The sequence below is a fragment of the Lissotriton helveticus genome, chromosome 5_1 (assembly GCF_964261635.1).
Source record: "Lissotriton helveticus chromosome 5_1, aLisHel1.1, whole genome shotgun sequence".
NCBI classification, from domain to species: Eukaryota; Metazoa; Chordata; class Amphibia; order Caudata; family Salamandridae; genus Lissotriton; species Lissotriton helveticus.
The window spans coordinates 493,630,555-493,918,912 of record NC_136065.1 but is presented as its reverse complement, the minus strand read 5'-3'; the positions used below and the strand labels follow the sequence as shown (position 1 = coordinate 493,918,912).

General features: G+C 45.1%; 1 protein-coding gene across 1 annotated transcript; it reads left to right on the top strand.

Moving 5' to 3' along the window:
* Positions 1–79,588: 79,588 nt before the first annotated feature.
* LOC144754692 (arylacetamide deacetylase-like 4) lies at positions 79,589–268,218 on the top strand. Its single transcript, XM_078642815.1, has 4 exons — positions 79,589–79,828; positions 167,992–168,217; positions 237,126–237,189; positions 267,174–268,218. Exons 1-4 carry the CDS (start codon positions 79,646–79,648, stop codon positions 267,946–267,948), a joined length of 1,248 nt encoding a protein of 415 aa, XP_078498941.1. The 5' UTR covers positions 79,589–79,645; the 3' UTR covers positions 267,949–268,218.
* The last annotated feature ends 20,140 nt before the right edge of the window (positions 268,219–288,358 follow it).

Genomic DNA, 288,358 nt, shown 5'->3' with positions numbered 1-288,358 from the left:
CCAAAAGTTTTTAGGTCTACTCCGCGGTGGGCGAAGGTCACTGAAATTCTCCGTTTGGGTGCTACAGTACAGCATGTCTCTTGACCACTGAGCAATCGTGGGGAGTGGTCGTCGCGACCAAGTAATCGCCACCCTGCGTTTGGCCAGTAGCAGGCCCATCTCTACCAAATTACGCGGAACCTTAGGTACCGGTTTAGAGTAGCCTAACAGGGCCAGTGCAGGCTCCGGGGTGAGTTCAGCCACCTGCCATAATTTCTTAAACACCAAATCCCAAAAATTGTATATCCCCGGACAAGACCAGGCCAAGCGGAGAAAATCAGCTAGCTGTGTGCTGCAGCGCTCACAATTCGCCTGGTCTCTTAAGCCGTATCTGCTCAATATCTCTGGCGTGTAATACACCCTATTGAGATATTTAAAGTGAATCAGCCAGTGTCTACCATTTAACGAGATGCACTTCGTGCTGTTACAGCACTACGTTCACATAGTGTCATCTATGTCCCGGGCCAAATCTCGCTGCCAAGCCAATCGGGCTTTAGTGTAGTGGTTTTCCCTATAGGACATGGACAGTTTATAGAGTTTGGACACTGTGGTATATAAATAAATAATACCGGATCTAGGTTTGACTGGACATAGCAATAACAGATAGCTCAATAAATAAGAGTCAAGATTCGAGGTAGTAGGAGTTTGCAGGTTTAATACAGCATAAAGGACAGGAACAGGACAACCTGCACAGGAATGGGATGGCAGCGCTGCCGGGGGCAGGATCAGAATCGGCACAACATTTAATAACAGTGCACAAATATATATACTAAAACAGTTACATTACAATGAATTACAGTAGGCGGAGCAGTGGGTGTGGTCAATAGCAGTCGCGAAAGATAAGGGTGAAAATGGGTGTAACAGGGGCGTATACATAGACATGTGATGCAAACGTAACAGAATATGTCATAAATGGGGCGGAAACATGGAGGGGGCTACCTAAGGAGCCGGGACCTCTAACCTAATGGTGCGCGCAAACTGACAATGACGTGTTACTAGGAGAAGCTGGGGGCTATGAACTCTGTGCTAGGAGCAGAGACTGAAGTCTGGAGAGTCAGGGCGACATGTACCTAAACAGTATCTAGTATCTGATGTTTAGAGAACATGTTGATAGAATCTAAAAGTTATCGGGGTAAAGGCTAACAGACTCTAAGAATGGTGCATGCATTATTCCACATGTAGTGCGTGATGAAGAATATTAAATGACCATTAAATGGAGTATTTCTCTTACATGGAGACGTAAAGGCTAGACAATGACGGAAACTATTGATGCTATTCAGTAGCTTAGGAATGCAGAGAAGGAGGGCTGGACTGATAACTAGAATCATAACATACTCTTGGCAGACTCAGAGGCAGAGCCAGGCTGAGCCGGGCACTGTGAGGCAGGAAGTAAGTGAAGGGTCGAGGATACAGGTGGGGGCTGTATCGCTCCTCAGTGAGGACTCAGAAGACAGGAGCTGAATCTGGTGTCCGGGCCCTTTTGAGGCCTAGAAACGGGGACTTTACAATGAAATAACGTGCACACTGAGAAACGTGGCAACGTAACTTTACATAGGCCTAATACTCGTAGCTTTCACGAGAACTGGAAACTGGCATACTAGAGATGGACACAACTGTAATTGCGTCTTTAATCAAACATGGGGATACATATGCATATTTAATCATGCACACATAACATAAGATGGAGGACACGTAGGGACACAGAACATGACAAAATTTACTTTTCCACATTCCCTCCTTGTCACTACGTTTCCATCAGGAAACATCAATATTCATGATACCATCTATCATTTCATACAGTATCATTTGCTCGTCTCGAATTTTCTTGGAACTGGATTTAGAACGGGACTTGGGACTAGGAACACATGATGTAGCACAAATGCCGCAAATCGCAGGGCCACATTGTAAACAGAGGCAGCAACTGAATATGATCGCTACTGCAATACCCAGAAATGACAATACTTTCCATCCCCAGGCGGAAATTATATTCCAGAACCAACCGGACCATGTCCAGGTGCCTGGATCTTGGTGTAACATATGGGCAATTTTATGGAGTCTGGTAATAGCTGAATAAACAGACGGTGCGTTATTAGGAATGAAAATGCAGCAACTAGATCCGATGACTCTACATGCCCCGCCCCTATCGGCCAGTATGACGTCAAGGACGAGACGATTCTGGAGCACGACAATTCTCATAAAGGATTGTTCTTCGGTTAAGTTACCTAGAGCAGAAGTAGTCTCGATCACTACTGCTTCAAGTGTTCTGGTTAATCTACGTATCAGTTTACTATTTACAACAGTACCTAAGTAGGGGAAGACACCTTTATTGATATCTATGTATTGTTCTAGAGCAGTTTCAGTATAATCGACAATCGGGAAATTTCTCTTGTGTCTAGTATGTACTAGGAGGGAATTCCTATGATAGTCAGGTGGGGCTAGGAAAACTGGTGGCAGTAGGAAGGCAATGTAACATGTTCCCTCCCAATCGAGGGGCAGACGAACATATGCGGTCTGACCACAAACAAAATAAGAATGACGTGAAGCTTTGAAAATAGATTTCCCACTGTCACTATACTTGACAATAGTAGTACAATCACTATGGCCTACATGTACGGAACCATTATTTCGGACACATAATTCACCTTTGACTGGTAGTACTGAAATAGCAGGTAAGTCTGGAGTAGAATCAGACTGAACATTCAGGACCATGAAATTCGAAGAATAATTACCTAGATTATAAACTTCATTCTCTAGATCTAACCCTGTTCTGTGGGGAAGACCTTGCTTGTCTGGGAAACATGTACTGTTCAGAAAAGACATATCTGTTGAGGATGACGTTAACGTGGACCATGCTCCACACGAACCGTTATGTGAAAATGGATAAGGAAAGAGTGGCAGAACTCCCTTCGGTGTCTGGAAAGGGGGGAGTCGACCACACACCCAACAATTAGTGGCATTGCTGGTCTGGTGTGAATAATGTAACATGCGGATAAAGGAGTTATTTCGCATAGCGAGACGATATGAGAGTTCATGAGGAGGCAGATCACTAAACGTGTGCTCTACTGTAACATTAGCAGACTTATTTACATGAGAAACTGAAAAATACAAATAAAATGCATAACTGGTGCAGGAAATCATAATGCTAAAATATAGCAGAAAACATAAAATAATAGTGCAACTTCTAGAGTTCTCACTAACTCTCTCTCTGTGGGGGTCTATTATATACATGTCAGAAACCGGTCTAACCGTTTCACCTAGGGGAGGACTTAGACAATCAAACTGGCTGACTTATTTTACTAGACCTTAGTTTAAGCTTATACTCCTGCTGCGGAGTTTTCTCTAACAGGGAAGGGTTCGTAGCAATGTCTTTTGCGGGACAGTCCTTAAGAATAGTACTTTGGCAGTCTTTAAAATCCTCGGAAATGTTCTTTGAAACAGGTTTCAATCCAAAAAATCTTTTCACATGTGACAGGTGGACCCAGCCCTTCCTGCCTTCCAGCTTGACGGCAGTACGGGTGGCCAGGAGGACCTGTCGGGGTTCCTTCCAGCGAGGCTCCAGCGGACTTGAACGATCAAAGTTCCTGACCAAAACCATGGATCCGGGAACGATTTCATGCGGTGCCACCTTGGTATTGTCTGGAAATGCGGCAGCAACCTGTGAACGACAAGAGTTGAGGGCAGACATCAAGGAAACTAGGTAATCTGTCAGCATATTACTTGAAACATCGGTAATACTTCGAGGTCTAGGTGTACCCCACATATTAGGGGGGCGGCCGAATACGACCTCATAAGGGGACAGACCTGATCTGGAATGTGCGACCATGCGCATATAAAATAAGGCAACTGGCAGAGCTACTAGCCAGTCCACACCTTTCTCTTTACATACTTTTGCAATTCGGATTTTCAGGGTCTGATTATGTCTCTCTACGAGACCGGCTGCTTCTGGATGGCGTACACAATGGAACTTCCACTGGTACCCTAACAACAGGGAAACATGTTTCATGAGCTCGGATGAGAATGGCTGGCCGTTATCAGAATATACGACTCTTGGGAGTCCGTAGCGGGGGAAGAATTCACGAACCAACTGCTTGGCAGTGGTCGTGGCTGTGTAATCTGGGACTGGATATGCCTCTGTCCACCTGGACAAAGCGCATACAACTACAAGGACATACTTGAAACCTCGACATCGCTCCATCTGAATATAATCCATCTGGAGGACTTCAAAAGGGTGGTCAGGGGGCTGGAATCCACCTTGTTCCACCGGGACACTTTTACCTGGATTAAACTGGCAACATATCATACAGGTACGGACTTTCTGCTTGGCTGCAGCTCGTAAATGCTTGTTGAACCAAATGTTCTGGATACTATCTAACATAGCTTTTTCTCCTAAATGTGCTGGACTATGTGCGGTATTGATAATGACTTGAACCATAGAATCGGGGAGAAACCATGTGGCTTTACCCTTCGTTACCCATCCCTGATCTGTCTGGACCCCTCCTTGTTCGGACCATTTCTTGATTTCCTCGGGAGTAGCATGTAACTGGATATCTATGACATCTTGAGTAGGGTCCTTAACTGTCATACAGGTAGTCAGATCTGGAGTGTATGTCGGTGTCTTATTAACTGGAATGTCTGGTGTCTGTGCTGTAAGCTTGGCTGTGCGATCTGCTAGATCATTACCTTGAGAAATAATGTCAGTAACTTTCGTATGTGCTTTGCATTTCATGATAGCAATAGATGTCGGTAGGTGTATGGCATCTAACAGAGCTTGAATAAGGAGACCATGCTGAATCTTGGTTCCATGAGAAGTCATGAAACCTCTCTCCTGCCAGAGCACTCCGAAGTCGTGTACAACTCCGAATGCGTAGCGTGAATCTGTGTAAACATTAACTTTCAGGTTCTTAGCGTGTATGCAGGCTTGTGTCAGAGCAACTAGCTCTGCTGCTTGAGCAGACAAGGTGTTAATACGGTGTGTTTCAATAACTTCAGTGTCAGTAGTCACTGCATACGCGGCTACTAGTTCTCCTGTACTTGTTCTCATACATGAACCATCCACATAAAGTGTCAGGTCGGGATCTGGTAATGGAATATCTGTCAAGTCTTGTCTTGGCTTAGTCATAATGTTAACTACTTCCACACAGTCATGTGTGGCAGGATTTGAAGTAACTGACGGTAACAGTGTTGCAGGATTTAGAACGTTGCAGCGTCTGATTTCTATGTGTGGCTGGAACAGTGTCAATTCATAACCTGTTAAACGTGCAATTGTCAAGTGCTGAGTCTGTGTTCGGTTTAAAAGAACTTCCACGGAGTGTGGAACTTGTACTGTCAAGGAATGTCCTAATACTATGGAATCACTTTGTCTGATAGCTAGTGCTGTGGCTGCAACTGACTTGAGGCACGCAGGCAGAGCCTGGGCTACTGGATCTAATGTGCTCGAAAAATAAGCACAGGGCTTGTATTGTCCTGCTTGATCTTGTGTGAGAACAGATAATGCTGTACCTTCCCGTTCAGTGACAAAAAGTGTAAAAGGCTTACTGTAGTTCGGTGTAGCTAGAACTGGAGCTTGGCATAGAGCTTTCTTTAATTCATTAAAACTAAGTGTATGTTCAGATGTCCAAGGGAGAACAGTCGATACGGCTGCCTCCTGTGTCGTTAACTGTATCAGTGGTTTAGCTAGAAATGCATACTGAGGAATCCATTGTCTGCAGTAAGAAGTAAGGCCGATAAAAGCACGTACCTCCTTCTGGGTCTTGGGCTGAGGAAGACTCGCTATTAACTGGATACGGTCGGGTGTCAACTGCCTACCCCTCTTGGACAGTAAGTGGCCTAAATAGATCACTTGCTGGACACAGAATTGAAGCTTAGAAGGGGACACCTTGTGCCCCATCTCGGCAAGGAAATACAAGACTGTAAGAGATGCTCGCTCGCAAGCACGTTCAGAACGGGCTGTGATCAGTAGATCATCGACATACTGGAGCAGGGCAGTGTCAGTTGGCATGTGAATATTGTCTAGTTGTCTCTTAAGTGCTTGACTGTAAATACTAGGACTTTCTGTGAAACCTTGAGGAGCTCGTGTGAACATATAGCTCCTTCCATTTAAACAAAATCCGAAAAGGAACTGGCTGTCTGGATGAATGGGGACACTGAAAAACGAGTTCTTGAGGTCTATGACTGAAAAAAATGAGGCTTCAGAATCAATGGCTGTCAATAGGGAAGAGATATCTGGGACAACTGGGTACTGGGGAATAATACATTTGTTGAGTTCTCGAAGGTCAATCACTAATCGATATACTGGGGGTGCATTTGGATCAGTACGTTTCATGACTGGAATGATCGGAGAATTACATACATTGGAGTCAGTTTCTACAACTACTCCTTGAGCGATGAGCTCGTCAATAATTTTGGATAAGGCTGTTACAGCCTCAGGTGGCAGTCTGTACTGTCTGATTCGTGGCAACACTACACCTGGCTTGAGAGTCACACGATGGGGTGTGATTTGCATATAACCAACATCAGTTGGACCTTGCGCCCATAGATGCTGCGGAACATTAGACAATCTCGGATCAAAATCTCGTAATACATAGTGACCCTTGAAGTCACGTAGGAACAGTCGTATTCCCTCTGGGGAACAGCATATGACTGCACCTAATTCTTTCAGTGTCTTAATGCCTAACAGATTTTCTGGACATGACTTCGTAAGTAACAGATCAGTAGTGCGGGACAATGGACCTACTTCTAGAGTAACTGGCTTAGATATCTCGTTTACAATAGGCTTTCCTGAAAATCCAAGGGAAACATTTCTAGAGCCTGAGAGCGGAGCCCCTGGAACTTCGGCGTGACTGATGGTGGTCCTACTTGCCCCTGTATCAATCAAAAACTTTCTGTCTTTCCCTAATACCTGACTATGAACATAGGGACCTTCTTGATCTACAGGTATCTCGATGAGAGGCAAGCCTACCTCCCTCTCTAGGCTGTTTCATGAATATGGCTGATACTCTGGATACTCGGACTGTGCATACTGGTACATCTGCTGTGTAACATGTTGTGTTGCAGCAATAGGCTGCGGTGCTGGAACTGTCTGTTGTGCATTCTGTGGCTGAGAAGTCTGTGAAACTTGTTCTTGTCTAGGCGGACGTGGTCTTTCTTTAGTCTTACCAGTAGCTATATTGTGTTTCAGAACTGCACACTCGTTTATAAAATGACCTGGCTGTTTACAATAATTGCATGTCCCTTTAACGGGAGCTGTAGGATGACTGGCTTGATTCGTACCCCTCTTTTGACTGTCTTGAGGAACAGATTGTGCAACTAGTACTTTCATTTTCGTGTCTTTCATACGTTTTCTCTCGTGATCTTGTTCTTCTCTGATTCTATTCTGGTGGTATTGGAGCATCTGTAACATCTGGGACGGGGTATTAGCTTGCCAGGTACTTTCGACTTTCAGAACTCGGTTCTTAACTTGTGGACTTGAATTCTCGACTAATTTAGTAACAAAAAGATGAGGGTATGACTCGCTACTTGTCTTGAGGCCACTGTTGATACTAAAGCATTTCTCAAATCTAGAATAAAAATCACTAGTGTCTTCATCTTGTTTCTGTTTACAGGCTGAGATTGCATCCCAGTCTTCCTTTTTAGTGGCTAATAATCTTGGCAAAACTTGAATTAACAGTTCTGGTAATTCTTTACATTTCTCTCCAAGACCGGTACCTGGTACTCGTATCTTATCTTCGGCTTCTAGAACTGCCCAATCGATCTTTTTCTCTCCCACCTCCCAATCTTTTTCCTTGAGTTTTTCATATACCCCTGCGGGCAACAGGACTTTTAACATTTTAATTATATCTGGATACGTGTATTCTCCCATACGGAGCATGTCCTTTAATTCTCGGTGGAACCCTGCTGGATCTTTATCATGACAGGGAATTAACTTTTTCATCTCTAAGAGTTCCATCTTTGTAATCGGAGTGTAAACAAACACTCGTTGCATTTCACCATCTGTTGTCCTAACTGGGTGTACTTCTCGTAACGGATTCTGTCTGTCTATGTAAAACGGTTTACTTTCTGGAGGTGAGACATGAACAAAATGCGGGTTCAAAAACATACTATATTTGTGGCGCTGTTCTAGAATGACACTAATTAAATCGGTACCTAAACCTTTCCATCTATACTGGAGTAACTCGTTCAGGACATCGTGTAACGGACCTGGATCAGAATGTTGACCCTCATACAATGAAATGAGGTGCTGGATCATATACATACCCACCAGTCGCTGCTCGGCTGGGGGCAGTTTCAGAAACATTTGTGCCACTATTTCGTCTGGAAAAGCGGTAGAATCAGTAATCCATCGGACTGCTGATCGGGCTAGTTCTTGTTCATGCATAGTACTTAACTCACTGTAACCGATTCGGGATTTCAGAATGTGATCGGTAGCTTGAAATACTTGTTCCAGAGAACCTTGTTCTGGTGCTCGATGATGTAAAACTGACTTGTGTTCTAGGCGCAAATGGCGATCTGGAAATCTAGATTTTCCTACATACGCTATTCTAGTGGGATTCTCGTCCTCTACCTCTTCGGTAGAGTCATTTTCTTTCTCGCTTACTTGTGCTGCTTCACGTTGTTCGTGTAACTTTAGTATTTCCTTACGAATTTTCTTGTACATACTCTCTATACTACTGATAGTCTTGTGTTTACCCTCGGCTATATTATCACTCCACCTTGTCAGGATTTTCATTTCGGCCGGATCTTTAGTCGGGTAATCTTGTTCTCTTATTAGACAATTAATCAGAAACTTTAATATCATGAGCTGGATCTCAGCTTTCCTTTGAGACATGGCTTCGCCAATACTTTCTGGATCATCCCCTGTACGGATGAAACGATATATTCTGTCTAGATCTCCTTTCATATCTGGTAGGGTGTCTAAATACCCGGTCACCCGTCTTACACGGATGGAATATATTACTGTACTATCATCACCTGCAACTGGATCATAGCGGCATTCAGTGAGAGCTCGTCGGATTTCTGCAACGGACTTAAATTTGGGCGTACGCTGTAACGCACATTCATGTAACTCGGCCAACGTTCTACGTTGGTGCGGTGGCGGGGTACCAGGAGGACCTCCTCCTGCGGCCCCTAAACTGGAATCGTCGACTGATACTCTTCGTACCAGCGCGGCGGGAAATTGTAATGTAGGCTGGACCGGGGGTACCGTAGCAGGTACTCCGGTGACTGGAGGAGCAGGATTTACCTGATTTACAGGGACTGGCGGAACAGGATTTGCATATTCTGGGACTGTGTCGTCCAAATAGGACGAGATGAAAATATCAGCTGCGGTCGGTTTGTGACGTAGCTTAGTCGGAACTAGTGGTGGCGGAAAATTACTGGATGCCTCCGGGGTCGCTTTTGGCAAGCCCTCGGCAAGAAGAGGATACATACCCTTAATGAGGGCATGCCTCTGTCTGTCTGACTGTTCGGTTTTAACTCGTTCACCTATCTCGATTAGTTCCCTTTCTTGGGCTCGTTCTAAGGATTCTCTACTTAATTCTGACCTTCTGATTTCTTTTTCGGTTCTTTTATGAGATTCTTTGCGCCATAACTCGATGGCATCTTTCTGTGACTGTCTGGCTTTCTTTTTCCATAATGCTTCTTCTACTCTCATGATGCACTCGGCATCCCACGTACCTGATACGGGCCATCTATACTTTTCCTCTAACTCTTTGGTATACTCTACCCATAAATCTAGATATAATATGGCACTTATGCCATGCTTCTGATACATAAAATGACCTGGACTGTCCCTAGGCGGGACAGGAACTGCTGCTTCTAGCAGACCTTTTCTAGTTTTTAACTGACGTAATTTCGAGAATAAGGGCATGACTGAACTGTAATCTAGACACAATACAATACACAATGAACACGATAATTACTTCACATTCATACCACGACATTAAAATACATGAAGAATATTTAAAATAACAGTTCGAACAGAATACTACCTGGAATACTGAAAACAGAATACATGAATTTTCTCGAGAACAGAACTGACTAGAACAGAAACTAGATGTACTGCTGAAACAGTACGAAACTTACCGGTCTCATAAAGAGACACGTCAGGACCCGCATCCACCGAAGTGGACACTTCGTTTGTGGGTCTGTGTACCACCAACCCACGGACCAGAGTCAATTAGATTGACCCTGTCTAGATACTACCCCAGCAATGGTACTCACCGGGCAGCAAGAACGGAAGGCCTCGGACTAGACTGGACTGCTTCGACGCCGGACGGACGAACTTCGGACTTCTGTTACGGGTGGGCCTCCGGATACCTCGGACCTTGGACTCTCGGCTTGGGCTCTGGTCGGGACTCGCCGCGTTCCTCCACCGCCTCGTCTGGATGCTGGACCGCCACCTCCGTCTCCTCCGTGGGCCTGAGGGATACTTGAAGCAGAAATATCTGCACGTGCATGGTATGGTTCCGTCACGGCTGCAGAGGGTCAGGGGGCCGGCGTGGCTTCACCGGCGCGTGGGGAAAGGGCAAGTCCCTATTCGGGCGCCATTATGTGGTATATAAATAAATAATACCGGATCTAGGTTTGACTGGACATAGCAATAACAGATAGCTCAATAAATAAGAGTCAAGATTCGAGGTAGTAGGAGTTTGCAGGTTTAATACAGCATAAAGGACAGGAACAGGACAACCTGCACAGGAATGGGATGGCAGCGCTGCCGGGGGCAGGATCAGAATCGGCACAACATTTAATAACAGTGCACAAATATATATACTAAAACAGTTACATTACAATGAATTACAGTAGGCGGAGCAGTGGGTGTGGTCAATAGCAGTCGCGAAAGATAAGGGTGAAAATGGGTGTAACAGGGGCGTATACATAGACATGTGATGCAAACGTAACAGAATATGTCATAAATGGGGCGGAAACATGGAGGGGGCTACCTAAGGAGCCGGGACCTCTAACCTAATGGTGCGCGCAAACTGACAATGACGTGTTACTAGGAGAAGCTGGGGGCTATGAACTCTGTGCTAGGAGCAGAGACTGAAGTCTGGAGAGTCAGGGCGACATGTAGCTAAACAGTATCTAGTATCTGATGTTTAGAGAACATGTTGATAGAATCTAAAAGTTATCGGGGTAAAGGCTAACAGACTCTAAGAATGGTGCATGCATTATTCCACATGTAGTGCGTGATGAAGAATATTAAATGACCATTAAATGCAGTATTTCTCTTACATGGAGACGTAAAGGCTAGACAATGACGGAAACTATTGATGCTATTCAGTAGCTTAGGAATGCAGAGAAGGAGGGCTGGACTGATAACTAGAATCATAACATACTCTTGGCAGACTCAGAGGCAGAGCCAGGCTGAGCCGGGCACTGTGAGGCAGGAAGTAAGTGAAGGGTCGAGGATACAGGTGGGGGCTGTATCGCTCCTCAGTGAGGACTCAGAAGACAGGAGCTGAATCTGGTGTCCGGGCCCTTTTGAGGCCTAGAAACGGGGACTTTACAATGAAATAACGTGCACACTGAGAAACGTGGCAACGTAACTTTACATAGGCCTAATACTCGTAGCTTTCACGAGAACTGGAAACTGGCATACTAGAGATGGACACAACTGTAATTGCGTCTTTAATCAAACATGGGGATACATATGCATATTTAATCATGCACACATAACATAAGATGGAGGACACGTAGGGACACAGAACATGACAAAATTTACTTTTCCACAACACTATCCGGGTTGGCGATTCCGTTTTTATGACATAGGACAAGGAGGACAGCTCTGATGGTTCCAGCAGGTCACCCTCTAATATATGCAACAATGCTTGTCGCGTTCTGTGGAATTGGAATTTGGTAAGGAGAGTGGACTCAGCATCCCTGGTTTCCAGGTCCCCCAGCTCTTTGGTGTGCATCTGTCAAACAAGTCTCCTATGGCCCTCACTCCTAATGAATTGAGCGCTTGCGTTACCCCCTAACCCTGCACAGGGTCAACCAGTGACACCAGTCCAGCGGTGTGAGCGGGGAATACAGAATTGCAACCGCCTGTAACTGTAGTAGGTCATGTCAAGCATTAATTGAGTCTCATTTCCCTGCCCTACGGTCCGCAGGCATAAACATCAGGGCAGGTAATGGGAGAGGGGCAGCCACTACTTTTTCTATACATAAGTGGGGGGTGTCCGGAAAACCATGCATCCAGTGGTAAGCATGCACACTTTGTGCTGCCCTATAATATAAGTCAAAATCGGGCGCGCCCAACCCCCCATATGATATGATAGTGTAAGAACCTGCCATCTGACTCGCGTCTGCTTGCAAGCCCAAGCCAACTTAACCATCAGAGTTGTGAGCCAACGGAAATAGGAGCAAGGGAGAATCAAAGGGATGTTGGTAAAAAGGAATAAAAAGATGGGCAGTATTACCATTTTCATAATAGAAACTCTGACCATCAGGGATAGGGGTAATCTGATCCAGCAGTCCACTTTATCCTGTAGTTTGCTCATCACCACCCCGTAGTTTTCCCTGTAAATTACCTCAGAGTTCGTGTGAACCTTTATAACTAGGTATCTCACCGATTCCGCTGACCACTGCAACGGGTAGTCAGGTTCAAACGGGGTTGTGGCCTGGGTAAGAGGAAAGATAATAGACTTCGGCCAGTTAACTCAGAGTCCGGACACAGCTCCGAAGTGCACTACTTCTCGTAAAACAGGGGAGAGGTTTCTTTCAGGGTCCCTTACATATAGGAGTGTATCGTCAGCGTAGGTGGATACTATCAACTCATAACCCGTTAATCTTATACCCTTGTACCTGTGATATTCTCGGAGCGCACATGCTAAAGGTTCGGCCCCCAGCGCATATCGGAGACATGGGGCAACCCTGCTGCGTGCCTCTAGTAATGTGTATAGTGTCTGTCACTAGGTTACCAATTTTGATTCTGTCTGTGGGCACATGGTACAATACCCCTATCAGCTATAGAAAAACAGGCCCAAAGCCCATCCTCATTAGAACCTGTCACATAAAAGGCCATTCAACAGACTTTCTCCATGTCGAGAAATACAACTACTGCCTGTGTCTCCGGCCGAGTGTGCTGGATCGCACCAAACACTGTTCGTAAGTTATAAGTTAGATTTCTGCCTGGAACAAAACCTGCTTGTTCCGGAGCAACCAAAAGTGGAATCAAAGGGACTAACCGGTTTGCCAAGATCTTAGAGAAGATTTTTGTATCAACATTAATTAATGAAAGTGGACGATAGGAAGAGCACTCGTTCGGAGGCTTGCCAGGCTTCAGGATAGCAACAATAAGCGCCTCTCTCATCGAGGGCGGCATAGTTCCTGTCACGCACATCTCATCAAAGAGTGTGGCTAACTGCGGCACCAGTAAGTCCAGGAACGCAATTATAAAAAGTTACGGTCAGGCTATCCACTCCTGGTGCACTACTTGATTTCTTGCTCGACAGTGCCCTGATCATTTCTTCTTTCTCCAGAGGTCTCATAAGATATTCGCGATGCGTGTTTGTTAGCCATGGTAGCTTTATGTGTGTTCAGTAGTTCAATATTTCCACCTCGGTGCCTTTGCAATGGGTAGCATAGAGCTCTGAGTAATATTGCTGAAACCTGCCTGCGATGTCCATTTCCTCAGTTAGGATGTCGCCCTCTGCCGACTTGACCTCTGCAACTACTGTTTTTTTCTCAACGTTTTTGAGTAGTTGGTCTAGAACTGCCTCCGACTGCTCTCCCTCACCGTATGAATGAGCAATGGCGTATTTACTGAGGTGCTTTATTTCAGCATCAGCAGCCTCATGATATTCCCCTAACTGTGTCTTGGATTCCTGCACGACGTCGTTGTCCGCCCTAACCTGGAGTCATTCTTCTAAGCTCTCTAGTGTCTTTTCCAAGTCTGTGAGTCTTTTACGCATTGCCCTAAGGACTCCTGAGTGCTTCGTCATAGTGATATATATCGGATATATACTTTGAACACCTCCCAAACCACCTGAAAGCTAACCACCGATTCCACGTTTGTGGCAGAGAGCATTTCTATTGCTTCTGCAAATTCTTCTTTAAAAACTACGAAGAGTAAGGGGGAAGCCTCCAAGTAAAGGGTAGAATAGTTTTCCTGGGGCTATCTAGTACTAACAGTATTGGGGAGTGGTCCAAAAGTGTATGGGGAAGCACCTCACAGGCTTGAGTTATCTAATTTAACTGCCTGGCTGCTAACCAATAATCTATTCGGGTGTGCAAATCATGATAGGCGGAGTAGTGTGTATATCCCCCTTTGTCCGGGTGCCTCTGACACCACACATCACACAAGTCAAGCTGTACCATTACCCTTTCTACCACTTTTGCTGCTGCCGCGATATGTCTCTCAGGCCCCCCCTGATCTATCCTGCCGTGGATTACTGACTAAATTGAGGTATCCACCCCAAAGCTGTTGCCCTTCTCCACGTAAGCAAACCTTGTCTGATAATGCAGTGTAAAAGTCAGGATTATCAAAATGTGTGCCATATATGTTGACTATAAGTAGGTCCATTCCCTTACCCCTACACCTGGAGGTCACAAAACGTACTTCCGTTTCTAATGGATCGAGTTTAAGAGTTGCCTTAGGATTCATCCAAATAAGCACTCCTCGCGCATGTGGGGTAAAACCCGCTGCGTGTATGTTTCCATGCAATACCCTACCGCGCAGCATAGGACTATTGAGGGGGAGGTGTGTCTCTTGCAGTAGTGCAATATTAATTTCATGTCTCGCCAAGTAAGCCAGGACCTTTCTGAGCTTCCTGTCATCGTTAAGGCCTCTCACATTTCAGGTGAGTGCTTGAAGCCTGTCCATTGCTACATCACTGTGAGCCCTACTGGGGACTGTAATGGGGTGTGTATTGCCTTGCCGAACCAGCCATTAGAACAGATAGGTTGTCCATTCACCAAGCATATGCATGAATACAACATAAAAAATGCCATATGTTCCTCGTCTCATTTCCCTCCTTCCCCCACCCCGTCAGGCGTGCCCCAACTGTGCCTTGACGAAATACCACAGAAACCTCCCCTTTCGCCCTCTGAATGTTTAGCGACTCAAAACATCATAACATTGAACCAAGATCCCCCCAAACCCTCAATATAGTCCCCAAGGTGTGTAATTCAATCGTAGGCAGATGTTGCTTGCCTAGCAGGGCAATGTGTCCCAACCGGACCTAGTTCCTCCCTCGCCCGCCATCAACCAAATATAGTGCATCCACTGTAAAGAACACACTCGCCCCCCACATCGTATATCTGTTCACTCAGAAAGCATGTTCACAGAACTCCCACTAAGAGCTGACAGCCTGCAAATACCACCATATCAAATCAAATCCTGTGGTGCCCTCCAGTTATTTGTTATAGATAGAAAACAGGAGGAAAACCCGTCAACCTTGATTGGGGTAGGTAGTGGTGTACAAGGAACAATATCCCAACTGGTATTATTTGAAGACAAATATCAAGGATATATCTACAGCAAAAATCAAACTGAGTCTCCTTGTTTCCTTCTTGGATAATGCTGTAGAGATATCCTTGATATTTGTCTTCAAATAATACCAGTTGGGATATTGTTCCTTGCACACCACTCCAGTTATTTGAAGCATAATAGGTCAAGTCCAGTCCCCGGGACCCCTTGCAGTCCGATGCTTATCCCACACAGAGGTAGCTTTCTTGTCAGTGACTCGTGTGGACCAGAAGTCAGTCCTATTCGTCCAATCGACCGCCAACCGCTCCCTCCGAGGAAGTCCGCTCTGGGCTGCTACGCCTTTCTTTGAGCCATTTCTTCAGGGCTTTCTGTAGAGCTTTTGGATCTGTAAAGATTCGTGATTGGCCCTGCTGATTGATTCATAATCGAGACGGGCCAGGCATGGCATAATCTAAGTTCTGGTCCCTTAGTTGGCACTTCAATGGCGCAATAATCATCAACAAAAACCTGCTCTAAACCGGGATAAACGTCATAAGCTTACCCAAAACCACATCTTGGTTCAACTGCTTAGGTACCAGCTACTTAATGCTGTACACACTGGGAGCTCCTATCCCTTACTTACAAAGATTTCTCAAATGTGCCTGTCCCCTGTACAAAGATAGGTTGTGTACGTTTCTCACACCCAGGATTTTTGCACATCATGTCCAACAAAAAATATGTGAGGGAAGTGGATGTACCTCACGGAAACACCTCCATGAGAGCTACTGATAGGTTCTCATCAGTGTGCTCCGATTATCATCATTGGCAACCTCCACAACCAAAATGCAAATGTGAAAAAAATGTGCTCAAATGAATTGAAAGTATGAAAAAGGTAAAATACATACCCCGAAAAATATTCGTGTGCCTATCAACCCTGACCCCCTACTATCAAAGCAAAAAAGTTTTTTCCTGTTTTTACAACATAAAAACGAGCTAAACAGTAACTGGCACAATTATCAATTTTAATCACTGCCGTGTGTTTGCTCAATTTAAAAACAAGACCTACTGTCTGTAGGAAGGTGGATATCTGACTATGGGTACCCCCAACTTTTTGCCTAGTGTTTAGCTGGTTTTCGACCTAGTTGTGTAGTGTGTTTATCTAGGGACCTGATTCGATATTTCTATTTTATGCATTTGTCCGGTTATAAATCAATAATATCCATACATTGGCATAAAAACCCTATTCATAAATTCGTCGGAGCACATGCTGTCACATTAAGCAAGACTACTCCTTCAGCCCCCTAGAAAGCACACCGAGTTCTCTAAAAAAAAACAAGCCTCCAGCAACCTGGGAAATCCCCATTGCCTTTGTTTTGATTTCGTCCTAGAACTCCTGTAAAGCACTGTAAGAACGGCCAGTTCTTAGCGACATCTTTATTGACGTCTTATGTCCAGCCTTACGTCAAACCCGGCACCTTTCAGGTATAAATATACCAACGCTGCCTTAAGCAAACACACAGTGGTGGTGATTCTGGAGCAGCTATCTACTTGCCCGAGAGCCCAGCTGATGCGAGAGCCCACGGACGCTGCCCCTCCCTTTTGACGCGCTGAGAAAGACGCTGTCTTTTCTCCTGCCGAGAAAATCCAGCTCCGGCATTTTCAGCCTACCCTTGCGGGTGACTGGGATATCGAGTCCTGAGAGAGAGATACCAGCCCTCCTGCTTTCTATTAGCCAGGTACTGAACTGACTAAACCCTTACAGAGAATTCTTGAGTCAGATTCTTAGCAAAACAAACTTAACTTAAACTGCTACTTACTTACTCCTTCCCACGTATTAGGCTGAGGTCAGGTACACCGGGGTAGGCGTATTTAGAAGCACCAGTTGAGTACGATTAGTCAATGTATATATGTATGTATATATTTTATCTATTTTAAAGTATTATATGGCTAAGAAACCATATCAATGCTTTTACAGTATTATTTTATAATCCTGCTTTTACTGTACACACTTTACTTTACTATAAGTATTGCAATTGTAGCAATTAATTTCTCTTGTATGAGGAAGGAGACTGCTCAATAAATTATACCTTTTATTGAAAACGCCCGTCTCTCTTTTCTCTGCAATCTGGTGAAACTAAGTACCCACCTTTGACTAAGTGAAATAGCTGTCTTTTGTTTTCACACGACTCTAGAGATATACTCTTATTCAGGGAGAGCAAAGTTGTCATGTTTTATGGTTGTCAGAAGCTAATCCCTTCTTGTCTATCTAGGGAGGTTAAACTCCTCCTCGTTTATTCGAGAAAGTTTCTAGTGACCTCTGAGCTAGCTGGCAAACCTTAAGTCTAATATAGTCAGTAGAGACCTAGTTAACCTCAGTCCTACGTCTACACTGCTGAATATATTATTCCAATGCGCAGAGCCTATTGGGAATATAGGAACTACACTACATGGCGCCCAACGTTTGGTAAGGCGATAAATCTAACGCAAGACGTTAGAGTAACTCAGTCGTGCTTTTTCACACAGACCCTTTTCCCGTAAATACTCCAAAAGACGTCTGGAGTGGGTAAAAGGTTAAAATCCGCCGGAACTTAGTAGGAAGAGATTCCTATGTATGGTTTTTGGTTTACTCAACGTTGAAGGATACAGTGTTCCAAAATATTGTGCACCTAATCTTTGTTTCCTTGAAACTTGATCTGCAACAAAAACCTTTCTGTCAGTAAAACTGACAGAAAGTGATGACGAAAGGGAGGCAGCTAGAATAGCAGCTCGGCTCCTAGAGGATGACACAAGTCTCCTACAAAACGACCCGAATGCTATACTCATTTCTGTCAACATAAGAAAAACTATAACACTTAAACCTATAGAAAATGGACTGACATCGAGAGGTGGTATAATCATATTTGTAATAGAGGCACATGAATGTCGGCAGACAGAGGTATTCTATTCATGGATAAACTTTCCAGCAGCAAACGCTGTCACACATGAATTCCACTATTACAAAATAGAGGAACCTCCGGAAGAGTATACTCCTTTCGAGGAGGTGGAAATCCCATTAAAATACCAAGAGCACCTGCTCTGGTTTAAAGGCGCCCTAAAACATAATAATCACATCACCAGGCTCGGTCCATTAGGTAGACCAGGAGCAACGTGGCCGGTTCTAGCCAGCTACACACCACATCCAGACATTGATAAAATGTCAAGCGAAGAACTCTTAGTTAAAATGAAAGAATTAACACAGGCATATAGAGAGTTGGTTCAATTGGCAATGGAGGATATAGCTTTCCTCCAGAAATTGAAAGAAACAGATATAGCAGAACAACCATTTGAACTTGCCAGAATCATAGAAAAATCCTATGAAGAACTAGGAAGAGATAGTTTTGGTAGGAAACCGGTAAAACCCCAACTAACTGAAAATCCTGAAAAAATATTTATTAAAAATAATCTAAACATTCTAAAAAAGAGCTGGGATGGAAATAAACAATCCACTCCCAAAGAAAAAAGATTCCAGTCCAGAGGAAGGTCTCCTCGGCGGAGAGAAAGATCTCCGGACCAAGGACACAAGTCTCCACAGAGGGAGCCCACCGAGAAAAGATACAACCTTAGAAATAGGGATAATTTAAAGAAACCTGATAGATATCAAGATATTGATACACGTCCCTCTCGATCTTTTTAGAATTCCTTGCAGAAATCGGAAAGAAGAGGACGGTCAGAACACAGGGAAGAGCACGTCAAGTCCAAAGACAAGGAACCTGCTCATCAAAGTAAGAAATTACAATTTCCAAAAAAGAAGGTAGCCAGTATTAAAGTAATCAAACATGCCGAGGATCTTGAGGACACAGCTGAAAAACGGAGAGTGGGCTCAGACAATGCTAGACAGCGCAGCAGAAGTGAGCATAGCTCGCAAGATCCTGATGAATCATCTGGAGACAGTGGACACGAATGAATACATCCAGGTGGAAACTGCAGATACCAGAGTTAGCAAACCTCATAAAATATACAAAATAACATTACGTATAGAGGGAGATAAGACTAGGAAAATAAGGGGTCTATTTTGGGATAACATTTCCAAAGGCTATGACATCCTTTTAGCTGAAAAGGACTGGCCACCAGAGTTTGTCAGGGAGTGCCCTCATGGCGAAGAAATGATTATGCCTGCCTTCTCAAATCATATTCCAATTCATAGAAAATATACACTTGCAAGAAAGTGGGCAGTAGCCCAAGCTCCTGCATTATATAAAAACCATGTAGGATGGGATGAGGACTCTCCTCCTCACAAAATCCAGTTAAAATGTCAACTAACTGCACAGAGGCAGTACCCAATTAAGCAAGAAGCTAAAAAACAGGACAGGGAGAGCTTAGATCAACTTGAATACCAGGGGGTGATTGAAACTTGCACCTCACAAATGAACAATCCTTTGTTTCCTGTCTCCAAGCCAGACGATTCATATCGACTAGTTTTGGACTACAGACACCTTAACTCATGTTGCAAAACTTTTGCAGTACAAAACTCCCACAGTGCAGCACTAATGAATAACATCGTGCGCAAAAAATACAAAACAACATTAGACATCTCTAATGGATTCTTTTGTCAAAACATTGCACCTGAAAGCAGGTATTTGACCGCTTTCTCAATAATGGGCTCGCAGAAAAAAAATTGTCGACTCCCACAGGGGTTCAAGAACAGCCCAGGATTATTCTCAGCAAGAGTAACAGAGTTACTACAAATGTATGATGATGAGGCATTATCTTATGTTGATTACATCTATCTAACAGATGATGACTTGGATACTCACTTGAAAAGAGTGAACACCATAATACTTGGGTTCGCAGCAGAGGGTTACAAATTCAACTTTAAAAAGTCACGAATTGCCCATCTATCTGTCCTATTTTTAGGATATGAATTATCAAGTGAAGGCAAAAGCCTGGCAGACAATTTCTTAGAGAAGTACGCTGTACTCCAAGCACCTAAAACGCTGAAGAACTTACAATCAATTTTAGGTTTCCTGAATTTCGGAAGAACTTACATTCTAAATTATGCAGAGAGGGTTAAACCTCTCTATGAACTAATAAAACCTGATTTTAAACCAATCAATTGGACTCAAAAACACACTGAAATTTTGAGATCATTGCAAACAGACATGTTAACAAAAACTAAATTGCAAACTCGCGATAACACACGCAACCTTGTAATCCAAGTAATCCCAGGAAGATGCGGATTCACGTACCTAACCTCTAATGAGGGTGAAACGGTACCCATAGCTTACAAATCACATTTGTATACAGAAGCTGAAAAAACATTCAGTCTTGCGGAAAACATTGTACATGCGGTTCAAACAGCTGTAGCAAAAGAAAGAGCCCAAGCCCAAGGCAGACAGATTACTGTTTTAACAGCAGAATCAGCCTTTGAGGCATTAACAAGCCCACGTAATTTAACTACCGTGGCATTAGATCCAAAATGGATACAATGGGAAAATTCTCTTGCTACAGAAAAAGTGAAATACTATTTTGACCCTAACATGAAAAAACTGAAAGATCTTACATATGAAAAAGAATATCCTCTGCCAATCGACATTCTGCCCCTACAACAATACGCCTGTGTAATATATACAAACGGATATGCACAACCCTCAGTTTGGGGAAAACAAGCCTATAACGCTACGTGCGAGGTTGTTAAATGCCGGTGGCGCGAAGGTAAATTGAGACCACTGGTAACAAGGTCACAATCTGTAAAAGACAATTCAGGTCAACAAACTGAATTAATAGCTTTAAAAATGGCGCTCAATATTGCCGATCGCGAATTCCCGACACTAATAGTGTGCGATTCGCATTACTGCGTCACATCATACAATAATGACTTGCAGAAATGGGTTCAAAATGGTTACAAAGATGACACAGGTGCCACAATCAAGCAAAAATCGCTTTGGGAACAAGTAGTTCTGTTAAAGAAAGAACTACAAAAGACTCACATGATACATTCACTGAGTCATCAACGTGATGGCGTTCACGTTGCAGGGAATTCATTGGCTGAGACAGCCACAGCGGAAGCAACTAAACCGGCTTCCGTAGCCACAAAAAAGCGTTCAGAAAAATACATAGACGGGGAAACCATGGTGGCGGTAAAAACGTCATCAAAAGGCGACTGTGCAGCACTACCCGTGAACTATCCACTCAATTATACATACGTAATCGATGCAAACTCTGTTCCTTTTGCTCGAATCCCTGGAGTAGGGGATAGGGTAATTCCAAACACGAACAGGAGAGTCTTGTTAATAGCAGATGCACACATGGATGAGGGTCTAAGACACCATAAAATTAAGGAATCTCTGAAAGAATTGCAATCAGAATACTGGTGGCCTGGAATGAGCCTGCAACATCACAACTTTGTAATAAGCTGCCCAGATTGCAACAGAGATCGCAGTGGCGAACCGGCCACAGTAGTGCCGACACCCCTGATAGAAAGCATAAGGCGATCTATACACATAATCAAACAGGAAAAATGCGTCCCATTGTATATCATTAAAGACTAGATTCACTAAAAATGTAGACCCCAGCTCTCGGCTGACGCCAGAACTGTTATAAAAGATTTGCGAGTCTATATCGGCATATACGCAATTGGCATGCTACATTCTGACCGCGGTCCTGCTTTTAGCTCTCGAGCTTATAGGGAGGCCATGACCAGCATGGGCATTGCGTTGCAGTATTCTTGTCACTTCCTTCCTGAGGGAAACGGGATTGTGGAAAGAAAAAAACGAGACATAAAGCAATCTATAACGGCAAAGGTATTAGGTTCAGGGGATGGGTGGGTCAAACATTTAACAAGTGTCCAACGTAGTCTTAATAATCTGCCAAGAAATTCTTTAAAAGGTTTCAGTCCGTACAAACTATTGTTCGGGACTAGAATGCATATCCAGGACTTTGATAGTCAGACTTCAGTGGTAGAAGAAAAATGCTTTGATATCAAAGATTGTTTGGCTATTTTACAGGACTTAAATGAAACAAGAAAAGACCTGAGCAACATAAAGTTAAAACAGCAGCCAACAGCCACTGAAGAGAAACCACCTGTCCCAGCAAGGCCTGTCTGGATTCCAAAGATTGGGGATCTGGTCAGAGAGAAAATCGCGGTGAAGAAGGAATTTGGGCCTTCTTACAGAAAAGCAAGTCTTAGTTGTCAACGGAACAAGATCAGTTGTACTACCGCCCCTTGCTGGTAAAAAGGAGAACCGAGTTGTATCCATCGACCTGGTTAAACCACAATCATGTGGCCAATAATAAGTAGTAGGCCAAGTGGACTCCCAAGAAATAGCAGAACACCAAAGTTTGCTACAATACAAGAGGTTCAAACTGAGAGACTAATCACATTTGATAAACCTACAGTGAATTAAAAAGGACTATGCAACAAAGCCATGGAACTTATGCCTCTTAAAACCCAAATTGCAACAGTTTGTCAAGAAACACCTGTCTACAACGATGTAGCCACAGACTATGCTAATGAAAGAAAGAAAATTCCAAAAGCAAATGAAAATCTGGAAGCGATTCCAACAATTGACAGAACTGCATCAGGCTACTTCATCAATTTCGATGACTTTTCTGAGGATCCTAGCGAACCTGAAGAACAGCCAACAACAAAGACTTTTAAAGACAAAGCAAAAAAACTCCTTCATCAACTCAAAGAAACCTATCTGATTTCTCCATGGATTGAATTTTGGTTTGTGCTAGGTGTACTTTTCCTCCTTCTTTGGCTCACCATGGTACTTTGTTTGGGACATTTCATTGAGGGAAAATATAGTACAATGGACACAGCAAGTCAGAACATCAACTTGGTCCTAAAGACACACAAGTCATCCCACATCGAGAAAAGAGAACTATCATCAGTAAATTTCACAGCCAATCCAATACCCGGTGGGGTAGCTTGGGACAAAACAGATTACGAAATGTATGGCCCGGTCGAGCTCTTGAAGTATCCACATCAATTCACGGTTTCATTAAGTGACTTTGTAAAACCGAGCACATTCTCTGATGATTGGGACTTTGAAAGTATTAATGATATGATGTCAGATTTAGTTATGTCAGCAAAATTTACAGAACATGATTATTTACAGGGTTTATCAAATTATGAACAGATGTACTGCTACAATCACTATGCTAACCATTATTTGCATAAATCTGCTCAACCTAGAAATGTTTTTAATTATAATCAATGGGAACATTGTGCAACTCCACCAAAAGGCAGTTCAAAAACATTTTATGATAAATTCCCATACTTCTGAGGGTTTAACACAAGTGATGCAGAAACGTTTTATTTCAAACTGTTAAATAAGACAGGAATGAAAACCATGCTGACAAACACTAAATTAATCTATTCAGAAACATTTTTTGAAAAAATGAATACATTTGGTTTTGATTTTTGGAAAAATAACATTGAAACAAAAACCATCTGGGGTACCAGAGATTGGCAGGTCCATGGTATAGAATCATTATTTAGAGCCTGCATGATCCCAGAACAACTTATATTCTTGAATGACACAATTCAACAGACAACCTGTCTTGGCCTAGCCAAAATTAAAGACTTAAACAAATCGTCTATTCCAAAGCCAACACCTGACAGTAATAGCACTACAGATGTTGAGATATACGTATCTCATATTTTTAACCAAAACAGAACACATCCTGATTGGAAAAAATGGTTAATCTGGCCCACAGACACAAATAACTGTCAAGATAGATTCCTGAACAAAATACAGGGGTTCAAATTGACCAGGCCAGATCCTAGATACTCCCAGAGACAACATCCAGGGATAGTTACAACATACAGTGTAGGGAAACTCTGCCTCGAATGGCTACAGAAATCCACACTGGCAGAAATTAAGCAACACTTGACTTTACTTAAAGACGGTGCTGACTTGCGTGATTTCATAATGGGACCACGCAAACAGCGTCAAAAACGTTTCATAGCGGCCAGTTTATACGCAGCTTACAACGAAGCTTGGAAAGAAACACAAATTGAAACAGCATAAAAAATACGGGAAATTGACCGTATTCATTTGGAAAAATCACTTTCTGTTGTGGACAATGGGTTAATGACTCTGCCTTCCAGAATATATTCACTGTACAGTATTGTATCATCTGCAATTGATATAATAGAACAGGACTTACTAATGTTACAACACGGTCAGTCCCAATTACGTTCTATTGTACAGCTTGGCTGCACGTTACAAAATCTGCGTTTAGGCTACGTGCCCTGGCGTTTAATCAACACAACGTCATTATTCTCTATCTTTAACCTTACTGATACATAAATCAGCTTGGCACAAAAAGGAGCGGAATATGCAATTCGGAGCATTGAAAAACTTGAGAGATTACCATTGACAATGTCAGAACGACCTGTCATTGAATGGATAATACACGGAATCATAACTATTCCGATAACAACTTTCCAATTTAAATATTGCCAAGAGTATATACGAGCAGGCCAGTATGAAAGGTTGAGTAAAGGATACATTTAGTCATCATGGAAATTACCTTACACACACACATGTTATAGTGAAAAAGGACAGAATGTATTTCTTAGTGATGATAATTGTAAAAGGTCACTAAGTGGTATACTTCTGCGTCAGGGTATAAACCTACATGGGGCCTTTGAGGGGACTTCAAATAACCTTTCATGCCACCAGCATGGCACACCTGCAACTCGAATAGAGCCATTTTTTAGACGGCTTTCTAACGGGAGCTACATTCTAATAGTGGACCACAGATGTTGTGGCTTGGTGCCAGGAAAAGCTTATCTAGTAAGCGTTTCTTCCATGGTCACTTGCTGTATACAAGTATTGTATCCGAACAGCACTCCAGACAGGGAGGGAAAAATTTGGCCCATTTTGAATATCTCTTCTATTCGAATTGATACTTTAAGCAGAATGAAGTCTGTTCTTCTACAGACAACTGTGCCCTTGACGTCATCAAAAGAAACGTATGATCTTCAAGTTGCAAGGACAACGGCAGAGATACATACAATTTTATCAACAAATTGCCCCTTACATTTCGCGGAAATGCTAAGCCAAATCCTAAACATGTCTGATACGAATGGTATCCCACATGTATTTAAGACAATTTTTTCGGGACTGTTAACACCCTTCAAAGCAGTCCTGGGCATCTTTCCTAATTTTGTCCATTCGGTCTTTGGCGGCCTACCACTCCTGTTGGGACTCATAGCAGGCATTTTATTTTTGATTCTCCTGCTTCGTTATGGCAAGTCATGTCACAGACAAGACTCCAGCAACAATGGAAGAAACGATCCTAGCTATACGCTATCGGGACCGCATAACTAAAGTCCTTGGATTAGCCCGGCTAAGAGATCTGAATATGACCTGGTTTCTTTCATTCAGACCCATCTGGCAGAATTGTATCTTACCTGGGCTAAGATGTATGCTGTGCGGAGAAAAATGCGTGTTGGACATCTGTCTTACACTACAATCAGCAGTACCATTGGATACAGATACTTTGCTAAGTCCTGTAACGGCTCATGCATCGTGTTGTCCCCAGCGGTTACCTATCCTGATGACGGCATTCGTGGAAACTTCACCACTGCGATTAAAGGGTAGTGAAGTGCAAAATGAGAGCAGCATCTACCAGGTACGACCTTCTGTGAGCAATGCTGATCAAAACATCAATGATAGCGATCATTCTCACGACTGCACAGTTGCGGCATTTTCCAACTTGGTCGAACTTTCACCTGAAGCGGTAAACTGCTTTTTTGAAAGTCTGTCTGAAATGATGTTCTCCCCTGAACAGAAAGAATAACTTTAAAGCAAACGAGCACACAGCGTTCCCTGAACTCTGAATTCGGCCTTCAGCTTTGATATACAAAAGCTACTGAAAATATTTGGAACTATTTTTTTCTTCTTCCCCAGAAAAACACAATTATTTTTTTCCCCGATTCCAAAATATTTACCTTTGTTTTTTGGCACTTGTACTCTGCTTAAAGTAGAACTATTCTTAGAGAACAGAGCTTCTATTTTTAGGAACTCTAGCGACAATATATTACCTCAGCCTCTAGCATATTTACAAATAACTGTATTTATATGTGATGAAATGGTCTCGCACTTCTTTTCTGTATTAAGAGCCATTTCATGTGTAATTTTCGCAAAATCATTCTGCTGATATATATATGCATCTATTTTTATGAATGATTACTCTGCTTGAAAAACGTACAATACCTATACTCATTTTCATGTATTTCACATACACCATTTCAAATGCCAAAATTTTTTATTTTGGGGTGGATTGGTATACGCATGCACCTTCAGATATGTTTACTATTGCTTAGTTTTAGTAATGATGGGCATTAATTCGTGGAGTGGGTGTAGTGTGTTTATCTAGGGGCCTGATTCGATATTTCTATTTTATGCCCTTGTCCGGTTATAAATCAATAATATCCATACAATGGCATAAAAACCCTATTCATAAATTCGTCGTAGCACATGCTGTCACATTAAGCAAGACTACTCCTCCAGCCCCCTAGAAAGCACACCGAGTTCTCTAACCAAAACCAAGCCTCCAGCAACCTGGGAAATCCCCATTGCCTTTGTTTTGATTTCGTCCTAGAACTCCTATAAAGCACTGTAAGATCGGCCAGTTCTTAGCGACATCTTTATTGACGTCTTATGTCCAGCCTTACGTCAAACCCGGCACCTTTCAGGTATAAATATACCAACGCTGCCTTAAGCAAACACACGGTGGTGGTGATTCTGGAGCAGCTATCTACTTGCCCGAGAGCCCAGCTGATGCGAGAGCCCACGGACGCTGCCCCTCCCTTTTGATGCGCTGAGAAAGACGCTGTCTTTTCTCCTGCCGAGAAAATCCAGCTCCGGCGTTTCCAGCCTGCCTTTGCGGGTGACTGGGATATCGAGTCCTGAGAGAGAGATACCAGCCCTCCTGCTTTCTATTACCCAGGTACTGAACTGACTAAACCCTTACAGAGAATTCTTGAGTCAGATTCTTGGCTTAACAAACTTAACTTGAACTGCTACTTACTTACTCCTTCCCACGTATTAGGCTTAGGTCAGGTACACCGGGGTAGGCGTATTTAGAAGCACCAGTTGAGTACAATTAGTCAATGTATATATGTATGTATATATTTTATCTATTTTAAAGTATCATATGGCTAAGAAACCATATCAATGCTTTTACAGTATTATTTTATAATCCTGCTTTTACTGTACGCACTTTACTTTACTATAAGTATTGCAATTGTAGCAATTAATTTCTCTTGTATGAGGAAGGAGACTGCTCAATAAATTATACCTTTTATTGAAAACGCCCGTCTCTCTTTTCTTTGCAATCTGGTGAAACTAAGTACGCACCTTTGACTGATTGAAATAGCTGTCTTTTGTTTTCACACGACTCTAGAGATATACTCTTATTCAGGGAGAGCAAAGTTGTCATGTTTTATGGTTGTCAGAAGCTAATCCCTTCTTGTCTATCCAGGGAGGTTAAACTCATCCTCGTTTATTCGAGAAAGTTTCTAGTGACCTCTGAGCTAGCTGGCAAACCTTAAGTCTAGTATAGTCAGTAGAGACCTAGTTAACCTCAGTCCTACGTCTACACTGCTGAATATATTATTCCAATGCGCAGAGCCTTTTGGGAATATAGGAACTACACTACAGTTGGCCTGGGGCCCTGCTATTCAGGACCCCAGACTAATTGCTCTCTCTGTAAAATGGACTCCATGTACCTTAGGTACATAGCTAATTGGATACTGGGTCACCTTATCAGCCCCTGTACAGTGTACCTTAGGTACCCAGGGCATAGGTGTACCCAGGGCCTACCAGGGGCTGCAGCATGTATTATGCCACCCCTGGCTGGCCATCCAAACTGACACAACTGGCTGCTAAGACAGCTGGGGCAAGGTGGTGTAATCACCCTTTGCTGTAGATATAGTATACCTATAACTAACCCCAAAATGGACACATATACTCCTATCAGTCACTCCTATGGCAGGCCTTATCAATCCTGAAGGCAGAGTGCTTGGAATTATGTGATATGGTGCTCTAGCATGAGCTGAGCCTGTCTGCAGCTTTCGGAACCAAGTCCTTATAGCTGTTCCATGATAACGCTAATGCTAACTCTTAAGTGCATTATAATCCTTGCGGTTATTGCTAACTTTGGTATAGCATTATCAAAACATGTCGAGTAAGGTGTCCTATGAATTGGAATACTACCCCATCGCCAGTTCTGGCGACGAGGGTAGCATTCCACCCTTTTAGAGGGACACGACATGTATGTAACTGTGAACCCCGGTTAAAGTTAAGCAGACCCTCAGCATCACAAAATGGATGCTGCCACCACAGACACAAGTCTGACCTCCTGCTGCTGGGAGTCCTTCCAGTGAGGGAGGCCTGGACAAAGGGTTTACTGCCTTGGGAGGTTCTAGCACCACCCCAGACAGGATTTTGTGTATTGAGGTAGGGAGGGCTGAAAGGAATGAGACATGCCTGGGGCACACAAGGTGTCCCTGTGCATACCCCGGTTCAAACCAGTTGCTGGGGCACTCCAGCCCCAGCTCTGGCACGAAACCGGACAAAGGATAGGTGGTGTAACCACCCCCCTTCCTGATCCCACCCATGGGAGGGACCTAGTCACTAGTACAGCCCCCTTTAGCAGGATAAAGGTAGGAGCTGGTCCCATTCCAAAAACAGATTACCCTGAACAACTCTACAAAGAAGAAACTCTGGACTTCGACATTCTGCTCCACAGAAGACTGAATAATCTCCCTTGTGGGCAAGGAGTGTCCACCCTGCAACTGCAGGCACCATCAAGCGTCCTAGCGGTTCACTTTGTCGTCCTTCCTGCTGGATCCAGACTTCAGAGCCCGACGAGACCCGGACTCCCAGACCTCTCTGACCTCTACCCACATCTGCAGCACAGCTGAGACCCGTGGGTGCGACGAGACGCGTGGGACCGGCCATCTTGAAGAAACTGGACTTTGCTTCCAGCACGACTTCAGAGGCATCCTCGAGTAAGTGCTTTGGGGATTGAGAAGCCCCAGCCCCGAGCAGCTCCTGCACCGAGGACCAGCCCTCCAGGATCCACGAGATCTGCGTGGGGCCCTTTTGCTTGGTTGCTGCTCAACGCATTGTCTGGTCACTTGCCGGCTGGCTAGTGACCTTCTAGACGACGATCCACAAAATTTACACTGCTGGTCTGGTTGCTCTAGACTGGCCCTTGCTCCCTTCCAAAAGAGGAGCACCCCGGACCCTGCTGGTCCACACCAGACGCCGTTTCCACTCACCGCGTGGGTTGCCTTTGCCAAAGCCTGTTGATTCCAAATCCGGATCCGACACCGCCGACAGCGAGAACCTGCGTGGGACAGCTCGTGCCTCCATCCTGGTCGTCGAAGACACCTCCTGGTCCACGTGGCTGCAGAGACAAGCGTCCACTCTTCACCTGATCGCAACAACAGCATCTGGTTCCCTCCTGGTTCCACACAGGTCACTGGCTAGTGACTTTGAACACTGTCCCCTCTGCTTTCAGGTCCTCTTCTTTCTCGATCCACCCGTGGATCGCACCGGACATCTCCCTCCTGGTCGCCTGCAGCATCTTTCTTCAAGGCTCCATAGACTTCGACGCGGAAACCCGACACACTTTGACACCTTTGCACCCGCAGCCCGTGGGTGAGGTAACAAGGGCATTTCGGTGCTCAAGGGTAGATTGGCTCTCCTAGTGTCCAGGTATCCTGTCGTTTTAGTAGTAACTAGTAGGAACTGTCTTTTACTTACCTTTTCGTAATTTGTTCTCCCCCTTGACTTTGTTCCGCATCTCGCGTGTGAGTTCACACTCTGCACACGCGTCCCGTGGGCCTCCTGCTACTTACCTAAGGTTAGGGTAGGGTAGTCCCAGCGAACCTACAGCCTCTGGGCATCATCATTTCCCAAATCGATTTCCTTATACCATTTACTTAGTATATGGTTTGCCGTGCCCCTAGGGCACCATTGAAATTTGTGCGACTTACTGTATTTTTCCTAAAGAGATTGTTATGTGCTTAGCCCTCTGATCTCATAAAGAGTTCAGAGGTGTTTGTTATTAATAAATAGACTGTTTATTTTCATAACAACTTGTGTGGTGTCCTTTCATCTGGTATTCAGGCCAACTTCTCACATTGGTGTGCAGCGGTTGGGATTTGAGCTTGCTGTTGTTATTACCAAATATAATCTTGAGATATCATTTGTGCAACTTATCGTATTTTTCCTAAGAGATTGTCATGTGCTTAGACCTCTGACCTCATAAAGAGTTCAGAGGTGTTGTTATTAATAAATATACTGTTTATTTTCATAACAACGTGTGTGGTGTCCTTTCATCTGGTATTCAAGGGGTTATATGTGGTAAAACAGCTGGCTTCACATGCCAAAAGAGTTTAGCCTAAGACTGCTTTGTCCATGCTACCATTAGGATAGCTGGTCTATAAGGTTGACTTACAACCAATCACCATAAGGGTTGTTTGGACTGATACAAGGGGATCACTAGAACTAGTGAGCATCATATATCAGGCCAACTTCTCACATTGGTGTGCAGCGGTTGGGATTTGAGCTTGCTGTTATTACCAAATATAATCTTGAGATATCATTTGAAAGATCACATAAGGTACCATAGGTACATATAACCAGCTTAGAAATACTCTGAGTTCTACTGAACCAGCTGTTGTAGTAGAAAGGGCCTAGCACACCCTGTCTACAACTCTTAGCAAGGGATCAGTAGGAAAACCCATAGTGTAGGTAAGTTCATCACTTACACCTCACTAGAAAGCATGTCTACCACAGCAGAGATCTCAGTGGCTCCCTTTGTGGTTAGTGACCCTCCACAGGTCCTTTCCAGATATGCAGCCCTCAGCTTCCAGGAGATGAGACAATTGTGTACCTCCAGGAAACTGAAACAGGGTTCTAACCCTACCACTCCTTTTCTGTTAGGTCTCTTAGAGACATATGATGCTAGAAGGGCTTCTAACCCAGGCCCCTCTGATCCAGCAGATGGGAGCATGCCCCCCTTAGAAGGTGACCCAGACTCTAACCCCCCTGAAACAGAAAATGTAGATGGTAGGGAAGAGGGAAGCTTATCTGAGGATGAGGCAGACAATGGCCAACCCTTAGTCAGCAGACTTACAAGGGCCAACTTAGACCTACATAGGGATGGAACTGGGGGAGCCCCAGTGCCATCCACAAGCAGGCCTAACCTTGGGATTAGAAGAGATAGGTCTCACTCTAGAGACTCCAATAGATCTGTTCATTCCCATATCTCTCATGCCTCTGCTCAGAGGAGGATGACTTCCCCTCAGAGGAGAGAGCATCAGGCAAAGATAAAGGAAGTTAATCTAAGGATCCAAAGGGAAGAACTTGCCCTTGCAGAGGAAAAACTTGCTTTTGCCAGGGAGCAGAAATTGTGTGGGCTAGAACCCACTGGTGGCAGCATTATCCCTAGAGATAAAGACAGGAGTTTTGATAATAGACACCTGAGTAAAATAGTGCCCTCCTATAAGTCAGGAGATGACATCGACAAATGGATGACTGCTCTGGAGAGGGCTTGCAAAGTACAGCAGGTACCCCAGAGTCAGTGGGCAGCTATATTGTGGCTCTCCTTTGAAGGTAAAGGCAGAGATAAGCTCCTCACTGTTAGAGATGAGGATGCTAATGACTACCAAGTCCTGAAAACTGCACTGATTGATGGGTTTGGCTTAACAACTGAACAGTACAGGTTGATGTTCAGAGACACCCAGCAAACTCAGGCTCAGGATTGGACTGATTTTGTAGATTGTGCTACTAAGGCTCTGGAGGGCTGGTTATTGGGTAGTAAAGTTACAGACTACACAGGATTGTATAATCTCATAATGAGAGAGCAAATCTTAAATAACTGTCAAAACCAGCTTTTGCACCAGCACCTGGTAGACTCTGATCTGACCTCTCCACGAGAATTGGGTAAGAGGGCAGACAAATGGGTCAGAACCAGGATTAGGCCTAAGATTCAGGGTGGTGAACAAAAGAAAGAGACTACCAAGCCTCAAGAGAAAGGTGGGGATAAATCTACAGAGAAGACTTTCCCAGGGCCCCAAAACTCCAAGAATGGGGGTGGGTCCCAAGATACTTCCTCTACCCAGAAGAAACCTTATTGCCATGCCTGCAAACAGGTAGGCCATTGGAAAACTGACAGCAGTTGCCCAAAGGCAAACAATAAGGAGAACATACCCCCAAGTAATACTCCCAAGCCTCCTGTTACTACTAGTAGTAATCCCCCAGGTGGTGGGAGTGCCCCCAAGAATTTGGGTGGGTTTACTTTGGGAGTTCCTGGGGACTCTGGCCTAACCAGGTCCCCTAACTTAGCTACTCTTGTCTGTGAAGATGGCATGGGGTTTGCCAACTTCACTGCTTGTCCCAACACTTTGAGCAAGTACAGGCAAGAGCCCCTCATCAATGGTCTAAAAGTTGAGGCCTATAGAGACACAGGGGCTAGCATCACTATGGTGACTGAGTATCTAGTCCCCTCAAGCCAACTTATACCTGGTGCCACATACCAGGTGATAAACATTGATGGAGTGCAGAAAAATCATCCCATGGCAGTGGTAAATCTCAGATGGGGAGGTTTCAGTGGCCCAAAGAGAGTGTCAGTGTCAGCAAACTTGCCTGTTGATTGTCTACTGGGGAATGATTTGGAAATCTCAGCCTGGGCTGAGGTGGAAGAAGAAACCCATTCTACAATGGTAAATCTCCATGGAAAGGTTAGTGAGGCTGTGATGGCCACAGCCCCAATCCAAGATGTCCTCCCTGAAAAGGTTGGTAGGGCTGTGCTGGACACAGCCCCATCTTCAGCAGACTCCCTTCCTAGGCAGATTAGCAGGGCTGTGATGGTAACAGCCCATACCCAGACTGAGTCCCTTCCTGAAAAGGTTGGTGGGGCTGTGATGACCACAGCCCAAACTCAAACTGATGTTTTTGTGAAGCCTGAGACTATGGATCACTCCACACAAACGGAGATCATTGAGGAGGAAGAGAAATCTCCCTCCCACCAGACTTTAGGAAAGGATCAGCCTTCTCAGGGAACTGATCTTACCCCTTGTGGAGAAACTGCCCCAGAGGTAGTCAGGCCTAGCCTGGCAGAGCCCCTGATGTCAGTGGACCCTTCCAAGGTGGAACCCAGTCTGGAGCAGGTAACCTGCCCCTCTCTACCCTGCCTCAGTCAGCCCAGGGCTACAGAGGTCAAGGAGGCCAGTGAGCCCCAAAGGGCCCCCTGTCCAATAAAACAACCCCATCAGCAGATTAGGAACACCAAAGCTAGCAGCCCTAGCAAGGTGAAAAAGTTAGAAACTCCTGAGGGATCCCCCTTAAACTTAGTTAGGGACCTCCCCCAGATGGACTCTGTTGGGCACAGCCAAACTTGGGACCTAAGGGCCCCAGACCTGACCTGTCCCTCCAGTAAGCCAAACAGAGGGACCCAGCCTCCAGCTTTAGGTAGCCAGAGGTTGACCCTGAGAGCTCAACACAACTCAGTAGTGGAAAGAAAGGCCTATATGGTGGATGATGATTGGAGGAAGCTGAGCGCAACATTAGTGGAGCCTCACTTCAGTACTCCATCTCAGCACCAGCCTTTTACTTTGCCAAAACACACCACAGGTAGAGATTCCCTATGGTGGAGACCCTCAGATACCCTTAGGGTGAGGGATTGCTTAGTGGACCATGAGATAGGGGGTAACCATGTCAGTGCTGTTACTTCCTTGTATGGCCACTTAGGCAATAGAGGCTTACCTGGACAAGGTTAGCCTTATCTCCTTTCGTTGGGGGGGGGGGGGTTATGTAGGAAGGTGGATATCTGACTATGGTTACCCCCAACTTTTTGCCTAGTGTTTAGCTGGTTTTCGACCTAGTTGGCCTGGGGCCCTGCTATTCAGGACCCCAGACTAATTGCTCTCTCTGTAAAATGGACTCCATGTACCTTAGGTACATACCTAATTGGATACTGGGTCAGCTTATCAGCCCCTGTACAGTGTACCTTAGGTACCCAGGGCATAGGTGTACCCAGGGCCTACCAGGGGCTGCAGCATGTATTATGCCACCCCTGGCTGGCCATCCAAACTGACACAACTGGCTGCTAAGACAGCTGGGGCAAGATGGTGTAATCACCCTTGGCTGTAGATATAGTATACCTATATCTAACCCCAAAATGGACACATATACTCCTATCAGTCACTCCTATGGCAGGCCTTATCAATCCTGAAGGCAGAGTGCTTGGAATTATGTGAGATGGTTGTTAGAAACGGGACCCCCGGCCGGCCAATGCTCACGCCAAGGTCAGTCAGGGATCACCATTTCTAAGTCAGGGCAAGGGAGTTACACACCAAGATAACCCCTGCTCACCCTCTAGGTAACGTGACGCGAGCGGCAAGGCTAATCTCGGAGGCGATGTGTAAAGCATTTGCGCGCGCACCCCAGCGACAACACCCTCGGCCCACCACAAAGGAAACTCCACACAAGGTTATATCAAAAATAGCCTTTGTATTATAATAAAAACACATTAGATAAGACACACACTTTACAATGTGCCAACAGGCACGGGCAAGATTTACAAGGGATTATGTACAGGACAGGGCCACCTGGACCACTGTCAGGGGAATGCACTTTTAGAAATAATACTTGTAGGTATAACACTTAGCATAGCACATAAACATATAATGAATGTAGCACACAAAATAGTTACATGTAGCACAAACCAGGACTTCCTGGTAAAGGTAAATACCTCCTACGCAACCCTAAACACTGTAGGAAAATCACGCAGGGAACTAGGACCCTATCATCAGGACCTATGGAAGGAAAACCATCACCTAAGCAAGTCACATTTAGCAAAGGGAAGGAAACCTAAAATAATCACCTAAGCAGGTCACTTTTAGCAAAGGGGAATAAAAGCATAAATTAATCACCTAAGCAGGTCACTTTTAGCAAAGGTAATAACACATAAACAATCCTCTAAGCAGGTCACTTTTAGCAAAGGGGATAAAACATAAAGAACATTGCACATGAGGCATTAGAACACATTCAGCGGTGCAGGTAGAACATTTGCGCAGAAATTAAATAAGCAAGTAAATCATAAATTGCGCAGGGTGCATGTAGCACAACACTAGAACTGTCCCTCAGGCCAACTGGCCTCGCAAGGGCTGAGATGCCCTGAGTCTCAATGTCAGGGAGGCTGCGCAGGCAGCCAAGAACACAAGCCTAAACGTGGCAGTTGCCCACAAAGTGCTGGGCAACTGGTGCAGGAAAAGTTAGGACAACGTTGGAGCCTCGTGGGCTCAAGAACCACCACGGTGGCACTGCTGAGCCTCTCTGGGCTCTAGAACAAGAACAAATGCGGCCAATGAGCCTCTCTGGGCTCTGAGCACGAACTGATGCCCTGAGCCTCTCTCAGGCTCTCCAGCAGGAATGGACACTCGAGCCTCTCTGGGCTCGCAAAGCAAATGGCAGGCTGGAGCCTCTCTGGGCTCAAGAACAAGGATGGCGCCTCGAGCCTCGCAGGCTCATAAATCGAATGGGCCCTCGAGCCTCTCAGGGCTCTTTAAACAAGGAATGCCCCCTCGAGTCTCTCGGGACTCGAAACTACAATTGCGGCACGTTGGAGTCCCTCACAGGGGACTCAGGACAAGGGAAAATGCCCCCAAGAGCCTCCACCGGCTCTTCACTTGGACGGGGAGGGGCGGGCACCGGCAATGTGCCCCGACGCCCTCCTCCCCGAATCTGCACTCCCGGGCCCCACTCACCGGCTGTCTCGTTGGCGAGACGGCTCCTTGGCGGCTCTGCTGGTACCGCGGGCGGGGCTCCCCTTCACTCGGGAGCCTCGGCGAGACGCGGCAGGCTACTTCCTGCTTCTCCGGTCCTCGCAGCCAATCACAGCACGAGTCGCCCGGCGAGCCTCCGGCAGCTGTAACCAATCACAGTGCGGCTCTCCGGTTGACGTCGGCGGCTGCACTCTCTCGGTCCCGGGCTGTGGCGGTGAAACCACGGGGCGATGCCGGGTGGGCACCGGCTTTTAAATAAAATATAAAGCGAGGTGGGCACTCGCTCGGCCAGGGATCGGCGAATCGGGTCCAATGCCGGGTGGGCACCGGCTTCTGTAAATAAAGCGCTCCTAAGCGCTATGGACCACAGGGAAAAGTGCTCCCAGTGCTAGAAAGACAAATAAAGCGCTCGAAGCGCTAGCAGTAAAGATAAAGCGCTCCCAGCACTAGGCAGCACGAAGGAAGCACTCTTCAGCGCTAGGGGCAATAGAAAAGCTCCAGCAAGGTCTGGAGGCAGGCAGGGGGCAAGGCTGGGCCCAGAGCCAGCACACTGGGTCTCCAGGCAGGGAGACAACCCAAGTGGCGGTCCTCTGGCCCAGCAGCAGCAGCAGCAGCCCCCTCTGGCAGGATCCAAAAGAAGAACAACCTTCATGGGGACACAGCCCCATTTTTATACAGCTAAATCCTTTGTTTGGAGGTGCAGGGTGGGGGAGAAACCAGTCGCAGCTGGTTTGGGAGTACCCTGGATGGCCGAACCACCCCTTTCATTCACTGGGGAGGCTAGGGTCGTTAGACACACCACAGGGGGGCGGAGCCAGCATTGTGTGGGGAAAAACCCAGCCCATCAAGGAACCAGGTGCACTCCTCCCACACATCACTCATGCTAATCTCACACTCACCACCGGGCAGACCCATCCAGACTTCCTGGAGCCTTGCATGCCAGCCAGCTCCAGCAAATCACGCTCCAGCACCCTCACTGCACACATACATCCATGTCTAGAAGTAGCACTTCCCTTCTAGACACATACAAGCGCACATACCATCGCGCAGCATTCACTCTCATGAGTTCACACATACCAAACTCGAGCCTGCACTCCCCACACATCAGGAACTAACATGGACACACACATTCCCCATGCATTCCTATGGGAGGGCAGGCCAGCCATACTACACGCACGCACTTTCACTCTGGGACACAGGGAAAAAGTGCGCAGAGACCCAAAAATCACTACACAGGGTCACAAATAAAAGCAAAAAGATATGGGGTGAACCTGCCCTGCGGGCCAAGTCCAACACAACCCCCTTCCAGCCAAAACGCAGGGCAGACCAATGACCACCGTGATGGACTTCCCTGCTTGGGGCGATAAAACACGGACGCGGCCCGCAACTGCAGGGATACCCTCCTGTTTTACGCCACGGCGAACCCCTGGGGTTCCTTCTAAAACTACTGTAGGGACTAACTGGGGTACCCCACTGGTAATCTCCAGCTGCCCTCGGCCAGGACCAGGCCCTAGGCCACCCAGGTGCCACTGGATCCTGCCTACTCACAAAGTGGGGGGTAGTAACCCCTGGCACATAATAGCCATGCTCCACTCTTCCTGTCTGCAAGACAGGGCTACACTTCCACTGGTTCTCCAACTTAGGGTCTACAACCTCAGGCGGACCAGGAGTCTCAGGGAAGGCTCTCCTCCCCCTACCTCTTCTCCTAGGGTTCCTCCTCCTCCTGCGAGGGGTCCCCTCTAAACACCATTCTCCCAACCTAGGGTTTAACCCCTCAGGTTGCACCGGGGTCAGAGGTGGGCTCTCTCACCCTCTGCACCCCCTTCCAGAGTACTGCTCCCTCCCAACCGGGGCGGTACCTCTGGAAAAAGAACTGGTCAGGACACTGATTACAGTAGTCCCACCCTTCAGGTCAGGCGGGTCCTGAACCTGGCCTTCCAACCTCTGGTCTAAAACCTTTGGCGGAACCAATGCCTGGCACTCCAGGAATTCCGGGGACTCACATACTATTCCCCCATCACTCTTTTCGCTGGACTCCTGTACCCTCCCTACCGGAGCGGTACTGCCAGACTCTAGAACCATAGAAGCTCCGCTTACAGATGCTCCAGGTCCTCTACACACTAGGAGATCTCCCTCAAGTGAACTAACAGGAAGGATTAGGTTCCCATCCTGGTGTTCCCTAAAGAAACCATCCAGGCTCTGAGGCAGGGCTTCGGGCGTCTGGGGACTCTCGGTCACACACTCACTCCCGCTCCACTGAGACAAGCAGTCAGCCCCTACACCCTCCTCACTTACTGGGACCTAGCTGGGCTACTCTCACCCTCCTCCACCACGCTGGGCTGGAGGAAACCTGACCCACTATTGTTGGAATCACTCACTAGTGACTCTAAAGAACCTCTCGAACTTTCCCAGCGGTCTGCTTCCTCTGCCAGTTCATATGGCTCAGACAATCCACACCCTAACAGGTGTTGGCGCAATCCTGGATAAACAACACTGAGCAACTGCTCTTTGGCAATCATATCGAACAATAAGCCCCAATCACACTCTGTGGGACCCCGTAACCAATCACACATGGCTACACAACAGTCATCCTGAAAATCTTCCCCAGACTGGTGAGGCGGCTTCCTAAGGTTCCGGAACTTCAACCGACACTCCTCTTCTCGGGAAACAGGTACCATACTCGGGGAACTGGGAGTGGGACTGTCTATACTAACATTTAAATAGCTGCCACCACTGGATTCAACCCTCCCTGGGGAATCCAGAAAACCATAACTGCACTCAGGGGATAACCTATCCTCTAGGGTTACCTTCTCCCTGAACAAGGCCCTTTCAGCCTCTAGCTTGGCGTGCTCCAACCTGAGCTGTTCCATCGCTAGCTGATGCTCCCGCTCTTCCCTCCTATCCAACCACTCCTCTGGGGACAGGACAAGGGATGGGGCGCTGGTACTGACACTGGACCCAGCAAGGGACTCCCTATCTATGGGGTCCTCACCATCTGCTGGCGCCCATTCACTGTCATCCTCATTCACTTCACATTCTTCAGGGCTCCCCTCAGACTCACCACCCTCATGGCGTGCGGCCCGGGCCCTCTCTCTCTCACTGTGCTCAAGATCCCCCTGATCCTTCTGCCATTGGATCAGGCTGTCCCTAAGCTGAGACTGAGTATCCGACTCACTCACCTCCATGCCTCCCTCTTCACAGAATCTGACCAGCTCTGACCTACTGTACCTAAAAAGACCACAGAGATCAAAAACAGGCTCAATTTTGGCAGACGTTCTCAAGAAGAGTTTGACACAGAGAACCTGGGGGTCTGAGCTTAACAGGAGTACACAATTACAAAAATTCAGCAAGATTCCTATCTCTGAGAACTTGCACTCCTCTGTCCAGTGTAACACACCCTCATTTACACCCCCCCCCCTGGTAAGGCAGTTTCTACCACCCCTGACTTCTCAACCTGACCATAAGCGACACAGGTACCAATGTGGGAGTAGGGCGGGGAACAAGGTACTGGACACAAATCACAAAATGACACCTTTCAGGAGAAGCAATACTGAACTTCACCTAAAAAACAATAATCCCCAAAATGTGTTTATCTAAAATTGCAGAGTTTTGTAGTGTGGCCTGTCGCCACTGTGGTACAGCGCAAACGCAAGTCCAATCCCACCGCTGCCACCAATGTTAGAAACGGGACCCCCGGCCGGCCAATGCTCACGCCAAGGTCAGTCAGGGATCACCATTTCTAAGTCAGGGCAAGGGAGTTACACACCACGATAACCCCTGCTCACCCTCTAGGTAACGTGACGCGAGCAGCAAGGCTAATCTCGGAGGCGATGTGTAAAGCGTTTGCGCGTGCACCCCAGCGACAACACCCTAGGCCCACCACAAAGGAAACTCCACACAATGTTATATCAAAAATAGCCTTTGTATTATAATAAAAACACATTAGATAAGACACACACTTTACAATGTGCCAACAGGCACGGGCAAGATTTACAAGGGATTATGTACAGGACAGGGCCACCTGGACCACTGTCAGGGGAATAAACTTTTAGAAATAATACTTGTAGGTATAACACTTAGCACATAAACATATAATGAATGTAGCACACAAAATAGTTACATGTAGCACACAACCAGGACTTCCTGGTAAAGGTAAATACCTCCTATGCAACCCTAAACACTGTAGGAAAATCACGCAGGGAACTAGGACCCTATCATCAGGACCTATGGAAGAAAAACCATCACCTATGCAAGTCACATTTAGCAAAGGGAAGGAAACCTAAAATAATCACCTAAGCAGGTCACTTTTAGCAAAGGGGAATACAAGCATAAATCAATCACCTAAGCAGGTCACTTTTAGCAAAGGTAATAACACATAAACAATCCTCTAAGCAGGTCACTTTTAGCAAAGGGGATAAAACATAAAGAACATTGCACATGAGGCATTAGAACACATTCAGCAGTGCAGGTAGAACATTTGCGCAGAAATTAAATAAGCAAGTAAATCATAAATTGCGCAGGGTGCATGTAGCACAACACTAGAACTGTCCCTCAGGCCAACTGGCCTCGCAAGGGCTGAGATGCCCTGAGTCTCAATGTCAGGGAGGCTGCGCAGGCAGCCAAGAACACAAGCCTAAACCTGGCAGTTGCCCACAAAGTGCTGGGCAACTGGTGCAGGAAAAGTTAGGACAACGTTGGAGCCTCGTGGGCTCAAGAACCACCACGGTGGCACTGCTGAGCCTCTCTGGGCTCTAGAACAAGAACAAATGCGGCCAATGAGCCTCTCTGGGCTCTGAGCATGAACTGATGCCCTGAGCCTCTCTCAGGCTCTCCAGCAGGAACGGACACTCGAGCCTCTCTGGGCTCGCAAAGCAAATGGCAGGCTGGAGCCTCTCTGGGCTCAAGAACAAGGATGTCGCCTCGAGCCTCGCAGGCTCGTAAATCGAATGGGCCCTCGAGCCTCTCAGGGCTCTTTAAACAAGGAATGCCCCCTCTAGTCTCTCGGGACTCGAAACTACAATTGAGGCACGTTGGAGTCCCTCACGGGGGACTCAGGACAAGGGAAAATGCCCCCAAGAGCCTCAACCGGCTCTTCACTTGGACGGAGAGGGGCGGGCACCGGCAATGTGCCCCGACGCCCTCCTCCCCGAATCTGCACTCCCGGGCCCCACTCACCGGCTGTCTCGTTGGCGGGACGGCTCCTTGGCGGCTCTGCTGGTACCGCGGGCGGGGCTCCCCTTCACTCGGGAGCCTCGGCGAGACGCGGCAGGCTACTTCCTGCTTCTCCGGTCCTCGCAGCCAATCACAGCGCGAGTCGCCCGGCGAGCCTCCGGCAGCTGTAACCAATCACAGCGCGGCTCTCCGGGTGACGTCGGCGGCTGCACTCTCTCTCGGTCCCGGGCTGTGGCGGTGAAACCACGGGGCGATGCCGGGTGGGCACCGGCTTTTAAATAAAATATAAAGCGAGGTGGGCACTCACTCGGCCAGGGATCGGCGAATCGGGTCCAATGCCGGGTGGGCACCGGCTTATGTAAATAAAGCGCTCCTAAGCGCTATGGACCACAGGGAAAAGTGCTCCCAGTGCTGGAAAGACAAATAAAGCGCTCGAAGCGCTAGCAGTAAAGATAAAGCGCTCCCAGCGCTAGGCAGCACGAAGGAAGCGCTCTTCAGCGCTAGGGGCAATAGAAAAGCTCCAGCAAGGTCTGGAGGCAGGCAGGGGGCAAGGCTGGGCCCAGAGCCAGCACACTGGGTCTCCAGGCAGGGAGACAACCCAAGTGGCGGTCCTCTGGCCCAGCAGCAGCAGCAGCAGCCCCCTCTGGCAGGATCCAAAAGAAGAACAACCTTCATGGGGACACAGCCCCATTTTTATACAGCTAAATCCTTTGTTTGGAGGTGCAGGGTGGGGGAGAAACCAGTCGCAGCTGGTTTGGGAGTACCCTGGATGGCCGAACCACCCCTTTCATTCACTGGGGAGGCTAGGGTCATTAGACACACCACAGGGGGGCGGAGCCAGCATTGTGTGGGGAAAAACCCAGCCCATCAAGGAACCAGGTGCACTCCTCCCACACATCACTCATGCTAATCTCACACTCACCACCGGGCAGACCCATCCAGACTTCCTGGAGCCTGGCATGCCAGCCAGCTCCAGCCAATCACACTCCAGCACCCTCACTGCACACATACATCCATGTCTAGAAGTAGCACTTCCCTTCTAGACACATACAAGCCGCACATACCATCGCACAGCATTCACTCTCATGAGTTCACACATACCAAACTCGAGCCTGCACTCCCCACACATCAGGAACTAACATGGACACACACATTCCCCATGCCTTCCTATGGGAGGGCAGGCCAGCCATACTACACGCACGCACTTTCACTCTGGGACACAGGGAAAAAGTGCGCAGAGACCCAAAAATAACTACACAGGGTCACAAATAAAAGCAAAAAGATTAGGGGTGAACCTGCCCTGCGGGCCAAGTCCAACAATGGTGCTCTAGCATGAGCTGAGCCTGTCTGCAGCTTGCGGAACCAAGTCCTTATAGCTGTTCCATGATAACGCTATACCATATACTCTTAAGTGCATTATAATCCTCGCGGTTATTGCTAACTTTGGTATAGCATTATCAAAACATGTCGAGTAAGGTGTCATACGAATTGGAATACTACCCCCTCGCCAGTTCTGGCGACGGGGTAGCATTCCACCCTTTTAGAGGGACACGACATGTATGTAACTGTGAACCCCGGTTAAAGTTAAGCAGAGCCTCAGCATCACAAAATGGATGCTGCCACCACAGACACAAGTCTGACCTCCTGCTGCTGGGAGTCCTTCCAGCGAGGGAGGCCTGGACAAAGGGTTTCCTGCCTTGGGAGGTGCTAGCACCACCCCAGACAGGATTTTGTGTATTGAGGTAGGGAGGGCTGAAAGGAATGAGACATGCCTGGGGCACACAAGGTGTCCCTGTGCATACCCCGGTTCAAACCAGTTGCTGGGGCACTCCAGCCCTAGCTCTGGCATGAAACCTGACAAAGGATAGGGGGTGTAACCACCCCCCTTCCTGGTCCCACCCATGGGAGGGACCTAGTCACTAGTACAGCCCCCTTTAGCAGGATAAAGGTAGGAGCTGGTCCCATTCCAAAAACAGATTATCCTGAACAACTCTACAAAGAAGATACTCTGGACTTCGACGTTCTGCTCCACAGAAGACTGAAGAATCTCCCTTGTGGGCAAGGAGTGTCCTCCCTGCAACTGCAGGCACCATCAAGCGTCCTAGCGGTTCACTTTGTCGTCCTTCGTGCCGGATCCAGACTTCAGAGCCCGACGAGACCCGGACTCCCAGACCTCTGCGACCACTACCCACAACTACAGCACAGCTGAGACCCATGGGTGCGACGAGACACGTGGGACCGGCCATCTTGAAGAAACTGCACTTCGCTTCCAGCACAACTTTGGAGGCATCCTGGAGTAAGTGCTTTGGGGATTGAGAAGCCCCAGCCCCGAGCAGTTCCTGCACCGAAGCCCAGCCCTCCAGAATGCACGAGATCTGCGTGGGACCCTTTTGCTTGGTTGCTGCTCGACGCGTTGTCTGGTCACTTGCCGGCTGGCTAGTGACCTCCTAGACGACGATCCACGAAATTTACACTGCTGGTCTGGTTGCTCCAGACTGGCCCTTGCTTCCTTTCAAAAAGAGGAGCACCCCGGACCCTCCTGGTCCACACCAGACGCGGTTTCCACTCACCGCGTGGGTTGCCTTTGCCAAAGCCTGTTGATTCCAAATCCGGATCCGACACCGTGGACAGCGAGAGCCTGCGTGGGGCAGCTCGTGCCTCCATCCTGGTCGTCGAAGACTCCTCCTGGTCCACGTGGCTGCAGAGACAAGCGTCCACTCTTCACCTGATCGCGACAACAGCATCTGGTTCCCTCCTGGTTCCACACCGGTCACTGGCTAGTGACTTTGAACACCGACCCCTCTGCTTTCAGGTCCTCTTCTTCCTCGATCCACCCGTGGATCGCACCGGACATCTTCCTCCAGGTCGCCTGCAGCATCTTTCTTCAAGGCTCCATAGACTTCGACGCGGAAACCCGACAAACTTTGACACCTATTCACCCGCAGCCCGTGGGTGGGGTAACAAGGGCATTTCGGTGCTTAAGGGTAGATTGACTCTCCTAGTGTCCAGGTATCCTGTCGTTTTAGTCGTAACTAGTAGGAACTGTCTTTTACTTACCTTTTCGTAATTTGTTCTGCCCATTGACTTTGTTCCGCATCTCGCGTCTGAGTTCACACTCTGCACACATGTCCCGTGGGCCTCCTGCTACTTACCTAATGTTAGGGTAGGGTAGTCCCAGCGAACCTACAGTCTCTGGGCATCTTCATTTCCCAAATCGTTTCCTTATACCATTTACTTAGTATATGGTTTGCCGTGCCCGTAGGGCACCATTGTAATTTGTGCGACTTACTGTATTTTTCCTAAAGAGATTGTTATGTGCTTAGCCCTCTGATCTCATAAAGAGTTCAGAGGTGTTTGTTATTAATAAATAGACTGTTTATTTTCATAGCAACTTGTGTGGTGTCCTTTCATCTGGTATTCAAGGGGTTATATGTGGTAAAACAGCTGGCTTCACATGCCAAAAGAGTTTAGCCTAAGACTGCTTTGTCCATGCTACCATTAGGATAGCTGGTCTATAAGGTTGACTTACAACCAATCACCATAAGGGTTGTTTGGACTGATACAAGGTGATCACTAGAACTAGTGAGCATCATATATCAGGCCAACTTCTCACACTGTCGCATTCCATCAGTTCTTTATGGAAAGCCAACATGTTTCATTGCCTTTGAACAAATTTGCGGCAATTTCTTCAGGGCTTGGGGTCAGTCCTTGCCACACTGTAAGTTCAATAATGTACCCGGTGGTTGCCCACACCTTGCATACCAGCAGCCACCCTTTCAGGGTATGTGAATGCGTCCACAATACCCAAACGTACTTATTGCGGTCGCTCTATGTCAACCGATATATGGTTAGTGTCTGGCTTATACACTCCACGCAGAGTGTATAAGTCAGACGCTAACCATATATCGATTGACATAGAGCGACATAGAGCGACCGCAATAAGTACGTTTGGGTATTGTGGATGCGTATACATTATTGATCTTACAGTTATGCGAGACGTGTGAATTGTCCCTCAAGCACTCGCCTCACATGGGATCTGTACACTTTGAAAGGGCTGAGTGTCTCCACTAGACGCGCTTGTACTCACTGGTATGGGACAGGCGAGCTTCCTTCAGGTACTTACTTTTGGGAGAATTTTCCAATGTAATTTGTGTCTTCGGAACACCGTTTGATAAAGTTTTATTTGTTTGTTTGTATTTGTCAAACATTGGGACATAACTGCCAGTCATTATTTTGTCAAATTGATATTTTCTGACAGAATTTTCATATATATTTGGTTTATGGCACTGGTATTCGCTTTCTAACATTGACACTTGAGCTGCGAATTAATCAAGTTCTTGGAATTATCAGTGATACCTGTTATAGGTATTTGACCATGACAAACTTTTGCCATTCCAAGATGGCTGCCACTTCACTAACACTGTGAATCAAATAAATAATGTCCCTCTTTTATGCTCATGCCATGTTGTAACGCATTATTATTTGCCTGTTGCTTGTGCACGTTTCACATGATCAAGCCTTTGCAGTAATCTGAAACGCGTTGTAGAATAAACACCTTTAAGGATACCTTACGGATATGGAGTGTGTTTGTTACGGAGAGCGCACAAATCTTGTGGACATTGTGTGGATTTGATTACCGGCGCGCTCCGCCGGTGCGTGCGCCACTTTCTCACAGGTCTCCGGCAGTCAGCAGGAGCTAAGAAATTGTGAATATATATATATTATATATATATATATATATATATATATATATATATATATATATATATATATATATATATATATATATATATTTATTTATTTATTTTAAAGTTTTATAGAGCGCGAACTTGACCCGTGAGGGTATCAGAGCGCTTTACAGGTTCAAAGAGTAATACAGAAAGATCAATTGACAAATGATAGCAATAAATCGGGGGGATATCCAGAAACAAGGGTCATATGGTAGGCAGGGAGTCAAAGGGGTATGTGCAAGGAGGGAGGGGGTGAAAAGGTGCATAGGAACATTTTACAGAATATATGGTCATACATTAGGGAGAAAAGTGCATGGGTGCTTTTCATTACGAGGCTGGCAAAAAAAAAGAAAAAAAAGAGAACTATAACACGGTGATCTTTACAGAGTCATGGATCATACAATAGAGTAGGGTATCACAAGGTAATAAGTCTCTCGGTGCTTGTGGAGCGGGTTAGCCAAGGAATTTAGCCATGAGGAAGGATTTAGCCTCTTTTTTAAAGCGTGCCAGGGAGTAGATACTTCTAATGTCAGGCGGGAAGGCGTTCCATATTCTTGGAGCAGACCCGCTGAAAGAGCGATTGTAGTTTTTTCTTTTCTTAAAACGTGCAGGCCGGAGTAGGAAGTTATTTGCCGATCGAGAGTTTCTGCTTCCTCCGGATATCGCGAGCTTCTGTGCAAGATACGCAGGGGAGTTGGTGTGTAGGGCCTTGTGTGTGATGCATGCCAACTTGAGGTGAATCCTAGCCTCGAGAGGGAGCCAGTTAAACGCTTTCAGGTGAGGGGTGATGTGATCAAATTTTCTAGAGCCCGTAAGTAGTCTGGCGGCTGCATTGAGGCAGGCTTTTAAGTGTGCCAGAGTGATCTTGGGTAAACCAGAGAGCGTGGAGCAGCCATATTCCAGCAGAGAGATGACTAGAGATTGGACTGCTAGTTTTAGGTTGGGAGCGGCTAGAAATGGTTTCAGTTTCCATAGGTAACTCAGGTGGAATCTGGCAGATTTGGCCATTGAGTTGATGTGGTTTCGCATGTTTAGGTTGTAATCCAAGGTGATTCCCAGTGATTTGGCAGAGTCCACTATGGTCAGGGAACAGTTTAGGGCTGTGATAGCTTTGATCCAAGTCTGTATCTCAGAGTTGCTCTTGGGCGGGGAGATTAGAAGGAACTCAGTTTTGTTAGCATTGAGTTTGAGTTGGTTTGAGGCTAGCCAACGGACGGTCAACTTCAGGGCCTCATTCATGTTGAGGATCTCCGTGAGAGATGAGATTTTTATGTAGATCTGAGTATTATCAGCGTACATATGGAAGGAGATATTTGCATTGCGGAGGATTTCAGCAAGGGGTTCTAGATAGAGATTAAACAGGGTGGGGGACAATGTTGATCGTTGAGGGACTCCCACCGTGACCATGGCGGAGGAGGAAAGTTCACCATTGATTAGGAATCTCTGAGATCGGTTTTGGAGGTAGGAACTAAACCAGTCGAGTACTGCGCCGTCTAAACCCATCCTAAGTTTGAGGCGTTCGAGTAGCATCTCATGGTTGACAGTATCGAAGGCCGAGGATAGATCCAGGAGGATTAGGAGACAAGTTTTGTCTTGGTCCAGGGCTTGTAGAGCATCATCGACAACGTGGAGCATGGTGGTTTCAGTGCTATGTCCTGGTAGGAAGCCGGATTGGCAGTCATCGAGTAAATGGAAGTTGCTGATGTGGTGACTTAGCTGTATGTGAACACACTTTTCCAACACTTTTGCTAAGAGGGGAATGTTGGAGATTGGTCTAAAGTTGTCAGGGGAGGCTGGGTCCAGCGAAGGCTTTTTCAGAATAGGGAGAACTTGTCCATCTTTCAGTGAGATTCGTATTGATCCCTGCCGGAGAGAGGCATTGATTATCGTGGTCCAGCAAGGAATAATGGATTTGGTAATCGTCGCAATATATATATATATTGCAGACTTCGTCTGAAAACATCCACATGGAACCGGACAGACGAACGCGGACCCAAAAGTTCTTCGTGCAGAAAATATTTTATTTGTTGCCCTGCATCGCCGCCATGACGCGTTTCAGCCCCACCTGGTCCTTGATCACATGACGCATTGCGTATTTTTTAACCAGTATTTAAAGTGCCAGTGCAAATTAGAAACAGTTGTTCAAACATTAGACATCGAAGACATACTGCATAATGCCTGAACGTAATACAAAGTATCCACCAGTGCATATATTACAATACACTTAATTGTATAAATATAATAAATAAATTAATGAATATGCGCCTGAATTCAAAAAGTTGGACTTATGTTACCAGTGTAAGATATGGACCATAATTCAATGGCAATTAACATCTATAAAAACATTCAATCCAAAATGTAAAAAAGCTAAAAATGCCAAAGTAAATAACATGTATGTTATAAATGAAGAATCGTTTGACCCATAATATCTAAAACTTGCTACTGTATAATAATAATTTATCAATACAGCTTAATATGAATGCAGTTTCTAAACGACTATCTGGTGGTAAAATGGTAATATCTTTACATGTAAACGTTCATCAAAATCAAGCCCCATGTTGTAACGCTTTATTATTTGGCCGTTGCTTGTGCACGTTTTACAAAATCAAGGCTTCGCAGAAGCTGCGACGCATTGTGGAATGAAGACATTTAAGGATACTTTACGGATTCGGAGTGTGTTTGTTACTGAGAGCGCACAAATCTTGTGGACACCGTGTGGATTTGATTACCGGAGCGCTCCGCCAGTGCGTGCACCACTTTCTCACGGGTCCCGAAGGAGCTAAGGAATTGTGAATATATATATATATATATATATATACACATGAACACAGGTTTCACAAGCAGCAAGCAGCACACGGACTCGATTCCAACCGCTACCGCCAAGAAACAGGAGACCCAATTTTTCTGTGAGTAATTTATTCTGCAACAGACAGCATAACGTTTCGGCCTACACGAGGCCTTGGTCACATATATATATATCAGAGGTCACAAGTTGCCACAAAGCGGGGTGCACTCACTTATAGGCGTACATAGGGTCAGGGAAGCTCCTTCACACACCTTGTGCCCGCAGCACCTGACGCGTTTCAAGCTCCACCCTTCATCAGAGGTATGCTGCTGCAAAGAAGTGCCAACATGTGACTTGCCAATATATTCCCGTTTTTAATGCTGTTATTCAGTCACACTCAGGTGAGTATCAACATAAAGTATCCTGGGATTGGTAGTCCAAATAAGTACCCCAGTGGGCTGGTAGCACTCCCTTGCACAATAAAGTTAATCTATCACGAGTGTGTAAGGTAACTTCCCCCATTCTGCCACTCGCCTGGTAGTTCCGTTTCACCATCGCCATATGACGGCTACAGAACCGCTGGTTATGCGGCGGTGCTCCCCCCGAACAGGCTGGCCGGATTAGATCAGCGTTCACAAGTTGCCACAAAGCGGGGTGCACTAACTTATAGGCGTACATAGGGTCAGGGAAGCTCCTTCACACACTTTGCGCCCGCAGCACCTGACGCGTTTCAAGCTCCGCCCTTCATCAGAGGTATGCTGCGGCAAAGAAGTGCCAACACGTGACTTGCCAATGTATTCCCATTTTTAATGCTGTTATTCAATCACACTCAGGTGAGTATCAACATAAAGTATCCTGGGATTGGTAGTCCAAATAAGTACCCCAGTGGGCTGGTAGCACTCCCTTGCACAATAAAGTTCATCTATTACGAGTGTGTAAGGTAACTTTCCCCATTCTGCCACTCGCCTGGTAGTTCCGTTTCGCCATCGCCATATGACGGCTACAGAACCGCTGGTTATGCGGCGGTGCTCCCCCCGACCAGGGTGGCCGGATTAGATCAGAGTTCACAAGTTGCCACAAACCGGGGAGCACTCACTTATAGGCGTACATAAAGTTGGCGAGTGGCAGAATGGGGGAAGTTACCTTACACACTCGTGATAGATGAACTTTATTGTGCAAGGGAGTGCTACCAGCCCACTGGGGTACTTATTTTGAGCTTTTTGGAAGAATTTTGACACTGCGCCCCCGGCAGTGGAAGCATGCACCGCCTGTTTAACTGGACAAGGTCTGCAGGGCTGGTTATCAAACTGCAGCCCTTTCAGTACGAGGGTGATACAATGGAAGGCGGAGGGCATGACCTGAGGCCCACTGGAGGGAAGTGAAATAATGTATTGAAATCGCCAGGAAAACAGCGGTGGTAAATTTTGACTACACTTGAATAGAAGAATCGGGACTTCCACTCCCTGGCATGTCACTTACTGGAAAGTGAATGCCACATGGGGGAAAGAATGTGGAGGTCTGTCCCATGTTTTACCAACTGCCGCCCTATGATTAAGATGCTTGTTAGCATTGAAACGCGTCAGGGAGAAGGATTAATTGGGTCATCCACGCCGCTTTCAGAAATTAAAGGTTTTGTTGAACTGACCCTGGTGGAGTGCTGCTTTAAAGCTCGGAGCTTTTTGGAAGAATATATATATATGTATATAGAACAACAAGTTGCCTGCTGAGAGAAGGCCACACACAGGTAAGTTCAATTTCTGCCAAATTTATTGCAGGAAAACAGTGTTCAAACAGCAACAGTTGTGCAACACGCCAATCAATGTCCTGCCCAACGCGTTTCGTAATCAACTTCTTCAGGGGCTGCGGTCATTCTGCGGAAGACAAGAACACAGTGATTTACTTGCACTTATTAAAAGCAATTTCTCCTGCCCATGTGGGCGTGGCCACCCCCATGGCCCACTGGTATTTGAAGTGCAATTGATTCCCTCAAGTGAGTTGCCGTGTGCTTTCTTCATCTCTGCATAATAAATCCCCAGTGGGTTGTGGCACATTACCGGGCATTTGTTTCTGTCAATGGTCTTTTGTCCCATACTTTAATTTACATAGAGGTACTAGACAAGGTTGTCCACTTTCCCCTCTTTTATTTCTTTTGTGTCTTGAACCTTTTCTTGAACACATTCGTCATAACCCCTTAATACCTGGTTTTCAACATAAATCCCACAAAATCAAATTATCTGCCTTTGCAGATGATATCTTGATCTATCTCTCTAACCCTCCCACCTCTCTTCCTCCTTTCTTACATGAAATTGATTTATACTTTAAAGTTTCTGGTTACAAACTTCTCCAAAACTGAGGTCTTACCTTTAAACTCCACCTGCTATCTATACATGTTTTCTGACACCAATTTCAAATGGTGTACATCTAAAATGAAATACCTGGGCATATGGTTTTCCTCTAATATACCTCACACTCTTTTACACAATTTTAATGCACTAAAACTTAAGATTAAAAATTAGTTTAATTCTTGGTCCCCTCTTTTTCTATCTTGGTGGGGTAGACTGGATACTATCAAAATGATGATTGTTTCTCTCATTCTTTTCTCACTCTCTATGTTACCATTTAATATCCCCAATTATTATTTTAAACAACTTGACTCTCTCTGTATTAAATTCTTGTGGAATAATAAACCATCCCGTATTGTCTTATCTATATGAATTAAACCAAGAACCGAAGGTGGTATTCGATTTCCTAATTTTAAATTATACCATACTGCTTTTTTACTTAGACAGTTCTATGCTTCAAATAAGCAAGAACATGACCCACTGATATCTAGATGGATTGCCTTTGAGCGCTCCTTACTACATGAATTTTCCTTTTCCGACATCTGCTCTATGTCCAACAGTACCTTAATTTCTCAATATCCCATTTTAAAATACTCCCAACATTTTATACATTCACTGTTTACAGATTGTGCTACCTTTCAGCAAGCATTTCTTGTCTCTTCCATTTGGTATAATAAATTCATTACATTCCGATACAAATCATTCTACTTCAAACATTGGAAGGAAAAGGGAATGTTTTAAGTTCATTAACTAGTATCCCATAACTCTGTCATACCCTTCACTGCATTACAAGAATGTTATAATTTACCTCTATCCTACTTTTCCCAATACTCACAAATATCCAATGCCCTAGTCATGCTTGTCATCCAAAAATGTTTCTGATGACACCATTCCATTTACAACCCTGACCCCTTTGAACACAATTCTCCCCGATTCCAAACCTAAAGATTCTGTTATATATGAGCTTTTGTCTATACCCATATCTGATAGACCAAAATCCACTATAGAATTAGCTTGGGAACAAGACCTCTCTATATCCCTTTCCACTAACAGATGGAATAAACTATGGCACAAAATGTTCTCTACGTCAAAAGATGCTAACATCACCTAATCTTTATTTTTTCTCTACAACAGAGCGGTTTGCACTCCGGTTCATTTTCATAAGATTAATCCCTCTTCCTCTCTTGTTTGTTGGTCTTGTCTCTCCTCGGATGGCACATTGTTACATTTAATATATCACTGTCCTAATGTAGTTAAATTTTGGAAATCCATTTGGTCTATGTCCTCTAAAATATTTAATTGTAATATCCCATTATCAATTCAAAATGTATTTCTTGGATCTATGTCCGATGATTTTTCCGACACCTCACCAAAGTTGAAACTGTTTGACCTTTTCATTTCCCTTGCATTTAAAAGTTATTTTAACTTGTTGGAAAGATCATTCTAAAGTTTGTATGTTAATGTGGTGGAACCTTATTTGCAGTGAACATAGAATCTCTACTGTCTCATCATCAACGTTATCTCAGAAAATCAAATCTGACTTACTCTGGATTCCCTTTACTACTTTCCTATCTTCCCACCCTTCCATACCTTAATTACTTATTTACTTATCACATCTTTCCCCCCTTCCCCTCTCTTCTCCTTTTCTTTTCTTGTTTCCTTTTATTTTCTCCCTATGTTTCTTTCTTCTTATTCCTTATTTTTGAAAAAATGTATTTCGCTGTCATCTGTTTAATTATGTACCCTTAAATATTCGTACTCATTTTTCATCCATAAGATGGTTTCTTTACCCCTTTTCTCATCTTCTTTGTATTAGATTGTTCCTTACTATAATAACTTTTGATGATGTACGTTTTACTACTCTACTGTTCCATCTTATGTTTTATTGTGAATTTGATCATTTATTGTTCCATCAAAAAAAGTTATTAAAAAAAAAAAAGTCTAGTAAGGCTAATCAAATTTAATCCCTCAACAGAAAGATCCTCCCCATACTAATTCTCAGACTTCTCTTATTCTACACACAAGCACTAATCAATCCATTCAGCCTTTAAAAAAAATATTATGTAGCACTAAGGGAATTGATGTGAAAGAAAATTAAACTGAGGTAAAATATGCATTTTAACTAGATCCACATTGGCACCTTCCTCCACCGTTCCAACAAAACCTAAGCCTTACCAAGCAGGGCGGGGTCATTTAACTCATTTAACTTTTCAGAGACCCTTGTACCCAAATACCGAACACATTTTTTCATATTTTTTGCTCTGACGAATATGGCATGCAAGAGGCTCATTGAAAAGGGGAAAAAGAGTTGGGGACATGGGACACCCCTGTTTAGTGCCTCTATAAATCAGGAAAGGTTCCAAAACCTTACCATTAAGGAATACTGCTATGAATATTCCCTGATACAATGATGCTATTGACCTTGTGAGGTGGGATGGGAACCCCATGGCCTCCATTACGAAAAACAAGTCATCTCAATTCACAAGGTCAAAAGCCTTCTCTGCATCAATAAACAAAACCACTTCAGGAGTTTTAGTAAGATTGAAGTAATCAATTGCTTCTGTCAGATAATGCACAATTTAATAAAGTTGACAGCCAGGAATAAACCCAGATTGATCTTCCTGAATTAAAAAAGGCATACCTTCTGCCATCCTTGCTGCTAAAATTTTCATCAGAGTTATAACCTGAGTTCGGCAGCATAATTGGTCAGAACAAGTTTACCTCATTTGGATGTTTATTCTTTTTGGGAAAACATGTTAATAGTCCTTTTCGAAAGGAGGGTGGAACAGAATCACCCATCAAAATTGTAATAAATAAGGCAGTCAAAGGGACTTTCCCCTCTGAGATCAAGTCATGGTACCACTCTGCAGGGAACCCATCTTCTTCTGGTGCCTTCCCTCTTGACAAGGATCTAACAGCAGTCTCTGCTTCTGATGATGATATCAGAAGCACAAGATTTAAAGCCATATCACTCAACAGCTATGGGAGACAATGTATGGCTAGTTGCATGATTCACACTTTGCACACTCTGCCACTTCCAACATGGTGGTGTGTGCTCAATGTTTTGTGACCTGCCAGAGTATGGGATAATTTGTTCTAAACCTGGGCACCATAATCGGGGAGCAGTGGGCTGAGAGCGGAGATCAGAGAGCAGGTGACTCAATTTTTTTTTCTTTTGCCCACCCTTACTCCCTCCAATGGAAGTGCTGCCTAACGCTTCTGCTCTTTAGAGTCCTTGTGGAAACACCTGCTGAATGCCTGGAAAAATGCCTAACAGATTGGTGTGAAGTGCGAGAGGAGCCTGCTTTGACGCTAATGTACCATTAGTGTCAGGAGGGTTCAAGTTGAGGAGACGTTGTCTGATGTTACTTAATCTGCTTGGGGGAAACAGCTGCTGTCCCCTGGGGAGCCAGGAGACGCCATTGGAGTACTCAGGTAAAATATTGTACCCGGCTACTGCTGTTTCCTATATTGGTCACTAGCCTCAAGCATCAGCATGTTGGTTTGTAAGCCCTTTGAATATGCCAAGACGTATGCCCGCATTTAATTCTGGGGGGACCACACGGAAAAGTTTGGACCCCGCGTTATGCAGAAGCTCTGACCTCTTTCAGGAAAAAAGTGCACCCTTTCAAGTCAAGGCAATGTACCTTATTCGGTTTATTTGATATGAAACCATAAAAGTTACAGATTCCCAAAATACATTACATCACAAGTTAAAATACACAGTATGCAAACACAGAAAAGAAATACACATTCCCCAATTTCAAGACGATGTTGGTAGTATAACTTCAAGATTCACGAGATGAGGAGGGCAACATAAAAGATCCAATAAATAGTATAAATTAAAAAGAAGAACCATAAAATATTTTAACCAATTCATTTAGGGTGCCAGACTTTTTCTAAACTTCAGAGAACATTTAAAAAAAACGGCCACAAAAGGAATACATTCAGGTTTTAACAATTGCAGATAAGAGAGAGCGGGACGTACTTGTACAAAATTTAACTTTTTTTAAATAGTTTTTATATAAAAAGTCCTGGGCATTTCATAAAATTTACAAAAAAACAGAAAGTGCAGCAGATTCTGAGGAGACATGTTGTCGCAGCCACAGGGTGATAGCACTTTCCCTTTATGACATCCCCTTGGGACAGCTAATAGGAGATGGAAAAGATCCATTCTAAACCTGATTAGTAAAAATCGCTGGTAGGCTGGTAACGGCCACTGTAAATATGGTTCCAGATCTAAAGATATTTTAAACATCATATATTTGCGAACACTGGGCTTCAGCAGTTCTTTCTCCTCCCTTTCCATTGTTTTACGTAAGATAAAGGAGTGTTTTACAAGCGCCACATCTTCTCTGGTAATACAATCAAGTTTTAAAAACAAGTCCAAGCGTCCCAGCTCGCTAAGACACATCTTTAAATATTTCATCCATGGAATGTTAATCATGTGATCTAAACTCATAATCTCTTTAAGAAGTTTATGTGTAAGATCAAGATGTTTGTTAAGCCAACATTGTAGCCAAAAAGTTAGGGGACACAAAGCCAAGATGTCACAAATGAAAGGCATGCCAGTTTCTTCGTGTACTAATAGGTTAGCAGTCCCCTTTGGAACACACAATACCTGTTTAAAAAAATTATTTTCCGTCGCCTGTAGACCCTCAAGTCCAGAATATCCCCATAGGTCACTCCCATAGCTGGCTATAGATATGCTCTTAGCTCGATAAACCTTTAACATAGCAGCCACAGGGCGATTGCCCATCTTGGCTGCAAAGCCGAATAATGCAGCGTTAGCTCTGGTCACCTCTCCCCTTTTCTTGTTTAGAAGTGTGACCCAGTTGAGCCGGTGATCTATTAGGACACCCAGATACGAAAAGGTTGTGCATATTGGTACTCTGTCTCCATTCACCATAAAAGGATACTGTCTTTTTGGGCGCAACCCTACCTGCATCACATAGGACTTAGAGTTATTTATGGACAGATCTCTGCTAGCCATAAACCCATGGAAAGCATCAAGTAGGATTTGTAACCCTTTCGGGGTACGGGCCAGGAGGACTGCGTCGTCTGCATATAGCAAGAAGGGCAGGCCCGCCGTCCCACATATGGGTAGTCAGCCCCTGTTTCTAACAGTGATCCTTCTAGGTAAATAATGTAAAGATTAAAAAGGAAAGGTGCCAATATGCACCCCTGTCGCAACCCCCTTTCGGTGTTAAAATTCCTAGTTACCTTGAGGTCTATGGTATATCTGATGTTTGCCTTTGTATCTCTATGCAGATCCATCAGAAAGTCCACCAGGTTTCGCTCCACTCCCATGGCCCCCATGGATTGCCACAACTTTCCCCGATTGACACAGTCAAATGCCGACGAAAGATCCATGAAGGCCATGTAGATGGTCCCTGAGCGAGCGATGGTGTACTTTCCTAGGATCAGATAGAGATTTAGGCATTGTGCCATAGTCGAGTGGCCTGGGCGGAACCCATACTGGATATCCGAGATGATCTTGTTCTCCTCCGCCCAAGCAATCAATCTCTTTAGTATGACTCCCCCTATGACCTTTACAACGGAGTCAATCAGGGAGATTGGCCTATAGTTCATAGTACAATTTCGCTCTCCCTTTTTAAATACAGGCACAATTGTTGAAACTCCACAAGATGTTGGACATCCTTCCTTTGCTGTGGCGTTACCCACCACAGCCAAGATCGAAGCCCAAATGGAGGGGTTAGATTTAAAAAGGTCAGGGGGGATGCCGTCCGGGCCAGGGGCCTTCTTATTTGTAAGATTATTAATGCCCTCCTCCATTTCGTTCACAGAGAACACAACTACATCCTTGCCTGAAATCTTATCAGGCAGGTATGGCGGGGTAGATGTGCTTTTAAAAATATTAGCAAAGTGAGACACCCATTCATCCTCCGTTATGTTGGTTCCCACTTCTTTAGCCCCTTCCGCTAGAATAGGTGATCGGTTGCACCCTTTCAGTATAATCAGGAATGCTAACTTTCTCTAAGAAGGGTGCAACGCAGAACAGAAAAGGAAATGGTGCAATACCGGATAGCCCTCTTTGGTCCCTGAACTTTCGTCTCCCTTATTAACCGATAACGCTCTGCAGCAGAGTATCGGAGACAATCATGAGTGGGATTTTTTGAGGGCAATGTATATCCCTTACTGCCAACCCAGAAAAATCCATCGGGAGGCCTCCCTCAAAGGACCTATCTTTGGGGGGTATGGGAAGTAGGAACTTGAAGGAAACCCAAGCAATGGACAAAAAAGGGACTTAGAGATCTGCCAGACGCAGTGGGGTTTGCCGGAGAACAAGAGGGTGAAGCTTATTCAGGGTGCAGATATCATCTGCTTCTTTCTCCCCCTGAACGCAATCTTCTGTTGGAGGTGAAAACTTTTTCCAGTCTTTTGTAAGAGGGTCAAGTCCTCTGTAGCCTCTGTTTCAGCCTTCAATATGGAAAATACTCATGCAACAAAAGTAGGCAGAATCTCATTGATTGAAGATAAACAGAACATCCAATCAAATCAGTTGGATGCCCTCCAAACCTCCCAATTAAATATAGGACCCACCCTTAGGACAGAAACTGCTGGGTTTACTGATCTTACTCTACAAAATCTCTCTCCTTTAGCGTAACTGGTGACTGAGGATACGGAATGTCATCTAGCTGAAGCTAAGATATAATCATTATTGTTAAACATTCTGGCAGATGTGCGGGAAGTAAAAGCTTCTCAAATTTCTTTGGCACATACTCTTGGGGCTTGGATAGCAGACGTGGGAAAACATGGAGTCCTTGGGGACATTATTGGAAGGAGTGACTGCTAGAATTTCAGATCTTGAATAAACTCAAAATGCGCTTGCTAAAATAAACTCTACTTTACAAAAAGAACTCACCTCTATGATGAAACAACTTAAGGATCAAGAGAACTGTTCAAGACGATGTAATCTTAGGTATATTGGCATACCAGAAAGGGAGGAGGGACAGGGCACCTCAGCAATAGAGTTTATGGTTGACTTGATTCGTACTCACCTTCTATCAGGAAATACAGAGGACTTGATGATAACACAAGCGCACTGTGTCCCATTTCAGGAATATCACGATGAATCAAGACCCCGCACCATGCCTGTTAATTTTTTCGATTACAAGGTGCAAGAGTAATTGTTGAACTGTGCTATCAAACGGAGAAGCATTGTCATACAAGACTTCAAAACAAACGAAGAAGTTTCAAAAAATGATATTCTTATTCTAAGCAGCCGGCAGCCAAACAAAAATTATGTAACCAGCCAGACTTTCAACTTTAGTCAAATGAGAATTTAAAGGGTTTAATAATGTTCATGCAAACCAGAACTACTTGCATTCGATATAACATATGGAGAAATGATGTGCTGGTCTTATTGATTTCTGTAGGAGGGATTGTAGGATACTCTCTGTCATTGTTAATGGGTTAAATAACCTGTGTAACTGTCAAGCTGTTTTGGATTGGTTGGTGGAGCAAAGGGCTACCTTGGTACTATTACAAGAGACGCACATTAAGAAAAGTAAAATGCTTTCAGTTAGTTGGTCTACTTTTCAACTACTTTGCTACTCTTTAGCCTCTGCATCGCATCTTGAGGTTGTGATATTGGTTAATAAGAGTTTTAAGGATCAATTGGTTCAGGTGACAGCAGACTGGTCAGGAAGATAGGTGGTGGCTGAACTCTGCATTATGCATTTATGGGGTGACTTCAGATGACCCTCAAACATTGTATGAATTGTCTCTTCAATTGGCTAATGGTATTAGAAGTACAATAATAGGGGGTGATTTTAATTTTCCCTAGAATTTAGAGGTAGAAATCTGCAGGAGATCCTTACCTCAGAGCAACCCTACGATGGCAAAAGTAGTTCCTAGAATCAAAGAGGAGTATAGGTTGGTGGGTCACTGGAAAGCTCTTTATTCACAAATAAGATGATATACCTTATTTTCCTCTCAGCACTACACTGCTTTTAGAATATGCTGGTTTTCACCCGCTACTATAGCTAACTCTTTATCCGACCACACAGCTATAAGTATAGGCTTGGGTCCCTGTAATAATACTCCTTTGGTTAAGCGATGGGCCTTTAATAGAGCATTATTGGCAGATCAGTCCTTCCTCATGCAAATAAGGGTGTGAGCATATTTGTTATTTGAGCAAAATTGACTCTCTTCCTTTTCAGATAACATCTGGGAAGCATCCAAAGCCACTATGGGGGGATATTAATGCCTTTCAACTCTTCTCTAATAAGCTATCAAGATCACAGTTTAAGGAATTGTCTTTGGATATTCAATTAGCAGAGCTGAAACTCTTCCATGCCCCCAATGTAATAAAGTTTAAAAAGAGAGAACAGGCAAAGAGTAAGCTGCAGCATTTTCTACGGGAGAAGCAAATTATTAGTGCTAGAACGTACGGGCAACAATTGTATGAGGAAGGAGAAGTAAGTGGAAAATTACTATCCTGGCAGGTAAGAGCTCGACAAGTTAAAAATGTGGCAGATAAAATTTTAATGAGGCTAATGGGTGTCTTGGGGGTGGAAGTCGCGTTAATTGAAAGGGTATTTTGTTTTTACTTTGCAGGTATATATGCAGCTGGCCCACCAGCTGATAGGAGAGATGTGCTTGGTTTTTCTGGAGTAATGTCACTTCCTGTGCAAACGGATGATGAGAAATCCAGTTATATTACTTTCTGTGCAGATGGATGAAATAGGAAATAGAGAAATATAAACAATAATAATAATCCACATTTGTAAAGCGCACAATCACCCGTAAGGGTCTCTAGGCGCTGGGGGCCGTCGGGAAGATTAAGCGAGCTATTGCCCAGAGTCACATGGTGCTGGCCAACCTGCCGTCGGAGCCGGGGATCGAACCCTGATCCCCAGATTCCAGCGTCAGTCGCCCTGGCCGCGGCGCTACACCTCTCCCATAACAACAATCTATAGAAGATTTACCTGGCTTAACAAATATACTCATTTTGGTATTATTACATGAAGGGAGTTCTTTACCTGTTGCTATAGCTTCATGTACTTCTTCTAGAAATGCAGATCCCAGTAGGCTGAGTAATACTAAATACACTGTTCTGGGTCTATCATCTGGATCAGTTGTTTTGTCTATTAAGAACGAACTGGAAGGGCAAGTACGTGAAACACAGGACTAGGATCCTAGCTAAATGGAAATGTCATTAATGAAGGATTAAGCACCACTGTAACTAATTTTACAGGTAGCCAGGGCACTAGAGAAGGTAAGAAATGCCCATCTGTGTCTATCATTGCTGAACTCATCCATTTGGTTCAATAAGAAACACAAATCTCTAGATCTTATATTCAGCTACATGTTTAATTGTTCCAGATGAATATGCAACTATTAGAAATGGGCAAACAGGTAATAGATGGATGAGGGGGTTTCTGAATTGGAGTCTGTTGCTTCACAGGCAGCTGCTGCACAAGGTTTAGCAACCAGCAAAAAGAAGTTAACAATAAGTTAGGTTATTTGGAAAATAGGAAGCGCCACCATAATCTACAGTTTTTTTACATGAAAGAAAGTGTTGAGGGGAGTGACCTGGAAACATTATGAAGCTTATTTAGAGTTTGGCATACAATACACTCTGTTAAATTGGGGATAATATCCTGTCTACCGTATTACAAGTGCCACAGGCTATAATGTTATGTTTGTTATGTTATGTTAGAGTGGCTTGTGTAGCGCACAGCTGCCCCAGCGAAGGGGCGCCCCGGCGCTTTCAGCTACAAAGTAAGAGACGCACAGTAACCAGAAACAAAACAACGGCCAGAAATACCATAAGTTAGACTAATGGAAAGAGGAAAATCTTGACAGCTTTTCTGAAGGCGAGTAAACAGTCCATACCACAGGTCTGCTCCGGCAAGGAGTTCCACAGCTTAGCTGCCAGGTAGCAGAAGGAGCGCCCTCCCGCCCGGCTGTGCTTGACCCGAGGGACAGTGAACAAATGCCGACCTTCGGACCGTAACCTACGTTTGGGAACATACAAAGTGAGCAAATTGCTCAACAGACTAGGGTGGGCTGATTTCACAATTTTAAAAGATAGGCAGAGTGCCTTAAATTCAATCCTACTCTTCATCGGAAGCCAGTGCAGTTTACGAATATAGTCAGCAGCAGAGCAGAATCGTGGAAGGCCTACAAGCGCTCTTGCAGCGCATTTTGAACGCGTTGTAACCAACATATTTCGGCCTTATTAGCCCCAAGTAAAAGAGAGCTGGCATAGTCAAGGTGTGAAAGAATAGTAGCCTGTATAACCAGCTGACGTGTAGTAGGATCAAAAAATTTCAAAAGGGGCTTAAAATCCCGCAACAGGCCGAAACAGGTACCGGCGACTTTCCTGGTGTGGTCCTGAAAGCTAAGGGAAGCGTCCATCCAAACCCCAACATTTTTTACCAGGGTCATAGGTGTAGGGACTGCACCCAGAACGGTTGGCCACCACTGCTCGTTCAAAAGATTGACGTTCTTCCCAACCAACAGAACCTCGGTCTTGTTGGCATTAAGTTGCAAACAGTTGGACGCCATTCAGCGGGCCACAGCGCCATCCCATCTCTAAACCTTGAGGCATTGGGAGCAGAACCTTCCGCCAAGGTGACAACCAACAACGTATCATCAGCATATGAGACCATAGCAAGGTCCCATTTCCTGGTGACCACAGCCAGGGGTTGGACGTAAAGGTTGAACAAAACCGGGCTCAGAGCGGAGCCCTGGGGTACTCCCCGATCAATAGGATGGGCTTGGGAAAGAAATGGAGGAGCGGACACTCTGAAAGATCTCTCACTCAGAAAAGATCGGAACCATACCAGGGCTGACCCGGTCACTCCAGCTTCCTCAAGCCGCTGAAGCAAGATGTTGTGTGAGACTGTGTCAAAGGCAGCACTAAGGTCTAACAGAATAAGTGCCGCACTTTGACCATCATCGAGAATGGACCGCAGGTGCTCAGAGGTGGCCAGAAGAGTGGTCTCCGTGCTGTGTCCCGAACGAAACCCATTCTGAGAGACATCCAGTATATCATTGGATTCCAGGAATTGAGTGAGCACGTTGTTGACATGTGCCTCTGCGACCTTTGCCGCCCAGGGGAGCAGAAAAATAGGCCTGAAATTTTCCGGCTTGGACGGGTCCAAAGTGGGTCTCTTACGAATGGGGACACATAAGCCTGTTTCCAAAGAACTTGTACAATAGCAGTGGAGAAGGAGGCATTGATTATGTTATGGAGAGGGGCCTGAAAGATGGAGAAGGACTCTCTAAATTGAGAAGGCCTTAAAGGGTCAGCAGGTGAGCCAGTTTTAATTTCACTGCTCAACCGGATGAGCTCCTCCAGGGGCAGATGAGGAATAGCTGGCAGCATCTGCCGTGGTCCAGTGTTTGAGGGCACAGGAATAGGACAGGAAGGGGCTGGAGGGAAAGAGTGATAGATGGCACGCACCTGTTCTACAAAGAAGGTAGCTAAATCATCACACTGCTGTGCCGATGATATAGCAGGCATCGAGACCTTCTTAGACCTGAGATCTTTAAGAATCTTAAAGATACATTTTGCTGGGTTAGGACTGAGCTTGATTTGGCTTGCATAGTAATCAGCCCGCGATTTACAAATGGCTTCATGGTACTGCTTGATAGTGGCGAGATAACGCAATTTTTTCTCAGGATCATAGTCCCTTCTCCACTCTCGTTCAGCTTTTCTACATATTTTCCTTAGTGCACTCAAGGAGTCAGAGTACATGGGGCTGGTAGTAGAAGGTCGCCCCTTGAACCATTTGGCAGGGATCAAGGAGTCAAGACCGTGTTTTATCCAGTCACAGAATGAGCCATAGTCAGATTCTGAGTCGGATAACAGGCCCAGAGGGTTCCTGGCTAAAATGTCATGGAACTCCTCGATTTTCAATTTACGCCAGGGACGTTTGAAGACCATTTTTACAGAATCATTATGACGAGGCTCTGTGAGCGGGACAGACATGACAACCAAAGCATGGTCAGTCCAGACCATGGGAGTAGGCGTATCCACCGTGGAGGACTGAATATGAGAAAATATAGGGTCCAACAGGTTCTCTACAGTGTGGGTGGGACCGCATACCAGTTGATTCAGCTGAAAAGCCGCCATGTCGGCAATGAAACTGCGGATTTCACTGTTGTGTGTTAAATCAAGATGTAAATTCAGATCCCCAAAAATACTAAAATTGGCCAGGCCCAGAACAAGCGAGCTAACTCTTTCCAGGAATGCATTTTTAAACTTGACAGTCGGCCCAGGGGGCCGATATATCAGGAGTCCTGAGAGGGTAAGGTGGGGGCTTACAGAGATCCTAAAACAGGCACACTCACAGCCTTCAATGAGTTCCTTAGTGAACAAGCAAGAGTAGCATGATTTAAAAATAACTGCAATGCCTCCTCCTCTGGATTCCCTATTGACCGTGCAGATAGAGTATCTACATCTATTCCTCCCACCCGCGGGGTGGGTGGGAGGAATGGGACTTTGAAATTGAGGCCCAGGGAGCGCATAGAATTCAATTTTGCCCTCCTAAGAAAGCCAGTATTCCACTGGCAATATTAATAAACGTAAAGAATTCCCCAACAATAAAAAGTTACAATATACCATGTTACATAACTCTGATAACCTCGGGCGGCCAGAAGTTTGTTGTACAGTCACACTGAAATACAATGGAAGAAAGGTGGCAAATGTGTAAGAAAATTGACAGATTTTCTGTATTGAGCGCAAAGGTTGCAATGGAAAAATCTGCAAAACTTTGTATTAGATTTCAGGGAAAACTCTCCTCTATTACATGAAAGTAAAGGCCATTGGAAAAGCTATCTAAAACCAAAATTGGGAAATTTAAAGCAAACAATATAGACTGCTCTGTTGTTGGATATGAAGAAGTAATGTATAGTGGAAGAGAAAAGAAACAATAAGGAGAGAAAAATCATGAATATTTTATGTAGGTATCAGTCTTTGTTTTGTCTCACCAACTTGACACACTGGCCATAGGAAGAGCCTGTGCAAAGTGTGCGTTTTCTGGGAGGGCAGAAGGAGGGTTGAGTCAGCGGTCAGGGAACAAGGTGTGGTGGGGTGGAGTTTAGGAAGCGGGTGCTGGGAAGGGTAATGTTAGAAAAAAAGCTAAAAAATGCATGGCGAAATTGATGACTTCATTGGATCACAAAATCGTGATTTTGATTTATACTGCTCACCAGCCCAATAAATTAGGGTAATGGTCTGGCCCCTTACAATTAATTCTTGTAATGGCCAGGCATGAATTTTCACACCAGTGGAATCAACAGAATATGAGGTTTGCCTTTCAAATCCGAATATTTTGTGGTAGCTAGAAAGCTGTCCATTTTTTTTATGGCCATCAGATAACATTTAAGACTCGTTTCTTTCCACAATTTACACAATAACCACCAAATCTGCTTCCATTGAAGGGGTTGCTATAATTGTTTTGAACAAACAGATACTGTTGATACACATATAGCTTGCCACCGTCTTTGGTTCATCATTAGACTACAGGGCCCTTTATTTAAGCTCACAATTTGTTTCTAAGGACATTTGGGCTTTTTTTTGGCAGAAAAGGAAGACCGTATGATTTTTTGTCATGACTTCAACTGTGTAATTAACGTGACACTAGATACTACAAACAACAAACGAAGGCCAGGCTCAACTAGACAGAGATGTGGCTTCGGAATATCGACTATCGAGGTCACTTAGAATATCGAGGATACCAAAATTTCTATACCTAACTCCACATAAACATACCTTGGCGATAGATGTATCGTCAAGATATAAAGAATGTGGAGTTAAGAATAGTAAATCTATAGCACCCTCTGTGCACTTACTTTCTCGATATTTTGCCCTTCAATATTCTGCTCACAATATTGTGTGACCTCGATATTCCATCCTTGATATTCCAAACTACAGTCCTGGACAGACAATTCAGTCATTAATACTCTTTAAGAGTTGTAGATATATGGTGAAAGTACAACCCAAGTAGGTGTGATTATAATTTTTAGTCAATTTTTCCTTCCCAATATTGATGGATAGATTCCTTTCTTGCCCTCATGTTAAGGGGAGGTAGCTGTCAATTCATGATTCAATCGAGCAGTGTCTCGGATCACTGTAATGAGTTATTTTGCTGATTCCACAATGCTGTTTCAGAGCACTTCCAACCCAGTGGTCTTTTGATAAATCGCTGCTAAATTATCAGGATTACATTAAATATATAGAAACAGCACTGGCTGATTTTTGTTTAAAATTAATGTAGGACAACTTCCATCGGAATATGTGAATGTACAGCGCAGGCTAAGTTATGGTTGTTGGAAATCCAACATTCCCAACTAGTATTAGAAAACCATCCTACTAGGCACGCCACAAACAGGCTCCACTCAAGACGGTAATGTGTGTGAAATTGACAAAGCTAGATACTGAGAAGGGTGCACTAAAGTTTGAAGTGAGAAAAAAAGCTGGGCGTGTATTACATATAATTGCTAGAGAGGAAAGGGGACAGTCAGATTAATATTAAATCCATCAAAAACAAATTAGGGGCCCTTACTCGGCAACCTAGCAAAAAATCTGAAGGTCTCCCCTCATGTTATTCTGGATTACATACGGAGACTTGTAAGGGCACAGAAGAAGCAATAACTAAGGGCCCGATTCACAGAATTAACTTAAGACAAAATCCTAAACTTACTACTTTTGGTATTCACAGAATGCACTTACTACTTTTGGTATTCACAGGCTAGATTTACGACTACTAACTTTATGTTCGCACTCGGGCCAGAGATTCCGGCCAGGAGGCGGAGCTTCTGGCCAGGAGGCAGAGCTTTCGTCCCGGAGGCGGGGCTTCTGGCCAGGAGGTGGAGATTTCAGCCATGGCTAAATCTCCGCCACCGGCCGGAATCCCCACCTCCGGGCCTGAAGCTCCGCCTCCGGGCCAGAAGCCCCGCCTCCTGGCAGGAAGCTCCACCTCCGGGCAGGAATCTCCAACCCGAGGGCGGATGTAAAGTTAGTAGTCGTAAATTCATTCTGTGAATACCAAAAGTAGTAAGTGCATTCTGTGAATACCAAAAATAGTAAGTTTAGTATTTTGTCTTAAGTTAGTTCTGTGAATGGGGCCCTAAGTATCTTGCAGAAGTGGACCTCCCAGTTCTTGAAAATGATTATAGATTATCATTGAAAGAGGAAGTCAGCGTGGAGGAATTACAGGAAATGGTGAATATCATCCTTGTGTTCCTAGAGGGGTCTTACAACAGGAGACCACTCTCCTCATTCTGACAGTGCAGCGATTATGCTACGCGCTCACGGGTAGCACCATCCCATTTTGAGATCTGTAGTAGATAACAGTATATAGTTTTAGGTTCTTAGCTACCAAGTGGCCCAATGTAAAGTGTGTTTCTTTTGGCCAGTGCAGTGCATTTTTTTTGCCAACAGCACATTACAATATGGGATTTATTATCTTGCTTTGGCATTTAAAGGTACTAACATATCCTACAAGCTCTAAGCTGTTGCGTGAAAAGCCAGGATGAGTGGCATAGGATCTGGAACCATTTGGCAATTAGTATTTTACGCAAACCAGTATAGAGTCCCATTTTTGTTCAACTTGTTCTGTCTAGTCCATTTCAAAGGAAGGTACCCGAAAGCACATGCGCTACGCTTAAAGTTACTAGAAACAGGAGGGCCCTTTCTCTTGTCGCCATTGCCAAACCCAGTTTCGGACTCATTTTGATGACATTGATTTTGTTGGTTGTCATCCAATACCAACAATAGGGGAGGGCGACAATGTATCACTGGGGAGTAAGAACCTGCTCTGCAACATTAGATTGCTATCAAAACATTCCACCGAGGTTTGGGAACTTATTTCATCTGCTGAACCTGATCTATGTTTTCTAACAGAGACATGGCTGAAACCCCACTCGGTCCCTGCTATAACTCTAGGAATTCCGACTGGGTATAAAATAGTCAGACTAGATCGCTCCACCAAGACAGGGGGTGGGATAGCAATTGTTCACAAACAAGAAATAGATATCTCCATCTTAGATGAACTCTGTACCTCAGAACTAGAATTACTAATTTTTAAAATTAACGTTGTACCCAAAGGCAGCTGGAAAGGAGCATTGGTATATCGCCCCCCTGGGCCTTGTGCCAATTTCTCCATCTCACTAGTGGAAGCATTGGCCCCCTATGTAAATAAAGACAGTGATTTCCTACTTTTGGGGGATTTCAATGTACATAGTGAATTAAAAGAGTGTAAAGAGGCACAGTCCTTATTGACTGATCTGTCCTTATTGGCCTAATACAAGCGAATAGTGGTCCAACACATCTAGCAGGACACACATTGGACCTAATATTGTCTAATTCCCCCTTGATTAATTGCCTACCTCCAATACAAGTAAACTGGACTGATCACTTTATTGTGGAATGTTATATTCCTAACAGCAGCAAATCTCCCTCATGTCCAATGGCTCTGCCTAGTAAACGGAGACAATGGCATAAAATGACCCAAGAAGCTTTCTGTGAAAGGTTTGTGGAACCTTCCTTCACTCCCACAGAGGGCATAGAGGTGGCTCTGACCAAATTTGAAGTGGCAGTTGTTACTGCAGTGGAAGCTATTGCCCCCTTGAAGATGTTCAAACCTCGTCCTGCACACAAGCAGGAAGTCTGGTTTTCAGAACATTTAAGGTCCTTAAAACAAATCGCCAGAAAACTTGAAAAGAAATGGAGATCCTCCCATTTGGCTGATGATAAGAATCATTATTGGGAAGCCCTCACTTTATACCATAAAGAGATTTGTACGGCCCGCAAGAGTCATATTGCGTCCCAACTTACAGCTGCTGGAAATGCACCGAGGGTCCTATACCAAATCCTCCAATCATTTGTCAAACCAGTGGCTTGTGAAAGCTCTGAGTTAGCGTCACAACAATTATGTGATGATATCTCACAGTTCTTTCCCAAAAAAATAGATGGGATTTACGAAAAAATCATCAGCTCCAACTTGTCCTTCTGTGGAGATAAATCACGACCACAAATCAAGGAAGAACCTCACTCCACCACCCATACTTTAGGTATATTTCCTCCTATTTCTATTGAAGAGGTAGCATCTCTATCTAGTCAGATCAAGAGTGGGTGTCCAACTGATATCATTCCAGCGAGAACGATGCCTATGCTTGGCAAGCATTTAGGTCCTGGGATCCAGAGACTTGTAAATCTCTCCTTGACTGAAGGCGAGGTCCCCAGGGAGTGGAAAAAGGCTCTGGTAAGACCAATTAGAAAAAACTCGGCAATTGCGTGGACAGACCTGTCTAATCTCAGACCAATTTCGCTGCTACCGTTCCTGGGTAAACTCATAGAAAAGTATGTAAACCGACATCTAGCTAATTATATCGAACAAGCAGAAGGCCTGGATTACTCTCAATTCGGCTTTAGGCCGAAGCACAGTACAGAGTCCACCTTACTGTCAGTTACGGACGATCTGCATATGTATCAGGACAAGGGCTACTCTGTTGTCCTGATACTATTAGACCTGTCGGCAGCGTTCGATACTGTGTCACATAACATCTTGACAGGTCGGCTGGCAAACATCGGTCTTGAGGACAAGGCTCTGGCCTGGCTAAGGAGCTTTTTATCCAACCTAACCCAATGTGTCACCATGGGTGAATATCGCTCTGAGGAGGTAGAGATTTCTAAGGGGGTGCCACAGGGCTCTTGTTTGAGCCCAACTCTTTTTAACATCTATGTGGCACCCCTGGCTAGAATTATGCGAGCCTTTGGTTTCATCCCAGTATCTTATGCGGATGACACGCAGCTCCTTTTTCCCTTCAAATCTCTCACCACCGAGGTTAAAACCTCCTTCTCTCAGGGCATGAAAGCTGTGGCTCAGTGGATGTCATCAAACTGCCTACTGTGTAATGTAGGCAAGACTGAAGTCATGCTGTTTGGGGAGGCTAAAATCCTTTGGACCCCGGACTGGTGGCCACAAGATCTCGGGCCAGTCCCTGACCCCAAACATGTCATGAAAAACTTAGGAGTTCGACTAGACCATGAGCTCTCGCTGAAGCAGCACAGCAACTACATTGTGGGCTCATGTTTCCACGTCATAGGCCTTCTACGCAAAGTGTTCCTCCTACTCCCTGATAGCAGCGGAAAAACATTGGTACAGGCTCTTGTCCTCAGCCGTATCGATAACTGCAATGGCCTGCTGTTATCCGCAAATGAGGGAGTATTAGCTAAACTCCAAGTTGTACAGAATACTGTGGCTCGGTTGGTCTTGAACGCCCCTCCCAGATCTGCGTCCAAACCTCTTTTGGACCAACTTCATTGGCTGTCGGTCCGACAAAGAATTAAGTTTAAGACATGCTGCATAATTCATAAGAGCTTAAACGGGTTAGGTCCTGCATACTTAAAAAACAAATTCACCCCTTACTCTCCTGTGCGTTCTCTTAGATCCAGCAACCAGGGTCTACTCCGTGTGCCCCGTGCAAAGAGGACCAGACATGGAGGCAAAGCTCTATCTGTTGTTGGGCCCTCATTATGGAATAGGCTCCCATTAGCACTTAGACAATGTCCAGAACATCTGGTGTTTAGGAAGTGGCTTAAAACTTTTCTGTTTCAATATTAATTCTGTTAAGTTCCCCCCTGAATGTGCTTGTGGTGTTCCTAGGGCGCAGAGATACTCCTCCGGGAGTCGATTCGAGCGCGATATAAACCCGCAAATAAAAATAAATTAATAAATAAATAAACCGAATGATAGGGCTGTCCGATCACTCTGTGTTACAAGGGATGCCATGATCCAGTCGAAGTTTGTCTTTTTTAGTTTTTTTAAACTCTCTGGATGTCTATTATATAACCCCAAATCGTGTGTGACATCTTCTGGCAGCCATGTTTTTTTTTATCCAAGACTCAATGCGATGTTGGGGAAATGTTGGGGGGAAGTTTGAGGGGGTATATGATGCATTTTCATTTGAAAATAAAAGTTTTAAAAAAAAGTATTATTTCCAGAATACAAAGTGCAGCTTTCAAAAAGGTTAGGATTTGCTGAACACATGACATAGGGCCACCTAAGAATTCATGGAATCATGTCAATGTTGTATTTGACGTAATCTGAAACCACAATTTCCAAAAGGCATTATGTTGTCGACTATAAATTCATAACTGGAACATGGTGCCCTGGTCACACCGGTTGATCAGGCATCTGTGGCAGTGGCTTAGCTGCCAAGTAGTTGACGCTTTTGGCCAGTTCAAGTTTTTCAGTTAACACCATTTTGCAATCTGGAACAAAAAAATATAATTTTCCCAATTACATCTGTGGGCCTAACAGTTCTAGCATCATGCCCAGTGCTGTAGGTTAAAATTACAAAACTGTCTGAAGGCGTCCTCGAGACTTGAGTTTATGAAGTTTGCAGCTACATTTATTTGATAGCAGGACAAATGGAACTATTTACTAGCGTTAATTGAACGCTATTTTTGATCCTGGGGGTAGAATTTAATCTGGTGAAAGACTCTGGGAAATCGTTCCCATTTGTTGCGCTCATTCTTTTTAGGTCTCGCACCTGCGATACAGAGCGAAAGCCCTGTCGCAGCGAGACCTATTGCTGCCGGCTCTGCTTACAAGGAGCCAAAAGGGGGACAGGAGATGGGCACGCGCACGCTTTAGGCCGGACTGGGGCACGCGCAGGCTCCAGGCCGGACTGGGAATGTGTGCGCGTGCGCCGTGGGCATCTCCTGTCCCCCTTGAGAGTCAAGGCACTTTCACTTTCCATGCCCAAGACGTGTCCGTGCACTGGCGCGCCCCACTCACCAGGCTGCTGGGCAATGCGACGCCAAAACACCTCGCTCTCCACTTCACCCGGGCCCCCTCCTGGGACCCGGGACTTCTCTGGATTTCCACCGATACCACGGGCATCTCCTTTCTTCACTTGAGCCCCGCATCAGCGAGAAACACCGGCCTCTTCCGGCTGCGTCACAGGCCCCGCCCATGTCACGGGCAAGGATGCCTGACTTCCTGCTTTCGCCCTCGCCCGCAACGGTGATTTTGTGCTTGCCTCTCTCTCCAGTGCCTGCTCCACCTTTGCTTCCTCTCCATCCCCCCCTCACTGTGCTTCTGACCTTGCCCCCCCCCACCGGTTGTGCTCCCCCCCCCCCCGCACCATAAGTTGTTCTGCCGGCCCATCGGGACAAGCGCACAGCTGCACTTTGGAATAAAAAACTTGGCCCAAAAAGACGACATTTCCAGAGTGATATTTTCTTGGATCCATTTCACGGAGAAACAAATAAAGGAAAGGAGAGGAAAGAAGTAGTAATACCTGTTGTTTGAAGTCAATACGTGAGGAGGAGCCAGAAAGAGAGGGAGGCAGAGTAAGAAAGTGTGTGGAGGGCAGCTGCTGGGGGCGGTGGGCATCTGCCAGCAGCAGAGCAGGAGGACTGGACATAGTTCGCAGTACGGGTGTGGTGACTGGGAGCGCAGAATAGATAATAATATAACACAGCGGTGAGAATGAGCTGGGAGCGCAGTGAGGCATGCAAAGAAGGAGGCAATTCCACTGACGCGCCTCTTGCTTTCCAGGTCCAGCCCCTGGTTTGTGTTCTGCACTCTGGGGTTTAACCTGTCGGCCCTTATGTCCCGCACGTGTCCATAGACACAGAGTGGGTAAACCCGTTCTTACGTCCGGCCCTTCATCACTTTAGCTGTCTTTAGAGACAGTCCTTTGACGTATGGCTGTGGTCTCTGGGCATTGCCAGGCGAGATGGACCTCGTCACTGACAAATGATGCTTCCTGCTCCTGCTCGATGCCTAGCACGCATTTTCAAATTCACTCACATTTGTCAAGCAGTGACTTACTGGGTGTCACTATCAGAGGTAAGAGCGAGCTTTCATTTACCCCGGGAGCCCAGAGGGCGAGAGAGACCTCGGTGACTGGAAAATAGCTATCCGTCTCAAAAGTGATTAGTAGGGATTAAAGGACCATCTGTCATTCACCTCAGACCCGGAGTGAGTTGCTGGAAGTGGTCGTAATCATTCAAGAATTCTCAGAAACCTGTGTTTTATTTTGAATGATTGTTATGTTCAATGCTTTTACCAACTAGGGCTGCTTCTAAACGCCTTGAGGGAGAAGTGTAGTGGCGTGGGGAAACAGTAAGTAATAGGAAGGGAAGAGATTAGAGCAGTGCTTTAGATGGGGAATTGGACCCAGGGGGACCGTGGCGCGAGCCGGTGTCCCCCTGGGAGGATTCGCGCAGTGGGAGCAATCCCATGCGTGATTGGTCAAGGGAGGGATAATGGGCGGGTCTAGCAGGTGACTTATAGGGAGGAGAGGAGGGCGGGAATGTCGTCATCAGGAGGCGGTTGGAGGTGGCGTCGTTTGTGTAAGGAGAGCTGAGGGCGGTGACTGGAGGCGTTTTCCAGGAGAAGAGAGGCGTTTCTGTGGTGCAGCATGGAGAGCGACGGCGTCGTCAAAGACGCGGTGCGAGCTCGCTTAGAGGCGGGTCGCGGTGACCTCCTGCGGCCTGGAGCAGCGTTACCGATGACAACGGAATCGAAGCGCCCGCGTAGTTCGGTGGCTGTGGGGGTGAGTAAGGCGGTGGCTGTTTGCTTGCCGGCCTCCTCCCGCTTACCCCCGCAGGTAATGCATGTTAATGGCAAGCCGGCTTTGGCGCGTAGGGGGCGCCCTACTGGGAGGAGCGCTCAAGCAACAAGAGCGAGGCCTCGCGCTGCGTCTCTGCCAACAGCCTTGCAGGGGTAGGGAGGGGAGGTGAGGTGCTTTCACAGCGCGCTGGGAGGGCTGCCCTCAAAGGAAATAGGAGGGCTCCAGCAGTGTGCCGGCTCCTGCGCTTCGCATGGGGAGTATGTCCTTTCCTCACCAGCTTGGGAATGAACATTTTGACTCTGCAGCACAGGATTTTCACAGGTCTAAAGGAGTTTCTATGTTCCACAATGGGTCTCAGAATGGAATAGATGTACAGAATAATGACTTTTAGATTAACATAGCCCCACCAGTTCTTGAGGATAGACGCTGTGGTACGTTGGTGGATTATTCTGATGATAGTGAAGGGGATGAGGAGGGACACGTGGATGAGACAGACATTTTACTTCAACCTAATGCTGAAGAGTGCCAGGAGGATGGCAGGGGGCTATAGGGGGCATGGTTAGTTTGGAGTATTCATCTATGCCAAAGCCTAGAGGCCCCCCAAGGCCTAAAGCTGCATTGGTTTCTAACTCTATGTTTCTTAATGTAGAATTAGTGGTCCCTGATAGATATGTGGACAGCGAAGATGCGTCAGGCCAGGACTTGGAACGTTGGTTCGTAGGGGACAATGTTCAGGACTGTACAATTCACACTGTTCCTAGGGCGAATGTTGTTTCAATATTTCCAGACTCCCGCCCGCCACCTTGCCCTTCTCAGATGGGTTTTGACTCTGAGTTTGGGCCACAGCATGGGCAATGGGTTTGGGTAGAACATGCAGATTTGTCGGCGCTTGCAGCTGCAGGATCTTCAAAGGAGCATTCGTTGGGTAAGTCAGCAATGACTTCATACAAGAGCGGTATGAAGTTGGTGGCTGTTTTTGGTTTGTCTTATGTCCCTTATGCGAAGCAAAGTGCGGCTTTTGGGGAGTCTTTTTTACATCGAGGCGGATCCGGAGCGGATTTTGAGACTGCGGCCGGACTCTCTCAACGGAGGCCCGGGACTTCTTGGCGCGAGTATGACGGAGTTATTGGTGACGAGCAGATGCCAAGCACTAGTGCTTTTCCGGTTTCTGGCTCTGCGCCACATGATGGTACAGTTTATGGAAATGATAATGAATATGATGGAATTATGGTTGAAAAGGCGTTACACAAAACGACTCCTTTGGTATCCACGAAGGAGTTGGATGGGGGGGATCGGGGTGCATTTATCTCTTCTAGTGTTTTACAGAGGTCTCGAGCGGATTTCTCGTCGGATCAAGCTCGTCGTCAATACAACGGAGAAGATCCTCAGGAGTTTCAGAAACATTCTACGCAGCTACCTGCAGGTAAGCCTTAATGGTGGACTGCTTGGAACAGACCTTTAGCGGGTGGCTATTCTGCGGATACAGATGCAAATGAGGTGGTGATTACTAAGCCTAAATGAGTTTTGGAATATATTTCTACTGTTTTACCAAAGTCACGTCCTGGGTTACAGGCCCAGGTTTTAGGTACGGACGGCTCTTCGGCTGTTCCAAATGATTTGTCTATTCAAGTTCCAGGTGTTAGCGGGGTACGTACAAAACTACCTTATATGGGATTGGCTATGCCCCTTGGTATACATTATTCTAACAAAACCAGGCAAACAATTTGGAACCATGAATTGGATGATGTTTTTTCGTTTGCTGCATAGGGATATTCAATCCAGAGAAGGTTCCAAAGAAGAAGAATGGGAACTATCACGTCGTCCCAGAGTCCCTAAGTCCATTGAGAATTGGACGGCTGCCTTTCTCCTTTACGCAAGCGTGTATTGTGAGAGGTATCCAGATAGGACATTGGCCATGTTTCAATATATGGACATAATTCGTAGGGTGCATTTACAGGTGGGTGGTTTTTGCCTGGCTCAATTGCGAAGAAAAATTTCAGGCTCGAATTAGTATCTTTCATGACAAGCCGTGGGGGGAGGGGGATCCTGAACTCTGTTTGCAATGGATGTCTACTAATCAATCACAAACAACCATACATACTGCTAGTGGGCTGCCTATATCGTATCGGCCCTCTCTACAGCTTCCCGCCCACATTGGGGTGGGAGCTGTGGGGAGAGCGCAATTGCCTGCAGCAGGTGCATTTTGAAATTACAACCGAAGTGCCTGCATCAGGCAATTTTGTACGTTCAAGCATGAATGTTCACAATGTGGAGGGAGGCATCCTATTACCCAGTGTTTTCCCAGCCAAACTTTCGCGGACGCTGGGTGGGGACAGAGAGGTAGAGGGGTTGTTCAAGCTGTTGTTCCACAAGGCTCATACCCCGGTTTCCTTGCAGGCTATTTCTGTATGGCTGGACAGGTATCCGGATGCAGAGGCGGCTTCTAAGTTATATTGGGGTTTCGCTGTGGGGTTTCGCTTGGGTTATCAAGGGCCTAGATGCCATTGTTGGGCTGATAACTGAAAGTCTGTCAGGGATCTGCCTCATATTGTGCGTCTGAAAATTGACAAAGAAATTCAAGCTGGGAGGATTGTGGGACCCTTTCGAGAGTGTCCGTTGGAAAATCTGATTGTATCCCCTTTAGGAGTGATCCCTAAGACAGTGGCAGGTGAGTTTCGGCTCATACATCATTTATCGTGGCCGGAGGGTCAGTCAATTAACGACTTCATATCACCGGAGGATGCCAATGTGTCTTACACTTCGGTAGATGATGCATTACAGTTGGTGCGTTTAGATGGGACTGGTGCTGAGTTAGTGAAATGCGATGTCCAATCAGTTTTTCGTTTGTTACCTATTCACCCCGTAGATTTTGAGCTGCTTGGCATGTCCTTTGACGGAGCTTTCTATGTGGATAGAGCTTTACCGATGGGGTGTTCTATCTCTTGTGCCCCTTTTTGACACATTTAGCACAATTTTGCAGTGGTGCTCGGTACAGAGATGTGAGAATGCCACGGTGTGTTATTATCTAGATGACTTTTTGTTTATTGGACAGTCAAACATGAGTCAAGGTAGCATAGTTTTGAATTGTTTTTAAGAGATTGAATGGGAGTGGGGAGATGGGTTGTTGTACTTTGAATGAATGGCTTTCCTTCTTGCAGTCTAAGTTTTTTCGCCACGGAGTAATTTTTTGCCACCAAGATGGTACCGGTGTCACATCATTTCAGCTACTGGCAGTGTTGAGGAAGGTTTGACCTTGGCTGGACAAAACCCTCTCTTGTTTGGGACCCAATCCTTCAGAATTGGGGCGGCTACTGAAGCTTCAAGGTTGGGTTTGGGCTGGGAAGAGATACAGCGAATAGGCAGATGAAAGTCAGATTGTTGTTCTAGATATGTTCGAACATGAATGCTTGTCATAGGGTAAGTATACAAATCTAATACCCTCTTTTTGTCGACACAGGACGAGTTATTTTTCTGCCACGAAGAATGCAGACTTGGATTGTAGAACATTCATTTGTGAAGTGGTCGGCTGTGTTTGCAGAACAACAACTTTGTGGCAGAGCATTTCGGTTTGCATGGGAGGGGTCATGAAGTATTTTGGAAGGGTGTGGGAGGTATGAAATGGGGTGCGTTATTTCCATTGCTTTCTAAGTTGTCCAGGGAGAGGGGTTTCCCGGATTTGCTGATTATTCATCTGGGTGAGAATGACCTAGTAGATCTGTCTGGTTTAACCCTTATCAAGCGCATGAAACTGGACTTAGCGGTGTTAAAAGATAATTGGTCAGGTACGTCGGTGGTGTGGAAGGAATTCATTTTTTGACATCACTGGAGAGTAGCTCGAAGCCATTCTGCTGTTGAGAAAAGCTCGACGCAAACTGAATAGAGTAATGAACATTTATTGTTCGGTTATAGTTTTTATCGCATAAACACATTGCAGGTGTTGAAAAACATTTATTCTGTGATGATGGGTTGCACTTATCATAGATGGGTCAAGCTTACTACTTAATGGAGTTGAGGGATCTGTTGGCGGGTTTTTGGGGGGAGAATTTATGGTGTGATAGCAATGTGAAATATTTCGATTTGTCAGTTGTCTATTTTTGGGTGGGGCCAGGAAAACTCTTTTGTTTTCCTGGGTGGCGCTGTTGTGGGGGGTTTGGGATAGTCTAGAGCGGGCTTATGCTTTCCCTCTGGGGGGTGGGGGAGGGTAGGAAAATGAGGAGTATGGTGGTTAAATTATGACAAAATTCAATGCTGGTTTTGGTACAGTTTTGGGGATTGGTTATTACAAAATTGTTGGGAATGTTTTTGGTTATACGCAACTATTAAGGAAATATTTGGAAAATGAGCCATTGTTTAATTATTTAGGAATAACTGTATTCATAGGATGATCTGTTTCGACTGTCTTAATAAATAGTGACCTTTTTTGCTACGAGAACAAGTGTGGATTGTCCTTATTGCGCGATGGGACCCAGGGGGACTGTGGCGCGAGCCGGTGTCCCCCTGGGAGGATTCGCGCAGTGGGAGTAATCCCCTGCGTGATTGGTCAAGGGAGGGATAAGGGGCGGGTCTAGCAGGTGACTTATAGGGAGGAGAGGAGGGCGGAAATGTCGTCATCGGGAGGCGGTTGGAGGTGGCGTCGTTTGTGTCCCACCCACCCACCCTTGCCTTTCTTTCCTTGTTTTTTCTTTATTTTGTTTAAAAAAAAATTAAAAAAAAGATCGTCACTTTTAAGACAGTTTACAGTTATCCTAATCCTACTGTTTGAAGTTATTTAGGCGCTGTTGTGGGGGGTTTGGGATGGTCTAGAGCGGGCTTATCCTTTCCCTCTGGGGGGTGGGGGAGGGTAGGAAAATGAGGAGTATGGTGGTTAAATTATGACAAAATTCAATGCTGGTTTTGGTACAGTTTTGGGGATTGGTTATTACAAAATTGTTGGGAATGTTTTTGGTTATACGCAACTATTAAGGAAATATTTGGAAAATGAGCCATTGTTTAATTATTTAGGAATAACTGTATTTATAGGATGATCTGTTTCGACTGTCTTAATAAATAGTGACCTTTTTTGCTACGAGAACAAGTGTGGATTGTCCTTATTGCGCGAACAATAGTGCAGGTTTGAATATGGCGAGTGGGCGGGTCTAGGTGCGGGGCTAACGGCAAGACATGCGAAGCTTATAGACTTGTATACTAGTTGCAACACATACCAAAACACGAGAAATGTGATTCTATAAACAAAACAGGTTAATTCGTTATACAAAACGTAAGTCAAACGCTGATTATTTTAACATTTCCTTATTTTGTAAAATTTCTCTCGTTTTTCTCTCACACAAAAACACACACACACACACACACAAGCAGGCAAACAGACAAACATAAGCAGACAAATGCCCTTTTAACCACCTTACCTCCCATGGCTTGCCTCACTGTGCCATCACTGGGCTGCCTCCACTCCTTGCAACAAAAACAGCATGAGGGCAAACACCCGGATATCATGCAAATGAGCCCACGCGGAATAGTTCAGCGGGGGCTCAGCTCAGGGCCATAAAAGTGCGTTGGCTGTCAAAGAGACAGGCTACCACCACTAGAGGCCATTGCGCCTACCCTTCATAAGTACTGGTACGCAGAGTGATAAAAATAAGAAGTGTCGGTACTCCGTACCTGTGAGTAGCGGCCCATTTAAAGCACAGTATCAGAGTGTACATCACAGTTCTGCCTGTAGGAGTGCAGGTGTTGGCAGTCTGTCAGGGGTGTGGGAATGTTCTGGTACAGTCAGGGTTCACCTTGTACCTCTTATGGGGACGAGAGGGCACTTTCTGTAGCAGTGCAGTGCAGCGCTCTGGGGCTCTGAAATACAGATCCTTGGAGAGAAAGGCATAGTGTGGTGATTCCTTTCCGTGGATGTGCCTATCGGTGCCCAGGGGCTTGCGGATGCATAACTCTGGAGTGGTAGGCACTGTGTCTAGGTCATTTTTGTGGTGTTGTGGCACCATGCTCGCCTTATTGGGCGATGGGTCTCTTCGGAGACAGAGGCCACAGAGGTTGTCGCGGATAGCGCATGACGGGGATAAGAGGCCACATGGTCCTGCTGTCTGGGAATAACCTGATTGCCACGGGCCACCATGGATTAAACTAGGCCGAGGTCCGAAGTAAGTCATCAGAGACAAAAAAAAACTGTTCTTTGTCCGAGGGATCAATTGCCATTTTTTAACTAAATAAACATTTCTGATGGCTTTGCTGCTGCACGTTTGTGAGATCTTTCTGTCCTATAAATAAATTAGGAGAACTGCACCAATGACGTCATAAGCAGAGATCTTATCATGATGTCATATGCAGGTGCAGTGTACCTATGATGACAATGAGGGAGGGGCAGTCCCAACGAAGACATAAGATGGGGGACCATACCAATGTTGTTATGATAGACTGTACCAGCGATGTTACAAAAGGTGAGCTCTGCCAATAAAGGCAACAGTTTTTCTCCGACTATGCACATAGAACAAGCATTTGCAATGCAATAGGTCTCGCAGTTACGAGAGTTTCAGCTATTGGCATTGTAAATAACAATGCCTTTTATTTATGTTTTTAAAACAAAAACAAAAAAAAGGCATTGTTGTTATTTGCAATGTCAATAGCTCAAACTTGCGTGAATGCGAGACCTCTAGCATTGCAAATGCTTGTTTTCCAAGGGCCATTGTGCTCGTTTTGTATGTTAATTCATGCACATCCTGCTGACGCAGCGAGAACCAGGAAGTGACAAGTGCAGTCGCAGAGGGCAGCTGTGCTCCTTCACGAGCAGGCAACATGGTGTTGGGAGTCATTGCGCTGGGGATCCCGGTCCTCGTCGTCGTGCTGATGTGGCTGTTCTTCCTGCTGGTAGCCGGGGTGATTTATTTTGAATATGTAAATTCAGACCTCCCTCCTGGGTTAGCCCACCCTGGGAAGCTGAGATTCGTTCACGGCATGATGATAGGCACGGCAGTGCTGGTGAGTCTACCGCCTATTGACGTTGCTTAATCGTGCTCCGTAAGGCATGCTCAGTAAAACATGGAACTACCAGTTTGCGTTTTTAAATGTATTTGAGTATTGTTGCTCCGTAATGGCGCCGAGAGTGAGTCCTTACACAGCTTAAATCTGCTAGGATGTTGTCTGTGCACAGCTAGTCGTGAGTATATGTACTAGTATATTAAATTGCATTGCACTCTTTTTTGGCACTAGTGGTTGGGGAGGCGGTGGGGCTTCACAGCATGAAACTGTTTTTTTTGTTGTTTTTTTTGTTTGTTTTGTTTTTTAAATTAAAGGTAAACGGAAGACCCTCTCCTCCAAATGATTGTGTCTGTTAAAGTTAAGTAGTTCTTTTGTATCCATACAGTCAGGGCTTCGAGTGGGATGAAAAAAGTGTGTGGCTGGGGGGGAGGGGGTCTATGTACTTATAGGCATGGCTTAAACAGTAAACTACATTTCTGTGAATTTCATAGTGAACCACCTGACTGCTTTTTTGGTGCCTCTCTGAGCTTTCTGTTATTGCATCCATATAATAACGTAGTTACTGACATACACCTAAAACCAGCCTGGACTATTGGCTCTGTCAATTGTTGTTAGTGTGTGCTCTGCAAATAGACGATGCGGCGTAAGGGTCAGAGCGGCGGACCTTGAAGCTGGGGAACCAGGTTCTAGTCTTGGCGGGAGGCTCAAGCATCCTGTGATTCTGGGCAAATACGTGTGTAATGAACTGGTGCTCGCGTAAAGGCTCTGATACCTTCGGGTTGAGTTTGCGCTATATCAAAACTGTAAAAAGAAAAAACAAGCATTTGCAATGCAGTCGGTCTCGCCTTTGGGACCGTATATGTATTTAGCTATGCAGCACATTAGCCTGGGTGCTGAAACATCTATTGTTCTTTAACGTGGTGGGAAAGTAAGCACCAAACTGCGTGACACGCCAGATATGGGGACACATGGAGAGAAATATTGCATTTCAGCTGGAAATTGTATAGTCCAAAGCTCTGTTTTTAATATAAACACAGGGCCTTCGGTGGTCATATATCTGAAAATACAGGAATTGAAAAAAATATTATTGTCTACGGGTGCTCGTGGAAGACGATTTCTATGGGCTGGAATCTAGAGAATGCTAAAGTGATTCTGGTATTTTACTGACCTCTGCTGGTCGTTTTCTATCAAGAAAGTTAATTAGAGGCAGTTGCCAGAAAAAGAAAAAAAAGAAAGCCCCTCCGCAGAAAGCAATTCTGGTATTTTACTGACCTCTGCTGGTCATTTTCTATCAAGACAGTTAAATAGAGGCAGTTGAATAGAAAAAAGTCCCTAAGCGGAAGCAGACAAGTTCTATGGCTAATCTCCAGAGCCCATTAAGTACATACACATTTAAGTAGATACTAAAGTGTATACTAAAGTATACAGAAGAGGTCTTAAATGCTTGATCTTAAAAAGCCAACAATTGGATGGCTGTGCATTCTGAACAAATGTTTGACCCCACTGGCTGGCAGTGTGAGAAACTTGCACTGCCTTGAACTTAAACACCAAAGCTCTCAATCACTGCCATTATAAATACCTGGCGATGACTCAATTGAAAGCATGCACCCTAAAAGAGAATGCTGAACGAAAAAAAAATACTAAAACACAACATTCTGGGAACAGCTAAGCAATGGAGTGCTAGATTCAGTAAAGCATGACATAAATGGTAGCTAAATCAGTGACATGAATTAACTGAACCATTACATTAATTGTTCAGAAATCGTCAGTGTTTTTCAGTAACGGCACATGGTGGGAGTGCTACCAGGCGCTGGCGGGGGAGGGGCAGGGTGTGGGGTCGTAAAATCCGGAATACGGACCAACGGAGTTAAGTAAACAAATACATAAATAAAATGAATTTTGTTGCTATGCAGCGCGTGCAATGAAATTAATTTTATTTATTTGTTTACTTACCTCTGTTGGGCTGTTATTCCAAGTAAAGATTAAGACCTGAATATAGGCCCGATAGTGACCCACCCGTTTCAATGTCCCTACTGTCGTACTACTGGATGAGGACGAGGCTCCGCCTCTTCCTCTCATGGTGAGACCGGCTTTACCCGAATGCTTCATCCTCCCATTCTGCATCATGCAGGAGTCCCTCCTTAACCCCTTCGCTGCGGGGGTAATTCCCCCACGGTGCGGAGGGGGGTGAGCGCGGCGCCGGGGTGCTCGTGACGAGCCCAGCTCGTCATGAGTCACAGTGGAGCTGTGCTCATGACGAGCTGGGCTCGTCACAACCCCGCCCACTGATTAATTTGCTCGCACAAGCGGGGAATCAATCGTGCATGGGTGGCGCGCAGCCGTTATGACGAGCCCAGCTCGTCATGAGCACAGCTCCACTGTGACTCATGACGAGCTGGGCAGAGGGCTTGAGGATTCTTGTTGGACATGGCCCTTCTTAGGAGGATCTCCCTAAAACGTTTTGCTGTTTGTCCTCCTGGTTTTGCCAACTCTTGTTTCATGACCTTTGGACTCTGGGCACTTACCCACTGTACTGCAGTAGGAAAGTGTGAATGCCCTTCCTATACATGCCAGGATAGGGTGCTTACTTGATTGGGTTAGGTGTCTTACCTGTGAGTGTCCTGTCAAAAGGTACATCACATACCCAAGGCTGGTACTGTATTGGCTAGTAGTGGGATGCAACACCGATTGTACCACCCACTGGAATAGCCTGCCAAACATGTATCATGCTCAAGTTGTCCTTTCTCACTCATTAGCCAATCCTGAGGGGGCCTTTAACTTCCCCCAGAGTGGCCGGAGGGTAGGTTCCTGAGGGGTGGAGCTCTGCATATGTGAGAGGGCAGTTAGGTACATCTGCCTGTTCGCTGCCAGGGTAGGAAAGAACTCCCAATGGGCTTATCCTACCTATATGGTCTGCTCTCCCCATGGGACATCTCCCGGGTGTGGCGGATTCTCTTGTTGTGGCCTTAGGGCCTGGGGCACTGTCCCACTGTAAAGGCAGTGTGAAAGTGCACATGCCCTTCCTACACACATTAGGAAATAGTGCTTACCTGAGGTTTCTAAACATAGTCTGGGTCTGCCATTGCAGGCTTGTGTGTGTGTGCACTGGCACCTATGGTGGTTGTAAGTCTGTGTTCTGCCCGCCATTGCAGGCAGGCCTGTGTACTCACTGGCAGCTATGACGATTTCAAACTTGTGATCAGCCTGCCATTGCACGTAGGTCCCCGCACTTGCACCAATGAGGTGCTTGAACATATGTCCGTCCGGCCGGCCGTTGTAGGCTGGTGTGTGCTTTTGCACTTATGGTGTTTCTAACAATATGTCCAGCCTGCCATTACAGGCCAGTGTGCGCCCTTCACCGATGGGGTTTCGGAGGAATCTGTTGTGCACAAGGATGATTACAGCTATTGAAAGCGTCTGTGCACCCTTTCTGAATAGTGGCTGGCCTGGGCTGGCTACCTGCTGCTGTGAGGCACCCTGAAATGTGCTCTTCAAGGGCTTGTTGGCTTGCCCCCTGTTCTTTCTGAGGTTTCGGGGACATCAAAGAGCTCCTACGAGAGCCCCACATGTCTACCTGTGACACCTGGAGAGTGGTGCCCTCTTAAGTGCCCACATCATCTGCTGGATCCCAACTGTTTGTGTGGCATGAGTGTGGAACTAAGAATTGTGCCTGAAGCCGGATTGTCTTGCGCAGAGCCCCAGAAGTCTTGATTGCATCTAAGGCATGTGACCCCTGCATCGTAGACACCTTGGATCGTATAAGGATCTTGGTGGCTGTAAGCAGATTCACCCGTTGCGGGACCCGACTTCACCAGTTTCCTCAATTTTGCTGTAACTCTCTCGTTTGACACCCCAACTGCATGCTTATTGCGTGCTGGTCCGATTCACAGGTTGTAACCCTCACAGGTGGGGCCGTAACCGTAGTAGTGTCTTATTCTACTTTGTGAGGCATTGCTGAACTTGCGCCTGTGTGTGTGACCAGAATTGTCAGGTGAGACCCGAATCACTGTGCACCAGACGTTGTGCCCGGATTGCCTGGGTACGGCTGTTCCTTCTTGGCCCTCAGCGTGGCGGACCAACTGCCCTCTCCTCACCCAGCCCGGACGGGTGGTGAGAGTGATTGACTGGGCTGGAGAATGCTTTTGAAAGCGATCAGAGCAGGTCAAGAGAATGCTTGACCCCCGTGCTTTGCAGTACTGGGATGGTGCAGGAAGGCCCTTGCGTAACCCTTGTGAGCAAGGCACAAGTTGGGGGTACACGCTGGTGGACGGTTTCCACCCACTAATAATGAAAATACTTTTAGTAAAAAATGCATAAAAAGAATAAGCACATGGGGATTAGTTTATATAAAGGAGAGCAAGCTTCTAGATGAATTGGTTAAAACTGTACCTGAACTTTCTTGCTTCTCCAGGATATAATATACTGCAAGTACTGAGCCAAATTTAAAATAAATGCGTAAAGCAATTCTGTTTTATCAGGTTCAGTTCAGCACTAGTTCTTATCTAGTTATTTTGCAGATAAATTCCAAAATGTATTTGCCTTGCAAGACAGTTGAATTTGAGCCTACAAGACATTTTATGACAGCCGCTCTGCAGGTCCTTATTTGTTCTCTCCTCCGTATTTCCCGAAGGAGGGTTTTCTGGGTATCTTGTAGCGCAGGACAAATACATAGAAGATGTAGTAATAGCTCCTATCCATGTCCGCAGAGGCGGCATTCCTTTGTTGTCAACGTCTGTATCCATTTTGGAGTAAGGTCTTTCGAGGGAAATAAGCCCAGCGTTAGTAGGGTCTAGTTCCGCCTTTTTAAATTTTTTTTTAAATGGTCTGACAAATACGGTTGGGGTTTCAATGTTTTGTAAGATGGCATCATGGCCCATGCATGAGTTTTGTTGGCCAAGGCGGCTTTATCTATTAGCAGTGGTTGTTGCTTGATGGCTTTATTCGCTGTTTTTTTTAACCTTGAGTAGGTCGTTCTTGTAAGCCAAACTGCATCTAGCTTTAGTGCAGAAAGCGATTCTTTTAGAACTGGGAACACAGATTTGCTTAGCCTGGTTTGTCTTTCGATCTCTTGCCAGCAATAGTGGGCTATGGTGTTGTCTTCTGCTGACCTCATCCTCCAAAAGTATTTAACCAAGGCTCCTTGTCTTGCAGGTATCTGTTTTTTGAGACCGTATTCTAGTCTTATCTGTGCTTGTGAAATATGACGTGTGATTGAGAACAATTTCTTAAAGAGACTGGATTGCGCTGTATTTAAAACTGTCAAGTCCTTTGCATTCATCATTTTCGAACCGTACGATATGAATGGCAACATTTTTGCCACGATGACCTTTAGCAAATGGTTAGTTGAACAACTGCTAAGATTTTTCTCCAAGATTTTGAATGCAAATAGCAGTTGTTTGGCTGTTATTGTCTTCGAGTCCAGGTGTTGCTTAAAACTGAGTTGGCGGTCAAGATGGAACCCCAGATATTTGTATGTATATACCTGGGACAAAGGTTTATCATTTAGCGTCCAGGTGAATTTAGGGCATTTTTGTGGGAGTTTGAAAAGCACACGACTTTTGGTGGTTGATTACAAGTAGAGCGGAGCTGGTATATGCTGCTAGTTGGAAAATCAATCGCTGCAAACCTAGGGGCACTTGAGATAGGACGATGTCGTCCGCATATTGGACTTACTATTGATGTGTCCCCAGTTTTGGGGGGTCGCCTTGTGATGAGCGAAAATCTTCCTCTAAGTCAGCTGTATGGATGTTGAATAAACGGGGCCAACACGCACCCCTGTTTTAAGCCGTTACTAGTTGAAATTTTGTTTGTTAGGCTTTGCCCGTCTCCTTTTTTTTATTTGAACCCATGTTTGTGAATAAAGGTTGTTGATTGCCTCTAGTAGTTTGGTTGGGGCTCCCCATTTTTTCATTTTCTCCCATAGCTTAGGTCTCAGTACTTTATCGAAAGCAGCTTTGAGGTCTACAAATCACTCGTACAGAATGTTCGATTTTGCAATGGCTTGGTTAGCTAGAAGAGTAACTGCGGATATGTTTGTTAGAGTGCCCATCCCTGCCCGAAATCCCGTTTGTGTGTTCGGGATGAGATTTATGCGGCTGACCCAATCTTCTAGGTCTGCCAGCAGGTTTGATGCATAGATTTTTGCCTCAACGTCAATGAGTGCTATCAGTCTACAATTGGATGGATCTGAACGGGTCCCTGATTTATATATTGGTTGTAAAATGCTATCTCGCCAGGAGTGTGGAATCGTGCTGGGCTCTAGGATGTATGTGAAGAAAGGAGTGAGATGGCCAAACCAAAAGGATGGATCTTGTCTGAATAATGCGTTTGGCAGGCCCTTTGGCCCTGGTGCTCCATTTGATCTCAAGTTTATGATTTTCAGTACCTGCTTTTGTGTGATCTGTGGGTGGTTTTCCGATGGTTCTGACCTTGTTGTCTCCCAGGATTCTAATTAAGGATTATCCTCTTTTTGATTATTCCGATGGTAAAGTGGATTTTTGGTTCTCTGTGGGCCAGTTTTGGTCTCTATTTTCTCTGTAGCTGTCGGTTTTTAAGCCGTGTGAGTTGCCTCCCTGGTGTCTGTCTGCATTGGTTTTGCAGATTTAAGGGTGTTTAACTCATCTGAGCTTGAGATCGTACTGTATGTAGCTTCAATGTGGGCTCTCCATGTGTTTTCCGTTATGTCCACCCACTATTTTTTACAGAGAGGACGCCATCCACCCTGCTAAAAAGTTGGGCATCACTGAAAAATATGCTGAATTCGTTCCGGTGTAATTTGTAAACACCGGAACACCTACAGCAGCGCCTGCACATTGTTGTCTGCTTTGTCTGCTTTCTATTCTATATACACGTGCAGGCGGGGAGGGGGCTTTCTTAGTTAATACTCCTGCTGGGCCCATAACAAAGGCCAAATCTGAGGGGTCATCAGGCCTCCTTTTGTTCGAGTCTCCTGGCTGGCAGCAGCCAGGAGCCTCATGCCTAGAAGCAAATGCAGCGAAGGGAAACAAAGGCTCACATCTTGTTAGCACTTCACACATACTTAAGAGAGGCAGCTTTTCACTTTGCTCAGGTTCTGTTTAGGGGATATGTTTTCGCTGTAAGAATGTCACATATGTTGGTCCTTCCCAGTACTTACACAAAATAAATAGCATTTATATAGTGCTTCCTACCCTGTTGTAATAATTTAAATATCACCATTTTTTTTCTTGTAAAGCACTATGGCTAGAGAAAGTTTACACTGACAAAAGGCAACATTGTTTCAAGTGTATCTTACAAAAGTGTGAATCTTCTGCCTAAATCAGGAGGGTTTCCCTGTATACTCGAAATGTGCTCCAATGTACTCATGATAGACATGTTAAACATATATGTGAGAGCTTAGGATCTGATGTCACTTCTTATGATGCCACTTTCTGTGATGTCACATTCCATGATGCCACAGGCCGTGATGTCAACTTGCATACTGATTTACTAGATTAGTCCCCCCACTTCTTTTTAGGTCTCGTAGCGTTACAGCGCGTAAGCGCTGTCTCGCCGAGATCTATTGTTACTGTGTCTGCTTCCCAGGAGACAGCACCTGGCCGCGCGCATCTCGCCGTGGCTGTCTCCTGGGAAGCGCAAACATACACAGGCACACCTCCCCCTGCACGCATGCGCACACACATACACAAGCGCACATACACGCACGGAGAGACGTCCCCCCCCCACCCCTCCGCCGTCGCACACACACACACACATACACACACACACACATGCATCCCCCCCCTTCCCCGCTCACCGGCACTCCGGACTTGTGCAGCCTCCGACCGCGGGGCTCTCCCTCGGGCATGGGAGCCCCGCGTCACCACTGCTCCTCCAGGCACTCCGTGGGCGCGGGTTTCACAAAACGGAAGTCCCGCCCCACGATAGGTTTCGTTTTGCGCGCGCACTTCCACTGCCCAGAAACTGGAGCACGTTACTAGCTCCTCCAGGCACTCTGTGGGCGCGGGCTTCACAAAACGGAAGTCCCGCCCCACGATAGGTTTCGTTTTGCGCGCGCACTTCCACTGCCCAGAAACTGGAGCACGTTACTAATTAACATATGCTATGGGTGAACGATGGCTCAGACACAGACGAGTTTATTTATGTTGTTTCTTACAGCAAATACATTTATAAAGTCAACGGGATGCGGGAGTGAAGTGACTGAAGGAATCATGACGAGCACAGCTGCTGGTGAGTAACGCCTGGCAGAGCGGCTTCGGTCCTGGCGGAAGGGGCAACAGCGCCTGTGGCAAGAAACACCGGGTGTGTAGCGGGGTCACGGGCGTGTCACCTTGTGTTGTCCCCTGCTCACTGCTTTCAGGCCAGAGGTATCCCGGGCCCTCGTTCGCCACTGCGTGCCCCGGCTTTTTATTGCCCCCTCCTTGGGACCGTGCTGGTGGCACCCCCTCCACCCACCCTTTCTCCCTCCCTAGTTTGCTCTCCCACTGCTTTATCCCTGTTCTTGTAAATTAACCCGCATTTCACTGCACGCAGCCAAAACGTTACTTTTACGGCCATGATACTCGTTGTTTCACTTTTGCGGGCAGCGGCGGGCACGATGGCAGCTGCATTCCTTAAAACATGTGCACAACTCGTTATTGTTTCCTGCCTTGGCTCATGTACAGCTGTGGGTTGTACTCCAGCGCCTGCCCCTCAACAAGCCCGCTCAGAGTGGCGCCCAGCCACTGGCAACGACAGCTGGCAAGCCAATGCAGGCAAAGCCACTTCCCATCTGCACCACAAGCTCATAAGTGAGCGCAACGCTGCGCTCGGTGCCCCTTTCTTCCCGTTGTGATCGTAGGGCTGACAATGCTGGCTAAAAGCTTGTTATTGGGTCGTCGCTCACTCAGCTGATTGGGAAACAAGAAACTAATCAGGAAAATATTCTTTACTTCAAAAAGCCTTCTGCCACATTCCCGACGCATTCTTTCCAAAGCAGAGGTGGCCAGTAGATAAATTTATTAATTACCGTAACACTTGTGGTAGGCACACAGATGATTCTGCAGCCTACATTTGCCCTGTAAAAGACCTCATAGTGTGTGTCTAAAAAAAAAAGTCAAATGGTGTCTTCTTTTGGACTTCTCGCAGTAGCCGATCACAATGCAATACATAGAGAAGAAAACAGCAACTGGGGTGCTTTCACCTGTCGTACGTGACATCATGCACAGTTCACACAAATGCAATTTTGCCTGGCCGCCACGGGGTCCTGGTTCACAAACACATAAACATGTTTTAAATAATTTTCCTTTTACTGCAGCGTGCACAACAAGCTTCTACCGAGTCTATCCTTTTTTTCAGTTCTCTAATTGTGTCTCACTTGTGCAGCTTGTGAAATCACAGCAGGTCATGGAGACGGAAGCAGCACCAGATGTGCGTCACTTACCAACCACCCTGTTCCTCTGCTGGTTAGTGGCTTCATGCACTTTTCATTTACTGGCCTTCTTCATCCCTACTTCTGTGAACTTGAATAGACAAACACATTTTTTTTCCCCTTGGCTTCATTACGTTCACTGTGCTCTTTACACAGCTCACCAGTTTACAAAGCAAGTTATAGTCTTTGTGGGAAGTTTGAGGTCCTGGTGTTTATGGCAACTGTGTGTTCCACACAACTCAAATTACCTGCTTATCTTGACAGACACCTGGTTGACTCACACATCAGCTCCCATCATCGTCATAGCTATCACCCCAGGTATAAGATCAGAAGGCAAGACAATTACAATAACTTTTATTTAAGTATTAATTATTAAAAAAATTAAAAGCCAGTGTTATTTATAATATCAATACATCTAAGTCACGTAAATACAACACATATTGCATTACAAATGCTATAGGTGTCACATTTGCAAAAGTTATAACTATTGGCATTGTCATACACAATGCCAATAACTCAAACTTTAATGCTGCGAGACCTATTGCATTGTAAATGCTTGTTTTAGGACTTTTGCCCTCAGCCAGCTTTTGCTCCGCATCCTGTAGGTGAACTTCTCTAGTGGCTGCCAACCCCTTTGGATGACTACCTTCTAAATAGACCTGCTACGTATAAACTGACTAAGTGTGACTTCGGCTGCGTGCGGCCTAGTATCTGATGGGGAGGAGGGCTGGTTATCTTCCATCTGTGGGCACCTGACAGTCTGGGTGAGCTGGAGGGTGAAAGGAGGCTTGGGCCACGGAGTTTGCAGTGTGAAATCAATTGAACTGCTGCGTATCAGTTGCACCACATGTGGGTGCTAAGTGTGTATGTTTGCAAGCTTGTATTGTACGGACTTGCCTGATATCCGTTGCATTGTGTATGGGTGCGGAGTGAGTGTGTGTGTGGGAGTGACAGTCTGCAGACCATCTGTTTTTCACAACACTGGCCGGCAGTTCTACTTTACACGTTGATTTCTTGCCAGAAGAACACTACGTTTGCCATTGGTTTACCCAATCGGCCTTGGCCCACGGTGCTGCTAAAAAGTGTTATTTATAATTCTTCGCATGTACATATTTCTGATATTGTTGTGACCCAGGTTGCACCCTATAACTGTGTTGTATTGAATTATAAAATATTCTAGGGTGGGCCTGGGGTTGACATCACATTGCACCTCTTAAGGGTGCTGGGGGTGGGGTTTAGAATAGGATCTGTCCCAAGTGAGGATATTATTGATGTCAATTTAACACTGTTGGGCCTAGAACTGCAAGTATTAATTCCGAGTGTGTATTATGCCCAGAAAGACAAGATGTTCATGGTGCTGATTTTTATGTGTGTTGAATACAAACGTTGTTTACATACATCACGTGTGAAGACTTTTTTGTGATGCTCCATGTATTTATCGTGAGTGAGTTCTGTGCAAATGTATTACACATTACCTCTGTGATAAGCGTGCCAAACTACCCAAGGGTAAGCGCAGGTTATACAGTGTGTGTAATTCCTCGCCCCTGATGGGAGTGGTAGGTTCTGCCTGACTAAGGCATCACCTCAGCCAACCGGAAAGTGTCAGTTGCAATAATTTTGTAGTGACTGTTGTGGAGATGGATAGATGAAACCAAGATTTCTCTGTCTACGCAGGTCTTCTCTGTCTGACCACGTCCGGCTACGCAGTTATTTATTGTAACAGTAACACATGACCGTAGGGCCACTCCAACTAGACCCGCAGAGCGGGTAACATTATAAGCGCCCCCCCCTTTGGACATCATTTTAACCCAGGCACGCACCAGTTACGTCACTGGCGCGACACCACACTATACACAGCCTGTTGTAGGTTAGTTGAATGCACCCTCCTCAAACAGGTGATATGTTTTAGTGTTGAATGAGTGGGGTTTGCTGGACTGTTGGAGGTGCTGGTGTCAGGCAGGTGCCAACGTGTGGTTTTCCCTGATGGCAGTGATAGCACGTATTTCTTGCCTGAGCTCCCCCTGTGCCGGGGACCCTGTTTGGTGCTGTAGGTGGGTTGGGGGCTGTTATTCGAAGTATGTATGTATGTATGTATGTATTGGTGCATTTGTATAGCGCAATAACTGTCACCCGTCGGGTATCCTGGCGCTTCGACTTGGATGTTACAACACAGTGTTTGAGCAGTTGCACAGCTTACAGAGAGAATTTACAACGTTTTTGGAAACAGATAAGTTTTCAGGGCCTTCTTAAAGGGAATACAATCATCCATGCTGCGCAAGCATATTGGTAGGGAATTCCACAGTCTCGCCACGGTAAACCTGAAAGAACGGCCTCCCATCCGGGTCCTCAAAATCTTGGGGACTACCACTAGACGGGCTGAGGCCGAGCGGAGAGATCTAGATGGTACATACCAGGAAAACAAGTCCTGTAAAGAGGAGGGGCCCTGACCGTGAAGGGCCTTATGTACCAGGCAAAGGGCTTTAAAATCAATCCTCTGAGGGATTGGCAGCCAGTGGAGATCCCTGAGTGCTTTTGTGGATGAGTCAGAGCGACGGCGCGAAAGGGCCGCTTTAGCGGCGAAGTTTTGAACACGTTGCAGTTTTCCCACTAGGGTCATAGGTGCCCCCAGAAGTAGTGAGTTACAGTAGTCAAGCCTACTTAGGATGATACTCCGCACTACCTCTGGCCTGGAATGTGCAGGAAGCATAGGTAGTATCTTCCGCAACATCCGCAGCAGTGTCATGCAGGTGGCCACTGTTTTGTTTATACACACATCTAACTGCAGGCTGGAGTAAAACATCACCCCCAAGTTACGAACTGATTCGACCGGTAGACTGGTACCCTGAAAGGACGGAGGCCAAAAGTTCAATGGAAGAGGCCTTGGGGTGCGATCCAATGAGCAGTGTAGTACCTCAGTTTTGGAATCGTTGAATTGTAAGGAGTTAAGGCTCAACCATTCCGCCGTGGTGGACATACACTGAGAAAAAGTCTCCTGTGACACAGCCTACTTGCCCTCAAACGAGAAGACAAGTTGGGTGTCATCAGCGTAGTTGGTGACTGCTATGCCGAAAGATTTTATCAGCTGAATCAGGGGACGGAGGTAGAGATTGAACAGGATCGGACTGATGGCCGATTCCTGGGGCACGCCCTGCCCGACCCTTCTAGTGTTGGATTTAAAAGGAGGCAGGGCTACCATTTGGTGTCTGTTGTCAAGATAAGACACCAGCCAATCAAGAGCCGATCCCGACACCCCTATTTCCTCCAGTCTCCCAATCAGGATCGTGTGGTTGACCGTGTCGAACGCGGCCGACATGTCGAGCAATAAAGAAAGCAGCTCGACCATGGTCGGCACGCGTCCGCAGGTCATCTAGCACTGTCACCAACGCAGATTCCGTCCCATGGGCGGGTCTAAAGCCAAATTGGGCCACGTCCAAGCAAGCGTTAGTCTCCATGAAACTGGAGAGATGTTTAGTAACCAGTTTCTCCAATATTTTAATTGGGAATGGGAGCAACGAGATGGGTCTGTAGGTGGGATCCAAGGTGTCCTTTTTCAGGAGAGGGGAGACCACCGCCAGTTTCCAACAGTCCGGAACCCGTGCCGACTCGAGGGACTGACAGCAGATAGAAAACAGGGTGGGAAGACCTCTTCCCGGAATAGTTTCCAAAATTTAGGTGGAAGGGGGTCCGATGGCGAGCCCGAAAATACCCCGTCTGCCAGTACACAGAAATCTTCAAAGGACGGCAGGGGAAAACTATTCAATTGCGCCAGGCTGGCATCTTTCTCCGAAGAAGACGTAGAGGTATGCTGGCCCAAGATGTAATAGGCAGAACCTGACAGTGTAGCAAGGTTGTTCAAAATCGTTGTGATCTTGTCCTCAAAGGCCTGTGCCAATGAGTCACATAGAGTTTGAGAGGCAGGCGTGCTCTTTACAGTACAAGCGGGAGATGCCAAATCTTTGACGATCCTAAATAGGACCTGGGACTTATTCACCGCTGACAGCAATGATTTCTCCAAAAAACTAGCCTTGGCCTGTTTAATCTGGGCTTTATACGTCGCCAGTGCCTGTTTAAAAAAGGCTCTGTCTGCCTCGAGGTACTGCTTTCTCCAGTTCCGCACAGCCCGTTTACACCGAAGTTTGAGCTGATGGAGTTCTTCTGAGAACCACGGCATTGCATGTTTTGTTCTGACTATAGTTTTTTGCAGAGGAGCTAGTGAATCCAATGACACTAAGATTCGCTGGCTAAGCGTCTCATAGCTCGCGTCTACATTGTCACTCAGAAAGAAACCGTCTGGAAGCAGAGTGGGGAGAGAAGAATGTTTTAGGAGCTTAGATCATTGTCTGCCCAACTTAGTAGCCCCTAAGCTGCCTTTCTTAATTGGTGAGGCGGGAAGTGAGAGATCAAAATGGACGAGTGCATAGTCCGTCCAACACTGAGGAAGAATGTTTCGTATGATCACTTGGCCAACGTCGGCAAAGATAAGATCAAGTGCGTGACCCTTTACGTGGGTCGGAGCAAGTACTAGTTGCTGTAGCTGAATATTACAGTTAGCTTGGATCAACTCTGAATCGGTCGAGCCATCCGGCCATAAATTAAAATCTCCTAACACTATTAGTCTCGTGTGCGAATTAGAAAGATCATAGATAATATCAATGAGCTCTGTTACAGCGGATAGGGCGCACGCCGGGGGTCTATGACACAACAGACCTAAATAGAGTGCGCCCCCCTGACCATTAATTGAGAAGCCCATTACTTCACAGCCTGGGATTGTCTGAATGTCAAGCTGGGAGAGAACTATTGTCTCTCTAAAGATCATCCCTACTCCTCCTCCTCTGGCCCCTACCCGAGGCATGTGTCTAATCTTATAGCCCGGCGGGCATGCTAGTCCTAGCTCCTCCATGCTATTAGCATTGGTCCAGGTCTCTGTCATGAAGAGTACGTCTAACTCATGAGACTCAATGAGTAGCGTAATTTCTTCAGAATGTTTACTAAGAGATCTTACATTTAGTAATCCGCAGGACAGAGAGTCTCTCTGTCTGCTGATGGTAGAAAGCTGTTGTCTAGGAATGTTGCCAGCTCTACTGGCGCGTCCTGTGCGCGAGCGGGCGCAAACGGGCTTACCTCTGGCGCACCTCCAGCGCGCACACGCTGCGCGCCATCGCTGCGCGCTGACTGCCTGTCCATCTTAAATAACCTTAAACGTGGGAGGAGTGTAAGGGAAGCAACTAGGCCCCCAACAAAGATGGCGCCCGTAACTCGGCAGCCCTAGATGCCCTCTCCCAAGATGGCGGCCTAAAACGCCGCGAGGCGATGGATGTCGGTGCCTAGCTGCCCTGAGTCCTGCAAAGTGCAGGGTGAGCCCAACAATTATCGTGCAAGTAAGAACTATTACCCTGATGTTGCCCCAGACAGTCCAGTGAATTGCGATCTAATTAAAATATAGCGTAGGTATACGGCGCAATTAAATGATAAGTATAACGTTTTTAAAAAATAGCAAGCAAAAACAAGCGCCCTGCGGTAAGCAAGTCTACCTGTCAGAGGCCGATTCCAATGTTTAAATAGGCCCCTGCGAGCTCTTCCAAGACGTGGGAGGAGTGTAAGGGAAGCAACTAGTCCCCCAACAAAGATGGCGCCCGTAATTCGGCAGCCCCAGATGCCCTCTCCCAAGATGGCGGCCTAAAACGCCGCGAGGCGATGGATGTCGGTGCCTAGCTGCCCTGAGTCCTGCAAAGTGCAGGGTGAGCCCAACAATTATCGTGCAAGTAAGAACTATTACCCTGATGTTGCCCCAGACAGTCCAGTGAATTGCAACAAGCGCAAGTATGCAGCACGATCTAATTAAAATATAGCGTAGGTATATGGCGCAATTAAATGATAAGTATATCGTTTTTAAAAAATAGCAAGCAACAACAAGCGCGCTGCGGTAAGCAAGTCTACCTGTCAGCGGCCGATTGTGAAGTGAAGTGTGCTGGCGGTTTGGCAAGTGTTTCAGGATGGATGTTGCCCCACCAGTAGGGAGGTTACTCCCTCATTTAACAGACCTTAATCTTTTGTTTGCTTCTTCCCTTTGGCACGAAGATGACAATAAAGAAGATCACATTCAATGATTTGTGACCGGGTTCCCAGATCAGGACCTTGCTTTTGCTGACCACATGACACTTGAGAAAATCTATTTCATGACATTTTACTTTTTTTTATGACATCACCTCATCAGCAAACAAACACATGTGTACAAGGTTGGTGGCTTTAAGCCTATCCATCTGATGGGCTTGGTTTGTCTTAGTTAAGAGAGGGCACTGGAGGTTAAATGTGGAGATGGGGCGTTTGGATGACTGAGTAGATACGTTATTAATGGCACATACAGCCATGAATGTATCGTTATATGAGAGTATATTTCCATTAATACAGAACAGATTTTAAGTTTGTCTTCACACAAATTCAGTGCGCCTTATTGTGCAGCTGTCAAAGTTGCTTTGTATAGAACAACAGTTTATTGTTCATAAGGCACTGAAATCGATTGTGTGTAAACCACGGAATGGAAGGGAATGTGGATGCTTTAGTAGTAATGAAGGCAACATGTATGAGGGCGAAATGAATGCGTTTACAAATATTTAGTTAAAGATTTTGAGTAATAAGTACAGCTGTTACCCTTTTTTGTAGTATTAGTGTATCTACCTGCCGTCTACGCCTTTAAGGTCTCTGTAACCAGAGTGGCAGCACTGCTATATGAGCCTATAAAAACAGTCTAGTTTTACTGTGCTGCATCAGATTGGTAGATGTGTGTAATCTTTTACTTTTCCATCCTACCCCTTCCCCGTTTTCAGTCCTGATATAAGATAGAGAACCTTCTTGAAAAGAGCACAATTGAAAAATTGAAAGGTACAAAGATAGATCTATCCAATGGTAAATGATGGGCTATTTAAACTTGCATTTTCGGAACCCTATTTATATCACCATGGCCTCTTAAAGTTCTTTGTAAACAAAATTGTGTCTAAACTGGCGCACTTGCGCCACTGTTTTCGCAAAATTATATTAGGACAGGTGATCGTGCAATATACGTGGGGATACATACTTGGCTGACACACCAAGACAGCACTGAACTATTTCATAAGTGCCCTTTCAGAGCCTTTACCTTATTAGCAAATTTGAGTGCAGAATTGGATTTAAAACGGAACAATTAAGTGAATCTTATCAAAATGTTATCGGTAGAAGAACCCTATACAGTTGGGCTCGCTGGACAGGTTACAATAAGTCCCCCAATTTGGGGAGGAGTTGCGGCCTCTGTAGTGTCATGGGCCCTAGGCCCACATGATACTAATTAAATGGCACAGACACTTGGTGTATGGTTACTAAACTGGCCATGAGTACGTGCACCTGGGCCCTTTTATTTGCAGGGTCACGTCACTCGTGACACCTGTGGACGATGAGTCTGGGATGCAAGTGTATCCAGCCCTGAGAAAGTGGCTGGCAGGCAAGTGTGTGCTGAGACACTAGAATGTGTCCAGCTCAACACTAAATTCCTCCCAAACTTTATTAAAACAAAACAAAGTTCAACCTATGGAAACAAACTATGCCCATGAGACACCACACAGCCTCTCGGCCTTGAGAAGCAGTCCGTGGGACAGCGGTGGACAGGTGCAGCTGGGAGCACCCTAGCATCTCAGCACACAGCGAAAAAGTGCTGCTGCTGGGCACAAACAATGCGTCGGTGGAGTCCGGATTCCTTGGCAGCCTGTCTGTTGGATCAATGTCCTCTCACACACTGTTGGATGAACCTGTGTGATCTTGTGGTGATGATGTTGGTGTCTGAAAACTAAACAATGGCGCATCAGGAGTGACGGTGAGGTCCTTCTGCAGAGCCTTCTCCTGAGGCGTCTGGGCACTACAGTGACCAATCTGCCAGGACTGGAATGGTGTTGATTTTGCATAGGACGTTATCCTCCAAAGCTGCGATGCCTCCCAGTACCTTGTCAGTGGAGCTGCTTCGAGACCATCTTTCGTGCCAGGATTCCTGTTTGCAGAAATGTCTTTGAGGGCCTTATTCAGGGTTGCCACGATACCGCGTGTCCTGTGCAGGGCTGCTTGGGGGCCGCCCGAGGACCACTGCAGTATCACTGGCAGGATTCGACAATGTTGTTCATGCAACTGCCTGAGAAGGTGACTTAATGGTCGCTTGCCAAATGGACACAGGAGCACATGGGCTGTCAGATACACACTTGTTCTCTCACTTTGATGGGGTACCTCGGTCTCTCGGGTGCTTTACAGGTGCAAGGTTCCTCCCTGTGACTATTTGGCTCCTTCACTGGATTGGGTGACTCTCCTCTTGCCTGACTTGGGCCATTGGTGTCTCCGTCTTGAGGCAGTGCGAGGGAGGACACTCTGTGTTGTCTTTGGTCCACTGGAGGGCTTCTCTGATGCAGTGGAGACGTAGACACTCTTGCTCCTGCATTCGGCTCTCGCTAGGCCTTATCTGTGTGTGTGCTCTACATGCAAGCGTGCCCCTGCTGTGTCTTGCCACTAGGGGTTGCACGATGCTCTCTTCCCCCTTCAGGGAGACAGGCAGTGTTCCGGTCCTCCTCCTTTGCAGACATCCGGCGATCATAGCCATGCATCATCTGGGGCGTGCTGCGCAATCTCCCCGCTTATGGTGGTGTCAGTCAGCCACTGGAGGTGCGTGCACGAAGCTCACATTCTTCTTAAAGTGTTCTTAGGGCTTGCTTGGTCCCTTCTGTCCTATGACTTTTGATGGACCTTGATTGGCCACATATCTTTCTGGCATTCAGGCCAACCTAGGCCTTTCATCCTTCTTTTCTGCTGGGAATGCTGTTTTGTTTGCTCTTCTGTTTTGCGCTACTTAAATGCTGTTTATGCTTCGATCATCCTTCACCGTGTAGGTACTGTATTGGGCATTGGTCTCCTTTGTGTGAACTGCTCTGAGAGGAGGTGTGAGCGTGGACTCCTCCTGGCTTATTGTGCTGCTGTGGGCAGTGGGGGGGCAGTGCTGCAGTGACTCACTATTCAGTCTCTCTTTTCTCCTACCATGCTGGTGCAAAGTTGTGGCAGACTCTGGTTTATACAGTTCTGCTGCTGCAGGCAGTACAGACCGGCAGCAGGTCACCTCTCTTCCTTGCTCATTTTGGTGTGGTTTACTCAAGTGTCGGTAGGTGGCACTGCAGTCACCATTCCTCTCAGGCTTTGGCATCTCTCCGGGGGCTATGAGCCTTGCAGCTCATGAGGGCCCTGATCAGGAATGTGCTGAACCTAGAGATGCGGGTGAGGGCTGATCTGGGCAGGTACAGCATTTTATCTTGCGATGCTGCGGCACCCATTCTCCCTTCTTCTGCACTTGTGGTGACGGCATCTCACCACAAGGCTGCGCATGGCATCTGGCAGCCGGTTTGGAAGCCGGTATGTAAGGTGGCGCACTTCTCGACAGGCCGCTGCACAACAGGATAAACATATGCAGGGGCACTGCAGGCTATTTCTTGGTGCGTGGGGCATAGCCGGCCTGGCTTTGTAGAGGTGGTTGATTACGCCAGCAGCCTTACTTTTCAGTTACTTCTCAGGGCCGGTTCTAGGATTTGCGAGGCCCTGGGCTAAAAGGGAATGTGCGAGGCCCCTCTAAATTAGATAAGTGGCCCCTTGCAAGTAGACCAATCACAGACACTGCAGGAGGCCCATTGTCCAGCATTTTTGCACCCCCAGAGTTTTAACTTTTAGCCCACAAGCATTTCTCACACCTTCAGTCCGATAGGTGTGAGAATTGCTTGTGGGCTAAAATGTAAAACTCTGTGGGTGCAAAAATGCAGGACAATGGGCCTCCCGCAGTGTCTGTGAATGGTCTCCTTGCAATTGAGGAAGCGTCTCCCTCCCTTATGCCTCCAGACACCATCCCTGAGAGGCCTGGGGAGGGGAGGGGGGGCTCCAATGGACCTTAATTGCAAGGCGACACCTTTCTTTAAAATGCATCGCCAGGGAAACAACAGGACACACCACCAGTGCGGGGCCCCATGCGGGTGGGCTGAGTGCGAGGCCCTGGGCAGCTGCCCATGCCTAGCGCCGGCCCTGACTTTAGGGGCCCAGTTCGGTGCAGTAATGAGCCGCTGGTGGCACTGCTGCCACTTTGTTAATTTCACGGCTGCTTCACTGACTGCGGGCACTGTGGAGCCAGATGCATGAGACAAGTCACAGCAGGAGTAGCAGCAGGCCGGGCCGTGCTCTACTCTCCAGCCACGAGGTGCAGTAATAGCAGTGAGTTACTAGGTGTCCCCGCTGCAACACTTCTGCCTGGCGCTCTCTCTGTCTCTCTCGGGAGGTGCTTTCTTGATGTTGTGGGCCTAGCGGAGGCTGGCACTTCAGGTGTGGCATGGCCGCTCTTCTCGCAACATTAACTCCGGTCAGGCCTGCCGCACCCAGGTCAGTCAGTGCTCCCACCTCAACTACGAGCTAATGCAGCCCTCTTACTGGCTCTTAGCTTAATTTCCTTGGGGGTTCTGCATGGTTAGCTGGAGGAGGTGACACTCGCCGTAGATGAAGCCGAGGGCCGATCTATGCTCCTCCCACCTGCGGGCAGGGCCTCAGCAGGGTCACAGGGCAGAGGCGGTAGTCAATTCAATTCAATTCAATTCAATTCATAAAGCTTTATTCGGACATAAAAAAAATGACCATAAAAGCACATGAGAAAAAACACAATATAACAGATATTGCAGAATCGGACAAAATATACATACATACAGGTTAAAACATCATACTTTTCCTGGCATTATTTGATTGGTATAAAAATGTAGATGTAAAAAAGCATTAATAAACAAAAAAAGAGTGTCTAGAGAAGTAGGTTTTTTGCCACCGTGGGGAGCAGTAAACTCAAACTTATGAGACGACCTCACTAGGACGTTTAAAGAAAGCCCTCACTCACCACCTAGTGATGACATGCTTCATCATCGGGCTTCACCAAAGAGACCGAATGTCTCTTTGGTGTGCTGCAACGCCAGAATTACTGCGGAGCGGGATAGTGAGTTAAGGGCGTGTTGTGTGATACTAAACTAGTGAGTGATGAGAGTATAAAAAAAATAAATAAATAAATAAATCAGTAGTGTATCACAATGAAAATTTTATTCTATGACCACAAAAGACAATGGTTAAAATAATGTGTATGGAAGCAGTCCACATTAAGTTGAGTGGAGGATTCCTATGCATCAGTCGACATGTTTCTTGCCATTGAAACGGTGTGATTTTACCCGGCAATTCTTCAGGACTAAAAAGTGTTCTATACCCTGGTGGTATGGACGCGCTAAGGCCCACCCTTACCTAGGGGCGTGAAAGTGAAAATTTAAACAAAAATAGTGAAAAGTGCAAAAAAATTAGGAAGAATAAATGGCTTCCTAATAACTCCTGGTTTAGGAGGCTTCGATTTAGCGGTTTCTGCACCTGGAAAGAAGTGGGACAAAGACATACATATAAGACATAACAAATATTTAGTCATGGAACTGAATGTTGCTGTAGGTCTACGGTGCTCCATTCAGTGGCAAAAAGACAATAGTGGTAGAATAGCGTTATTTTTATCACCACCTTTTGTCCCTGGGTACATAGCTGTAAACTCTGGGAAGTGCTGCGCACTATACGTGATCTGAATGTGGTTAAAAACAGGAAGGGAGACAACAAGAAGAAGCGATCAAATTAAATTGCATAATTCGATCGCAACAGGTAAGTAAAATGAATTAAAATGTCTCACTTTTCTGGCGTTAAATTGAAACACCATGGATCTCAGGAGGGGGGTGGGAGCGTATTCGGCACACCCTGGTCGGTGTCAGAATCGGAAGAAAACAAAGACATGACAAAACTGTAAATACGAGTGAACACTCGTAGAAAGGTCGGTACTTAGCTCAGTGCTTGTGATCATATGGATCTGGAGAAATTACTCACGCCCTCGACACTCGGCACCCTCAGTCTACCTGCATCGCCCTCAGACTGGATCCTGAAGATGTCTGGGCGGCGTTTGGTAGCCGTTTATGTTGGTGTACCACCGAGGCGGCGATTACTTCCGGGTGGGCGTGGGCTCGAGTGACGCAGCGTCACGGATCGTCCAAGCCTATCAGAATACAATGAGGCTTGTGACGCTGTGGTCACGTGAGCGGGACTGGCTCTGCCGAGGTTGCTTAGTGACGGAAAGTACACGGAATCAATGTACTTCTGGGCGAGCTTCGATTTTACACTATAGACTTTAAAGGATATGGGTCATAAGAATTATTTAGTGCAGTTGAAATAAGAGAGCACCGAAAAATTAATCACGCTCGCAGGGGCCCATTGGTAATCAATCAAAGTACATGGGACCAATGTACTGCTGGGCGAGCTTCGATCTTACACTGTAGGCTTTAAGGGATATGAGTCATAAGAATTATTTAGTACAGTAGGATTGAGAAAGCACCGAAATATTAATCGCGCTCGCAGGGGCCCATTGGTAATTAATCAGGACTGTCGCTAGTACAGTGAGGACCGTCCTATATCCTGTGAGGTTATAGGTAGATGGATCATACACTATATTTAACATAAGATTAAGGGTGTATCAAAGCTATAATAACCAATATCAGACCAATTTATTTGATCACAGTATTCCAGGGGATATCGTCGTTAAGACCAGTGAGATGTGTCCCAATTCTGTAGACCCACCTCTGTTCTTTCTCAAAGAGGCGATTACCCAAGTCACTGCCGCTATTCACATGTTCAATGATTGTCCAGTACATGTCATTAGTGGTATGATTCCTTTCCAAGAAATGTCTGCTCATTTTGGTAGTTAACTTTTTACATCTTGTATTGGAGCGGTGCTCGCAGATTCTGTGCTTCACCTTGCGGCTAGTCATTCCTACATATCGGAGATCGCAGGGACACGTGATGAGATCTACCACGTTTGATGTGTTACAATTCGTGTGGTCTCTTTGCGTCCAGACCTTCCCTGGCTCAAGTTCCAATGTTTTTGAATGTGATGTGAGGTGACAGACACTGCAGTTTGTGCAGGAGAAGTGTCCAGTCACCCTCGGTAATCCCCAAATATCGGTGAAAGGTCTTTCTATTGCTGGGGCTGTGGATTTTGGTCGTGTGTGTACCAGTGTGTCTTTCAAGCTTCGTCCTTTTTTGAAAGAGAATAGTGGCTTCTCCCAGTCTTTTTTGATATTGGACAGAGTCCTCCAATTCTTATTGATTGACTTCTTCATGTAATTAGACATGGTGCTATATGTGGTTACACAAGTAAGCGGTATGTCTTCAATGCTCGGGATCTTATCTTCTAGGAGTGCTTCTCGTGGTTGGTTGCGAGCTCTTTTGTACCCGTTATTCAAGGTGCACATAGGGTAGCCACGTGATTTTAATTTCTCGGTGAGCTCTGCAGATTGTGTTTTGAAATCCTGGAGGTCAGAGCAGTTACGTCTTATCCGTAAGTACTGGCCATATGGCAAATTCTCCTTTAATGGGCGAGGGTGGAAGCTGGTGAATTCCAGGAGGTTGTTCCGTGCCGTGGGTTTCTGATATGTTTTTGTGGTGAGCCTTGTACTGGTAACTGTAATGGTCACATCTAGAAAAGTCACTTCGGACTGACTTGATTCAGAAGTGAATTTCAAGTTTTGGTCAAGTGTATTGATCCAGGTGAGGAAGATCTGTAACTCCGTGCTGTTACCTGTCCAAACCACCAGGACGTCGTCGATATATCGTTTCCAGATTTTTACGGAGCTAGTGTGGGGGCTGTTGGGTGGTAATATGTACTTCGCTTCGAAGTCAGCGACATACAGACCCGCCACACTAGGGGCAAAAGTACTGCCCATGGACGTCCCAGTGGTTTGAAGGTAGAGATTGTTCTTGTAGGAGAAAAAATTCTCCTTCAGCGCTATTGTAGCGCAATCCAAGATGAAATTTTTTGATGTGTGATAGTTCCAAGAAACCGAGTCTAGAGCCGTCCCCAGGACCTTGATGGTGTCATCCTGGGGAATACTAGTGTACAGACTCTCGATGTCTAATGTGACCAGTGTCACTGTGTCACCTGTAAGGTCTAGATCTTGGAGTAATTGAAGAAGGCTCTTGGTGTCTTTGAGGTATGAAGGGGTATTCTGGACAATCGGTTTTAGGAAGTGGTCGCAGAAGCGTGATAAAGGCTCTAATAATGAGCCTATGCCCGACACAATGGGCCTCCCTGGCGGTGGTAGCCGGTTTTTATGTGTCTTAGGTAGCGTGTAAAAGTAAGGAGTGACACTTTCATTCGTGCTGAGGAAATCTGCTTCATTTTTGGAGATTTCTCCCATCTCTTCCGCTCTCCTTACTCGACTGTTAATTCGTTTTCTGAGGTCTGGTGTTGGATCCCTTGATAGGGGCTTATAATTATTTCTGTCGTCTAAAAGGGCTAGGCATGTCTTATCATAGTCAGTTGTATTTTGTATTACCAGGCCTCCGCCCTTATCCGCTCGTTTTATTGTGATATTTTGATCATTTTGCAGTGACTTCAGTGCATGATGTTCTGCTGTACTGAAATTACTGAAGGATGGGGTATTCTGGTAACTTTCGAGGTCCAGAAAGACCGCTTGCTCAAAAGCAGTAATGGCTGCCGGTACTGATTGAGGAGGGGGGATGAAAGTCGAGCTTAGTCTCAGTCCAGTGTCTCCTTTACGCATCATTTCGTTCGGATCTTCCTTACCTTCAAAGAAAGCCTTGAGTTTGAGTTTTCTAAAGAAGGCCGCAAGCTCACAGTGGAGCTTAAATTTATCTGGGCGTGCTGTGGGGACGAAACCAAGTCCTCTTTCAAGAACCTTGACTTCGGTAGGAGACAAAACTTTGTCCGAGAGGTTAGTTATTAGACTTAGAGGCCGCTCGTTCCCGGTTGCTGTTCTCTGTTGCGGGTGTGGTTGCTCACCGCATCGTTGTCTTCCCACGACACATGATTCGTTGGTTGATTCGCCCCTCTTCTCTTCCCTCTTCCCCTCCGGCCCCCGTCTAAAAAAGGCTGGCGATATTGTTGTTGGAATTCAGGGGGTGGCATGAAGCCTCTTTGGTGAAGCCCGATGATGAAGCATGTCATCACTAGGTGGTGAGTGAGGGCTTTCTTTAAACGTCCTAGTGAGGTCGTCTCATAAGTTTGAGTTTACTGCTCCCCACTGTGGCAAAAAACCTACTTCTCTAGACACTCTTTTTTTGTTTATTAATGTATGACCGGGGATTAAGAGTGTCACATTACTCTCCCTATCTCTCTTCTTGTTGACCCCGATGTAAAAAAGCAAACATCAGGTGATTGCATATTAAAAATTAATTTCATGGCATCATTAATAGAACTGAGTCCATATTTGATAAACAAAGGTTTTAAATAGGCAATACGAAAACTCATATAAAGTTTACATATCATAAGAAAGTGCAAGGTGCTCTGCTTAAATAGACCATCACATGGGCAGGGTCCACTGGGATATTTTTTAAGGTGGGGGAATGCCACCAAATGGTGTACCAATCCGAATCTTAGTCTAATGAGTACAAATCTATGGGATGAACGGGTCACCTGTGATAGATATAATGGAAAGCCTTCGTTAACAATGTGATTGTTATAAAACAAAGTAGAAGACAATAATACATTCCTAATTGCCCGCCTCCTAGTTCTGTACAATAGAAAAATTTACTTCAGCTCACTTTTGGGTATTGCAGCAGCAGCATGCGGATCAACAGTTATGTTTATGTCAAAGATTTCCAGAAAACTGTGAACTATGTATTTTAACCAGGGAATTTTTAAATAATGATCTAATGTGAGACAGTCCTCTATAACAGATCTATTAAAAGCTGTCTCCTCCTTAAGCCAGATTGATCGCCAGATCATGAGTGGCCTTAGGGATAACAAATCTGTCAAATAGTAAATCCCCAGTTCTCTGTGGACCAGCTCAGTTGGGGCAGAGATAGGCAAACATAGAAGCTTTTTGAGGAAGGAATTTTCCTCCGTCTGCAAACTACTATCAAGATGGTAACCCCATACTCCAGCCCCGTATAGGGCAATAGAAACACATCTGGCTTGATAGATCCGTAACATATCCCTGATACGTCTGTCGCCGATCTTAGCCGCAAATCTAAAAAACCCATGGGCGCTTTTAGCCATTTTATTGCAAACATTAGTAAATTCATTGGACCATGATCTATCTTTGGTAAAAGTTATTCACAAATAGCCGAATTTATCTACCTGAAGCACTTTTTGGCCGTCTATAAAAAATGCATTTGACAACTTTCTTCTTGCCCCACAGGTCATGGTATGTGTTTTTTACTCTATTGATAACCAATTTCCTGTCCTTAATAAAAACAGAAAATCTATCAATCAGCCGTTGTAAACCAATGGGAGTTCTAGATAGTAGCACGGCATCGTCCGCGTATAACAATACCGGCACTTCAACCCCATTAACCTTGGGCGCATCAGCATTAATAGTTTTTAAAACTACATCAATTTTGTTAATAAACAAAGTAAAGAGCAAGGGGGCAAGGACGCAGCCTTGTCTGATTCCCCTTTTTACACTAAATTTAGGGGTACACTCTCCTTTAATGCCATAGCGCACGCTTGTTTGTAGTTTTTCATAAAGCCGGGCCAAAAAGAAAATTATACCCTCCGGGGCCCCAAGCTGTAACAGGGTTGACCATAGGATGGAATGGTCCACCAGATCGAAAGCACTACTTAAATCTGCGAAGCAGAGATAAAGGGAACCCTGTTTAGCCGGGGTATACTTCCTGGTCAACAGATCTAAATTTATGCATTGATCGAGTGTGCCCCGGCCTTTCCGGAAGCCATATTGGGTGTTAGCCAAAATCCCATTAGCCTCCGCCCATTCTTCCAACCTTACCAGCAGTACTCTACTCATGATCTTAACTGAGGAGTCTAAAAGAGAGATAGGTCGGATGCAAAAAACTACCGCCCTATCACCCTTCTTGTGAATCGGGATTATAATAGACTCACAAGTCATGGGGGCCCCTTTACGTACCGCTGCGTTGAAAACTATTGTTAGAATAGGGCTCCACATGGCTGGAGCGGCTTTATAGACGTCTATAGGAACCCCATCCGGCCCCTGGGCCTTTCCCCCATTGCTAGCACAAATGCCCAGTTCAACCTACGCAACTGTGATGTCCAAAGGCACAATTGGCCAAGGGCTACGGTTGGATTCATAGAAATAATCAGATTTAAAAATTGTAGAAAAATGAGGTACCCAAGCCTCACTAGAGACATTAGAACTAAGCTCATGGATAGAATCCTCCTTAAGGAAGGGGGAGCTGACCGTAGCCCAAAAAAGGGCACAATTGGACAGTTCTGCAGCCTATGTTAATGTTTCCCAAGCCTGCTGTTGCAGCTCTCCCTTCTTACGCTGTAAGGCGGTTGTATAATCTAGTCTCAACTGAATAATCAGTTTATGATCCCTAGGCCTTAACTTCAGTGCAAGTTTTAATTTGGTCAAGAGTGTGGTACAGGTATGGTCAAACCAACCCAGTCTATGGTGGATTTCACTTTACCGGGCCTGGTAAACATAACATCTATAAATTTATTAATGCCGTTAAAAATGTCTAGAACCCGATCTGGATCATTATCGTTGTTTAGGATAAGATTAATTTCTCCTAAACTCCCTTTAACAATGGAACTTTATAGTTCCTCGGATTTTTCCCCTTTCCATCTCAGTCTTACCCCATTCGGCCTATGTGGTTCAATATTCATCACTGTTCTCCCTGTGTGGACTGTCCTGCCTCCCCAGATAGCAGTTTCTAAGATGATACAATTATGATCACTCAAAGAGGAGACTTCAATCCTGGGGGCCGAACAATAGGCCACAATGTTAGAGGAACCAATAACATGGTCAATAATAGAACTGGAGTTCCTACTCTTAAACGTAGGGACAATGTGGCCATTTTCATTCTTAAAGTAATTTAAAATTTCCAGATCATAGTCACCCATAAATTTATTAGGTAGTTCGCCATAAATATAATGGCGAAAATGCAGGTCGTCCACTCCAGAGTTACTTTTGACCCCACAGACCTTTTGGGTAGACATTTCACAGATCGGGATATTAAAATCGCCCACCCAAATAAAATCAAAAGAAACATTTGACTCTGCAGTCAACTTGTCGATGGCAACGGCCAAATCCTTCACAACTTCATGTCGAGTGTTATCAAAAATAATATTATAAAAATTAAGAAGGAGTATATTGCGGCCGTGCTTCTATTGCATCCAAAGAATCTGCACATGGGCCCCCACACTCAAATACCTCTCTACGATCAGAGACTGATTAATAGAGACTAATATCAAAAGGCCGCCTTTGGCTCTTCCTGACACAGAACCCTGTGCTAGTAAATTATATGAGACAAAACCCTCATAGTTAACAAGGTCTGGTCACCATGTTTCTTGGAAACAAACGATGTCGTGTGAATTGATTAAATTGATCCAGGCCAGGGTATCGCCCTTAGAGTTCAACCCAGCTATATTCCAGCTAACGATAGATGTTCCATTTTTGCCACAAATCCCAATCCTGTCTGGGGTGGGAGCTTCTTGTTGTACAACCCCTGCACTTTGGTCACTAACTTGTCTCCCCCTTTCATCTGCATCCATACTTAAGTTGACTATATGTAGGAGCCCAGGGTCATCAGGTAGTTCCCATTCTTTATCAACCTTGCAAGCTGACATCACCTCAGTGCTGGTATAACAGTCATGGTTAAGTCAATTGTTAGCGTCTAAGGTACTTAGGGCTTGGTAACGGTTTAACACAGGTACCTCAAACACAGAGCGTGGGTCATTACAAATTCAATGGGTTTGTTAATAATGTGACTATAGAAAAAACCAAGTGGGCGTAACCTAATACTTTTATCGGAGTATGGTAACGAGGCCGCTCTTAACAAAGTGGTTGCAACATGTTGAGAGTATTTAAAATTAACAATGATGCAGTCACCTTCACTACTCTTTCTAGAATTGCCAATCCAATTAACCCTTCTGGTGGTAAGGATCTGATTAGAATAATTCGTAGGGAACCCACATTGTCGATTGAGCCAGAACACCGTTTTATTTTTAAGAGATTCATGTGTTTCTGGTTGGTTCTGGTTCATATTCTCTTCAAGGGGAGGCACATTTGTTAAGACAACCACATACAGGGCGCAATCAGGTGGTAGATTAATAGTGTGGCTCCGCTTAACTTCAGTGAGTGTCTGGCCGCTCTTGGGTTCTACAACTACCAGGTTCTTCTTGCCTCCAGTCGATTGGGAATTAGGGGGGGATTATGCTCACCTATTACTATCTTGTCTAACTCCCCTCTACATTCAACCACTCTGTTAGAGATACCTGGGGCAACATTACAGATACCTATTCCTTCCACTATTTCCCGTGAACTTTTTACCAGTTCACTATGGGCAAATACTTGTTCACCTAACCTAGAGACCTCACTAGAGAGGGAGTCTAGCTTTTCGATCAGAGGTTTAATTAAACTTTCTATTTTAGCACCCAAGGTATTAAGTAACTGGTCAATCTGACCATCATTTAATTTTACTGAACTAGGGTTATCCATTAGCTCTTCTCCACCTGATACACTTTTGGGCCGTGTTTTAGCTCCCTTTTTAGGGCTCGGCGACGTCACCATGAAGTGGGGCGGAGCTACGAGCTCCTATTGTTAAGGGGTTTCCGACTCTTGCCTGAAAAATTCCTCAGTGCGCGAGCTTTTGCAGTCCTTTTTTATGGCATCTGCATAGTGATTCGTCTTCGCTGTGCTGTCTTTTTAGTAGCCTTGACGCGATAGGCTTTATGTAATTGTCGTTCGCCATTTTGGCATATTCTGTGCGGTTATGCGCACGGCAGTCCATTCATTTTAATTAGGAGCTGTCAGGGTGGCTCTGTAATGGAATCCAGATGCTGTGGGCGCGTTCACCATTCTGCAGTGCATTTGGTGGGCGCGCGTTCGTCTGCATCGTCAGTGGCTGCGGCAGTCCATTAATTTTAATTAGGAGCTGTCAGGGTGGCTCTGTAATGGAATCCAGATGCTGTGGGCGCGTCTGCATCGTCAGTGGCTGCACCAGAATGAAGACGAGACAAAGCAGCCCTACGAGGCTGCATATTTTATGCTGTACTAGAAGGATGATATGAGAGAGCAGCCCTGCCATCCTGCAGATTTTAATATTTATCAGTGCATGCGCTCCGTGCTGTACCAATGATAAATTGACCAGACAGAGCAGCCCTGCTGGAGATAACTGGCTGCACCAGAAGGATGAAGAGACCACCAGTACTACCAGTACTACCACCATCAGTACTACCAGTACTACCACCAGCAGTACTATCACTACTACAGCCACCAGTACTACCACTACTACAGCCACCAGTACTACCACTACTACAGCCACCAGTACTACCACTACCACCACCACCACCAGTACTACCAGTACCACCAGCACCACCACTACCAGTACTACCAGTACCACTACCACCACCACCAGTACTACCACTACCAGTACCACCACCACCACCAGTACTACCACTACCAGTACCACCACCACCACCAGTACTACCAGTACTACAGCCACCAGTACTACCACTACCACCACCACCAGTACTACCAGTACCACGACCACCAGTACTACCACTACCAGTACTACCAGTGCCACTACCACCACCAGTACTACCACCACCAGTACCACCACCACCAGTACTACCACTACCAGTACTACGGCCAGCAGTACCACCACCACCAATGCTACTGCTACCAGTACCACCACCACCAGTACTCCCGCTACCAGTTTCACCACCACCAGTACCACCACCACCAGTACCACCACCACCAGTACTACCACCACCAGTACTACCACTACCAGTACCACCACCTCCAGTACTACCACTACTACCACTACCAGTACCACCACCACCAGTACTACCAGTACCACCACCACCAGTACTACCACTACCAGTACCACCACCACCAGTACTACCACTACCAGTACCACCACCAGTACTACCACCATCAGTACTACCAGTACTACCACCACCAGTACTACCACTACTACAGCCACCAGTACTACCACTACTACAGTCACCGGTACTACCACTACCACCACCAGTACTACCAGTACCACCAGTACTACCACTACCAGTACTACCACTACCAGTACTACCAGTACCACTACCACCACCAGTACTACCAGTACTACCACCATCAGTACTACCAGTACTACCACCACCAGTACTACCACTACTACAGCCACCAGTACTACCACTACTACAGCCACCAGTACTACCACTACCACCACCACCAGTACTACCAGTACCACAACCACCAGTACTACCACTACTACCACTACCAGTACCAATACCACCACCAGTACTACCACCACCAGTACCACCACCACCAGTACTACCACTACCAGTACTGCGGCCAGCAGTACCACCACCACCAATGCTACTGCTACCAGTACCACCACCACCAGTACTCCCGCTACCAGTACCACCAGTACCACCAGTACCACCAGTACTACCACCACCAGTACTACCACCATCAGTACTACCACTGCCAGTACCACCACCTCCAGTACTACCACTACTACCACTACCAGTACCACCACCACCACTACTACCAGTACCACCACCACCAGTACTACCACTACCAGTACCACCACCACCAGTACTACCACTACCAGTACCACTACCATTACTACCACCATCAGTACTACCAGTACTACCACCACCAGTACTACCACTACTACAGCCACCAGTACTACCACTACTACAGCCACCGGTACTACCACTACCACCACCACCAGTACTACCACCACCACCAGTACTACCAGTACCACCATCACCAGTACTACCACTACCAGTACTACCACTACCAGTACTACCAGTACCACTACCACCACCAGTACTACCAGTACTACCACCATCAGTACTACCAGTACTACCACCACCAGTACTAACACTACTACAGCCACCAGTCAGTCAGAATAACTTTATTCGGCTTACTCAAAAGCCATACAAAGCAAGAAAAATAAAATACATTTCATATAAAATTATCATAATCACACAAAAAACATTAAATGAATAGCAATTTAACATACAATTAAAAAATATATCATTTACACATGGGTATAAAGAAGAAAAAACATTTGACTCTAAAACTAATCTTGGCAAACAGCTTTCGCCCTTGAGGCGGCTACCAGAAAACTAGCAATGCAGAAAGTAACATGGGGGTTGGGTAATAATTGTAAATAAAACAAAGCCGGTCTTACTTGGGTGAAGCCGGCCTTTTTGAGAATGGGCAGCAAATATTTTTTCCGGGGTTCTGAAAACAGCCCGCAAAACATAACAAAATGCATCGTGTCCTGCACTGAGAACTGGTCACAGCTACAGGGCGGAGCTAATTCTGGTTTCTGCCAGTTTTTAAAAGAACCTAGATAAAAATGTAACAAATTAAATCTAAATTTGGTTAAAAGAAACCTATGAAAGGGGATTGTTACAAAACCAAGGTAGGGTGCAAGTGATAACGAGTTGACCAGTAAACAGTGGTCCCTCACTGCCGGTTTTACCAATTCGCGTTCTTCACGGCATGCTTCCTTCCTTTCCAGAAATGACTTTTTTACAAATTCAATATCTTGGATCTTAATATCCTCAGGGGAGGAAAAAAGATCCGGACGACCAAGATCTGAAAATGCCCTACTCAAGTAAGCCACCCAAGGGATCTTTTTGGATCTGTCCAAGGACAGTACGTCAGACATAATCTTGTGGTTCAGTGGGAGTTCTTCATTCATCCACATTTTCAGCCAAAGTATCAGGGGGGCCATGCTCAGTTTATCAGAGAGAAACTGTAGGCCCACTTCCTTATGGATCGAATACGTTGGGGTCGACTGGGGAACAGAGAGTAGGGTTCTGATAAATCTATTTTCCGCTTTTTGAATCGGTTCCACATTTACATAACCCCACAATGCGGACCCATATAAGGCAATGGCTACGGGTTTACTGTTATAGATTTTTAATAAAGCTTCCATGGGCCTAGCCCCTAGCCTGCCGGCGAAGCCCAGAAGCGCTGATGATGATCTGATAACAGCCAACCTCTTAGCTCTTACCTGCGGACCCCAGGACCCTTTCTGGTCGAACAGTACACCTAAATAGGGGAATGTAGATACCCTAGAAACTGTGTCCCCCCTGCATGTGAATATTTTATTTCTCTTCTTACAACATTCTCGGCCCACCACCATTGTGTGTGACTTGGTTACGTTTATCTTAAGATCTAATTGCTCCATAAACGAACCAAAGGCGTTCAAAAGGCACTGGAGGCCAACACCCGTGCGGGCAATCAGCACGGCGTCATCTGCGTATAGGAGCGCCGGGATCTTAATTGCTCCCACACGCGGGACGTCGGCTTCCTGTCCCCCCAGGTGTGCGCCCAGGCCATTAATATAGATGGTGAAGAGCAGGGGGGCTAAGTTACAGCCTTGCCGCACCCCCCTTAATGATCTAAAGGGAGTGGTACACCTGCCCTCATTTGTCACGCGTACACTGGAAGAGAGTTCTTGATGCAGGGTAGCTATAAAAGTGACCAAGGCCTCGTCAATCCCCATCTCCAGTAAGATGGCCCACAACTTCGACCTGTTGACTAGGTCAAAAGCCGAGGAGAGGTCCATAAATGCAAGATATACGGACCCCTCCTTGGCCACAGTATATTTGGAGATGAGCAGATGTAAATTAACGCACTGTTCAATGGTGCCCTTTCTTTCCCTAAAGCCATATTGAATTTCAGCCAACCCCCCACAGTACTCAACATTCTCCCTCAACCTGGTTAGAAGAACTCTACCTAAAATTTTTACTGACGGATCCAGGAGGGATATAGGCCTATAACAGGCTGGATCATCCCGCAAACCCTTTTTAAAAATTGGAACAATAGTAGAGGTGTCCCAAGAAGCGGGTGCAGAATTACCATTAACGGCGTTAAACACGTTTGCCAGAACTTCAGCCCATAGTTTAGGTGAGTACAAGAAAAAGTCAGCGGGCACACCGTCAGGGCCAGGTGCCTTATGCTTTTTAGTAGCCAAAATAGCTTTTTCCACCTCATTTCGATTAAAAAAGATGGGGTGGATGACTGAGGTATTCAACGGAACATCATTAGTCGCATCAACAGTGTCCCCATAGACATTTTTAAAGTGTAACAGCCATTTATCATCGGAGACGACACAGTCCATAGATTCATTGCTGTCGTCCGAAAAAAAGGGCTGTTTAATGGTCTCCCAAAATTTTTTACTATCTTTCAGGACTGCCACCGAAAGGAGACTGTCCCATGCTTCTTGTTTAATAGTGTCCTTTCGTTTTTTGACAGCTAGCTTGTAGATCTTCCTCAATCTGGTGATCTCACTTTTTACCCTAGGGGTATTTTTTAGGGCTACCAGCAGTGATCTATGTGCTTTAGAGCAAGCTGAATCAAACCAACGCTTAATTCCTGGGGTACCTTTTTTTGTCTTTGCTGTAAGATCCTGTGATACCTGTCCGCATATTCCTTCAAATGCCTTGACAATTTCTTGACCCTGGGCACATGGATTTTTACAGATCTCAACCTGGTCCTTAATTTTAACATAATTTTCTGCGTAAAATTTCTCCGGTACCACCTTGGCCCATTTCAAGCGTCTACCTTGATCTGAAATCTTCAGAGGATGGGCGGGCCTGATTATCAACGGGGATGAACCCATATGGCCTCCCCACGCTACTTCTAATTCTACCGGGTTATGATCGCTAAAGTGTGATTGTACTGTGCGATAAGAAATCGCCCGATTTAAGATTCCCAAGGATATAAATATGTAATCTATGATTGTACCTTGGGGAATGCCAGTAAAGGTTGGCAATCTAGTGCCCCCATCTGGTTCGTACAGATCAAAGTTAGCGAGAAGATCTTCCAATTCCTCTCCCTCTGCAGTGTGTTCGAAATGGGGTCCCTCTAAACCATCATCCCGTTCCATACTGCTTTTCGTACAAATTAGGTTACACGGATGAATATTAAAATCACCTAATAAAATGTATTCAGTATCAAATTTAGTATTCTGACTGACCAAATTTAAAATATTGTCTAAGTCAGTGATGTTTTGACCTCTGTGGTCGCAGTTCCCTGAGTTATAAAAATTTATAAAAATAGTCCTGCTAATGTTATTAGTCACTCTTTCAACCATCAAAATGTTTGGCGAGTTGGTGCTAATCTGCCTACAGCTACCCTTTAAGTCTAATGAGAACAAAATCAGCAGGCCTCCCTTTGCCCTCCCCATACGACTAGGGACAGCTGGTTTAGTAAAGCTAATAAACCCGTCCCACCAAAGGTTGGCAGAGATGTCCCAGGTTTCCTGGAGGGCAATAATATGGTGACCTAAAACAAAGTTTAACCATAACTTATCCTGTCGCTTACTGCTTAACCCTGCTATATTCCAACTTATCAACTTGCACGAGTCTCTGGATAGCTTAGGTTCAGAATACCCCACCAATACCCCTACATTGCTATGTGGTGGTTGAGTTAAATCATTTGAACCTGCTTTCGCTAGGCTCTGTGGCTTGTCTCCGGCAATGCGCTGATTCACGCGGTGCTCGGGCTGATGTGACATAGGAGGGTGGACATGTCTAGGTCTGATTTGGTCTCCCTGCCCCGTCTGAGGGATGAACTCGTCAGGATATAATCCCTTAATATGTGGGCTATTCCTATCTAATTGTTGGTTTAAATAATTATTTCCCAGATTAGTGAACTCTATATGTCAGTCGCAGTCGTTTAAGTTGGACAGGACTCCGTACCTGTTCCCTGTTCCAAAGCCCCAATCAAATGGGGTAGCTGGCTGACCCCAACCATTCACTACTGTGTTCCACATGGGCTGTGGAGTGTTGGGGCGCATCAAAAACTGTTCGTTTCCCGGCCTAACCATAAAGCCATGTCCATATCCTCTGTTATCAAATCCCGGGGTACTTACTCCCCACCTATTTGTGTTTGTGTTGGGCCAATTTGGCCCCGGGGTTCTGGCCATTTGCCCAGTCGGGAAGTTATATTGCCCTGCCCCATGGCTAATCATCGGATGTGAACGGTCGTTGTTGAATCTAGATTTGTTTTCCCCACCCCAATAAGTGGCTCTTACGTGCCTTCTAGGCCTGGGAATATTAGGGGAAATGACATTATGATTTCTATTAAGAAAGAATTTCAGGGTAAGCGGAATTATTGAGCCGCTTCTACGTTGAGGTGGGAAGATGTTAGCAAGGATATTTGGGAGTACTTCTGCGCTGGCAAAATTTAAAACTACGCAGTCCCCTTTAAATTTCTTTTGTTTATTCCCAATCCATGGTACCCTCCTTGACGTGACAATTTCCCCTGCTAGCTGGTCAACTCCCTGGGATGCCATATGCATATTATTGGAAAGCCAATGTAGGGCTTTGTCTTTTAATCCTTGAGGGGTTTCTTTTTGCTCGGGGGATAGGACAGGAACATTCGCTAATACTAGGACTAGGGGTGAGGCTGCCATAATAAATTGTGTTGAATCCTCCCCTAAGTTCAATAGTGCTGGCACAGCAGGTACTAAAGTTGGCGACTCTCTCATTACAACCTGGCTGGGCTCAGATGATGTTAACTGCCCTGCTAAAGTGGGCTGTACTTGGCCTTCCATGGGGCATGTATCAGGACCCGTACCCACCTCTGCTGTGACTACTGGTTTAATAACATGGGTGGCTAAATTTTCCAAATCGTTGACCACCTTAGTTTGCGACCCACCCATCTTTCTCACTTCAGCTGTTAGTTTATCTATTTTCCCAATGAGTGGCTTAATGATGGTCCTAATTTTAATGTCTATCATTTCCGAGATCCTATTAAATAGGTCGTCGTCAATGATTTGCCTAAACTCTTCAGGGTCTTCATGCTCCACATTTTTCCCTTTATGTCTAGGTGGTGGGGTAGGCTTTTTCTTTCCTGTCTGCTTGGCCCCACGTTTAGCTTGTGACTTTCTACAGTTTCTCACTGGCCGGGCAACAGGCGACGGAGGTGAAAGGACTTCCGCTGCAGTATTGTGCTGTTGCTCGGCGTCAGACACTACATGTAGTGAGAGGTCAATTAACAAGTCAGAATTTTCCATGACGTTACTAATGTTTTGGGAATTGGTATCGAGAATCAAGGTCGTGGAATCAGAAGGACGAGTCCCAGACAATTGTTCATCAGGGACAGGGCTCAGTGAACGCAAAATTGGGGATTGACTCAGGCCTAGAGATTCCCTTCTCTCGTTGTTTTTTTTCTTCACCAGTTGAACTAGGAAAGAATCTAAAGTATTAAGTGGTTCTGACATCACAGGGGCCGGTTTTCTAGGCATGTTTATAAAATTCAGGAATACTAACAAAGATCAAGTATGGCACTCAATAGTTTAGAAGATATGGTAGAGCTAGGTCACAGTTTTAACAGAGCTATTATATAAAGTACATCATGACAAAACTATACAACAGGAAACAGTTTCAGATAGTCAGCAAGACCCTGCTTTAGTTAAAATAGGCAAGGTCTGACCCTTTTCTGTGTCAGGGAAATCAATAACAGTCAGTGTCAATAAGCGAAAGTGATTTCCTCATTTAACACAGTACCTTGGCTTGTCCACAAAGAGATGTTAGTGAGGTGGCCCGGCCCGGCCTCCTTCGGCCACAGACGGTCCCGCCCTTGTCCCGGGCTTCTCCCGGGACGCTCCCGCACGCTCCCGCGCAGCGGGCTGTCCTCAACAATATATAGTACTATAGGTAAAGGGGAGGGGCAGGCGGGGAGAGCAGCCCAGGTGCAGCTTGTCCGGCCGGCGGTGCTTCTGGGACAGGTAGTCCCTCGCCGGCAATAGCACTCCGCTCGCAGCCCTGCCTTTCCCTCGTTTACTCCAGACAACAGGCAAACAGGAATCCTGGTGAAATTAGTTCCACGCAGCGGGACCCGCGCAGCGGGTACCGCAAGAAGTAGGCAGGAAGAAACGCGGTGAGCTTGAAAATGCCTCACAGCACCACGACCTCACAAAACAGCCACCAGTACTACCACTACTACAGCCACCAGTACTACCACTACCACCACCACCAGTACTACCACCACCACCAGTACTACCAGTACCACCACCACCAGTACTACCAGTACCACTACCACCACCAGTACCACCACCACCAGTACTACCACCACCAGTACTACCACTACCAGTTCCACCACCACCACCAGTACTACCAGTACTACAGCCACCAGTACTACCACTACCACCACCACCAGTACTACCACTACCAGTACCACCACCACCAGTACTACCACTACCAGTACCACTACCATTACTACCACAATCAGTACTACCAGTACTACCACCACCAGTACTACCACTACTACAGCCACCAGTACTACCACTACTACAGCCACCGGTACTACCACTACCACCACCACCAGTACTACCACCACCACCACCACCACCAGTACCACCACCACCAGTACTACCACTACTACCAGTACCACTACCACCACCACCAGTACCACTACCACCACCACCAGTACCACCACCACCTGTACTACCACCACCAGTACTACCAGTACCACCACCACCACCACCAGTACTACCACTACCAGTACCACCACCACCAGTACTACCAGTACTACAGCCACCAGTACTACCACTACCACCACCACCAGTACTACCAGTACCACGACCACCAGTACTACCACTACCAGTACTACCACTACCAGTACCACTACCACTACCAGTACCACCACCACCAGTACTACCACCACCAGTACTACCACTACCAGTACCACCACCAGTACTACCACTACCAGTACCACCACTACCAGTACTACCACCACCAGTACTACCACTACTACCACTACCAGTACCACCTCCACCAGTACTACCAGTACCACCACCACCAGTACTACCACTACCAGTACCACCACCACCAGTACTACCACTACCAGTACCACCTCCACCAGTACTACCAGTACCACCACCACCAGTACTACCACTACCAGTACCACCATCACCAGTACTACCAGTACTACCACCATCAGTACTACCAGTACTACCACCAGCAGTACTACCACTACTACAGCCACCAGTACTACCACTACTACAGCCACCAGTACTACCACTACCACCACCACCACCACCAGTACTACCAGTACCACCACCACCAGCACCACCACTACCAGTACTACCACTACCAGTACTACCAGTACCACTACCACCACCACCAGTACCACCACCACCAGTACTACCACTACCAGTACCACCACCACCACCAGTACTACCACTACCAGTACCACCACCACCACCAGTACTACCAGTACTACAGCCACCAGTACTACCACTACCACCACCACCAGTACTACCAGTACCACGGCCACCAGTACTACCACTACCAGTACTACCACTACCAGTACCACTATCACCACCAGTACTACCAGTACCACCAGCACCAGTACTACCACTACCAGTACTACGGCCAGCAGTACCACCACCACCAATGCTACTGCTACCATTACCACCACCACCAGTGCTACCGCTACCAGTACCACCACCACCACCAGCACTACCACCACTACCAGTACTACCACCACCAGTACTACCACCACCAATACTACCACTACCAGTACCACCACCTCCAGTACTATCACTACTACCAGTACCACCACCACCAGTACTACCAGTACCATCACCACCACCACCAGTACTACCAGTACCACCACCACCAGTACTACCACTACCAGTACCACCACCACCAGTACTACCACTACCACCAGTACTACCAGTACCACGACCACCAGTACTACCACTACCAGTACTACCACTACCAGTACCACTACCACTACCAGTACCACCACCACCAGTACTACCACTACCAGTACCACCACCAGTACTACCACTACCAGTACCACCACTACCAGTACTACCACCACCAGTACTACCACTACCAGTACCACCACCTCCAGTACTACCACTACTACCACTACCAGTACCACCTCCACCAGTACTACCAGTACCACCACCAGTACTACCACTACCAGTACCACCACCACCAGTACTACCACTACCAGTACCACCTCCACCAGTACTACCAGTACCACCACCACCAGTACTACCACTACCAGTACCACCACCACCAGTACTACCAGTACTACCACCATCAGTACTACCAGTACTACCACCAGCAGTACTACCACTACTACAGCCACCAGTACTACCACTACTACAGCCACCAGTACTACCACTACCACCACCACCACCACCACCACCAGTACTACCAGTACCACCACCACCAGCACCACCACTACCAGTACTACCACTACCAGTACTACCAGTACCACTACCACCACCACCAGTACCACCACCACCAGTACTACCACCACCAGTACTACCAGTACCACCACCACCACCAGTACTACCACTACCAGTACCACCACCACCACCAGTACTACCAGTACTACAGCCACCAGTACTACCACTACCACCACCACCAGTACTACCAGTACCACGGCCACCAGTACTACCACTACCAGTACTACCACTACCAGTACCACTATCACCACCAGTACTACCAGTACCACCACCACCAGTACTACCACTACCAGTACTACGGCCAGCAGTACCACCACCACCAATGCTACTGCTACCATTACCACCACCACCAGTGCTACCGCTACCAGTACCACCACCACCACCACCACTACCACCACTACCAGTACTACCACCACCAGTACTACCACCACCAATACTACCACTACCAGTACCACCACCACCAGTACTACCACTACCAGTACCACCACCACCAGTACTACCACTACCAGTACCACCTCCACCAGTACTACCAGTACCACCACCACCAGTACTACCACTACCAGTACCACCACTACCAGTACTACCACTACCAGTACCACCACCACCACCAGTACTACCAGTACTACAGCCACCAGTACTACCACTACCACCACCACCAGTACTACCAGTACCACGGCCACCAGTACTACCACTACCAGTACTACCACTACCAGTACCACTATCACCACCAGTACTACCAGTACCACCACCACCAGTACTATCACTACTACCACTACCAGTACCACCACCACCAGTACTACCACTACCAGTACCACCACCACCAGTACTACCACTACCAGTACCACCACCACCACCACCAGTACTACCAGTACTATCACCATCAGTACTACCACCACCAGTACTACCACTACTACAGCCACCAGTACTACCACTACTACAGCCACCAGTACTACCACTACCACCACCAGTACTACCACCACCACCAGTACTACTAGTACCACCACCACCAGTACTACCACTACCAGTACTACCACTACCAGTACTACCAGTACCACTACCACCACCACCAGTACTACCACCACCAGTACTACCAGTACCACCACCACCACCAGTACTACCAGTACCACCACCACCACCAGTACTACCACTACCAGTATCGCCACCACCACCAGTACTACCACTACCACGACCACCAGTACTACCACTAGCAGTGCCACTACCACCACCAGTACTACCACCACCAGTACCACCACCACCAGTACCACCACTACCAGTACTACGGCCAGCAGTACCACCATCACCAATGCTACTGCTACCAGTACCACCACCACCAGTACTACCGCTACCAGTACCACCACCACCAGTACCACCACTATCAGTACTACCACCACCAGTACCACCACCACCAGAGTTACCACTACCAGTACCACCACCTCCAGTACTACCACCACTAGCAGTACTACCACTACCAGTACCACCAGTACTACCACCACCAGTACTACCAGTACTACCACCATCAGTACTACCAGTACTACTACCACCAGTACTACCACTACTACAGCCACCAGTACTACCACCACCACCAGTACTACCACCACCACCAGTACCACCACCACCAGTACTACCACTACCAGTACTACCACTACCAGTACTACCAGTACCACTACCACCACCACCAGTACCACCACCACCAGTACTACCACCACCAGTACTACCAGTACCACCACCACCAGTACTACCACTACCAGTACCACCACCACCACCAGTGCTACCAGCACTACAGCCACCAGTACTACAGTACTACCACTACCACCACCACCAGTACTACCAGTACCACGACCACCAGTACTACCAGTACCAGTACCAGTACCACTACCACCACCAGTACCACCACCACCAGTACCACCACCACCAGTACTACCACTACCAGTACTACGTCCAGCAGTACCACCACCACTAGCACTACCACTACCGGTACCACCACCAGTACTACCACTACCACCCCCACCAGTACTACCACTACCAGTACCACCACCAGTACCACCACCACCACCAGTACTACCACCACCAGTACTACCACTACCAGTACCACCACCTCCAGTATTACCACTACTACCACTACCAGTACCACCACCACCAGTACTACCAGTACCACCACCACCAGTACTACCACTACCAGTACCACCACCACCAGTACTACCACTACCAGTACCACCACCAGTACTACCACTACCAGTACCACCACCACCAGTACTACCAGTACTACCACCATCAGTACTACCAGTACTACCACCAGCAGTACTACCACTACTACAGCCACCAGTACTACCACTACCACCACCACCACCACCACCAGTACTACCAGTACCACCACCACCACTACCAGTACTACCACTACCAGTACTACCAGTTCCACTACTACCACCACCACCAGTACCACCACCACCAGTACTACCACTACCAGTACTACCAGTACCACCACCACCACCAGTACTACCACCACCAGTACTACCAGTACTACAGCCACCAGTACTACCAGTACTACCACCAGCAGTACTACCACTACTACAGCCACCAGTACTACCACTACTACAGCCACCAGTACTACCACTACCACCACCACCACCACCAGTACTACCAGTACCACCACCACCAGCACCACCACTACCAGTACTACCACTACCAGTACTACCAGTACCACTACCACCACCACCAGTACCACCACCACCAGTACTACCACTACCAGTACCACCACCACCACCAGTACTACCACTACCAGTACCACCACCACCACCAGTACTACCAGTACTACAGCCACCAGTACTACCACTACCACCACCACCAGTACTACCAGTACCACGGCCACCAGTACTACCACTACCAGTACTACCACTACCAGTACCACTATCACCACCAGTACTACCAGTACCACCAGCACCAGTACTACCACTACCAGTACTACGGCCAGCAGTACCACCACCACCAATGCTACTGCTACCATTACCACCACCACCAGTGCTACCGCTACCAGTACCACCACCACCACCAGCACTACCACCACTACCAGTACTACCACCACCAGTACTACCACCACCAATACTACCACTACCAGTACCACCACCTCCAGTACTATCACTACTACCAGTACCACCACCACCAGTACTACCAGTACCATCACCACCACCACCAGTACTACCAGTACCACCACCACCAGTACTACCACTACCAGTACCACCACCACCAGTACTACCACTACCACCAGTACTACCAGTACCACGACCACCAGTACTACCACTACCAGTACTACCACTACCAGTACCACTACCACTACCAGTACCACCACCACCAGTACTACCACTACCAGTACCACCACCAGTACTACCACTACCAGTACCACCACTACCAGTACTACCACCACCAGTACTACCACTACCAGTACCACCACCTCCAGTACTACCACTACTACCACTACCAGTACCACCTCCACCAGTACTACCAGTACCACCACCAGTACTACCACTACCAGTACCACCACCACCAGTACTACCACTACCAGTACCACCTCCACCAGTACTACCAGTACCACCACCACCAGTACTACCACTACCAGTACCACCACCACCAGTACTACCAGTACTACCACCATCAGTACTACCAGTACTACCACCAGCAGTACTACCACTACTACAGCCACCAGTACTACCACTACTACAGCCACCAGTACTACCACTACCACCACCACCACCACCACCACCAGTACTACCAGTACCACCACCACCAGCACCACCACTACCAGTACTACCACTACCAGTACTACCAGTACCACTACCACCACCACCAGTACCACCACCACCAGTACTACCACCACCAGTACTACCAGTACCACCACCACCACCAGTACTACCACTACCAGTACCACCACCACCACCAGTACTACCAGTACTACAGCCACCAGTACTACCACTACCACCACCACCAGTACTACCAGTACCACGGCCACCAGTACTACCACTACCAGTACTACCACTACCAGTACCACTATCACCACCAGTACTACCAGTACCACCACCACCAGTACTACCACTACCAGTACTACGGCCAGCAGTACCACCACCACCAATGCTACTGCTACCATTACCACCACCACCAGTGCTACCGCTACCAGTACCACCACCACCACCACCACTACCACCACTACCAGTACTACCACCACCAGTACTACCACCACCAATACTACCACTACCAGTACCACCACCACCAGTACTACCACTACCAGTACCACCACCACCAGTACTACCACTACCAGTACCACCTCCACCAGTACTACCAGTACCACCACCACCAGTACTACCACTACCAGTACCACCACTACCAGTACTACCACTACCAGTACCACCACCACCACCAGTACTACCAGTACTACAGCCACCAGTACTACCACTACCACCACCACCAGTACTACCAGTACCACGGCCACCAGTACTACCACTACCAGTACTACCACTACCAGTACCACTATCACCACCAGTACTACCAGTACCACCACCACCAGTACTATCACTACTACCACTACCAGTACCACCACCACCAGTACTACCACTACCAGTACCACCACCACCAGTACTACCACTACCAGTACCACCACCACCACCACCAGTACTACCAGTACTATCACCATCAGTACTACCACCACCAGTACTACCACTACTACAGCCACCAGTACTACCACTACTACAGCCACCAGTACTACCACTACCACCACCAGTACTACCACCACCACCAGTACTACTAGTACCACCACCACCAGTACTACCACTACCAGTACTACCACTACCAGTACTACCAGTACCACTACCACCACCACCAGTACTACCACCACCAGTACTACCAGTACCACCACCACCACCAGTACTACCAGTACCACCACCACCACCAGTACTACCACTACCAGTATCGCCACCACCACCAGTACTACCACTACCACGACCACCAGTACTACCACTAGCAGTGCCACTACCACCACCAGTACTACCACCACCAGTACCACCACCACCAGTACCACCACTACCAGTACTACGGCCAGCAGTACCACCATCACCAATGCTACTGCTACCAGTACCACCACCACCAGTACTACCGCTACCAGTACCACCACCACCAGTACCACCACTATCAGTACTACCACCACCAGTACCACCACCACCAGAGTTACCACTACCAGTACCACCACCTCCAGTACTACCACCACTAGCAGTACTACCACTACCAGTACCACCAGTACTACCACCACCAGTACTACCAGTACTACCACCATCAGTACTACCAGTACTACTACCACCAGTACTACCACTACTACAGCCACCAGTACTACCACCACCACCAGTACTACCACCACCACCAGTACCACCACCACCAGTACTACCACTACCAGTACCACCACCACCAGTACTACCACTACCAGTACCACCACCACCACCAGTACTACCACTACCAGTACCACCACCACCACCAGTACTACCAGTACTACAGCCACCAGTACTACCACTACCACCACCACCAGTACTACCAGTACCACGGCCACCAGTACTACCACTACCAGTACTACCACTACCAGTACCACTATCACCACCAGTACTACCAGTACCACCAGCACCAGTACTACCACTACCAGTACTACGGCCAGCAGTACCACCACCACCAATGCTACTGCTACCATTACCACCACCACCAGTGCTACCGCTACCAGTACCACCACCACCACCAGCACTACCACCACTACCAGTACTACCACCACCAGTACTACCACCACCAATACTACCACTACCAGTACCACCACCTCCAGTACTATCACTACTACCAGTACCACCACCACCAGTACTACCAGTACCATCACCACCACCACCAGTACTACCAGTACCACCACCACCAGTACTACCACTACCAGTACCACCACCACCAGTACTACCACTACCACCAGTACTACCAGTACCACGACCACCAGTACTACCACTACCAGTACTACCACTACCAGTACCACTACCACTACCAGTACCACCACCACCAGTACTACCACTACCAGTACCACCACCAGTACTACCACTACCAGTACCACCACTACCAGTACTACCACCACCAGTACTACCACTACCAGTACCACCACCTCCAGTACTACCACTACTACCACTACCAGTACCACCTCCACCAGTACTACCAGTACCACCACCAGTACTACCACTACCAGTACCACCACCACCAGTACTACCACTACCAGTACCACCTCCACCAGTACTACCAGTACCACCACCACCAGTACTACCACTACCAGTACCACCACCACCAGTACTACCAGTACTACCACCATCAGTACTACCAGTACTACCACCAGCAGTACTACCACTACTACAGCCACCAGTACTACCACTACTACAGCCACCAGTACTACCACTACCACCACCACCACCACCACCACCAGTACTACCAGTACCACCACCACCAGCACCACCACTACCAGTACTACCACTACCAGTACTACCAGTACCACTACCACCACCACCAGTACCACCACCACCAGTACTACCACCACCAGTACTACCAGTACCACCACCACCACCAGTACTACCACTACCAGTACCACCACCACCACCAGTACTACCAGTACTACAGCCACCAGTACTACCACTACCACCACCACCAGTACTACCAGTACCACGGCCACCAGTACTACCACTACCAGTACTACCACTACCAGTACCACTATCACCACCAGTACTACCAGTACCACCACCACCAGTACTACCACTACCAGTACTACGGCCAGCAGTACCACCACCACCAATGCTACTGCTACCATTACCACCACCACCAGTGCTACCGCTACCAGTACCACCACCACCACCACCACTACCACCACTACCAGTACTACCACCACCAGTACTACCACCACCAATACTACCACTACCAGTACCACCACCACCAGTACTACCACTACCAGTACCACCACCACCAGTACTACCACTACCAGTACCACCTCCACCAGTACTACCAGTACCACCACCACCAGTACTACCACTACCAGTACCACCACTACCAGTACTACCACTACCAGTACCACCACCACCACCAGTACTACCAGTACTACAGCCACCAGTACTACCACTACCACCACCACCAGTACTACCAGTACCACGGCCACCAGTACTACCACTACCAGTACTACCACTACCAGTACCACTATCACCACCAGTACTACCAGTACCACCACCACCAGTACTATCACTACTACCACTACCAGTACCACCACCACCAGTACTACCACTACCAGTACCACCACCACCAGTACTACCACTACCAGTACCACCACCACCACCACCAGTACTACCAGTACTATCACCATCAGTACTACCACCACCAGTACTACCACTACTACAGCCACCAGTACTACCACTACTACAGCCACCAGTACTACCACTACCACCACCAGTACTACCACCACCACCAGTACTACTAGTACCACCACCACCAGTACTACCACTACCAGTACTACCACTACCAGTACTACCAGTACCACTACCACCACCACCAGTACTACCACCACCAGTACTACCAGTACCACCACCACCACCAGTACTACCAGTACCACCACCACCACCAGTACTACCACTACCAGTATCGCCACCACCACCAGTACTACCACTACCACGACCACCAGTACTACCACTAGCAGTGCCACTACCACCACCAGTACTACCACCACCAGTACCACCACCACCAGTACCACCACTACCAGTACTACGGCCAGCAGTACCACCATCACCAATGCTACTGCTACCAGTACCACCACCACCAGTACTACCGCTACCAGTACCACCACCACCAGTACCACCACTATCAGTACTACCACCACCAGTACCACCACCACCAGAGTTACCACTACCAGTACCACCACCTCCAGTACTACCACCACTAGCAGTACTACCACTACCAGTACCACCAGTACTACCACCACCAGTACTACCAGTACTACCACCATCAGTACTACCAGTACTACTACCACCAGTACTACCACTACTACAGCCACCAGTACTACCACCACCACCAGTACTACCACCACCACCAGTACCACCACCACCAGTACTACCACTACCAGTACTACCACTACCAGTACTACCAGTACCACTACCACCACCACCAGTACCACCACCACCAGTACTACCACCACCAGTACTACCAGTACCACCACCACCAGTACTACCACTACCAGTACCACCACCACCACCAGTGCTACCAGCACTACAGCCACCAGTACTACAGTACTACCACTACCACCACCACCAGTACTACCAGTACCACGACCACCAGTACTACCAGTACCAGTACCAGTACCACTACCACCACCAGTACCACCACCACCAGTACCACCACCACCAGTACTACCACTACCAGTACTACGTCCAGCAGTACCACCACCACTAGCACTACCACTACCGGTACCACCACCAGTACTACCACTACCACCCCCACCAGTACTACCACTACCAGTACCACCACCAGTACCACCACCACCACCAGTACTACCACCACCAGTACTACCACTACCAGTACCACCACCTCCAGTATTACCACTACTACCACTACCAGTACCACCACCACCAGTACTACCAGTACCACCACCACCAGTACTACCACTACCAGTACCACCACCACCAGTACTACCACTACCAGTACCACCACCAGTACTACCACTACCAGTACCACCACCACCAGTACTACCAGTACTACCACCATCAGTACTACCAGTACTACCACCAGCAGTACTACCACTACTACAGCCACCAGTACTACCACTACCACCACCACCACCACCACCAGTACTACCAGTACCACCACCACCACTACCAGTACTACCACTACCAGTACTACCAGTTCCACTACTACCACCACCACCAGTACCACCACCACCAGTACTACCACTACCAGTACTACCAGTACCACCACCACCACCAGTACTACCACTACCAGTACCACCACCACCAGTACTACCAGTACTACAGCCACCAGTACTACCACTACCACCACCACCAGTACTACCAGTACCACGACCACCAGTACTACCACTACCAGTACTACCACTACCAATACCACTACCACCACCAGTACCACCACCACCAGTACTACCACTACCAGTACTACAGCCAGCAGTACCACCACCACCAATGGTACTGCTACCAGTACCACCACCACCAGTACTACCGCTACCAGTACCACCACCACCACCAATACTACCACTACCAGTACCACCACCACCACCAATACTACCACTACCAGTACCACCACCACCAGTACTACCACTACCAGTAACACTACCACCATCAGTACTACCAGTACTACCACCATCAGTACTACCAGTACTACCACCACCACCAGTACTACCACCACCACCAGTACTACCACCACCACCAGTACCACCACCATCAGTACTACCACTACCAGTACTACCACTACCAGTACTACCAGTACCACTACCACCACCACCAGTACCACCACCACCAGTACTACCACCACCAGTACTACCAGTACCACCACCACCACCAGTACTACCACTACCAGTACCACCACCACCACCAGTGCTACCAGCACTACAGCCACCAGTACTACAGTACTACCACTACCACCACCACCAGTACTACCAGTACCACGACCACCAGTACTACCACTACCAGTACCACTACCACCACCAGTACTACCACCACCAGTACCACCACCACCAGTACTACCACTACCAGTACTACGGCCAGCAGTACCACCACCACTAGCACTACCACTACCGGTACCACCACCAGTACTACCACTACCACCCCCACCAATACTACCACTACCAGTACCACCACCACCAGTACTACCACTACCAGTAACACTACCACCATCAGTACTACCAGTACTACCACCATCAGTACTACCAGTACTACCACCAGCAGTACTACCACTACTACAGCCACCAGTACTACCACTACTACAGCCACCAGTACTACCACTACCACCACCACCACTAGTACTACCAGTACCACCACCACCAGTACCACCACCACCAGTACTACCAGTACCAGTACCACCACCACCACCAGTACTACCAGTACTACAGCCACCAGTACTACCACTACCACCACCACCAGTACTACCAGTACCACGACCACCAGTACTACCACTACCAGTACTACCACTACCAATACCACTACCACCACCAGTACTACCACCACCAGTACCACCACCACCAGTACTACCACTACCAGTACTACGGCCAGCAGTACCACCACCACCAATGCTACTGCTACCAGTACCACCACAACCAGTACTACCGCTACCAGTACCACCACCACCACCAATACTACCACTACCAGTACCACCACCACCACCAATACTACCAGTACCACCACCACTAATACTACCACTACCAGTACCACCACCACCACCAATACTACCAGTACTACCACTACCAGTACCACCACCACCACCAGCACCACCAGTACTACCACTACCAGTACCACCACCACCACCAGTACTACCACCACCAGTACTACCACCACCAGTACTACCACTACAAGTACTACCACCACCAGTACTACCATTGCCAGTACTACAGCCACCAGTACTACCAGTGCCACCACCACCAGTACCACCACCACCAGTGCCACCACTACCAGTACCACCACCACCAGTACTACCACCACCAGTACCACCACCACCAGTACTACCACTACCAGTACTACAGCCAGCAGTACCACCACCACCAATACTACTGCTACCAGTACCACCACCACCAATTCTAACACTACCAGTACCTCCACCACATATACTACCACTGCCAATACCACCACCACCACCAGTACTGACCACTACCGGTACCACCACCACCAGTACCACCACCACCAGTACTACCACTACCAGTATTACCACCACCACCAGTACTACCAGTACCACCACTGCCAGTACCACCACCTCCAGTACTACCACCACCAGTACTACCACTACCAGTACCACCACCACCACCATTACTACCACCACCAGTACCACCACCACCAGTACTACCACTCCCAGTACTACAGCCAGCAGTACCACCACCACCAATACTACTGCTACCAGTACCACCACCACCAATTCTAACACTACCAGTACCTCCACCACATATACTACCACTGCCAGTACCACCACCACCAATACTACCGCTACCGGTATTACCAGTGCCACCAGTACCATCAAGCATTTGCAATGCAATAGTTCTCGCATTTGCGAGAGTTTAAGATATTGGCATTGTAAATGACAATGCCTTTTATTTATGTTTCAAAAACCAATACATAAATAAAAGGCACTTGCATTTAAAATGCCAATAGCTCAAACTCTCACAACTGCGAGACCTCACAAGAAGGACATCACAGGCAGCAGCTGTGCAAGCTTCTTACACTCACAAGGAGACCACAGGCAGCTGAGGTGCAAGCTTCTCCCACTCACAAGAAGGACATCACAAGCAGCAGCGGTGCAAGCTTCTCACACTCACAAGAACGACATCACAGGCAGCAGCAGTGCAAGCTTCTTACACTCACAAGGAGACCACAGGCAGCAGAGGTGCAAGCTTCTCACACTCACAAGAAGGACATCACAGGCAGTAACGGTGCAATATTCTCATACTCACAAGGAGATCACTGGCAGTACACGCCACATGAACACACTCCATAACACATAGCAACAATACATTGGCATTTACAATGCCATTAGCTCAAACTCAAATAAATCTGAGCCCGATTGCATTTCCAATGCTTGTTATTATTATTTCCACCTTGTTTAGCCTGAGCTTTTCTACAGCCCCTCCTTGTTATAGGAGCCGGGGACCTTTGGATTGAAGTATTAGATATATCAACTAGTACAGTGGGTGTTATTGGTGTTTCGACTGGGACCTGTAAAGATGTACTAGCTAGATTAATTGATTCCCTGTTTTCTACAGAGGGAACTGCTAAAGGTGTAAAGGGCATAGGTGGCAAGCTACCTGAGCCTAGTGAAAGTCGCCGTTCTGTTCTATCAATTTCAACATTTATTTAATTTACTGCTCTCACCAATAATTATCAAGCGTTGCACTAGCCTGCTCAAGAGAGCTTTTGTTTCCCTTCTGCTTTAACATAGTAGCAAAGGATAACTGGATACAAGTTTATTTCAAGTGTACACAAAGCTGATATGAATGAAATACTAAAAGGAGGACCTAAAGTACCTCAAAAGATTAAAATAAAAGAGTAATAATTAAGTCCACTACAAAAAGTACATCGACCCTCTACATAACCTTTAGTGGCGCTTATAAGTCTTACTTCATTGCTGTAGAGGAGTCCTGAATTGGAAAAACCAAGGGGTCTGGCCAAGCCCAGCCTCGTCTGTCTCGGACGGCCTCAGACGACCAGCCCTTGTCTCGGGCTTCTCCCGGCGCTGCATGCGCGCGTCCCGTGACGCGGGAGCTCCCCGGTGATTTTATGCGCCAGTGGGCGCAGGAAGAGCTTCGGCGGCGTCCTAGCCGCAAGTGTTGCCGGGAAATGTAGGCCCCCGGTAGGCGGCCACAACACGGATGGCCCGGTGCTCCGTACGGGGATAATTGAGTCCAGCGGCAGCAGGAAAATGGGAGCGGCGTCCACTGGTGAGTACCCCCGTCTCTGTTCAGCGTCCCCCGCTTCCCCAGAGCTCCCCGGTGATTTTATGCGCCAGCGGGTGCAGGAAGAGCGTCGGCGGCGTCCTAGCCGCAAGTGTTGCCGGGAAATGTAGTCCCCCGGTAGGCGGCCACAACACGGATGGCCCGGTGCTCCGTGCGGGGATAATTGAGTCCAGCGGCAGCAGGAGAATGGGAGCGGCGTCCACTGGTGAGTGCCCCCGTCTCCGTTCAGCGTCCCCCGCTTCCCCAGAGCTCCCCGGTGATTTTATGCGCCAGCGGGTGCAGGAAGAGCATCGGCGGCGTCCTAGCCGCAAGTGTTGCCGGGAAATGTAGTCCCCCGGTAGGCGGCCACAACACGGATGGCCCGGTGCTCCGTGCGGGGATAATTGAGTCCAGCGGCAGCAGGAGAATGGGAGCGGCGTCCACTGGTGAGTGCCCCCATCTCCGTTCAGCGGTAGTCTGCGGATTTCTCCTACAAAGAACGTGCACCTCCCAGGAGAAGCCGCTTTTGCATAAGCCTTGCTGGAGGTCTACATGCACATCATAGAGAGGGCACTGCTCCCTCTTTTCCTCTCTGGGGCAGATGATAGCAGGCAGAGCAGCTGATGGGAACTTTAACAGGTTGGGGGGTCGTACATCTTGTGCTGCTGTGGGCTGGTTCTGTTTCCTCCCTCTCAGCTGACACCTGGGGGGCCAGAGGGTAGGCACAGTGTCTTTGCCTCCTGCAGGTTACTCTGGTGCTGCAGGGGTGTCTTCTCTTACCGTGCAGGCGCCTCGAGCCCAATGCTGGTTTTTGTACTCCGCCCTTACACTAGGCTGTCTCGCCGCATGACCGGTCAGGATGGCGGCGGCAGCAGGCATGAGAGGGGGTGGCTTCAGCTTGCGAACTGCAGCTTCATATGCAGGCCATAGCAACCTTCCTAGCATCATGGGTAATACACCTGCTGCGATACTTCTCATCCTGGCACGGCTCTGAGTAGCTGTTGCACTGGTGATTGGTGTAGGGAATACCCGAGAAGTCGGTTTACATTCCCCCTTACTGAGGATCAACAAACGCGGGGTCCGACCTGCAATCGTTGCCATTGTCGTTTCGAGGGCCCTAGGTCCATATGCTGCTAAATGAATGACACAGACACTCAGTGTACGGTTACTAAACTGGCCATGAGCATGTGCACTCGGGCCCTTTTATTTGTAGGGTCACGTCCCTTGTGATGCCTGTAGTGGATGGGTGTGGGGTGCAAGTGTGTCAAGCCCTCGAGGGAGTGGCTGGCAATGCAAGTTTCTGCTGAGATACTAGAACGTGCCCAACACGACATTACAGCCTCACCAACAAAGCTGACAACTTTGTATCTGGTGAAGTTGTTGGAGTCACTGCTCTGGCTCAACATCCTGTGATTTTGGGAAATCTGTCAATCTCCTCATGCCATAAAAATAAAGAAACTGACCTTGTGTAATTTAATCAGGTGCTCATGTAAAGCCGTTTAATGCCTTTAGGTCAATGTGTACTATGTAAAAAAAAAGGTGCAAACAATAAATAAAATATAAGCTGACATTGGGTCTGACGGCAGTGCACAGGGCGCCCCGCCCCTGCCATTTGCCACTAGCTCCCTAGCCTAAAATGCTTTGGCCTGTAGCCCCTTCGCAGACAGTGGCTGGCACGGTTGGTGGGAGTGGGAATAGCTAGTTGTGGCATTAGATCAGGGCTGGTTCTAGGATTTGCGAGGCCCCTCTAATTTCGATAAGTGGCCCCTTGCAAAGAGACAATTCACAGACACTGCTGGATGCCCATTGTCGAGCATTCGTGTGACCCCCACAGTTTTAACTTTTAGTCCGATAGGTGTGGAAATTGCTTGTGAGCTAAAAGTTAAAACTGTGGGGGTGCAAAAATGCTGGCAATGGGCCTCCCGCAGTGTCTGTGAATGGGTCTCCTTGTAATTGGGATAAGAGGAAGCGTCTCCCTCCCCTAGGCCTCCCGACACCATCCCTGAGAGGCCCGGGGAGGGGGACCTCCCATGGAACAAAATTGCAAGGCGACACTTTTTTTCAAAATGGATCACCAGGGAAACAACAGGACACACCACCAGTGTGGGGCTCCATGCTGGTGGGCTGACTGCAAGGCCCTGGGCAGCTGCCCAGACTGCCAATGCCTAGTGCCGGCCCTGCATTAGATGGCAGCATCCCAAGTAACACCTTGCTCCTTGAGATTTTTATTTTTTTATTTTTTTACAAATTTAGCATGGAGTTCAGGGGAAGCAAGAGAGCTGCCAAAAGTACCCAGAATGCTGCCCTCTAAGGCATACAATGCACGTTTTCCATTTCTAGCATTGATCGCGTGGTCTCGTGAAGAACACAACCTTCCATTGGTATTTTTCTGAAGCAGTTTCCATACTACCGTTAGGTGGCAGGCTATCCGTATCAACTGGCAATAGTAACCAGCCAAGTTACACTAAATCGAAGTTTATCCATTCTTTATCCACTTGGTGGCACTGTTGCATTACTATTGCTCATTGGTGATTGTAATTGGGCGAAAACCCTGAATGTTTTTGAGGACCAGCAATACTTTCAAAATATTTACCAAGGGGGCCAATTTGGTTTTGGGAAGAAAATATTAATGTAATATAAGATTGAAAGCATAACTAACTACCTGTGCTCTCTTGTGAAAGCAAATTAAAGCAAACCAGCGAGCAGGTTTTTCATTGACTAGACATCACCATATAAATTGAAGCATAGTTGATGCTCGCAAAAAATACATCTTAATATATCTATATATCCTTACGACCAGAAAGATCTGATTGACGTAACAAACAAATGGTTGAGAGATGTCAAATGGTTATTAGCGGAGATAGGGTTAGCAGATGCTTGGGCAGCAAGATCCGCCCCTCCCAAAGCCACGATTAAAAAGCTGTACTGGAACTGGGTCTCCTCTAAATTACATTCTGACCCACGTCAGTGCAATTCCACTGCAGCTTTTGTGAGATTCAAAGACGTGGTGGCTTATGAACCCTACTTAGATATTATTTCCATCCCTTTTGACCGCACTCTGTACTTTAAGTTCAGAGTAGGGACTCTCCCAGTGGGTGAAGTTGTTGCCCGCTGGAAACGGCCATACCAATCCTCTCCGTTTTGTGCGTTTTGTCCCTCCCGTGTAGAGTCGGTAGCCCACATTCTTTTTGAAGGTCCGGACTACCGTGCTCCGAGGAGCCGGTGGCTCAAACCCCTATGCAGACTACTAGGGACTCGTCAGCATTCAGTGGCGATGCGTATTTTAATGTCTGACACTTCTATTGTGATTGTATGTGCTGTGTCAAAATTTTTAAAATGGTCTTAGTTGATTCGCGCAAGAAGGCTTTCCCTATCAATTTAATACTGTCTTAACTGTATTTTACACTTTCTTGGTTTTTAACTTTCTGTATGTAATTAGAATGTGTTTTGCTTTTAAATTGTATTTTGTATTCCTTGTACACGCTTTTATGGTATTTTTATATCGAAATAAAGCCTATCAATCAGTAACAATATATCATTTTTGTAAATTGGCCATTGTGGCCCCCAAAAAAAAGAAAATACAGAGAGAAAGGTTGTCACTCATTTCTTTTTTTCTGATTTATTTTATTATTCTTTTTTCAACGAGTATTTTGTGACGACTATGAGCGAGCTATAAAAAGCCCTCTTGTTGACTTAGAAATGTTTTCTAGTTTCCAGACACTTATAGCTGTGCGGGTTCACCCCTGGTTTGTTTCACATGTGTTTCCACCACAAGTTGCAGGTAGAAGCAACAGAAAACAGGAGAAATTGACTTTTAATTTATAACATTCAAAATCTGTAGTAAAAAATGTATCTCAAAGCTGAGAAGATGGTGAACTTAGCACAGCAAACCGTTTATTGATGTCATTTTGAGAAATAAATTAGCTTTCTTGCACAGCGCGCCCCCCCAACATTTTTTTGCTGTATGTCAGTTTTCGTATATAGCTTAAATGTGATGTGCCCCAAACATCTAAAAAAGGGCTCCAAATTGGAATAGGAAACGTCTCTGCAGCTGAGGGGTTTACGTTAACGTTCAATAAATGGTTCGGGGGAGCTCTCGGGCTTCTTTTGGCTGTGGCAGAAGATTGGAGCTGGGACAACAACCTCTCTACAGGAGATATTGTGAAGGTCATTACTTGATAAAGGGTCTGAGTACTGGCCTATCTGCTTGCCTCTTTGTTTCATGTGAAGAGATGTAAACTGAAATGCTTCCCCGGTTGAAAACACAAATACAAGCGAGCCGACCTGCCAACGTTAAAGTAAATAAAAGTTGTTCTGCATCCAGATGAGCTAAGTGCTCCAACCCTCTGTGGCTTTGGTCAATACAGATATTTGAGAGGGACAGAGCAGCAGAACAGGTCGTTCAAACTCAACCTGTTTTGAAATCCATTAACGAAACCTAGCTCCACCTGTTTAGCTTATCATAAACACAGCAGTTATTTGGTCAGTGTACATGCCACTCTCACGAACAAAGGCTCAATCGATTTCCCTTCTGGCTTATCTTATTTGAATTGCTTTTGTTCTCCATGCTTTTGTGCCCTATCAAGGGCTCCTATCTGGACGCGGCTGGTATCGACCCCAAACCCTGTAAGGATTTAGACTGAAGCAAAATCTGTTGTGTCAGGAGTTATTTAAGGAGTTTAAAGTAATGTGTGTGTGTTTGACTTGGCATCCTTTCGGGTGGTCTTCCCCCAAACATTTTGCAGTTTACCTATTCTTTTTGTTGGCCTTGGGACTCTGAACGCTTTACTACTGCTGACCAGTGCTAAAGTGCATGTGCTTCTCCGCTAAAACATCGTGACATTGGTGTATACCCAATTAACATTTTTAGTTTACTTGTAAGTTCCTTGTAAAGGGGTATACCATACACCCAGGGCCTGTAACCTAAATGCTACCAGTAGGCCTACAGCACTGACTGCCGCCCACTCAAGTAGCCTTTAAAACCTGTTTCAGGCATGCTATTGCAATGGCCTGTGTGTGCAGTTTACTGTTCACTTCGACTTGGAATTTAAAACTGCTTGCCAAGCCTTAAACTCCCCTTTTACTACACATATGTCACCGCTAAGATAGGCCCTAATTAGCACTAGGGGCAAGGTGCTATGTAAGTAAAAGGCAGGACATATAATTCTAAGTTTCACATGTCCTGCTAGTGACAAACACTCAAATTCATTTTTCTTTACTGTGAGGCCTACTCCTCTGATAGGCTAGCATTGGGAATTCCTTAATACACGTTTAAGCTGTTTCCCACACAAAGGGCTACTTACCCCCTACTGATAGTCTGTAGTCAGGGCTGGATAGAAAGGTGGACCTGTGCATTTCAAGGGCCTGCTTTGATGTCATCCTGACTTCAAAGGTACAGCTGGGTATAAGTACTAGGGCTCTGACCTTATAAAGACAGTACACTACTGGACCTGTGAAGAACTCTGCCTGGAGTAAAGACTGCTGTGCTCCAAGGATTGCCACTCTACTTGACTGCTGCTCTAGAATAACTGTTTTCTGCTGTGCTGTGCCTGCTGATCTCTGCCCTGCTGAGGACAAGGACTGAACCCATCTCACTTGAAACCACAGTGATTCCAAGGGTTTGCTCAGTTGCCCCCTGTTCTGAAGTCTCAGGGCCATCAAAGACTCCCTTCCCCCCTGCAACAGCACCTGGACACTGCCATCTGTGATTCCTGCCCTGCCAAGTGGTGTCCACCCTGTCCTGGGGTCTTGAAAGGTGACTTCTGCCTTACAGAACCATCAACATCAATGCAGTGACGACTTTGCGCTGATCGGAACCTCTGCATTGCCTTTCAATGCCGACACAGGAGCTGATCTACATCGCTTTGTTGGACTGCACAGCTCAGTGACGACAAACAGCGTGGCTCAATGATTACACAGTGCCTGCATCTTAAAGGGGTTCATTGAAGAAGCCTTCATCATCATTGGCACTGACGCAGCGAGTCTCCGTGGCCGACACTTTCTCCATCCAGGTCCTTTTTCGGATGGACCTGCGTGAGTCCTGTAGCCGGCCAGCCCTTCATAGTGCCGGCCTGAACTTTGGATTTAGTCCAGTCCAGTGCGACCTCAAGTAACCCCTAAGCTCTGTTTGCTTCTAAGCACTACTTTTTGATTTCTTCTTTAAAAATTCATAACTCCGGTTCTACATATTGGATTTTTGTTGTTTTGGTCTTGTTTTTCTCATAAAAATGTAATCAATTTTTCTAAACCAATCAAAATTCATTTTATATTGCACTTTGAAACAACTGCAAAGAGGCCAGCCAAAGACAACAAGTTTCGCGCCTTATGGTAAAATGAGGACTGTGTTTGTCATCAGTGTTAGAACATGCTGCATTGATGACGTTTCAGTTCAGAACCAAATTGATGTTTGTCCTACTGCATTGCTTACCTTTTACTATGGACACTGTTATATGTACTTCTGTGGTCCGTTGTGTGTGCTAAAGCAGGAGGGCACCTGGATTAAAATCCTGTTGTGCAATACCGGATAATTGTAGATTTATTTTTGTTTCTATTACTTTAGCTCTGTTGCCAATGGTTGCTTCTTCATTGGAATGGATGTTCTACATTTATATGTATATTTTACCTATCTGATGCACTTACACCTTTTCCTGGAAGAGAAGCTGTCTGTAAAAATTCAAACTAATCATCTGAGGGTGTACTCTAAACTTCCAGTTAAAACTACTTCAATAAAATGTGCATGACCTCCGAAAATGCCTCTGTGATGTTTATGATGCACAGCCAGACTACAGCAATCCGGTTTATGATTTAAAAAAATATTTACTTACTATAATTGGACGCGAAGATTGCCCACAAATTCTGAGTGGGGAGTTTCTGACATCCGCGATGGCTTGCCTCATGGAGTTAAAAATTAAGAGGTTCTTTCATGACCTGGCTCGTGGGTCTTTTAGGAAAACTTTCATTGGTGCCCACTTGAACGATGGGCAGGCCTGTGTACTATGTCTGGTGACTCAGTGGACCAATGCGTCCAATGGGAATAGTGAGCTGAAGGGAGGAAACCAAAGTTGCACTCACCCTCATGGGTGTCCTCAAGCCCAATACAAAGTGCAAGGGTCTCCTCTGCACACGATGAAAGAGCAGTGCTGCAAGTTAGGCACCGTGTGCTTCAGATCTTTGGTAATCACATCTACTGCATAGTACCATGACGAAGTGTGAGAACTGTAGAGGTAACCCCACTGCAACCAGCACAATTTACATAATGTAGGTAACTTAATAGAGCCCGTGATGTTAATGGTATTCTGAATGTGGAAGTGGGAGATGTCTGTAAATGTAAACATTTTGCTGTAAAGGTGCCTGCTCCCCAGTTTTTCTAACATCATCCAGGACTCCCTTCAATAATGAAGTCAAAAGAAAAACGTCAATGGATAGATTGTATCAGTCATATGTGGGCTTAGTTTTATGACTGAGAGGAGACCAGCATTATGAGAGGAAGTGCACTTTTTGCAGGTTCACCCCCACTTTTAGTTCGATTTAGTGCTGGTTTACGGACTCTGAACACTGGTGGGCGGATGTCCAGACCTTGTGCTCTGACCCTAAGGTATATGTGCAATTGGCTACTACCTGATTGGCGTATTTAAATTACCTAAAAGCCCCTAATGCTTGATACTCAGTTTTCCCTGGGCCTGTAAGTTGAATGTCACTAGTGGACTTTAGCTCCGTTTGTGCCACCAATACTGTGACAAAGTGAAAACATAACACTAGGCCTGACACTGCAGCCTAGCATGGCAAAATTAGCTTTTTACCGGCCTTAATCTTTCTTTTTAATACTTATAAGTCACCCCTAGGTTAGGCCCTATTTGGCCATAGGGTAGGTATTTAAAATGTAGGACATGTCACATGTGTACTTAAGTTGTACATATCCTGCTAGTAAAAATGTCTCTTAAGTCTTTTTTCACTGTGGTAAGGCTGGTTTTCCCATAGATAAGCTCCAGGGGGTACATTAAACACCTCATAATGTGTAACTTCAGTTTGGGACTAGCTAGACCGATGATTCAAGGTCTCATTAATAGGAATTTAAAATCCAATTTGATGGCTAAGTCTGATTTTGAATTACTCTTGAAAGTGGCACTTTTAGAAAGTTGGCATTTTCCTGCTCAAAGCTTCTAGTAGCACTTTCAAAGATATTCCTCAACTGTCACCGACAGCCTTCTGGTAGGTGTGAGTTGATATCGGGGAAAGGAAAAAAAAGGGCTTGGTTGGGAGTAGATGTGAATTCCTCCTGTCACGATGTCCTGGGGAATGTGTCCACCAACTGTACAGACTTCAAAGGGACAGTCCCTGTCAAAGTCAAATGTAACCCACACCTAGGTCTGCCACCGCCAATGCCTAAGTAGCCAGAGTGGAACCAATCCCAGTGGGGAGAACGGTCCCTGAACTAATTCTGCAGGGGAAGTTCCTCTTTATCCTGGACACACACTAAGGGTGTGCCCATTGCTCTGACCCAAAGAAGAAATGTTTTGACATCTGTGTTTTGGGCTGAGAAATGCACTATGGGATTGTTCAGTACCAAATCCCTAGGAAGAGATGTAGGAGCGGGTTAGGTTGACCATAGAAATGTTACTCCTATCGGTTAGGGTGTCCTCCCCACCCAAAAATTCAAGAGTGGCATAAAAGTGGCACCCCTGGCTACCTTCCTCTGAACACTGCGGACCTATAGAAAACAAAATGGGTGCACCTGCTGAACAAAGGACTTGAACTTCGAAGAAGGTCTAAGCCTGCTGTTTTTACTGTGGAGAGAAACCTCAAGGGCTGGACCTGCCCCCACCAGAACCCAGGGCAGTAGACCGGTCTACAAGGGCTTGTTGCTAGCCACAGGTTGGTCTCCTGAAACACAAAAGCTGCAAGAAGCCTGCAACAAAGACGTGTCTAGCTGACCTGTTCTAACTGGATTGAGTCCTAACTCATAGGATGGCTCCCAAAAAGCTCATGAAACCTTGTCTCCACCCACGCCCCCTCAAGATTTTAACAGTGGACACAGCTAAACCTTTTCTGAACTTTTGTTTAAAAGAACCAGAGGAGACCATGGGACCGCCGCTGAACAGCAGCCACTGTTGTCGCATCACCAGTCGGATTCAAATTGTTTATTTGCCCCACTGAAATCAGCTCTACTTCCAGAAAAGTTACTGAGTTACAACGTGTAGGATTTCACCAGCACAAGTGCTTCGCAGAATCCCACTTTCGTCAAGCCCCTTTCAAATTCAGCCAGCAGCTTGCTCCACCATTGAGAAAGTTCCTCCAGACAAAAAGACCAAGCCAGAAGGTTAATTTTTTTACTGGGACAAACCTGGTCCCTGTATCAGTCTTGCACTCCATCACGGTCCACCTTAACTTTTGACTTTGACCCAGTCTAGTGGGACCAAATGCCTGTAGTTGGTGCTTTGCTCTTTTTGGTGCTAGGAAACTTTTTAAAACTTCTAAAAATCATTTCTCCAATCCCTTTTCATGAGATTTTGGTCAATGGGGCTTAATAAAGATATAAATCTATCCTATTTTTAAAAATCGGAATGGGATTTTTATTGTGTCATGTTTCTTACTCATTAACTGCTTTGGTACTGACAAATGCTTTACACTTGTTTCTCCTTTTGGTTATGCCCGAATGCTCTACGCCACACCTACCAAGGAGTGAGCTAATGTTTAAATTAAAGTAACCTAAGTGCACCTGATACAGAATAGTGACACTATTACTTGAGAGGTCTCACAACCACCCCAACTAATAATCTATTTCCTCACACATTATATATACATTGTTTGGAGCTAGAGAGGTAAAACATTCTTTGCCTCTATTAAAGAGAAGTTAATGAGTTATATGAGTACGAATGAATATGAAGTGTGTATTAAGAAACTTGATTTATAGTTTGATTCCAAATTACATGATTGTGGAAATCAAATATATTGGTAGGAACTCTGAGCACTAGAGACGTTACAGGAGAGAATGCCACTGTGTTTAAAGCAGTGGTTCTTAACCTGCGGACCCCTGGGACTCGTGAAGCCTATTAAGGGGGGGTGGGGCGCGACTGCTTAGAAAACGAAATAGTATTAACAGATTGATAACATGTATAGAAATAGAGAAGCACAGACCTGCCAACTCACACGGTGCTCTAATATGTCATAGGATATAGGCTCTCTTCACGTGGTCACCTGGTGAAGAGCCAATGTCACATGGTGGCATGGAAAACGGCTGGAACCCACCTCACAATAGTGCTTTTTTTTGCAGAGTTTTATATAGCGCGAACTAGACCCGAACCGAATCGGGTATCAGAGCGCTTTACATAGCACCAGTTACGTTACATGAGGACACACATTCATTTTAGGCACGGGGAAATTAAGTGATTTGCCCAGAATTAATGGGTGCAAAAACACCTCCAGACATTCGCTGCAGTATCCTCAGCAAGATTTTTCATTTTGTTGGTGTGATTTTTAGTGTATGTGGGAAACGACGAGGGAATGCTTCCTAGAGAGAAAGTGCTCGGAACAAGGCCCGCCCCATCGAAGGTCCCGCCCCTTCCTCACACTGTGAAATGTTTTATTAGGTTGGCAGGTCTGGAAGCAAATTATAAAACATTCTGTAACTGTGAAGGAATTTGAAATTGGAGGTTAAACATTAAGATAGTTTCTGGAGATTGATTTGTGAGAACAGTGCGAGTGCATTAAACAGAATTTAGTATGGATGATGAGTGGCCTCAATTGAATTTAGAGAAGCTCCAAACTTTCCATTAATATTCAAATTGTGTTTTTGAAAAAGTATATTTGTAAACACACAATTTTTTTTTACAATTTGTGTATTTGTTTGATAAATGCTTGTTTCTGTATTTTGTGTGTGTTGTTTTGCGCTTCAGATCATGGATAAAAGTTAGGCCTGGGTAAATGGCTTCCAGTAATGACTCAATGTAGGTCCCTGTATTCCAATAATAATCCAATGGGGGCCCCAGGTTCCAGTAATAATGAAATGGGGGTCCACTGAAGTAAAAAGGTTAAGAGCCACTGGTTTAAGGGATTAGTGTTGGCAGCCAAGTCTGGCAATCATTTGGAAGAACATTCAGGATCAGTCATGCAAACTGAACCAGTGTGTGAGGAGTCCTACCTTAAAGGGGGGCTGTTAATGTTGCAGGAAGCACTGGTTATTGCTAAGCAAGTGGAACATAGATTGGAAAGCCTGTAGAGGAAATAATTTGTTTCTGGTAAAGCTGTAAATGTGGAGCTACAGGCTAATTCTAGTAAAATGTGTGGATCCCAAGATGCAAGCGAAAAACACCAGGAGTGTTGCAGAGAAATTGAAGAATAATGATGTTGCCTGCAGGCTAAGGAAAAGGTAGATCAGTTTGCAACATCTGGCCACTTCCAAAGATTTTTCTGCTTGTTGGATATTTTATAGAAATTGTGAGAAGAATGACGAGATCTTGTGTAAGAGTCCTGAAGTTTGATACTCTTGGTAGTTGGCATAGCCAAATCTGCTACCTGTGAGTAGCTAATAACAGCCTTTTTAGTGGTAATTACCTCTGCGAGGAGGGTGAGCGAACTGCAGACACTTATCACAGCCTCCGTACCTGACAGTTTTTCCGGACAAAGAGCTACTAAGAACTAGGGAATCCTTTTGGCCCAAGATTGTAACTCCCTTCCATCTGAGACATTCCGTTACTCTTCCCACTTTCTATGAACCTTTGCACCCTTCCAAAGAAGAGGAGCGTCTGCATCGTCTGGACCCAAACAGATCTACCTTGTTTGTACTAAAGAGTTCCGGGTGGATGACCAACTCTTTGTAGGGTACGTGTGAGCCAAGAAGGGGCGTGCTGTTCAGAAGAGGACTATCTCCCATTGGCTTATCCTCTGTATAAAGATTTGTTACGCCTTGGCAAAGAAGCTGCCTCCCGAAGGACTTGGGCCCATTCTACCAGGGTGATGGCAGCCACCACAGCCCTCCAGTGGGAGGTTCCAATTGCAGATATCTGCCAAGGGCCACGTGGGCATCTCTGCACACGTTTGCCAGACACTATTGCCTTGATTCTCAGGTTCGCAGGGAGGGCCTGTTTGGCCACTCTGTTCTGCAGGATTTTTTGGTCTAAATCTTTCTGCAGTCCCACCTCCGGGGAGGTATTGCTTGGATATCTGTTGAAAGGTAAGGAATCTGTGGCCAGATGTCTCTGTCAGATGGACAAGTTTCTTACCTTTGGTAACGCCTTCTCTGGTAGTGACATGATCTAGCCGCAGATTCCTTACCAACCCACCCACCCTTCAGCATGCTGAATTGTTGTTAGTGTCAGGGCTGTTCCCTTTCAGGGCCCTAGCTGTCTTCTTAACGCATCATGGTCATTCATTTCATGGCTCCGCACTTTTGGCGTGTAAAGTCGTGAAAAGTATTTACGTCAGTGCGCCAGAGTGGCAGGGTATATTGACGATTTCCAATAAAAGTCCCTTAAACTTTAATGGCTTTGGCCCAATGGATCATCCAAGCCATGTCACCCATGTTAGCTTTTAGATGAGCAGAGCGGGTGGACTACTTAAGGAAGTTTCCACGGTTCTGTCATGGGCCATGTGTGATTTTGCCAATAAACCCCATTTGAGTACTCATTTAGCTGGCCGGATCTGTTTCTGAACTAAAGGAAACCCATGCTGTGACCACTAAATTACATGTCTTTATTTGTTCATTCAAGTAATGACATGGCAGATGTAATATCGCTTTAAATGTTAGGCACCAGGACCTCCTCGGCTGAGGAGGCGGGATGAGGGAGGAGAAGGAAAAGGGAGGAGCCATGCCCGGAAAAGGATAGTAAGGGAATAGATTGGAAAGAATAAGGAGAGAATAGTTTGAGGGGCCTGTGAGCCCGTCCCAACATCAGAGCAGCGTGGACGTGCCGCATTTGCTGTGTACAAAAGCGATCTGGGTGCCCACCCCAGTCACGGGTGGGCTACTGTGAGCCCGTCCCGACATCAGAGCAGCGTGGAGGTCCCGCATTTGCTGTGTACAAAGAACGATCTGGGAGCCTACCCCAGTCGCGTGCTGCTGAGCCCCAGTACCTGTGAGTAGTGTCTCCCTTCGTTCTCCGGCTGCTGAAGAGGTCCGGTTGTTGGAGGAGCTGTTGCCGGTGTGTGAAAGGCCAAATCTCGTGGGGCGTGAGAGTTCGTGGCGGCCATCTTGAAATCAGGCGCCTGCACCAATCATCTGCGAGGGAGTTCCGGCGGCCATTTTGAAGTCAGGCGAAGTGCCTAACAAAGCATCAAGCACTGGTAAATTCAACCCCCCCCCCCCCCCCCCCCCCCAAACCTAAAAGACATCAAGCATTGGTAAATGTTACTGAGAACTCTGAACTTCATCAAACATTGGCTAATTCAACGGAACAGTCTGAAAATCATCAAGCATTGGTAAATGCAACCGGTAAAGCTTAAAATTTATTGAGCATTAGTAAATTCTACGGAAAAGTTTGAAAATCATCAAGCATTGGCAAATATGTTGGAGTGTGCTTCGTCCCATTCAACTGAAGGGGCTGTCGTCTCAGTCGATGGTCAGAAGTGAGGGAAGAGCACCTCCTCACCATGTCTACTACACCACCTCCTCAAGCAGGTCCGGCGCAAGCCAATGTCGGACATATGGGAGTACTTGGAGTGTCATTTCTGCGACCTCCTGAACCTTTGGTCCTTGAAACAGGAGGAGGCATGGGTCTTCGATGGCAGGAGTGGCTTGAAGATTTTGAGGACTTCATGAAGGGCTCGCACGTAACAGAGGCCAGTCAACAGTTAATAGCACTACGTAATTTAATAAGAAAAGACGTTGGACAAATCATAAAGGAACTGCCTGCAGCTGATGTGGCATCCTACGCTGATGTGTGTGGTGCACTGAACCGGAAATTTCTGCACAAAAAGAACATTGATTATGAGAGATATACGTTTAACCTGGCGGCTCATGAAAAGGAAGAGTCCCTGTGCGCTTTCATCACATGTCTTAGACGCCTGGCTCGCTATTGCGAGTTTGACTCTTTCTCGACTGAAGATGCCCTTCGGCTGAGGGTTATTGAAGGCTGTCAGTCCGAATCACTTTGGAGGAAACTGTTAAAGAAAAGCTACTCATTAGACGAAATTGAGGAAATGACACGGGTGCATGATCAGACTGAAGAACATGCCAAAAAGATGGAAGCAGCGATAAGTGAAAAGCGTGAACAAGCTTTCAGGCTTCAATCTCGCAACACGCGCAGATATTCTCCGATGAAGCCAAGGTCATCATGATCCAACATGCAACAGCAGCCCGTGAACCAACGACGTTGCAGCTCCAGTCGAAATAACAGATGGCGGGAGCGTCATCTCAAATGTTATCGGTGTGGCTATGACTTTCCCTACACGGACGGGTGCCCCGCGATGGGTCAGAAATGCAGGAAGTGTGGGGGGGGGAGAACCACTCCCGAGAACGTATGTGGAACATATAGGAAAGACAAACCGAGAGATCAGGAGAGGTCAGCTCGACCATCGAGCACGCTTCATCACGCCAAAGCAGTACGTGATCACAGAAACTCGTCAACGGGATTGTCCCGCTCCAGCAGCCAGTTTCGCCGAAGTTACCGATCCCGACGCACATCTTCTCAAGAATCGAGGTCACTGTCCCCCATCTCGCAGGACAGTGATGAATACGTATGCATGGTCGCTGACCCCGACCGACTGAAGAAGTATCCTCGGCTCAGCATCCAGATTGGCACGCACTGGACCAAGTTCGTGATGGACAGCGGAGCCTCCCTTAATTATATAACAGTGGCAGAATATCAGAGGATGAAGTCACCACCGCAACTAAGCCCTGCTCATGTGAGAGTTTACACCTGGATGTCCAAAAAGCCACTCCCCTGTTTGTGAAAATTCTCAACGCACCTCACATACCAAGATCGCACGATTCCTGCCTACATCCATGTCATTAAAGGACCAGAGGCTGACTGCCTTCTGAGTCTTCTGACTGATGAGCGTCTGAGACTAGTGGACATTTTGTACAAGGTTGATGATGAACTGGATGTAATTCAAAAATGTCCAAAGTTATTTGCTGGCCTCAGAAAGATGGCTCACTGTCAAATTCGACTACATATTAACGAACAAATAACTCCAGTAGCTCAACATCATCAACGGATTCCCTTTCATCTCCAACAAGCAGTCGAACAGGAGTTACAGGATCTGCTCAAAGCTGATATCATTGAAAGGACAGATGGACCTACGCCCTAGGTCTCTCCGGTAGTTGTTGTGCCGTAGAAAGGTGAACCTGACAAAGTCCGTCTGTGTGATGACATGAGGGCGCCCAACACCGCCATTGAAAGGGAAAGACACCCAGCGTCACACATCAGTGACATGATTGCTTCACTCAATGGGGCAAAGATATTCTCCAAACTGGATCTCAATAAAGGTTACCCCCAACTGGAGTTACATGAGCAATCGCGTTACATTACAACTTTTTCAACCCACATTGGTCTCTTCAGGTATAAGAGACTCAGCTTTAGAGTGTCTTCGGCTGCGGAAATTTTTCAAGAAGCCATTAGAAAACGATTCACCACATTACAAATGCCCTAAACTACAGTGATGACATCCTGGTTTACGGGTCCACGACGCAAGAACACGACATAGTCTTAGAACGAGTCTGTCACGCCCTGATGGAAGCCAACCTCACGTTAAATAAAGCAAAGTGTGAGTTTCATAAGTCCATGTTGAAGTTCTTTGGACATATCTTCTCCAAGGAGGGAATGAGACCAGATCCAGACAAAGTGGCTGCTCTGAATGATACCCCCAGCCCTCGTGATGCAGGAGATGTTCGCCCCTTTTTAGGGATGGCCAGTTACTGTGCCTGGTATATCCAGGATTATGCAACCATCAGCTATCCCCTGAGACAACTCCCAAAACAAGGTCACCCGTTTCAGTGGTCAGCGGGATGTGAACAAGCCTTCAATGAAATCAAAGCGGCTGTGGAGTCAGCCGACAACATGGCATATTTTGATCCAAAGAAGAAGACAGAGATTACCGTTGACGCCAGTCCTGTGGTGCTGGGAGCCATTCTAGCTCAATATGACACTGAAAGTGAACAACGATACATAATTGCCTATGCCAGCAGGAGCCTGACTGAGACAGCGAAAGCTTATTCGCAGCCCAAAAAGGAAAGCTTGGCTGTTGTTTGGGCCTGTGAGCACTTTCACATCTTCATATATGGAAAACATTTCACCCTGATCACCGATCATCAGGCACTCATCACTATCTTTGGCAACCCTCGAGCTAAGATGCCACCGAGAATAGAACGCTGGGGCCTTCGACTCCAAGAATACACTTATACAATTGTGCACACGCCTGGAAAAGCAGAAAACCCTACTGACTACATGTCGAGGCACACCCAAAGAGACAACCAAGTGCAGAACGTCTGTGGCCGAGCAATACATATGCTTTGTGGTAGATCAGGCCCGACCACCAGCAGTCCCACTAGAAGCCATTTTGGATGCCACTTTTGAAGATGTCACTCTGCAAGATGCGAAATGCCGAATACAAAATAATGATTGGAGACACCTAGATGTCAACACTCCAAACAGCTTAGTTGACCGCCATGAACTTGCCGCTTTCAAACATGTGAAAGGAATGGTTGAGCGATTTATGTCTACATTAAAGAAAGCCATTCAGCAGGCTGAATTGTCTCGGAAAGACACTCAAATGGTTCTGAATGAAGTCCTGCGAGCTTATAGAAACACGCCTCATTCCACTACCGGTAAGTGCCCCGCGACCCTAATGCTGGGCCGGCCGGTGCGCACCAGAATACCCATGATTGACTGGAATGAGGGAGCAGTATCTCAAGACTCTGACCCTGATGACATAGCTGGCATTGACCGACCCAAGAAGGAGGCAATAAAAACATATGCGTATCGCCGTCGAAGAGCTGCACCATCCTCGATTCAAGAAGGTGACTTGGTACTAGTGAAACAAGAACAGCTGATTGTCGTTATCATGAAACTCCACTGGTAGTCACCAAACAAAAGGGAACCATGATCTCCGCTGAATCGGATGAGAAGAGAATTACCAGGAATGTGGCGCACTTTCAGAAGTGCAGTCCCAAAGTTAAAGAATTACTTACTGGACCTGTCAATGGTGTAACTAGACTGTGTGAACCTGAAAGCAGTGACCAGCACTTGAGTGATTCATGATGGAAGAGAACCTGACTGTCTAGATGTCCATGTCCGTCCCCGCCGAATCATTAAGAGACCGAGTCATCTGATTGAAGAACTGTAACTATGTGACATTTTGTTTTTCAGTTACATATGCAAGAAGAGGGAATCAACTCTTTTTGTTAAGAAAGGGGGAGATGTAATATCACTTTAAATGTTAGGCACCAGGACCTCCTCGGCTGAGGAGGTGGGATGAGGGAGGAGAAGGAAAAGGGAGGAGCCATGCCCTCAAAAGGGTAGTAAGGGAATAGATTGGAAAGAAGAAGGAGAAAATAAAGTGAGCTGAGAAATCCCGAAACCAGAGTCCGTGTCCTTTGTGCCTCTGGACACTACAGCAATGTGTGATCAAAAACTATTAGAAGACAGGAGGCAAGTTGTTTCTCCTTATCATATATGTAGCTGTTACAACACAAAACAAGGGTGTAAAATCCTGGTGTGTGATTTTACCTATCATTAAGCTTCTATTGCAAATTACGAATATATAACAAAAAGACCAAGGCTGTAGAAAATCAAGGACATATAAAGCAAAGGATGTAAAAAACACAACAAAACATAAAGCAATGATGTAAAATTAGGAAAGTATCAGAAAAATACTAAAGATCTAAAACTATGCGAAACCTTGGAATGTGAAAACCCAAGGATGTGAAGACCATGAAGTAAAATTAATAAAGATATAAGCTAAGGCGGTAAAAAGTCAAAGAATGCAAATACTCAAGGATATAGCAAAACAAGTATACAAAAAAACCCTGTTGGTAAAAACTGAGAAAAGAAATAAAGCTGTATATAGGTACTTGCAGCAAGCTAAGAGCCAACATTATACCATGTTAAATTTATTTACATTCTAGCTTCCAAGCTGACATTATTGCACACTAAAACCTAAAAAAGTGAAGTTGAGATACACATGTGCTATACATTATTAAAGAGCATTACTAATAAAAATGTTTTCACCGTTCCAATTGGCCTCCCAAAAAGTGCAAGAATCACATCAGGCTGGAAAAATCACTTCCTACAGCACAGTTGTTCTTGTCAAACTTTGTCATCAAATTATGGTCAAATATTTCTGAACGTTTTACTACTAACAGTATTTGTAGTTTCCTCTATTTAAAAGTTCGCCTCAATAAACGTTATGGGGCTCATGTGACACTTTAAAGCAGGTCTAGGACCCATTTGCCCTGCATTACTCTACCCTTGAACAGTTATACGCAATTTAAGGTGTTTCACTCCCACCAAGAGAATGTGACGCACCAAGAAATATTTTTGAAATACATTTTTATAGATTTTTTCATGTGGCGTCAGACCACTTAGGTTGAAAGCAATATAGTAAAGAGAAACGACACATTTTTAATTTAACCAAACAAGAAAATGTCGAGCATCAGTCCAGTCCTTATCAAGTTCAGTGCACCAGTATTATTGCTTGTGGTGCATGAGACTGAACACTGTCCACTAAACGCCTCCATATGCATATATTACTACTGCAACAATAAGTGCTCCATGAGCGGTATTGGCCAAAAATCATCAGGTCTGCCGTGGTGTTTTAATGTTTTTCAATATTGCATATAATAATAGTTGTATGTTAACTTGGTCACCTTTTTATGTCTCGTGACCTATCAATGCGCATGCGCATTGAGAGAAGCGAGACTATAGGGCTTTAAACAAAGTTTACCTAACTGTGGCGATTTGGTGCTGTGCCCGTGGCTTTTAGGTCAATGCGCAAGCGCATTGACCTAAAATGCGCGTGCACATCATCAAATCGCCGTCTGTTCCCTCAGCCGCACTCCTCCCACACCTTTGAAGTGAAGCTTAGCTTCACTTCAAAGGCCCCGGCTGCTTCACACCCTCATGCTGCTCTCCCCGCTCCGCCCCCTCCCCTGCCCGCCGTGTGCATTTCTCCTCCCCCCCCTCCCCACAGCAATGCCCTCCGTCTTGTTTCCTTTCTTGTTTTTTACTCTCATCCATTCTCTCTCACTGTGTTCCATTCCTCTAATACTAGGCGCTTCTCTCGAGTTCAGGTTCTCCCCTTTTCTTCCACTCCTCCGCAGCGCCTTGGTTTCCTCAGTGACTTTACGTCCTTCTAAGCGCTTCTCAAGCTCAGCCTCTCTCCTTCCCTTCACAGCGCTTTGGCTTCCTCAGTGACTTAATGTCCTCCTAGGCGCTTCTCGAGCTCAACCTCTCTCCTTTCGCTCCAGCACCCCTCCACAGTTCCTTGGTTTCCTTAGTAACTTTACGTCTTCTAGGCGCTTCTCGAGCTCAGCCTCTCTCCTTCCCTTCACAGCGCCTTGGCTTCCTCAGTGACTTAATGTCCTTCTAGGCGCTTCTCGAGCTCGGCCTCTCTCCTTCCCTCCAACCCTCCTCAGCGCCTTGGCTTCCTCAGTAACTTTGGGTGCTTCTAGGCGCTTCTCGAGCTCAGCTCCTTTTCTAAAGCTTCGAATAAATTTACTTTTCACAACATTCGGAAAGGTCTAGGAAAAGCTTTGGAAGTTCACATCATCCTTCCCCACTGTGCCCTTCTCCAGCAGTCTTAGTCCATCCTAACCACAAACCCGACCCTTTCTCCTAGCCTCTGTGTGATCTTGGGCGCATCACTCGAGCAACGATAATGGATTCAAGAAGTTCAGCTTGTTATAGCTATTTTGCCTAATTTATGATGTATGGTGTTTGACAAGTTTTAAGTTTACTTCTTTTAAGCTGCTCACAAATAAACACGTTTTTCACTGCTGATTTCACACGCAACGCCACTCACACACGCAACTCATCCACGCAACCCCACTCATCCACGCAACCCCACTCATCGACGCAACGCCACTCACACACGCAACGCCACTCACCCACGCAACACCACTCACACACGCAACGCCACTCAAACACGCAACGCCACTCACACACGCAACGCCACTCACACACGCAACGCCACTCACCCACGCAACGCCACTCACCCACGCAACGCCACACACCCACGCAACGCCACTCACCCACGCAACGCCACTCACCCACGCAACGCCACTCACCCACGCAACGCCACTCACCCACGCAACGCCACTCACCCACGCAACGCCACTCACACACGCAACGCCACTCACACACGCAACGCCACTCACACATGCAACTCATCGACGCAACGCCACTCATCGACGCAACGCCACTCACACACGCAACGCCACTCACACACGCAACTCATCGACGCAACGCCACTCATCGACGCAACGCCACTCACACACGCAACGCCACTCACACACGCAACTCATCGACGCAACGCCACTCATCGACGCAACGCCACTCACACACGCAACGCCACTCACACACGCAACGCCACTCACCCACGCGACGCCACTCACCCACGCAACGCCACTCACCCACGCAACGCCACTCACCCACGCAACGCCACTCACCCACGCAACGCCACTCACCCATGCAACGCCACTTACCCACGCAACGCCACTCACCCACGCAACGCCACTCACCCACGCAATGCCACTCACCCACGCAATGCCACTCACCCACGCAATGCCACTCACACACGCAACGCCACTCACACACGCAACGCCACTCACACACGCAACGCCACTCACACACGCAACGCCACTCACACACGCAACGCCACTCACACACGCAACGCCACTCACACACGCAACGCCACTCACAGACGCAACTCATCCACGCAACCCCACTCATCCACGCAACGCCACTCATCGACGCAACGCCACTCATCGACGCAACGCCACTCATCGACGCAACGCCACTCATCGACGCAACGCCACTCATCGACGCAACGCCACTCATCGACGCAACGCCACCCACACACGCAACGCCACCCACACACGCAACGCCACCCACACACGCAACGCCACCCACACACGCAACGCCACTCATCGCCACTCATCCACGCAACGCCACTCATCCACGCAACGCCACTCATCCACGCAACGCCACTCATCCACGCAACGCCACTCATCCACGCAACGCCACTCATCCACGCAACGCCACTCATCCATTTGCAAAACCAAAAGGTCAAACTCTTCTATTGCGAGACCTATTGCATTTTCAATGCTTGTTGTGCATTGTATCCATTAGGGTGGGTGATCGACATATAGGGCCTACAGCGAGCAGGCATTCAAATTGTGCAGCTTATGCAATGTCTCCTTGATCGTCATGTTTTATGAGGCTCTAGGAGAGCAGATAAGGGACGTTTTCCATTCTTTGAATCTCTTTTAATAAACAAAGCAGCTGAAATGCTACGAGGAAAGAGAACCTTACAAGCTATACACACAAATGGTGTGTGAGGGGACCGGTCCTGATAAGGGATACCCCAGACGTAAAGCTTGGTTCTCTTAAATCGACTTTCTATTCCGCTATTTAGTTTGGACCCGTGGGCTCTTTGTGTGTAGATGTTGTTTAATGGAAAGTGTGCCCACGCAGGTCCTTAAATCTCCTCTAGGCCCTCTTTTTGTGTGTGCAACCTTACAAGTTCTGCCTTGTAGAAAGAAGGGATAGAAGTAGTCGTAATCTGTTCACTTCCTATGTCTTCTGCAAGAATTATTGTTCACTGCCCTATATAACAAAACAGGAGCCGAGTGTTAGCCAACCTCTGCTCACTCCATAGGCCACTGTGCATGAGAAAAGTATGGAAGATACCTGTGTTTGGGGTGGGGTTTGACATAAAGACTGGTTGTCAGAGGGATGCTGAACTACAGAGGTCCCACTTCAAGCATGAGTTCATATTAAAGTGCGTGATTTGACATATTATTACAAGCAGGTTAATTGAACTATGCTATAGGACAACTAGTTATATTTCAGGTCCCGCATCGCGTCTCAGGGCATCTGACGCCGGAGTTGTTGCTGCCCTAGGAGGGGTAGCATCCACGGGAGCTGTGCTGTTAAAACCCTCTGAGGAAGAAAGCCATCAACGCCGCACGCCGCACAGGGACTCCAGCGCCCAGGAGCTATGCTGTGCTGTGCTGCGGCCCGCCCACCCAACCTCGAGCTCATGCCCTATAAATCAATATCAGCTTCCGCTTAGCGGGACGCTTGCGGGACGCGCCGGACGAAGCCCGGACAAAGGGCGGGCAGTCCGTGACAGTCGGAGACAGAAGGAGACTGGGCTGGGCCAGAAACCCTGTTTGTCGTTAGCCGGCATTACATGCTGTGGGTTTGTATTATTGTTATGGTCTAATGAGTGAGTATATCACTTGGTGGTTTGTTTATTGTGTTACAATCGGTTTTTTTCTCGTGCTAATTTCTATAAGCTATTTTTCGGTTCTTTTAATTGTGAACTATGTCTAAACTAAAGGTTACTCAGGTGCCGCATACCCTAAATAACTATTTAGTGAAGGTTGTCAGCAAGATTAATAATGAGATGCGCCAGTCGCTGGGTTTAGCCAGCCCCCCCCCCCCGCTATCCATAACGGAAATAGTGCCGGTTTCATCAGCATTGGATGAAAGTAGTAGCACTAACAATCTTAATGCCTCTGTTAAAGATACATCTGGGCAGGACATTTCTAACCTAGTCGATTTGGATGACTCTACTAATACCACAGTACAGCATCCACGTACCCCAGTCCCTAGAGTGGTAAGGGCATGTCGAAAAGCTCAGACCAAGCGGGGAGGATCCCGCCCTGTAAGGAAAAGAGCTGCCACCCCCCCTAATACTTTAGATAAGGACGATAACAGTATGGTTAAAGAAGACGCTGTTATACTGGATGCTGAATTAATTAAGAATTTAGTGGGTATTATTGACACTAAGATTAAGGGCATTGTCAAACCCCTCATGACTGAAATTGACCAGCTAACTGCTGAAGTCAATAGGTTAGGTGGACTACTTAAAAAATCTGTAGAAGTAGCGGGTAGTCAAATTACATTACCATTAAGTGATCGAGATAACCAGGATGTCACACCTCGGAGACATGTAGGCGCCAATGATAATGATATATGTAATCTACCAACCCCCGTGCCTCCAGTCTGTAATGATAGCCAGGCCGCAACAAGGGCCGACAGCTATGAAGACTGGACTGAGGTAAGACATAGGCGCGCTACTAATCTCCCGCCTGATTGTGCCCCGTATGTGGTAGTTTTAACAAATGTCCCCCCAGCTGAGAATGGCAAATACCAGGAAACACATGACATCTTAAAAAATAAAACGGTGTCCTGGTTGACCAGATACTGTGGTTTCCCCACTGCATTCTCAGACCAGGTTTTGACTACCAGAAGGGTGAATTGGATTGGGAGTTCCAGGAAATGTTTCAGGGGTGATTGTGTCATAATAAACTTTAAGCACCCACAACATGCAGCTACTGTACTTTTGAGAGCTGCATCCCTACCGATTACTGATGGAAATGTGTGTGCCCGCTCACTTGGGTTTTTCTATAGCCCTCCTAGTATTCCCCCACGTGATGGTAGAAGAGGTAAACCCTGGCCGGTTATCCAGAGGTCACACCCTGATCTTGTGATGCAAAACCGATACCAGATTTTAAATTCTATGGATGCCAACGATTGACCCGACTCGATAGGAAGGCCCCGATCCCAGGAGCCTATCAGTCTTCCTGTGGCTGTTGATGAGGGTATTATCGTGGCCACCGATTCTGGTATCAGTATAGATATTGATCAGGGGCTGAATGTGGGGACCTAAGCAAATCGAACCAGAATGAGAATGGTGTACGATAGTGATAGCGCTAGGGATAAAGGCGCAACAATTGCCTGCTGGAATGTGGCAGGGTTGAAATCAAAGGAGAGGGACCCAGGTTGGACAAAATTTATTAATGCCCATGATATATTATGTTTTCAGGAAACGTGGAGTTTGAGTGAAGTCAATTATGATGGATTTGTTTCCTATAATTTATTAGCGATGGGTGGGGGCCCAGGTAGACCTAAAGGGGGTCTCCTTACACTTGTAACCATCTCACGTCCTATTGTGGTTAATAGGTATATACCAGTAAGTGATCTTGTACAGATCCACTGGCTAATAGAGGGCAAATAGCGCAATATTTTATTGATGAATTATTACAACAATATTTTCGATGGTAGTAGGGCTAAACTAGTAGTAGATTTGGCCGCTGCTATCGATAATTTGTGCCAGGAGGTGAATGTTGTATTTGATTTTATATGGGTGGGGGATTTTAATATTGCATTGTGCGAAATGTCAGCACAGAAGGTCTGTGGGGTTACCAATAACGTGGGGTGGGATATTTTGCATTTTGGTCACAGTGGGTATGGCGAAGCATTGCATAAACTCATGGGTTGTTATGATTTGGAAATAGTGGAGTGCGGTAAAGACGCTGATGGATTGCCCATCCCTACCTTTAAAAATTGGCACGCCACCTCTATCATCGACCATGTGATTATTTCGTCGAACATTATTCCTTACTGTGCCCCCCCACAAATTGAAGTTACTACATTGAGTGATCACAATCGAAGTATTTTGAATACTAGTCTTTGGGTAGGTTGCTCGACTGATGTAGGTAATATAATTACAAATGTGGAACCTCATAGGAGCAATGGTGTAAGGTTAAGATGGGAAGGAGATAAGGCTAATGAATTATCCACCTCTATAATTAAGGAGAGCCTGCTGGACATTGTTTTTTATTTTAGAACATAAATCTGATTTTGAAAAAGTTTTATCACTTTTCAATGTAATTAACAAAGCGGTTGATGCCAAATTTACGGGACGTAACAGTAGGCAATGTAGGAGTGGACCTGGCTGGTTCAACCACCACTGCACTGCCGCATTAACTAAACTTAAGCAGGCATTAGCAGTTAAGCCCAGGGACAAAAACCTAATAATTAATTTGAGGATGGAGTATAAACGTGTGCTCAAACAGAGAAAGTGCGAACTGCAGCAACTGGCTTGGGATTCCCTCAACCAAGCTGCAGAACTTTCAAACTGCACCCTATTTTGGGCCACTGTTAATTCCCCCTTCCTAAGAGATGAAAATACACCTGCGCTAACATCAAATGTATCGAGTGAAGGGTGGATTGCCCATTTCTCTTATATTTTTGATACCAACAGAGTTTTAGAGACTTGTCCAAATCAATGAGCTGTTTTACCGCTTGATATTTCTGTGCAGGAGGTTGAAAGCGGTATACGTAATAGTAAAGGAGGGGAAGCTCAGGGCCCTGATGGGGTACCTATTGATGTCTACAAGGCAGTACCAGAGGTATGGGGACCTCTCCTTACAATTGTTTTCAATGCAGCTGTGTGCACTGAGCCCCCGTAACCTGGGGGGAATCGATTATAGTACCTATTTATAACAAGCATTTGCAATGCAATAGGTCTCGCATTAGGCAAAGTTTGAGCTTTTAGTATTGTAAATGGCATTGGCTATTTTTTTTTGCAGTAGTTACGTTTTGTTTTTATAAAAAGGGACATATAAAATATGTTGCATATTGACATATAATGATGCAGCCCGGACTGAAGTTAGAATACCCATGCCAAGCATTGCTAGACTAAAAGTGGGAATAATTCTAACAGGGACACCACCAATAAATTAAGAAGGAACTCCATTACGCTAAGGCAAGCATTACCGCCTTCGGGTAAAGTCCGCGCTATATAAAAATGCATAAATACATGAATAAATAAATACCGCCTTCGGGTAAAGTCCGCGCTATATAAAAATGCATAAATACATAAATAAATAAATACCGCCTTCGGGTAAAGTCTGCGCTATATAAAAATGCATAATTAAATAAATAAATACATACCGCAAAACATCCTCGTTACTCTGCCGGCCTGCGACCAGGAAGTCAGGCAGGCCGGCGCGACACCCGGAAACAGGAAGTAGGAGGGCGGGAGCCTACCCCGCCTCCCACGGAAGAGCCGCGATTGGAGCCGTGTTGGGACCACCGGAGCAGGCAGGAGCCTACCCTGCGCCCCGGTGCCTAATGAGGGAAGACGAGTCCTGCTGCCGGGCCCTGCAGCTGAGGAGAGCCGGTGAGTGCGTTGCTGAGCTGCTGCTGCGGGCGGGCGGGCGGCGGAGGGGCGGAGGGGCGGGGAAAGCATGTACGGGCGGGCGGGGCGGCCTGTGTATGTGTGTGTGCGCGTGTGTGCGTGCGTGCGTGTGTGTGTGTGTGTGTATGTGTCTTGGAGTGCGTGTGTGTGACTGTGGGATAGGGGGTGTGTGTGTGAGCGAGTCGATGTGTACGGCGCGGGACGCGGACGCGACGTGCGCGTTCGCGCAGACGAATCCAGGAGAGGAAATGCTAGTGCACCCTCTGGTCCGTCCTTCCCTCCAGACAGCTGACTATACGTCTCCGTCCCTGGAAGCATCCTTTGGATGCTAATTCCAGGGCGAGACCTAAAAAGGAATGCAATCCATCCAGGGAGAAAGTTGAATACATTATGTAATATATGCAGATTAATTTCAAAGATATGAAACATTCTGGTACCCTCATCAACATATTCACCTTACAAGGTTCAAAAAGTTTAAATAAAATATCCTCCTTGAAGATATTTGACTCTAACTAGGTGAAATTACATCATCATTGCTATTTACATTTTAATACAAGACTATTTGTTTTTTGATTCTCTCGTTCCCCCTGTGGTGTATTTCATGGAGAGGTGTGGCACAGCAGGTGGAGCGGCTGACTCCGGAGCACGGGGGCTCACAAGTCGATTGCTGGCAGCAACTAAGCATCCTGTGACTCTGGGCAATAGTTCACTTAATCTCCCCGACGGCCCCCAGCTCTGGAAAATTTAAGGGGTGAGATGTTCGTGCTTTACAAATAGGAATTATCATTATGGTTGTCCTCTTTTTGTGTTTCATCTATATTATTGTTGATGCAATTTTCATTATTTGAAGTAATATTTTCGGTACATTATTATATAGAAAATTGATGCCTGGGAAGATGCATTGTTTAATTAAATTACCGTGGCAATTCTTTCAGGAACATGAATAAATAAAAATGAGTTGACAAACAAAACAAATAAAGAGTCACACTTGCCTACATGATTTTGCTAAATCCATTTTCCCTTTCTTCAGACATGCCATTGTCTACTTGCTGTTTTGTCAGTCAACTCTGCAGGGGTGATGTGCTACAGATACGTACCTGAGGCCCAGAGATTAACTGAATTGGGAATGGTGAAGCCTGGGATAGGGCTTGCTAGGCAAATGAAGGTTTTCAATAACACAGGATTAAATATATCAAAACCCTGGACTACAAATCCCTTTAGAAAGCCTGGCAGTAGCCATTGTAGATTGTGCTGGTCAAATACAGAAAATAAAGTTATTACCTGGAGGACTTGGGAAACCTAAAGAAATATGTCCCTGGAAGTGATCTCTCTGTTCTTAATGAGGCCTTGGGGAGTAAAGCGCTGATAGCCTACTTCGAACATGCAACGAGTAAGTATTAGAAAGAAACTATATTACATTTCATAAGTTTTTTACAACCTTTACATCTTGTCTCTGGCCCACTGTTAAGCCACTGTATTAAATGCCATCAGTTCACTTTAGCAGTGTTCTTTTAAAAGCCAAACTTCATATGCCTTAAATCTGTTCTCATAATAGGGAGATGAACCAAAGTGTACTGAACACTGAACCCGGACTGAAGTTAGAATACCCATGCCAAGCATTGCTAGACTAAAAGTGGGAATAATTCTAACAGGGACACCACCAATAAATTAAGAAGGAACACCATTACGCTAAGGCAAGCATTACCGCCTTCGGGTAAAGTCCGCGCTATATAAAAAAGCATAATTAAATAAATAACTACATACCGCAAAACATCCCCGTTACTCTGCCGGCCTGCGACCAGGAAGTCAGGCAGGCCGGCGCGACACCCGGAAACAGGAAGTAGGAGGGCGGGAGCCTACCCCGCCTCCCACGGAAGAGCCGCGATTGAAGCCGTGTTGGGACCACCGGAGCAGGCAGGAGCCTACCCTGCGCCCCGGTGCCTAATGAGGGAAGACGAGTCCTGCTGCCGGGCCCTGCAGCTGAGGAGAGCCGGTGAGTGCGTTGCTGAGCTGCTGCTGCGGGCGGGCGGCGGAGGGGCGGGGGGGGGGGGGAAAGCATGTACGGGCGGGCGGGGGCGGCCTGTGTATGTGTGTGTGCGCGTGTGTGCGTGCGTGCGTGTGTGTGTGTGTATGTGTCTTGGAGTGCGTGTGTGTGACTGTGGGATAGGGGGTGTGTGTGTGAGCGAGTCGATGTGTACGGCGCGGGACGCGGACGCGACGTGCGCGTTCGCGCAGACGAATCCAGGAGAGGAAATGCTAGTGCACCCTCTGGTCCGTCCTTCCCTCCAGACAGCTGACTATACGTCTCCGTCCCTGGAAGCATCCTTTGGATGCTAATTCCAGGGCGAGACCTAAAAAGGGTAGCAGGTCAGACGCAAAAAATTACCGCCCGATCTCTCTCCTTGACTCATCAGTCAAGGTGATGAGTAGAGTTATGCTTGCGAGATTACAGGATTGGGCCGAGCAGAATGGTATACTGGCTGATAGTCAGTTTGGCTTTAGAAAAGGCCGGGGTACGCTTGATCAATGTGTTAATCTTGACCTATTGACCGGGAAGTACACTGAAGCTAAACCTGGTTCTATGTACCTCTGCTTTGCAGACCTGAGTAGTGCTTTCGATATGGTAGACCATGCACTTCTATGTCCGACGCTGCTGAAGCTAGGCGCACCCGAAGGTATAATCTTTTTCCTTGCCAGGTTATATGAGAAATTGAAAACAAGTGTGCGCTTTGGAACTAGAGGAGAATGTACCCCTAAATTTAGTGTTAGAAGAGGAATTAGACAGGGCTGTGTCCTGGCTCCCCATCTATTTATTTTATTTATTAATGAAATTGATGGCATTTTTAAAAAAGTTAATGCTGATGCCCCCCAGATCAATGGTGTACCAGTGCCGGTGTTACTATACGCCGATGACGCTGTTTTACTTTCTAGGACCCTGGTGGGATTACAGCGATTAATGGATAGTTTTTCCTCTTTTATTAAAGATAGAAAATTGGTAATTAATAAAGGGAAAACTTACTCGTTTACTCTCCCCTGAGGCAAAATAGCCGGGGGTTCTACTTACTATCCCTTTTGAAAGCGCGCTGAACTGCATAGACCTCTTAGCACTGATATTGCACAGACTTTTTAAGAATTGTAAATATTTTAATTGTTTCAATTTTAAGCTGGTGTAATTATAGTTGGCTCGAGTGCAGGATTAATCTAGCACCGAGGCGTGTTTTACTCACCCCCCCATCCCGGCGTGGCCGATTGTGGGCTGACGACGCGGGACAGGGGCGCCATCTTGGAGGGAGGAAGGGTTGGCGGTCCAGTGGCAGGACGCCTCCCGCCCTCCGGGATATTTAAGGAGCAGCTTTTGTAAGGCTCGCTGTACTAGTTTACTCTCCCCTGAGGCAAAATAGCCGGGGGTTCTACTTACTATCCCTTTTGAAAGCGCGCTGAACTGCATAGACCTCTTAGCACTGATATTGCACAGACTTTTTAAGAATTGTAAATATTTTAATTGTTGCAATTTTAAGCTGGTGTAATTATAGTTGGCTCGAGTGCAGGATTAATCTAGCACCGAGGCGTGTTTTACTCACCCCCCCATCCCGGCGTGGCCGATTGTGGGCTGACGACGCGGGACAGGGGCGCCATCTTGGAGGGAGGAAGGGTTGGCGGTTCAGTGGCAGGACGCCTCCCACCCTCCTCGGCAGGATATAAAATGATGGGGTTATTCCGTCCGCGCAGCGGGCGCGCCGGCGGCGCGCCAAAGGCGGGCCCGTCTGCGCCCGTCCGCGCCAGACACGGGCCTAGGGCCACCCCCCCTGGTCAAAATGCCCACGCAAGCCTCATCTCATACCCTCGTTCAGCATTGACCGATCTATGCCCACAAATCTCGGAACATTGCATAAGGTACAGCCCTGAGTCCCTGCTATCTAAAACCGTACTGCACTGTAAACATTGTCAAATGTCTACCCCCCTACTAAATAAAAGAGCAGGTAGTGAAAACGTGAAACAAACAAACCAAATCTTCAGGCTGGCTCTGATTAACGTGCGTTCATTACCCAAACACAGGCAAGAGGTAGCCGATGTACTCGCCGATAGGAACATAGACATAATGTTCCTGACGGAGACATGGCTGGATAAAGCCTCTGACCCAGACCTCGTAATAGCCGTCCCACAGGGATACAAATGCCACAGACAAGATAGAATTGGCAAAAGAGGTGGTGGGGTTGCAATAATTGCCCGTGACTGTTTTAAAATTCGCACTACAGCTTTACCCTCAAAGACATGTGAAGCACTTCAATTTGACATTTATCTCTCCCCTTCATACAACTTTAAAGGTATATTACTCTATAGAAGACCTGAAACCCGGGCAGATTTTTTGACAGAAATACTTACCATCCTAGAAACTTCAGGCACTGACAATTCGTTAACTCTGTTAGGTGATTTTAATTTCCATTTGGAACGTGGCGAAGACAAGGACACCATATCATTGCAATCTGAAATGGAGGTCTTTGGTCTATCTCAGCTGGTGAAAGGACCCACTCATAATGCAGGCCATACTTTAGATGGTATTTTCACCAACTTGGACAATATATCAGTGTCCGATGTCTTGCCTATGACTTGGTCAGATCATTATCTGGTCTTGGCATCCATTCAAATTAACAAAACTACAACCGCCTTCACATCTCCCTTACGAGAATTGTTCAAGGTCTGGAAAGATATCAGTATCCCCTGCTTTAAGGAGGCGTTATTGAACTCCACTCCTAAATGGGCAACTGATCCAGATACTGTTATTGAACAATATCACACATGGGTAGGCCAGGCGGCTGACAAACTGGTACCTGAAAAAAGAATGTCCAGAAACAGAAGTTCCCCCTCAGCCCCTTGGTATAACGAAGAGCTGAAAAAATGGAAACAACAATGCAGAAACAAAGAAAGAATCTGGAGGAAAAAATATGATAACGCGGACAAGATAGTGTACAAGGAACTCTTAACTCAATATAAACATCTAATTATAGAGGCCAAAAAGAAGTTTTACACAGAGCAAATCGAAAACGCAAAAAACTCGAACAAGAAGCTTTTCGAAATAACTAAACATCTCACGGGATGTGCCCCAGATCTCAATCCTCCTTGCTCACAAGAGTTTTGCAACTCATTAGCAGCATTTTTCTTCGCTAAAGTAAATGATATATTTTCAGCATTTAACCAAGGCGAAGATCAAGGGATCAGAAAAACAAATATCCCTTCTCCAAGTAATATTCTTTCTTGTTTCGCTGAGGTAACAGATGACAATATTCAGGACATTGTGAAAACAATTAAATCCGGATCAGCTTTGGATCCTTGTCCCTTAAACACTCTTCGGTCATTAATAGATGTTGTAATCCCTGCTATTACTCACATGATCAATCTTATGTTTCGCACAGGAATCTTTCCTAACCAATTGAAAAAAACCGTACTCAAACCACTTTTGAAGAAAGCAGGCTTGGATAAAGCAGAACTTAAAAATTATAGGCCTATAGCGAACCTACCTTTTATTGCCAAAGTAATTGAGAAAGCTATGAACATGCAACTTGCGGGATTCATCGAGCAACACCATCTGCTCGATGAAACACAATTTGGTTTCCGCAAGTTTCATGGGACAGAAACAGCCCTCATTAAGGCAGCTGATGACATCCGATTAATCAGAGACCAAGGTGGAACTGCATTACTGGTGCTCTTAGATTTATCAGCTGCCTTCGACACGGTTGACCATAAGATCTTAGTCAACCGTGTCGAAATGATGGGCGTGCAAGGCCTAGCAAAGGACTTAATAGCGTCTTTTCTAGCAGAGAGATCCCAGGCAGTCATACTGGGCCAGTATGAATCTGCTGAACTATCGCTACCATGTGGGGTACCTCAAGGTTCATCCCTTAGTCCGACACTATTTAATATCTATGTGTCGGACCTCGCTAACACCATCAAAGCGCAAGGGATGAACCTTACCTCATATGCGGATGATACGCAGTTGATACTGGCTGTCAGAAATGATGGGGACATAGTGGCGGAAAATTTCAAGACAGGTATGCTGGCCATTGGGAAATGGATGTCAGCAAACTGCTTGAAATTAAATTCCGACAAAACTGAGGTGGTCACCTTTGGCCACCTCAGTCCTAGTTGGTCCCCTACTTGGTGGCCATCATCTTTCGGAGCTGTACCTGAACCAGTTACGAAAGTAAGAAACTTGGGTGTCATCTTTGACGATAACCTAAATTTTATGGCTCATGCCAATCAGACGGCCTCCAAAGCCTTCTACCAACTTCGGTTGGTAAGGAAGATTATTCCTTTTCTTCCTACCAATGTGGGAAAGACATTGGTTAGCACAATGGTCCTATCAACGCTGGATTATTGCAATGGCTTGTTTGCAAATGCCCAAGTTAAGACAATTAAGAAACTGCAAACAATCCAAAATGCAGCAGCCAGACTTCTCCTCAACATCCCTAAATTTAAACCTATATCCGAATCCTTGAGGAGTCTCCACTGGCTACCTGTTAGGAACCAAATTAAATTTAAGACGTTGTGTATCGTCTATAAGGCACTACATCATCAAGCGCCTCAATTCCTGTGCGACCACCTTGTCCCGTACATCCCCACCCGAATGTTACGATCTGCAGGACAGAATGACCTGGTAGTGCCACGGACTAGACTGGTCAATTGGGGAGACAGACGTTTTTTAGTTGCCGCCCCAAGATTATGGAATACGCTTCCACAAACAATAAGATCAAGCCCAAATCTACTGTCCTTTAGGAAGAAATTGAAAACTTGGCTATTCAACCTTTGAAAAAACTGCACAGATCAAATAGGAGGGTAAAACAGTACAGCGCCGAGATGCCTTCGGGCAATTGTTCGCGCTTAATAAATGTTAAAAATAAATAAAATAAATACACCATGACCTGTGGAGCTAAAGCTAGAGTTTTAAATACCTTTTTTATAGACAGAGAGAAGTTGCAACAGGTAGAAAAATTTTGTTACCTAGGTATTACTTTTTCTAATGATAGGAAATGGAAAAATGAATTTATTAATATCCGGAATAAAATGGCTAAAAATGCCCATGGTATTTACAGATTTGCTGCTAAGGTAGGGGATTGTCGATCAAGGGATATGCTTAAAATTTACCAGGCTAGATGTGCTACTATAGCACTGTATGGGGCAGGAGTATGGGGCCACAGCTGTGTTTCAGAACTGCAGCTGGAGGAAAATGTATTTTTAAAAAAGCTCCTTTGTTTGCCCGTGTCGGTCTCGAATGAATTAATTCATTGAGAGTTAGCAGTCAATCACTTAGCTGATCTATTATGCCTTAGGCCATTAATGACTTGGCGGTCTATATGGCTAGAGGAAGATAAGCAATTTAATAGATCTATTGTTGAGGACTGTTTACGCCTGGATAAATACCAAAATATTCCCTGGTTAAAATATGTTGTTGCCTGTTATTCAACCATATTCAATTTCAATCTTTTAGATAATCCCGGTGCAGCATCTATGATTCCCAAATCTGAAATGAAAAATACTTTCGTGACATTTATGGGGAGAGGGCGGGCAATTGCAGCCGGATCTCTGTCCACTGTTATTTTTTATAATAGGTATATTACAGTGGAAGGTTGTCCTTCGTATTTGACTATGGTAACTAGGAACTCTCACAAGTTTGTACTAACCAGGCTCCGATTCGGAATGGCCCATTATTTGGTAGCCCACCCTAACATTAAGAAACTTCCGACTGGGCCTTGTAGGTGTGACAATGTATCCACCCAGAGCACTGTGCACTTTCTGTTGTTATGTAAACTGTACACACACTTTCGCATCGCATTTCTGAAACCTTTATTTGTTAAATACGGTGTATGTACTGTCACACATGCTATGAATTAAATTTTTGACTTGGAGTCGGCAGACATCTGTTTTTATACTGCGACGTTCTTAAATCAGTGCATCAACGCTAGGAAAAGTATGATTTTTTAACTGAAACATTGAGCAATTGGTTAGTTATGTCTATTTTAATGTTATTAATTATTTATTTTTTTTCAGAACAAATTTTATTGACAATTCAAATATGATCGCAAGATATCCACAGTAAAGTGTTATTAATTATTTCTGATGCGATTTGATGTTATGAAATATGTAATAACAGTTTTCTTACCTTTTTAATATGCTGTATTTTGTTCGTGCTTTTATGGTCATTTATTTGAACTGAATACAGCTTTATGAAATGAAAATATTTCAGTTAGGGCGTTAAACTAATTGATTAGGGATGTGTGATGTCTAACATCTGCCCTAATCTGTGTTATACTTGCTGAGCTATTTATATTAGTGCCCAAACTTGTCTATATGAGCATAATTCAGTAGGAAGAGTGAAAGGCACCTGCCTGATTTCCTTTTTTCCAAAAAGGTCATAGTTTCCTTTTGAGCTTTGGGAAATATAGTGAGAGTGACCCCGATACTTTGAAGACAATAGGACACCATCATTGATGCTTTGACATTCTAACAAATACAATAATTTCCACAGACAACCCCTGCATACATTTTTGCAACTTAGCCCCACTGCAAAGGTTCACATTTTCATTAATGACTTATCTGGGTACCATTAGCCTTCCCATTAATTGACTTGCTTGCAACCCACCCAAGTTTAAAACTATCCTAATTCTCAAACTTCAATAATTTTGGCGAACAGTAGCCAACATATCACAGGTTAAATTAGCCCCTAAAACATTGGTCCATTGCATTGCACTGTATAGATATTACATGTCAAAGATGCAAACCCACTTTTGGGACTGGAGAACTGACAATGCTCATACGTAACATATATATATATTTTTTAGATCAATGCACACAATTCACTAATGCTTTAATTATAGCTTTTCCCCTTTGCTTGGTTGAACTGATAATGTTACATAAATTCTAATAGATATTTATCGATATATAGAGTAAAAAATAGACTGTAACAGAGTTAGATTAGTAAATGAGCTAGCTTTACATTATGTGCCAGGTGAGACACTCTGGGCCTAATTTATGTGTTGCTGAAAAGGGTACTCCTTCGCAATGGCGACAGAGTATCCTTTCCGCCAACATAATGGCCCGCCCGATTTACATGTGGGTGGCCCTTGGTGTAACAACAGCAAAGACTGCACCAGCTCCTCCGTGGTTACACCCCTACGACAGCCCGAGGGACTGAGGGCCATCAAAGGTTGACCTGTATGTCCACCCACATAATTTAGATGGGCGGACATGCAGATCAGTTTTCACTGACAGGAAAACCCTGGTAGTAAAGGGCAGTGAAAAGTGCAAAAATGCTCCACTCAAGAGTTAAAGGTGGGGCATTGTTTTTTATTTTCAAAAATAAAATCCCATGTAGGGATTTTCTTTTTGAAAATAAAACATAATGGTAGGTTTCCTGTATGTTTCTGTGATATTTGATAGAGCCGTATGACAAAGTTACAATACTTTGGCAGAAACTGCTTTAAAAACTTTTCCTGTCAATGCTTTAAATGCACGACCAACATTTCAAAAAGTTTGGCAGTTAGGACCTCTGCGATGGCGACTGAATAATTTACTATGTCACCATGCTGGCAGAGAACGGCTCCTAGATATTAATCCGGGCCCTCTGTCCCTTACTATCTCTGCCTATTTGTCTGTCTCTCTCTCTAACATTGTATCTTTTCTTTTTTAAATCAATAGGCTAAGATTTTTGAAAATCTAGGTGTTTGCAGCCAAGTCGCCTTTACTCGATACGCAAGAGAACAACTCTTCCGAATAAATGTGGGCCAGGACTCCAAACTCTTCATCAAAGACTTGCAGTTTGATGAGATCCCAGTAAGAGTTTACCAACCTAAATCACCATCCTCTGGTCGACGGAAAGGAGTCATGTTCTTTCATGGAGGTGGCTGGATGTTTGGAAGCATAGGTAAGATAGACTATAACAATAACACCTACGTAATAAAAAAAACTCTAAAAGTTATGCCCTGGGAATCCCCCATCAGGTATTGCGGGTATGAAGTAAAATGTTGTCATCTGGTCATTTTTACAAAATTGATTTTATGTGCTTACCCTATGATGACTCCATTATTTGTGGGAGTATGTTCCTGCCATGCACAATAACTTGTGTACCTGCGAGCGTGAACAAAGGGCCCTATTCATAAAGGCAATTTGGATTATGTGTAGTGGTACTTCTGTAGTACTGTTTTATACACTCTTATGTGCAGTGGTGGCTCGCAGGGGAAGGGTGGTGTGGCAGGGAGGGGCAGAGTAGGAGGGTAGTGGATTTGGACATCTGACGGGCAGGAGTAAGGTAAGTAAATAAATACAACTATTTACCTTGCGCTCGCTGCATCGCCGAGTTGGCGATGCAGCGAGCGCAAGGTAAATAGTTGAATTAATTAATTTACTTACCTTCCTTGTATGTCCGACACCACTACCCCCCACCCTGCCCCTCCCCCGCCATGCCCCACTTCCCACAGCACTCCCTCTGCGAGCCGCCACTGCTTACTTACCTTTGTGAATTTGCCATAAAATTTCTAAAATGCGAATATTCATATACAATTGATTGAAATATGGAGGACCGTTCCCCTTTTTGCATGTTTACTGATATGTTGTTGGACATTTTGTGACGATTGTCAAAGACATGTCATATGTTAAAGCCCCCACCCATACTACCTCTTATACTGGTAAAGGTTTTTTCTGACTTAGCTCAACAGTGTCTTTTTATGGTTCCTGTAAATAGTTCATAAAAGACATTCAGTGATATTGGTATTTAAGAAACCATCCACTTTAAGAACGCTTCATATTTATGTATATGAGTAATGCTCCAGCCAGGGCATACTTTAGTTATAAATAAATCTTTATTGCTTGAATAATAATAACCAATGTAATGTAATACATAATAAAGCACGTATGCAAATACACATAAAATCGACCCATCATCATGATTTCATAACTAAAGGATAATTTAAAAACCCATTTAAAATTGTAAGTACTTATGTTGCTTCGAAGTGACTAAATACAAGGTCTAGGGTGCAGTGCGACCACTAATATACAATAAAAACATTAAAATGATAGTTCAATTTGTAAAATCAATTTTCTAAAAATTCATAAACAAATGCTAATAATAATGTGTAGGCCTAAAACCGGTGATCGTTATGGGTGAGGAGTATGAGTGGCCAATTGCGATGTTATCACGTTGTTTGGGGTAACATGAATCAAAATTAAAGTGCAAATACTCCCTCCTTCAAGAATTTAGACATAATTGTGGGAAATTGAGGGTACAGCAGAAGATTTAAGGATGTAAATACTTATTTAGCAAATTCTCCAACAGTTCCCGCCCCCATCCCAGCAGCTAGATCCTTAATCGTCGTCTTGGGCCAAAAGGGGGTGCAGCACGGACCACAGACTAACTTATTGGTGTGAGAAAGTCAGTTTTATTGGAAACAGGTGCACCTTGCATCCAAATTCCTTTGGCCTGTGTCGTACAAAACGAAACCTCACTAAATATTGTTAGTCTACTTTACCCAACACCCCCTCCCCTAAAAAGGTTCCCCCTGCAACAGTTCTAACCCCAAACTTGCAATTCCTAACTTCTCTTCACCTATCTATCTACATAAACTTCCTATGCTCTTTCCCCTTCCTGCATGCTCCGAAGTGACCTTCCCAACCAATAAAACTGTAACTGTACACCGCTGTACCAACCATTACCCAGGAAAATACTCCACTCGAAAAAGACAGCTTCCCTGACTTTTTCGACCCCCCAAACTAGGGCTAATGTCGCTTCGGGTACCTGCATACACCTACTGACCTGTCCAAAGGCTCCTTAGGCTGAATTATGTACAGTTCCATACCATCTTCCCAAAAGCAATACACCACTGCATAACGCAGCTCCGGATGCTCCAGCCTTCCAAACTCCTCCCTATCGCAAAAAATGTTCCTATCCCCTATTAATCCTCTGATGAGCCCTATCTATGGCCGCCGGCCGCTCTGCCCCCCTCCAACATCTCCTGGGTATAAATTCGGACCATATGACATGACAATCGGACCACTGCCTCCGAGTCTCCAACAAATCTGCTTCATCTGTTTCAACAAATCTAAACCCTTGCATTGCACCAAATCATTCTCCCCCAAGTGAATGATCAATACATCTGGACAAACTCCACCCCTAACTAACTTGTTCAGTGCCTGAAACAATTCATGCCACCTCATGCCTCACTTGCTCTGCCAATAACAATGAAACAACCTAGGATCCAATTCTAAATTTAAACTTTTGTGTTTGTCCCATTCGTAATGTTCCGCTCCCTTCATAAAAGAATGTCCTATGATGACTATATGTACAATCCTTCCGCGGCCGGCCCGTTACCGCACTTGCAAAGACACATATGTGAGAAACATGGAAGGAAATTCACCCTTCACCGTGTTTTCCCCATAAAAGCGATGGCCGACAGCTTGCCTGCAATTGTCACTTTGGACAGACCCTTGTCCATCATCGATAGAATCAATTGTACCACCTGTTCGCCCCGCACCCATAAACTGGCATGTCGCAACGCGCCACTGTCCAGGAACTCCTGCCAAGCCTGCTCATATGCCTTCCACATGGAGGTGGCCACTGACCCTCTTACCAGTTGAACGACCCTTTTTCTCCTACTGACCACAGCCCCGCTGGCACCGGCGTCCTGTGTTCGTTCGCCTCCGTGGCTAGCCCATTGAACTTCTGCCACTGCGAACGAGACAAAGCATCCGCAATGTCATTATCCACCCCCGGCACATGCCTGGCTTGAAACAAAATATCCTGTTCCAAACATTGCATCACAAACACTCTCAATAACTTGAGCACCTGCGACTCCCTGGCTGACTGCCTGTTCACGACCTGTACTACAGGCATATTATCCACCTTGAAGATCACCTTCTTGTGTGCCAACTCCCGCGCCCACACGGACAACGCCACCACCAGGGGGAATTGTTCCAAAACGGCAATGCGCCATCCCCCATTCTTCCACTGTGATGGCCATTCCTCCGCGCACCACCTCCTCTGCCAGTACAGTCCAAAACCTCCTGCCCCGCCGCATCGGAGGAGATGGTCACGTCCCATTCCCAGTCTTCCGGGGGGGCCATGGGGATACCATTAAAGTGTTCCACAAAAGCCCGCCACTTGCGCAGATCCTCTTTCGTGCCCGCCGACAAGCGCATGTGATGATGTGGCATTGTCAGGCCGGACAGAGCCAAGCCCAGTCTCCTGCAAAACATCTGCCCTGCCCACCCGGCACGCAAAATTGAAGTGCCCCAAAAGAACCTCGACCTCCTGTATGTCATCTTGTTTTTTACCAACATGGTATCGATCAGCAGCAACATGTGCAGCTTGTTATCTCCCGGCAATCGGGCCTCCATAGCCACCGAATCTAGCTCAATACCCAGAAACGACAGCACCGTGCTGGGACCTTGCGTTTTCTCTGGCGCCAGGGGCGCACCCAGGTAGCCCATGAGCTCTGTAAAACTGTCCAGCTGCTGCTGCCAGTCCGCCGAACCGGGCAGTCCCACCAGGAAAAAATCATCCAGATAGTGCGTCATCGTCTCCTTTCCCGTGCGCCACGAAAAAACCCACTGCAAAAGGTACTGAAACGCTCAAACAAGGCACAAGAGATGGAACACCCCATGGGCAAAGCTTTGTCCACAAATATGAACCCCTCAAACTGTATACCCAACAGTTGGTAATCCTCTGGGTGTACCGGGAGCAGCCGGAAAGCCGACTTGATGTCGCATTTGGCCATGAGAGCGCCCGCCCCTACCGTCGCGACCAACCTCCGCGCCACATCCACAGAGGAGTAGGATACCGACAACAGTTCAGCCGCTATGAAATCATTGACCGACACCACCTCTGGCCAAGACAGATGCTGTATCAGCCGATACTGTCCAGGTTCCTTCTTCGGTACCACCTTGATTGGGGAGATGATCAAGTCCCTAATAGGTGTCATCGTAAAGGGCCCTGCCATCCGGAACTTCTTACCCAACTTGTCCCGCACCACTGCCCTGTGCACCTTGGCAGATTTCAAATTTTCGGCCCACCTTGCCGCCCGCGGACCCTCGTACCCCAGCCGGAAACCCTCCCGAAAGCCCTGCCGCAGCAATTCCGCGTCCTCGATCCGTGGATAAGACGCCAAGAAGGTTTCCAGCCGGTCCTGCTTAATTGGCGTAAGAGACTTTTCCCATTGTTCCCTGTCCCTCATACCCCCTCTACCCCCCCGGCTGCTGCCCCACCGATGCGGACTGCTGACCCTGACTGCTGCCTCCTGTCCCCCACCATTGCACCACCGGGTGCCGTCCCGTGCATTTTGAACATTCGTGCCTGAACTTATAATATTGCCTCGCACAATTTCCCTTATTGAAGTCCCAGCACACTCCAATTGTGCCCCCAGCGGGGTTGCCTCCCTGCCCAACCCCTCCGTGGGTGTGACGGGCCGGAAAGGGGCGCGGCACGAGCGGTAGCCCACTGGCCGTGTATGCCGTCTTATCGAACTTGGCCCCTCCCATGGTCTGCTGGTATGAGACAGATTCAGATTCAGAAAATGCTTTATTCGATTTTAGATACTTGATAAAATCATAAAATCAGAAAATAAAAAAAAAATCAATTCATTTAAAATATACATTAAGAAGTACATTACATAGACAACTAGCCCAACAATACATAATTTTACAGTTTAAAAGCTAACAAGTTATGCTTTTCCTTTTCCTCCATATACTTTTTAAAAGTCCATTCATGATTCCAATACAGTACACATTGTCCAATAATTGTAAAAATAGGAAAGCCGGACGACATTGCCGCCACGCTCCCTGCTTTAAAAAAGGCATAATCCATCTGGCACGTTCCTTAGCATAAAATTTACAATAAAGGATCATGTGCATTGTTTTTTGGGGTGCTAAATTATCGCACGGGCAGTCAATTTCCCCCCATTTTGCCTCCGGGTCCCAGGCCAGCTGCACCTAAAACTCCTCGTCATAGTGCGACCAGGTGTACCCCCTGTACCTGACCTGCACCCGCCGGATCACATCCATATATTTAAAAAGAGCAACGGACCTGTCAGGGTACTTTTCACAGTACACACTGGCAATTATCAGGAAACCTGCCGACCAGTTCTCGATGTTCAGGGGCACCCTCGCCCTCTGGGGAGCTCTATCTCCACTTCCTTGGACCCTTCTTTTGCCGTCAGTTCCCAGTGCAGGAACTTTAAGATATCCTCCTGAGGGGTTTTGTGGATCCTCAGGAAACTAGTACACTATCTCTCCCCCGATGCCTGGAAACAGGTTGCTGTGGCCCTCATTTTTCCTCGCCTAGACTACTGCAATGCCCTCTACCTTGGCATCAGCAAAAAGCTTATTCATCGCCTCCAAATTATCCAAAATGCTGCAGCCAGGTTTGTTGTGGATGCCCCCAGACGTGTTTCTGTTTCAGGAATCAGAAAAAATCTCCACTGGCTGCCTGTACAGGCCAGGATTAACTTCAAGGTCCTTGTTCTTACTTACCGTGCTCTACACGGCCTGGGTGCTGAGGACATTGGGTCCCTCGTGTCCTTCTACACCCCGGGCAGGGCCCTGAGATCGGCTCACAAAAATCTTCTGACGATCCCTCGGACCGTCAAGGCCAGGTGGGGAGGGAGGGCCTTTTTCTCCCTTGCCCCCAAACTGTGGAACACGCTTCCAGCTGACCTTAAGGGCCAGCCATCTCTTGCCCTTTTTCGTAAAAATCTAAAAACCTGGCTTTTCGCAGAGTCCTACCTGTAAATTCGCCTCTCTCAGGTTCCTCCGACCACTCAGCTGCTTTTTCCACCAGATGCGCCTTGATGCCTCCGGGTTACGTTGAGCCATATAAATTCCCAATTCATTCATTCATTCATTCATTCATTCATCCACGTACTCATCCTTCCATATTTTCTCTTTGGTGGCCAACGACAAATGAGCCCCCAAGGACTTTGTGATTCCCATATATGGCAGCTTCCGCACCGGGACGTCATGGCTCTCTTTACCCCCTCTTGGGCTCCCCATGCCTTCCTTCCTTTACCCCACCGCTGCGCTCTTGTTTCCTGGACCCGCCTCCTCCGGACCCACGCCCGTGTCCTTCACATATGTCCCCTTAATCAAGCGCACCTCACCATCCTCCCCACCCATCCCCGCATCCGTGCCGACCGAGACCCTGGCCGTGCCGACCGAGACCCTGGCCCGCGATGCACCCACCCCTGGCCCGTTCTCTACCTTGTGCCGTGCCTTACCTGGCGTTCAGGTCGGCGTCCGTACCGGATCCCGCCGCCTAACCAGTCGTGCAGGTGGGGCCGTCACTGTATCCTCCTTGCTCCGCTTGGTTGCACCTCTCTGCAAATGACTAGGCACAGCATTATTCCGAGCCCCCGTCCCCACTCTCACCCCGCCCCTGTTCCACTATTTCACCCTCCTCCACACTCTCCTCATCGTAAATCAACTGCAATGGGCCGCCCCCCTCGGACTCTAACCCTGGCAACCCTGTGCCTCTTTCTGCCCGGTTTGTCCAGAGGCTGCCCTCCGCGGGCTCCAGCCTGCTCAAGCCCGCCTGGTCCCTGCAGGCATGCAGCAATTCACTCAAATCCACAGTCCCTCTCTGCTGTCCTGCACGCTGCTCCTCTGAGTCCCGATCCACACTATCAGATCTCCTACCCCGTCCCCCGACGGCGCATCGAAACATCGGGGTGGAGCAACTGGGGACCTGTCGCCCCTCCTCCCATCTGTTTCCACTATGTGGTCACTCGTGGGAGTGAGAGCGCGACCGCCCACATAAGGCAGAGCCGGCCCATCCTCTCGGTGGTTTGGAGCCTCATGCCGCTCTCCCGAGCACCTTGCCATCCTATCCTGCCAAAAGAAAGTGGAGCCCGATATGCTGGGGCTAAGCCTGCCCCCTATGCCGCCACATCCCCAAACCCCCCCCACGCGCCCCCATCCCCCCCATCCCCGTCCCATTCCGAACGCACTGGAGGAATGCCCCCCCCCCGCCGAGACGGGGTGGAACGCCATACCCCGTTCCCCCTCCCCTTCTCCTGACACCACACACCCTCCTCAAAATCGTCCCCCTCTCTCCGTTCCCCTTCGCTCCATTCCAGCGACTCCAGCTCCCAACAAACTGCGCCACCCCCTCGCACCCCCCTCAAGACCCCAGAACCACCAATAAAACCCGCCAGGTAGGACGGCCCCCCAACCCCATTCGGCCGACCACCTCTTGTGCAGACCTTCCAGCAACCTCTCCAGCCATTTCCCCCGCGTCCAGTGATGGCATGGGTCCCCAGCGCGGAAGGTCCACTGCACCCCCTGATCCACACCCTTCGCTTCCCTCCCCCGCTACCTCCTGGGCGACCCCCATGCTCCCCTTGTGTCTCCCCCATGCATGCCCCTGCATCATCCCCCTCCCCTGCCCCTTGATACCTTAGGCCATACCCCTGTACCCCCTTTCTCCCCCACCTGCCCATCTAGCACCCTCAGTCCCCCCCCTGCCCCTGCCCCTTCCCCCTCCTTCTCACTGTCCAATAGCAAAGGTGATGACTAACCGCTAGACACCGGCGCCGAGGCGTCCCCCCACCGCCCTGCTCGTGTACTTCCTCCTCCACCGCTCGCGGTGTCTTCCCGCCCTGCCCCCTCAGCTGTGCACCACCCGCCAAGCCCTCCCCCCCCCCCACAGGCTTCTTCTTCCATGAGGGACACGCACCATCTGTCAAGCCCCCCCCCACAGGCTTCTTCTTCCGTGAGGGACATGCGACCCCCCAGCACCGTCCCAAAAAGCTAACGGTGGCCGAGGGGCATGCGTTGTGCAGCCGCGCCCCCTGCCTCCCCAGTCAGGCGCTTCCGAGCCCGCGGCGGCTCACAAGTGATCACTGCCGCTGCCACTCTGCTCGAAACCCGTCGGGGGGGTCCTTACCTTAACTTCGGCCGCAGTATGTCAGTGCGGCCCGCGTCTTCTAAGAGGCAAAAAACCTCCAACACCCTGGGGTCCTCCATACGCACCATAACACCAATCAAAATGCTCCGCCGAAAGCTGAAACACCCAACGCTCTGCCCAGGTCCACCACGCACGTCGCAGGCCACCGCCGCCAAATCCCAAAGCACCACCACCAAAGCACGTAACAAGCTCAAGCCCACTGCACCTCCCCGCCAGCTATCGTGTCACCAACCACCAAAATGGTGGCCCATGACATAAAATGGGCGGCTATATATTAGCCCCAGCCCAAAATTAGCCCAAAACCAGCCCAGGGAGCCCAGCATCGCCCAAAGAGCCCAAACCGCCCACTGAGTCCTGCCTGGCCCCCGGCCCATAACCCCCCGGGCAGAACCTTATGCCCCGTTTCTTTCACTTGTGGCACATGAGCTTCTGTGGGTCCCCCCACGCCAGAGCAGCACAGGCAAAAGACGTGGTGACATTCTCTGGCTTTTGATGTATAACCGACAGACGGCGTGCCCTAGCTCCTTCTAACGGTGTTTTAATAAGGGTAATAACCCCAATCTATACTTCAAGAAGTGCACCTTGGCCCTGTTACTGTAAGTTTAGCTTCGATAATAATCATGTGGTTTTTGCCTGGTTTAATTTTTAAGTGGCATCCACCCATGACTGTGCTTAGCCACTTTGTCTTTGTCCTCAAACATTGAGAACAACTATGCACTAGATTTGGTTAGGTTTTTGAACTCCTGGCTGCCTAGAAATAAACCCCAAGCATTTGTGTTGCCAAAGATCAAGAGTTCAAGATCTAGTTTAAATAGACGCGTGCCGGGGAGCTCGGCCTAAGTTCCAGTTCATGCCAAAGGTGACAGCCAAAGGAGCCCTCTGGTGCCATCCTCAGCCTATGCAACAGGAAACAAAGGCAGCCATCTGTGCCAGACTGTTTGGAAGTGACAGATTCTAGCCTAATTTGTACAGATGATGCATTTGGAGGTAGGAGTGGGCAGCAAATTATGCTCCGCTGGCGGAGTTTGCTCAGATTTTGGCAATCTACAGGGGGCGCTGAATGGAAGCATGGACGGTGATGCTTGCTACTCTATGGTTCTACTAGTTAGCGGGGCTCTTGTACCAGATGGAGCCGCTGTAGCCATCCAATTAGCACGCTGCTTTCCGTTGCTGGCTACCGGTCTCCTCGGTGGATAAACCGCCTGTCTCTGCAAGTCTGCAGTCATGCATTCACAGGGCAACTACCGGCTGGGTCAGAATGTGCAAGAAGTCGCTATGGTAATTCTATATACTTTTTCATTCGTGCCATGATTTCAGAACAAATATGGGAAAATCTGAAGAAAAAAAGTATGGGCAATTTAATTTCTTCAGTCCGACTGCAGTGCCACACATTAATATAATGTAGATGCAGCAGCCACAATCATCTGAACTTCGTTTCTTGCACCCAGGTGGTCCCAGCCGCTCCTCTCTGTTCTCACACTCACGCCCCCTGCAATGATACCTGTGATACTCTGTCTCACATCCACTTGTTCGTATTGGTCGCGTGAGATCGCATTGGACAGTAAAGAATGACAAAGCCCACACAGGGCCCTCATCTGACACCGATCCAAATTAGTGCTTTCCCAAGTTCCTCATACCCTTCCTGACTGACCCCGTGTGACCTCATAGTGTGTTGTTGTGGCGAGTACCTTTACACTGGGTGGCACAATATTTTCTATGTAACTGCTGCTGGCAACTTGTGCACTGTCATGTTGAAGGATGGGCTGGATTTCTATAGCAATGGCTTTTAAGTGAACAATCATAAGTATACTCCGCCCACGTGCGAAACTCCGGGGAATCTCATGGAGTTTTTCGTTAACGCCACAGAATTCTACAGAGTGAAACTCCGTGAGCTCCACCCACCCCTATTCTGAGGTAGTTTGAAGATTGACCTGTATATTTTAAGAACCATCCTTCCAGGGTGGCACAATCCCTTACCCCGGAGTGCCTCGCTCCCATAGGTGTGAGTTGGGAGGATCTTAGCCAGGCGGGCAACTAGAGCCAAATTTCGGAGGGGGGGGGGAGGCCGAAAAATATTTTGGGGGGGGCTAATTCTTCGAACTATAGACAGAGTGACTGAAAGAAGGGGTTAGAACACAACACAAGCCTAATTTACAAGTAAATGGTCTGTTAAAGACCTGTTAAGTACTCGGGATGCGGCTGCAATTAGATCGTCGCCAGCCCGCAAAGCTGTGTCAGCCCGGGCTGATTCACACGACGGGGGGGGTCCGTCATGAGCACAGGAAAGCCGACGCTCATGACGGAACCGTTCCGTCATGAGCATCGAAGGGGTTAAGTTTGTTATATAGAGACATCAGGCAGAAAGCGTTGCCCTTCTTCCTTACCTCCTTGGTCACTATATCTTCCATTTCCATAAAAATAAACTCCAAGATACTTGAAGCGTTTTACTGATTCGATTCTTTTGTCCCCCCCCCCAGAAACCAGGTATGCTCCTGTGCATTTTTTCCTTGCACTATTAATATTTTTGTTTTTTCCTGTTAATGGTCAGCCCATTTTTTACAGAGAAGGCGATGGTTACATCAAACAAGCGCTGTATGCCAACCTTGGTTCTACTTGAAAATAGTAGGTCATTCACATACAATAAATTCTTTAACTGGAAGCCCACCCAGTTTGTGTGAATCACTTCATTTAATAAAGGAGTAAGGTTGGCAAGAAACAAGTTAAATAAGGTTGGAGTCTAGGCACATTACTGCTTCAGCCCTTGCATTGTTTTAATTTTCCTAGAGTAATTGGGAACCATCCCATACCTTAATCATGACCCACTTGTCAGTGTGTAGTAGCTCGAAGGCTTTCAACAAACCACTCTGGATGTTTAGGCTGGCCTGTTCCTGCCAAAGCTTTCCCTCATCCACTATATCAAAAGCTGATTTAAAATCAATAAAACTCAAGCCAACTGCCATGATGTTTACTGTGGTCCCTATTTGTTTTATGTAGCCGGTTTGTTTCACAGGAATAATGGAGTGCGCCTCAGCCCAATGATGTAATTCCTCTAAGGGACGCCTGTATAGTATTTTGCATTATTGTCAAATAGGGCTACTAGATGGTAATTTCCAGGGTCACCCTTGTCCCCTACCTTATATATTGGGGGGAGAACTGAGCCCTTCCATGAGGTAGGAATGCTGTGGAGCTGCATAGCGGTTTTAAAGACCGTGGCCCAGAACGATGATACTCCTTGTAAATCACTGGTGGGATGCCATTCGGGGCCGGCGCCCCTTCCCTGCATCCCCTAGCAATGTGCCTCTGAACAGAGCATGAACTGACGGCGCACCAGGCTGATATTTAGACCCTCTCCCTATGTGGGAATTTGCTGTGAGATTACTGGACCCAAGTATTCTGAGTTCCACCTATGTTGTTCCTTCTGTGCCCCTTGGTTATAATGACTGAGCCGGAAATAACACCAGGTGGCTCCAGAGATATTGAGGTGGCCACCCTTGGGTATGATCTGTTGATCCCATTAACGGTTTGCCCAGAGGGAGTGGAGTTGTTGTATATGAATAGTTTAGCCTCTTGTGTCAATACAGGTAAGGAGGCAACCATACACTTTATGCATTTGAGATTAATCGTGTAACCTGGAATTCCCTGATCCATTGCTGGTGCATGAGCTTCTAAGCCTATGGCTAGAGTTAATTATTTTGTGTCCGTTGATTGCTTTCAAATTATACGCAGAATCCATAAGCAGTAACAGGGTGCAGCAGTAGAAGGCTAACAAATGTATAGTCAATAAGTGATGCTCTGGAACTGGTTGAACACTAAGGCACAGGTGGTTTATTGGGGTTATACTGGCCATTTAATGCTCTAACGCCTAAATGTTCTAGGTTACCTTGTAAACCTTCAGCCTTTGAATATCTCGGCCTCACTCATAATTTTCTGAGTCATCTCAAAAGAGCCCCATACTACTTTAGTTGATTCATTTAGCTGAGCAGGGCCTGTATCAATACATTCAATTGACTTGACTTGACCTGACACTGAATTGTTTGGGGCGGCCTCGCCCATCCCATCCAGTGGCCGAATGAGCCGGAGGATGTTGCCTCTATTTAGGATATCAAAAGGGCCCCTGGAGATATTCAGGGTGGAATAAAGTGCAAGGCAATTTTGGTGAACTTCTGAATTCTTCATTGGGGGCTTCTTGTGCCACTCTTGTTGGATACACTCTGCTTTCCCAGTCGGTGATTGCTGCAGTTTCTCTTGCAATATAGAAATCCCTAATTGGAGGAGTATGAAGTCTATGCAGATTAAGGTAGGCAACACCAGCCCCAGTGCAAGTAGGTATGTTTCCTACTTCTTTGCATGGTCTAATTCTGATGTTTAGAGGAGGCCCCATATTTGATGCTGTCCTGGCATCAGTGTGGGTTTAATGTGCTGAGAAGTTTGATATCAAACGTGTCAGTCTTCGGTTGGTGGCTGCAAGCAGGCAGGCCACGCGGCTGTGGGTGCTGAACTCCTGGTCACTTACTCAGGGCAAGTGGGGAAGTAGAGTAGGGTAGTAGTTGCACTTCCAGCGGCACTCGGGCGGCTGGGTGCAGGGTGCTTTTGAGCCGTCGGGCGCTCAATGTTATTCAATAGAAAAGGTAAAAAGGGAACAAAGGCTACAGACTCTGGGATGGTGATTCTTCAGGTGCGACCACCACTTCAAAAGGTAAGTTGGGATCTTGGAGAAGAGGTAGGTACCCCAAAGGAAGGCACAGGGAGCCGCAGGGCGCCGGGTACAGGGATGTCTTTTGGTGTCGGGAAATCTTACCCTCAGCTGGTCGCGGTTGGGGGGGGGTCCCCTGGTTCTGAGGCTGCAGGCATCGTCTGGTTCGTCGAGGAGGATCTTTGGGCACTGGACTTCGGGTCCCAGTCGCCGGGGGGACGTCCTCGTGGTCTTGGATCACTCGGGCACTGGCCGGGCTCGGCGGGTGCAGAGTGGGCTGGATTTGTGGTTCCTGGCTGGCACCAGGGGTATGGTTGTTGAAGCAGGGCCTCTGCTTATGGGAGTCCCAGTCTTTCAGAGGGTCAAGGCAGGCAGGTCCTCCGGGTTTCCCAAGGTTGCTGTCCGCAGGAGTCGCTGGGATTAAGCAGGAGCAGGTTCCAGGATCGACAGGCTGGTAGGGCTGGGGCCACGTCAGTTGGTGTCGTCCTGTTGTTAGCAGCTGCACGGCAGGTCTTCTTCTTCTTGATCTTCTTTCTTCTTTTCTTATCGGTATCGGAGGAAGGAAGGTTCAGGGTGCTCTCAAATACAAAGTTTAAGGGCGTTACAGGTAGGGCAAGGGCAGGGACCAATAGGTCCCTATCCTGGGGTGGGTATACACCCTAGCCTGCTCCTCTCCTGTGGGAGGGGGGCAGGAGCCTAGCTGTGATTGGGCAGGGCTCCCCATCCCCAAGGTGGCCGGAGCCCGGGGTTGTGCTTCACCTCGCCTCTCCCACCTGAGGGGTGGGGTTGGCACAGGCTGGCACACCCCCCTTCCTGACATAGGGTTTTCCGCCAGTCTTCCCGCCAGAGTGAGGGTTAGAACTGGTGGGGGCCAGTTGCTGAGTACAGCAAGTGGCCTGGAGAAGCTCACAAAGGCGGCATGCCTTTAAAGCTTCCCCCTGCCCATCCTGGGGGAGGAGACCTAGCACTTCGCCCAGGATGTGTATTGTTGCAGGCCCAGGAGAGCGGGGGGCTCTCCACCCTGGGGTCCAGCAACATGTCTGCTGTGTGGCAGCCTTGGCAGCTACTCAGACCAGACGTGGATTGGAGGATGGGTTTCAGGGGGCATCTCTAAGATGCCCTCTGTGGTGCATTTTACATTAAATCCCACACTGGCATCAGTGTGGGTTTAATGTGCAGAGAAGTTTGATATCAAACTTGTCAGTCTTCAGTGTGGCCATTATGGTGCTGTGGAGTTCGTAATAACAACCTCCCAGCACCATATACAATATACATAGGCTGTGGGGTTTTAGGTTTAAACCTATAATAACCGATAAAACCCCACTGAAAGAAAAATAGCCCTCACCGGTGAAAACATATAAACACTGAAAAAAATCCTGGACAACCACAAACTAAATGCCATTCAAAGAAAGGAAAAAGAGAGTGAAAGAGTCATTCTTTTCTTCCTGAAGGGGTCAATACAATGTAACTTTGTTACACAAGTAGCAGTAAGAAAGACTGGCTAACATTATTCTGCTCGAGTTTTGTTCTTTAGGGATGCCACTAAAATATTGTTTCTTCTTCCTTTTACTCTTTCAGTTTTGTGGCCTTTGGTCTAAAGATGCAGGGTTTAGTTTCATGTTTTAGGTCTAGTTTAATTATTTTATAAACTTTAGAGAATCAGGAAATATCAAACTCATATTGATATTTTGGCTGCATTTGATTCTTTCACCGATAGGTAAAGTGGCTGGTTTCATACAAATCTTTCCTAATATTGTCATCACATTTACCCAAAGAGAATGGGTAAACACCCTTAATACATCAGACCATAGTTTCTAGTGGGTCAGTATTGATAGTAGGTGAATTGCCAACACCTCAGGCTTTAAACATTCAATGCAAGGTATAGTGACAAGTATATATATCACCAAGCATCTGGGATAGTGGTGAAAACATGACACCAGACTTTTGGAAAACATGGAACGCAGTGTCACTTGTAATGCTCTGCAAAAAAGGTTCTTTCCAAGTTCAACAAAGATTGGAGTGATATTGTTTGTATTTGCAGTGATTCAGCTACGTATATAAAAAAAAGTTGTGTGATGACCTGTCAAAATTGATACCCGAGCTGAAGTGATTCCCTGTAGTAGATCCTTGTCACTTGTTAGATGGTATGCTGAAAGCATCTTTACAATCTCAAGAGTTAATGAAGGATGCTATTGACTTTTTAATCCATTCTGGTGCACTGGTTTCTAATGCACAGGAACTAAAACGCAAATATTTATCATTTCGTGCTTTGTGGCATCAAAGAAAGAGTCATCCCAACTGTGTCACTTAGCTGATGGTTCTCAGCCCAATGGGCCAAGAATGCTCAGATGGCCTTGTCACAGAAGTTTACATGGAAAGGAAAGAGCGAGCGCACATGACCCAAAGACTCACTGAAGAAGTATTGTATGGTGTACTACAATAAGATTAATTTTCAAAAATTTATTTGGACCTCATATACACTATAAGTACACTGTCTATATACCATGTTCTTTCAGTGCAGAAAGCAAGCAATAATAAAAGCAAAATGTTCCATAAACACCGGAAAAACACTTTTTCAGTTGTTTTTAGTAGCGCGAAAATGTGTAACCACTGATAACAACTGTTTTTTAAGATATTGAAAACACTGAAAAACCCCCACCAAAAATAGAAACTGAAAACAGGAAAGCCTAAATATACAATTTATGGCATCACTGCACGTACAGTGCCCAAGAATGGCCCAGGGTACTGTAGGCAATGAATGAGGGGGTGTGCACTCCGTCATCTTACATTATAATCCATCATTTTGCAGACTGTGTCAATTGCGTGCAAACTGGGTTACGCATTGCCCTAATGCACCATAATATATTATGAACATGTGGGGAGCGTGAAAGTCGCGCTCCACACCCAGATGCACTGCAGTTCAAGGATACTAGATCCAACTTGTTACAATCCATTTGTCCATTTATATCCAATTTTATCCAAAAGTTTATCCTCTTTTACTCCTTCTCTTTAGCTGTGATCCACATATTCAACATATTGCGTTTTAGGAAACTTAGCGTATCCACTCGTGCCCATCCAGGCCTCTTCGTACATACGGACCCAACGCAAAAAGTAGTTCAAAGCAGTTTTTCTTTATTCATGACCCAATGCATTTCGGGCATATTCAATTGCCCTTCGTCAGGGGTAACTGCGAATCAATGGTTATAAACATTCCATTAGTAATCACTTTACACAAACTGTGCACATTGTACATTTTCTACGCACACACTACGTGAATTAATTCCACAAATGCATTTACTTTTCTTTTACAGGTCGTTTTCAATTATTAAATACAAACCAACAGTACAAACTAAGTTCTACTAAAACCTAACACCCGTGCATATTTCATCCCTAAATTATATAAATCTGCTTAAGAGAACACTAGTCCTTTGCCTGACTCGCTCGCGTTTACAGGCTTCCCGCTTATGCTACCTCCCTCGTTCAGTCTAATGTCTCAACAATTACCGAAGGTTTATTCTGAAGCAACATTATAATTTCGAATGGTCTTCACGTACCGAGTTCTATTAAATAAAAAAGCTTTGTTCAGTCATCACGCGTACCTGCTTAAAAAAGCTTTGTTCAGTCATCACGCGTACCTGCTTAAACGTTTCTTCTCTCCGTAGCCCCGAGCCCGTCTGAGACTAATGATATATCCATTACGATGTTCCCGCGTTCTCCACCCAATTTTAAAACTCATTGGACTCCACCCCCTCACATGTGTTCGCTAACAAAACTACCATTACCACATTGTAATCCCCAAAGACTGTTTTTCCCATAATGCAATTCCAATAAAAATATACAAGCGATACATAAACAAATCAGTTTGCTTCAGCTTCTGGTTTATACAACCATGATTCGAGTGTGTGTCTCGTTTTCGCGTTGCCTCCTTAGCCACTTATTATTTTGAACTCGCTGTAAAGTAATATGTAGATTCTTCCAGACGACGAAACATTATTTCAAAACTCATTTATCATCGGGTGCAACACCAACAGGGGGCAGTAAATTTAAACAATGAATGAGGGGGTGTGCACTCCGTCATCTTACATTATAATCCATCATTTTGCAGACTGTGTCAATTGCGTGCAAACTGGGTTACGCATTGCCCTAATGCACCATAATATATTATGAACATGTGGGGAGCGTGAAAGTCGCGCTCCACACCCAGATGCACTGCAGTTCAAGGATACTAGATCCAACTTGTTACAATCCATTTGTCCATTTATATCCAATTTTATCCAAAAGTTTATCCTCTTTTACTCCTTCTCTTTAGCTGTGATCCACATATTCAACATATTGCGTTTTAGGAAACTTAGCGTATCCACTCGTGCCCATCCAGGCCTCTTCGTACATACGGACCCAACGCAAAAAGTAGTTCAAAGCAGTTTTTCTTTATTCATGACCCAATGCATTTCGGGCATATTCAATTGCCCTTCGTCAGGGGTAACTGCGAATCAATGGTTATAAACATTCCATTAGTAATCACTTTACACAAACTGTGCACATTGTACATTTTCTACGCACACACTACGTGAATTAATTCCACAAATGCATTTACTTTTCTTTTACAGGTCGTTTTCAATTATTAAATACAAACCAACAGTACAAACTAAGTTCTACTAAAACCTAACACCCGTGCATATTTCATCCCTAAATTATATAAATCTGCTTAAGAGAACACTAGTCCTTTGCCTGACTCGCTCGCGTTTACAGGCTTCCCGCTTATGCTACCTCCCTCGTTCAGTCTAATGTCTCAACAATTACCGAAGGTTTATTCTGAAGCAACATTATAATTTCGAATGGTCTTCACGTACCGAGTTCTATTAAATAAAAAAGCTTTGTTCAGTCATCACGCGTACCTGCTTAAAAAAGCTTTGTTCAGTCATCACGCGTACCTGCTTAAACGTTTCTTCTCTCCGTAGCCCCGAGCCCGTCTGAGACTAATGATATATCCATTACGATGTTCCCGCGTTCTCCACCCAATTTTAAAACTCATTGGACTCCACCCCCTCACATGTGTTCGCTAACAAAACTACCATTACCACATTGTAATCCCCAAAGACTGTTTTTCCCATAATGCAATTCCAATAAAAATATACAAGCGATACATAAACAAATCAGTTTGCTTCAGCTTCTGGTTTATACAACAATGAACACCCCCTCATTCATTGTTTAAATTTACTGCCCCCTGTTGGAATGGAATTAATTCACGTAGTGTGTGCGTAGAAAATGTACAATGTGCACAGTTTGTGTAAAGTGATTACTAATGGAATGTTTATAACCATTGATTCGCAGTTACCCCTGACGAAGGGCAATTGAATATGCCCGAAATGCATTGGGTCATGAATAAAGAAAAACTGCTTTGAACTACTTTTTGCTTTGGGTCCGTATGTACGAAGAGGCCTGGATGGGCACGAGTGGATACGCTAAGTTTCCTAAAACGCAATATGTTGAATATGTGGATCACAGCTAAAGAGAAGGAGTAAAAGAGGATAAACTTTTGGATAAAATTGGATATAAATGGACAAATGGATTGTAACAAGTTGGATCTAGTATCCTTGAACTGCAGTGCATCTGGGTGTGGAGCGCGACTTTCACGCTCCCCACATGTTCATAATATACCAGGGTACTGTAGGGGCACAGGGCTCATGCACCTGTGCCCACACCACTGGCATAGGGCACCCAGCTAGAGGAGTGACTGAGGTATGCCGGGGCAGTGGGTCTTGTGGGCATGGCACTCAGGGATGTGTGCATGTCAACTCTTTGTTTAGTTCTGTATTTAGACACTCAGCCTGCAAAGGCAGTGTGTGTGTGTCCGGGTACAGGGCCCCTAAATGTGGCACAATAAGTGCTGCAGCCCTTAGGGGTCTTCTCTGGTCACCATGCCCTGGGTACCTAGGGCAGTAGTTCCCAAACTTTTTCAACCCATGGCTCCCGTGGCTTATTGGTTGTTGGCCGCGGCTCCCTATTATGTGACATTTTTTTGGGGGTGGATGGATGTAAGTCCAGCCGCGGGAGTACTTACACTTTTCTCCTTGAAAATAATTGGGATAAAGTTGGGTCATGCACCCCATGACATGCCGAACAGTCATGGGGTACTCCTGTAGTGTAGAATGGGATGGAACGCCTAGTTCAGTTGGGAATTTTTTCACACACAATAAATGTCAATTCTTTTATATTTATAAGAAGAAACATGACTTAATTTACATTAGGAAGATGTACTTTATAACTTCAGGAAGCCAAATATTGCAGTCTGTTCTCAGAGTAAATGTTTGTGGTCACTTTGTAGCTAAAACTGTGCTGTGGGCTGTCTGACCATCTATGACAGAAATACAGCTTTAATGGTAAGTTTATTTTTTTAGCTAAGGCACAAAGTCAGGGCAGGGTTTTGCAAAGCTATCATATCTAACTTGGTTCTGTAGATGGAATACACTGTTCTTGTTGAGCAGCACTGGTGGAACTGCTCTGCTCGAGCACCATCCATGCTGGGGGTCGGTTGTACTTTCTTCCTATCTCAGTTTCGTTTCAGCTCAGGGTGGGTGCTCCTGATGAGCACATGTGTTCTGGAGTGCTGTAGAGGTTGTAGATTAGTCTGAGGTCTGTGTCAGGTGCACAAGGGGTGACTGTAATGCCTTTGTAAATCTGAATACTTTAAAATGTGATGCACGTGTACTAGGCGCTTCTTTCAACTTGTGTGTATGACTTAAAGTAGAGGGTATTTGTTTGGGGGTTAGAAAAGATTCAATAGCACCCCTCGCATTTCACATGCAATGGACTACTTTAGGTCAGTAAAAACATCAGTGTAACGCCTCTTCGTAGAAGCACTGGATACATTACCTTCCACACTTAACAGTGATAGAAACAATGAACACAGTTCAAATTATCGCATGTTTCGCATTTATGGAAATGTCTGCAATCTAAAATCACTCAAAAGGGTCTCCGGGGAGACTCGAAATATTTAGACGTCTGCATTACTCATAGTACATGCTGTCAAATTATGCATGGCAGGCAGAGAACGTGTGGCAGATTGTACACTAAATCCCAAAATGAAAACTAATGGGAAGTATTTATTTTACAGTTGGCAATGGCACTCCCCCTTCACAGCGCTTGAGGGAATGACGGTTTTCTAATACAGCATTTGTTTGAAATGAATCATCTACAGGCAAGCTTAACAGTCTGCAAGCATGCTAGGGTCTGAATCCCTGTGCACTTTTCACCTTTCCAACGTTGATAAAATATTCACCAAAGGATTCATTAAAACAGCCCCTCCTTCGTTAGGTGCCACTGGACAAGTTAGTTTGCCCTACTACTATCAATGAAAACATTCAAGTTTGTAAGCCCCTGGAAACTTTAGTGTAAGGACTTGATGCCTGTCAAAAGTTCCGGACTAAAACTGCAAGGGCCTGACAATTGTACAGCACACAATCAGATGCAGGGTACTAGCAATGTAACTCTGACTGGAGGGATGCCAGGTGTCCAAGACCTCACTTAGGCTCGCCGCTCTCAGTACGTTTCTATCTAATCATCATCTCCATTAGTAACATTCAGTACTGCACTCTCAATAAAGAATGCTCTGCTGCCATCTGGTGGACAAAGAGGTTTTATGCTTTTACACTAAATAACAAACATTTCTAAGATGTTACCGGCAATTTATGACTTGAATTCGAAAATCGTAAAGCTTTGGAGCGCAGCGCCCCTGGCTAGTTTGGAGGGTGCACCAGGGTGCCACAGCACACAGATTGGGAACCACTGACCTAGGGTACCATTTACTAGGGGCTGACAGGTGGCCAGAGATGCCAATTGGGTTTTAGGTTCAGTACAGTTTTAGGGAAGGAACACAGGCCCTGGGCACCTGGTTGGCAGGAGCCCAGGGCACACTCAGTCAAAGCACATCAGCAGTTCAGAGAAAAGTGGGGCCATACCAATGCAAGAAAGAGGGCACTTTCTTACAGTGTTCTTTTAATCTTATATTAGTTGCAATGTGCATCAGGAGGGCCCACCTCCCGATCATTTTTGCGGATCCCGATACTGAGCTCCAGTCGTCCTCTACTGATCAGGGCCGATGCCACCTTCCTCCTGTGACTACTACCCACCAGGATAGGCATGAGCACACCAGTACCCAGCTGAAAATGCACCTCATATCATTGATGTTTTTGTTGTTGTTTCGAGGGGGCGAGGGGGCGATGCAGCCTTCCTCCCATGACTGCTAATCATACCTTATGAATTTGCTGCCCACTAGTAGAGGAACAAACAACACACCGGCACCCAGTGTAAATTGCACTTCGTATCCATGATGCTTTATTTATTTCATCTTAGGAATTCAGCAGTCAGTCCAATGGTTCTGAATTTTTAATAATTACTTCTTGTGGCCACTTAGTGGCCTTTTACTGCCCATTAGCTTTTCCGAAAGGTAGATTCCCCTGTGAGTCCGAGCATTAGGTTTCAACAAGAGCTGATTGTCCACAATAAGAAGGGGGAGAGGATGTCTCCCTACTCCAGCCTCCCCATCCTATCACTGAATACAGAGGAGTAAGGAAAGGAAGAAGTGTATAGAAATGTGTATACATAGAAAACAATGGCACATGTTCAATGTGGAAAAACTGCCCTCACTCACAAAATTATGATATGCTTCATCATAGGGCACACCAACACCTGGGGTGGAGCAACAGGGAGGGAAGGACAATACAAACAATCAAATGTATTGGGATCACCGAAGATAAAGTGCAGCCAGTGAAAGTTAAAACTAGCTCAGATGTGTACCCACTACCATATTTATTCTAGTGCCATCTGGCTAGATGAAAAACTTGAAGGATGGAGGTAAAAGGAGAGAATTGCGATTCCTTCACCCCTCCTTTACTGCCAAAGTGTCGACATGTTTCTGCCGTGAAAGGTGTGCCCATAAAGAAGGAGTTACTCTGCAATTATCAGGACCCTTCAGGACCCAAAAAGGGAGGTCCCATCTGATCCTACCTCCGGCATCTGTGGAGAATGCTCCTAATCATGCAGAGATGCCTTGATCAACATACAATTCGTGTTCTGTGAAATACAAAAGTAAAAGTAAAAGAAGAGAGTAATCACTCATATACCCCAAGACCCAACTGTCCTAAGGTTATAGGGAGAGGTATTACCTAGGTCTCTTGTGCCATAAAACAGCACGCACCACACATAACAGCGCCCATAGGGACTTGTAGACCTACATCTAAGCATCAGAATCCAAGTTGGACATAAAAACACAATGTGCAGATTCTACACATCCTCAATACCCACATGGCACGTTCCAGGGAATCATCCATCAAAAATTACCCACATATCACTGTTGTTACATCAAAGTCAGGGGGGACTCGCAGAGTTTCATAGATAATGTCTCTAGAACTGGCGAGGTGTGGGGGTGAGCCACTGTATTTAAACACTGAAGGAGAAACAAACATGTATATTCATATATATTGGATGTTGTCAGTTTGCATAATCACTCGCATGGTATAAGGAGACGGAAAAATGGTACATAGTCTCCTAAGCACTCCAGCGTGACTCAAAGTGGCTGAAAATATTTTATAAATGTATCTATGAAACTCGGTGAGTCTCCCCTGACTTTGATGTAACAACAATGATATGTGGATGATTTTTAATGGATGATTCCTTGGAACATGCCATGTGGGTATTGTGGATGTGTAGAATCTGCACATTGTGTTTTTATGTCTAACTTCGATTATGATGCTCCGATTGGCCTAGAGACCAGCTAGCTCACAGTGCCGCCATAAGCCCCCCTAACCGAAACAGGGCGCAAATACTTCATGGCAACCAGAGAACATGACAACACTGACCCTCTGGTAGCATGGTAACAGATCTAGAACCCTTCCGGTCAGTCACTCATGCTCCTTGTTCTCATAGAAATATACAGAGAATATACAAGGGGATGTTTTCAATATATTTATTGAACCAAAGTTATTCTTTTATAAAATACATGTGCTGCGATAATCAATAGACAGAAGCGCTCTGACACCTTCGGGTAAAGTCCGTGCAATATAAAAACACATAAAATAAATAAAGAAAGAAAGAAAGAAACAGATGAAAGTGATTACAAGCACCAAAAAAGTAAATAACAGATACAGTTCCACCATGTTGCTAAGAGAGTATATATATATGCAGGCATATAAAACAAGGTAGTAATCAGGCATACTCCTACTATGCAAACCCTACTCTGTGTATGTCTAGGGTGTGTGTCGGTGTGGAGCCAAGAAGCCCCCCAAGGGATGATCCAACTCAATTACCTGGCGGGAGAGAATTTAGGACCTTGTCGTGATAACAAACTGGACACCCCTCATGGAGATGTGAGAACGCTGAGTGGTTAAGTCTAAGCATGCAGGAACTCTCTGTGTCAGCTGAAGTACCTCCTCTACTAATCCTCTGAGATGCTTATTATTTATAATGAAAAGGTTTCATAAAACTTTATGTTGGTCTTAGACCATAGAAGTGCAAATGCAATACAATTCATGCAGATACATTAAAAAAACAAAACCATTTAAAAATACAATTACTAACCTGTTGGAAAATATCTAATCTAAAATTCATTAGAAAAATTGGTTAAACATGAGTGTACATATGGATCAACAGGAGCCTCTGCCTATTCCAAAGATGAACGACATGATCCGTTATACTGACTAGGTTCTAGAGTTCATTTAACACTCAAAACCGATTAGTTGTTATCTAGTAAACATAAAACATAAGCAGCTGAATTGATTAAAAAAACCTTATAAAAACTATTTTGAGATAAAAAGTTAAACGAGAACATGTGCAATAGTTTTGTGCATTCAGCAAAATCCTTCTAATTGTCCACATAATACCCAGAAACTTTTCAACAGAGCAAACAATCGCTGGACTGGAGTCTGATCTCAGAATGCAGAGAGCTTTGTCTTAGCAATGTGTGCAGAATTGCTTGCAAATTGGCCTTAACCATCTTCCTCTCGGGCAAGAGTACTTGGGACAGACAGAAACAATACATGGGCAATAGACTACTGCAGAAGTACAGCTGGGACAAGACCGAGAGGTAGCGGTTGGCTGCCTCCAGGAACATGTGAATGAGTTCAAAGGGAAGGAACCGAACCTGAACTGTGTGTAGAGTTTCCTGCCCTGGGGTATAGTAATAATTTTTAGGTATTGCTCGTATGAACCAATCATTTTAAAATTAATGAACTCCTTGGTTAGGCTTCTCCACGAAGAGCTAGTAGGTTGGCCCTGGGCTACCCAGTCCCGTTAGTGCTTCTTGATTGCATCTTTACTGTGGAGCAATAATGGATCCTCGACATCCCTGTAACCCTATAATCCTATTGTGCTTAGGCTGGATTCGTAGCGTGAAATCACTGCTATCGCCTTAAGATGGTAGAGTGCACTAACTTTCTTGAGGGCAGTGGCATAGGGGTGCAGCTCAGGAGTGGTACTTATGTGAAGCCAAAACAGTAGGAGGGGTAGTTTAACCATCTCAGTGATAGACACTCTACCCAAGTCCAACGTTAACGGGTGGAGTGGCATACTGTGCAGTAGCAAAGCCAGGGACCTGAGGAACTTGTTCTTGGAGTTCAAGAGTGTGTCCCTCTTTTCAAAACCCCACAATTCAGCTCCATAGAGAGCGGTGCCTACAGCTTTGGCATCATAGATCAGGAGTGGGGCTTCCACTGGTTTGTTAAAGGAACAACTGTGTTCTTTAATCCATACCCCTACTGTTTGCCTGTGCCTAAGGGTCTGCTTGACTACATGGGATTTCCATGACATGTCATCTGGGATAGTGATGCCCAGGTAGTCGAAGGTGCTCCCCCAAGGGAACCGCTTCTAGTGTTAGTTTACCTCTATAAGACTTGTGAGGATTAACCAATAAAAGCTTCTTTTTTGCGGGTTTAACCTCTAGATCATGGGAATTGCAAAAAGTTTTAAAACAATTTAGGAGCAATTGAAGCCCACCTGGCGTTTTTGATACTAGCAAAGTATCATCTGCAAACAATAAAGTTACCAGTCCCCCCCCCCCCAAGGTTAGGGCATCTGCAGGGACCTCGGAAAGACCTGGACAACACCATTCACAAAAAGAGAAAAAAGTGTAGATGCCAACACACAGCCCGGGCGTACCGCCTATAGGGTGAGCTGGCCTTGGCAGCCACAGCGAACCCTAACTAAGTTTGCCTCATGGAGGCAAATGATGATGGATAAAATCTCCAAAGGGAGGCCCATATCATTTAAGACATGCCAGAGCTTGTTCCTAGGGACGAAATCAAAGGCAGTCTTTAGGCCACTAAAGGCTACATAGAGGCTCCTGCAACCATTGACCATAGTCTTCCAAGTAAGGAGAAGAAAACGAAACACCTGGTCAGTAGTACTAATTTTTGCCTGAAACCAGTTTGGTATGGAGTCAGGAGGTCATATTTGCTCATCCAGCCCTGTTTATTTAGGAGTGCAAAAGCAAACACCTTTTGAATACAGTCTATAAGACTGATTGGTCTATACTACAAGGTAAAGATCTATCTCCTTTCTTGAACATAGGGCTCACCTCTGTTCCCTTCCAGGAGATGGGTACTTGGGCCCCCTTGGCTATTGCATTGGCTAAGGTCAGAATGTAGTTTGACCAAGTCTCACTGTTGTGTGCGAATAGGTCACCCGGGATGTCATCACGTTCAGGAGCTTTAGCTTTTTCAATTGAGTAAAAACATGTTTTGATTTTGCTTTTAGAAAAGAAGTCTACTGATGTAATGAGGACAAGTCCATGGGGGGCATCTTCTGCTTCCGATACACCAGGGCCAGAGTACAAACTAGAGAAGTGGTCATACCATGCGGTAATAGGGATATTGTTAGTGGGAGGTAAAGGCCTATAGGCGTCCCCCCCCCTTATAACTAGGTGCCAGAACTTCTGTGAGTCCTTTCTATCGCAGGCCTCCCTAATCAGCGTCCATCTGTCTTCGACCCACTCCCTTTTAGCCCTTGTTTGCGTTAACCTGTATATTCTCCTCAATTCCCTCGCATGGGCCAAGTTATTCACTCTAATTGCCTGGGCTAGTTGTCATCCAAGTACTCTACACTCCTTGTTGAACCAAGCCAACTGAGGTCTAAGCTTCATGCCTTGTTTACATGGGCGCGTCTGGTCAATAAAGTATGTGGCTAACTGCTCAAGGAAACCGGTGTGGCAATCCGGAATCTTGCCCAACCCTCCCGGTTGGTCAATTAATCTTTGTATCCCTGCTGTGCTTGTTAGCAGGTTCTGCTTGATAGATTCGAGCTTGCCTTCCTGCGAAATCTGCGTAATCCTCAAGGTCAGTGTGAGCACTCTACATCACACCGCAAATGTATTTACATGACTAATGTCCCCAAAGTCCTGTCCCAACTAAGGTTTGAAGAGGAAGACTCACAAACAGTTATACACTGGATTCGCCACCTGAGGGGCTGACGCTCAGTTATAAGATATGACATTTTGCGAGCCAGAAGGCTCTCTTGCTTTAATAGGCTACTACAAAAGAGGGGGGGGGGGGGGGGGGGGGGGGGGGTTGTGTGTGTGTGTGTGTGTGTGTGTGTGTGTGTGTGTGTGTGTGTGTGTGTGTGTGTGTGTGTGTGTGTGTGTGTGTGTGTGTGTGTGTGTGTGTGTGTGTGTGTGTGTGTGTGTGTGTGTGTGTGTGTGTGTGTGTGTCTGTGTGTGTGTGTGTGTGTGTGTGTAGGTGTGTGTAGGTGTGTGTGGGTGTGTGTGTGTAGGTGTGTGTGTGTAGGTGTGTAGGTGTGTAGGTGTGTGGGTGTGTGGGTGTGTAGGTGTGTAGGTGTGTGTGTGTAGGTGTGTGTGTGTAGGTGTGTGGGTGTGTAGGTGTGTGTGTGTGTAGGTGTGTGCACACACCGCTTGTGAAGCGGCGATACAGCAGGCGCGTACCTCTTCTCTAATGGGTCAATTACCAGGAAACTAAGTCGCCATCACATCATCTTTACAAAGTAGTGGAAATTTATTTAACAAAAGTGCAGAGCTAATGCTCTCCCTGACGCGTTAGAAAGGAGCTTGATCACATGACGCGCCCAAAGCAAATGTGTCAATAAATAGTGTGCAAAAAGCTCTATCACCCTTCAAAACAGGTATGAATGCATAACAAAGTCGATTGGCATAAAATAAATTGCATGGCTAAAATATCACTTGTCATTGTTAATGTTGTATGCCACAAATGTATTTTTCAACAAATTAAAGCATAGTGCTTAAGTTTCAATGTTGAAAAGATATGCAAATTTTTGACCGCAATCATGCTTAATCAAAACAGAACAGAGCAAAGTATAGGGTTCACACATTAAAATAGTTTCCGCATAGTGCTTAGGTATGTGAATGTGAGGTTGAAATACATTATTTAAAGTTCATACAGTATAATTTCCACAATCAAATATAAAAGGTTGACCAAATAAAGTCAAATTTCATTTTTGCAAAATGCCTACTACCAATAAGAATTCATCTGGAAGTAATATTAATACAAATTGTTATCGTGTACAATTGATGTGCTATAAGTAGAAATTACCATGAAACAGTAAGAGTCTCAACCTGATTATACAAAAAGTGTGTCCTAAGATTAATGTGCTACACACAACATAAGACATGATCCATAGTATGTCAATTGAAAAAAAGGGGTAATTATGTGATTAGAGTGAAAAAACTAAAATTATAAACAGTAAATAATGTTCAACGGTTTAGGCTGAAGCACAGTATTAGAAAATCATCAAAGTTCATGTCAGATAACAAATAAATTCATCCATTTTCTACTCATATGTTATTGATTTAACTAACTATGAGTAAACTCTCTCAAAAACTCAAGAACAATAGATCCAGATTGATTTTATAGAAAATTATGCAGTTCATCAGTGGCATTTGGGCCATTAGGTGCCTTAGAATCGAGTAATAGGATGAAGTGGGTCTCCTTTTTTCTTAGGAGTTTCTCCCTGTCTCCCCCCCGTCCGGGGTTAGGAACAGACCCTAACAGTGTATATTGCAAATCTTTTAATCTATTCTCATGAACAGCCTTAAAGTGGCGAGCCACCGGATAGTTGCTGTCTGAGTTTACAATCGCACGTATATGTTGTAGGGTACGTTGATTGGCTGGTAGCTTGGTGCTACCGATGTAAGTGAGATTGCAAGTACACTTAAGTTGATAAATCACATGGTCACTCCGACATGTCAGATATTCTAAGATTGGAATAGGTTTGTCATTAAATGCTGACTTATGAGTCCCATTAACCGCAAATGTACATGCACGACAGGACGTGCATTTGAAAAAACCTGTTTTCGCCAACCAGGTACGTTTAGATGTCAATTCTGGTTGGGCCTGGTCCAAGGCGTCCTTCATGGAGGAAGCCCTCCTAAAGGTGATCACCGGTTTATGAGGTAAAGTGGGACCCAGGATGACATCCGTCAGGATAATAGGCCATTCTGAATTGATAATGCGTCTCAGTTTGCATTGTTGGAGCAAAAGGTGGTAATAAGCCGGACTGCCTTGGTATCATTTTCCTCAGTGATGGTCACTATTTTGGGAGTCAATAGTTCATCCCTCGAAAGTAAAGATGCTTTCGAGAGGGCGCGTTGTAAAAGATCTGAACCATAACCGCGCTCTTGAAATCTCATAGTAGATTCTTTTAGGCATTGATCTGCTGTGATAGGATCACTACAAATCCTTTTGATTCGGACAAATTCGCCGAATGGTATGCTGTTAATTGTGTGGGCAGGGTGGGCACTTTGGGCATGCAAAATTGCATTGCCCGCCGTTGTTTTTCTGTGGAGCTTGGTGTGGAGCTTACCCTGTTTAATATAAATCTGAACATCAAGAAACTCAGCCGAGTCTGATGAGATAGTGGCAGTGAATTTCAGATTACGAGTATTGATATTGATTTCGTTTACAAACTGTTGAGCTTCTGCTTTGGTCCCTTTCCAAATGATACAAATATCGTCAATGAATCGCCAGTAGTGGGCAAGATGTGAAAGCCACTGGCTATGGGTTTTGCCCAGCACGTGCTCCTCCCACCAGCCAACATGTAAACATGAATAGCTGGGGGAGAAGCACGAACCCATGGCAACGCCCCTTTCTTGATGGAAAAATTCATTTTCAAATTGGAAATAATTGTTAGTCAAGCAGATGTTCATCATTTCAACTAGCATGATGTTATGATTACGCAGAATAGCATTGCGAGAATCTAAATAATATTTGGCTGCCTCCAAACCTTCTGAATGATTAATGCTAGTATACAATGATTCAATATCCATCACCAAAAAACAGAAATCAGAACACCAATTAACATGTTTGATTTTAACTAAAAAGTCTGTAGTGTCTTTGAGATAAGAAGGAAGTGAAATCATATGAGGGTGGAGAAAATAATCAATGTACTTAGAGAGATGTTCATTCATACTACCACATGCCGAAATAATAGGACGACCAGGAACAGGGGTGATACACTTGTGAACTTTAGGGAGAAGATAAAAAACAGGAGTGATTGAATGTGAAACGCTGAGAAATTTGGCCCCTTCTTTGGTGATGAGGCTTTGTCTTTGCCACTGGTTGATCTTCTTTCTAGTGATATCATTACTTTTTAGCATGGCCAATTTAGTTGTCTTGGTGTAACACAAGGGATCACCCAATTGTCTTTGTGCTTCTTTGATGTAATCCACTTTGGCCCATAGTACCGTATTACCACCCTTGTCAGCGTTTTTAACAATCACTGATTGGTCACTTTGAATCTTCTTTATCAATCGCCAATATTGTTCGTTGTTGTGATTGTATTGTTTTTTCTTTCCCAAAGTAGTTCTGTTTAGTTGTTTTAATTCTGCTATAACTCGGTCACTGAAAACATCGACCGCGTCCTTCGGCATAAGGGGTAGGAAAGTTGATTTACTTCGAAATGGACTGGGAGCTGGTTTGTTGACAGAGACAACTTGACTTACGGTAGGTGTTTCATCCTCGTTGTCATTATGGGCTAAGGATAACAGAGTGTGGAGGCTTTCAAGATTTCTAACTTGCATGGAAGTAGTAGTTGATTCCGATGATGTACTGTCGCTGATGTTTACTGACACAGCAGGCTTAGGATGCAGTTGGAAATACTTCATCAGCTTAATCTTCCTGATGAATTTAAAGACATCTATACGTGTCTGAGTGTAAGAAAAGTCAGTCTTTGGGCAAAATGAAAAGCCTAACGACAAAAGTTGCTCCTCAGCCTTAGATAAAACGAGGTCAGTCAAATTAATCACCGTGTTCTGTTGCCTCATTGGGGTTTGGACCAGTTCCTCCGGGAGTTGCCCCTTGCTGCGCCTCGCTTTGGAATTGCGCCTCCTGTTGTGGCGTTTTTGGCTGCTGCTCTGCTTTGTTGCTGTTGTTGAGGGTTGCGGAGGCGCAGGGAACATCTCCGGTCCTCGCTGACAAAATTCAGCTCATCAATGACGGAGAAATCTGTTACGGACAACACTGGGCTGACAGAAGGACATAATCATAATAATTAAAAGAATAACAATATTACACAATTGATATTTTTATTGTTTCTGTCAGTCTTATAGTTCATTAAATTTTATCGGAATTAACACAGTGAAAGACATAAATATTTAAATAATACATAGTAGATATATATACAAAGTTCCAACACAACACATTCAATCAGACAAGCACTCATTAAGAGTGGATGTATTCCTATTAAAAAATGTACCCAAGCATCACTCCAACTCTCCCTGGAGTTTGGACTAAGGGCAGCAAATTGCTGCACTAAATCTGACAAAACGGGTGCCAATACTTTTAATAGGACCAACAGCACAAGCCGCATAAATTCTTTTTAGGTGGACCTTAGACTATGGTCGAGAGTAAACGATATGTCCGTGGGTTCCACCACGAACAGTGACCACAATCCCCTAAGACTCTGCTACATGAAAGTTTTTTTATGTCATATGTGAGGACCACTTAGGTGCAGGTATCATGTTTTGGGAAGCAACGCCTAACGATGCGTTTGTTGCCTGAGGGTATGTGAGACCTAGTTATGAAAATGTACGTTTATAACAAAGACTTAGCCACAGGGGAAACAGGATGGTTCTTTCAGGTACACCAAAAAGAGGGTTAATAAGCGAAGGCCCTGTAATCCAGACAGCGCCATGCAGATATGCTGTTCAATGAGTAAAAGTATACCAAAACAGCAAGAATGGGAATTGGTGATAAACAGTAGCCTTGCAAAGTTTTTTTTATTTATTTTTTATTTTTTAAAGGCAGGAACACTGTCTACTGCGGATCAAATACACCCCCTAAAGGGGGTATGATATGGAAGAGCAATCAAGGCTGGCAAATTGAGCAGAAAGCTGTCAATTAATAAACACAACCATACAAACCATATCCACCACTTTTTCACCAAAAATGTTATATATCAAAACTTCTTTTGACTTTTTCCTTCCTAATATATTGGTATTGAATAAATGTATTAAGCATTAGGCCATCTGGCCTTTGCGTACACAGAGACTCACTAACGGAAATCAAAGTTGGAGTCTAAAATAAAAAACTTTAATCATTTCTTTTTGTCAAGTTTGGGAATCAGGAGAACATACGCAGCAAGTGTAGGAGAGTAGGGTCTGCTTCCTATGGTCACCCCCACTTTTTGTTTTGCTTTACTGGTTTTTGACTTAGATGTGGCTGTGGGCCTGCTAATCAGACCCACAGCCCAGATGCACTCTCTCTAAATTCACACCATGTACTCTAGGTACAACCACAATTGGGAATTGGTTCACCTTGTCAGCCTCTGTAGAAGTGTACCCTAGGTACTCCGGGCATAGGTGTAACCAAGGCCTACCAGGGGCTGCAGCATGTATTATGCCACCCCTGGCTGGCCACTCAAACTGACACAACTGGCTGATTACTCAGCTGGGGCAAGGTCGTGTAATCACCCCTTGCTTAGGTATAGTATTCCTATATCTACCCTTATATATAGACACCCAGTAACCTATAAGTCACTCCTATGGCAGGCCTTAACAATCCTGGAGGCAGAGTGCTTGTTTATGTGTGAGATGGTGCTCTAGCATGAGCTGAGCCTGTCTGCAGCTTTCGGAACCATGTCTTTATAGCTGTTCTATGATATCGCCATACCATATACTCTTAAGTGCATTATAATCCTCGCAGTTGAATGCTAACTCTGGTTTGGCTTTATCAAAACATGTCGTGTAGGGTGTCATACGCTTTGGAATACTACCCCCCTCGCCAATTCTTGCGACGGGGGTAGCATTCCACCCTTCTAGAGGGAGAAGACATGTTAGTTCTGACTATCCCGGTTAAAGTTAACCAGAGCCCCAGCGTCACAAAATTACCTCCTGCTGCTGGGAGTCCTTCCAGTCATGGAGGTTTGGACAATAGGTTTCCTGCCTGGAGAGGTGCGAGCACCACCCCAGACAGGACATTGTGTATTGGGACAGGGAGGGCTGAATAGATTGAGACACTGCCTGGGGCACACTAGGTGCTCCATGCATAACCCAGTTCAAACCTGTTGCTGGGGCACTCCAGCCCCAGCTCTGGCGCAAAACTGGACAAAGGAAAGGAGGTGTAACCACCCCCCTTCCTGGTCCCACCCATAGGAGGGACCTAGGAACTAATCCAGCCCCTTTTAGCTGTATAAAGGTAGGAGCTGTGTCCTTGGACTTTAGATTTGATCCTGAACTGAAACTTGAAATGAAACTCTGGACCTACGACGTTCTGCTGAAGCTGAAGACTGAAGAATCTCCCTTGTGGCCAAGGAGTGACCACCCTGGGCAACCAGGCACCATCCAGCAAATCAACGGCTTGCTTTGTCGACGTTCCCGCCGGAACCCGAGCACAGAGCCTGACAAGACCCAGACTTCCAGACCTCTCTGGCCCTCTCTTCACGTCTGCAGCATAGCTGAGATCCGTGGAGGCGACGAGACACGTGGGACCGGACACCTTGAAAAGTCTGCAACTTGCTAACTGTGCAGCTCCTGAGGAGGCATCCTCGAAGCTGTGCACTGGGGGCTGCGAAACCCCGAATCCGAGCTCCACCTGCACCGAAGATCAGCCCTCCACACTCCACGAGTTCTGCATGGGGTCCTTCTGCTTGTGTTCTGCTCGACGCGTTGTACGGTTGCTGGCCCGTTGGCTAGTAGCCTCTGTGACGACAATCCTTTTGAATCACCTCGCTGGTCTGGTTGCTCCAGACTGGCCCTTGCCTCCCTACAAAGGTGAGGCACCTCAGACCTTGCTGGTCTGCACCAGAAGCCTTCTTTAAATCCTGCGTGGGTTGCCTTTGCCAAGGCTTGTTGACTCCAATCCAGCAGTCGACCCCTCCATCTGCGAGAACCTTCGTGGCACAGCTCGCATCCAGCACCTGGTCGTCCTCGACGCCTCCTGGTCCGCGTGGCTGAAGAGACAATCTTCACGACAGCACCTGATTGCTCCTCGACGTCGTCTGGTTCCTTCCTGGTTCCACCCGGTCACTGGCTAGTGACCCAGACTCTGTCCCCTCTGCTTTCAGGCCCTCTTCATCCTCGATCCACCCTTGGATCCACCCGGATATCTTCCGCCTGGTCGCCTGCAGCATCTTTCTTCACAGGCTCCATAGACTTCAACGGCGAAACCCGACACATCTTCACACCTATGCACCTGCCGTCCGTGGGTGAGGTAACGCGAGTACTTTGGTACTCCCAAGGGTATTGACTATCCAAGTGTCTAGGTTTTTAGTTGTTTCCTTCTAGCTAAACCGGAAGTGTCCTAAATCCTTCTTTATCTAACTTCTAAGTTCCCATTGACTTTACATTGACTCACGCGTGTGTGTAAAGACACTGCACGCGCCGCCTGTGGGCCTCCTACTCCTAAACTATTGTTCAGATAGTGTATCCCCAGTGATTGCCTAGGCCCTAGGCCTTTCCTTTTCTCGTGACGTGGTACTTATACCACTTTCTTAATATATGGTTTGCTTCACCCCTAGGGCCTAACCGTAAATTGTGCAACTTAACGTATTCTGACTAAGTATCTTGTTATGTGCTTTGGCCTCTGATCTCATAAAGAGTTCAGAGGAGTGTGTTAGTAAATAAATACATATATATTTTATATATATCCTGTGTGGTGTCCTTTAATTTGATATTCAAGGGGTTACATATGGTAAAACTGCTGGCTTTACATGCCCTCAAGAGTTTTTTAGCCTAAGACTGTTCTGTCCATGCTACCACTAGGATAGCTGGTCTATAAGGTTGACTTACAACCATCACCATAAGGGTTGTTTGGACTGGTGCAAGGTGGTCACTAGAATAGTGAACATCATATACCAGGCCAACTTCTCACAGCAAGAATATGGCCAGTTCACATTTAGAGGTTTTTCGTTTCTCCTCAAACACCACTTATCTGGAGTTCTTGACATTTGAGGACAAGTAAAGAAAACATAGCTATCAGCATTATGGAATGTTGTGATTGGTTACAACAAGGTGATGTGTCTCCACAGTATTCTTAAGTGGCTAACCTAATCTCCATATCTACATAAGCAACTTCATAACTGATGTGAAAAGTTGGGGGTCTCTTGCTCATATTCAGAAACCCTGAACGTTTCCTACTTTTACAGCCTATTACAATGCATTTAGAACCGTTTTTGAGTCTGCTATAGCAATCATGTTTACATGGGAAACGACCTTTACAATGCAGTCGTAACAACTGCGTTATCTTTACAACGCCGTTGTTACAACGACCACATTGTTACAACGCAATGCCATTTCAACCAAGTCATTAGATCGACTTGCTATTGATGGCACTCCAACCTAAGGAATAGTATTATTTACTATTCCAACACCACCCTACTGTTGCGCTGGGTGGAGTTGGACTATTAAATATACTATTCCTGAGGTTGGAGCGCTATCTAGTGCAAGTCGATCTAAGGACTTGCTTTGTAAAGGTATTACGTTCTAACAACGCGGTCAGTGTAACGACCATGTTGTAATAGAACACGATGTGAAAACATGCTTTGTAGCATGCTATATTCTGTTTACATATTTCAGAGTTTTGCTCCAGATTGCATCAGGAAGTCTTCTACTTGATGCTCTAGATATGCTGTTAATCTGTACCGCTTACTATGTGCCAAACGTCCATCTCTCTGATTGGGAGCAATAGATAACCGTGGACTAAAAAGGTGTCTTTCAGACCTGCCTTGTGCCAAGGGTCTAGGTAGAAAAAGAAAAAGCTGGCCCTATTCTTAGCGCTGCATATGGTGACAACCTCAGGGGGCGAAGGGTAGCTTATGTACTGAGTTTCCATCTTCCTTCAGTTTTATTGCCCTGTTGGAGTGTCTCTGTAGCTTGGTTGTGGCAACTAAGATTGAATGCAGCTCCTCACTCACAAACTTGGTACTGCACAACTGCTGCGGGACAGAAGCCAGACACCACCAACTGACCAGAAATGTGCTAACCACTTCTCTTCTCCTCGCTCCCTCTTTACTAATAGCTATGTGTTCCCACCATTGGGATCTCCACTGGTGTTCTTGGCCTTGGTTGCAGGAGCGAGGGGAAACAGATAAAAGGATAATGCTGAGAAAAACACGAGCAGGTAAATGGTACATCTTCTTGTGTCTCAGGGGTCTGTGGACGGCCTTACTACTGGCGTGTGTGTTCATCACCTTCTAAAGTATCCCTCTCACCAAGCCAAAAGACAGTGGATGTCCTTCCTCTTTGTTTCCTACAATTTCATTCATGGGCATTGCAAATTGCCTATGTGTTCAGTTAGAAACATTTTAACTCCATGATGTGGATGTGGGCTTTAAGGGTAGGCATGTTACTTTGCCTTGATCCTTATTAATATTTCTTATGGTAAATTTCGAAGTTTGCAGCTGCTACATATACCCTGTTACTCCACGCAGTGTCCTGGTGCTCTGCAGGCCCAATCGGTTTAGACTTCGTTAAACAACCATTTCTTCAAATTCAACCCCTTTAATCAGTCCAATGTCTTTCCCTGTGAGATCCTATACTTCTGGATTCACAGTTTCCTCAAGTCAGTGGGCTATTCTTCAATATAACTTGTAATGTGTAAAAGCTTACATCTTGATTTCTCTGCAACCTTTATCAGCAACCTGACAGAATTATAGCAACCAGTTGCAAAGATCTTGCATTAGTCTAATCCTTTGTTTAAGCAGGACTTTTGGTCAAGAAATTCTCCCAGCGTATGATCTCTCTCTCAGAGAGTTTACCTACAGTAAAGTGAGATAAATTAGGGTCCCATTTTAAGACAAGCAAGGTAACCTGCTTGGGGCCTACATGGTACTCAGGGTGGCTGTGCGACAGTCGTGGTGCTTGAGGACTGTTACTGCTGCGGTTCTGGGGCATGACGTACTATGGTACGGCAAACCCTTTAGCACTTGACCTTTAGGGTGGTGAGGCAAGTAGTCCAAGGCTTTTCAGTGAGGTAGTGTGGTGTGTACAGACTCTGATTTCAACAATTACCAAATAGAATGCAAAAATGATTCTCTTCTTCAGTGCTCATCTTTTATACAAGAGACGGCCATTGTAATACCACAACGAAATTACCACACAAGGACTATACCTCTGGGAACAGTGTTATGTAGCAGGTACTACAGAGTGGATAGGCAACAGCGTATCAGGCTTAGAATAATCTTAAAGTTGCAGGCTCGTTGTGAATAGCATTGGCAGAGTTATGTGTCAGTTGCCTAGCCCTGTATCTGAAAAGTGGTACTAAGTGGAGTGCAATTGCTTTAGTCTGTGAGAACTCAGGAGCGAAGTGAGGAAGGTTCAGTCCCCTTTTATAGTCATGTTGGAGACTGGGAATGTTGATTCTACTGCTGGGTCTGGAACTGGTCCCAAGTGGGTCCTTCTCTTAAGGGATTATTTACAAGCCCCTTGCGCTGCAGGTGCGTCACTTTTTATATGGGAAAAAGTGATGTATCAGCAAGCAAGGGGTTTGGAAATTAGCCCCTTACTGTGTGTTTTATCTGTAAAGCAGATGTCTTTGTTTAAGGCTATGGTTTTCAGAGCAGGTAGCAGCAGCACAGCATCACTCAGCACCTCCTCAGAACCAGCGCAGCACCACCTCCACATCAGCGCAGCACCATCTCACCATCAGCACAGCACCATCTCTGCATCAGTGCACCACCACCAGTGCAGCCCCACCACACCACCACCAGTGCAGCCCCACCACCAAAGCAGCGCCACCTCAGCAGCAACTCAACATCAATGCAGTACCACTTCAGCACAGCACCACCTCAGCTTCAGCGCCGCATCACCGCAAGCACAACTCAGCATCACTCAGCACCACCTGAGCACCAGCTCAGCACCACCTACGCAGCAGCTCAGCACAATCTGAGCACCAGCTTAGCACCAACATCTCAGCAAGACTTAGCAACACCACATCACTCAGCACAGCACAGCCGCCTCAGCATAGCACCATCTCAGCATCAGCACAGTACCAGTTCAGCATCAGCACAGCACCACCCCCTCAACAGTGCACCACCGCCAGCGCAGCACCAACTCCGCTTCAGCACATCACAGCATCACCTCAGCACAAGCACAGGATCACTCACCACCACTTGAGCACTAGTACAGCTCAACCTAAGCACCACCAAAGCATCACTCAGCACCACCTCAGTATCTCTCTTTACCACCTGAGCACCACACCTCGGTCTAGAGTTCATTCACCACTTCGTGCACAAACTACCATTCACTCTCTATCTTCCTTTCTATCCATTCTTTGCACCTCTCACCCCTGTCTATTCACCAAGTCACATAATTCCACCACAAAGGTACACTACACGTACACAATTCCACAACTAACAATTCCAATTCAACCCACATAATTCCACTACAAACCACATACATCCACTCCACTCCAACCAAACACATAAAAGAAAGACTGTCATTTACCATGCCAATAGCTCTAAGTTTCTCAAATGCGAGCCATATTGCATTGCAAATGCTTGTTATAATCTGGCCTGCCACAGACACAAGCATTGACTCCTTCATAACATGGCTCAATGGGAGGAATCCATTTCTTCAGTTTACTCTGACCGCAGGCAGAAATACGGTATCCTTCCTGGATTTTACCAAAATAGCAAAGGATGGCAAGCTGACAACTGCCTTGTATAAACAACCTACTGATCGCAACTGTGTACACTATAGGGCATTAGGGCAGAATCTGCCCATGGGACAATTCCTGAGACTCAGGAGGATATGCACAGGGTTACAGATGTTGCAAAAAAGAAGCAGAGTGTCTTTCAAAAAAACTAAGAGAGAAGGCTTGTCCTGAACAAATCATAAAGAAGGCCATAAAAAGAGCACGGAATAGCCCAAGGAAAGCCCTCCTTGAAACCAACACCAAGCTAGAGACTGCCACTCTGCTTTGCGTGAGCACTTACGTTGCTATGTCAGATAATATCACAAAAATTGTCAATAGAACTAGGCGTATTCTTACTTCTAGTCATTTAGACTTTTGTCAACCAATGTTCTCTTTCAAAAGAAATAGGAGCATAAGGGATAGATTAGTATGCAGTAACACATGGCAAGAGGCACCTGAATGCCAATCCACATTATGGGACTTACCCCCAGTAACACGCCACTAGCCCTGTGGTAACTTTTAGTATGCCCCTTGACTGAACATACACAAATGCATGACCTGGGTTTGGCAACAACATGGGAACAGAAAGCCCACACAACCTGCAACGAGTGTCACAGGCGCGAACAGTTGCACAACAATAACAAAGAAAAATAGACTTAATCTTGAATATTTGATCACAATAGGACATCACCATATGATTTTCAAGAAATTATTGTGATTTTATTTCATCACAAAGTTCAAGAATAGATCAAGTCAAGGAACACAATGCATGTCACATTAGACGTTTAAAATTGGTGCACAAAAGGTGGGGTGACAAATGCATAGGAAGGATTTGTGATAGTGAACTGGAAATAGAAGGTAGTGTTCATTATATACAACAGAGATACATTATTTCAGCTTCTCCAGCCAAACACCTTGCAGGTGCACATATGGCAAATCATAACATAAGTAGATAGATGCAGATACACATTCTCTGTCATCTATGTTTGACACACAAAACAACACTGTCGACGCTTCGACCCTATAGACAACAGGAAGCTTGCGCATTAACGGGTGGTCTTCATCCGACCAATGTGAAAGAGGGAGGGGGGAGGCGATGACACCTTTATGGTACAACAAGAATCTTCAGGCTGTAAATATGATGGTTGGGCCCACCAGGCTCTTGGAAAGTTTGCAAGTAACTATCGTGATGAATCAGTTTTGGGACCAAGGTTGATCAGCAACCTACGGCTGCGGGCTGCTCCCTCAGTGACTCCGGGCTATGTGAAATGAAATCACAATCATTTCTTGAAAATTATATGGTGAAGTGTCTTATTGTGATCAAATGTTCAAGATTAAGTCTATTTTTCTTTGTTATTGTTGTGCAACTGTTCCCCCTTGTGACACACATTTTATATACCATATTGTACCCGAGTCCAGTGGTCCTTCGGGTTACCCCATTGTTATATAACTGTCACACAAACTGCAACAACAGCAATGTGGTCTATATGATCACATGCCCATGTGGTCTGCATTCCATCCAGAAAACGCAAAATTCAAATAAGTGAGCAAAGTAGTACAGTGACTTTATCAAGAAGAATCATTCGGACCAAGGTCTAAGATGGTGAATAAATGAGAAAATGACCGCACGTAATGACATCACCAACAAACCTTTGGAGAAGGAACAAAGGTGGGTTTACAGGTTGCAGACAAATGTAACAGGATTGAACTATGAGATTCCATGGCATCAACTGAATCTATGATAGAAACAGCGAATGCCCACCCTGTGCTAACCACATTCATATATGACCCCATACAAGGCATAATGTTTCTTTTTATAAGGCAAAAGATTGATGTAAAGTTTTAGAAAAATACCCTCAATAGGAAGAATAACTGGACAAAACCATGGGGTGACAGCACTCCAAACTCTCTCCTGATCGCTGTAATAATATCTTACAGATCACCCCATGCTAAACTTTCTCAAGGGTTCCATGGATCTTTAGAATTTCCAATTAGGCAATTGATTGCCATAAGTCCAACAAAACATTACCCTTGACATTGGGTGATTAAAACCTGATAACTATTATCAGTCTAGACACACAGGCTATGAATTGAAATAAACTGAAGCATAGAAAATTGCTTCTAGAACTCGAGGCATGTGCATTGGGAATACATATCCCAGAATGCCTGACACAGCTGATGAAAGTGGGACACCATACTAACTAGATATATGATGAAATGTGCCCCAACGCTGAGTTATACCTCAGCGCGGTTACTCTCAGGAGAAGTAGGCACACTAACCCTTCCAGAGCCACACTGACGCTATAACAGGAATTTGGAAACAGGCCAACTATGTTGTCATGTTTCCACTCTGCACACGGCCTCCGTGGGGTTCCCGGACACTTATCTTGGGTGGTTCCTTGGGTCCTCGGCTATTTCTACCACTTTTGGGTCAGTCTCAACTTGGGTTGTGGTTGGCATTTCACTTTATTAGTATATGGTTTGGGCCCCCCTCTGGAGATCACTCTGTATTTGTGATAGTTATGTGTTCTATTACTAAAGTATTGTGTCTATTGTGATTATAATCTCAGAGTAGGAGATATTACAATGTGTTAGTGAGTGTTTATAATCAATACATCATATTTTTATAACTACACTGTGTGGTTCTTTTCACTTAACCAACACTATATAATTAGTACTGGTAAAACAAGCTGCTTCACCCTCCTAAGCAGGACTAAGCCTGACTACGCCTGAAGGCTGCTCTCCACAGCTACCCCTTAGAGAGCTTTATAAGGTTGTCTAAAACCACTGAAATCACCATAAGAGTTGTCTGGATTAGTGAAGGGTGCTACACTTACATACGTGAGCACCATTACTAAGCCAGCCTCCTACAGTTGGGTTTACATTAAAAGTATGAGAGTACATCTCGTTTCTTTCAAGGTACTTAAAATGTACCCGCAACAAAGAGTATTCTGAAAATTGGATATATGCTGAAATATATTAAAGCATGGTATAACGAGCCTTGCAATAATATTAACAGCAAGGCATAAACACAGATTAGAAGGACGCTATTCAAAGACAAAATGGCTAAAACAAAAAATATTTAGATCATGAGTAGATAAATTTACATACAAATCATAGTTATGCATGGATTAAATTGTAGTATACCTTTTTTTGGTTTCTGTTTACAGGTACCCCATACACACAGCGAATACACCTATTTTTTTTCCTGCATGAAAAAACCTATCTTTTGCATGCTACGTATCTATCTGCAAAAGTTGCAGAGTGCGTCATTGGGGGAACTCTTTTTCTCTGTTACCACCCTGAAGGATGCCCATAACCTCTTTTAGGCCAACAGAGTAGAGCAAAAACATGTTGATGTTTTTAGGTTAGGATCACAGGACCACAATATCCTGATTGCCCCTCATATTCATAGTTTTAACCATTCCCACTCACTTGCGAATAAAAGGATACCTTGGGGTGAATGAGGATTTCTTATATCTAATAGTATATAACCCCCAAAACAAATACTTCTCGAAAGAGCTCCCTGGGATATGCTTGAGCCCACACTGACCTTTCGAAGTCTGGGTGAACCCGATGATGAAGCATGCCGCTACTAGATTGGGTGAGGGATATATATAAAAAAGGGTTTTCCTTTCCCCACCTCAAAGTGCAGTAGAGTATAGATACATCTTTGTCTCTTTATTACACAGTTATTGCAGATGGCTAATATCTTCTCTATTTGGAAAGTTGAGCATATTCAAAATCCAAATCCTAATTTGCTTCACATTGGTCCAGACTTCTCCAATATGTCTTTTTGTACACATTTGCTACCAGGTTCCCATACCTCATAACAGTTTCTGAACTAAGCAAACTTGAAACTCCTTTACTTTGCGAGATTCCGGTATCCTTTCACCTGCTCTGTTGTTTCAGAGCAAAGCTGCTGATCTCTTAACTGCCTCTTGTAATTAAGTGGCTGTTCCTCCAATACTGCGTGGGGGAAGAATATGGAGAGAAGGAAGAAAAAAATACTTCGGTTCTAATACTGGCAGTTCTCCCACTTGTGTTGTATTTTCTGGGCACGTGTGCACCCCAAGGGCAAACAGAAACATTAGCATAATACTTCTCTTTTTAATGCCTCCTGATGCACCCAGGATACACCATCAAGTCACAAAAACCCCACCCTTCATTAATATATGCACTAAACAAATGATCAGTGCTACCTCCAACTCTCTTAAATGATGAGAAACCTACACCACTGGTTATCATAGAGCCACTGCAAGAGGAGCAACGCTTGCCTCAGCCGAACATCTTGTCCTGCTCACATCTTAAATTTCGTGACAGGTACTTTAGCTCTGGCTATGTTTGACCTCATCGTTCTTTGATTTTTCAACTCCCTTTTTGTAGTTGCTCGGAAACCATCCCTAATGGTTCCCTGCTTAAAAAACCTTCCTCTGATGTCTTCTTTCTATCTGCCAATTTTCCCTTTACACTTTGTGGCCAAGCCTGCGGAAAGGGAAGTTCACAGTCTGAAAGATAACAAGCATTTACAATGCAATGGTCTCTGCATTGTTAAAGTTAGAGCTATTGACATTGCTCATGACATTATTTTTATTTATGTTTTTGTTTTTAAAACATATAAATAAATGGCATTGTCATTTACAATGCCAATAGCTTAATCTCTCGCAAATGCGAGACCTATTGCATTTGCACCCACACACAGAGCCACACACACAAAGCCACCCACATACACAGAGCCACCCACACAGAGCCACCCACACACACAGAGCCGCCCTCAGTCATTCACATAGAGCCACCCACACACACAGAGCCACCCTCACACAGACCCACCTACAAAAAAATCTACCCACACAGAGCCCCTCCCCAGGCAGTGGCCGAGAGCCAAGTGTATTGATAAGAGCGAGACAGAGGCCTCAGTCACACACTCTGGGCTGCCAGTGCCGAATAAACCACAGCTCCGCTGAGGCACCTCAGATGTGCAACAACACACAGCCTGCTGCTGCTATGCAGGGTTTAAGACACACACCCCTCAGTATTTCCACGTGTAAAAGTTACAAAATAATAAAGCAATAGTATCAAAAATGGTACCAAATTATGCCACATAATTTGCTCTTTCTTGTCGCATAATTTAGTCAACCCTGCCACATAAATTGGTGCTCCATTGCTGCATATTCTAGGGGCCCTGCATACAGCCCAAGCTCCTAAGTAAATTCAAATGTGTGAGTCTGAAATCAAGAGTTTAAAGAAATGCTGAGTTTCTCCCAAAAAAAAGAGAAATGATTAAAGGATTGAGTAATTGTGCATGTGATTGGCTGTGTGGCCTCTTCTGATGCGCTGTTGGTTGGGTCCTGGACCAGGTTGGAGGTCTTGCACAATGGAAATTGGGCGCACACGTGGTGGGCCTTGATCCAATCACTAATATTTCATTTAAGCAAACTAAAAAAATTGCTGATAACACGTATTTAAAATAGCGTCATGGTTCAGGTAGTGGAAGCACTGTGCCACTGATGTTAAAATAGCTAGGAGTTTCCCTGAAAAACTATAGTTAAGGTGACAGTATAGTTCCACATCAAAATCTAAAAATCCTTGAAAGTCACAAGTTGTTGACCACTGCACAAAGCATAACCATCAAAACAAAAGATTGCCCTGAAATGGTATGTTTGTGAACTCACAACATTTAACCAATAAACAAACGGATCTAACAAAACAAAATCATTAAATAATAACACCTATGCAAACAAAAATATTCTACTGTATTCTTTTCTTGTCAAAGGTAACATGATATGTCATATCATCAATGTAATTTCCAACATATACGGTCATGAGCTGTGAATTTTTGTTTGTTTATTGGCCCATAATTGACCACGACTCGCGAGAATTGGGAAAAGATGTTTAACCAGAACCAACGTATAAGAGGTCACATCTATACTTTGAGATGAAAACCACACTGATTAGCTCATGTGACTATTAGCAGGATTGTTTCCTTCTCTCGTGCCATATGAATTCTGTCACACAAAGAACAGTGTATTCTCCTGCAACTTACACTGTACTGTTATAATAACATGGATTTTTTCCTCTGCACTCCTGTATTTATTAATACAGTTATTCCAAACAACATGCTGTGGGGCCACTTTTATGCTCACTGTGTAGTGCTTCTGGGTGGCAAAACCATTTTCTAGGTGTCAACTATCTGAAGCTGTTCGACGTGTTGTGTTACAGATGAGATTAGTTCACAGGCTGTGCAGTTGTGAGGGAATGTTTCAAAATTCTGTCAGCCACCCTGCTGAGCGCCCCGCTACCTTCCAAGGGAGCTTCTAGGCACCGTCAGTCTGTGAGGGACCCACATACTACACACCACGGACACGTCACTCCTAGGTTGTTTTGGGGGCAGGGGGAGGGGGCGATGTGAGTCTTGAATCTTCTTAGTAGTATCCTCTTAAGAAAACGGAATTGGGACTTCTTTCTACAAATCCGTGTCTACAGAATTCCCTATTTGTAGCTACAATGCATCTTACATTGCAGCCAAGGCGACTCTGTTGACTGTTTTTTTGTCACCATTTTCTTGGAGAGCTGCATCTGTGCGCCTCCATCAAGTAAACAGAATCGTGCTATAGCGAGGCTTCGGCTGTTGCAAGGGCGCCGTGATTAATTTGGGGACGTCTTTCTAAACAATGAGGTGTGCATATGGAGGCGGCAAAATGTGAGGCGTGTTAACTTTTGCAACGCTTAAACTAAAGAGCCTGCTTTATTTAATGCCTCCTTATGCACATTTTGCTTCTATCACGCACGCACTTGACAAACCGGGATATTTTTCGTGAAGTTACCCTACGAGAAATGAAAGGGACGTAGTTCGAAGGAGGGCTTCGGAAACGCCGGAGAGGCAGGAACTTTCCCGGGGTGGGGGGGTGGGGGGGGGGGGAGGAATTATGGCAGCCTATTAACAGATTGCGCGTGCCTGCGAGAGGGGCTGTTAAAGTGTCTTGTCTGGCAAGAGAGGTAACACTAAAGTGCAGCGCGAGAGGAGCTGGATCGGTCTGCCGAAGGGCAGACCGCGTTTAAAGCCGGGGTGAAGCGGGAGGGTGCTTTCTGGCCGCCCCATGCTCATTTTTCAAATCTGCGGTGCCCTTAATCAAAGAATGAGATGTGCACGCGCATCCAGGGTCGACTGCCAGGGTTCGAGGAGCGCCGACATCATCTATATATATAACAAGGGACTCCCGATCAGCAATGTAGCGGCTTTATTCTCGAGTGCCATCTTTAAGTAGTAGAGGGACTTCTAATGAGGCTGTCCTTGGTCGCACACACGTCCAGCAAATGCTGTTAAAGAGGAAAACCCCGGTCTGGATCCGGGTCCTGGAGGGAAGCACTTCTGGGTCGCCGCGGGCAGCGCGGCGGCCCCTTCAGGTCACTGCAGGCGGTGCATCAGAGCGCTTCACAATAGGAACAGAAATGATCCATGAGAATGTGGAAAAGTAAATTTTGCCATGTTCTGTGTCCCTACGCCTCATCCATCATATGTTATGTGTGCATGATCAATATGCATATGTTATTCCCCATTTCTGATTAAAGACGCAATTACAGTTGTGTCCACCTCTAGTATGTTAGTTTTCAGTCCTCGTGAATACTACGAATATCAGGCCTATGTAAGTAATGTTGCCACGTTTCTCAGTGTGCACGTTATTCAATTATAAAGTCTCCGTTTCCAGGCCTCAAAAGGGCCCGGACCACAGATTCAGCTCCTGTCTCCTGAAAGCCTCGCTGAGGAGCGATACAGCCCCCACCTGTATCCTCGACCCTTCACTCACTTCCTGCCTTGCAGTGCCCGGTGCACCCCGGCTCTGCCTCTGAGTCTGCCAAAAGTATGTTATAGTTCCTGCTATCAGTTCAGTCCTCCTCCTCTGCATTCCTAAGCTACTGAACTGCATCAATAGTTTCCGTCATTGTCTAGCCTTCTCGTCTCCACGTTAGAGAAATACTGTATTTAATGGTCATTTAATATTCTTCACGCACTACATGTAGAATAATGCATGGTCCAGTCTTAGAGTCAGGTTAGCCTCTCCCCTCATGACTTCTAGTTTATATCAACATGTTCCCTAAACATTAGATACCAGATAGGGTTTAGGTACATGTCGCTCCGACCCTCCAGACTCTAGTCTCTGCTCTTAGCACAGAGTTCGTAGCCCCCAGCTTCTCCTAGTAACACGTCATTGTCAGTTTTCGCGCACCATTAGGTTAGAGGTCCCGGCTCCTTAGGTAGCCCCCTCCAATGTTTCCGCCCATTCATGACATATTCTGTTACGTTTTGCATCACATGTCTAAGTAAACTCCCAGTTACACCTCTTATTTCTCTTATCTCTCGCGACTGCTACGCGTCACGCCTTCTACTCCACCTACTGTTACGCCTACTGCAATGTAATGCTATGTGTTTGCGCTATGTATATAAGTCAATGTTTTGTTATTAAATGTTAGCGCGCTCATCCCAGACCCAGCCCCGGCAGCTGCCGGGCCTTATTGTCCTATTCCCATGCAGGTTGTCCTGATCCTGTCCTTATGCTGTAATAAACCTGCAGAAACTCCTACTACCTCGAATCTTGACTCTTATTTATTGAGCTATCTGTTATGCTATAAGTCTAGTCAAAAATAGGGTATTATTTATTTATTTACCACATAATGGCGCCCGAATAGGGACTTGCCCTTTCCCCACGCGTCGGTGAAGCCACGCCGACCCCCTGACCCTCTGCAGTCGTGACGGAACCATACCGTGCACTGGCAGATATTTCTGCTCCAAGTATCCCTCAGGCCCACGGAGGAGACGGAGGAGGCGGTCCAGCATCCGAACGAGACGGTGGAGGAACGCGGCGAGTCCCGACCAGAGCCCAAGCCGAGAGTCCAAGGTCCGAGGTATCCGGAGGCCCACCCGTAACTGAAGTCCGAAGTCCGAAGTTCGTCGTCGTAGTCCAGTCCCGTCCGAGGCCTTCCGTTCCGTGCTGCCCGGTGAGTACCATTGCTGGGGTAGTGTCTAGACAGGGTCAGTCTAAATTGACTCCTGGTCCGTGGGTTGGTGGTACCCAAGCCCACAAACGAAGTGTTCACCTAGGTGGATACGGGTCTTGATGCGTTCCTTTATGGGACCGGTATGTTCCGTACTGTTACAGCAGTGCATCCAGTAACTCTAGTCTGTTCCGTTCTCGAGAATTCTGTTCTGTTTCTGTTTTCAGTATTTTCAGGTAGTATTCTGTTCGAACTGTTATTTATAATGTTGTTTAATGTATTTTCAACGTCGTGGTATGCCTGAATTGTTTTCCCAATTGTTATTGTTTTTCGTGTATTGTATTGTGTTCCGATTCAAGTTTAGAATGCCGCTCTTTTCCAAGTTACGTCAGTTAAAAACTAGAAAGGGTCTGCTGGAAGCAGCAGTTCCTGTTCCGCCTAGGGACAGTCCAGGTCACTTTATGTATCAGAAACATGGCATAAGCGCCATATTGTATCTAGATTTATGGGTAGAGTATACCAAACAGTTAGAAGAAAAGTATAGATGGCCCGTATCGGGTACATGGGATGCCGAATGTATCATGCGAGTAGAAGAAGCATTATGGAAAAAGAAAGCCAGACAGTCACAGAAAGATGCCATCGAGTTATGGCGTAAGGAAGCGCATAGAAGAACGGAAAAGGAAGTCAGAAAGTCAGAGTTAAGTAGAGAATCCCAAGAACGAGCTCAAGAAAGAGAATTAATCGAGATAGGTGAACAAGTCAAAGCCGAACAGTCAGACAGACAGAGGCATGCCCTTATTAAGGGTATGTATCCTCTCCTTGCCGAAGGCTTGCCAAAAGCGACCCCAGAGGCACCCAGTAATTTCCCGCCACCATTAGTTCCGACCAAGCTACGTCACAAACCGACCGCAGCTGATATTTTTATTTCGTCCTATTTGGACGACACAGTCCCCGAATATGCAAATCCAGTTCGCGCTCCACCTGTCCCTGTAAATCAGGCACTTCCCGTTCCTCCAGACACCGGAGTACCTGTTACGGTACCCCCGGGTCAGCCTGCCATACAAGTTCAGCCCACGTTACAATTACCGACCCTGCAAGCACGAAGAATGTCAGTCGACGATTCTAGTATAGGGGCCGCAGGAGGAGGTCCTCCTCAAACCCCGCCGCCACACAAGCGTCTATCAGCACTCGAATTACATGCTCAAGCATCACAGCGTACTCCTAAAAGTAATAAGTCTGTTACAGAAATCAGACAAGCCCTTGCCGAATGTGTCTATGACACAGTCCCAGGCGAGTATAATATGGTTTTATATTCCGTACGCGTAAGAAGGGTGACCGAGTATCTAGTCACCTTACCAAATATGAAAGAAGATCTAGACAGAATATATCGTTTCATCCGTACAGGGGATGATCCAGAAAGTATTGGCGAGATTATGTCTCAAAGGAAAGCCGAGATTCAGCTCATGATATTAAAGTTCCTGATCAATTGTCTAGTAAGAGAACAAGATTACCCGTCTAAAGATCCCGCCGAAATGAGAATCCTAACAAGGTGGAGTGATAATATAGCCGAGGGTAAGCACAAGACCATTAGTGCCATGGAAAGTATGTACAAGAAAATTCGTAAAGAAATAATAAGGTTACACGAACAGCGTAAAGCAGCACAAGTAAGCGAGAAAGAAAGTATCTCTGATCCTGAAGAGGAAGACGAGAATCCCGCCAGAATAGCGTATGTAGGAAAATCCAGATTTCCAGATCGCCATTTACGTCCAGAACCTAAGTCTATTTTTCATCATCCAGCACCAGAACGAGACTCTCTAGAACAAGTATTTCAAGCTACCGATCACATTCTGAAATCACGAGTCGGTTATAGCGAATTAAGTACCATGCACGAACAAGAACTAGCCCGATCAGCAGTCCGATGGATTACTGATTCTACCACTTTTCCAGACGAAATAGTGGCACAAATGTTTCTGAAACTGCCCCCAGCCGAGCAACGACTGGTGGGTATGTATATGATCCAGCACCTCATTACCCTGTATGAGGGTCAACATTCTGATCCAGGCCCGTTACATGATATCCTGAACGAGTTACTCCAGTACAGATGGAGAGGTCTAGGTACCGATTTAATTAGTGTCATTCTAGAACAGCGCCACAAGTATAGAACGTTCCTGAACCCGCATTTTGTTCATGTCTCACCCCCAGAAAGTAAACCATTCTACATAGACAGACAGAATCCGCTACGAGAAGTCCACCCAGTCCAAGGGGCGGGTGGCGTAATGCAACGAGTGTTTGTATACACTCCGATATCAAAGATGGAACTTCTTGAAATGAAGAAATTAATCCCCTGTCATGACAAAGATCCAGCGGGGTTCCATAGAGAATTAAAAGACATGCTCCGTATGGGAGAATACACTTACCCAGATATCATTAAAATGTTAAAGGTCCTGCTACCCGCAGGGGTGTATGAAAAGTTAAAGGAAAAAGAATGGGAGGTGGGAGAGAAAAAGATCGATTGGACAGCTCTAGAAGCTGAAGACAAGGCACGAGTACCAGGTACCGGTCTTGGAGATAAATGTAAAGAATTACCAGAATTATTGATTCAAGTTTTACCCAGATTACTGACAACTAGGAAAGAAGACTGGGATGCAATCTCAGCCTGTAAACAGAAACAAGATGAGGATATTAGTGATTTTTATTCTAGATTTGAGAAATGTTTCAGTATTAACAGTGGTCTCAAGACAAGTAGTGAGTCATACCCTCATCTTTTCGTTACCAAATTAGTCGAGAATTCAAGTCCACAAATTAAAAACCGAGTTTTGAAAGTCGAAAGCACCTGGCAAGCAAATACTCCGTCCCAGATGCTCCAGATGCTCCAGTATCACCAGAATAGAATCAGAGAAGAGCAAGAACACGAAAGAAAACGTATGAAAGACACGAAAATGAAAGTGCTAGTTGCACAATCTATTCCTCAAGACAGTCAGAAGAGAGGTCCGAATCAAGCCAGTCATCCTGCGGCTCCCGTTAAAGGGAACTGCAATTATTGTAAACAGCCAGGTCATTTTATAAACGAGTGTGCAGTTCTGAAACACAACATAGCTACTGGTAAGACTAAAGAAAGACCACGTCCGCCGAGACTAGAACAAGTTTCACAGACTCCTCAGTCACAGAATGCACCACAGACAGTTACAGTACCGCAGCCTATTGCTGCAACACAGCACGTTACATCGCAGATGTACCAGTATGCACAGTCCGAGTATCCAGAGTACCAGTCATATTCATGAAACAGCCTAGAGAGGGAGGTAGGCTTGCCTCTCATCGAGATACCTGTAGACCAAGAAGGTCCCTATGTTCATAGTCAAGTATTAGGGAAAGACAGAAAGTTTTTGATCGATACAGGGGCAAGTAGGACCACAATTAGTCACGCCGAAGTTCCAGGGGCTCCGCTCTCAGGCTCAAGAAATGTTTCCCTTGGATTTTCAGGAAAACCCATAGTTAATGAGATATCAAAGCCAGTTACTCTAGAAGTAGGTCCATTGTCCCGCACTACTGATCTGTTACTTACTAAGTCATGTCCAGAAAATCTATTAGGCATTAAGACATTGAAAGAATTAGGTGCAGTTATTTGCAGTGATTTAGAAAATGAAGTATATAATTTAGGAAATTATTCGTCGAATTTCATGGTTCTGAATGTTCAGTCTGATACTACTCCAGACTCACCCGCTATTTCAGTACTACCAGTCAAAGGCGAATTATGTGTCCGTAGTTATGGTTCTGTACATATAGGTCATAGTGAATGTACTACTGTTATCCAGTATAGTGACAGTGGGAAATCTATTTTCAAAGCTTCACGTCATTCTTATTTTATTTGTGGTCAAACTGCATATGTCCGTCTGCCCCTCGATTGGGAGGGAACCTGTTACATTGCTTTCCTACTGCCACCTGTTTTTCTAGCCCCACCTGACTATCATAGGAATTCTTTCTTAGTACACACTAGACACAAGAGAAATCTCCCGATTGTCGATTATACTGAAACCGCCGCAGAGCAATTCATTGATATAGATAAAGGTGTTTTCCCTTATTTAGGTACAGTTGTAAATAGTAAGCTAATTCGTAGGTTAACAAGAACCCTTGAAGCAGTAGTAGATGAGACTGCCTCCGCTCTAGGTAACTTAACTGAAGAGCAATCCTTTATGAGAATTGTCGTTTTACAGAATCGTCTCGTCCTTGACGTCATACTGGCCGATAGGGGCGGGGCCTGTAGAGTTCTCGGATCCAGTTGTTGTATTTTCATTCCAAATAACGCGCCGTCTGTTTATTCAGCTATAACCAGACTCCATAAAATTGCCCATCTGTTACACCAAGACCCAGGCACCTGGACATGGTCCGGTTGGTTCTGGAATATAATTTCCGCATGGGGTTGGAAGGTCCTGTCCTTTTTAGGTATTGCAGTAGCGATCATATTTAGCTGCTGCCTCTGTATACAATGTGGCCCTGCGATTTGCAGCATGTGTGCTACCTCTTGTATTCCCAGTCCCAAGCCCTGTTCTAAATCCCGTTCCAAGACAATTCGAGACGAGCAAATGGTACTGTATGAAATGATAGACGGTATCATGAATATTGATGTCTCCTGATGGAAACGTAGTGACAAGGAGGGAATGTGGAAAAGTAAATTTTGCCATGTTCTGTGTCCCTACGCCTCATCCATCATATGTTATGTGTGCATGATCAATATGCATATGTTATTCCCCATTTCTGATTAAAGACGCAATTACAGTTGTGTCCACCTCTAGTATGTTAGTTTTCAGTCCTCGTGAATACTACGAATATCAGGCCTATGTAAGTAATGTTGCCACGTTTCTCAGTGTGCACGTTATTCAATTATAAAGTCTCCGTTTCCAGGCCTCAAAAGGGCCCGGACCACAGATTCAGCTCCTGTCTCCTGAAAGCCTCGCTGAGGAGCGATACAGCCCCCACCTGTATCCTCGACCCTTCACTCACTTCCTGCCTTGCAGTGCCCGGTGCACCCCGGCTCTGCCTCTGAGTCTGCCAAAAGTATGTTATAGTTCCTGCTATCAGTTCAGTCCTCCTCCTCTGCATTCCTAAGCTACTGAACTGCATCAATAGTTTCCGTCATTGTCTAGCCTTCTCGTCTCCACGTTAGAGAAATACTGTATTTAATGGTCATTTAATATTCTTCACGCACTACATGTAGAATAATGCATGGTCCAGTCTTAGAGTCAGGTTAGCCTCTCCCCTCATGACTTCTAGTTTATATCAACATGTTCCCTAAACATTAGATACCAGATAGGGTTTAGGTACATGTCGCTCCGACCCTCCAGACTCTAGTCTCTGCTCTTAGCACAGAGTTCGTAGCCCCCAGCTTCTCCTAGTAACACGTCATTGTCAGTTTTCGCGCACCATTAGGTTAGAGGTCCCGGCTCCTTAGGTAGCCCCCTCCAATGTTTCCGCCCATTCATGACATATTCTGTTACGTTTTGCATCACATGTCTAAGTAAACTCCCAGTTACACCTCTTATTTCTCTTATCTCTCGCGACTGCTACGCGTCACGCCTTCTACTCCACCTACTGTTACGCCTACTGCAATGTAATGCTATGTGTTTGCGCTATGTATATAAGTCAATGTTTTGTTATTAAATGTTAGCGCGCTCATCCCAGACCCAGCCCCGGCAGCTGCCGGGCCTTATTGTCCTATTCCCATGCAGGTTGTTCTGATCCTGTCCTTATGCTGTAATAAACCTGCAGAAACTCCTACTACCTCGAATCTTGACTCTTATTTATTGAGCTATCTGTTATGCTATAAGTCTAGTCAAAAATAGGGTATTATTTATTTATTTACCACAAGAAGATTACGATACGAGTGAACACGTTACAAGAGCAGACGTTAAGTTACATGAGGCAAAAGTGACAATTGTGAGCAAACAAAATACAAGAGGTAGCAAAGGGTACATTACGGGAGAAATAGACTGGGACCTCGGCGCGTGGGAGGGTGTAACGCCCACCACTAGAAAAGGGGCGGGGCTTAAAAAAGAGAGAAAAACGTCCCCGAATCTGCTCAAGCCGGGACTACAAATGAGTGACGCACATCTCTTCCAATGGCTAGCCTCCATTTACGAAGCTAGCCAATGGAAGAGAGAGGCGGGTTAAAGCCCCACTGTTGAAATCATAAAATCTTCGGCTTCGCAGTGCGACGGTAGCCTCGACCTAATGAAAGATGATGGTGTTTCCATTCTGATCACAGTACAGAGGTTGCACCGTTATCTGTTATGAACCATTTCAGATTAGTTCTGGATTTTGGTGGCATTGTCGCCATGATTCTATTAGCTCTATCATCTCCGCCTCTGATACTGTGTCTCATGAGGTTCTTCTTGCTAGGCTGCCTGAGGTCACTAACCAGAATAAAGCCCATGGCTTGTTGTCTGTTTTTGAAGAGATGCTCCTAATCCGTAAGGATGTCTCGATAACAATCTTATGTTAACCCAGTTAACTGTGGTGGTTTGCAAAAGTCATATTTAAGTCCTTCCCTGTTTATGTGGCACATATGTCGAGTTTATTAGAAGTTCTGGCATGGCTATGATGGTAACCATGGCACACACATCATTCTAAGAATGGATGATAGTCCTCAGTTACCTCAATCCAATTTTCCTTCCAATCTTTCTGCTCGGTTTGAGAGCATGAGCGATTAGAGGGTCATCTAGACCTGGGTGGCCAGCCTGCCTTTCTCTGCAGAGGCTATGGTCTCCTCTCCACTGGCAGAGTGGCACACCAGCAAGAGAGATTCCCTTCTGCCTGGTGAGGCTCTCTAAAGCCTTCATTACAACTGCTGGTGCAGTGGTTGTAATTATTCTGAGGACTTTGGCAAAAGTGGGGGATTGTTGCTGGAATGCAGAAAATGAATGTCCCTGATTTTCCAGTAGCTTACTTTCTGTGTGTCAGGGATTTCAATTGATTTCCCTGCCCAGGAGTACAATAGCTGCTTTAAGTCAGTGTCCCCTTCCTAAATGGAGCAGGGACTGTCGTCCAGTGACAGAAGGGCCTCCATGTTAATGGTTTGCGCCAGCGGTTAGCTGAAGCTCCACTGGTGAAAGCCTGGTGCTTCTGCCACCATTAAGAGGGATGGGATTTGGGGTTTGACAGGGCAGAAGGACCACCGATTTACAGCAGCTTTGCTGCTCCTCCCAACACTTAACGAACTACCTCGTCCCAGTTTAAAGTTAATTTCAAGTGAAAACTGAGATTCTCATTTTTCATCAGACCCTCTCCTAAATGGTCCACCAGCTGGAGGCATGCTAATCATGGCTCTTGCCATAAACTGGTATGCATTTCTGTTAGCAACCTGGGGTTTGTTTTTTGCGCAACATCTCTCATGCTCTCCTCAGGCTGCCAAGGCCACCTTTACCTGTTTTGTTTTTAACTTGAAGATGCTAAAGCGGAGTATTATTTTTTCCAGAAGATAATTGGTTTGCAGTAGTCGGGGCAGTTGTAGGATCCCATTTTAATTACAGCAATGCCATCTACCCTGGCCTCCTTCATTACCAAATGCAGCACTTCAGTTAAGTCTGGTAATTCACAACTCTGTGGGTTGCCTTTCAAGCTTTTTTATGGATGTGATCCCGGATTCATTATGAATCTCTTATTACTTTATCATCCTGCTTGCATGTATACTTTGCATCTGCTTTTCTTCCTATGATTCCTGAGGTTGGATTAATCCTTTTCTTTTTTGGTTGTCAAAACTTAAAATTCTCTCCCACCATCCACCTATACTAGTACCAATAATCTATCCTTTAGAAAAGACATAGTGTTAGAAATGGGGTTTCTGATTGGATAAGCCAGACAGAACCCACAACTCTAGTCAGGGTAAGTACGTTACACATCAAAGATAGCCTGTGCTCACCCTCTGGTAGCTTGGCACAGAGCAGGCAGGCATATCATCAGAGGCAATGTGTAAAGTGTTTGTGCAACACACTCACACAATGAACCCACCACAAAAGAGACTCCAAATAGGATGTGGTGCAACTGCCAGTCACCCAGAGCTACTCCTCCCGCCAGGGTACATCCGACACTTCCTTTGACCTGGGCATCGGCTGCAGAAATGGGGGCGGAAACACGTTCCCTGCATCCCGGCACCTCCAGGAACTAATGCAGCAGCTGGGAGGTAAGGTGCGCTGCAGTCCAGCTCGTCAATAAAGGCAGGGCTGGGGCATGTACACCGGCACACAAGCGACCGCTCGCAAGACTTGAACCTCAAGTGGAGCCCGTAGGCTTCCTCAACAGCCTAAGGTGTAGCTCACTGTCCTCACTTGGAGCGCGGTGGTCGCTGCACTCACTGGTGTAGACAAACTTTCCCCCACAGCGTCTGCCCTTCACAATGGCCCAACCTGAAATGCCCAACACACACACACTCTTGGCACGACGAAGCGCTTCCCCAATGTGACTTAAAGGAAGAGCGCTCACCATGCACTGTCACTTGGGGATTTTAAAATGGCCGGACTATGAGTCCAACAGCCAGTCATACTGGAAAGAATAGAATCCTTTCAGTCGCTGGGATTCCAGATGAACAGGTTGGAGGGTAAGCAATCTACCCATCCCTTGGAGAACAATGGAAGCACAAAAGCAGGTGGGCAGTCAACAGGCCTGCACATAAGGCAGATTTCAAAGTGGCAGTCCCTCTAGCAACCTAATAGGCAGCAGGCCAGCACAACAAAAAAATAGTCCAAATGGCAGTCCCTTCTGGCAGCACAACAGTCCTCTGGCAATGTGTAGTCTGGTAATGATATTTGACAACTTAGTTTTACCTTTGGTCAAAGAACTTAATTACCTTGGGCGTGTTTATTTATAACCTTGCTGATTTGAGAAATATTTTTTTCATTCAATAACCATTTCCTGTATCATAAACATTGGATTACAGTAATTATGTAATAATGAAAGAAAAATAAACAAATGAACTATCATAGTTAAGACAGAGTCCCACATGGTGTCTGCTTAATGTATGCAGAATATTAAAAACAAAAAAATGAAACAAATCCACTACCATAGCAGAGACAGAAGCCAACATGGTGTCTGCTCCATATACATGTTCAAAAGAGTAAGGAATTATGGGAGTACTGAATGTCCATTTACCAATGGAACTGACAGCAGCAGATGTTTCATCCTAGAGATAATATTTGCATCCCTTAACAAGCTTTACCACTATTGAGTGATGGCTGGGATTAGAATGAGAGCCCTGGTGTGGTGCAGCTATCTGGTAACAGCACCTCTCTTGTTCATCCCCAACCAGTGCACATTGTTCTACTACCAAATCCTTCTGTGTTCCGAGGCTTTGGGGAATTAATAAATAAACCAAAGAATGACCAAACATACGTTTGTAGAAAAAAATGAATTACAATGAAGCAATAGGTTAGAGACCAAGAATCCCTCTGAAAGAGTTCCTAAATGAACTCTTTCATAGAGACTATTATATCATAGAGAGCGAACGAGTCTACTAGTGAGGAAAATGATATTTTGCCTGACCAAATATGACCAAATATGTCCTCTACATATACCCTATGTTACATGTCATGTGCATGTCACCCATGCATATTTCCCGTAGTGGCCTGAATCACTAGGCCTCTGCAAACATGTCCTGCATTAGAAATGCCAGTCATCAAGTCTCCCAAACGTTAAGTTAGCATAAGGCCCATGTATTTGCATTTTGCATTGTACACCTCTAATAAATATCGTACTGAACCCTTTTTGTGGTTCAGATTGAACCACCAGTCCCTGAATTAATGTTTTCATGACTCCTGATACACTGAAGCTGCAGTTACGTCCCTCTGACCTCGCATACTTCTAGCTCAGCCGCAAGAAGCCCAGTAAGGGTTGCCAAGACAGTATATTTTGCTTAACAGTTATCTGCCTGCCCGGTGAGGAAAAGTAAACAGAACCCGTCCGAGGGAGATAGGCCTAGCCATTCTGTCTCCATTAAAGTAAATCACAGTGCTTGCACCCATAGAAAGCTCATGCAACGAATGAATATGCCCTCTCTGTCTTTTAGTGACAAACAACCTTTTCTTCAGATAATACATCCCCTGACTCTAGATATCAGTTGTACTAGATGTGCTGGTCGCCTTGACATAAGAGATCTCTCTGCTAGGTTGTAAGTCAGCCTCCACCCAGTTACACGTCAATTGCACGTCATGTTCAAAGTTGCACAATTAGGGCACAGTTCGAGCTGGTCATGCAAACTCCTCCTCTGTGTACCACCCACCTATGACACCTACCTATCACACACCTATGACTCATCAAGTGTACACCCACACGTTCTTATCTCATTTTCTGTCTTGCGCCTGCTCCTATGTACAAGGAGTAAAAAGTATATATATGATGTTTTGTTATTAAATGATTAGAAGACTCTTCCTGAACCTCTATGGTGATGGAACATATTCTCCCTTTGACTCGAGTTATTGGAATAAAGCCCATTTTTAACTCAGATACCACGGACTCTGCTTCTCACTTGATGCATGCTAATTGTTAATGCCTAGAAATTCAGCCAGGGTAATATTTTATTTACCACATAATTTGGTGCCCTTACCGGGACATATCCCTTTCCCCACTCGCCGGAGTCGTGGGTCTAGTCTTTGCCCCCTTCTACAGCCGTGACGGACTTCAAAGCGCACCAGCAGGTCTTCCTGCCACTCCCTCAGGCCCACGGAGGAGGACGGACTGCGACCAGGCATCCATGTGAGGCGGTGAGGAAAGCGGATCGTCTCAACCAGAGGCCCAGCCCGTGAGAGAGCAAGGTCCGAGGTCTCCAGAGGTCCACCTGTTCCAAGGCGCAAGCGTAGTCAAGTCAAGTTTCCGAGGCCTTCAAGTTTCAAGTTCTGCTTTCCCGGTGAGTACCACTATGGGGATTGCATCTAGTTTCAAGACGGGCCCACGGTAAAAGGTGGGCCCGGTAAAGACGTGCCCACGGTAAAAGGTGGGCCCGGTAAAGACATGCCCACGGAAAAAGGTGGGCCCGGTAAAGACGTGTCTCAATTTTTTGGGACCGGTATGGTTGTACTGTATTTTCAGTGCTCAAAACTGTTTTTCAAGTACATGTTTTATTCCATGTATCAGGTTAGACTGTGTCTGTTTTAGTGTTATAATGTGTCTTGTATGAATGATTGTTGAATGTTTCAGTCTATTCTTGTGTATTGTGTTTCCATTGTGTTGGTTTCAACATACCACTGTATGTCAGATAGGGACCAGAAAAGGTATACTAGAATAGACAGTTAATATCCGGCCTAGAGACACACCGGGTCATGATATGTGTTAAAAAGTCAAGACCCTCTCAGAAAGATGCCATTGAGTTATGGCGCAAAGAGTGACATAGGAGAACAAAGAATGAATTCAATAAAGCAGAGAGAACTAAACAAGCCAAGAAATGCCGTTGTAACTGGTATTTATCCCGTTCTGTCAGAAAAACTAGCTAAAGTGACCACCTCAGAAAGACCCAGTAGGTAGAGAACGCCACCACCTGTACCCTTTAGAGTATGTAGAATTAAAGCCAACAACATCTGAAGAGTTCATTTCCTTGTATCTAGACAAGTCCATTCAGGACTGCGAAAGTGCCTTGTGAGTAACTAGTTGGTTTATTTGTGAATTTGTGCTTAAGACTTGTGAATAGTTTGTTACATCCATGTGTGTAACGCTTTGTGAGTGGCTTGTAGTTCCTCGTAAATAGCGACTTGTGATTAAGACTTGTGAGTAGTTTGTTGAATGTTCTTAAGTATAGCTCCTTGTAAATATGCCTTGTGAATAGCGTGTCATTTTTGTGACTTGTTGAGTTTCTTGTAAATATGGCTTGTGAATAGCGCCATGTAGTTATGTTTTGTGCAGAGCATGTTATCATCAGGTCCCTAGCCATTACGTTAGGCAGGAGAGAGCTGGATCTCTTTCAAGTGCTTAGAGAAAATGTTTTGAAGATGTGCGTATGTGTTCTGTGATAACGTGGAGAGATGAGTTCATGACTTTCCCATGTACTGCAGTCATTGGGGAATGATTGTGCTTCGGCTGCCAAAGAGTTGATATCTTTTATTGAGAAGGCAGTATTTGTTTTAACAAGGTGTTGAGGGATTCTGGCGTTTTATTTTTTTTGTGTTTGCGGGGGGGGGCGTGTTTTTGAGCGGAAATTCGTACCCGTTCCAGTGGAGGGATTTGGTTGCTTTTTGGTGAGGATTTAGGGAATAGCTTGAACTACTGTGATGCCAAATTTGAAAAGGATCCGAGCTGTGGAAGTGGTGGAAAAAGCATGTTTTGTGTGGAGGTGCGATTTGCCATGTTATCCAATGGGCGTATTCAGTTTGCAGATTGAATGGTAAAATGTTGCATGGAGAGTAAAGAAGTGTATTTGTAAGGGTTTTGCCTTAAGGGTGTTTGGCTCAGAGGTCGGTATAGTTGTAAATAGACCAGTCGAATTGAGATAAAGGTTTGCACAAAGGGTGCTTAGATGTTTTCAGGGTTGACAAGAAAATATAAATCAGACCCTTCATAGAATGGGTTTTTCATTAGTGTAATAGAACAGTGTGTTTTTTAAATAGGGATGTTTCTACGAAATATGAATTATTATTTTTCCCAATGCAAGCTGCCCTTTAGAATAGCGTGTGACAGTTATCCCACTCACTTAGGAAAGTGGCTATTTGTAAATTAATGAACGTGGCCCTTTTTGATAGGTATAATACACTACCATGTTAATGCATTGCTAAGAGTCCCCTACATTAGTTAAATTTGCATTTAGTTTTAAGACTGACCTATGTACTTTGACAGACTGCTTCAATTAATATGTGCAGAGAACAGTCCCCACTAAAATTAGAAAACATGGCCTTTTGAAAAAGTATGAATCTGGCCCTTTTAATGGGTAGAATAGAAAAGCTGACACACTTGCTTATGAAAATATTGGTTATGCAATGCAGAATTAAGAAGTTCGACATGTTATTTTCAAAAAAGTAAAATATGGTGTGTTTCCATGCCATGATTGTTTTGTTCTGTTTATTTTTTCCCTTGCAGCTAGTAGCAGTACAGAATTATTTTAAAATGCTAGCATGTCATTTAGTTACACAATAAAAATATGTCTTTGTTAATTTACTTTTTACAACGTTTTAAAGTTTGCTTCAGTTAGTTAGAGAATAAAGCTCTGGCCTGGGAAGAGATATGTTATGACGTACAAGGAATGTGTTTTTTTAACCTTGAGACAGCCCGTCCGAGACCGAGATGGCTTGGTTCCCTGTAATTAATGTTTATATAAAAAGGGAGGGCTACTCCCTCTTGGAGCGAGCAGTGCCTGTCTTGCTGGCCATAACCCAATTCTTTCCGCGATCCCTTTGTTTATGTGGAGGGGGGGCCAAGTTGCTCCTCTGAAGCAGTCAACACTAAAAGCTTCATTGACTTCAGATAAAGTCACGCTTGCAAATGGATAGTTATTCCCTCAGTAGTGTAAACAGAATAATTGGCAAGAGTCTTGCTCTTGCGATGAGTTCAGCATCTGGCAGTCATTCAATTTTAGATCTCAGTGTAGCCCGGCTTGGAATTGATTCAAAGCTCCGAGCGCGAACATAATTCTAGAGGGAGGGGCTGCTTCTCAAAGGAGTGAGTTTTTTATCAAGGCTTCTAGGCCTTCTGTTTATAACACGAATAATGTGGATTAATTCAGATACATTTAGAGAACATATTGTAGGTGGTATGGTCATACTGTTCCCAAGATCTAGAGTAGGATTTATTGTATAACTGCAGAGGTTTTGGATTGAGGTTCCCCAATATAAAATAGTGCTTTTGAATTGAGAATATTTATTTATTTATTTATTTGTTTTTATGTAATTCATTTTTGCTAGATTGGTGACAGTGAGCCCTAGCATTTGCAGTCAGACACTGAAAAGACAGCTAGACAGTATTGACATGCCTACCAACACAGCACTAATACAGCAGGATCAGAACCAGACCGTGACATTGCATCTCTGACAGTCTTGCACTTTCTGTGTAAAGCAAGTGGTGTACAACACTTGCTTTCCAAGGAGGGTCACCAGGTAGACAGCTAACACAAGAATCATACAGCTCATTACTAACCTTTCACAGCCCAGGACACAGAAGGAAGTACGTGCCTTTACTGGCCTCACTTCTTACTGTAGGCAATGGATTCCCCAGTATGCATATCTAGCAAACCACTCATACAGTTAACTACACAGGAGGCAGCCATTTTGACTGTTCTCCCTAGGACACAAGAACACACCTTGGCATTTGAGGAATTAAAAAGAGCATTATGTCAAGCGCCAGTTTTAAGCAACTCCATGTCACAGTAAACATTTTATGTTTTTTTTTATTTTTATTTATTTTTACATTTGACTGTAGCGAGACTGACAGGATATGAACTGACATTATTTCAACCACACATAGAGATCAGACGTTGTAACATTCTGAATCCTGCAACGCTTTTGCCCTCAAGTACAGTACATGCATCACCACATGACTGTGTGGAAGTAATGAATAAACCAAGACAAGACATGACAGATATTGCACTTCTGGGCCCAGACCTGACACTCTATGTAGATGGATCATGCATGAGAACAAGTACAGGAGAATTAGTAGCAGCGTATGGCGTGACCACAGAAGTCATAGAGACACAGAAAATAGACACACTGTCTGCTCAAGCAGCAGAGCTCATTGCTCTGACACGAGCCTGCATAAGAGCAAAGCACTTGAAAGTAAACATTTATACGGATTCACAATATGCCTTTGGGGTAGTCTTGACCTCCCATGGTGCCAAGATTCAGCATAGCCAGCTTATTCAGGCCCTGTTAGAAGCCATACATTTACCTACAGCCATGTCTATCCTGAAATATAAAGCTCATACCAAAGTTACAGACACCATTACCCAGGGTAATGACCTGGCAGACCGAACAGCTCAGACAGCACAGACACCACCAGACACGACAAGGACAGAGGTACCATTACTGTCATAAAGCATGACAGTCCGGGATCCCACTCAAGATGTACTCGACATACAGACACATGCCACAACAGATGAGATAAAGAAATGGACTTTACAAGGAGGGATCCAGACTAACCAAGGTTAGATGACTAAGGGAAAAGGCACATTGTTTTCTTCTCAGCACATAGTCCAACACACGTAGGAGAGAAGATGATAGATGATGATAGACAGCTTACAGTATATTTGGTTTAACAAGCACCTATGTGCAGCAGTGAAACAGAAAGTGCGAACATGTATGATCTACGAACATGTATGATCTGTTGTCAGTTCAATCCAGGTAAAGGCATTCCGGTGGAACAAGGCGGATTTCATCTTCCTGACCATCCTTTTGAGGTTCTCCAGATGGATTATATCCAAATGGACAGATGTAGAGGTTACAAATATGTCTTAGTAGTTGTATGTGCCCTGTCCAGATGGACAGAAGCATATCCAGTTCCAGATTATACTGCTGTTACAACAGCCAGACAATTAGTGCACAGTACTTCCCCCAGCTATGAATCACCTCATGTGATCTACCTCATGTGATCTATTCAGATAACGATCAGCCATTCTCCTCTGAATTAATGAAACAAGTGTCCCTTCGAGGAAATTCCATTGTGTCAGACACCCAGAAGCAGTAGGCCTTGTAGAAATAAGACATAATCAGACCCTCAAGACAAAACATTGCTAAGATCTGTACAGAAATAGGCGTGGATTGGATGGTTGCCTTGCCGGTTGCCCTCTTTTACATGCGTATGGTAGCTCATTCCAGAACAGGCCTATCGCCTTATGGACTATATATGTGGGGTACGCCTATGCCTAGAAAGAAAACTAACTGATGTTGACAGTAACATGCTGACAAATTACCTGGCTTCCTTGATTTCTGCACTACTCTCTTTTCATTCACAGGTTGCTGCCGCCTTCCCTGACACCTGACACCCAGGTCGAGGAACATGCCATAGCACCAGGAGAATTTGCACTCCTCAGGATCTTTGATCGTTCAAGTCCCCTTGAGCCACGTTGGAAGACGCCGAAGTTGGTGGAAGGACGTAAAGGCCGAACTCACCTTCATCACTATTTGGAACTTTGAACTTTGACAAAAAAAAAAAAAAACTAAAAAAGGAACACTGACCTTTGCTAGAAAATACCCCTCAGCAAGAGTATAGGTCTAGAACTAGCAAGTCAGACGTAGTTTAATTGTTTAAGCCCACCCGGTGGTGAATCGGTTAGACTCGATTCTGACATGCATAAGATCACAAACAAGAATAGTAAAAATGAGAATAGTAGGAAGAGAGATAAGAAGGAAGTATACTGCAAGAGATTACGCAGTAGATGTATAGTTACCTTAATCATCCTTTTTATTCTGTGCATTGTTATAATTGGTGTCAGTTTATTGCTACATGTTTTCTTTCCCATTTCCTCACGTTTACACTCTTCCAGTAACAGCACCGCAGAGCACACATTTAGTGACCTGCCTCCCCATGAACTGTCATATCGACTTGCACTACGTAACAATACCTTTATTCGAATGTTACACCATTCTCACCAGACCAGCAATGCGACTAATTGCTGGGTATGTGGCCAACTGCCCCCTTATCAAGAGACGAAGGGAGTATTGCCCTTCTACCCTTTACCGTTCTCACACAATGGTTCGTGTGGAGCATGGTTTGCTCTAATGACCTCAATAGATAGAAGGTACATAGCTTATCCAGGTGGCTGGATATATGGAAACCTGAATAAAGTAATGAATGAAGCATGCTTTCCAGACAAAGACGGATTCCCCCAAAGAAAGGGAACCGATTTAGAGAATGAAGAGTACGAACAGGGAAATGCATCTGTTAATTTTATAATGTTAAATGTTCAGCCCAAGCAAAACGCAGGTCCACCGTTTATATCAGTCCTGCCAGCAAAAGGTGATTTATGTGTTAGTAAGAAAGGCTCAGTACATATGGGACACAGCAAGTGTAACACTGTAGTAGAGTTTGATGATAACGGACTTTCTTCTTTCAAAACATCACGCCATACCTATTTCATTTGTGGTCAGACAGCCTATGTACATCTGCCCTTAGACTGGGGTGGGACTTGTTATATAGCATTCTTATTGCCACCCGTTTTTCTAGCCCCATCAAATTATCATAGAGATTCACGACTAGAACATGTTAGACAAAAGAGAGAGACAGATTCTGCAGGTATCGATCAGACTGAAACAGCATGGGAGCAATATACAGATTTCAACAGAGGATTCTTTTTCTTCATAGGTCCCGTCCAAAACAGTAAACTGATACGCAGGTTAACAAGGACTCTTGAAACAGTTGTAAATATAACTGCATCTGCCCTGGCGAACTTAACCCAGGAACAGTCTGCTATTAGACTTGTCGTTCTTCAAAACCGCCTCGTTCTAGACGTCATCTTGGCGGATAGGGGCGGAGCTTGTAGAGTCATCCGATCTAGTTGTTGCGTTTTCATCCCAGATAATGCACCATCTGTGTACGAAGCAATAACAAGACTCCACAAGATTGCTAATGCCATACATCAAGACCCAGGCACATGGACTTGGTCCAGTTGGTTCTGGGGTGTAATATCTGCATGGGGATGGAAAGTTATGTCCTTCCTAGGAATGGCCCTACTTATGGTATTTGGTTGCTGTCTCTGTCTGCAGTGTGGTCCGGCGATTTGCGGGCTGTGTGCTACTGCCTGTATTCCACATCCACGTAAACAAAGGATAAAAGATGAAGAAATGATGCTGTATGATCAACTATACGGTCTCATGAATATAGATGTATCCTAAAGGGTTATGTAGGGAACAAGGAGGGAATGAGGAAAATGATATTTTGCCTGACCAAATATGACCAAATATGTCCTCTACATATACCCTATGTTACATGTCATGTGCATGTCACCCATGCATATTTCCCGTAGTGGCCTGAATCACTAGGCCTCTGCAAACATGTCCTGCATTAGAAATGCCAGTCATCAAGTCTCCCAAACGTTAAGTTAGCATAAGGCCCATGTATTTGCATTTTGCATTGTACACCTCTAATAAATATCGTACTGAACCCTTTTTGTGGTTCAGATTGAACCACCAGTCCCTGAATTAATGTTTTCATGACTCCTGACACACTGAAGCTGCAGTTACGTCCCTCTGACCTCGCATACTTCTAGCTCAGCCACAAGAAGCCCAGTAAGGGTTGCCAAGACAGTATATTTTGCTTAAGTTATCTGCCTGCCCGGTGAGGAAAAGTAAACAGAACCCGTCCGAGGGAGATAGGCCTAGCCATTCTGTCTCCATTAAAGTAAATCACAGTGCTTGCACCCATAGAAAGCTCATGCAACGAATGAATATGCCCTCTCTGTCTTTTAGTGACAAACAACCTTTTCTTCAGATAATACATCCCCTGACTCTAGATATCAGTTGTACTAGATGTGCTGGTCGCCTTGACATAAGAGATCTCTCTGCTAGGTTGTAAGTCAGCCTCCACCCAGTTACACGTCAATTGCACGTCATGTTCAAAGTTGCACAATTAGGGCACAGTTCGAGCTGGTCATGCAAACTCCTCCTCTGTGTACCACCCACCTATGACACCTACCTATCACACACCTATGACTCATCAAGTGTACACCCACACGTTCTTATCTCATTTTCTGTCTTGCGCCTGCTCCTATGTACAAGGAGTAAAAAGTATATATATGATGTTTTGTTATTAAATGATTAGAAGACTCTTCCTGAACCTCTATGGTGATGGAACATATTCTCCCTTTGACTCGAGTTATTGGAATAAAGCCCATTTTTAACTCAGATACCACGGACTCTGCTTCTCACTTGATGCATGCTAATTGTTAATGCCTAGAAATTCAGCCAGGGTAATATTTTATTTACCACACTAGTTAAAACAGTCCTGTTGAGATCGCAAGCGGCTTTACTGTCACACGAGGACCAGGCATAGCCGATATCACAGGTCAACTACTAATGTTAGAGAATGCAGGAAAGCACTGGGATCTCATCAGATCATCTTCTCCTGCACCACCATTTACATCCAGAATACACAGATGCTTTCTATTACCCGGAAGGCAGATATTCTTTGATGAAGGCTCCCCGCTACCTAGGAACCCATCTCCTCTAATAGAGGTTACTTTGCTTGGCATAAGTGGGTTCTATCGAACATGTAAAGTGGCAGGTACTTTACTTAGTGGGTGACCTACCTTTTTTTTCGGTAGCTGACAATATGCGGAGTCATAGAGGGGTACAAAAGGCAAAACGTCAATTTTTTGAGTTGGGCAAGGCAAAATATCTTGTCACATCTATTTTAAATGCCTTCATTTTGTCCCCTCAGCAAGATGTGGTTCGTGGATTTAAAAACGGAAGCTATCCCAAGAAAGTTGACTTGAGAGAGACCTCAAGATGAGGAGAGATTTATTTGCCCAAAACACAGGCTGAGCGATCAGTGCCTTAATCAGCAGTCCTTCACACTGAACAGAGAATAATGAACTGCTGACAGCTGCAACTTTCATACACAGCATGGAAACTATTCAGGTTTGCCAGATGAGAAGGATATCTCTTCCCAAAAGGATAACATAGATTTACCACATAGTTTGTGGTAGTCATGCTTTTCCTCCACGTTTTGGGGCAGCCAATGATTATGGAGCAGTTCATTGGCCAGTAAGTAATTTACCCCTGGTTCTACAGGGTCTTTAATTATTTTGTACTACTCTTTGGGTTTCTATTTAGATCTTGAGTAGGGGTATTGTTACTGCATATTTAAGGTGGAGGTAATGAGTGTTTGGAACAAAGATGCAGAAAGGCTCAAAGTAAAAATACTCTGTAGAGGTCACAGTCCAGTCAAAGTTATATTTCAAAAGGAATGTGGTTCTTTAATTAAAATAGCAAAACGTAAAAGCGCAGACAATTAAGACAGACAAAAACAAGAAGGCTATCCCAAACTGAGATACAGCACCAAACATATGTATAGCACTTACGATAGAGGTCCCGACCCTAAGCCGAACTTTTGTGCACCCCCACTGAATCATTACTGAAATCCGGGGACCCCACATGAAGTCGGGGACCCCAGCCTAAACACCTTCTTCATTTTGAACTTCAAAACAATACACACACAAAAAAAAGTATTCATTAAACAAATGCTCAAATGATTATATGTTTATTCAATCCACAAACACGTAAAAATATTTGTTAAATTGAAATGAGAAGGTTGCTGCTTTCTAAATTAGTGTTTTCATTTAAAAGGACATAGCGATATACTAAACTCTCGCCTGTAACTTTGTTTTTTTTGCTTCTAATAATGCTCTTTTTGTCATTGCTTCAATTGAGGCTACCCATCGTCCATATATTTCTGTGTTTTTGCTGTTCTTGCACTACTCCAACAAATCAAGCCAAGGATAATAACATAATTTTTAGCCACCCATTTCAAATTCCTTCATATTTACAGAACATTTAAAAAAATGCAATTTTACTGTTTTTTTCTTTATGTACACTTTATTAATCTGCTGATATTTAGTTACTGTACAGGGGCAGACCCTCTGAGTAGGTGCCGAGGAACCCCGGGGATCTGCAGACCACTGGTTGAGAACCACAGACTTAGGCTAAAAGACACCATAATACAGTTAACATGGGATTCTATGGTTAGTCTATGTCTGACAGAGATCACAAGTTCTTGGCAAGCTCTAGAAATCTCTTGGTCTTAGTTCTTTACCATGGACAAAAAAGGAGATACTGGTGCTAGAAATGTGATTCTTTAGCTGGGTGATACCTGAAGGACTTGGAGAACTTACTTAACCCATTTGTTAATGCGAGCAACCTGTTCACAATGACTATTCCTTGAGAGATAGTTAAAAAAAAATCTGGGTGACCACCCTCAGCCAGGGGGACAAACTGAAATGATCTAATGCAAAAATACAGATTTCTGTGATTCTCTCAGCTTGGGAAGGGCAGTTATTGGCACTCATAAGCTCAGGTGTGTCGGAGAGCAGTCCTGCTTCATCTTCTACGATTGGAACTGCGCCACAGAGTTTCTACCAAGTCCAAAGTTAATACAAGGATTTTGCTCTGGAAGACCGCTCTGTTAATTTTTGGGAGTCCTGTGGGAAGGCAAGGGATCCTTCACAGGTTGCACAATACCTGCTAAGTCATACGTACACCAATCATAATGCCAGGGAATTCTACCTCACTGGAATAGAGTGAATAGCTCCAAACAATAAAATGAGATGTTGGTTAGTATGAGACAGTGCAGACTTCCTGAGATGTTTCCGGACTGCTTACCATCTCTTTATCAAAGAGAGAGCCACAGGCGACGACCTGGGCGTGGACTCGAAGAGACACAGGGCAGGCAGCCTACAAGGGGAAAGGCTTTTGCTATGTAAAAGAGGAGAAAGGGATACACAGGGCATGTATTTGTTCTATGAGAGAGTATCTGGGTTGAATGGATATTGCATTCAGAAAGCAGACTATCAGAAAGCTCCTTCATGGACGCGAAGGAGCATGACTTTGAGGATACTCCAAAGCTAGGAAGCTGGGCTGAACTTCGCCCTTTTACTGGTAATCACCATTGGGTGCTGCCTGCGTGTTCATCCCCCAAAGAGTGCACAGCGTTCATGCACATTACATACAGCACGATCACACAATCCACTCTCATGACGAAATTAAGGGCCCTAGTTTGGGGTTCTGGAGTGTTTGCAGACTGATCACAATGTACAGTTGACACCTCTTCTAGGGGTACAAATGACACCGGAAAAGGCCCGACTTGCACACTGAGTTTAATCTTCAACTAAAATGAGTAAGGACAAGTTGAAGTTGAACTAGGAGCGGTGAAGATTACCGGTGAGTAATCTGGTTTAATTTAGCCTGGAGATCAGAAGTCTATAATATGTGGCAACCTATAGGTTATTGAGATTCCAGGGGATATTACTTTACCTTCAACACCAACCTTGTATATTTCATTTTTTTGCTGTTACCTGTGCTTATTCGACAGATGAAACCTAATATAGTCTAACGTTGCCAGTTACTGTTTTTTTAATATGTACATTGCAGTGTAGACGAATATGAATAGAAAACAGGAAAATAGATGGTATGTAGTTAACTAATGGTGCAGTGGCATTTTTCAGATTCGTATGACCACCTGTGTTGTTACATATCAAGGGAGACCGAATCCGTGGTTGTGTCAGTTGGGTGAGTAAACCTTTCTTCAGTTTGTAGATTGCAATATTGAATTGAGGTGTCTATAAATCTTGTGTATTGAGGTGAAGAATTTACAATGTTATATTCATTGCTAATGGTTTTGTGTAATAATCACAATAGTAAGTAATAAGTAGTGCATCTCTGTGGATAAGTACTCCTACGAACCCCACTGTCGAATCACGGTTTTACCACCAACATCATTCCAGCTTCCTGGAGAGACGGTGTGCTCCACCCTATATTCAAAGCAGGTTGTCGTTCCCACCCAGGAGACTACAGACTGATTGCCCTTATTGACGTTGATGTGAAACTTTACGCCGCAAATTTATTAAAAGATGTTGAGGCCTCTGTCTAATTCAGAAATATCATACCGATCATCCAAAAGGGATTTAGAGCTGGTATGAGCACCATGTCCAATCTCATTGCCTTGAGTCTTCTTGTTGAAAAAGCTTTTCACAAAACCTCCAAACTTTACACCTGCTTTATAGGCCTAAAATCTGCATTCAATATGGCCCCAAGAGAGCATATCTCGTTGAAGATGGCTGGATGGGGCATTCCCCCAAAGTTACTGAGGGCCATAGTTAACCTGTACTCAGAGAGCTGGGTGCGAGTCAAAATAGGCAAGGGTGATAGAACAACCATCAAGATCCCTACACACATCGGCTTGAAGCAGGGGTGTGTGCTCACTCCTTGCCTATTCAACATCTACATGTCGGACCTCGATGGAAGTGCAAAGCAATCCCCCTAAATTAGCAGTGACCCCCAGTGTGGTGCCTACAATATGCAGATGATATAGTTCTATGTAGCCAAACTCCAATTGGTCTCCAGCGTCCGATATATATACATTACTTTCCTACACAGAAACACTGGGCTTGGATCTAAATTACAAGAAAACCAAGGTCATCTACTTCACCTTAAAGTCCACTCTTCATCACATCAAATTCAAATGGAAAGCAGCAGGGAACAACTTAAGAGTTGGTCAGATCGTATAAGTATCTAGATGTGGTCATTGACTCGGGCCTAACATTCAAGGAGCACTTACTCCAAAGAAGGGCTATGGCACACAAGCTGCTCTTTGCAAATTTCTTCCCTCACTCAATTACGGCTCCGAACTGTTGAAGGGAAAGGATGCAACCACCCTAAATCAATTGCAGTCCGTCCTATTTAAACGCATATTTCCCAAGCACAAGCCCGACTGGAATTTGGGCTATTCTATCAATCCTCTCACAATGGGAGCTCAGAGGGAAAACTTTGGACACAGGTACCCTCCACTCATATCATTATAATCACAACAACCTGGTCCTTAACTCCATAGGCAATACTTTGTACCACATCCTTTGTTGACTTGTCGGTGTAGTTAAACTTAACCTGTCACCCACTGCAAGAAGTTACAACAAGGTGTGCCTATCATTAAAACATCCTCGCAAATTCTGTGTGTGTCTGTGTCTGCATGTATAGTGTCTACTCTCAGTCAAACCTCATGCAACCCCATGCAAGGTGAATTACATCAGTTCGCACCAAGAAAATAATCAGAAAAGATCAGAGAAAAATGTGTGGATGTTGGGGAGGAACCTCACGGGAGCAACCACCAGGGAACTACTGACTGGTTCTCGTCAGTGTGTTCCTTTTCTCATCATTGGCTCCTTCCCACCAGAAAACAAGAAATAAGAAGATAGGAAACAGTGTATATAAAGTAAATCCTAATCAACTGAAAGGTGTATGTCCCTATAGCACTCCTGTGCATCTACCCCCTCGGTATCAACACTGCTACTCAGTGAGATCCTCTGTCTTAAAAAGTGAAGTTAGATAACCCTGTCTGACTGAACAACATTATTCCATGCTGGGTATCTACTCCCATTAAAACCAAAACCTTGCCGTTGTGCCTGGTTTTTTATTATAAGAAGCCAACATGTTTCATTGCCTGTCAGAAATGGTAGGCAATTTCTTCATGGCAGGGGGTATTTCATTCGCCACACTCAGCTGGACACTGCCAACCTATTATATCTGTAGACACAGGGGTACAGACACACAGACAAAGACATAAAAACATCAAGTGACACACATTAGTATAAAGCCCACCTCCTCCGAGGTATCTTATGTAACCAACTGTTTCAGGGACATATTGGGGGTGTTACCTTTATTGCGGTGCCTGCTGGCATACCTAGGGTTCTTCGTACCCTCTTCCACTGTTGTGGTCCACCTTTTAATTACTTTGGTGGTCGCTTCACGTCGACCTGCAATTATGGACACAGTTAGACAATTATATAAAATTATTATATAAAATTTGTATCGCGCGCAGTTACCCAGGGGCATCCCGGCGCAGTGAACACAGGAAAGGAAGGCTATCACTCAGTCCTACACCGGAAACAAGTGTGTTTTCAATAGTTTCCTAAAGTGCAGGATATTGGGCTCAGCGCAGATCTTGAGGGGCAAGGAGTTCCAGTGTGCCGCCACTTGCACCGAGAAACGTCGGCCCCCAGAGCGAGCTCTTTTTACTCTTGTAGTCTGCATCAGATGTCTTTGATCTGAGCGCAATGGACGTGTGGGCTTGTAGGGGCGTGCCATAGCGGACAGAATAGAAGGACCCCTACCATGCAAAATTTTATGGGCCGTACATAGCGCCTTAAATTTCACCCGCTCCTTAACAGGGAGCCAGTGAAGCGCTTTCAGGGCGGGGGCAGCTGACTGTCTTCGCGGCACATCCATCAGAACCCTCGCGGCTGCGTTCTGCACCTGCTGGAGGGTTTTAAAAGTCGCTTCGGGTGCGCCCAAAAATAGCGCATTCCCGAAGTCGAGCCGCGACAGAATTAGACCACGGATCAAAAGCTTCCTAGATGAATTAGGGAGCAAAGGTAACACCTTGCGGGCAGATCGCAGCAAGCCAAAGCAAACCCCTGCAGTTTTCCTAGCATGGGTCCTGAAGGACAAATCTTCCTCTAACCAAACCCCCAAGCTCTTGATTTCCTTCCTGGGGGATGGCGGGTCACCCAGGGACCGAGGCCAACAACTAGTGATGAGAGAGGGACTGGCCTTGCCCAGCACCATCAGCTCAGTCTTGTCACCGTTGAGCTTCAAAGCGGACTGGGACATCCAGCGATGAACATTAGTAAGACAGTCATGGAGGACTTCCCTAGAATGGCTGTCCCCGGTCTCCCCGTTTACTGTTCGATTGCGGGAAAACTGTTCTGCCGTGTTCCTCCTCGAATACAAGGGTTTTGCTGCTCTTCCTAGCCCTATTACTGCTCGTCTATAGGCCTCTCCCTTCACAATACGAGCATCATACCACCTTTGGCTAAGCCCCCTACTAAGCTCTCTATAACCCGCATATGACACCTTTTAGAAAAAGGAGGGAGAAGTTGAGGAAACGCGAGTCTCCGCTCTGCGCGCATGTTGAATTGCGGGAAGCGGCCGCCTGTGCTCCACCTGTCTCCCACGCTCCTTAACGGAGCTGCTCGAAGTTTGCCCCCCGCTGTTACTCTCTCCTTACCGCCTGTTACCGCGGCGATGTTCTCAATAGGGGCTCCCGTTCCCGCTATCACCGTCTGTGTTCACGGCGATTTCCAAAACATAAGCGTGTGATGTCACACATCACATGACCCTCCAAAAAGTGCGGCGGCCATCTTGGAGTGGGTATTTCTCCATTTCGTCCGCAGTGTCTCTATCTGTTGATAATAAAATTGTTTGTTACCTCGTCTTTCATTATCTTTTTCTCAATATCTTTTTAGGGGGCTGCCTTCATAGTTTACCTATTTAAGCTCCCACTTAGCCATTTACTATGAACTCAGTTGCACGATAGTTATACCTATTCATATGCGCAACTGATAATTCTATGGCCATCGCCAAGGGTAAATATACATCATGAACATGGTTGCACGATGTTTGTGCATATTAATATATACCCCTGACGTATCTTTGACCATCTGCAAGAATACATGATTGTAGGATGGTATCATGCAATGTATTGTTAGGTCTGATCGCTGACTTATAGTGTATTAATATTTCATAGCTGTATTCTACCCTCTGCGGACAGGGTGACTCAGATGACCCTCTCCCACTGCTCGCTCATCTTGCAGAGATTTTGTTCCACTCAATGAGGTCATTAAGACCAATCTTGTCTGCCTTCTCCTGGTAGATCCAGCGGGCTTCTTTGGACATCAACCTCACTTCAGTTGTTCTGGGGTTCCCTATGATTTTTTCAAGGATCACCCAGCGTATCTCTTTTGGTTGGTGATGCATAGACTTATAGTGCTGTACTAACTTTGTTGTTAGTCGTCCTGCCCTTAGCGTGCTGAGATGTTCCTGGACGCGAATATAATGTAGGCCGCATGGGCATGTAAGCCGGTATATGACGTTGGCTGTATTACAGTTTGTCAGGCTGTTCAATTTCCATATTTTCCCGCTCGTCAATTGTACACTCTTAGTCTTGCTGGTGAGGCCACAGACCGAGCAACACCCACACGGGTGATGTCCAGTGAGTGTCTCTGTTGTTGCACCCTCCTGTCTAGGTCGCGAATGCACCAGCCTCTCCTTCAAATTTTGGGACCTTCTGAAGGCAAATCTGGGCGGGGGCATCTTAAAGTTGCTCGTACTCAGCAGGTGCCAATGTTTTCTTAGGATCCCATGGATCTTAGAGGACAGCGGGTCAAAGGTGGTGACCACTGGGAGGCAGTCTCCTTTTTCCTTGGGTGCTCTCTCAAGTAGGGCTTCTCTGGGAGTATTCAGTGCCCGCTTCCAGGCGGATTTCACAATTCTCTTAGGATAGTCGCGCTGCTCCAGCTTTACCCTCAATTCTCCTGCTTCTTCCACATACTTCTGTGTAGTGGAGCAATTCCGTCTGTACCGGAGGAACTGACCAACCGGCAAGTTATCGCGGAGTGCGCGAGGGTGGTAAGAATTATAATGGAGCAGTGAATTCTTGTCAGTTGGTTTCTTATGTACTTGAGTGGTGAGTAGATTATCTTGGGCCATTATGTCGAGGTCGAGATATACCGCTGTCCGCCTGTTGTAATGCCATGTAAATTTTAGGCTAGGGTCCAGACTGTTCAATCATGCAAGAAACTCCTGCAATTTGACCTCAGGTCCAGTCCACACACACAGGACATCGTCGATAAATCGTTTCCACAGGCAAATGTTGGCCTGGTACGGGTTGGACTGATGGTGAACATAGTGGGTCTCAAATTGTCCTACATATATGCACGCTAGACTCTGGGCAAAAGTAGCACCCATCGATGTCCCAGATGTTTGTAAATATAGTTGGTCTTTATATTGGAAAAAGTTTCTAGTCAGTGCTATCTCGATGCATTGTAGAACAAATGATGGCGGTGTGTCGTAGAACCATTCTCTGCCCTCCAGTGCCCGCGCTGCTGCCACCAGCGTGGCTGCCTGGGGTATGCTTGTATATAATGATTCTATGTCGATTGTTACCAAGTATTGTTGGTCTGGATCATATTCCATTCCCGTCAGTATGTTCAACACATCAGTCGTATCCTGTATGTATGAGGCTTGGGTGATGACACACTCCCTCAAGAAGAAGTCCGCAAATTGGGACAAGGGTTCCAGTACAGACTGGATACCGGACACTATAGGGCGACCCGGTGGTGGAGATTGGGCCTTATGGATTTTCGGCACAATGTAGAATGCTGGAGTCCTCGGTTTCGGAATTGATTAGAAAATCCATTCAATCCAATCTATTCTATCGATCACCAATAAGGATGGCCGCTTTAATTAAATTATGCTGGAAATGAGATCTGCTTTACCTGATTCTCTAGCCGCCTTATGCTGGACAGAAATGAAGAGCCAGCGTACTCATAAAAACAATTGGCAAATGATGCTTCAGCAGACATTAACCACTCCAAAGCTGTCCGAAGCATGGGGCCTAAGTATCAGTTTCACAGCATTTAAAAAAATTGTTAACAAAGCTGCCAAAGTACAAGCCTGGACAAGAGATAAAGCCGAGATGGCATGTAAGAAGCACTGATGGTCGGTTCTTCAAACCTACAATGATTGGGGACGACAACCCTATCTTACAAGTCACTTAGCCCCATCGATTCAGCACCTTTTGCTTTTAATCCATCTGTGAGCCTTTCCGTCAAAAGACTAGGTGCCAGTCTGAAAACAAACCTGGTCGAACCCTTACTGCCGTTTATGTTTCGAGGAAAGTATATTACACTTCCGATGCATCTGCCCTGCTCTTAGTCAGCTCAGACTAAAACTCCTAGGGCCAGTCTTTCGGGTCTTTCAGGGGAGAGGAGTTGGCCTAATGGCTAAGGCGGTCGACCTCAAATCTAGCAAACCAGGTTTGAGTCTCAGTAATGACGCTGAACATCCTATGATTCTGGGCAAATCACTTAATCTCCCCGTGCCTAACAAAAATGAATGTGTCCTCATGTAACACAACTGGTGCTATGTAAAGTGCTCTGATACCCGATACCGGCTCAAGTTCCCGCTATATAAAACTCTGTAAAAAATAAATAAAAATTAAGCTCATATCACCCCACTGTGATGACTATTAAACACCCATTACCTCCAGCACTCATGTGCAGCGACAAAGTTTTTATTACAAGTGAAAAGCAGGTCACAGCGTGGGGCCAGTGATGCTCAGACCAGTCGACGTTGGGTCACCCCATGCCTTAGCACCTTGGCTAGCATATATTTTATTGCCCCGTAATCCTTTAACCAGGACCTTTTAACCCCTCGAGATCTACTCTCCTTTTACATGTTTAAGCTTATTAACACGGTACACTGTATAAATGGAATTGTGTTTTATTTGCTAGGTCTCATGTAGACTTTTTTTTTTTTAAATGAGATTTTATAATGATTTATTTATTTACTTTTTTGCGATTATAATTAATCACCAGATAAAGATTTACTTAAATACTCCTACGAACCAGCGCACAAACATACCCGTGAGTATGCCAGGAAAGCTGCCTCACTGGTTTATGTGTGAGATAGGATTTCATCTCCTTTATTATGCAAAGTGTTAACTATTGAAATACCACTAATAAAGGAGATGAAATCCTATCTCACACATAAACCAGTGAGGCAGCCAGTGGATACTGTTCGCGTTGACATTTTGTTTAAGTCTAAAAAATCAACAACATAAATGACTGATAGTGATTATCAGAATGTACTCATTGGAAATGCTTCTTAAACACAACTAGAGCACCTGTCCTTCGGGTTACCTGTAGATTATCAGGAACATGTATCCATGCAGGAATATCTGCTGCAAGATAGAGGTTTGCTGGGGCCCGCAGTGGAGCACAAACGACCAGTCTTTCTTTCTGAGCCGTTTTCAGTTTCTCCATGCGGAGCGGATGGAATTGACAAGAAGTCTTGCCCCAGCAGGTACCTCAAAGTTGGACTCGACCCTCTGCATCTAGCAGGGACTCCCACGCTGCATTATGGGAAAAAGACATTCACAGACTCATTCCTGAGGAAGGAAACTTCCACCCATCCTGCATGGCTGGTGTGACTAATAGGTAGAAGTTCACAGCTAACTGCCTCATTTAGGATACATAAAGCTTCTTTCCAGCTTGTTATCTCCTGGCTAGGAACAAGCCTGATGGCCCGGCTACCTACCCTGCTGCTCCTGATGACTTTGACTACGTGGAAGATACCAGCTGGCCCAAAGAGTTCAGATGCATGGACAGAGCTCATTGAAACCCTCTTTGACCCATACCATAGATCTAGGAAGGCTGACCCATAAAACCCAATCCGTGCACCTATTCTTATTTGTCGCCTTTTGGACCAGGATAGACCTGTGTGGCTTGTTTAAACCCATCTGTGTTTGTGGACTTTTTTCTATTTCTGTGGACCAGATCATGATGTGACCCTCTGGTCATTGAGGGTAGCCCCCGTTGTAACTTGTAACTTAGTAACCATTTTGCTGGCAGGAATGAGAATCTAATTTACTGGTTTTTCTTACGGAAACAATCAGTTAACAATCTCTGAATAGGCACATCATATTGTATTGTTCATATCAAATCCACAATCCTCTTTGACAGCTTTTCTATCAGAAGTAACTGAATTTGCCCGTGTGTCTGGCTACAAGCTCAATGCTGACAAATGTGAGATCCTCCCTCTGAACAAACAATGTTTTCAAGCTGATTTCTTATCTTCTTTTGAGTTGAATCCAGTTAAAATAAAATATCTTGGAATTTTGGTTTACCCCCACTATTAAGGATACTGTTGCTATAAACCGGAAAGAGTTGCAAACCACTTTGCGTTCTTCTACTTCTCGCTGGCACCCCTTATTTTTATCCTGCTGGGGTAGGTTAGATTATTTAAAAAGTATGCTTATCACTGTAATATTGTTCTACCTATCAAATATATCAATTAATATTCCTAAGTCTTTTTAAAAAACTATATATAGCATTCTCAAAATGTTATGGCATAATAAACCTCCTAGAATATCTCTTAGTAAACTTAAAAAACCTAAACCTATGGGTGGGGTTAATTTTCCGGACTTTTACTCTCATCACTCCTCATTTTTTCTTAGAAATTCCTCTTTCTTATTATCTGAGTGCGAGACAGATTCACAACTTTTCCCTTTGAGGGTAGACCTTGAGAGAGCCTTTTTCATCCTTTCTCTTTCGAAGAATTTATTTCCCTTTCTCATTTACCTTTGTCTTTTTCTTTACCCATTCTTATAAACGCTCGGAAACTGTTCCAACCGCTTTTTTCATCTGCTTTAGATGAACATGCACAATATCTGAACTCATCCATCTGGTACAATAAGCATATTAAGCTCAATAATAAATATATTTTTTGGAAAGTCTGGTTATCATATGGTCTCAAATGGACTTATCAACTTTTTCAAGATGGTGTTTGTGTACCATTTTCGGTATTGCAATCTCGCTTTTCTCACCCTTCCTCATTTCATCCCAAATATTTATCTCTAACAGCAGTTGCTCAATCCTCTTATAATTCTCTCTTCTCCTCCCACTCCTACTCCTGTATCTCCTATTACTACATCGTTTTTAAGTAATTCTCCTTCAGCTTCCTAAATATATAAAAAATGAATGGATATCCCCATTTCTCAGAATAAATCTGAGGTTGAATGTGGCTGGGAGTTCGGGCTGGACTGTTCCCTTGAGGCACAGGGTCAGACTGATTTGCATATAGCCATGTCTGAACTGGGTTGGCAGAGTGGGCTAAAGAACGGTGATGGATCAAACCCAGATCTTTTGACTGGGTGTGAGTGTTTGATTGGCTCAGATGCTCCGTCCATCACCACCCCCTTTTGTACCGCTTTGGCCGCCATAAGTGTGGCAGGGTATACTCATACGTGAGTCCCTTGCTCACTGTGCCACTGGATTCAAGCAAGCCGGGCTGAAGACGGCTGGAATGCCAGAAACCGGTCCTCGGAAGCTTGTTTCGGTCCAGGGAAGACATGGCTTGGCAGTTTGGGCTGGACTGTTCCCATGAGGCAAAGGGTCAGACTGATTTGCATATAGCCATGTCTGAACTGGGGTGGCAGAGTGGGCTAAAGAACGGTGATGGATCAAACCCAGATCTTTTGACTGGGTGTGAGTGTTTGATTGGCTCAGATGCTCCGTCCATCACCACCCCCTTTTGTACCTGAATGTGGCTGGGAATCTGATTTGGGTACATCTTTCCCTATTCCACTGTGAAATACATTCTGGACCAAGGTGAGGAAGTCTTCTAGAGCAGCTAATACTACTCAAACTTTATTTTTTATTTACAATAGAGTACTCATCACTACAGCCAAATTACATAAGATTGACCCTACCATACCCTCTTCCTGTTGGTCCTGTTCTGCTGTGTCAGCTGATCTTAAACATATGTATAGGGTTAGAGTAAAAAAAATTCAAATTCCTTTTTCTTTTTCACACATTTTTCTAGGTAGTGTCTCTGAGGTTTGCCCTCCATATTTTCATATTATTGATCTACTTATAGCAGTTGCATTTCAGCAGATCACTAAATCATGGAAAGACACCTCAACAGTATATTTTCAAGCATGGTGGTTTGGTGTTTGTTATAATCATAGACTTGATAGAGCCTATGTATATCCAGTCTCGCTTGCCATTAAAAGAGAAAATCTGTGGATGCCTGTTACTGAATTCTTAAATAAGTCTGCTAAAAAGCTACTTTTACATAACCCTCGCACTGAAGAGGTTCCCAAACTCCCTTGAGTATATATTTATTGCTGTTTTATCTACAAATTATCTTATAGTCTTAGATTATTTCAATGTTTGTAGGAATTTTTTATGCAGAAGTGTTGCTTTTTTCTCATGTTACTCATAAAATGGATGTTCCTTCCATCCCCTCTTCTTTTTTCTATCTTTTTCTCCCTCCATTTTTTTCTTTCTTACCCCTCTTTTCTTTTTCCTCCCTATTTTTTATAAAGTTGAATTGTACATATATGTAATTTTTTGTTTATTGTATTTTATCTTGTGTTTATATCAAATAAACTTTCTTTTAAACTCAAAAAGAATGAGAATCGAATATTATGGGGTGCATTGATTGAGATTTGCTAATGATGACAATCATTCACTATTAGTTAATATTGTTTAGCCCCTTTAATGGGTTTGTAACAACATTGATGTGGTTTTATCCTGTTCACTGAAGCGTTGTTTCCCTTTTAACAAAATCTTTGTTGATCGCAGTACTACCTGTGCATAGCCAGATTCCCTAGTGTTACTAGTATATTGATTTGTAACTTTATTTAATTACGTGTTTTATCAGCTGCGGCTCCTCCACTAAGGTGGAGGTGCATCGCCCCACTGAGTTCAAAGGAAAAATAAAATTATAATAACACAACATTAATAACGTTATGTTACTATAATTTTAGTTTTTGTATGGAACCCGAGCCAGGTTAGGGTGGGGCTTGGCAGTCCTCACAAGGAGGAGTGGTTGCCACACCATAAGTGCGCATGACGGTTTGGCTGGCCGTCTTGGGCCGGCCAAAACGCCATGTGCACTTAGCATGTTCTCCACCCACTGTATTGCAAGGCCAGGTGGAGAACATGCACAGACTACCACTCCCTGCCTGAGCGCTGAACCAGGGGACTCAGACCAATCTGCGGCTTTCAACACGGTCAATCACTCCATTCTGATTGACCGTGTCAATCCAGAGCAAAGGACCTGCTTGCCTCTTTTCTATCTGGTAGAACACACGCCGTAACGCTAGGACCGTTTAAATACGCGGAACTGGCGCTACCATGTGGGATTCCCCAAGGCTCATCTTTAAGTCCGACACTTTTTAACATCTATGTGTCGGACTTAGCAAGGGTTATCAAAACCTACCAGATGAGCCTTACCTCCTATGCTGATGATACTAAGCTTGTGCTCGCCATTAACAACGATGGAGAAGAGGTAGCCGCACGCTTCCACGAAGGCATGCTGGCGATTAAAGATTGGATGACGCTAACTGCCTCAGGCTTAATTCTGAGAAGACAGAGGTGGTCATTTTTGGGAAGATTTCCCCGTCATGGCCGATGCATCTGCCCTGCTCTTAGTCAGCTCAGACTAAAACTCCTAGGGCCAGTCTTTCGGGTCTTTCAGGGGAGAGGAGTTGGCCTAATAGCTAAGGCGGTCGGCCTCAAATCTAGCAAACCAGGTTCGAGTCTCAGCAATGACGCTGAACATCCTGTGATTCTGGGCAAATCACTTAATCTCTCCGTGCCTAACAAAAATTAATGTGTCCTCATGTAACACAACTGGTGCTATGTAAAGTGCTCTGATACCCGATACCGGCTCAAGTTCCTGCTATATAAAACTCTGTAAAAAATAAATAAAAATTAAGCTCATGTCACCCCACTGTGATGACTATTAAACACCCATTACCTCCAGCACTCATGCGCAGCGACAAAGTTTTTATTACAAGTGAAAAGGCTGCTTATCTGCTAAGCAGCGTCACAGCGTGGGGCCAGTGATGCTCAGACCAGTCGACGTTGGGTCACCCCATGCCTTAGCTACACAGCACCTTGGCTAGCATATATCTTATTGCCCCGTAGTCCTTTAACCAGGACCTTTTAACCCCTCGAGGTCTACTCTCCTTTTACATGTTTAAGCTTATTAACACGGTACACTGTATAAATGGAATTGTGTTTTATTTGCTAGGTCTCATGTAGACTTTTTTTTTTTAAATGAGATTTTATAATGATTCATTTATTTACTTTTTTGCGATTATAATTAATCAGCAGATAAAGATTTACTTAAATACTCCTACGAACCAGCGCACAAACATACCCGTGAGTATGCCAGGAAAGCTGCGCCTGTCCTAAATTTCTATGCTTAACATGGGCAATGCCAGCTGAGGTTGGGTTTTGTTGTTCTCCCATTGCAGAATTGTAAGCTTATTGTAGTGCTGCACTGGGGCAATGTAGCCTCACTGTACAATTGCTTATTTGCTTTTCAATTTTTTTTCTACTGGTAATTTGTCTTTTTTGCCTCTGAAGAAATCTGCTTTCGGATGCCCACACAAAGCGTGGGCTCTTCAGTTCCCCTTCCATCAGAAGTGGATTTAGCCCAGACCATTGATATCAACAGAGAGGGTTTTAAGTGCACGGGTTCTATAGGTGCTCTAGCAGAGTAAACGTAATCCGTATTTCTCTAGAGTAATGGTGCAAGCAGGGAGGGGAGACCCTTAAAAAACCCCTCAATTAGAGCGCAAACAATATCGCACCCTTACAACATAAAATACAAACTCCTGCGCACTCTAAGTCAATTACAACATCAATGTGTCAGTTAATTAAATTAGCACAAAAAAGAAAAGAAAAGCAATTCTTGTCCAGCGACGTTTTCTTTGGAGGTTCGTGTGTCTCTCCTTTTATTTGGTCCTCAAAATAGAAAATTTATATACAGCCAGCCGACACGTGTTTCGTGGTAGTACTTCACATAAACAGACACTACAACTCCTCAGGGCTGGAAAATACAAAAGGAATGGCCTTAATCACAATCCTGTGATTACAACCCAAGAGTGCTACCTTATAAATTTTCATGCCAAAAGTGACATTTTTAAGCCGAAAGACACCTTTTATGTGGAACCCCTTAGAAGTTCATATTTACAAAATGGTCCAAAATTTCCAAGTTAAAAACATCCTAGTCCCGTCATTGTACATCACCCGTGTCGCAATTTCTAACAAGAATACCTTTATGTGTGTACCCAACAAAATTTAAAATTTCATTGCAAATAGTCCCACAATGCTAGTCACCACAGAAAAAACACATTATACACCATTGAATCCAAAATTTATAGTACCTCGAAGGCTGAGAAATCAACGCCTAGGCTAGTCATATTTGAAAAGGATACAATGTAGAGCGAGGAGAGAAAGAAAAGGGAAGAAAATCAAGGGAATGGAATTAATATTATATAATCTTAACCATTGCAATTCCCTAACTTTCAGAAATTAAGATTTCCTAAGCTATAACTTACCCTATTTCCGGTGATAATTCCAACCCGGAAGGGTAACTTTATGTAGTGTGATCACCAAACTGTATTGTCACTGTGAAATGTAAGGTGCAAGGTTTCAATAAATTATCAATCCGAACGAAGTATGTCAGTGAAATCACACTATGCAATACCATGCGACATGTTATATGTAGTCGACGCTGGTCAGGCTTACCCGAAATTCTTAGATCCTAGATTTCCAAGGGCCACTATTAACTCCTGTCGCTCCAAATTATCACTCAAATCCATATAAATCCAATGGAAATTATATTATCCAGATCATCACAATGCGTGACCACGGTGCGTGTGTCACGTAATCCTACAAGGAGACCAAATAACAACCCCCTGTTAGTCTAGATAAATATATTATGGCCATAAAGTTAACAAAACGGGACTCTAAAGCTCTAAAGACCGGAGTTCTTACCTTCGGCTGAATCGACCTCGCGCTACTAGCGTCCACAACCCGGAAGTGAATCGGGTTACACACGGGAATTCGTATCTAAATAAGTAAACAGTGTAAAAAGACTGCAACGCTCAACGATCTACTTGTTATGGTGTACTTGTTCAATCCATATCCAGTATCGAAACGCACTGGAAGGATAATGATCCAAAATTGTGCAATAGTCGGCAGAAGATATACATGCCTAATAATGTCATAGGTAGTCTAAGAGACCAATATGTCTCCAAGTGCTCAAAGTCAGACCATAGTCCGGGGGTCCTAATGATCAAGACACCACCTAAATTGAAGACACCAAGTAAACACTTCAGGACAGAAAATACCAATGTAGAACCTCAAATGGCCAAGAATAATAAAAGTGAAGTTATAGAAGAACAGAAAAGTTTCATACTCATTTAAAATAAGCATAGAATAGGTGCAGATTATACATCCACCACAGGATATATCAACGATTATATGTCAAAAACAGAACGATAATGTCATATTCGTAAGAACAGTGTATAAAAAGTGGCGAAACTCCTCGTTAAAGTCTACACATGAGAGTTCACAACATCTACTCTCAGAGGTGCAACCTATAAGTGTAAAATATATATGCCCTCATGGGTCCTCCAAGTTGGATGGATTCTCTCCATGTTTACAGATAGGAGAATAGTATAGTGGACCCTGAGTCTGAATATTATAGTTTGCAGTTTACAGTGAACATTACGGGTTGCAGTGCTTCATCCTACTCACCCAAAAAGAACTGCATCTCTGAATCGCAGTTGAGTCCCCGCCCAACCGTATGTAACCTCATGATCCAGGTTGCCTCTGCGCGTCTTAAACGTAATTCCCTATTACCCCCTCTGATGTTTACCGGGATATGATCTATACCGTAGAAAACAAACTCTTTCTTAGGGCCTTGAGCCTGGCATAAGCTTGCATGGATCGCAACCGGATATCTAGCGTCCTGTTGTAATAGGGCTCTGACATGTTCCCCAATTCTATCCTTGAGGCTCCTGATCGTACTACCTACGTACTGCAGTCCACATTTACATTCAATCACGTAGACTACAAATTTGGTTAGACATTTGATATTTGTTCGAATATCATAACTCTTATTGTCACAACCTTTAAAGTTCTTGGTCTTATGTTTCGCCCATCGACACACTCCACAGAATCCACATTTGAAAAAGCCTTTGTTAGGGGAATTTAACCAAGATTCTGTTCTCTTGATTCTGGGTACTGTGGGGCTCAATCTCTCCTCGCTCTACATTGTATCCTTTTCAAATATGATTAGCCGAGACCTTTGATGGGGCACATTTTTGATAATTTCCAGAGTAGAAAGGGTTGGGGAGGCGCTTGTTTAGTTCCCACAAAGTCACAAGTTTGCAGACGCTCTTAAAATCTCAAGGCAAACCATACTTTGATCCACATACTCTAGACCCCTTACCTGGGGTTTAGGACTTTACAATTACACTTACACATACCTGTGACGTCCAATTACGTAGTAGTAAATGGACTTACGCCTTCTGTGTATACTTTTTCGGATGCCCGACAGATGTAAATGGAGACATAGTTGGCTTCAAAGGTATGTTACTAGCTGAAAATGACTTTGTGAATCGGACCCTGTGTCTATAATACAGATCACAAATTGAATTATCTCTAGATGCTCAAGTGTTATTGACACCACAATTGACTGATTGTTTGGACTCAGAAGCATTAAAGGCGGAGTTAGCTCTACTGGCATTTGAATGTGGAAACCAGAGGTTTCTAAAGGGAGCAGGCGTTATCCATTCAACTCCCTTACTAGCTATGCCATTGATCTTTTATAGAGCGCGTAACCAGCCAGTTTCAGATACATCTCTCTCTAGCAGGTATATTGCATATATAGTGTTATATTTTAATTCTACTGAAAAGAGACAGAGTTGAGGATTATATCTAACTTTAGTCACTTTTATGTGAAAAAAGGAAAAGTCAGGTTTTGTCAAATTAACAAATTAGAAAAATTTCAAGTATATATGTGATCCATCCAGCAAGTCTTTTAAATAAAACAAAATTAAAGACTTGAGCCGATTGACAGCATAGTGCATCACTGAATAGATGATTCTAGGCTATGGGATGTATCACGCGAAGAAATTTTTGTTTGCTCCATTTGAATTTGTCAGTGATGCTGGCCACGTGGCATAAGGTGATTTGTGCCGGTTGTATCTGAATTTGTCGGGGTAAAATGATGTGGTCCTTGATGTGAGAACCAAACTGCATAAAATTGTGTATTTTTCATTTTAGGTAAGTGGTATTTCAATAGTTAACACTTTGCATAATAAAGGAGATGAAATCCTATCTCACACATGAACCAGTGGATACTGTTCGACGTTGACATTTTGTTTAAGTCTAAAAAATCAACAACATAAATGACTGATAGTGATTATCAGAATGTACTCATTGGAAATGCTTCTTAAACACAACTAGAGCACCTGTCCTTCGGGTTACCTGTAGATTATCAGGAACATGTATCCATGCAGGAATATCTGCTGCAAGATAGAGGTTTGCTGGGGCCCGCAGAGGAGCACAAACAACCAGTCTTTCTTTCTGAGCCGTTTTCAGTTTCTCCATGCGGAGCGGATGGAATTGACAAGAAGTCTTGCCCCAGCAGGTCCCTCAAAGTTGGACTCGACCTTCTGCATCTAGCAGGGACTCCCACACTGCATTATGGGAAAAAGACGTTCACAGACTCATTCCTGAGGAAGGAAACTTCCACCCATCCTGCATGGCTGGTGTGACTAATAGGTAGAAGTTCACAGCCAACTGCCTCATTTAGGATACATAAAGCTTCTTTCCAGCTTGTTATCTCCTGGCTAGGAACAAGCCTGATGGCCCGGCTACCTACCCTGCTGCTCCTGATGACTTTGACTACGTGGAAGACACCAGCTGGCCCAAAGAGTTCAGATGCATGGACAGAGCTCATTGAAACCCTCTTTGACCCATACCATAGATCTAGGAAGGCTGACCCATAAAACCCAATCCGTGCACCTGTTCTTATTTGTCGCCTTTTGGACCAGGATGGACCTGTGTGGCTTGTTTAAACCCCTCTGTGTTTGTGGACTTTTTTCTATTTCTGTGGACCAGATCGTGATGTGACCCTCTGGTCATTGAGGGTAGCCCCCGTTGTAACTTGTAACTTAGTAACCATTTTGCTGGCAGGAATGAGAATCTAATTTACTGTTTTTTCTTACGGAAACAATCAGTTAACAATCTCTGAATAGGCACATCATATTGTATTGTACATATCAAATCCACAATCCTCTTTGCCAGCTTTTTTATCAGAAGTAAATGAATGTGCCCGTGTGTCTGGCTACAAGCTCAATGCTGACAAATGTGAGATCCTCCCTCTGAACAAACAATGTTTTCAAGCTGATTTCTTATCTTCTTTTCAGTTGAATCCAGTTAAAATAAAATATCTTGGAATTTTGGTTTACCCCCACTATTAAGGATACTGTTGCTATAAACCTGAAAGAGTTGCAAACCACTTTGCGTTCCTCTACTTCTCGCTGGCACCCCTTATTTTTATCCTGCTGGGGTAGGTTAGATTCTTTAAAAAGTATGCTTATCACTGTAATATTGTTCTACCTATCAAATATATCCATTAATATTCCTGTCTTTTAAAAAAACTATATATAGCATTCTCAAAATTTTTATGGCATAATAAACCTCCTAGAATATCTCTTAGTAAACTTAAAAAACCTAAACCTATGGGTGGGGTTAATTTTCCGGACTTTTACTCTCATCACTCCTCATTTTTTCTTAGAAATTCCTCTTTCATATTATCTGAGTGCGAGACAGATTCACAACTTTTCCCTTTGTGGGTAGACCTTGAGAGAGCCTTTTTCATCCTTTCTCTTTCGAAGAATTTATTTCCCTTTCTCATTTACCTTTGTCGTTTTCTTTACCCATTCTTATAAACGCTCGGAAACTGTTCCAACCGCTTTTTTCATCTGCTTTAGATGAACATGCACAATATCTGAACTCATCCATCTGGTACAATATGCATATTAAACTCAATAATAAATATATTTTTTGGAAAGTCTGGTTATCATATGGTCTCAAATGGACTTATCAACTTTTTCAAGATGGTTTTTGTGTACCATTTTCGGTATTGCAATCTCGCTTTTCTCACCCTTCCTCATTTCATCCAAAATATTTATCTCTAACAGCAGTTGCTCAATCCTCTTATAATTCTCTCTTCTTCTCCCACTCCTACTCCTGTATCTCCTATTACTACATCGTTTTTAAGTAATTCTCCTTCAGCTTCCTAAATATATAAAAAATGAATGGATATCCCGATTTCTCAGAATAAATCTGAGGTTGAATGTGGCTGGGAGTTCGGGCAGGACTGTTCCCATGAGGCACAGGGTCAGACTGATTTGCATATAGCCATGTCTGAACTGGGGTGGCAGAGTGGGCTAAAGAACGGTGATGGATCAAACTCAGATCTTTTGACTGGGTGTGAGTGTTTGATTGGCTCAGATGCTCCGTCCATAACCACCCCCTTTTGTACCGCTTTGGCTGCCATAAGTGTGGCAGGGTATACTCAGACGTGAGTCCCTTGCTCACTTTGCCACTGGATTCAAGCAAGCCGGGCTGAAGACGGCTGGAATGCCAGAAACCGGTCCTCGGAAGCTTGTTTCCGGTCCAGGGAAGACTTGGCTTGGCAGTTCGGGCTGGACTGTTCCCATGAGGCACAGGGTCAGACTGATTAGCATATAGCCATGTCTGAACTGGGGTGGCAGAGTGGGCTAAGGAACGGTGATGGATCAAACCCAGATCTTTTGACTGGGTGTGAGTGTTTGATTGGCTCAGATGCTCCGTCCATCACCACCCCCTTTTGTACCTGAATGTGGCTGGGAATCTGATTTGGGTACATCTTTCCCTATTCCACTGTGAAATACATTCTGGACCAAGGTGAGGAAGTCTTCTAGAGCAGCTAATACTACTCAAACTTTATTTTTTATTTACAATAGAGTACTCATCACTACAGCCAAATTACATAAGATTGACCCTACCATACCCTCTTCCTGTTGGTCCTGTTCTGCTGCGTCAGCTGATCTTAAACATATGTATAGGGTTAGAGTAAAAAAAATTCAAATTCCTTTTTCTTTTTCACACATTTTTCTAGGTAGTGTCTCTGAGGTTTGCCCTTCATCTTTTCATATTATTGATCTACTTATAGCAGTTGCATTTCAGCAGATCACTAAATCATGGAAAGACACCTCAACAGTATCTTTTCAAGCATGGTGGTTTGGTGTTTGTTATAATCATAGACTTGACAGAGCCTATGTATATCCAGTCTCGCTTGCCATTAAAAGAGAAAATCTGTGGATGCCTGTTACTGAATTCTTAAATAAGTCTGCTAAAAAACTACTTTTACATAACCCTCGCACTGAAGAGGTTCCCAAACTCCATTGAGTATATATTTATTGCTGTTTTATCTACAAATTATCTTATAGTCTTAGATTATTTCAATGTTTCTAGGAATTTTTTATGCAGAAGTGTTGCTTTTTTCTCATGTTACTCATAAAATGGATGTTCCTTCAATCCCCTCTTCTTTTTTCTATCTTTTTCTCCCTCCATTTTTTTCTTTCTTACCCCTCTTTTCTTTTTCCTCCCTATTTTTTATAAAGATGAATTGTACATATATGTAATATTTTGTTTATTGTATTTTATCTTGTGTTTATATCAAATAAACGTTCTTTTAAACTCAAAAAGAATGAGAATCGAATATTATGGGGTGCATTGATTGAGATTTGCTAATGATGACAATCATTCACTATTAGTTAATATTGTTTAGCCCCTTTAATGGGTTTGTAACAACATTGATGTGGTTTTATCCTGTTCACTGGAGCGTTGTTTCCCTTTTAACAAAATCTTTGTTGATCGCAGTACTAACTGTGCATAGCCATATTCCCTAGTGTTACTATTATATTGATTTGTAACTTTATTTAATTATGTGTTTTATCAGCTGCGGCTCCTCCACTAAGGTGGAGGTGCATCGCCCCACTGAGTTCAAAGGAAGAATAAAATTATAATAACACAACATTAATAACGTTATGTTACTATAATTTTAGTTTTTGTATGGAGCCCGAGCCAGGTTAGGGTGGGGCTTGGCAGTCCTCACAGGGAGGAGTGGTTGCCGCACCATAAGTGCGCATGACGGTTTGGCTGGCCGTCTTGGGCCGGCCAAAACGCCATGTGCACTTAGCATGTTCTCCACCCACTGTATTGCAAGGCCAGGTGGAGAACATGCACAGACTACCACTCCCTGCCTGAGCGCTGAACCAGGGGACTCAGACCAATCTGCGGCTTTCAACACGGTCAATCACTCCATTCTGATTGACCGTGTCGGAAATATGGGCATTCAATCCAGAGCAAAGGACCTGCTTGCCTCTTTTCTATCTGGTAGAACACAGGCCGTAACGCTAGGACCGTTTAAATCGGCGGAACTGGCGCTACCATGTGGGGTTCCCCAAGGCTCATCTCTAAGTCCGACACTTTTTAACATCTATGTGTCGGACTTAGCAAGGGTTATCAAAACCTACCAGATGAGCCTTACCTCTTATGCTGATGATACTCAGCTTGTGCTCGCCATTAACAACGATGGAGAAGAGGTAGCCGCACGCTTCCAAGAAGGAATGCTGGCGATTAAAGATTGGATGAACGCTAACTCAAGTCAAGTCAAATGATTTATATAGCGCTCTACATACCCAAAGGGTCTCAAGGCGCTTGAAGAAGGGTGGGGAATTACTTGTCGAATATCCAAGTTTTAAGTTGCTTTCTGAATGCTAGGTGGTTCTGAGTGAGACGAAGGTGAGTGGGGAGTGAGTTCCAGGTTTTAGCTGCCAGGTAGGAGAAGGATCTACCTCCCATGGTGGTTTTGTTGATGCGAGGTACGGTAGCAAGGGCTTGGTTGGAGGATCGTAGCTGGCGGGAGGAGGTGTAGAAGGAAAGTCGTGTGTTGAGGCATTCGGGTCCAAGTTCGTAAAGTGCTTTGTGTGCGTGGGTTAGGAGGCGGAAAGTAATCCTCTTATTGACGGGGAGCCAGTGGAGGTTTTTCAGGTGACTAGAGATGTGGTCTTTACGCGGGATGTCTAGTATGAGTCTGGCTGATGCTTCTGGATGCGTTGGAGTTTTTTCTGGAGTTTTGCGGTGGTACCGGCGTATAGGGTGTTTCCGTAGTCCAGGCGGCTTGTAACCAGTGCATGGGTGACCGTTTTTCTGGTTTCGGTGGGGATCCAGCTAAATGTTTTTTTGAGCATGCGAAGAATGTTGAAGCAAGATGATGAAACGGCGTTGACTTGTCTGTTCATAGAGAGTGAGGAGTCCAGGATGACGCCCAGGTTCCGTGCGTGGTCCGTCGGGATGGGTGCTTTTCCAAGGGCCTCTGGCCACCAAGAGTCATCCCAAGCGGAGGGGGAGGTACCTAAGATAAGGACTTCTGTTTTGTCTGAGTTCAGTTTCAGACGGCTGTGCTTCATCCACTCGGCTACTTCTTTCATTCCTTCATGTAGGTTGGTTTTGGCGGTGTTAGGGTCTTTGGTGAATGAGAGGATCAGTTGAGTGTCGTCAGCGTAGGAGATGATGTTGAGATTGTGTTGGCGTACGATGGCCGCGAGGGGGCTCATGTATACGTTGAAGAGGGTGGGGCTGAGTGAAGATCTTGTGGCACGCCGCAGATGACTTCAGTGGCTTCTGACTTGAATGGTGGGAGGCGGACTCTCTGGGTTCTTCCGGTGAGGAACGAGGTGATCCATTCCAGTGCTTTTCCTTGGATTCCGATGTTTCTGAGGCGCTGTAATAGGGTGCTATGGCAGACTGTGTCGAAGGCTGCAGAGAGGTCGAGGAGGATGAGGGCGACTGTGTCTCCGTTGTCCAGTAGAGTTCGAATGTCGTCTGTTGCTGCGATGAGGGCGGTCTCAGTGCTGTGTTTGGCTCGGAAGCCGGACTGTGAGGAGTCGAGGGATTTGTTGGTTTCGAGGAAGGCGGCGAGCTGGTTGTTAACAGCTTTCTCGATGACTTTGGCCGGGAATGGAAGGAGCGAGATGGGGCGGTAGTTTTTGAGTTCGGTGGGGTCAGCTGTGGGTTTTTTAAGGAGGGCGCTAAGTTCTGCGTGTTTCCAGCTTTCCGGGAAGGTGGCGGAGTTGAGGGAGCAGTTGATGACGTCTCGGAGGTGTGGTGCTATGATGGAGTCTGCTTTGTTGAAGATGTGGTGAGGGCATGGGTCTGTGGGGGATCCTGAGTGGATGGAGTTCATCAGGCGGATGGTGTCCTCAGTGGAGATTGGATTCCAGTCATTAAGGATGTTCAAGGGGGGTGAAGGTCCTGCAGAAGGTTGGGTGGGTTGGTCTCCGGGTCGGTTGTCGAAGCTATTGTGTATGTCTGCGATTTTGTTGTGGAAGAACGAAGCTAGGGAGTCGCAGAGGGCTTGAGAGGGGGTGATGTCGTTGGAGTTGGCTGAGGGGTTGGTGAATTCTTTGACGATGTTGAATAATTCCTTGCTGTTGTGGGCGTTGTTGTCTAGTCGGTCTTTGAATGCGGCTTTCTTGGCAGATCGGATCAGTTGGTGGTGTATGCGGGTGGCGTTTTTGAAGGCGTCCCTGGTGCTGGTGTTTGGGTCTTTTTTCCAGGCCTTCTCGAGGGAGCGACAGAGTTTCTTCGATTTCTTAAGATCATCGTTGAACCAGGAGGCGTTTTTGCTGCCTAGTTTGATTTGACGTTTTTTCAACGGTGCTAGGATGTCGGCGCTGTTGGATAGCCATTGGGTGAGGTTAATGGCTGCTTGGTCGGGGTTTGAGGAGTGGGCAGGGGGGTTTTGAAGAAGCTATGAGGAGATCTGGTCGGTGGTGATTTTCTTCCAGTTTCTTCGCAGAGTAGGTTGAGGATGGTTGTGAGTTGTGGTCTTATTGTAGATAAAGTGAACGCAGCTGTGGTCCGTCCAATGGAGAGTTGTGGTGTGACTGAAGGAGACATGTTTGCTGGAGGTGAAGATAGGGTCGAGTGTGTGACCTGCGATGTGGGTGGGCGTAGTGACGAGTTGTTTGAGTCCGGGGTTGGCGAGATTGTCCAGAAGGGAGGTGGCGTTGTTGTCATAGCTCTTTTCCAGGTGAAAGTTGAGGTCTCCCAATAGAATGTATTCCTCCGAGGGGAGGGCGTGTGGGGTGATAAAGTCAGTGATGTTGTCGCTGAATTGTGCACGGGGTCCTGGAGGTCGGTAGAGGAGGGTGCCTCTGAGTGTCGTTTTGGGGTCGGTGTGGATCTGGAAGTGAAGGTGTTTGGCGCTGGCAAGGTTGACGTCTGAGCTGGTTGAGATGCGGATGGAGTTCTTATGGACGATAGCGATGCCTCCTCCTGTTTGGTCGGTGCGGTCCTTACGGATGATCTTGTATCCTTCCGGGATGGCAATGGTGATGTCTGGGGCTGATGAGGCGTTCATCCATGTTTCTGTTAGGAAGGCGACGTCGGGAGAAATGGTGTCTAGTAGGTTCCAGAGGTCGATGGCGTGTCTGTGGACCGAGCGGGTGTTGAGCAGGATGCATTTTAGGTGGTTGGAGTCAGATATCTGTTGTGTGTTCGTGGATGAGGAGTTGTTCTTGGTGCCGTCGAACTTGCAGGAGTTGCAAGAGAAGGGTCCATGGGTGTGTCCAGGAGCGGCTTGGACGCAGTTGGGGCGACGGCCGGGGTTAAGGGCTAAGAGGGTGGTGGCGTTGTATGTAATGCGGGTGGGGTGGGTGGTACGAGGGCCAGGGGGTATGGCGCTGGGTGCGGTACAGGCGCGGACGGGCGCAGACGGGCTTACCTTTGGCGCACCTTCGGCGCGGCCGCAGCGCGTGGACGCTGCGCGTTGGGACATCTGTCTAACATGGAAAGTGGGGGGGGCGGAGCGTGGGAGGGTCAGCAGCTGGGAGGCGGTAGCGGGGAGGAGGGGCGGGCCTGGGAACTGCAATACAAACAAAATGGAGGGTCAAAGTGAAAGTGAGGCAGGGGCAGCAGATGGACCAAAGCGCCTACTTTACAATCAAAGCGCCAGCAAGCACAGAGAGCCACAGCAAATGTCGCGCTGCAATACAGAGCGGAGCGAGCGGCGCCAAAGGCAAATCCAGGTCAGCTTAAAGCTCTCAAAAACGAGCTACGATGCAAGGCATACACAGCGCAATTACAGGAGACACACAGCGCTAATAACGATACCCAAATGCGACCAGCAGCACCCACAGTGCGTGAGACCAGGGAGTGAGTGAGGGGGCGACCGTTCAGGAGCAAGTCCGGGCAGTCACAGTTGGTCAGAGGAGGTGGTGAGCCCTCTATTCGTGGGTGGGAGGGGCAGCAGCTGGGAGGCGGTAGCGGGGAGGAGGGGCGGGCCTGGGAACTGCAATACAAACAAAATGGAGGGTCAAAGTGAAAGTGAGGCAGGGGCAGCAGATGGACCAAAGCGCCTACTGTACAATCAAAGCGCCAGCAAGCACAGAGAGCCACAGCAAATGTCGCGCTGCAATGCAGAGCGGAGCGAGCGGCGCCAAAGTCAAATCCAGGTCAGCTTAAAGCTCTCAAAAACGAGCTAAGATGCAAGGCATACACAGCGCAATTACAGGAGACACACAGCGCTAATAACGATACCCAAATGCGACCAGCAGCACCCACAGTGCGTGAGACCAGGGAGTGAGGGAGGGAGCGACCGTTCAGGAGCAAGTCCGGGCAGTCACTGCCTCAGGCTTAATTCTGAGAAGACGGAGGTGGTCATTTTTGGGAAGATTTCCCCGCCATGGTCGTCAGTTTGGTGGCCTCCATCTCTTGGAGCTCTCCCAAATCCAGTCCCAAGGGTCAGGAATTTGGGAATTACCTTTGATGAGAAGCTCAATTTTGTCACTCATGCAAACCAAACAGCGTTTAATGCATTTCATAAACTCAGGCTCATAAAAAAGATAATCCCTTTTCTTCCAGAAAGCGCTGGTAAAGCTGTGGTAAGTTCACTTGTGCTCTCCTCATTGGATTATTGCAATCGCTTATTTGCCAATGCCCAAGTCAGGGTGGTCTCCAAATTACAAACGATTCAGAATGCGGCGGCAAGACTGCTTTCTAGGACCCCTAAATTTAAACCGATTAGCCAAATAATCAGAAGCAACCACTGGCTGACGTTTTAAAATCGGATCAAATTTAAAATGCTATGCCTGACATTTAAAGCCCTTCACAAACAAGGACCGAAGTTTCTCAAAGAGCAGCTCTCTGCTTACCGTCCAACTAGACAGCTAAGATCTATGACGCAGCATCAACTTACGGTACCGCGCACAAGGACTGTCACTTGGGGAGACAGACATTTAACGGTTACAGAAGCCAAACTTTGGAACTCTCTTCCATTAACGATTAGATTAAGTCACTCTCTTCTCCAGTTCAGGAAACTGTTGAAGACATGGTTGTTTGACCAGTAACGCGTCCGCTCCCTCTTATCAATGACAGCTTGCCAGCCTTCTTAGACTATAACTGAAGTTACAGCGCCAAGACGCCTACGGGCATACGTTGCGCTTTATAAATTGCAATAATAAATAAATAAATAAATAAATACATCACAACGCTGCTGTCATGCTGGTGACTTTTTTCGAAAAAGGTTACCTGGCCACCAGTTTAAGTACTGCTAATTACTTCTGCAGAATTCAAAATACAACGCGACAAGTCATTGCACTTTACTTTCACAGTTATATTGATTCAACTTAATTTGAAAGATCCTTTCATTATTTTTGTAGCATAGAAAGAATACACATTTCGTTCATTTATACATTCCTCATGAATAAATGTTGGTAAACACATAACAAAATAGACAATTCAAAACTTAAAAATGACAACAATGAATTCAAATCATTGAACTGTACAATAATAATTGCTATAGCGCTTACAGGCATTGTTTGATTCATCGACTGGTGTAATTGTTTGATTTGAATTCATTGTTGTCATTTTTAAGTTTTGAATTGTCTATTTTGTTATGTGTTTACCAACATTTATTCGTGAGGAGTGTATAAATGAACGAAATGTGTATTCTTTCTATGCTACAAAAATAATGAAAGGATCTTTCAAATTAAGTTGAATCAATATAACTGTGAAAGTAAAGTGCAATGACTTGTCGCGTTGTATTTTGAAATCTGCAGAAGTAATTAGCAGTACTTAAACTGGTGGCCAGGTAACCTTTTTCGAAAAAATACTGTGCGTCCTACCCGGCCCCCTAAACGGACGTAACCCCTATAGTTCAAAGTCATGCTGGTGACAGCAGTATTGTGACTGGCTAGGGTATGCACCACCTCCCTTGAGTTAGACATTGACTTCACACCCACATCTACTGTGAGAGCGACAGAGGCTTAGTGAGGCTAATGATCTGTCCTGGACCAGGTATGTAGAGCCCTGGTTAGAGGGGGTATTCAAACTTTGAATGCCTATTGGTCCCCGTATCTCCGGGTGAAAAGTCTTGAAAGAAATTCATGCATTTAATTTTCCCCAGTGATAAGCCAGTGACAATCACAATTGACATTAACATCAAAAGACTAGTTAGGGCTTTCAAGTTCTTCTGTGAAAATCTGATTTATAAACCAATTTCAAGAAGTCTAGTTGAAGGCAGGTAGAAAAATTGTATTGCTCCACCAAATTGTTTAATGGTTTTGGATACACACCTGTTACAATTGCAAGAGCTGCAGTCACAAGCACAACCCTGCCCAACCTCCATCAGAACCCCAAAGGGCAGACAAAATAGCTCCTTCCTAGCTGGCCACAGGGCTGACATTTATCACCTGCTCAGAGCAACCAGTAAATTTAAGTGTAATAGTGCTGGAAATGGGGGAAATAATGTGGTTTTTCACTCAGTATTCAAGTTATTTGTGACACATTTCGGTCAAAAAGGGCTGTATTCAAGTGTTGGAATACCAGCTGCTTTACATGTCATTTAACCTGGTCAATTCATGATGAAGCCTATAAAATTAATTAATTCTCCAAGGAGTTAATCGCAGCTGCTGAATATACATTCTTGAGGTCTTATGAAAATATGTTGCAAGTAGTTTTTTATATTCATAACTTGGTATTGAAAATCAGACCGAGGCAAATAGTCACACGAGTGAAACGGACTGGATAGGCTTCAAATGCCAGTATTAAGATATCTGCTGTTTGTATTTTTATCAACAATTTGGTCAAAGTGTGTGTTCTGGGACTGATTATATTCGTGCACCCTCACATTAGCTCACTATTTTGATTACTTGTTCCGGAGATCCTTCTGTGCACTAGCTGCAATTTACCTGTTGTGACAAAACTGACTGTACCACAATCTTATACTCCAGATTGTGGTAATCGGCTCCCTTTCAATCTTCTCTTTTTTCACTGCTGTCCTCTTATTTCATAGTAAGCCTAGCCCCTCCTTCATCCTGTCACAGACCTCATAACATACATCAGACCATCAACAGACGCTACTTCTAGCCATCACTTTTACGTTGCATACTGCCTGGATCTAGGTTTGCTGCATTCCCTTCCCCTGTGTTTTCAACTGCCCGGCTGTTGCGCCAAATGTAAATGTGATTTCACTGGCATTGGTCTATTAACAGCATCCAATTGAAGCTCAGTCATCAAGATAGATCAGAGAACTACATTGAATCCTCACAAAGGTAGCTCGTTCCCTTTATTCCCTTTGCCCTCAATTAGAACAAGTCCTATTTCAATATCCTTGCATAGGAGACTGTTTAACCATCATGTGGATCATCAATGGACATCGTTCACCTGAAAATGTCTTTAAAATGATGGACAATGTCTCTCCCCTGCATAAACCCACGTGAATAACAAGGGCAGCCCATGACATATATGTGAATAGCAATTGCACCCTTAGACAGCTAAATGGCTGCTAAATTTTGCAAACCAGTTGCCACTACATGTAATTTTATGGATGCTTTGATGTTCAAACCTGTAGAACTAGCACATACATTCATTAAGAGCAATATTGGCTCTCTCCGGCCCGCCGGCATTATTTCCGTAGTACGAGTACAATCACATTGAACCTTCTAATGGTTTTACCACTCAGTAACCATAAATTCAAATGAACAAATATACATAAAAAGTGAGTTCTTAGGAAGTCCAAAAAAGTCATTTACATTAACTCTGTACAATGTAGTCTAAATTCCTATTCAATTCATGCAACTTCTTTCAGGTCCAGCCAACGAACAAAAACTGCTTGGGAAGCTAAATAACTATTATTCCAAATTTGGCTTTGGCAAACGTATTCTTTACAAAATCACACAGCAGCAATGGCCATTCTGCTTAATGTAGCTGGTCTCATGGGAGATGCCTTTATTTTAAGCCTGCATTTTTATGGGATATATCTATCCAGCAGAGTATCATTATAAGAGAAAATAAAACCATTTATTTTCCCTGATAAAGTCCCTGTTAGGGACGAAACGCTTTGCCTGGGCTGCTGTTGGATTTTGTAAAGAATACATTTGCTTTGAAGTATCATACCTTGGCTCCTGCATTATGTTGAAATCTATGAGAATAATCTCAGTGTTTGACTGATCATGACATCAAGCCAAATTTGGAATAATACTTACTTGGCTTCACAAGCAATGTTTGTGCATTGGCTGGACCGAAGGAAGATAGGAAAAATAATTTGGACTGACATTGTATTGAGTTAATTTAAATGTAGTAAAAAATGTTAAGGACTTCCTAAGCACTCCATTTTTACGTATACCTGTAGATCTAGCTTTCACTTCACATCAGATCATGACCAAAAATGATGCGTTTGCGGACGGTTGTGACAGCCCAAATATTCATGTGATTAACACCCTTACCTATAACATTTCAGGTTTATGTTCTGTTGCTAATTACATCAATAAAAAGAAAATGATAGCCTTATCTGACTTTCGCCATTTTCGTTGGGGACGGGAACTGTAACTGTGTTCACTATTCCTGAAATAGAGACCTCTAAATAAATAAGAGTAATTTTTGCTTATTCTGCACATGGAAATGTAGTTACTGAATTTAAGCTTTCTAGGCAAAAGTGACCATTGTTAGTGAGCTTGTGCATGTGATGGATTGGTTCCTGGGATGCACCTGCAAATTTAGGGGCATATTTATGAAAGTATTGTGCCACCTATGTTCCACGCAATACCCTGCAAGGGGGACGCAAAACTTAGATGAGATTTACCAAACCACACAAGGTCGCCTTGCATGGTTCTGCATGGCTTGTAAATTTGGAGTAATGCAAGGCAGCTCAAGTCACTACCTTGCATTACTCTACGTGCTTGGGGTTGTTACATGGGTGGAGTCCACCCATATATTTTGAGGCATTCTCAGATTTATCAACACTTGTAGACCTGGGAATGCATCAGAATTGTACAACTTCTCACCAGAAGTGCAACAAGAAGAAATAGCTTTATTTTTCCTCGCTGATTCCTCTTTCTAAGTGTGGTGCATTTTGCAGAACACTTAAAAGAGTAATACACTTCTAAGGATTGTTTTTTTAAAGAAGGTGTCCCTTCCTGCACAAAAACAATCCTACCTTTAATGCATGCATCCTTGCTCCATTGAGCAAGAGTGCCTGCGTTGGCGCTAGTCTGCTAATTGTGCACCAACACAGGCAGAGGACAGAACTCGCCATATCTTGGTAGATATGGTGCGTTCCTACCCTTTCACATAGTGCAGAGCAGCAAGTTGTTTTTCTGCATTGCGTTGCATGAAAGAATGATAACTATGGGCCTTAATCCTTAACACAGCGTGTGGTGCTGCCTCCAGTGGCTGTAATGCTTCGGCATATATAGATGTATTCCTTTATCTGGGAAGTGTTTTGAATAGACAATGGCGGTTGTTGGACACTAATTTAGTGACCATGCAAGTGATCAATAAGACTGTAGTACATCTAGAGAGGTATTCATTAAAAATACTGAGATTTACAGAGCATTCAACTAGTAAGATTAATTCTTTAGCACACATCACTGTCCGAATTTTTCTTGGTACCTAAATAGTGGTCTTGCAGAAGGTGCTCGGCCCATTGCACAATATTACCCTCTCCCAATTAATATATCTGTTTGATAAATGCAAAATGTAATGCTAATATTCTTAATTTTATAGCTATCGATTGTCACCGGAGCACAGATATCCCGCTCACTATGAAGACTGCTTCAAGGCCACAGTGCATTTTCTGAAGACGGCAGAAGACTATGGAGTGGATCCTTCCCGGGTCATTATTAGTGGAGACAGTGCTGGGGGCACCCTCGCTGCTGCAGTATGTCAAGGACTGGTGGACAGAAAAGGTCTCACAAAGCCATGTGCTCAGGTCCTCATCTACCCACTGGTCCAGATGGCAGACTTCAATCTGCCATCCTACCAGCAGAACCGCTCTGTCCCCATTTTGTACCGGGAACGTGCTGCGTTCTATGTTCTGCAATACCTCAATGGGGATATGTCTCTGATTGAAGAAGTATTAGAAGGTGAGCATGTTCCAGACGATAAAAAATTAAAGTTTCAAAAATGGCTGAGTTCTGATAATATCCCTGATGAGTTTAAAGTAAGAGGTTATAAGCCACATACAGTCAGTTCAGAGGCAGAAAATGTCTTTGACCAGGTCAAGGATGCATTTGAAATGGCATCTTCTCCACTTCTTTCTGATGATCTCATCATTTGCAGTCTACCAAAGGCTTACATTTTGACATGTGAATATGATGTGCTTAGAGATGATGGACTGTTGTACAAGAAGAGACTTGAGAACAGTGGAGTTCCCGTGACCTGGTACCATAAGAGAGATGGGTTCCATGGAGAGATAAGCTTTTTTGAAGGTAGCTTATTTGCATTCCCATCTGCAAAACTAGCAGTAGATGATATTGTGAATTTCATTAAAAGTGCATGAAATGTTATTTGTACTCGCATTGCAAAGACATTTTTTTTAGAAAACGTTGTGAAAAGGTATTTATTTGAAACAGAACAAAGATTCGATCTTCATCATGTTCACATCTAGACCACTTTTTGATAATTCACAGAATTCTCAAGAAGATATATTAGATATATTATATGCTTATTGCATACATAGAATTCAACAGTGTTCTAATTTCGTTCTCTGTGAAAATAGTATTTGGAAATCTCAAATCTGTTGTCAAGTAATAAATGTTAGCCAACATTAGTAACATCCCCTCATTTGATTCCACCATTGCATTCCTAATCACTAGCAGACACTTTGTATTCTTTGCCTCATGGGGTTCCTATAGTGTAGAGTGACGACAAATAACTTTCTAGAAACTATGTAGACAAAGTAGTGAAAACTGGGTGTGCTGCTAGACAGTAATCACCATGGGGTTCTTTTAGGTCCCCTTCCATTTAACTAATCGGACCAAAACCCAGTTGACGAAAGCCATACCAGGGTGTATGTAGGTTGTGAAATGGTTGATTCTGACTTTTTTGTCTGTATATTGGTAGAAGGACAGGTTTCCTGGGTCAGCAGCAAAAGCTGTGCAAGCAGGGTGAGTAACACCAGTAGCTGACTCAACAGCAGCAGACTTGGTGTGCTAACAAAGTCGTTGATTATGCACCCATACTGGGATTTAGTTTGCGAGTAGAGAGCTTGTATTCTTTGTACCACAACCTAGTTCTTAGCAGACAATTAAATAATATGGAAGGTCACATTGTTTTTTTTGGACCATTTAAAGATAATTTTTTATAATAATGAAATTGGAAACAGGGCACATGAAATACATTTCTCCATCTTGATCAATACATTTCTCACATTAATCGCTTTAGGTACATCATATGCAATGAAAAAACAAAATACAGATTGAAACATTTTACCAACATAAGTATTTGCTGAAGTGAGATGGGGACGTTAACCACATTACTATCATGTTTGTTCTTCCATGCCAAAATAATCGAGGACTGGCTCATCTGGGCCCTACTAGAGACCTCTAGGAATATGTTAAATGATACAGTTTCTAGGAATCACGTCAACCTTCTTCCCGCCTGCTTGGGAGTCTCCACATAACTTCTATCTGCCTCCTCTTGCTCTTCATCACCATCGCCTTTAACCGTGCTAGGTACAGCACTGATGTCTGCACTCCAGCCACAGAAATGCGTTCTTGTGTTGCACTGTCATTGCGCCAGTGCTTATATCCAGAAAAGAAATGTCTGCAACACTAATAAAGCTGTGCAAAGTGCCTCATCCCCATAGCACCTTCATTGATGTTACTGGTAATGTATTTTGTTCGGTCACCTTTAACATCATGTGTGATGTCATAAGCAGCACAATGGTAGGTATTTTGCTTGCTTCGCTTAGTAGAACTGACAATTTACATTAATTTTGAGTTTTTTAGGGAATAAACCTAATGACTCTTTGATTTATGTTGCTTTTTAGGGGAAAATGTGAGGGTTTTACACCAAGTTTTGTTATTCTTTCGAATAAAGAACCATGTATTTGTCTACACAATGTTTTTCAGTAAATCTTTCTTTTCTGATGTTGTACTTTGTTACCTGGCAACAGTAACGACCCACCGAGCATTCTGCTCTCAAGCTTCACACCCGAGAACCTGCTGTACACAGTCTGATTATGGACAGTAACCTCTGGGCCGACAGCATGACCCCAGAAAACTCCAGTCATGTGCAATGAAGTGTTGGTGCAGATTGTTCATTTTTGCCATGCCATTTGCCTAGCCCATGTACAACAAAGTCCACTGCACCTGAGCATTGGTCTCAGCCTGCTGTCTTTAGTCGCACAGTATGTCCAGCTTGCCAGGACCAGGAGATCACTGGCCATGAGCTTTAATCTTACACAACAGGCTTAAACCATATGGCATGGATTATGGCAGTGCTCTGAACCCAGTTCCTATGGCCCAGAATCCTTACAGCCTTCAGTCATATGCAGCAGACTCTGGGTGCTCTATGCCACTTCTGGCCATACCTTGTGCCCAGCCTCATGCACGAAAAGCACAGTGCACTGGACCTGTAATTGATGCACTCCCTCTGCCCACCTCCTGTACTGTTCAGATGCAATTGGCCTTTTTTTGGGTGCTATGTGGTGTTTGGGTGTAGAGCATGACCTACGGCCACTCTATATGCCTTACCCTCAGAAAACACAGGAACATGGGTTCTGGAATAGGCCCAGCTGTGCATGTCCTTTGATCATGCAAAGGAAGCTGACCTGGGGCCCCAATTGCACCTAGTTCCTGCGCCCAACAAATTTACCAATCCTTCTGCCCAAGGCTATGCATGGGAACCGAGCCCAAAGCGCCCAGTTCACATGGCTGTTGCCCTCTGTGGCCAAAGGCGCTGGAATATTGCCACAAATCATAGCCGAGTAATCTTGAACAAAAAACTGTTTTTGGTTGTTTTTGATCCTGTTTTTTAATTCAAGTACCAGAAGCATATTATTTCAGTTTTTGGTTCTCAAACTCTTTGTTCCCGTTTAGGTTTTCTACCTGCGATTAAGTGCAATTATCTGTCCTTCTGATATGTTACCCGATACCCACTGGGGTTGGGAGGGGCATCATGTACCCCTAATTAACTTCTCAAACTTCTTGATTTGGCTAATGGTGGTCTATGTAATTTCTTCAATCATAAATGCCAATCCAATTGCGTGTTTTCTCCAAGTATGTTGAGAAAACTTACATCAGCCAATCACACTTGTTTTTCAATTAACTGTGGGCCTAATTAAAATGTTGGCAGACACTGTATTGGTCTGGAACCACCCGACCTTCGGTCGGTGGTTCCAAAAGTAGGATTACGATGTGACAGCCCATAGGGCGGTCGCAAACATGCATTTTACAATGGAAGCTTGTGCGGCTGGCAGAAAAGGCCTGCAGCCCAAGCTTGCATTGTAAAATGCTTGTTTTGAAACATCCCTGCACTGTGTGGCACTGGTGCCTGTCACACAGTGCAGAGATGTTTAGGGGGGTACCATAGTTGCCTCCCAGACCCCACAGCATAGGGCCAGGGGGCAAAGCGGCCCCAAAGTCACTTTTCACCTGCCTTTTCATGGCAGGCGGACCACCATGAAAGGGCATGTGGAAAGTGCCATCAAAATCTCTTCGGCAGAGCTGAGCCTGGCTCTGGCATCATTAGGAGAATATGGTGCCTTCCGACGCACCAACTGGCTCCTTGAGCCCGTTAAAAGCGCCATGGGTGGTCCCTCCACCCGATGCTGCAGGGGCAGATGTCGGTCCAACCAACTTCATAATCAGCCCCTATGTGGTCTCAAACCGAACAGCTCTAAAAAACAACTTTGAAGACATACAGAATCTAAACTTTTTAAAATCTCATTTATACTTTAAAAATATAAATATTGAAAAGAATTACCATACTGGATTTGCAAATCAACCCTACACACAAAAAGGTCTATTTTAGGTAAAGTGACCTTATTTTCGCCAAGAACGGTATATTTCATTCAACAATTTCTGCTTTAGGGGAGGGCAAAATTCCTATGGGATTAATATGCAAAAGGCTACTTTTCGAACAACACTAAAAACTATGCCCTCTGTTGATCGGGCTACACAAAGTTCATAATCAAGCGTCTGTTTCTTATGGAAGTATTAGTTCAATCACAACAACACAGCTACTGTTGCCGGTGATGGAGCGAGATTTGGAAATAAATTTATTTCAACTCGCAAAGTTACACTTCCATAATGAATAATATATTAACAAGGTGTGCAGTGTGAAATACTAATCAACCTAGATTTAAACTTATAGATCACTACACGCGGGAAACTAATATGTGTGCTCATATATGTGCATTATGTGCAAGGTGCTTGCATGTGAGAAATAATTAACTAATCCTGTCTATTGTGATTGTCAGAATTAAATGCGGCTGTTTTAAATAATGGCATGTGCTTATTTTCTGTGTGCTCATGTTTTGTCTTTTCGTCTTAAATGTTGCATGAATCTGTTTTGTTGCTTTATTTGCTTCTGATAGGTAACATAGATTAATGGGTAATTATTAGCAAAGGTGGGTGGCTAACAGAACAAATGTCAATTCTTTAATTAATTGATGTTTTATGTTTGTTTAAATAATAGTTTTCCAAATTAGGCTTAGAGTTGGCTGCAGAAAAATAATGCATTTTACAAAGTGACGCAAGAAAAAGTGGCGCAGAAAATTGACGCTTTCTGAAAAGAGGCCCTTCTGATGTAAAGCCACAAGAGAAAACTTATTTTGAAAAAGATGAGAAGCCTATAAACTTTTATTGTGAAAAGTTTTGAAAAGAACTGCCAAAGGCAACTCTGTGGAGAGGTTTGCTATTGTGCCACAGGAAGCTCAGAACGGACAGGCTCAAGGTTGGGAGGAAGAGCTATGACATTTTTTGTACATTGCTTGAACATCTTTGCTACAAAATGTAGCAGCCTAAGGAAGTACTGCCAGGACTCTGTGCATGAACAATGGGTTAGTGAAAAAGCCCGGACATGAGGTGGAAGATGTCACAATTTACTGTGGCATGAGGTGGCTCAGGAAATGAGGAGCCAGAATTCAGCTGTTGGAATGTGAAAATAGTTAGTTTAGCCTTAGTTTTAGGGTATAAGAATTGGCTCAAAGAGCAGATTTGGCCTACGCTTCTTGATTCCAGAGGCTCGCGTTCTGCTGATGGACGAATGCACGTAAGGACAGGAGACTTTAATAAAGACTATGTTTTCAGGCGATGAGGGTAGAGACAGGGAATTAGTTAGGGTTTGGAAATGCTTATTTTCACTTATTACAGCTAATGAATAATATTTCTTGAATTAAGTTCTCTTTATAAATGCTGAATAAACTTTTCTTTATGACATTTTCTAATACTTGTTTAATAAAGTTCCAAAACCTAAGTTTTCATGAATATGTTTAAATAAACTTACTAAATGACAAGCTGGTCTTGTTTATTGTGGATAGTTTAAACAACATATATAGGTCTAATCGCCTCATGATTCAGTCGCTCTGTTGTTGATATGGGCCTAGTATTGTATGGTAAGTTTGGTGGTGGTAGGTAGAGTCATTTATGCAAAATTTTGGTAGGGGCGCTGGATCAATTTCCTTGGTAGCAGCGTACGGTTTATATGTTGACATACATGCTACATACATGTTACATATATGTTGGTATATTCATAGGATCAATGTTTAACATATGTTGAGTTTTTGATTTTGTCAGATTGTTATATGTAGTTGAAAGGGTTTTTCCAGCAGTGTGAAAAATTCCGGGTTTGCCATGGCAAGAGTAGTGTGACGCTGTTATCAGGACGCTGTTATCAGGTTACACAGTTCATTTGTTTTGCATCAAAAGGTGAAATCGTCGCATATCACTAGTGTTGTGGACGTACAACAGAAGTCTAGGGTTCTAGGTGTGTTGAGTAAAATGTATATATGATAGTGAGGATTGTCTAAGAAATTTGAACTTTGAGTATAGGGACAAAGAGCCCGTTCTAAAACTCACTGTGATAAAGAGTAAAAGACATATCTGAACTTGTGTGAAGGGTAAGAAACGTCGCTTTCTTACTGGCAAAAGAGGTTTTCTTTTAAGGTTAGAGTCCTAAGGAAGAAAATAAGTATGCATGAGTAGGGATTTCTTCAGTATATATGTATGTGTAAATGTGATAGAAATAGTGTTGTCTATTTCAAATGAATGCAATTCTGAATGTCTGAAAAATACTGTCCTTTATAGGGAAGCAGGCAAATGGTTTGTTTTATGTAGTTACTAATGTTGAAAAACAATTGTGAAGCGTTTTGAAGCCTTTGGGTAAAGTAAACGATATTAAAATTGTATAAACAAGTGTTGTGAGCTCATTTTTGTAAAAGAGAGGCTGTTTCCAGGAATGGAGCTCAAATTCCAAAGGAGGGGGCTGTTTTGGAGTGCGAGGGGAGCGAGGGGAGAAAGAGTGACTGCAGAGGCAGTGTACGTCACTGCAGCCGTGCTGTGAATGGCTGATAGTGTTGCAGCAATGCACGGGAGGACAGGGAGTCTTTGATAGGACGAATTATTACCATCATAAATCTAGTAGAATTGTTGGAAAAAAGGTATGCGTTGATTAGCTGTTTCCAGGAGTCCATGAAGTGAATACATTTCCATCATTGTGTGTGTCACGGCAGCTGCTCTGTTCTGTGTTTAACAAGACGAGCGTTGCAGCATTAAAAAGGTTGATTTGTGTGAAGAGATGAAACTCCTGGCTGATTGACTCTTGCAAGAAGACGGAGGTTTCTGAGATTTGTTGACTTTTGCATCGAGTTTAGGTGCTGCGGTGTAATTGAATAGAGGAATCCAAGCCTTTCCCTTAGTTGACCTTCCATTGAAAGTGCGCAAAATAACCTTATAGGCGCCCCCTTACTTTCAGGTGTTTCTGCCTCTGTTTATTAAATTGTTTTCATTGGTGCTTTTAGCCAGCCCACTTTTTCTGCCTTTTAAATTAAAATCGAGCATTCAAGCAAGAGAGAAGTTCTGTTGATTAGGGCAGGAAGATCTGTTAAATAGTGTAAAATCCAAATGATGGATAATTATTATCTAAAGAAAGAGAAAATGAAAAATCTATTTAAACATGATGAAAAGGTTGTTGCTACATGTGAAGTAACTAGTAAGCATAATGAAGATACTGATAATAAAGATGTAATTTTAAAGGACATATATTTTAAAAGAACACCACCTCCCCCAAAAGAAATAATTTTTAATAAAAATGCGATTACCAAATTAACAAATGAAAATTATAAACATGAGAAAATAAATATTGTTCAGTGTAGAAATGGTAATGTGTCTACAGACCAAGGCAGAAGTTCAAGTTCGAGCAGAATGCCAGAACAGATTAATGTAATCCTAAGAGTTTCAGTTCAAATTAATAGAGTCCCAGCCCAGATACCTATAACAGAAAGGTATGATGAGATGCCTAGTACTTCTGGAATTAATATTCCTGGTCATGTAAATTCTACAAATGATTTAATTGAACAGTTAACCAGAAACATGGAAGCAGTGACAGTTCCTGTGAAAATTGGATCTGTTGTCCCAGTGCTTAGAAAAGATGAAACTAGTTCCACAGCTTTAACGGTCCCATTAAATTCTAGAATTCAACATTTTGCTGAAAAACTATATCCTAATGTATCTGAAAGTCAGCCAGTAATGATTCCAACTCAGCAAGAGAGAGTGATGACTCCAACTTCAGCTAGTGAGGACTCTGATGTTGACCTGATTGACCTGACACAGCCTGATGAGTACAAATTACTGGATGTTGCAAAATTAAAGGTTGATTTAGAAGAATTAATAAATGGTACAATCAGTACAGACAGATTAAAAACATATCAGGATGATGAATTGATGTTTCTTTGCAAAAGCATTACTTGGAAAACAAAAAATAAGCATGATGCTGTTGAAGAAATGGCTTTTGATTTAGAAATTGATTTGAGTAAACCAAAACTGTTTCAAAAACATTACAGAATGAATTTCACTGAAAGGGACATAGAAAGCTTGAACAATTTAGGTAGAATTGCCCATGTAAAAGATTTAATTTGGACTTTGAGAAAATGGGTTAATCTGAATAAATGGAAAACAAAAGGGACAAAGAAAAAGAAGAAGGAAAAAGCAAATTTAGCTTTTATAAGAGAGTGTAAAAATTCACCCAGAAATATCATTAGAAATTAATTATGGTCTGATACGATTACTCTTTCGAATCATTTGGCAGATGAGGAACATAAAGTGTCACTTGAAAAATTACAGTTTTGGAAACCAGAAGTAAAATACCTTGGTCACAGAATTGTAAAGGGAACAAGACAAGTGACAATTGAGAGACTCAAAATGATTCAGGGAATGCAACCTCCAAAAACACAGAGACCGGTCAGAATGTTTTTAGGAATGGTTGGCTATTGTCGTCAATGGATTAGTGGATTTTCGGTAATTGCGAAACAACTGCAGAGGCTAACAAAATCAGATATAAAAGATCCAATTGTCCTTACAGAAATTGAGATGGAAGCTTTTGAAAAGCTAAAAAGGAGCTTGTGTGAGGCACCAGCCTTAGGCATGCCAGACTATGAAAAGGATTTTGAGCTATACTGCAGTGAAAGGGAAGGATGTGCATTGTCAGTTCTAATTCAGAGACACGGAAAACTGAGAAAGCCAATTGCATACTTCTCAGCAGTGCTTGATCCAGTTGCCAAAGTATTACCAGGCTGCTTATAAGCAGTAGCTGCAACAAGTGTGAGCCTTGAACAAGGTGAGGGAATAATCATGGGATTTCCTGTGAAAGTCTATGTACACCATTCAGTTGAAATTCTTCTCACTAGAAGTAAAACGCAGCATCTAATGAGTAACAGACTTATTAAGTACGAAAAAGTTATTCTGGGATCAGATAACGTTTCAATAGCAAAATGTGTGAATTTAAATCCTTCCACATTGTTGCCTGATGGTGCTGTAACAGAAATCAGAAATGAAAATGATGTTGATCATGAGTGCTTGGACGTTTTGGAATATTACACCAAGCCAAGGCAGGACATTAAAGATGTTCCTCTGCCAGAGTCAGATTATGTTTACTTCGTTGATGGCTCTTGTCTGAGAACAGAGGAAGGCTCTTTGAGAGCAGCATATTCTGTCTGCACGGTTGCTGATGTTGTTGAAGCATCATGTCTTGAAGGAATTCATTCAGATCAAGTAGCTGAATTGATTGCTTTGATTGGTGCTTGTGAGAAAGCAATAAATTTGAAGAACACTATAATAACTGACAGCGAGTACAGTTACGGAGTTGTGCATGATTATGAACAGCTCTGGTCCCAAAGAAGTTATCTAACCTCTGCGGGTACACCCATCAGAAATGCAAAACTGAATAAAAGATTAATTGATGGCATTCAATTGCCAGAAAGGATTGCTGTCGTGAAATGTGCAGCACACAAAAAGAATGATGAACATGCTTTGAGTTCATTAATACTAACATCTGTAGTTGAAATATGGCAGGGAGTCAAAGATTTACAAGATGAAGCTGATGATGAGGAGAAAAACACATGGTTGAAAGCAGAATGTAGACAGCGAGATGAGGATGGAATTTGGACACACAAAGATGGCAGAGTAGTTTTACCAAATAGCATGATTGCTGACATGGCCAGGATGTACCACGGTTTGGGACATTTTGGAAGAGATTCAATGGTTAGGCTTTTCAGAGAAACGTGGTTCAATACAAAATTCAGAACAATTGCAAAATCTCTTTGCCAGAGGTGTCTAACTTGCCAACAAATGAACCCAATTAGAAAAACAGTTGTGGGAATTGGAACCATAGGACGGGAGGGTGGTCCATTCACCAGATTACAAATGGATTTAATTGAAATGCCACCACATAACAAGTTGCATTATGTTCTGGTAATAGTCTATTTGTTTTCAAAATGGGTTGAAGCATTTCCTATGCGACATAATGATGCAATTACTGTTGCAAAGTTACCCGATGGTGGAAGACGTTTTGAAAACAGATTGTTACAATTGATTTGTGAAGCTTTAAACATAGAGCAGAAATTGCATTGTGCATACAGACCAGAAGCATCAGGAGTTGTTGAACAAGTAAATAACACTATCAAGAATAGACTCACAAAAATGTGTGAAACAACAGGTATGAAGTGGACAGAAGCCTTACCACTTGTGTTGAGTACTCTAAGGAATATACCTGACAAGACAGGTTTGAGCCCTCAAGAAAAATTGATGGGAAGGATTATGAGGCAAGATTTTGTTCCAGCAAGCAAGTTACTAAGTATAAATGACAGTGTTATCTTAGACTATTGCAAAAACTTAGCAGATGTGGTAACTGCTGTATTGAATCAGGTGGGAACTGAAGTACAAACAAGAGAAAAAGAAAAAGCATATGATCTGTTACCTGGTGACTGGGTGAGAACAAAAGTTCATCGAATAAGAAATTGTTTAGTACCCAGGTGGCAGAAAGCAAGACAAGTTATTTTTGTCACAACAAATGCAGTGAAGTGCAAAGGTTTGAAGAGGTGGATACACACAAACCACACCATTCGTGTACCTACACCTGAAAATTCTGATGAAGAAAGTGACACCACTGCTGATTCAGATTCTGAAGAAGAGCCTGAAAGAAATCCAGATCTTGAAGATCGACAGGTTGGTCGACATCTGGAGAGTTTGAATGGAAAACAAGCCTTGAATGAAAAAGACTTGGAAGTTGTGACATTAGACTCTGAAAATGATGAAGATCTATTAGAAAAAGAAGCAGAAATAGAGTCTGATCAAGTTGTGATTCAAGACCAGGAGAGTATTGAAAAGCAGAAAAGAAGCTCTGAATGCAGGAACAAGAATTCTGAAACTGGGAAGTTGAAGGTAATTGAAGAAGAAGAAGACGAATTACCAAGTGCCAGCTATAAGGATGATGTTTCTAATGGAGTGAATCTGCCGAGTAAAGAAGTACCAGAGTCCAGAATTCAAATTTCTGACAGTGAAACTGATGAGAGTGATGAAGATTCTCTAATAACAAAATTCAGAAAAAGAGTTTGGAGAACTGAGTGTAATGTGACTGAGCCAAAGAAGAAATTACCAAGAAAAAGTGATAACTGGCCAGAAGAAAATGAAGGCCTGAAATTCAAATTGGTACACAGATCAAAAGAACAGATTGATGAAATATCAAGTCAAAAAGATCCTGAAAAGAAAAGTGAGGCAGGAAAGAAAATAGAAGTGATTAATAGAAGGACAAAAAGAAATTTAAAACCGAATCAAAAGAATAAGTCACCTGAATGGACTTATATTATAATCCCACCTGTGGTGGAGATTAATAGTAGCAGTCAGGAAGAAATAGATGACAATAGTGAAAACGATTGAAATATTTTCTGTTACATTTAGTTTTTATTTTGTTTTTGGCATAAGGCTGAAGAAATTGTGTTAGGTGACACAAGGTCGAAGAAATTGTGTTAGCTGGAAAACAATTGTGACGCAAGGTCGAAGAAAAGCTGTTAGAAGGTTGAGGGTCTAAAAAAAAAAGAATTTAAAAAGGGGGTATTAGAATTTTTAGAATAAAAAAAAATGACAATTTTTACATTTTTGTTTTATTTTCTTTGCAAGCTTAGTGAAAATGCCTTATGTTTTTGTAAATAACAGTTCAAGATGCTCCATCTTAAAGAGATGTTGTAAGATGTCTCTGATATGTGTGCTTCTAATAATTCTGCTTTGGTTAGTTTTAGTTGTCATTTTCCCTTTTGGAATTGACAAGGAGAAGTTTAAGGTCAATATGACAAGCAAAGCTTCAGCTAGTCAAGACAAACATGGTGTAATCACTGAGCTGCAATCAGAAATTGTTCCCTTAGAAGAGGATGATTTTTCTGAACGTCTGTCTAAAAGATTTCAGGCAATCAAAACCTGGTTTCAAGATATTGGTGGTTCAATTCTTGGCAAGATACTGACACCTTTATTGGTTATAGTTTTTTTGATACTTTTGTTGAAGATCAGTTGCATGTTACACAAGAGAAAGAAATACCTGAGGGAAAAGAAGAGAATTTACAAAATCAGAAAGGCACAAGAGAGAGAGATAGAACTGGAGGAGTTTCGTAAAACTCAATATGAGAGTTGCAGGCAAACTGATGAGACAAGTCTTTAGAAATACTAACATTGTGAAATCAAATAATGTTCATCTATAAGATAAAATTTGCTAAATTTTTGGATGTGGTTTGGTGATTTTTAAATCACCAGATGAGGGAGTTGATGGAGCGAGATTTGGAAATACATTTATTTCAACTCGCAGAGTTACACTTCCATAATGAATAATATATTAACAAGGTGTGCAGTGTGAAATACTAATCATCCTAGATTTAAACTTACAGATCACTACACGTGGGAAACTAATATGTGTGCTCATATATGTGCATTATGTGCAAGGTGCTTGCATGTGAGAAATAATTAACTAATCCGGTCTATTGTGATTGTCAGAATTAAATGCGGCTGTTTTAAATAATGGCATGTGCTTATTTTCTATGTGCTCATGTTTTGTCTTTTCGTCTTAAATGTTGCATGAATCTGTTTTGTTGCTTTATTTGCTTCTGATAGGTAACATAGATTAATGGGTAATTATTAGCAAAGGTGGGTGGCTAACAGAACAAATGTCAATTCTTTAATTAATTGATGTTTTATGTTTGTTTAAATAATAGTTTTCCAAATGAAGCTTAGAGTTGGCTGCAGGAAAATAATGCATTTTAAAAAGTGACGCAAGAAAAAGTGGCGCAGAAAATTGATGCTTTCTGAAAAGAGGCCTGCTGATGTAAAGCCACAAGAGAAAACTTATTTTGAAAAAGATGAGAAGCCTATAAACTTTTATTGTGAAAAGTTTTGAAAAGAACTGCCAAAGGCGACTCTGTGGAGAGGTTTGCTATTGTGCCACGGGAAGCTCAGAACGGACAGGCTCTAGGTTGGGAGGAAGAGCTGTGACATTTTTTGTACATTGCTTGAACATCTTTGCTACAAAATGTAGCAGCCTAAGGAAGTGCTGCCAGGACTCTGTGCATGAACAATGGGTTAGTGAAAAAGCCCGGACATGAGGTGGAAGATGTCACAATTTACTGTGGCATGAGGTGGCTCAGCCAATGAGGAGCCAGAATTCAGCTGTTGGAATGTGAAAATAGTTAGTTTAGCCTTAGTTTTAGGGTATAAGAATTGGCTCAAAGAGCAGATTTGGCCTACGCTTCTTGATTCCAGAGGGTCGCGTTCTGCTGATGGAAGAATGCACGTAAGGACAGGAGACTTTAATAAAGACTTTGTTTTCAGGCGATGAGGGTAGAGACAGGGAATTAGTTAGGGTTTGGAAATGCTTATTTTCACTTATTACTGCTAATGAATAATATTTCTTGAATTAAGTTCTCTTTATAAATGCTGAATAAACTTTTCTTTATGACATTTTCTAATACTTGTTTAATAAAGTTCCATAACCTAAGTTTTCATGAATATGTTTAAATAAACTTACTAAATGACAAGCTGGTCTTGTTTATTAAACAACATATATAGGTCTAATCGCCTCATGATTCAGTCGCTCTGTTGTTGATATGGGCCTAGTATTGTATGGTAAGTTTGGTGGTAGCAGGTAGTCATTTATGCAAAATTTTGGTAGGGGCACTGGATCACCGGCATGGATAGTGCCTCTGTTTTTAAGTAATGAGCATTTGTCTAACACATTTATACCATTTGTGTGGTCTTGTAGCAGTTCCAGAATACGTGCGCTCCCGCTACCTTTGAAAAGAATAGGAAATAAGATGCCTAATTTTTTCAAAATAAACCCTTATTGTTTACAATCTATACTTTACTGTTTTGGAGTCACATTATCTGGTTGAGGTGATTTTTAGTATATTTTACAACTTGATGTTTGATTCTTGAAAGAGATTAATATTAAGAAATAGTTTATTTTTCAAGGACTAGTATGTAACGATGTATGCAGAGGAAGGTCCTAGTGTGGAGATGTCAAGTGACTGTGTTAATGCGGAGGTCAGTAAAAAACGATAGAGTATGAAAGGAGAGTGCAGGTTAAGAAAACTTTGGATAATATTTTATTACAGTAAAAGAGAAAAGATAGAGAATCTTGTGAGGATCCTATTTCTTTATCAGAGGATGGCGAGAAAAAAGTAAAGTGGTAAAAGGTTAAAAAAGACAAAAGACGGAGGAAGTACATATGAGGAAAGGAGGTAAAGGTGGATTTACCTCCTTAATAAATAAGTGTCCCTAGCAGCACAAAAAGAAAGGGTTCCTTGGCGGCATGTTAATAGTGAGTGTCTTGAATGACACTATGGAAGAGAAGTTTAAAAACTATGATATTATATCACCTGGCAATTAGAACAGGCATTTGGATTAGTATATCTTGGATATAACCCAGGATGATGAACTTGATGAGGAGTTTGTGGTAAATAGGGGCAAACTCAAAAGAGGTCCTGAAGAATCCTTCAGGAGAGGAGATGTTCTCTCCTTATAATATTAGACACCCAAGAAGCAGTGAATGGTGGCCAATGGAGCATGTAAGCAGTTTTATAAAGGAATGGTTGAGAAAACCATTGGATAAGGAGAGTGCTGAATGCAGAATGTTCACGGTCAGTGATAGAAGAGAAAGTATACATGACACCTAATTTAGATCTGGAGAGTATCCGTTTTTTATGCAGAATGGGCAGAGACCCAAGGAAGGGTTTAGAACACTCTTTGAAACAATGCCAGGATAAGGAGTTAGACATGTTGGGTCCTTTAGCTAGGCTCTTCAACATGGCAGAGGAAGTGATGAAGCAAAGCTTCGCATATTTTGCGGCTTGCCGAAGTCAAGAACCTCGTTTATGTGTAATACGGTAACAAGTGTATGTTTTACTAACATTTATGTTTAGTTTGGATAAGGATCGTGAAGCTTGCACATGTGTTTTACTAAAATAATTTACTCGAGTCACCTAAAATGGCCGCTGCTTGTATTTTAGTTACTGCGCATGCGTCAGCCACACTCACGTGTCCTGACGCGTCTGCAGAAGTGGAGGGAAAGTTATGCGCATGCGTAATTCATAGCTGTGCTTATCATGTGGTACTGCTCGTGCCACTGCTCTTGTGACTGTATCAATGTGGCTAACATTTAAACGCAATAGTTTTATTTCTTGATGATGAGTTAAAAGTACAAATCCTGTGATGTGTTTTCATAATGACATTACTATGTATTAATTTGTTTTTCGCTTACTTTTTATGTACCGCGGGGAATGGGGTTTGTCTGTACCGAGAACCATTTTGGAGGTCCTTCTGCGCCTGCGCGACTTGCCGAGGCATAGCAGACCTTGACTGATGGAACACAGCCAGTTGGCAGTGATGAGCAAGATGCTCCTGAGAAACGACCCGAAAACTCGGCTGAACCAATCATATGTTCTCACAGAGCAACATTGTTAAAGTTGCCATTGTATTTCTGCACCAGTTCTCATGAGAACCCCAATCTAGTTAGGCGGTACCCTATTATGCAAATGTAGGCTTGAAACTCTATGTCGTGATTGGTGTGTTACCCAAATCCTACCTTAGGACCAATCGAAATTTAGGGATTCTGACACTTTGCAACATTGGGGGGTGGTACACTGTCCCCAAACTGTATATTTACCCTGGGTTCACCTAGTGAACCGTCCGACTTGTCTGGTTTAGCTGACCTGTCACTGACCCAACGCACTCAATAGGTGACTGAAGATACAGAGAGCTGCGGAGCACTCTGTCCGAATTTGACCATAGACTAAGGTTCTACTGAACCTTAAAGTGCTGGCGAAGCACTTTGCTGGGAGTTCGCTGACCCAATCGGGGTCTTGATCGATAACTGCAGAGCGGGTGGAGCGCAGGCGTTGCTTCCAAACTGTGGGTTCCGGTCCTGTCCTGAGCGGTCCTGTCTTGAGGGTTTGCTGTCCTGTCCTGAGGGTCCTGTCCTGATTCCTATTACGAGGGTATCCTGTCCTGTCCTGGGTGTCCATTCTGCACCTGCTGTCCTTTGAGGGGTATCCTTCCTTGAGGGTTTCCTGTCCTTAACTGACCCGTGGCCAGGGTTTGGTTTCCACACCAATCTAGGTAAATATTGCTCTGAAACTCTTAAATCTTGCACCTTCTGAATTTCTAACTTTTGCTTTAATAAAGTTCATCATTGCATATGTTATATTTTCCATGCCTTTCCGCAACTACTGAAAGTCAATTACATATTTTTCATAAGTTTGTTCCTATGTCTTCTCACTTGATAGAGATTATATTTTGCATTGCAGTTTGTAATTTTCTGATATGGTCTAGAACTTCATTGCCTAGACTGTTCAAAGGCCCATTCACCTTAAGTGAAGCGTGTTACTCTTTATAGGCCCTCCTATAGTTATCCATGCATAAACTGTCCATGCTTAAACATTTCTGAGATTTTATAGTATTTTTCCCATCTGCATACCATATTACATTTGAATGATTACCCTGTCATTATTTCTTTATGCCTATATAATTTACGTTATCTTGGTTATTGATTGCCTTATTTTACTGTACCTCATGCAAGAAAATAATGAACTTTAGATAAACCTTTTAAAACTTCCAGTTGTCCGTGGTCATTTCAACAGTATTTTGAATGTTATTGGTTTGGGTTTGTATTTTGCTGCCTTTCTTTTACAGCTAGCTCCCTGATTCATTGTGGTCATTAGGTACCCGCATCGGTGGATGGTAAGTCGGGTGCACTGAGAAATATTAGCAGGGAACACACACACACAAATTGGTAGAGCTCGTGAAGTCACCTGATCGATGTATATGGTGATTTGAAAGTATATGGGCCCTGAAGCCGGAAACGGCGAAATTATTGGTCGGGTGGCCTCGCGCGCTCTATCAGAAGCACATATTAATGAGAATGTGGTGGATTTAGATCTAGATGATGGAGCCAGAGGGCAATTCTTCTTCTTGGTAATGCGAATGCAGGCTTGATGGCTGAGTGGAGGAAAGCGATTCTTATGAAAATTAACCTTAAGTTGAGTGATATGGCTGAGAAAGAACCTAGTGAAGATCCTAAAGGTTTATTATTTGGTGAAGGACTAGTAACGAGTTTAGGTAAATATATGACAACGTTCACAGCTTTAGACAAAGCACAAGTTAATATTATGAAGGGTTTTAGCTGGAGTTTTTGGAAGGGCCAGGGGATGCAAAGGTCACACTACAAAAGTCAATTACGATGATACACTACTAGGGAATATCAACCTGCAGCAAGTTTGTACATGAGTCGAGGAAGAAATAGACAACCAGGAAGAGGTAGAGGCACGAGTTGCGGTTTCCAATGATCTCAAGGTGAGTACAGCAACTGTTTCTGATTTCATCCAGGAAAAGGTAAGAGGATGCCTAAGGGGTTATGTAAAAGAGTGGAAAGAGATCACAAAATATCCATGGATCTTAAAGACAGTTTAAGGTTTGGAAATGGTTTGTGGAGTCTCCACAACAAATGAAAAAATAAAGAAAGTTCTGTTTGACAAAAGAGGAGTTGATTGTACACTCTGGGATGCAAACCATGCTTCAGAAAGGAGTTATTATACAAATAGAAGAGTATGGAAAAGGCTTTATAAACACAATGATTTTGGTACAGAAAAAGGTCAAAGGCTGGAGACCAGGCCCGGACTGGCCGTTGAGGGCACCGGGCAATCCCCCGGTGCACCGCAAGGGTGGGGGCCGGTTTTGGGCCCCTGGGGGCGTTTTTGTTACAGGGCCGTTTTTGCAGCGTTGCTGCAAAAACGGCCCTGTAACAAAAACTGGCGAAAGTTATGTTGCAAAAAGACACCTGGTTAGTAAAATCAGATCTGAAGGATGCTTACTTTATGATTCAAATGGAGAGGAACAGTCCGAGGTTTCTGCATTTCCGATGGAGGAGAAGGTTATATCAGTTTCAGTGCCTTCCATTTGGTTTATCTTCTGCTCCATGGTACTTCACAAAGGTGAGGAGAGTAGTTATAGCTTTTCTATGAGAAAGGGACGTAAGGCTAATAGTGTATTTAGACAACCTTTTAATTATGTCTCAGGACATAGATCAGTTAAGGAAAGATTTGGTGATGGTAAAGAATTTACTAGAGCAGGTTGTTTTTATGAATTCAGAGAAATCCCTTTATATCCCATCATGAAAGATGGGATTTTTAGGTTTCGAGCTAGATGCAATAGAAGTGAAACTTCAACTTCCGTAGAAGAAAATAAGGAAGATAAAGAAGGACATTTCTCAGTTTTGGAAGAAAGAGTTTGTTACTTTGAGGTATTTAGCTTGCATGGTAGGCTTGTTGTCTTCTTCCATTCAAGCAATATTTCCAGGTTCTTTATATTATCGTGCATTGCAGAGAATAAAGAAAGAAGCCTTGAGAAAAGGATTGCAGTATGGGGACAGAGTATATCTGTCACGGGATACACCTACAGCCAAAAAATGCTTCTAAGGAACGTATTAATTGGAAATGTACAACATATTATTCTAATGCATGTTATTTGAGGGCATCTACTAAAGAAACTGTAAAAGAGCATAACCACCTTCCAAATGTAACACAAATTGAAATAAGAGAAGTTAAAAAAATATAGGAGAACCAAGCACAGGTACCCAAGAACCCACAGCACAAATACTGAAAGTTTTACTACCCCCTGTACCAGAACATATAACAGGCCAGTTACCATCAATACCCACTTTAAAGCGCCTCATAACATGAACTAAAAGGGCCACCAGAGACACCCTACCTGTTCCAAAACATACAGGGATATAGACATTCCACCTCACATTACAATGACCCATAGAGAGGAACAATTCCTATTATATCATAATAAAAGTAATCACATACCCATACTCATCTTTGCTACCCCCTAACAACTTACTCAAATTAGCCCAATGTCAAACATGGATGATGGATGGCACATTTGAAATGTGTCCCAAACCATTCCATCAACTATACACCATACATGGTGAATTTAAAAAAATTAATACATCTTTTGTGTATGCATTACTTCCAAACAGAAAGAGGCAGTATCTGCATGGAATGGCTAAACCACATTAGGAAACAAACAACTACTATCCCTAAAAAATATAACTGACTTTGAGCCAGCTATAAATCCAATCCATCCAAACAATATACCCCCAAAATGGGTTGTTACTACCATTTTAATCAAAGTATATGGCGTCACCCACAGAAATATAGTATGAATATGAGTTTTGGGATGACCAATATGAAAGATGTAGGAGGTCAGATTCTCCCGAAAGTGATTAGGTAGCTCATGCTAGTGAAATGAGGCTTAGATTGATCCAAGGAGAAACAGAGGAAGGAAGAGTGCAACCAATTTGAAATTTGAAATCACAGTAGTACAATGAGTTCTGAGATGCGTCACAGAGTGGAGGTAGATGACACATGAAGAGAGGTACCCTGTAATACAGTCACAGGCCATATCATACCACAATCGGCCAATGACAGGCACATACCATACAATGGCAGAACATACAGCATAAGGACAGGGCATGTCATTCATCACACTAGAGTATTGCTTCACTTCTCTATAAACTTCATGGCATCAACACTGGGCATCTTGACTCGTATCTGTCTAGCAGCACAACAAATTGCCATCTGTGTATGCATTGTGCACCAAAAACTATACCTATGCATATAATCAACTTAACTGCTTCAACACTGTACTTAACATGTACAACTGTAGCTTAAAGAACTAAAGGTGAATGTATTGCTGATGTGTAATGAATAGGCCAACTATAAAGCAGTGACATATGACCTAAGCAACATATCAAAAGCAATCATTGTCCCCCTGACTTATCCTCCTGTGAATAGCCTTGCGTGCAAATTAATGAAGACTTGACTGGTCTGGTTATAGACCTTTCACTGGTCCCTCTGCATGTCAGCTCCATAATCTAGTCTCTAAATCACTTTACCCTGCATCATCCACACTGTGTAAATCGCAAACACCGTATACAAACAAATAAACTGTTCCAAACTTGAGCAAGCACTGCAAAAAATCTTTTTAGAAAAGAGTGGCTGCTTATGTTGTTGTAAGGAAAGAGGTCTCACTTCTGAGATCACATCTTGTACATATAGTGACCTCCGTATCGCACAGAGTGGGAATTAGAAGGAAATATATCAGTGCACTATCACTGGGGTCCAGCAATGCAAGGCAGCCAGTGAAACCCAATTATTGCACATTGGCAACAGGCATCCAGGGATATGAAACATGATGGCCTTCACAATTCATTTTATGTATGCCACTGTCACCCTTCTCCTGCCTCTCTGTTCCCAGCCCTGTCATGAATTGTCGTGTATTTCTATAGGTTCTGAATCGATCCCCCTATTCCTGACCCTATTCTGGTTAAACTAACTATCTAGTTAACTAACAGTCAGCCCATGAGGCAAGAAATCCCCCATGATGCAGATACCGTTATCTGACGCAGTCACACTCCGGCACAGGAACGTGTTATCTGATTAGGTCATAACGCTTGAGATCTAATTAGACAAGCGACATTCCTCCAGCCCCTGATAAGGCATACGACGTTCTCATAACAAATCAAACCTATGACAACCTGGATAATCCGTGCGGCCATTGTTTTGATTTCACAGAGAACTTTAGTAAAGAATGTGCTAACGAGCAAGTCGTATGACATCTTTATTGACGTACCTATGTCCATCCTTACGTCAATCCCGGCACCTTTAAGGTATAAATATTGCCGACCTTGCCCTATGCAAACACACGCGTGGTGACAAGACGGAGCAGCCATACTTGCCGAAGCCGAGAGCAGAAGCAGACCCCGCTGGCAGTAGCCCCGCCTTCCTGACGCGCTGAGAGACGCGCTGCTATCTCAAGCCGAGAGACCCAGCACCGGCGCTTCCGGGTAGCCCTCGCAGGCAGCCTGGAATATCG

Excerpts from the sequence above, each read along its gene's own strand:
- LOC144754692 (XM_078642815.1), top strand. The coding sequence starts at position 79,646 with ATGGTGTTGGGAGTCATTGCGCTGGGGATCCCGGTCCTCGTCGTCGTG. Across the intron at positions 168,218-237,125 it reads CTGGATGTTTGGAAGCATAG|ATTCGTATGACCACCTGTGT; the intron begins GTAAGATAGACT and ends GGCATTTTTCAG. Across the intron at positions 237,190-267,173 it reads TCCGTGGTTGTGTCAGTTGG|CTATCGATTGTCACCGGAGC; the intron begins GTGAGTAAACCT and ends TTAATTTTATAG.